At 40.8% G+C, this 288358-nt stretch overlaps 2 protein-coding genes and 1 non-coding gene across 5 annotated transcripts; 2 read left to right on the top strand and 1 right to left on the bottom strand.

The window, feature by feature from the left end:
• Positions 1 to 99975: 99975 nt before the first annotated feature.
• LOC123797652 (U6 spliceosomal RNA) lies at positions 99976 to 100079 on the bottom strand. The gene has a single exon (XR_006781012.1). It is a non-coding gene; the product is annotated as a U6 spliceosomal RNA (small nuclear RNA).
• A 52947-nt stretch (positions 100080 to 153026) lies between these two features.
• On the top strand, positions 153027 to 236096 carry LOC148109280 (uncharacterized). Its single transcript, XM_087865300.1, has 4 exons — positions 153027 to 153532; positions 195971 to 196186; positions 230300 to 230375; positions 235918 to 236096. Exons 1-4 carry the CDS (start codon positions 153464 to 153466, stop codon positions 236094 to 236096), a joined length of 540 nt encoding a protein of 179 aa, XP_087721426.1. The 5' UTR covers positions 153027 to 153463.
• Positions 236097 to 253281: 17185 nt separating this feature from the next.
• On the top strand, positions 253282 to 261795 carry LOC123797568 (serine/threonine-protein kinase Sgk1). 3 transcript variants are annotated; one of them, XM_045805504.2, is made up of 12 exons: positions 253282 to 253453; positions 256409 to 256484; positions 256933 to 257008; positions 257421 to 257525; positions 257631 to 257714; positions 257832 to 257963; positions 258230 to 258342; positions 258690 to 258813; positions 259261 to 259356; positions 259824 to 259979; positions 260088 to 260177; positions 260571 to 261795. In XM_045805504.2, exons 1-12 carry the CDS (start codon positions 253420 to 253422, stop codon positions 260736 to 260738), a joined length of 1254 nt encoding a protein of 417 aa, XP_045661460.1. In that variant the 5' UTR covers positions 253282 to 253419; the 3' UTR covers positions 260739 to 261795. The 3 variants fall into 3 exon arrangements, with proteins under 3 accessions (XP_045661460.1, XP_045661458.1, XP_045661459.1); XM_045805502.2 differs by lacking the exon at positions 253282 to 253453 and adding an exon at positions 254527 to 255378; XM_045805503.2 differs by lacking the exon at positions 253282 to 253453 and adding an exon at positions 256115 to 256267.
• The last annotated feature ends 26563 nt before the right edge of the window (positions 261796 to 288358 follow it).

The following is a 288358-nucleotide window of genomic DNA, read 5'->3' as shown; positions in this document are numbered from 1 at the left end:
ATGCAACTAATGAATCATTGACCATCACATCAATGGTGTACCATATGTTAGCTAAGTGAATTTAAATAAAAAAAAGAAATACGATAGATTTAGTTTACTGAACTTGTATCTTGCAATCTTACCAGATTCACTTATCAGTTCTAGTAACTTTTTGTAGATTCTTTAGAATTTTCTATGTATACAATCATTATATATAGAGAAAGAACCTTATTTCTTCCTTTCCAATGTATATGCTCTTTATTACTTTTTCTTGCTTACTACCTTGATGAAGACTCCAGTGAAATGTTGAATAGACACAGTGAAAGCAGTCAGGCATCCTTGCCTTCTTTTTATCTTAAGAGAAAGCTTTCTGCTTTTCAATACTGAGTAAGATGTGATCCATAAGTATTCTCAGATGGTCTTAAATCGCATTTAGGAAAACTACTTTTTCATAATACCTATTGAAATTTTATGAAGTGCTTTTTCTGCATCAATTAAAATAATCAGATTTTTTTTTGTCTTTACTCTGTTAACAGTGAAATACATTTATTTATTTTCAAATGTCCAACCCCATTTGGTCATAAAGTATGATCCTTTTTACATATTGCTGGATTTAATTTGGTAAAATTGTGTTAAAGAATTTAGAGTTTCTGTTCACATGGGATATCAAGGTGATTTCTTCTCTTGTGATGTCTTTTAGTGTCAGGATAATGCTAGCCTTGTTAACTGTTGAATGTTTCCCTCTGTTTTCTAAAAGAATTTGTTTAGGATAGTCTTATTTGTTCCTTAAACATTTAATGAGAATCACTAGTGAAGAACTCTGGGTCTAGAGTTTTCTTTGTGCAAAAGTTCTTAATTTTGAATTCAGTTTCTGTAACTAATTTAGAGATATTTAAATTCTCAACTTCTTTTTGGATCAGATGTGGTAATTTGTGTTTCTTAAGAATTTTTTTTTAAATTTACTTATTTATTTGAAACTTAGAGCATGTGCACCAGCAGGGGGAGGGATAGAAAGAGAGGGAGAGAATCTCAATTAGGCTCCTTGGTGAGCATGGAGCCCAATGTGGGGTTTGATCCCAGGACCCTGAGATCATGACCTGAGCTGAGACAGAGTCAGGTGCCTAACTGACTGAGCCACCCACATGCACCCTTAAGAATTTTTTTAAATTTCATCTAAATTGTCATACTTCATGGCAAAAGTTGTGCATAACATTGTCTTACAATCTTTTAAGGTATGACTAATTTTATTTATTTATTTATTTATTTATTTAAAATGTTTTCCAGGTTTATTAAGGTATAATTGACATATAGCACTGTATTAGTTTAAGATGTACAACACAATGATTTGATGTAAGTATATATTGCAAAATAATTACCACAATAAGTTTAGTTAACATCATTACCTTACATAGTTACAGTGCCTGTGTGCGTGTGTGCGTGAGTGTGTGTGTGATGGGAACTTTTAAGATCTACACTCTTAGCATCTTTCAAATATATGATACAACATTGTTAACTGTAGTTACTCTGTTGTACATTACATCTCCAGAACTTATTCATCTTATAATTGGAAGTTTGTAAGTTTTGATCACCTTCCCACATTTCTCCCACCCCACCCTTACCTCCCACATCTGGCAACCACCAATTTTTTCTTTGTTTCTATGAATTTGGGTTTTTTAGATTCCACATATAAGACAGATCATACAGTATCTTTCTCTCACTTACTTCACGTGGTATAATATCTTTGAGATCCATCCACGTTATCATCACAAATAGCAGGATTTCTTCTTTTTGTGGCCAAATAATATTCCATTGTGTGTGTGTGTGTGTGTGTGTATTTTTATATAATATATATGTTAAAGTCATGCACAATATGCACAAGTGCATACTGTAAATTTTAGAGCAATCATAAAATAAATAAAATGAAGAAATATATAATAAGTCAGAAGAGAAAAAAAATGGAATAAACATAGCCTATACAAGAGAAGGCAGAAAAAGAGGAAAAAGGAACAGAACAGTCAGGATAAATAGAAAACAGCAAACAAAACCTTTAAAAGAAACCATATCATTGTTACACTAAATGTAAATAAGCACAAATTTAAAAAGCAGAGATTGTTAGGCAAGTTTTAAAAAACAGAAAAACAAGACCAAATGATATATTACATGCCTAAAATTTGAAACAATCCTGATGTCCATCAAATGAATGTATATATACACATCATATTTCCTTTGTCTGTCCATCCATCAGTGGACGCTTAGGTTGTTTCCATGCCTTGGCTATTGTAAACAATGCTGCAATGAACATGGGGGTAAGATAGATTTTTGAGACAGTGGTTTTGTTTTGTTTCTTTTTGGATATATACCCAGAAGGGGATTATTCGGTCATATCGTAGTTCTATTTTTAATTTTTTTAAGAAACTTCCCTACTGTTTTCCATAGTGGTTACACTGATTTCCATTCCCACCAATAGCACCCAAGAGTTTTCTTTTCTCTACATCCTCACCAACACTTACCATCTCTTGACTACTTTGATGGTAACCGTTTTAACAGGTGTGAAGTGATATCTCATTGTAGTTTTGTTTTACATCTTTAGTATTTGTAGAATATGAAATCATGTCCCATTTTTATGATATTGGCAATTTGCATCTTGTGTGTTTTGCCTGGAGTTCTATAAATTGTATTAATCTTTTCAAAGAGAACTTTTTCTTCTGTTTGTTTAATTTATATTTCATCGATTTCTGCTCTTATCTTTATGATTTCCTTCCTTCTGATTATTTGCTTCCTTTCTTAATTTCATAAGATTGAAATGCAGATCTTTGATTTTTAAATCTTGTCTTTTCTTTAAAAAAAGTATTAGAAGTGATAAATTTCTCTCTAAGCAGTTTTAGCTGCAAACCACAAATTTTGGTATATTACATTTCCATTATCATTTAGTTCAAATATTTTCTAACTTCCCTGTGCTGGTTTTCTTTAATTCATGAAATATTTATTAAGATTTTTAATTTCCAAATATCTGGGGTTTTTCTAGCTATTTCATTCCAATTGGTTTCTAAATTAATTGTCATACTTGGTATGATTTCTTTATTTTGAAAATCTGATTAGAACTTGTTTTTTTGTGGTTGGATATATCTCCACCTTGGCAAATGTACTATACCATATTACATTTGAAAGGATGAGTCTCTTATATTCTTTCAAATATCAGTTATAGAAATCTATAAATATTAATTAAGTCAAGATGATTGATAGTCTTATAAAAATCTTCTATATGTTTCTTCATTTTGTCTAGTGTTTTCTTTTAATTTTTGAGAGAGGAGTATTAAAATCTCCAACTATGACTGAGAAATTATAATTTGTGTTTACAGTATTTGGAAATTTTGGTATTAGGCCCATAAACACTTACTACTCTTATGTGTTTCTGATGAATTGGCTGATTTATCATTATGTAATGTCCCTCTTTGTCTCTGGTGATATTTCTATCTTTAAGTCTTTTTAAAATCTTATTTTAATTTTGAAAGTGTTCCTTCTATTCCATTATTTGTAAGATTTTGATAAAAATTGTCATCAATTATTTTTTTTAAGTGTTTGGGTGGAATCCACCAATGAAACCATGTGGTTTTGGGTTTTTTTGTACTGGGAGATTTTTGATTCCTAATTCAACTTTTATTCTTGTTATTGGTCTAAGAAGATTTCCTATTTCTTGGATTCAAGATGCAAGATTCAATCTTGGTAATTTGTGCAGTTTTAAGAATTATCTGGAGTGTTTTTTTTCCTGAAATCTGATTGTTAGTATATAATTGTTTATAGTAATCTGTTATCACACTGTGTATTTCTGTGGTTGTCTGTTGTATTGTTTTCTTTTCCATTTCTCATCTTGGTTTTTGAGTCTTCTTTTTATTTTTCTTAGTTAATGCAGTGAAAGCATTGCCAATTTTATTTTATTTTTTGGGGGGAAAACTGGACATTACTTTCAAAGTTCTATTTGTTTATTATGGTCTCTTTTATTTATTTCTGATTTTTCTTTGTTATTTCTTTCCTCTACTAAATTCTAGCTCAGTTTAATCTTAAAGCATCTTGTTTATAGCACAGCACATCCCTTGTATATTGTAATATCAGATTGTAAGAACACAATTTATAGCTACATAATAATAAATACAGAATTATTCCGAAAAAAACCCCCTTATTTTAATATAGCTACTCCGGCCTTCTTATATCTCTGTTTTCATGGTACCTCTTTTTTTTTTTTTTTAATCAATTCACTTTCAATCCACTTCTGCCTTTATATTTAAAGTGCAACTTTTCCAGATAGCATATGTTTGGATCATTTTTTAAAATCCATTCTGACTATCTGTATAGTCAGATATTTAATTGAAGTGTTTAGACCTTTAGTTTATTTATTAATATGTTTGTAATTAGATGTGTCTTTTTATTGTTTTCTATTTGTCTTTTCTGTATTTTGCTCCTCTATTCCCTTTTCCTGATTTGTCTTAAATCCTTTTTAGAATTACATTTTATTTTTCTTATTGGCTTTTTAGCTGTACATTATTCATGTTGCTGGTTGTTCTCCGGATTGCAATATATATATATATATATCCCTAATTTGTCATAGTTCACGCACATTAAGGCTTCATGTAAAATGTAGAATACGTACAACTGTATAAAGTCCAGATTAACATCTCCCAATCCTTTATCATAGAGTTAGTAAATATGTTACACATGGATATGTTACAAACCACACAAGATAGTAATAGATTTTGCTTTAAACAATCATACTGATTATAAAGAAATTAAGATGAAAAAGCAAAAATCAAGTCTTTTCTGTTTACCCAGACTGATGCTCCTCTGTGACCATTTCCGATGCTCTTCATTCTTATTTATGGATCCAAGTTTCTATCTCTTATCATATTTTCCTTCAGAAAGTCAGCATCAAGAACTACCTTTAGGGTTTCTTGTAGTGAAGATCTGCTTGTACCATATACTCTTAATTTCCCTTCATCTGAGAATGTCTTTATTTCTCCTTCATTATTGATGGATATGGGATTTTGGATTGACAATTTTCTTTTCCCTTTCAGCACTTCAGAGATGTTGTCTCACTCTCTTGAATGGTTGGAATAATTAAGTTCTAATCTCTTAGCAAGAAACGATAATTACATAATGTGATAGAGGTGCTAATTATCACTACAATGGCAGTCATGCTACATTATATAAATGTATCAAGTTAACATATTGTACACCCTAAATTTACACAATGTTATGTGTCATATATATTCTAATTAAAATGAAAAGATGTTGTTCTCTCTGCTGGCCTCTGTGGTTTCTCAAAGATATCAGCTATTAATCAAATTATTGTTCTCTCACATTTAAAGTGTTATTTTTCTCTTGCCACTTTCTACATTTGCTCTTTATATTTGGCTTCCAACACTTTGACTCTGCTGATACTTGCTGCAAGATTGGCTTTGGCAAGAAACAAAGCTTTATGCTAAATAACAGCCAATGTTGATTCCTTTGCTGGCTAGAAAATAAAACATATAGGGTGAGGTCAGGTTTCAAAGGAGAATTTTATTAAAACTTTAAAGAGCAGGTAATATAAATGCTATTGAGATTGTCCAAAGAAAAATTCTTTATATGCAGCAAATATAATATTGATACCAAAGTCTGATTTAATGTTTATATAAAAAAGAAAACTATAGATCAATTTAACATATGATTACAACCAGAATCTAACAATTCGTTAAAAAAAAAAGACACCATCATAACCAAGTTGGTTTTACTCCATGACTACTCAACATCAGGAAATTAATTAATATAATTTGTCAAATTCAATGAGAATAAAGGAGAAAATTCACAAGTCATTTCTGGGAATATCGTAAAGATATTTGACACCTCTGTTTGTAACTGCATTATTTACAATAGCCAAGATATAGAAGAAGCCCAAGTGTCCACTGGAATGGATATCTACTGGAATGGTTAAAGATGTGATATCTATATCTATATATCACATATATATCCATAATAATATTCCATATATATATGTATATTATGGAATATTATTCAGCCATAGAAAGGAATAAATCTTGCCATTTGCAGCAACATGGATTGAGCTGGAGAGTATTATTCTAAGTGAAATAAGTCAATCAGAGAAAGACAAACATCATATGATTTCATTCATATGTGGTATTTAAGAATCAAAACAAAGGAACAAAGGGAAAAAACGTGAGAGAGAGAGAAACCAAGAAACAGACTCATAACTATGGAGAACAAACTGATGGTTACCAGAGAGGAGATGGGTGGGGGGATGAGTGGAATAGGTGATGGGAATTAGGAGTTCACGTGCTGTGATGACCACTGGGTAATAGAAGTGCTGAATCACTATACCATAACCTGAAACTAATATACCACTGTATGTTAACTGTGCTGCAGTTAAAAGTAAAAACTTAAGAAAAGAGTATCAGAGAATACCAGGTTTCTTAAAAAAAGGTATTTGATCAATATAATACCCCTTTTGATTCTTAAAATTCACTAAAATGAAACTAGAGAAATAATTTCTTAATATGAAAAAAATATATGTATATATAAAGGCCAGAACACAAGAATGCCCTCTGTACCACTAGTATTTAATATTTCATTGGAAGTATTAATTCATGCTAAGACAAGAGAAGAAAAAGTGGTATAAAAATTGAAAATGAAGAGATAAAACTATAACTATTTGCAAATTATATGGTTGTATGTGATTTTTCTCTCGTAAAATACATAAGAAAATTCACTGAAGAAAATACTACAATTTAAAATAGTATTAGTAAAGTAGCAGCATTCAAATTAATATACAGAAATCAAACTTCACATTTGCAAATAACATCCAGAAAAATATATTTTTTTGCCATCTATTGCTATTGCAATAGCAATAAAAAAATACTTAGCATAAACTTGACATGAAATGGTAAAATACACATGAGGAAAATTTAGAGGGAAAAAAAGGTGCAGTTAAACAAGTGGAAATATATATCATATTCCTTGATATAGGACTCAACAACATCACAACATTTGTACTCTCTAATTTAATGAATTTAACAATATCCAAGCAAAAATAGCCAGGAAAACGTGCAAACTTCCAGATATTAAAATATAATATGAGCCCTCATTCATTGATTATAGCATTATACTATCAACTTTTGAATAGACAGGCCAGTGGGGCAGAGTAGGAATTCCCACAATAGATAAGCACAAACACATGTAGGAATTCGAATTGGTGAGGATAGCATCTCAATCATTTTTAATAAATACCATACAGTCAATTGGGCAAAGGTAATGATGGATCCATAGTCCACACCATACTTTAGGATAAATGTCAAAGGGATCAAATATTTAGATGTAAAAAACTAAGCCAAATAGGTACTATAAGAAAATATAAGTAAATTTCTTTATGACACTACAATGGAGAAGACCTTTTTAAGATTTAAATTCCAAAGCATAAAGAGAAAATAATGGTAAAATCAAGTACATATAAATAAGAAAACTTAAGCATGGCTGGAAAAAAAAAAGCAAAATCCAGACAATAAAAAAATTGGTCAAAATATTGCAATTTATAAACAAAGTCTCATCTCCTAAATACATAATAGCTCCTAGAAGTCAAGATTTCAAAACCAGCAATAATAGAAATGGGCAAAGTACATGAACAAAAAGCTCACAGAAAAACATAAATGCATATGTCCCTAAAAGATATGACAATACATTGTCACACTCATGATAAAAGATCAAATATTAAAACCAAGATAACATTTGTCCTCTATTGGATTGGCCAAATCCAGATGTGTGACTCACACTTGCTTGACAAAGCTATAGAGAAATAGGTACACTTACACGTTACTGGAGGAAGAATAAAATATTACAACTTTTTTTAAAAAAGATTTTATTTATTTAATTGAGAGAGAGCCTGAGCAAGGAGGAGGGGCAGAGGGAGAGGGAGAAGCAGGCTCCCTGTTGAGTGGGGAGCCTGATGCTGGCTCAATCCCAGAACACTGGGATCATGACCTGAGCTGAAGGCAGGCGCTTAACTGACTGAGCCACCCAAGTGCCCCAATATCACAACTCTTTACTCTTTAAGCCAGAAATACCAGGTCTCAGAATCTGGCCTTTAGTTACACGTGTACACAAACAGAATAGCATATGCAAAAAGATGTTGCTTGCAGCATTGTTTGCAATAGAAGAGACTGTACAGCAACCAGGAGACTGAATACAATCTAATGCATGTACCCCCCAAAAAATACTAATTGGAAAAGATAAATGCACCCTACGTTTATTGCAGCATTATTTACAGTAGCTAAGCTATGGAAGCAGCCCCAGTGTCCATGGGTAGATGACTGGATAAACAAATGGGTGTGTATATACACACACACACACACACACAACGGAATCAATAGAATAAAATAAAATAAAACCTTGCCATCTGTTACAACATGGATCGACCTAGAGGGTACCTTGCTGAATGAAGTAAGTCAGAGAAAGACAAATACCATATGATTTCACTCATCTGTAGTATCAAAAACAAAACACAAGACAAAGTGCAAACAAACAAAAAACAAATAGAGACTCATAAACATGGAGAACAAACTGTTGGTTGCCGGGGGGGATGGTGAGGGATGGGCAAAATAGGTGAAAGGGATTAAGAGGCACAATGTCCAGTTATAAAATAATTCAGTTATGGAAGTGAAAGTACAGCATAGTGAATATAGTCAATAATATTGTCATAACGTATAGTGACAGACGGTGACTGCAGTTACTGTGGTGAGCACTGAGTAACATATAGAATTGTCGGATTGCTATATTGTACACTCAAAACTAATATAACATTGTATGTCAGCTGTACTTCAGTAATTAATATTAGAAAATAACCTCCTAGATAATGGCTTATTTAAAAAAAAAGAACCCTAACCCGTTCCTATATTGGAATACCATGCAGTTCTCAAAAGTGAGGAGGATTGCTACATACTGCTATGGAGAAATCCCTATAACACCTTGTTCAGTGAAAAACAAGCAAGGTGTAGAACAGTCAACTATCTTTTTAAGTAAGAATGAAGCATGAGAATATTTATTCACATGTGCATAATGAACTAATAGAAAAAGGACTTCAGTAATGACTTAGAGTGGGCAAGAGGGCGGGGATGGGTGGGCCAGGAGAAAGCAGCACTGCTCAGAGCTCCTTCTTACATAGCTCTGATTTTTGAGCCATGTTTAAAAAAGTTTTGAAGAGAAATAAACGCAAGAAGATCCAAGGAAATATAAGAATGTCGTAATCTGGTAACGTATACAAGCTTCTGTCCTATGGTAGCACGTGGGGGAATCTTGCCTGCCAGGAAGGTGGGGCAGGGTCTAGGGGCCAGTGTTCCTAGGGGCGGCAGCTGGGCACCACGCCATCCAGAACAGTCAGAGCATTAGCCCAGTTTATCTTGGCCTCAAGCATGGCCTGATTCCACTCATTGTCTTGGCTCTCTACGGTGGTTGCTCGGGTCAGGGAATTGCCTTGGGAACAGAACTAATAGGTTATCCAGACCAGCTTCCTCTCCGCGCAGCCTGGCCCTGTGAAGGTCTCGGGGAAAAATTAGCAAGTGTTTCCACCACTTTTCTTTGAAAGACCTTTCTATAATTACCTTTTCTCTCTCAGGAAGGCAGTTCCATTGCACCTCATCTAAATTTGGGTTTCCTAATTCCATTGCATTTTTTATGAAAATAGTTTGGACGATGTAAATAATTATCCTCTTTGCTGATGTTTCATTGAAGGAAAGATTCTTAAATGATTCCTCTAACCGAGCTGAAGTTGGGTCTGGAGTCACTCCCACAAGCATTTCCCTTGGTAAACTCAAGAGACGCAGAGTAGAGGGTTTGCCTATGTTGCGCTTGCTGAAGCGTCCTGATTCTTCTGGGCAGTGGAACTGAAGAGTCACTAGGGCCCAGCATCACCCTTCAATAGACCATATCCTCTATTACCCACAACAATGGAGGGCAGCATTGGTGTTGACAAAACATATAGCTGTCCCAGGGCCAGGAAGCAGATGCCCCTGGAGTCACATGAAAGTCCCATCCTCCTGGCCTCAAGTCGTGCCCCGGAGAGAAGAGAGACTTCCAATGACAGCTCTCCCACTTCCCCTTCTCTCTCTCTGCCAGTGGTTTGATGGTAACCGTGAATAATATACTTATGGTGTGGAAGTCTGGAGGCAATTGGTTAAGATGACTTGAGTGTGACAGGCAGAGAGAGGCCCCAGTATCATTTTGACGAATGTTCCCTCAGAACATTTGACCAGAGGAAGGGAGGTTCTTCCCTGAACAATTGGCTATGAGACCAAGAGAATAAACAAGAAAAGGCGATGAAAATATCTGTACTGGCGCACAAGGTCCTTTCTGAGGTCATTGTGGCCTCTGGCTCCTTGCTACTGACATGTGGTCTATAGGCCAGCTAGGGAGCTTGTTAGAAATGAGGAGCTTCAGGCCTCCCTCCAAATCCGCTGAATTCAAATCTGCATTTTAACAAGCACCCCAGGGGAATTGCAGGCATCTCAAAGCTGGGGAAGTGCCTCTAGGACCTGCAGGTGGAGGCCGGCGGAAGCTCACTCTCACTGAGCTCCGCTTGCAGCCCCTCGGTGTACTTGCGACACCTCCTGGGCTTGGAACCTTCGTCCGCTCCATAGGTGCGCGTCCCCGTGTGGGAGCCACTAATGCCGCGGGATGGGATAAGCCTCCCTTCTGTTGCCATCCTGTCCACACAGTTGGCCCAAAGCAGAAACACCAGACGTTCAAATAAAGCAAATGTCTTTATTTTAAACATCAACTTTATTTTAAACCTCAACTTTTTTAAAGTGGTAGGGTAATGAAGGGCTCTCTAGAGAAGTGAAGAAAAGGACTGTTTGCATAATATAATTATGAAAATTCTAATTCGAAACACTCCCTAAAATAGGAGAGGAAAAGTCAAAAACTCTTACCCTCCTAAGCTGCACCTCTTTCAAGATTCTCCTTCGCAATTGTGTCCCCCTCCCAAGACATGGGGTGGGAAGCTCCCCTCACTCACGGGGAGGGTCCTGCTCTTTACACTGTCTTCCCTTTACCCTTGCAATGAGCCAAGTCTGTGACATTCTTTTTAGTTGTGGATTTCAGTTGACCAGTGAGTGACATTAGTGACTCAAAGTCCCCTTGTCAGTGGTGGGGATGGCAATTCCTGATCTGATTTGTGGCTTCGCTTTCATACCAATGTGAGCTGCAAGCAGATGGGGCCTCTAAGTAGGGGTCTTATTAAAACAGCCTGTCTTGGAAGAGGCAGTTCAGTGTGAAGGATAAGAGCACAGGATGGAGCTAGACCCCCTGGGGTCCAACCCTAGCTCTAGTGAGATCAGCACCTGGTAAGCATTGGGTAAGTACTTACTGTCATTATGTGGGTGCAAATAATGTCTGGAAATGTTTCAGAATGCCGTTGCCTTGTGAATTCAAAGAGCAATTTCTCATGATCAGCTTGGAGTCTGGTACAGATTCACAAGCAGGAGAAGTAACAGTTATGCTTAAGAGCTCCAAAACTATTTGCGATGCGTAGAAGAGAAGTCAAGATTTCTTAGAGCTCCCTCCTCAATCCCAATCTCCCAACTTCACATGGAGGCATCTAGCATCTTGAATTGCTTAGAAAACTGACACTGCATTCCCATTGTTTCAGCTCTCATTATTTCACTATCACAGTACTCTTTTCCTATTGCAAACATTTGTCAAATGGATCATCATTGTTAATTTCCTTTTAAAAAATGATGGCGAAATAGAGGAGTTGGCATGAAATGATTTCCATGTAATTGTATAACTCTAAGGAATAGAATTAAGGACTCAAAAGAGCTATATACAGATTGGCAGAGAATTTTAGCATTGGTGTTTCTCTTTTGAGAGATATGCTAATTGTAATAAGGTCTTTTTTTGTTCAGGGGTACTTAGAATAGCTCTCAGTAAATTTGGGATGATTAAGAATAATATTCCTCGAGTCACTAGATATTCTGTGCGGTTCGGCAGGCCCGGGATGGTGTCCTGCACTGTGTGTCTGCTAGCATGGCTTCAGGAATCATTGCCAAGCTGTTTAATTTGGCCCAGATTATTAAGAAGATAGGAATCCTATTTTGAAATGTGCCAAAACTTATAAAAATAGGGAGATTTTTATTATCACCTCAGGTGGAATTATTTGTATGCCAGAACTTACAAAAAAAGAGAGAAATCTTTATTATACCAGGTAAAATTTTTGTGTGGGTTTAGAATATTTTTAGATTTTCTATTAAATTTAGGAAGTTATTTCTTGCTTTTAAAGTGGTAGGGTAAGGAAGTGCTATCTAAAGAGGTAGAGAGAAGAACTATTTGCATAATATAATTATGAAAATCCTAATTAGAAGAAACTTAAAAGATCATCTACTGTAATATTTCATAGAATGTTGGCATCCTTTCAATAGCAACCATGTTGGAGATTAGCTCTGTGATCTAACAGGGAAATACATAGCCATGGGAGCCGAATAGACTGGGGCTTAAATACTAGATCCAGCACTTCCTGGCTATTTGACCTTGGTCACGGGGATTAATTTGTTAGCCTCAGTTTCCTCATCTATAAAATGGTACATAATACCCACCCTAGAGGTGTTGGTAAGGATTAAATGAGATTATATTATTATTATTATTATTACACTTAGCGCTATGCCTATGTGTGTCATGATAAATACCATATAAAGCACTTAGCCAATAGTAAGTGCTCCAGAAAACTTAATAAAAGCAAAACAATACAAAACTCACGGTTCTATGACCTTTTTCCTTCTCTACCTATTTTGAAGAGTTGTTATTAGAAATACATTTATAGTATTTAAAGCACCTAACACGTGGTGATTGCTCCATAAATTATAAGGGTCATTACTATTTCTCCTAATTTTCATTTTGTATCATTCATTCATTCTTCAAATATTTATTACTGTGTACCAGTGTTTGAGGGAATCCAATGAATAATACACTTATGTCCCCTGTCCATTTGGAAGCCGTTGGTTTGAGGTGGTTTGAGAGGGATAGGCAGAGGGAGGCCTGGAGTTTGGGGGCTAAGTAACAGGTGGAGGATGGTGTAATTAACTGAGCTAGGGTAAAGCAAAGATGACAAGACTTTGGGGTGGAGGATGATGAAGGGAAATCAAGAGTTCTATTTTTCATATATTAAGTTTGAGCTGTTCATAAAACATTCAAGTGAAAGGTCATAGAGACAGTTGAGGCTCGGGATGATATTTGGTGGAGAAAACAATGGGCTCATTATCACATGGCATTTAAAAATGGAACTAGATGACATGCTAAAGAAAACATACATAGAAAGAAAACAGAGCTCGAAACAAAAATCTGAGCAGCCCTAACATTTAGAACTTGGTGAAGCACAAGTTGCTCGATGATACTAAGGAAGCCAACGTCATTGTTAAATGGCTCACATGTGTGAGCTGTTTCTTTTTGAGTCTGCCCCTTTGGAATTTCAAAAATATTGGCCTTTTTGGAGCAACACAGAGCAAGTTTGTTTCTTTTCAAGTAGATGAAGAAGTCTCCTCGTATGTCTTCTATTGGACTTCTCTCTTTTAGCCTAGAAATACCCACATGTCCTAGAAGATGGATCAGAAGCAGTCATGACCCAAACCTTACCTTCCCGGCTTGACCAGCCAGCCATCTGCAGGACTTCTAAGCCAATACAGAGTGAGATGGAGTAAAAGGAAAACAGATGAATTACTTTCAAAATCCACTGCTGTGGTCTTAATGAATCATGACTGTGGCTATAACTAAAGCATGAAAATGGTCTTTTAGAAAATACCATAAGGCTAAAAGGGCACATTCTATAGTCAGTTGTGCTTCCAGCAGCTTAAAAAATATGGAGTGGCAAGGCATTCTCTGGCGACATTAAAACAACTATACACCAGCTGGACTTCCGCTGGAATTAAGACAGGCTGTTCATGTTTCCTTGAGTTCATGACTCCAGCTAACTCATCTGTCTTTGTCCAGTCCTGGTTTTGATTCCCGTCTCACAACTCTGATTTAATGCATTTGTTACTTAGCTGTGTGATCTTCTGTTTGGAATCCGTTAATTGACGTTGGCATCACGCAAACTCTGTACTCAGCTCTCCATTTTGAACCCAACATTTACTTACTACTTTGTTCAGTATTCAGGCACTTACCCTAGGCTTTGGTCTTGCTAAATCCCAACATATATAAAGAAAGTCATATGCAAAAGCAAGTACTGCGAGTAAAAACTCCAGCCATTAGGCCAAAGTCAGATTTTCCTCTCATACTTTGTATGAAACTGGAGATTCATCTGCATTGGCTTAGACACTTCTGCATGTTTTTAAATGCTGCTACCTAGTAATTTCTTGACCAAGTGGCAGATGACTAAACAAGTCAAAACCCCTCCAACCTACCGGGTCTGTGAAGAGTGGTATCCACGTGGGTACTAAGTATCTGACTAGATAGTCAGTTGAGGTGATTCTTCTCAGGTTACCATGACTCAAAGCTGAATATACCTCCCTTTGTAATGCCAACCTTCACCCAAACATCGGACCATAAACTGGGTCCGCTTTGGGTGTGGCTCTTCCCATTGCTTTTCTACAAGTTACTCTCTCGTTGACCCTCCTCTTAAGGACATCATTTACCTCCTTCTCTAAGCAATGGTTTTCAAACCCGGGCTACATCAGACTAATCAGGAAGAGCTTTTAAAATATATGTTACATATATGTAAAATACATGTAACAGATTTTGATGCAGTAGGCCTCAGGTGAGGCCAGAACTCCACATTTTCTAAAGCTCTTTCTGAAGTTTTCTAAACCTGAGTAACCAGGTTTAGAAACCACACTTGCAAAGAAGCCAAGTCAGGGGCATAAATGAGGTCATGACTTTATCGACTACATCTTCTCTCTGGTCACACTCTCCTTGGTTGACTACTATCCAGTAGTCGTGTTGGTCAGTTTGTTCCCACTTTGACCATTTCTACTCTTTGGACTCTTCTGATTCTCAGGTCTTAATGGATATACTGGTTTCTCCAGATTCTCTGATCCCAGTAATCCTTTTGATTCCCTGTTCTAGTTCACTGAGAGAGGGATATATTTTGTTTCTGTAGTTTGATATGTGACAAGGTGCAGTGATTGCCCATATCAAATATCCATGTACTCTGGATATTTCTCAGCCCTCCACCCCCTCCCATGTTGCTAGTTCTGTCCAAGGGATTGAGAACTGTAGAGACACATGGAATTTGGGGGCTTAGACCATTAAGAACTGGTGTGACTTTACATCCCTCTTCTCCTCTATTGCAGCAATCTTGGAAGCCACATATTGAGATCGCATCATCACAAAATGGAGGCAGACTTGCACCGCTGAGTCATGGATGAAGGGGAGTCCCCATCAGTTTCCATCATTTCTCGTGTGAGCAGTAAATGAATTTTTTTTTTCCTGAGCTACAAAGATTTCAGGATTAATTTGTTACTACAGCACGACTTACCCTGTCCAGGACTAAAGAGAAACCATGACTTCTGGATAAAATGCTGCCAAGAGAACTGAGCCCAAGCCGACCCCACACACTGACCTAATTTCTTGTTCTCTTTCCTTTCCAAATAGTGCATACATCGATTTAACACCACAGAGGACAAATCATGCTAGTTACATGGGACAAAACAGCTGTGCTGAATAGTGGAAAAAAACGTACCTCCCACTTAAACAGTGACTGTTATTTCAGAAAAGTCACTTTCAATCATTTTTAATTCCCTTAATGTTTCTCTTAACTCTGATACATTCCATGCCGAAGGTGCAATACTCAGGCAGGAAGCTGAAATGCATGAAATAAGCAGATATAAGACAATGGACAATGGTCGGGTCTTGCACATGAGAAAGAACAAACAAAAAAGGCTCGAGCACCTAAAGGTATTCAACACAAATAAAAAAAAATAATAGCTCTACCTCCTCAAATAAGAAGCTGAAGCCCCAAACATCAACCTGCCATTGCAGCTATGGCCTGAAGCTGTAAGTACCCACTGTAATTCTTGTCAGGTGTAAGCACCATTTTTCAAATTTTAGTATACACGTGACAAAATACTATGCAGCTTTTGAAAATGTGATATGGAAAAGTAGGAACAATAAATAAATATTTTTGTAAAAAATAAACTACATATATATTTAAAATTACAAAACAGTTCTAGTATAATACAATTTCATAAAATAAAATGTGTAGAAAAAAGACTAGAAGTAAGGTACATGTACCAAATTAATAGCGTTAACAGGTACTCTTAATTACTAGAATGGATATCTCTGGATTGTAGGATTATATGATTCTTATTGACTTTCTTATATTTTTGTGTATTTCCATCTCTTCCAAAAAGAGCATGTGTTGTTTTAGTAATCAGGAAAAAAATATTATCTGAGAAATTTATACATAAGAATAAAGGGCAGGGGCGCCGGGGTAGCGCAGTCGTTAAGCGTCTGCCTTCGGCTCAGGGCGTGATCCTGGCGTTATGGGATCGAGTCCCACATCGGGCTCCTGGGCTGGGAGCCTGCTTCTTCCTCTCCCTCTCCCCTGCTGTGTTCCCTCTCTCGCTGGCTGTCTCTCTGTCACATAAATAAATAAAATCTTTAAAAAAAAAAAAGAATAAAGGGCAAATATTTAAATATATGAACTATGAGATTTTCTAATATTTTTATTCTAGCTATGTACTTTATATACAGTATATCATGTGTGGTGTATTTTCAGTCTAGAAATGGCTATAGTAAATTATATAAAAACTAACCTGGAACTGCTATTCATCTATAAATTCTGGTTAAGTTGAAACACACATCTCTATTATACTTTATGTATCTCAGAAAGAAATTTTGCCGATTTTAATAATTATCATCACTAACTCACCACATAGAACAAACCACAACTTAAAAATACATCCACATGGGGACAAGTAATAACAGACAATAAAAAATGTCCCTGTGATTACAGCTACCAAAAGAATGCAAATAATGACGAAGACTTTTTGTTCTCCAAATTTTTCCACTGTTTATTCATTGGAATGGCTTGGCATTAGGAGTTCACAACTGACCTGAGATGGATTCATTAAACTCTAATCTGATTAGGACTTTTGTTTCTTTGTTCTCTGTGTCCTCAGGTGGCAATTTTGGCTGGACATTATAAATGTTTGTGCCATGTCAGGTACAGTAACGTAACTTTACCTCTGTATTGCATAATCAGTATATAATTCCCAGGTGTTAATCCTAAAAAGGCAACTCTAGGTAATAGAATTCCACTTCTGTCCACATAATCTTCAACATGTGAATTTTACTTATACATATGCACCAAAGCATTATATATGCATTTATTTATTTATTTATTTATTTATTTTAAATGATTTTTTATTATATTATGTTAGTCACCATACAGTACATCCCCGGTTTCCAATGTAAAGTTCGATGATTCGTTAGTTGCGTATAACACCCAGTGCACCATGCAATACGTGCCCTCCTTACTACCCATCACCAGTCTATCCCATTCCCCACCCCCCTCCCCTCTGAGGCCCTCAGTTTGTTTCTCATAGTCCATAGTCTCTCATGTTTCATTCCCCCTTCTGATTACCCCCCCCTTTCTTTATCCCTTTCTTTCCCTACCGATCATCCTAGTTCTTATGTTCCATAGATGAGAGAAATCATATGATATTTGTCTTTCTCTGCTTGACTTATTTCACTTAGCATTATCTCCTCCAGTGCCGTCCATGTTGCAGCAAATGTTGAGAATTCGTTCTTTCTGATAGCTGAGTAATATTCCATCGTATATATGGACCACAACTTCTTAATCCAGTCATCTGTTGAAGGGCATCTCGGCTTCTTCCACGATTTAGCTATTGTGGACAATGCTGCTTATATATGCATTTATGAACGGAGGACCAGATGTATATAACTTCCCAGAACCATTAGGAATTAAATATAGGTTGCTTTTTTTTTTTTTTAAAGATTTTATTTATTTGTCAGAGAGAGAGGGAGAGCACGAGCAGGGGGAGCAGCAAGCAGAGGGAGCAGCAGACCCCCTGCTGAGTAGGGAGCCCAATGCGGGACTCGATCCCAGGACCCTGGGATCATGACCTGAGCCCAAGGCAGATGCATAACCAACTGAGCCACCCAGGCGTCCCAATATAAGTTGTTTTTAAAAATGACATAAAAGCTCTCCTAAGTGTTTTCTTTAATCTAAGCAAATTAAAGGTTGATTTAATCTAATTTGGAGATAGATAGTAGGATAGGTGAAAAACATGGTAAGAAAGATCACTTGGCAGGAAAGAATGCAGCCTAAGGTCAGTTAGATAAGAAGAATCACAAAACCATCTGGAAAGGCTTTAAATTAGATATGAAATACAATTAAGACCCAATAAAATTTTCAAAGTTGACAAGCAAGTATGAGTCACCTTGCTGTACTGAGAGACAGAAGAGACTGTGGGGACAAAAATGGCCACTAACTAATGTTACTGCAGCAGTGACTGCTGGCTTGCCCTGCAAGCACAATCAATAAATGTTAGGAAATTTCCGCTGATGAATCTACCCAGAATTTTATAATCAAGAAATCACCTAGGAGAAAAAAATAAAGTTGTTCTGCTAGCGACATACTCACCAATTTTATTATTTCAAAAAATAAAATTGTCTTTTTGTTTATCTGCTTAAGAGCTTAGGGGCTCTAGAAGTCTTATTCTGGTCCTGGCAACACTTCAGGTGAATAGAGAATGAAAATGAAGACACTTATCAGGGGAGGTCCCCAGACTCCACACGTTCTGGATGACACATGACCCAACAGAAGGTAGGCTTTTAAGGCTCTGGAGAGTTCTAGAATGGTGGCTTCTGGTGGGCAGGGGGAGGTGCGGCTGCGGGCAATCTCCAGTCACCGTACAGGGGCAGCCTCCACATCCCTTTCCCAACATGATGACATCATCTGGATGTGCAGCCATTGGCTCCTGGAGCGGCAGCCTGTTTAATGGAGGGACACCTGCTCTGTACTAAGACGTATTTTAATTGCAGTTGGTTTTGTAACGTTAACCCTGTTGGAGGTGTTTGGTTCCTTCAGTACGATCTCAGCAGCTGAATATGAAAAATGGATGCCAAACTGGCTGTCAACCTGGGAGCGTCGGGCAGCATCATAGGATCAAAATAGGCATGAGGACAGAGTCATTTGATCGATGGAAGATGTTCTCAAGTCTGTAATGGCACCAGAAAGAGCTGTCCTCAACTGAAAGGAGCCAATACATTTTATTTTAGAATCTGCAGAGACACACCTGTGTTGCCCCATACTGTAATACGACTCCAGTGTCTAAGTTTGCAACACGGTGAAAGAAACAGAAAATGCATCCCTGTCTTAAGCTTCAGACCACTGGGGACTTGAAGGGAAATCAAAGAAGCCCTTCAAGTCCCTCAAGTTTTTGTTTTTTTTTAGTTTTTGGTGCTGAACATGCACTCCTCCCATTAACAAGCTTAGTTCCATGAAGCACCTTCTGGGCCAAAAGATAAGACTTTCTTTTCCCTAAATCACATTTTCTCAAATATTTTGCAAAGCTGAGGCATAAGCCTTTTATTAGAATTATGCAAAATTTGCCCTAACTCCACATGTTTTCAAAACTAAAGACCGCTTTGAAGAGATGCTGTATTTGCAGTATCCACATCGGGCAAGGAAAGCTGGAAAGGGCAGGCGGTGAGGGGGACAGCAACAACACCCCACACTTGGCCTTCAGTTGTCACAGAGGTTATTTTGTGCAAACTTAAAGCAGCGTCTCCTTCTGAAAGGTCAGACTTGCTGGGATGGAAATGCTGACCGGTCAGTAGGGGATTATCCTCTTGGCAGGAGCAGAAGCCCAGCTTGAATGCACCTCACTCCTGATTTGAACTGTCTGGATGATGGGATAAAAACATCTAAGGCACAAGCCAGGTCAATGACCCCAGGGTGGCAAAGCAACTCGCATCCCTCTTAAAATGGAGATGCGAAAGTACATTTGTAAAAAGGCCATGGCTCCTTGTGAAATGATTTTCTATTTCCTAGTTTTTCCTCTTCAGATAATGGAAGACATTTTCTTTGAAATGAGACTTGGGAAAGATGATTCTTCCCCCAGTCTGAGACACACTTCACATTTCAGAACTGGATAAGACTCCTTGTTTCGCAGATGAGAATATTTGCACGTGGAAGATATTATCACAGAGAAACACAGTAACTCCTGATTCTGCAATTTTTAGTCCTTCTGCGTGTGGTGAAACAAAATCACATATTTGAAATAGCCACAGGGACAGCTGGGTGGCCCTGTCGGTTAAGTGGCTGCCTTCAGCTCAGGTCATGATCTCAGGGTCCTGGGATCGAGTCCCACATCAGGAATCCTTGCTCAGCAGGGAGCCTGCTTCTCCCTCTCCTTCTGCTCCTCCCACTCATGCTTTTGCTCTGTCTGATAAATAAATAAATAAAATCTTAGAAAGAAAGAAAGAAAGAAAGAAAGAAAGAAAGAAAGAAAGAAAGAAGAAGAAGGAAGGAAGGAAGGAAGGAAGGAAGGAAGGAAGGAAGGAAGGAAGGAAGAAGAAAGAAAGAAAGAAAGAAAGAAAGAAAGAAAGAAAGAAAGAAAGAAAGAAAGAAAGAAAGAAAGAAAGAAAAAATAGCCAAAGGCTCAAGGGCACTGTCTTATTGCAACTCGTTGGAACTAAATGGCTGATGGAAAGCAGTATTTTGGGGGCTCAGGTAATACAGGAACAAGAAGACGATGTTTATGTTTGGAGCAAAGTCTCTGCTGTTCTGCGCCTACAAGTTGATAATTTGAGGCCCTCTTCTCCCCTAGAAGTGGTGCTTGAAGGAGGAGTATCTGGCAAAGCACTTTCAGGACAAGAAAAGGAGGGGGGGGAGGACAAGAAAAAGGGGGGCACAAGAGAAGGGCAGCACACGGGGACCTCTGCCAAGTTTTGATTTTGACCCCCATTTAGCTTTTCCAGGGTCACTGGCTAAAGATGACATTTATTGCCAAAAAGCCATTTCCTAATAACGTGGTCTCAGCGGAAAATCCAACTCCGATCACCTTTCTACAACCTATTTTTATACTTAAAAACACACGCGAGATGACAAACCCCCTCGAACTCCAGCCTTTTCTCTGTCCCCGGGTCCCGGCCTCCTGCCTTGGCGCTTACTGTCCCTCTGCCTGACGTGCCCTTCAGAGCAGCCCTGTGCCCGCGGCGGTGAGCGGAGTCCCGCGCCCAGAGGTCGTTTGCCGCCGTCTGTCTACGCAATGTGCACGCTCAGCGCGCATCTCCGCCAAGGAGTTAATGTCGGGGACCGGCAGTTTCGAATACGAAATCTGGATTTCAAAATAAAGTTCCTGTGTCTCTGGCACATCTGAGTGTCGTGAGCCAAGGTGGGCTTTACTGTCACTCTCCCGGCTGCCGTGTCGCTTCTCTTGCCAGCTGCTTGGTATTTATCCAGCTTGAAAACTGACATCCCCGGGTCAGCAAAAGTGGAGGGGTTTCTTCCTTGATTTATTTGTTCTTGTTCATGTTCAGTTGTGATTAGACACCACTCTCTGCAGCTGCTGCACAATTTGTACCATGTTTGCTTCTGGGAGTTCTTCTAATAGCGCTCTTCAGAGGAATAACAGGAATTTTACGAGAAAGGAATCCCTTTTTGGAGTTTAGCATGAAGTGGATGGTGTCCTTTTATTAAAAATTGCTGAGGGCTGCAATGTGTAGGTCATGAGTTAATCCATGTGAAGTTTAGCCTTGGCATATTTTCCCCTAGAGGAAATTTTTATATAGGCAGAAAGACAAATATGAAAAATTATATCAAACCCAAAACAGACCTACCAAACGAATTCTGATCAAAGTAGCAATATCTTCTTTGCTGCTGATATATATTCCTAGTTTGGACTGAAATGATGTTAGGTTACACAAAGAAGATGTATAACTGTTCATGGGGTTTTTGGTTCATTTTATTTTTATAACCCTCTCACCCCATTCCACCCCACCCCACCCCCTTCCCCAATTAACAGGTACTTCGTAGGCACAGATAAACTACGTGTTCTTTTCCAAGAAATTTCTGCAACAGGGTTTTCAGATGGGGTCATATTACAACTCTAAACATGAATAACACAGCAGAGGGGAAAAAAAGAAAGGCAGCTGGCAGTGTGGGTATTAGCTTGCAGTTTTGAAACTAAGTATCTGTAGACTCTGGGTATAGTTTAGAGATGACTCTGATGTTCTATCCGGTTCATACTGGTTTGGTCGCCTGAGTTAAAAGTGCTGGAAAAACAAACAAATCTCCTGTTGGCTCCTTTTCTGAACATCATTACAGAAGGTCAAGAATGACAAGGAGACAGGATCTGGCCTCAGGGAAAAAAGATCAATCATATGTCTAGTATCTATTTTGACTATACTGTAAATATGACCATAAATGCAAGTGAGTAAGCAGATCATTTTCAAGCTCTGCGGTTTCCAGAATTTTACATTTCAGCATAGTAGATTCAGAGTAAACCACGGGCCCTCTCATTTATCATCTTGTAACATGCCATCTGATCTTAGAAATATTAAATATTGGCTTTTTCTTTGTTTTCTGCCTCCCCTACTAGAACGAAGAGCTAAGAGAGCCTTGATTTGTTTTACTTACTCCTCCAGCCTTAGACCTGGACCCGTGCCAGGTACATAGTTGTTAATAAATGTGTGTTGAATAAATATTGATTCCTCTCTTTTATTTCTCTGTTCTAAGAAGCTGATTGGTGATGTGCCTGTAACTTCTGAAATAACACTACATCGTTCCACATTCACTAATACCAAAAGCAAAAATCTTTACCTTTTTATTTCAACATAGAGTACAGACTGCTAACATCCTGAGGATTTTAATATTATAGCTTGAAATGAGTTGAGGCCCCTTTCTAATTTGGAGAGTCACTGGTTGGTTATCAATTTAACTGCTTATGAGATTGTTGGTTTCTTGAATGGAGGCCAGAAATAACAGTGAAGTAGAATACTCCTTCCAGAGTTCCCGTATAAATGCACCATCCAATCAAAGAAAGCTGAGAAAACATGACTTCAAAGTGCTTTCAAGCAAGTGAACTCAAGTTTTGCACAAATGCGGTGCTGCTTTTATTCCACATAAGCACATGTATCTGCTTTTAATATAAGGTTGATAGGAAAATCTTGTTACCGCTGGAAAGAAACGAAGAACGAATGTTCTCTTAAAACTCACAAACCTCAGCCAGTAAGTTCTGGGCTCCCGGACTAGTGAGCCTAAGTCTTAGCTGCCGTGCTTTCTAAAGAAGGCAGACTCCCTGGTGCCTCCCTGGAGCTTCTAATTCAGGAGACAAAAGTGGGGTGCAGAAATCGGAAATGCTTATAATAGTGCCATGGGATGTGTATGCAAGTTGGCTGCAGATTTCACTTTGAGAAAACTTTAAAAATTAAAAAAAAACCAACCCAAGATCTCACTTTCCTTTTGAGCTCAGCTCCCACAGGTTGAATTCAGGTATCCAGCTGGCAAACAAATATGTCTATGTTTTGATTGTAAGTAAAGTGAAATGGCCAACAGACTGCTCGAACACGCTTATACAATTCTAAAAAAGTTTGCTTTTTCTATTGTTCAATAGAATCAATTCTATTATTCAATACTCAATTTCCTATTATTCTATTATTCAATAGGAGCTTTTGTTTAGGACAATGCTATAAATGCTGGCAAAAGTCAAGTGCAGGAAAAAAATCAATAAAAATATGCATTCTTCATTTGACAAAGCACAAACAATTTTCTCACCTATTATCTAATTTGATTCTCAGAGTAACTCTGTAAGGGAGTCAGGGCAGGTGCGGGTTAATCTAATTTTGCATCTGAGCACACTGAGCTCTAAAGAGGTTCTCACTTGACCGGTGCCAGATAAATAGAAATCAACAGCAGAGTGTGACCATTCCTCCTGGGACCACTCCTGCCTAGTTAAGTGCTTGTTCAACACCCTTCATGGATTTCCTCTTTGCCTTTCTTCCTTGACTCTTTCATCTCTGGCAACATTGTATGTAGAGCTCTTCACACAGTGCCCACCTCATGGTAACCAGGAGGAAGAGAAAGAGGCCGGATGTTATTATTGTACTTGCGATAAAATGCGATAACGTGTGTGAAAATGCTTTGTAAGTTACACAGTATTGCACATGTGCATGCGTATATTACTATATGCATATACATATGGATGATGCTGATGATTACTGTTGCTTATCTGATCCTAGCCATTAAGGCTGCAAAAGAGAAACTCTTGAAACTTAGGGTTATCTGAGAAAAAAAGAAAGCTACCAACAACAAATTCTGTATAAATCATAAGAGGAAAAACGAAGGAAGGAGTACATGCATAAATAAATAATACTTTTAAACACAGTAAGGAACTGGGGACCCTGGGTGGCACAGTCTGCTAAGCCTCTGACACTTGGTTTTGGTTCAGGTCATGATCTCAGGGTCGTGAGATCAAGCCTCACCTAGAGGCTGTGGCAGATTCTGCACTCAGCACAGAATCTGCTTGAGAGTCTCTCTTTCTCTATCCCTCTGCCCCTCCTGCTTCCCTCTCTCTCTCCCTCAAATAAAAAATTTATAAAAACATCTTTAAAATACATAATAAATAAATAAATACATACATACATAGAGTAAGGAACTAATTAGCATATGCTGAGCTTTGAGTAATTGCTCAAAAGAGATTGAGGTCACATTGTAGGAGGAGACATGTGTCCTGTATCCCAAACATCCCCACATGGCACATAAATAAATAAATACACAGAAGCTTAGAATTTCTCATTTTGTTTTCTCAGCAAATTTCTTTCTTTTTTTTTTTTAAGATTTTATTTATTTATTTGACAGACAGAGACAGCCAACAAGAGAGGGAACACAAGCAGGAGGAGTGGGAGAGGAAGAAGCAGGCTCCTAGTGGAGGAGCCTGATGTGGGGCTCGATCCCACAACGCTAGGATCACGCCCTGAGCCAAAGGCAGACGCTTAATGACTGCGCTACCCAGGCGCCTCTCTCAGCAAATTTCTCCTTGTCGCATTTCAGTCTGCCTGAGATGCTGAGCATTTCAGAGGAACCACACAGTTTGGCGGCTGTGAAGTGTCCTGACTTGACCAGGTCTAAGAGTGTCCATCTCAAAAGCAGGGAGGCGTTCTGGCGGGATCTTTGCCTCCTCACAGCCTGATAAGGTAACACAGACTGCTTCGCCGCCTCCTTACTGTCAACTCTTTATGTTTCCTGCTCTCTACACTTCATCTCTCTGCCCAGATTTCCCTATTGCTCTTTGTAACCGGATCCTACCGTGGGAATGTCAGACTGGAGACTGAGGAGTTGCCACTCCAACAGCTGCCGCTCTGGACCCTCCTGCTGTGTCGTAGCCTAAGGTGTAGTTAGACGTTAAATCGAATTACCCGAGTCCTTTCCATCAAGTGAACACGGCCTAATGCTGGCATCAACAAATGGGGTGGTGACTTGGTCTAGCCCATTGTTCTGAACAGGAATAAAGTAAACATCAGTGTATCACAAGGGCATGTCTAGGTGTACGTCAGAACACCCTTTGCAGGAGGGTCCGAGGGGCTTGAGTGGCATTTTTTTCATCCAGTTGAGTCTGAGAAAGAGAAAACAAACAAAAGAAAGTTTATCATTGCTGACGGATTCACAAATACCATGCATCTTGCAGCAAATTTAGAGTCACCAATTACTCTGACCCTCCACAGGCTTGTTGTCTGGGTTGGATCTCACATCAACCAGAATCTGGATCAGATAATATCTGGTGTGTTCACTCGATTTGTTGGGGACCTCAACTGTCAATGCTTCACTGATTGGACTCAAATGCCAACTCAAGAAATTCATGAATCTTAGCCCCCTCTAGAAGTTTATAAATCTCCTTTGAACCACCTGGCATCACGTCCTTGAAGGGTGCATTGAAACAGTATTTGAGAAACAAAATTCAACTTACTCTGGGAGTTCCCAGTCCTATTTCTTTAAGGGAAATTTAAAAATTGCTCTGGAATGAACCTTCTTACCTTCTTGAACCTTCTGAAGAGCTTGAAAGCAAAGGTCATTTTTCTGCGACATTTCCCCCCAAATAGAGATATGAAGAAATACTTTTAAGATGTTTAGAGGACAAAAGAAAAACTTGGTCACTCCCAGGCCCACTAATCTGGTCTTTTGAATGTGAAAGAAATAAAAATATTTCAAATTCTTACAGATACATAGAACTTCAAGATGAAGTAGATTTTCTAGTCCCTCCTTTCCATTTCTTTATTCCCACACCTGAATAATCTTTAGGATGATAAGCATCTGCCCACAATAAAAGTTCTATTTACTAAGCATCTACTGTGTATCAGACCCTAGACCAGGACCTTATCTCATTTGGAATGTTCAATCCCTGGAGGTATTGTCTACTTGCCTTGCAGTAAACAGAAGGAGGGTCAGAAGAGGTAGGTAATTTGTCTAAGGCAAGGAGAGCTAGACAGAAAAAATTTACAGTCAGGTCTGTCTTATTCCCAGACTGTGCCCTCTGTTTTATGTCTGCATGCCCACATGTGTGGGATTCGTCATACAAAGTTACCGAACTTCTCTCTGACCCAGAGTGTCTACTTACTGGTTATCTGAGCATGTGCAAGTCGCTTAACTTTCTCAAAGTTCAGTTTCTTTGACTGGAAAATGGGAATAACAATTTCTGTTCCTTGCAGTTCCCAGCATTGTTGAAGGAGTGAAATGAGATAGGTCATATATGGCATTTTTATAAGTGCTGAAACGCTTTCAAATCACCGGCTAGGTCTCTGAGACAGCCTAGGGTCACCATCACTCTCCGCTCATTGAGATGTCTCCAAGAGAGATTGAATACCATCTGCAGTGCTTCCTTCCACACCTCAGTGAGGCCCCTTCTGAAATGTCACCTCCTTAACATTAACTTTCCCAACCACCCTATCTAAAAGCCACCCACCCAGCCGTGTCACCCTCTCCCTCACCCATCATCATTTTCCTCTTGGCACTTAGTACCACGTGATGCCTGCTATCCCCAAATAAAACGTGACTCGAAGACTGCTGTGTCCCAACTTCGTAGAACAGAGCTTGGAATATTTCTAGAATAAATAAAAGAATGAAAATTAAGAATTTTAGACACTAAGACAGACGAGGGAATATTGGTTTGGGCAGGTGATTCCATTATACACCCCTTAAATCACACCATAGACAGTCTCTGACCAAGCTTAGGAAAGACTTCAAAGAGCCCTTACTAAATCTTGTACAACGCTTTTTGTTTGCATTAAAATGAAGAATTTAGATAAAATCAGTCATTTCCTTCAAGGCTTCTGACTGATTTCCATTAAAGTTGTTGCCTTTACAGTAACAGTCCTTGAGTGACTGGTATTAACCTCCTTATAAACTCTCAGAGAGGGGAGAATGCCGTATGCCTCCATATTCATGTATTCATTCCTTCATTTATATAATTATTTGACAAATATTTTTAGAGTACTTCCTGACCTAGGCAATATTCCAGATTCTGAGGATATAGCAGAAGCCAAAGGCCCTGTCTTCATGGAGCTTATATTCTCATGGGGTGAAAGACAGACAGTATATTTGGAGAATAAGCAATGCTGTGGGAAGAAATAGAGACTGAGAGATCAGGAGCTGAGTGGGATGGGGTGCAGAGGGCAGCTAAACCTCGGGAAGTTAAGAAAAGACATCTGAAGAAATAAGAGGTTAGACAGTGTGGAAATGGGGTGGGGGGAAATATGTGTTTCAGAGGGAGGGGGGCTCCAGGCAAAAGAAGAGCCAAGGACAAGTCCCTGAGGTAGTAGGAGGCTGTGTTCTGAGACTAGCAAGGAGACAGTGTGGTGGGAGCTGCTGAAACAGGCAGTTGGGTCATTTGGGACCTTATGGACCTGGAGCCAGAATGTGTGGAGGGCAGTAAGTGAAGAAGGGATAGGCTACTTGATGGGAAGGATAATAAGAGAATGGGCCTTAGAAGGACTTCATAAAATTGGACTTTACTCAGGGAGGTGGAAGCCACCAGAGGATTTTAAGGAAGGGAGTGACATAATGTGGCTTACTTTTTGGAAGATCACTGCGGTAGCTGGGTTAGCAATAAGCCATGGGGCTCGGAACGTATATAGAAAGACCTAGTAGGCTGCTATTGAGACAAAGAGTGAGGTCAAGGATGACAGTAAGATTTGTGGCCTGAGCACCCAGCAGGACCAAGTTGCCACACAATGAAATGAGGAAATGGGAGGAGTCTGGGCTTGGGGAGCTCGGGATTGCAGGCACTCAGTTATAAATAACAGAACTCATCTGGCCTATTTAAGCAGCAAAGTAATTGAGCGGCATTCAGAGCGGCTGCAGGAGAGCCAGAGCGCCAGGCTTAGAGGTCGCGGCCAGGAGCACAGCCCAAACAGCCCCGCCATGGGCCGCTCCAGAGAAGTCTTCATGGCGGCGGCCGCAGGGCAGACACAGCCCCAGCCAGGCTGACACCAGACACCGGAAGCTCCGCCCTGGCTGCCAGGAGCTCCAGCTGTTGCCGTGATCTGCACCAGTAAAACTACAAATAAATAAAGTGGGACACACGCTCCCCACTGCAGACCTGGGGCATCTGATGGTGGAACCTGGTAATGGCTTCAGAGCGGCCTGGTTCACGGGGTTCTGGTGTCCAGCTTGAGGATTGGAGAACATACGCCCCTGAAAGGCTATTCACCAAGGCTTGACCAGCAGCAAGCCTGGCAAACATCCTGACATATTCTTGCCGACCTGGCTTTGCTGGTTACTAAATGCTCAGTGAACGTTTTCTTAAAAACCACAGGATTTTTTTTTTTCTGCCTTCAGATCTAGACCAGGTTTCCTGTGGGATAGGTGCCCAGTCCTACCTCAGACCTAGAAATCAAAAAATTTCAAGAGAAGAATTAATAGAAGTCTTGAGGCATGGAGGGAATAGACCCCAAGTGAACAATAAATGAATAATTAAAATTGGTTATGTCGATATTAAAAAATTGAAAATTTGGGAAGCCCTAGTCTACTGTTTCCTAAGAATAATCATTATCACCAGATAGTTATTAACTGCTAATGTTATCATTTATTGAGCGGTTATCAATGCTAAATGCTACTGCGCAAAATGCTGACTTACCGCATTTCATTTGACTGTCTACTAACCCCATGGAGCAGGACGAGGCTCGGAGAGCGTGAGTATCTTGTCTAACTAGTAAATGATGGGATCCCATTGTGCTAAACTCTTAGCTACAAGGCTACGTGCCTCAATTTCATCTCTAAGAAGATACAATGTCAAGTAAGGAACCAAGAGATCCACAGCCTAACAATCCACCCCCAATACTCTCATTAATTGTATATTTTAACTTGGTTTTCCAGTGTCATTAAAATAATCTGCTAGGAATTCATTCATTTTTATTTTAAGAAGATGTGCATCTGTGTACAAAGGTATTTAGTCTAGTTTTCTTTGCAAGAGAAGAAAACCCTGGAAATCTAATTATTATCTATTATCATTAGGAGCTGATTGATAAATTGTGACATAGTTCTGTAATAACAATATGAGTTCTCTAAGAGCATGAGAAGAGTTTTAAAATAAACTCTTAAGTTAAAATGTGTCTACATGGAAAATAGTGGCTCTGGTGTGATTCTATTGGTAAACCTATACACACAGATTTATATGCTTATAGATGCATAGAACATTTCTAGAAAGATACATAAACTACTGGGAGGAGAGGGAAAGGGATTTGCAAAGGATAAGGGAGATTTACCTTTCAGTTTATATCTTGTTGTGTGGTTTCAATCCTACTTTGTATACAGATAAATTTTACACTTAACGAAAGTGAGCATTTTCAGTAAATTCTGGGTTTGAAATATTGTTGAATCTTTTGAAGCAGTTAGTTTATGCCTTCATACACTTCATTTTATTTTTTTTAAAGATTCTATTTTAGTTATTTGTCAGAGAGAGAAAGGGAGAGAGAGAACACAAGCAGGGTGAGTGGGAGAGGGAGAAGCAGGCTCCCCGCTAAGCAAAGAGCCCGACTTGGGACTTGATCCCAGAACCCTGGGATCATGACCTGAGCCGAAGGCAGATGCTTAACCGACTGAGCCACCCAGTTGTCCCCACACACTTCATTTTAAAATTATGAAAGTGTAGAGAACATTGTTTTGTTTTGATTTTTATACCAAATGTTCTTACTAATCTTGATTGTTTTTCTCAATATTTAATGCTAAAGCAAATCGCATAGTGTTAATATGTAGACATTTGTTGTAAATGGTCATATTTTCCTTCTAAATAAAAAGAACACAGAATTGCACACCTAAAAACGGTTAAAATGGTCACTTTTGTGTTATGTGCATTTTACCACAATAAAAAAAATACAGAACTTCATAACATAAAGTATTCAATGGAACTTTAATAACCATAGCTAAACTTTTTGCCTGCCCAGTGCCAGGCTTTGTGAAAAGCATTCGGGACTTTCATCTCCCTGAATCTTCAGACTTCTATAACCTTGGTGCTTTTCCTGCCCATTTTACGGAGGATGCTGAAAGAAATGCTTGGCCCATGGGCAGGTAGCTGGCTGGAGGTGAAAGCAGAGGCAGCCCAGAGCGTGAGCCTGGCCACTGGAGCCCACTTGCTAACACATTACTCTTCACTGCCTCTCGATACGAATGCCTTTGACTCCTGGAAATACAACTGTGACATTCTCAAAGAAATTTGACTCACTCTTCCTTATACATATGTAGTGAAATGTGAAGCTCAACAACACGAAAATTATTTAACATAAGGATCTGGGAATTTTAGGGCTTGCATTTTCTGATGTACATCACAGTAATTTTGACAGCAGTTCTCGGTATTCGTGGTGTGGTTACTAACTGATAGGTGGAGTTTTCCATATACGGTAAGTAACTGGAGTACATCGGCTCAATTTTCTGGCTGTATCAGTGATGAATAGAAAACTTGTCTTCATCTTTAGTACTGAAAATATTTCTGAAATAGATCTGCCCACCTGCTTTTCTTAGTAGAATAGTGATAGGATCTTCTTTTGATAAAAGAATTTCTTATGCAATCATCATGAAAATCAGTGATTGTTGTCTAAACATACATTAAGCTGAATTTATATTAAAATAGTGTTATACCTTGAAAAATGTCCTTTTTTTTTTTTTTACTAAATCCTCAATATGAACTTGTTTTTGATAATTTTCTCCCGTGTTTTCTAAGAATAGAATTTTCAAAGTCATTCTAGGCTAATTGAATGCCTGTTAATAAGGTTTGGCTACACACTAACGTTTCAAGCAGTTCCACCGATGAATAATTCTTGAATTGCTGGGTTTGAAGACAGCCCTATAGCAAAAGATACTAAATCAGCACAAGACTGAAACATGGTTTGTAAAAAAGGGGAAGCTAGGCTCTTACAATATACATTCCCGCTACACCTTAAACCCCTCTCCCACCTCTCACCCAGATACTCCCTTGGAGAAGGCAAGCAGGTGTGATCCTTGCCTCCCTTGCCCCTCACCCTTACCGTTTTCTCACTTTGAGTCCCATCACTGCAGAGAGAGAGAGAAAGAACAGGGAGACAGAGAGAGAAACAAAGAGAGAATGAGAGAGAGAAGAGAGAGAGAGAATGTGTCTTAACAGGATTTCTAGGAGTCAGCTAATCAAAGTTCTTCACTAGTGTAGACATGCCTTTGGCAGCATTCCTGACAGACAACAATCGAGGCTGAATGTTAATTTTTTTAGTTTATAGGGACCTCTATGTCATTGGACATTCCTTCTTTTGTCAGATAATTCTAATTGCTGTAATCCTTCTGCTACCAAAACAGTCAACTATTGATAGTAGCTTCTGGCACTTGGAGCAACTTAGACGATGAACGCTCACTCTTCCACAAACGGACTTCTCAAGTCTTCTCTGCCCAAGACCTGTCCTTACCCACTTAGGGAGTCACTACAAACGATAAAGCCAGATGCTGAACAAGGCTCCTTATAACCTCTGGACAAAGTATCTATTGGAATGTATTGCCTTGTCTTACAGTATAAAGCATCCCAGACTTTATTTATTTTTAATCCGGATGGAAGTTACATTTTGGATTATGTCATTGAACAGTAAGAGCAGACGGTTCTCAGGTACCCACGTCCAACGAAACTATGCTAGAAGCTGCACAAAATGTGTTTTGAACAGACAACAATCGTTTCTCCTGAAAGAGTGCCTAACACAGCTCTCAGCTCCCCGGATGAATAAATGAAGGCTGAATGACTTGTACAAAAATAATCTACACACACAATTATCAACACATTAGAAGGCAGCAGGGTGACAACAGCCCAAGAGAATAAACAGGTAAAAATTTGCATAATTAGGTCTTAGAATTTCTTTAGTTGTGAAATGTGTGTGATTCACTCTGTGATTCTGGGTGTAGGTTAGGAAATGTTCACCTCTCTTAAACCGAGTCTGGTAGAAGCCAACCAGCCTTCATGCTTTGCCAATCCACTGGGTGTTTGTCCTGCTGGGTAATATTAGCCAACCAGTTTGACAGGAATTCTTTGTTTTTTTGCACTGATGCGATGTATTTTCTGACTTGCCTGAACAAACATGTTGTTTAGGCCAGTGTGTGGAGAAAGCTGGAGGTGGTTTTGGAGAAGATCGAGCCCTCTTCCAGGGAAGGACTATTACACATTTGCGGTCACTGCTGAGAAATGATTCTCTTGATGTCTACATGTTGTCGAAGCCACTGGAGGGCAGGGAAGCAACCCTTTGGATTGACGTGAATAGTAGAGGGTAATTCATCAAACCAGTTTCCCCTGAAAACATTCTCAACCAAACTCTTCCTAAGCTTTCTCTTCCCTCAAGTACCACTAATAGATTGGAAGGGGAGGTGGTTTACACTGAAGCGTATGGTGCTTGTTATAAAGACATCCAAAATATTTTACTTGTGGGCAGTGAAATGAAGGAAGAAATCAGTCTTCCTACGGGAAAAGCATCAGCCCTTGATCAAACTTGGAATCAAATCCCAGCTCTGCCATCTTTAGCTGCACAGCCTTGGATCCTCACGGAATCCCAGTCCTCGAGTGTAGCGGACAGTTGTGAACTTAAACAACGTACAGAAAATCGTGTCTAGTGCAGCGGTTCTCAAAGTGCGGTTTCCAAAGCCGCAGAAACAGCAGCATCTGGGAACTTATTAGAAATGCATATACCCGGGACACCTGGGTGGCACAGCGGTTAAGCGTCTGCCTTCGGCTCAGGGCGTGATCCCGGCGTTATGGGATCGAGCCCCACATCAGGCTCCTCCGCTATGAGCCTGCTTCTTCCTCTCCCACTCCCCCTGCTTGTGTTCCCTCTCTCGCTGGCTGTCTCTCTCTGTCAAATAAATAAATAAAATCTTTAAAAAAAAATGCATATACCCCACCCCACCCCTGACTTAATGAATCAGAAGAGGACAGGAAGGAAGTAGCAGCAATCTGTTTTTAACAAGCCCTCAAAATAATTCTGATGCATGATAAATTTGAGACCCCTGTCCTGGCGTACGAAAGTTTTCAAAAAATGGCAGCTGTTACATATTTCATACTAGTCTAGTACTTTGCCACTTACAAAGCCGATTTTCCACTCAATATACCGTCTACTTTGCTAGGGTTGGCATTCCCTTTGACCCAGTAATTCCACGGCAAAGTTGTCCTAAGGAAATAATCAGAGATGTTCAGAAAGATTTATGTAGTAGGTTATTCATTGAGGAATTAATCGTGCAAGTGAAAATCTGGAAACTAGCGTTAATTAAACAATATGGGGTTGTTTTAATAAATCGTGACATCTATATAATAGAACACAGTGTAGCAATGAAAAATCATGTTGCAGATCCTGTTCGTCAGGACAAGCGCTGAGAATCGTCTACATCAGAATCACCTGGATGGTTCTGAAAATGCAGATCTCTAGTCCTCATCTCAGATTTATGAGTTAGACTCCATGAGTGAATCTTCATTTTCTACATGCTCCCAAATGATTCTTATGTACCAAAAATTTAAAAATTGTGTTAATATTGGGACACCTGGGTGGCTCAGTCAGTTAAGCGTCTGCCTCTGGCTCAGGTCACGATCCCAGAGTCCTGGGATCGAGTCTCGAGTCCCACATCGGGCTCCTTGCTCAGTGGGGAGCTTGCTTCTCCCTTTGCCTGCCTCTCCCCCTGCTTGTGCCCTCTCTCTCTTTGATAAATAAATAAATAAATAAAATCTTCAAAAAAATTAATAAATAAGAATTGTGTTAATTCCGGGGCACCTGGGTGGCACAGCGGTTAAGCGTCTGCCTTCGGCTCAGGGCGTGATCCCGGCGTTATGGGATCGAGCCCCACATCAGGCTCCTCCGCTATGAGCCTGCTTCTTCCTCTCCCACTCCCCCTGCTTGTGTTCCCTCTCTCGCTGGCTGTCTCTATCTCTGTCAATAAATAAATAAAATCTTTAAAAAAAAAAAGAATTGTGTTAATAGTTACTAACATGTTAATAGTTACTATGGCAGATATTCGTGGTATGTTACTGAATGGATGAAAACATATTGCAAAACATGTATTTACAGTATCTCAATAATATAGGCACCGTAGACATGTATGTATAAAGAAGGCCAAAATTCATGTGCAAAAAGATTAAATAATTATCTCTGGATGGTAAGAGGGCAATTTGGTAGCTGTTTATTTTCTTATGTTCTAAATTTTCCACATTTTCTACAATGTGTGTGACTTTTCAATAAGAGAATTGTTGTTACTTCAAAAATCATGTTTTAGTGCATGTGTCCTCAAACAATGGAGTGGGGACTTCACATTTATACCTGAGAATAGAAAACTTTGATGTAGACATATGTGCACAAGACATAGAGGAAAATAATAAGAGCAAGACATAGGTGGACAAAACAAGTACACTTGTGTCTCGAGGGAAGAACATTTAAGTCTGCTTGAGGAGTGGGGCCAAGATAAATTCAGAATGAGGTGGGAAACCATCTCCTGCTCTTCTTTTACCCACCATTGGTACCCAGTGGATTGAGAGGCAGTCTGCCATCCATTAGGCAATGCAGGTGGCTGGCATACTGCTGACCTTGTATGCCCTTGATGATCACTGAGAACAGAAAGAAAGAAAAGCAGAGGATGCCGACCTGGCACAGAAGTTGTGGAGCCTTGGATGGATTTCTTTTGCGATAGGAGAATTGGCCATCTTTCAGGGATGATGTAGGTGTGGTCCTTTCTGAAGTCAGGGCGATGGTGTAAATTACAGATGAATGTCTTGGCCAGACTCCCAATTTCTTCTACTGTGGGCACTGGCAGGTGAGTGATGAGAATGCAGGCAAGAAGACAGTCACTGGAAAATACTACGCCCCCCTCCCCCCTACCCCCCACCGCAAATGACAAGAGCAACTGGCTGTTAAGGAATTGTTTTCACAAGTGTATGGGAACTCTCTATCCTGGGCCCACCACCAAGCTGGGCCCTAGAAAAGATATCTCAAGGGGTAAATAGTGAGGACCGCCAGGGCAGCCCCTGGCTCAGAAAGGGACACCTGTGCTTGGGGCTTACGCTCTATGGACACCTTTTGAAATTCTTCAGAGATTTATCTTTGAATTTGTGTTTTGTAAGTGAAGTCCAAAGAAACAGTGGAGCAAGGGGGTGGGGAGGAGCTTGCTCATCCCCCAATTTCTCCCCCCTTCTCACAGGTGGTAGGCCTCCAGCTGCCTGCCCCCCTCCCGTGCCTGTAGCCACCGGGGCAGGCAGGAACCTGGACACAGGTGCAGGCAAGTGGGAATCACTGTGCATTCCTGGCGCTCCGAGTTGCTGGCCAAGGCCAGGGGGCACCTGGGAGGGTCTGTGATCACCCCTTAAGTCTCCCTACACTCAAGAGAGCAGGGTGTGAAGCAGCAAATTAAAAAATACCATGACACGTCAAGAGAGAGACAGAAAAAGAAGGGAAAGCTTATTTTTCCCGCTTTTTGAACAAGAGACCTTGTGGGTTTTTGCCTTGGGCCTTTTAAAGTTAGGGAGTTGTCCTGATGAGGCCTTACATGGGTGGAAGGAATCTGGGTATACATATCGAATAAATGAAAAGGGAGGGCTTACTGGAGGCTCCTTCCTTGATGGGCACTTAGAGTCTGTCTGAGAAAATAATCTACCCAGGAAGGGTGTATCCTTTGAAAGCATCATACAGTAAAGTAAATTGTGTGGTAAAGAAGAAGGACATTTTCTCAGAAGGAAGTCTCTGGTGATTATAGACCAGGACACACAACTCTGCTTAAGTATACGCAGTACAAGCAATTATTCTAAATATATGTACATACACACACACACACACACACACACACACGCACACACACACACATATAGAATAAGTGTATGTATGTATATATATGTATGCATGTATGTGTACATATATGTAAATGTATGTGCATATACACACACACATAAGAAGTTAGGACAAATTAGAGGGAATATTGAGAATGTAATAGACAAGTTCTTCACTTTTGCTGAAGAATGTTGGGAGGAAAAACACATAAAAATAAAGTTGAATTGAGGGGCACCTGGGTAGCTCAGTTGGTTAAGTGTTGGAATCTTGGTTTTGGCTCAAGTCACGATCTCAGGGTCGTGAGATCAAGCCCCGTGTCGGGCTCCTCACTGGGTGTGGAGCTGACTTAAGATTCTCTCTCTCCCTCTCTCTGCTCCTGCCCCTCCTCTAAAAAAAAAAAAATAGTAATAAAGTTGAATTGAGTTCACCTTTCTTCCCTAGAAATTATCTATTTCTCTCCTTTTGAGAGAAGTTTTTTCTCTCTTCTCTTTTTCAGAGAAACATATTTTCTGAAAGTGAAAATAATAAATTGTGCTTCTTAGAAAGTATGCTATCTGACTGTATTCATTAGCATTCAGGGGAGCAGAGGGGACACATGCACAAACAAATCAGATTGCAAATGCTTATTAGTGCAAAATATATTATATGCATTATTACAAAAATCAATTACACTTCACGACAATTTCTAAATTATCCCCATGGAAGTAAAAACCACTTTAGACACTCAATAAATGGAGAAAAACTCATTAAACTCCTGAGTCCTGCTGAGTGTCTCGGTGAGAGAGAGCAAGAGCTTAGTAATTAACATTTGGAAGAAGTGTGTGTGTTTAAAATGGTCTCTTCAAGACCTAAACCTTGGCCTAGTTTACTCCATGTCAAATGAACTTCTTTCCTTCCTCTAAGAAGAGAATTCATCAAGATTCTCTTACTTGTTTGCATGCTTATAGACACATATACAATGTGTATCCTGTATTATGGAGAAAAAGGGTGTAGGTAAGAAGGTGGTTTAAGGCTAAGCTCAGCTTCCTGTCAGAGGTAAGAGGTATCTCCATGGTGGCATCTGTCTGGAAGACTCCAGGTGGTTCTACCATTAGACCCAGGCAAATGGGGCCTGAGCCTGAGGACCATGCCCTAGTTTAAGAGAAGAGAGGGAAACATGCCTACCTGGAATCAACATACTTCCTTCTAGTCCATGCTTTGGGGACTTTGAACTCTGGAATGTTCTTACATATCCCAGTTTGCTTCTAGACCCTGTGGGATCTATTCTGCAAGTCACGACATCACAGCTCTTAATTGTATCCTTAGCCTGATAGTGGCCAAGGGGCAGCTCTTTGCAGGCCTCTTGTGTTTGAACTGGGATATCCACATACCTATGAATGAGTGTGAGGTTCCTTAAGTTGCAAGACTGAGCAAATGCTAAGAAAACAAATTGGCAGGCCATGGGTTAGAGGGAACGGGGGCCCTCATTTGTAGTCTTGTCCCTGTGTGAGAATGTTAGGGCTGGATCTTCTTCCAGGAGACCAGATGCACAAGGTTCTGAGGTGCCTTCTAGGCAGAGAACATCTTAAAGGCAGAAGGAGTTGGCGGACAGAAGGTTGACCCTGTACCAGGGCCTCATTCTCTAGCTGAAAGAATGATTGTAAGGACTATCTAGGATCCATCCCTTAAATTTATCATTTATAATGACAAGAAACTCAGCAGAGTTGAAAATAAAACTTACTGAATAGCATTTGATTTAACATAGAAAATGCCCACTGAATTATCCAAAGTTCCTTGCATTTTTATATATAATTTAATCTTCTGGAGATTCCTAGTGGCATGGCTAACAGGCCACCAGATAGGCCAGAAGGTTACACCGAGGACTAAGAGTGGGACGTCTGTGAGCTGTTCGCTCTGTGTTCCCATTGACCCACACGGAGAGTCTGCCTGCTATCTAAGGATATCTCTCCGTTTCCTGGATCTGCGGCCTCAAGTTTTACCTGAAGAGGGTCATTCTTTGGGTTGAACTGATTGCAGCTGAAATAGGGAACCCCATATTTCAAGTTCTGTCTAAGCTTCTCAGAAGCAAGGTGGAGGACAGCTATAGGCATGAAGAAAGAATGGTGCACAAGGGCACTGATTACCTCGTGGCGCTTGAAACAAAAGGCCGAAGTCCCACAAATGAGACAGGAAGGCCTAAGACAGCCAGGCCCACCTCATAGACTTGCCCACCACAGACCCTGCGGATCTGTGTAGTTTCAAATCAGGATTACTTGTTTTAATTGACTGAAAAATGAGGTCACCTCTATGGAAAGAACAAGAAACTCAGACATTTTTTAGTTGATCACATTTTTTACCACATTGAAATTGGCTCCTCTTATGGTTTCTTTTCTTTTAAAAACTTGTGTGGCATTTGGGAGATACATCTCAGAGACATCTATGTGGTAACGTAACTTCAAGTTAAAAGCCATTTGATACCAAGAGTATATTATTTTTTATTGAGTTACAAGTCACATGTCATCAAATTTACCATTTTAAAAAGTAAAATTTAATAGTTTTTAGTACATTCACAAAGTTGTGCAGCCATCACCATTATCTAATTCCAGAAAAATTTTATCATCCCCCAAAGAAACCCCATTATCCATTAATCTTCACTCTTCATTCTCAATCTCCTCTCAGTTACTGGCAACCATGAATCTACTTTTGATCTCTGTGGATTTGCCTATTCTGGATGTTTCATAAAATAAAAATCATACAACATGCAGCCTCCTGTGTCTGACTTCTTTCACTTAAAATAATGTATTCAAGCTTCATCCATGTTGGGTATGAATCAGTACTTCATGCATTTTTCATGCTGTGTAATATTCCATTGTATAGATATACCATCTCTTAAATCTATCAATTGATGGAAATTTGGGTTATTGCACTTTTTGGCTCTTATGGATAATGCTGTTATTAATATTCATATTTTGTGTGGACATATATTTTCAACTCTCTTGGGTATATACTTAGGACTAGAATTTCTGGTTATGAGTGTATTTTTTTTATGTCTTTTCATCTTGACGAAAATGAAGGTTGGTGTTTCAAATATTAGCCTGAATCTTGGGTTTCCCACACTCCACCAAAAAGTCACACATGGTGTGAGTCTGAAATTTAATCTACTCGCTCCTTCGCTCCTTCTCCTCTTGGCTCCCCCAGAGCCCTACAACCCAGAGAAACCATTGGTTGTTGAAACAGGTCTTAGCAGATAAAATGAGCTATGGTGATTTTTCTCAGATTGCTCACTATGGAACACTTTCCTCAAACAAAATTTGTACTTAAGAATCCTTCCTTCTAAAAAGTAATAAAAAGTAGCAACATCTGAGATGTTCAAAGAGGAAACATGGCTATGTGCTCTGGTTTGGCTGCGTATGAATCTCCTCTTGCAAGTGTAGGGCCAAGAAGACCAAAATAGCACAATGACTTGGAAGATGAACACGACAGCTTAGCAGGTGTGGGTGAACACTTTTTTTTTTTTTTTATGAAAGAAGATCCTGAATAAGGATCAAGAATGGGAAATACATAAACCATAATATTGGCTAATAAGATGTGCATCTTATTTTTTATCCATGTAGACAGTTGACTTGACTATAAACCAACTAGTTGCATGTGCAAAATTCTGTCACATAGACCATTTAGCATCAGGCCATTAAAAAATAATAATCCAGTGTGACTTTTGGTAAAGTTCTTCCCCCCTTGAATTAATTTTGTTTGTAGACATAATTGGTTTAAAGAACAGAACATGTACTCAGAAATGTGCTACATCGGTAAATTATGCCGTGAAGAAAGAGGCAGGATGTATTTTTGACTTTTCAATTTGACTGTTAAAATTTGCATTTCTTACTTTCCGTGTGTGTCACCATAGCTTTTCTTTCCTGTAAGTTTTTCAATTCTCTCTCCCTGCTCCTTTCTTGTTTTCTTCTTTTTTGACCCAATAATTCCTGAATCACCATTTTGCCACTTGTGATTGTTTTCAAACTACTGTGTTTCACACATACGTTTCAGAGATACATCCATCAGGAGGAAAATTGCAAGTGCCAGTAAAAATCGTCTCTCTAATTTGTTAATGCATGTCTGAAAAATACAGAACGTGTGAGATGAGTACAAAAATAACTTGAAACAGAAGGCTGAGGAGTGGAAGGAGAGGAAATATACATAATAAGTAGTATGTTGATTTTTGTCCCCTCATAAATGAACCCACATGTCACTGTCTGCTGTGGGATTTGTCCACCGCCTCTACTTTAAGCATCCAATGGAGTTCCAGGCCACCGACTCTCAGGGTGCATGCTCGGCAGTGGTAACTCATGCCTCCAGTATGTTCTTTTCCTGGCAACTTTTCCTAGAGATGGAATGTCGTAGCCTCATTCGAATCACTATGTTCTTTGGGAAAATCTCTTGGATACCGTACAAACTACTCAAATCCAATCTCTCACGAGGGATAACTGAAATGTACAGGGGCCACAGTTATGATTCATATTCGTGGTCCTTGTGATTTGTATTAACCGTAAGCTTCCAAAGTGTCAGAAAGAGTTCACTTCATACACAAAGGATTTGTGCTGCCTGTGGACTTTTGCACGCGCTACCCTGTGCGGAGAGGACGGTGGCAACCGCGTGCATTTTTTCTCAGTTCAGCTTAGTAAGCATCGCCAGGCACAGCGGAGTTCTAGACACAGAGGGAATTGCAAGAATAACTTGTTCTGGAGGAGCACAGGAGATAAGCTATAACAGAAAAAAACAAAACAGGGGCGCCCGAGTGGCTCAGTCAGCGAAGCCTCCGACTCTTGGTTTCGGCTTCGGTCACAATCTCAGGGTCTTGGGATGGAGCCCTGAGTTGGGTTCCCTGCTCACTGGGGAGTCTGCTTCCTCTCTCTCTCTCTCCCTCCCTCTGGCCCTTCCCCTATTCGTGCTCTCTCTTTCTCTCTTTTTTTTCTAAAAATAAATAAATCATAGAAAAAAACCACAAGCATATGTTAGAACAATAGATACATAGATACATGCTATAGAGCGTATATGTAAAGGCTTAGAGAATGAGGAAATCATTATGTGGAAATATCTGGAGCAAACTTCATTACAAAGTTAATGACTAAGTAGACCAAGTAGAACTCTGAGACTGAGTTTGGCAAAGTAGAGAGAGAGTGCCTTTGGGATCTGTGCAGGAAGAGCAAAAGGGCAGAAGGTAAAAGCCTTAGCAGTGTGGTTTGAAAATTAAAACTCATGTATTCCACAAATCCCATCTAGTTGAAGGTGGCTGTGTGACCTAGCTTGCACACCAGTCAGCACAACTCTGGGGCTGCCAGAGTGAGAAAGATTTGCTCATCTCCGTGAAAGGAGGCAGAGGCAACCAGCACCCACCTTCCTCCCCCTCATTCCTGCTACAAAGACATGGAGGAAAGGCCAAGAGAAGCAGAAGATGCTGGACTCAACATCTCCGGGTCCTCTTTTTTAATGAGGGAAAAAGAACCCCTCGGGGGTTACCAGCCACATTTTCAATTATTTGTAGCCCATCACCTTCCTACTGATATTCTTAGGTGGGTTTTGGTGAGAAAGATGTTGCCCATTTTTAGTTGTATTTGGTAAAACTGGTTTTAAAATAAAAATGGACATGATCACAGGATTATCTCATGAGGAAATGATTGTTTTATAGCTTGCAAGTTTATTCGCTTGAAGAATAACACTTCAATAATTATATATATCCATTTCATAATTTGTCGCTAAAAGCAGATTTCCTGAGCTTTCAGACACTTTTAGTCCATTAAGCCTTACTACCTCAAATGAGCACACCTAAAACTCTGCATGGCTGTGAATTTAAGAAGTCGGCTAGGACTTCAAGCGATAGTCTCAATTATTTCCCTTTAGTTTTTCTTCCAACTCCACGAAGTAATCTGTCCCTGCTGGCATTCTTCTTCTTTTTTTTTTTTTTTTTCGTGTTTAGAAGATTGTTGTATCCACTCCAAAATCTAATCTTTTTACAAAATGTTCTCATATTTCATGAAATAAAGGTGGCTTAAAAATTCATAGTCCCTAAACCATTCAAGAGTTGCTTTTTCACCAATTTTAATAACTGTCAGCAGAATAACTGGGCAGAAATAAGGATAACATATCTTGCAAGCTAGTAAAGTTCCAGAGACTATAAAAACTGGAAGGGGCCATCTGGGCTAAGGGAGCCCAACACTGGTCTTCAAAATCTTCTTGGAAAATTAAAAAAATAAAATAAAATTTCGAGATTCATTCCCAGAAATCCTGATCCAATGGATTAGGAGCGAAGGCCAGAAATATCTTTAAAAAAAAAAAAAAAGTCTCTCCAAATACTCATCTGGGTTTGGGAAGCACCCACCTAGTCCACAATGTTTCACCAAAGGCTCACATGACACAGCTCAGGGATCCTACCAAAATGCAGTTCCTGTTTCAGTGAAATCTCAGGTTTTCCTGAGAGTCTGCTTCTGTAACAGGCTGCCAGGGGACATGCTGATGGTCCACGAACCACACTTACTCTGAGTGAGGAGAATCCAAACCACACACCTCGTTTTGTTCCACAGGCCAGAAAACAGACTGAGAGAGGTTACATGCGTCATCCGGGTCCCCCAGGCACATAGTGGCTGCGTGAGAGCCCAGCTCCTCCCATTCCCAGCCCAGTGCTCTTTATTGCGATTGTACCGCCTCCAGAGCAGAGCAGTGTTGCTCTTGGTGTTGATGGGGACTGGAGAAGATGAAGCCCCTTTGGTTCACACTCTTGTTTTATCATGGAACCTTTAAATAATTGGGGATCTCCGTCTCTCCCTGTCTTCCACTTGTCTCTCCACCTCATACCTGCCAGTGGGGTGACAGTGAACGTTTAACTAAGGGCTCCCCGGATGGGTGAAGAGGGAGGGAAGCCCTGATTTGTAGCATTTGTTGATTTCTACGGTGTAAGTACTCTTAGCATGGCCAACTTGAAGATAACCAGCTGACATGACTGAATGTGGAGCTAGGAAAAGACATGCTCAGCCCCCTCTCATGACCCAGTGGGAGCCGGCTCCAAGCATTCCTTTCATCCAGCTCTCTGACCCGGAGGAGCTGAGGCCACAGGCCGGGATTGCAGCTGTGTTTCCAGCCGGGCTGCCAGGACTTGCTACCTGGCTAGGGGTCAACAGAAGAAACAACACTATTGTTTTCCAAGCAAGTCAACCTCTAGTGTCACTGGTTAGATGTACTGATTGTGTGTTAACGATGAAAATGTCTTAAGAAAGCTAATGCCAAGAAGAGAGGAAAGATCATGGAGAAAGTATCAGCTCACCAGTGAACGGCACATTTACAAACTGAAAACAAGCAGGCAAATGAACATGAACTGATTGACCTGAAAGTGGACAAGTGTACAGAAAAATACTTTCGTTTTGTCAAAATAGAACCCAAAACCACTGGGTGAATTTTCAGGTCAAGTCAATGGTATCGATCAAGGGCCCCCTGTTCAGGACATTAAGCTGGGTTCTTGCAGCATAGTTTTATTTGTATGTGATCTTACGGTATGTTTGGTGGGGTTTTGTTTTTTTTTTTTTTTCTTTTGCCACTTCTGCTAGGACTCTCACTGGAGAAGACAAGACAAATGGTCTCCCGTGCCAGTGCAGGGGGTGAGGGAACTTCACCTGCCACTTCATTTGCCATATTTTAAAAAATGAAGGCTTTCCATTAGAAGAGATTCATTATATGAAGCACTTTATGCAGTTCTAGAACAAGACGCCACAGAGTCCTACAGAGCACTTAGCATCACATGGAACGATTACTGGAGTCCATATACCAAAAAGTTTACGTCATTTCGACATCAGCTGTACAAAATAGTGTACCTATAACACTTGATTCTTAATCATGAAAAAACGCTTCTAAATTGGATAGAAGTATCATTTTCCCACGTGATTTATTAACAGTGACATTAAATACAAGGAAACGAAAGAGTAAGTATGGACTTTCAACATGGAGGCAGTTCAGGTACAATATATATTTCTATCAAAAACAGCCTGGTTTTTCTCTTAAATGTCCATTCTGTTGTCTTTCCCTAATTTCCTTTCCTCAAAAAAAAAAAAAAATTCTCCTTATTCTCCTTCTAAATGTTGCCACCACTCACTAACTCCACTGGGGGTAAAGTCTCACTCTTTACCATCATATACATTTAGCAAGTGCTGCACAGGGTCAGGAACACCTGTGACAAGTTTGCTTTTCTCCTGTTATGAATCCCCGTACTTCAGTGTGACAAGGCAAAAAGCTAAAGAAAATCCGCAGAAATTCTGTTCAAACTACATTTAGCAAAACTAAGCCAATAAGTTTAGAAGCAGAAGACCATTCTGAAGTGACCTTAGCTATACAAAACATATAAACAATATCTAAAATTAATGAATTCAAATCTCTTCGCTTAGGTATATCTGGAAATTAAATTGGCAAAATTCCTTGAAGGTTTGTCTTCAACTTACCTGGTAAGCCCCAGAGGTTTGATACCCACAGAGTACCACTTCAGTTCAAGAATCTATTGCAATATTTACTGAGCACCTACTATGTGTGACATCCTGGGCAAGGCATTGCAAATCCTGCAAATAGGGCAAGGGATATCAAATAATCTTCTACCTTTTTTTAACATCAGTGCTACACTAAGAATTATTTTGAGCTACGATCTAATTTTTAACCCAGAATAGGATTATCCAGTGGGTTTAAAATATGGCTCTAGTAAAGTAACCCATTGCCCCCAGTATACATTCCTGACAATAACAAATCCTCAAATATTTTGATCATTACAGAGTCAAGTGAGAGAGTATAAGTTCAACAGAAATCCATCCTGTAATTGAGAACACAACCCCGAGGGCCTGAACCAAGGGCAGAGCATTTTTGTCTGTTGCACACTTTTTCTAGGCTCCAATTTGTACCTAATACGTTTGTTATAAAGATCAAAATAGATGAATATATGGAGAATTTGTGAACTTAAATCACCATACAAATGTAAAATGGGGTAGTTATTAATATGTATAGGTTTTTACACACAGAAATTAACAGTCAACTTTTGATGAACCCATAGTGTGAAAAGTGTATCTCTCCTTCCAGAAAACATTAAAAGTTAGTCAATATCTGTCTTCTTATTTTCCCACAGTTCATCTGAGAGGACTGTAACTTCCCTTCATGGTGAGAGTTATATTTTTCCCTTTATTTCTGGAATCTTTTGCTTCTTTCCTTCTCTTTCTCTCTTTTTTTTAGAAGATTTTCTTTATTTACTATTAGAGAGAGAGAGGGCGAGGGAGGGAAGAGCAGAGGGGGAGGGAGAGAGAGAGAAGCTCAAGCAGACTCCACACTGAGGGCAGAGCCCAATGTGGTGGGACACTTAACCTACTGAGCCACCCAGGCTCCAATCTCTCTCTCCTTTTAACTGTATATCCTCCCTTCCTCAGAGAGCCTAGTAACTGTTGTTATTATTACTATTATTATTATCATCTTGACTTTTATAGGTGAGAGAAACTGAGCCTTGAGCCCATCTGTAATATGTATTCATGGTACAGATGAAGAAACTGAGAACCCCATGAGTCATTGTCAGTCAGAGATAGTGGTAATAAGACTAAAGCCTGGAGTCCCAACTCCTAACAAGTATTTTCTCTGAAGCATTCATTCAGCCCAAGAGGAAAGAAGTAAATCCAAGTTTTGAGGATTCCTAAGCTTTGGCTCAGAGTAAGAAAGTTATAATAAGTCAGAGTTGAATAGGATAAAAATAATGTGACTTATCTATTGATTTGGAATGATCCTTTAGTGAGAGACACATGTCACAATAGGCACTATCTGTATTTACCTTGAAACATCTAAATTGTTTTGTTGAATTATGTAGTTGAATGCATGGATTATTTATTCATTTGGGTATACAGAAAACAAATCCAAATATTTCTCTATGCACATTTTTCCTAGATTCCTTCCACATATGGATTCATCATTATGGTGAAATGTTGGGACCAGTATATAAATTTTTCCCCAATCAAGTCTGGAAATTTCCTTTATATTCATCCACTGACGTCTAATTGTATGTGTTATATTTTTTAGCTCTAAATTTCTATTTGGTTCTCTTCTATAGTTCTTTGCCAAAATTTTTGGTCTTGTCTTTTAATTCCTTAAACATGCATAACATTTAAAAATAAATCTCTGATAAGTGCATTATCTAGATCTATATATGTCTATTTCTGTGGATTATTGTTATTTTGGATTTTAGTCATATGGTCTTGTTTCCTATTACGCTTAGTTATTTTTGACTGGGTGCTGGACAATATATATGAAGAATTTGGAAGTAATTTTAAGCTTTTAATGATTTAATCTTTCTCTGAGGTCAGTTACTCTTGTTTCCACCAAGTAGCTAGGTTTAAGGCATGAGCTATCTGAAATCATTGCAAATCCAATTATAGATTAAGATGACTCAAAGATGGGGTTCATTCTCTATGAGGGCTTATCTGTTACTGGAATTGGCAATCATTTCAAAGGGAAAAATGGTCCCCAAAACCAGGATCAATTCTCTGGCTTCTTTCCTCTTCCAATCTTTGTCCTACAATGTCTCACTGAATTGTTACTGCCCTAGAGTAAAATAAAAAATTCCTTAAAAATTTCCTGAATTCCCACACGTTCATGTACTTAATTTAGTCCCAAGTGCTACATAAATTTGAATAGATTGTTGAGGTTTTTCCAAAATATCTTGAGCCATGCAATTCAAAAGGGTAATTTAGATAGGCCTAGTCTACTTTTCTACATTTTTTTTTTCTGATGTTATTTAACAATTTTATATTTGTTGAGCCTGGGACAATGCTTCATGAAATTTCAGAGCCTTTGAGACTTTTTGGAGAGTACATATCCACAGAGGACTTGATGTCCTCTGTTAACTTGCTAACTTGATCCTATATCCCACCCACCCAGACTCCTCCTCTGTTCTTTCCTCTCTTACCCAACCCTTAAATTGTGATTCTGCTAACGTATGGTGAAATAACTAGACAAGACTAACTCTCTGAACATTTGGGGAAGCATTAATCACTACCCTTTATAATTCCCTATTAACAGGCACATGCAAAGGGTTTGTTCTAAAATATAAAAGCATTTTATGCTTCATACAGACTTCCTCCAGAAGGGTTGAAAGAGATTTCGAAGTCTTCTATTACAAATCCGAAAGTAGATAGATATTTTTAACTTGATAAAAAAGCAAAAATACAGGGGAAATAAATGGCAAGTTCTCATCAGATTGATGTCAAAATTGGAAGTTCTAGGTCAGCCTCCAGATATTTACTTTAGATTTCAAACCATAAGAGGATAGATGTGTTTAAGTGAAATAAGCAGTAAAATGATAAGCTAGTAATATCATTCTGTTTGTTTTTTCAAATACTTTTTTCTCATTGTTTCAGTTACTTTAGAGGCAATAGCTTGTCACTTTGCAAACATGGGCAGAAACAGTGAGTAATTTCATTTTATCTGTAATCCTCCATGTGGCTACAACTGGAGAATATCCATTCTCCCTCTAAATCCCCAGTTTCTGGCAATTACATTCAGTAATTATGTGAAGAGTGCATATTTCCTTGTTAATTACATATTTTATTTCTTTTGGTTATAACTTGTAACTTTTTATATAATCTTTGCAAGATGACAAGAAAGTTTTTTGGGGGGGATATCATCCTTGTTTGTATTGTTTTTACCCATATTCTTTCCTTGTGGATGACCTTGCCTCTCCAGCAGTCTCTCTCCTCCTTCCAGCCTTCCCTTCCTCTCCATCCTTGTTTTGAAAATCTGGCTACCCTAATTATAAGCTATCTAATATAGAAGGGAAGTAATTTTAATGAAGGATAAGTTCGCCCTTCCTTCTTTCCTTCCTTCCTTCCTTCCTTCCTTCCTTCCTTCCTTCCTTCCTTCCTTCCTTCCTTCCTTCTGAGAGAGCAAGGGGAAGGGCAGAAGGAGAGGGAGAGAGATAGAATCTTAAGCGGGCTCCACATCCAGCATGGAGCCTGACACAGGGCTTGATCTCAAGACACTGAGATCATGACCTGAGATGAAATCAAGCGTCAGACACTTAACTGACTGAGCCACGCAGGTGCCTGGTGGATAAGTTTTTAAATAATTAATTAATTTAAAAATTTTTATATATTTATTTGTCAGAGAGAGAGAGAAAGAGAGAGACAGCATAGGCAGAGGGAGAATCAGGCTCCCTGCTGAGCAAGCATGTGGGACTTGATCCTGGGATCCGGGGATCATGACCTGAGCCAAAGGCAGGCACTTAACCAACTGAGCCACCCAGGTGTTCCATTGGGATAAGTTTTTTAAATGCGTTACTTTCATTCTAGAATTTGCGACAATGGCAGGGTATCTTAATAGAGGCAGCGGTCACTACATACGTTTTTATGAGGGGGCATTGAAGCTGAAGGGCGGCATCTAACATGGAGGAAGGCCGACAAGGGTGAATACCCCCAAATTCACATTATCATCAACAGTATAGACTATAGAGTAGACTCTGTGAGCCTAGCATGCTGTCCCAATATTTAAATGCCAGTCACACTTGTGGGTGTCAGAGTTCCCTTCTTCCTTCGTAGCTAAAAGGTGAGAGATGACTCTTACGTCTTTGCTGTTGGTGTATATCAAACGTTACGACGAGAGATGGAGAAGGGGTTGAGTGAGTTGGTAAGGGAGTAATTTTGCCAGCCTGTTTCTTCTCCCCAACTTGTGCACATGCTGAGCTTTGTAAGGTGTCCAAGGACATCTACTTACTGCATCGCAGGTGCAAACATTCAAGATTACAGTGAGTGCCGACCTCGAATAGCTTAGGTGGCCAATCTAAATTCCACAATCTGTCAACCTGACCTTGTCCTTTCTTCAGGTGTTTATATGGTGCTGGAACAGGAATTATATCCATTACGTAAAGGAAATTACAAAAATCATGTACCCATACCCCATTGTCGTTACAATACTGCATCGTTTTTACAACAGAGTAAGAATTACAAATCAGCATAACATGTTGCCCAGGGACTGGGTTAGCATATTTTAAATGTGAGCATTTTGGAACTTTTATTTAGTCAAATCCATTGAAAATCTTTATGTCATTGGCGTTTTGCAAGCACATTGTCACTCTAGGTATGTCTGGAGTTGATTTCCAAGAGAGAGTAAGATCCGGAAAAGAAGCATCCTGATTCAGTTGTGAACTTTTTATATATACCTAAATTTTTAGATCTTACGTGACAACTGATTTCTGCTGTAACTGGCTTGTAGGATGGGAAAAGTTATTTTTAAAGGCACATCTGTTATTTATATTTTAAGCTTGATTTGGGTTTCTTAAGAATTTCCCTTTAAGAATCGCCCTTCTTTCAGGGTCATATCTACCCTCACAGTTGTACACCTATAACAGAAGAGAAAGGGATTTTTAAAGGCCAGATTGCTCCTGGAGAAGATGTGACCGCTCTCTGTGGCCCACATTTCTCTGATGATTAGACGGTGGTGTACAGTGCCCCCTCCTCAGAAGGTTCTCTGGGGAGGGCTGTCATCCGCGGCTCCCAGGGTGGGCTGGAGCAGGACACACGCACGTTGACACAGAACGTGTAGGAAAGAACAACTAAGGTTGAGCAACGCACTGCCATCATGTCAAATGTCTCAGACTGTCGCAACGTCCGTAGAGAAAAGATTCAGTAGATTTTTCAGCAGTGGTGGTGGTGGTGCGTGTTTGGCTTTTTAAAACAAGCCAGTGTCGGAGCAGCACATCACTTTACTGTGAATGTCCAGGGGCTTAGTCACTGGGCCCACCCCTCCTTGTGCTTTTCAGGAGGACAGGGGGCGTGTCGCACTGTTTGCTACTGAGTCACTGCTGTCCTTACCCCGAGGATTCAGTAATGGGTGATCAGGAAGATGACACATCCCATCATGGTTGTGGTTTTCAGAAACTAGTAAACACTGAAATCTTGTTTTAGCTACAAACAAAACCGAATATTGTTACATTTCTTTTTCTTTTGAGGGTGTGTATATGGGGATATGGATGTACTGTTATGTAAGAGCACACACCCCTGGTAATTCAAATCCATCGGGTGAGACTCAAGAGAGGTGTGCACTTAAGATCTGAGTAGGTATAAGTGGTAGTTACCAGATAAGGTTCATTACCAAGGAAACCTAAGGGTGAAGCAAGTGCAAATGATGGGTTTGCATGACCCTGAGTTTGCTCATTTCAATTAAAGGATGCCCTGTGACTTTATCATCCCTGAGTTTTGCCTCTACAAATACAACATTTTTAATAACTCATATACTTTTATATGTTGTTGAAATGAGAATTAGAAATATGCAAATTAGATCTACAAAAAATTATGTGAGATTCTTCTGCACAGATTTGTCTGTTCTTTCCTTTTTATTTATTTAATCATTTATTTAGATCAGTATGGACACCTGGATATTTACTTTATGCTTCGAGTTATAATCCAGCACAGCTTTATCTATTTTCTCATGCAAATTATTCCAGCTTTGGTCACTGGAAGGTTTTTCAGTTAGTTCCTGTGTTACTTGGACATATTCCCGTCATTGTGGGGTTTGTTTTTTTGTTTGTTTTTTGTCGTTGTTACTATTGGTTTTCTTTGAGCCCTTCCTTATTTTCTGGCACTCGAACGTGCCGCAGGCTTGCCTTGTATATTTCCTGTCCCAATTCTAAATCAGCCGCTTCTCCAAGGGGTCTTGGTTACTTTTATGGGAGGATGGTATTAGAAAGCAGTACCTAACTTGCTCTTGTCACGGTTGTTGGTAGGTCCTCTCAGTTGGCAAAACAAAGAAGCATGTGTGTGTGTACAAACTAGCGTATATACACAGACCTATAAATATTTCGGTAGGTACGCATTTGGATCTATAATAAGATAAGCATGAATTTCTACTGATTTCTCCAATCCAGTACCACAGGAATCATTCTAGCCTCTCCCCTTTGCTTATCTGTAACCTTCTGCTCCACAAGTGAGAAACTTGGCTCTCAACATCCACCACCCATTTACTTCTTGTTCAGTTCCAGTATACTTGTCTAGTGGTTTTAAAATTAACCCACTCTAGGGGGGCTCATCCTCACCGATAGAGTGCAGTCCTTTGCACAGTTCCTTTTCCCTTTGGTCTTATAGTCTCTATTCATTTCCAAAGTTACTTGGATCAGCAGCCTTCCCCCCACCCCCCTTGGTAAGATTATTTCCTACGTTTATAATATAGTTACATTATTTTGGCATAGCCTGCATTTCATCCTGGGATCCCCCAATCTCCTAAATGATTTTTTAAATTTGCATATATTAAAAAAAGAAATGATGTTAGCAGTTATTTATCTCTGTTAGTATACCAGCTTCATTCCAAGGCAAGCTAACATACTTGTCCATGAAGCCTCCCTAAATCACCGGACATTATAATAATTCTTCTTTGATTTGAGATCAGAATATAGAGAGACTTCTTTTGCTGTATTTTACCTAAGAGAATGCTGAGTCTCACAAGGAAGAAATCAAATGACTTTCAAAACCTTATAAAAAGACAAACCATAAGAGACTCTTAATCTTAGGAAGCAAACTGAGGGTTGCTGGAGGGGAGGGGGGTGGGGGGATGGGATAACTGGGTGATGGACAGTGGGGAGAATATGTGTTGTAATGAGCACTGGGTATTATATAAGACTGATGAATCACAGACCTGTACCCCTGAAACAAATAATACATTATATGTTAATTAATTGAATTTAAATTAAAAAAAATTTTTTTTAATGTTATAGTAAAGCTGGCATCCTTATTCTGGCTCTGGAATCGATTTTCCTTGTCTGGCTTTGTTCAGATCCTTGCCTGGCTTTTACTCTTGGTCCCCAGTCCATCCCTTCCTTACTTTGTCACCACATTGATTTTGCCTTATTTTTTATTTTATCTTGTGATGATACTACTTGACACCAGGTTGACTAAACATGAACTTCATTTGTTTCCTTAAAATAACACTTACATTAAATACAGATGCTCAATTCTCTCATTTTCTGACTACCAAGGGTGGAAAAAACTGCGATGATTCTAGCTTTCTCTGAATAGGGCTTAAATGGAATAAATCTAATTTACTAGCATAGACATTTTTGAAACCTGTGCCTTGATCTGTGTGTTCTCTACAAAAGTGCCCTTTCACCTCTAAAGAAATTTGCATCCATGAAGGTTCACTCCTGATGCTGTGAAGTTCTACTCCTCACTGAAAGAGCTGGAGCGTAGACCTCCAGCTGCCCCCCAGTTAAGGAGGAAGTGCACACAATGACTTCCGTCCAAAGAATGGAGTGTGGAAGGAGAGAGGACAGTAACTCTGTGGTGGAGAAACCTGCAAACACTATCTCAGCCAGGTGATCACCGGTAACATCATCAGTCATAAGTCACATTGACAGCAGGTACCCTGCTACCATACGATGAAAATGACACTTTCCCTCTGAGATCTTCCTCCCCAAACCCATAACCCGGTCTAATCATGAGAACAACATCCCGGAAACCCCAATTGAAGGACATTCTGCAAAATACCTAACGAAACTGTTTTCAAAACTGTCAAGTTCATGAAAAACAAGGAAAGGCTGAGAAGCTTAAGGAGACAAGGTAACTAAATGCAGTGTGGTATCCTGTATGGGATCCTGGGACAGAAAAAGGACATTAGGTAAAAGCTAAAGGTATCTGAATACAGTATGGACTTTAGCTAATAATAATGTATTAATATGGGTTCATTAGCGTGAACAAATGTACATACTTGGGATGCCTGGGTGGCTCAGTCGGTTAAGCTTCTGCCTTCGGCTCAGGTCATGATCCCAGCGTCCTGGGATTGAGTCCTTCATCAGGCTCCTTGCTCAGTGGGGAACATGCTTCTGCCTCTGCCTGCCACTCCCCTTATTTGTTCCCTATGTATTATCTATCATCTATCTATCTATCTAATCTATCTATCTATCTATCTATCTATCTATCTATCATCTCTATCTCTCTGACAAATAAATAAAATCTTAAAAAAACTACACACACACACACACACACACACACACACACACACACAAGAAACCCAAAAGTACCCTACTAATGTTACCAGTAGGGGAAAACGGGGTGCGGGCTCATGGGACTTACCTTTTTAACTTTGCCATGAATCTAAAAATATTCTAAAATAAAAAGTTTATTTTTAAAAAACAAAGTGGAAAAATTAGATCTGGTTAAGAAAAAAAGATTTGTAAATTTCAGAAAAAGAGACTATTGGGAGATTTTACTTCCTTTGGCTTATAAAACATATTTGTTACTACTCATCTTACAAGGTTTTGACTCTTTTCTCTCTCTCTCTCTCTCTTTTTTACTTAAAAGTAGGGCACTGCCTATGAATCTGGCAAGTAGGAATGACCCAGAGGGACCCATCTCTGAAGACGCATTTAGATTGGGTTTCTTGCATTAAGAATGAATCGATGACCCAAAAACCTTATTTCAAATGCTAATCAGCATCTATTAAACAGAAAATTGTTATATTCTGGAATACTATCTGGGTCCTATAATCAGTAATTGGGGTGTAAGTTCATGTCTACTCTTCTTTGGTATTATTGCTTTGGAACATATTAGACTATGTTTTTCTGAGGAGAAAACTGGATTTCTCAACCCTATTGGTCAGCTCAAAACCTACACAATAGGGAAATTTTTTCTTTGTTGTGATGAAATATATATTACATAATATTTTTAAGTGTACAATTTAGTGACATTAATTACATTTACAATGTTATGAAACCATCACCACTATCTATTTCCAAAATTTTTTCATCAAAACAGAAACTCCGTATCCATTAAACAATAACTTCCCATTCCCTCCTCCCACCGGCCCCTGGTAATCTCTAATCTACTTTCTTCCTCCATGAATTTGCCCATCTTAGACATTTTGTCTAAGTGAATCATACCATATTTGCCGTTTCGTGTCTAGTTGATTTCACTTAGCATAATGTTTTCGGTAGATCCATGTTGTGGCATCTATCAGAATTTCGTTCTTTTTTATGGGTGAATAATATTCTATTGTGTGTATAAACCACATTCTATTTATCCATTCCTTTGTTGATGAAATTAAGACTAGTCCCAACTTTTGGCTATACGACACAATAGGTTTTAGAAGTGTAACTCTTCTTCTTTTTTTTTGTAAAAGATTTTATTTATTTATTTGACAGAGATAGAGACAGCCAGCGAGAGAGGGAACACAAGCAGGGGGAGTGGGAGAGGAAGAAGCAGGCTCATAGCGGAGGAGCCTGATGTGGGGCTCGATCCCAGGACCCTGGGATCATGCCCTGAGCCAAAGGCAGACCCTTAACCGCTGTGCCACCCAGGCACCCCAGAAGTGTAATTCTTCTAAAAAAGGAAAAAAAAAAACTTTGTTAAACTTTCCTGGAATTCAAAATTCGGGTTCATTGCAGTTAACGTTGGTGCATATCATATGATGTAAAATGATAAGTAAATATCCTAGACATCAGTCACTGAAATTTGTGCCACCGATATCATCAGAGGTGGCTCTAGAGTCCCAGGCCAAAGCCATAGCTGAACCGGTAGCATTCTTCAAGAAAGGCTTGCTTTTGTTGTTCGTTCGGGTGTATTTGGTTCTGATTTTGCACAACTCTTAAATGTTAAACCCCTGTCTTGTTTCCTTTTCTTTCTTCCTTTTGTCATGGCTATATTATTGTCAATAAGCTCAGGTTACACATTTTAATTGATGTATGTTGATTACTAGTTAGCATACCACGTACCACCATAGTTTATACATCACGTTCCGCAAGCTGGCGTAATTAACCAGGCTGTACATAGGAGCATATGAGCTTGGTTGTGATCGATAGAATTTATCTATGGAGTTGCATGCCCCAAGTGCAGCTCCTCTTTACCCTGAAAGCAGATTCTCCAGATGCTCTCCCTTAGTTAGTAATATTACTGTTCACCTAATTACTCAAGAAAGACCCCACGGAATTACTCTTGGCTCCTTCCTCTTCCTCACTTCCTCCTATAAATCCTAGATTTTGCCTTGTGTCAGTTTTTATCAAATCATCCCCTACTCTCTATTCTTTTATTCTTGCTTGCATAGCTATAATGGAAGCCCTCACCATTCCTCGCAATACTTCCTGGAGACTCAGACAAGAGGGGCCCTTGCCCTGGGTGTTGTGCTATATAGAAGGATCAGCATGTCACAAACACAAGAGGCTGTTGAGGGACACATGGTGACTCTGTCATTCAGGGTGTGGTGTTTAGCGCGGGAACAAATGTGGGTCAAGCCCCAGGGAAGCATTTCTACGTATCTCTTCTCCCCGTCTCTTCCTTCAGATCCCTCAAACAAAAGGCAACTATCTGTATGCTACTAAAGGTGGGAATTCATTCATTATATATGTAAGAGAAAAACGCTGCTCTCTTCACGTCGCTGAGAAATTAAAGTGGGCGAGTCTTTAGGTGAAAGGAAAGAGCAAGCAATAAGCTCGCTATTATGGGCTGAATTGTGCCCTTCACAATTCACATGTTGAAACCCTAACTCCCACTACCTCAGACTGTGACTCATTTGGAGATAAAGTCCTTAAAGAGGTAATTAAGCTAAAATGAGGCCATGAAGGGGGCCCTAATGCAATATAACTGGTATCTTTATAAGAAGAGGAAATCTGGACACAGACACACAAAGCGGGGAGACCGTGTGAAGACATAGGGAGAAGACCGCCATTTATAAACCAAAGAGAGACACCTCAGAAGAAATCAGCCCTGGAGATGTCTTAATCTTAGACTTCTAGCCTCCTACACTGTGAGGAAATACATTTCTGTTGTTGAAGCAGCCTAGTCTGTGGTACTGTGTTATGGCAGCTCTAGAAAACTCATATATTTGCCACCGTTCTTCCTCTTAGATAGCATAACAAAATATTGGTTTGAACACATCTAGATAAAACATGTATGACACATAGCATTAAATTAAATATTATCAAGGAAGTGCATATTAAAAGTAAAATTGCAAATACTTGTGTTTTTATAAACATTTAATAGGATTTCATTAAATTTTTAAAAACTCAACAAAAATTTTGTTGTTTAGATAACGTTGGCCTGGCCTCATTAGGTGATCTTTTAGGCACCTATAATTTCCTGTGTACGCTTTTAACCTGCACTCTCTTCGTGGATTTGTAAACTTCTGCCTATGTGTCTCACTCTTGTAGGAAATAGGAGGGACCAGGAGCTGCATATTGTAAGGAGCTCCCCCATTTCACTTTATAATCCAAAGGAGATTTTATAACTCAGTCTACATAGAAACTGATTTGTTTTTATCCCAGGTAAACATATCTACCTACCATTGATATCAAATCATTATGAGATGAAAAAATATCACCTGTATTTTGTTCTGATGTCTCTGTTGAAGAGTTAAAAGTGAAATGATCAGTTCTTTGCAAGAGTGAAGATGAGTTTTTTAATAAATTAAGTAAATTTTAGTACATTCTATTTTCTGTCTTTCTTTTTATTTTTTGACTTTTAATTAATTAAAACCAGTCCACGTGCATGCACAAAAATGTAAATGTCCAGGAGTACTTAGTATTCACCACTGTTTTCCCGATTACAACTTACATGTTATAGGTTATTACCACTCCCAAATTGTTAATTTTAGGCCTCGATCTTTGAAGTATAATACAGATGTTTCCCCTTCTTTAGTGTAAAATGGACATGATATTCTTTCACATGGGAACAAGAAGCGTTGGCATTTGGAGCTAAGTAAGTTTTGTTTTGATCAAAGAACTAAGGTTTTACACTATCTATAACCAAAGACGGTTTTTTTCCAGCATCATTGCCGGGCTCCAGGATTCTGGGTCAGAACATAGAGTGTTAGTGGTTAGGATTTCCTTCCATGAAATTAGAGTTTTCATACATCTTTAGAATCCTCTGAATAATTCATTCCACGTTGCCCTAACAATAAAACGTAATGTGCCTTTGTAAGATTCATTATTAGTGCTCATAATGCACTAATCTTTGTAACGTTTTTTCCCCTAAGATTACTTGCATATCTTTCAGGGTTTATCAAGTCTTCCTCTTACATTTTTGGGCATCAGCAGTAGAAAAAGAAATGGAAAAGTCATCCTCCAAGATATTATATGTGGGCTTCCATAACCAAAGTTGATAATTTAATTCAGCTAATTGTTTTGTTTATCCTGCACTGTTTAAAGGTTGGTTTGTTTGTTCATCTGTTTGTTTTAGGGGCAACTGGGTGGCTCAGTTGGTTAAGCGACCCACTCTTGATTTCGGCTCAGGTCAAAATCTCAGGGTGGTGAAATCAAGCCCCGCGACCATCAAGCCTACTTAAGATTCACTCACTCCCTCCCCTTCTGCCCCCCACCACACTCACATGGGTTCTCTTTCTCTCTAAAAAATAACTAAGCAAATAAAAGTGTTTCTTTAATGCCTGATTCTTGAAATTCATTCATTCAACAAATATTTGTTGAGACATTACTAAACACTAGCATTTTCCTAGTTCTGGGATGCAGCGGTGTACCAGACATAATGGCCCCTCTCTCGAAGGAGTTGATAATCTAATACAGGAAATAAAACTAATTAGTACATAATAATAATATCATGATAATCAGAATAATTTCAGATGATGTGCTGAAAAGACATAAATTCTGTGAAGAAATGAGACTAGGGAAAGGTGGCACAAGAGGGGCCAGGAAGGTGTACCCACTCCGTGTTGCACGGCCATGATTCCCCTTGACTGCATCACGACCACGTAACAGTCATCAACTTTCTCCACCAGTCATTTAGTGAGTATTATAACTATTCTACTCTTGCTGTTCTCTTCTCTCTTACTCACATTATTTGCTGTTTGGGTTCTCTTTCAGCCATCTCTAAGACCACATAAATGATGGGGCAAAGGAAGAAAGTGCAGAAATATTTGGATGAAACTAATCCGTTGGCTCAACTCTTCTTGGTTTAATCCCTTGAGGCAAACATCATTTGGTGAGAGGAATAAAAAAAACACAAAGTTAGGAAACTTGGCCTTAAACCTCTTCTTTTTTTTTAATTAGCTCTTACTTAATCTGAGTCACCATCTCCTTGTCTCCAAATATTGAGAAAATGATCTCTGTGACATGATGTTTGTGAGACGCTAACTGAGAAGTAACATGTGCATCATCCAGCGAAGAGGAGGGTGCCTGCTTGTATTCACCCGACGTCAGAGCTGAGGTCGGCTATTGCCATTCCAGTAATGTTGCTGAAAATGCAGGACCCGGCATAGTAAAAAAAAAAAAAAAAAGGCAAAATTCCCATTAATATAAACATTCAAATTCTAGAGACAACAAGATAATTTTTGAATGAAGTAATAATTCAAGAATAAAATTCAGGGGCGCCTGGGTGGCACAGTCGTTAAGCGTCTGCCTTCGGCTCAGGGCGTGATCCCAGAGTTCTGGGATCGAGCCCCACGTCAGGTTCTTCTGCTGGAAGCCTGCTTCTTCCTCTCCCACTCCCCCTGCTTGTGTTCCCTCTTTCGCTGGCTGTCTCTGTCAAATAAAATCTTAAAAAAAAAAAAAAGAATAAAATTCAATTATTTAGATATGTGTAGTCTGTTCATGTTCCGTTCATGAGGACAGAAAAGAAGAATCCATCCATACATAAGCAAACAACCAAAATACTTTGATTCACAGGAATCTGGGAACCATCCTTGACTTCTTTCTCTCCCTTACCTCTCACACCCCATGGATCACCGAATTTCATCATTGATTCTGCCTTCTTAGGTCCTGTTTCTATTTCCACACATGTTCTTAGCTCACACCTGCAACATCATCTCTCCTGGGTACTACATAGCCTCTTCCCTGATAAACCTTCTTTCCTTCTTTCTTTCCATACCTCCCTCCTCTTGCCAATGCCAAAGGGGGAAAACATCCTATCACTGTTCCAAGATTAAGCCTTTGAAAATGAAAACTTAATTTAAACGTGTTACTCTTTTGCCTAAATCCATACAAAGCCTTTTCCTGGCCTTCAGTGTAAAATCCACGCTTTATGAGGCCTGGTTTCCACTGCTGGTCTTTCCCATCCTTAGCTGTGCCATAGCTGGGGTGAACTGTCGGCTGCTCACCCTCGTGCTTCTGAGCTTTCGTGCATGAGGTTCGCTTTGCCTTGATGGGTCCCCTCAGCCCCCTTCCCCAACCCCACTTCATTCAGCTAACTCTAGAGTGATGTCCTTTTAGGCTTTCTCTCTCACCTTCCCCCCATCCTAGTCCCACATGGGTTATATGCAGGATCGGCTACATAGTTTTTAGGACCCACAGCAAAATAAGAATGTGTAGCTCCTTGCTTAAAAATTGTTAGGAACTTTGAGATAGTGACGGCAGAGCATTAAGCTAAGCCCCAGGCCCTTCTAAGTGCAGGGTCCTGCTTACCAGTACAGGTCCTTCACCTGCATCCAGCCTGGGGCCAAACTCTTTACATATAACAAAGCAGCATCTGGACCTAGTGGCCTGGTTTCCTGTTCCCACCTAGCTTGAACTCCCCATCTCTCTGGTTCACTGTTTTTATTTGCAGCACCCCCAGCCTGGGCCCATCCTCTAGCCTTGTCTCCCCCCTGTCTCATGTCTGGTACTGTCCTACAGTCCAAATCCCTATCCAGTTTCTGTGATCCAATGTCCAGGAACATCATTGCAAATTGAATCTCTGAAATACAGATACGTCTTATACGTCAGGATTTCAAGTACTAACAGATCCACCTCCGCTTCCTTTGTCTTTCTTTAGGCCTGAAGGGGAAAGATGGGGCAGTGTGGAGAAATGAGGTTGATCAGAAAAAGGACCTAACACTTTTCTATCTTACTCAATTTCCTTTTGTTGGTCATAGTTAAAATAACTCTAAGAGCTTCACAAGGCCTCAATTCAAACAGAAAGGGAATTTCCTCTGTTCCCGGGAGGACCATAGTAGAAATGATTCTCTAGTTAGAAGAAATAGCTGGTAGCAGTAGAAAGGGAAGCAGATGGACCGTTGGAAAGTAATGGCACCAATAACATCTTCTGGGGACAATGGTAGGAGGTTCTAGAACCTTCCTTCCCTCCCAGATCATTCTCTTGCCCCAAAGTCCCAAGCTGCCAGGAGAGCCACTGAGATTGATGAGTTAAGGCGGAAAGTGACTCCGTTGCCCCTGGCTGGAGAAGTTGGGATTGGAGTTTAGAAGAGGAGTCCCTCATTTTCCTTTTACAATTTCAGCTTAGCAGATGCTCTAATACCCAAAACTGCCATTCTCACCTTAAACAAGCAATAGGGCTTCCACTGTGCCATTACATAGTGTCAACTTGTAAAAATACTTTGGAACTAATAATAAGATTACTGGATATCTTTTATACTTCATGACCTGGGCTAAGAATTTCACATGTATCTTGCCTAGTCCTTACAATAACTCTGTGAAGTGCCAGCATTTCTCTGACTTCCATTCTGTAGATGAAGGAACTGATGCCCAGAGTAGTTGCATGATTAGGAGGACTTGGGCCTCGGATTCAAATCCAGCTGGACTGTCTCCCAAGCCCATGCTCGAACCCCCAGTGCTCACCATGTCAAGGTAATGTTAATTCCATGCCTTGGGAGCCCTCACTCACTGTACTTCTTCAGTCTTTTATCTCTTTGTGTACCCCCCCTTTCTGGGACACTATGCAATTTTTACCAAGTATTAAAATTCTTTCTATACCAATCTTATCTTCGTTCCTAGACTTTGAGTTCACTGATATCCTGCCCTGGATTTGATTCGTCTTGGAATCTGAAAGTCTCAGAATTTTGCCTTACACATATCAGGCCCTAAATAACCTGTTTGATTGGAAGAATGAATGTAAGTAAATACAAAAGTAGATTCCAAATTCTAAACAGTCTGTTTAGAAAGAACATCACCATTTTGTGAGCTGGGAACTGTCTGTATTCCTATGTAGTGAGCAGTATCTCACAAACTATTCATCATACATCAACTTTCCTCAAGCCCATCAGTATCTAAAACAATATCTAAAACTTTTTTCCTCTTAGAAATTCTTTCTTGTATGAAACTATATAAGGAAATATTCTTAATACATTAAGTATAATAGGAAAAATTCCTCAGACTTTCTTTTGGCAGATTCTTCAAACACACAAACAACTGTTCCCTATAACAATTGTCAAATTCTCCTTTTTCCTAATCCTCCTTTGTTTAATAAAGTTTAGTAAAAACAGTCATTACTTCCTACAAAGTTTGTCTTCTAGGTCTCTTTTCTTTCCCTTTGGGGATAGTAAACCTCAAATATCCATTCTTCATAGCTTCTGTTCACATACTTTGTACACACTCTCTTGCATTTTATAGTCAGAAGAGGAGAAGAGCAGGGATAGGCAACCCAGTCCCATTCATTCCCCACCTCCACCCTCCAGCATCACCCTTACCCCATCTTCCCCAGACATGGTGGCCATAACCTTGTCTAACTACTTCTCAGTTCCCTTTTTCTGGACTCTCCCAATATTAAACATGGCAGCTCTACCAGAAAAATACCAACTTCATTTCCACCTGAGTTTCCTGGGTTGGTGCAGACAACTGGACAACCACCTCACCAATTGACTCATGTCACATCACTGACTCATGACTGTGATCATACTCTAATTTATAGACCATGGAATGTTTTGTCCATCTGGTCAGAGAGGCAGAGGTGACTAATATGGGTTGTTGCTATTGCCGTTAGTTTTTTGTTTTGTTTTGTTTCACAAAACAAACACTCCATCTTTTTCATTTTGCAATAGAATGTGAGGCATCAGTTGCTACGAACTTTCTCTATTTCATTGAGGGATTTTCCATCCAGTAAAAAAATTAGGACATGATGAAGAAGTGTTTAGAAAAAGCTATTTGTGCTTCTGTTTTGTTTTATAGCACTTGGAAGTTGTATTGCTCCAAGATTTATCTGTATTGAATTCTATGAATAATTGAGAAAGATGAGCTCAAAGTTCCAGGTAAACATCTGACTTTTCTTTAACTAATAATGCAGTGGAATAAGGAGGTGGGAGGCAGAGATGGAAAAAGAGAGGAAATACATTGTCTCTGGTGCAAAGTAACCCTCTGGTTTTATTAAAATTACAAGAGAAATTTAGTAGCTGCTCTATATTAAAGGGGCCTTAGATTTTCTAAAATCACTATGAAATTGGACAAGCACTAATGTAACAATTCATTTTCTTAATAAAGAGAAAAACCACATTACACATCAGTCTAACAAATCAGCTGCTTTGTTTTTCTTCTGGATTGAATACTTGGATCTCTTTTGAATTGTTATTAGATTGGAAAAATGTATGTCTCCGTTATATTATTACTTTCCTTCTTCCATGGACTCTTCTATTTAGTTAGGACAAGATAACTTGAAAGTACATATAAAGATCTGAATCACCATTGGTAAAAAATACACCAATTATCATATAGTTTCATTCATATGAAAAATTATAAGAAATAGGGCAGAGGATCATGGGGGAAGTGAGGGAAAAATGGAATGCGAAGGAATCAGAAAGGGAGACAAACCATGAGAGACTCTTAACTATGGGAAAGAAACTGAGGGTTGCTGGAGGGGAGGTGGGTGGGGGGATGGGGTAACAGGGTGATGGGCACTAAGGAGGGCACGTGATGTGATGAGCACAGGGTGTTATATGCAACTGATGAATTACTGAACTCTACATCTGAAACTACTGATGTTCTATATGTTGGCTAATTGAATTTAAATAAAAAAATATACCTTTTGATCTAATTTGAAGGGATACATGCACCCTGATGTTTATAGCAGTGTTATCTACAATAGCCAAATTACGGAAAAAGCCCAAATGTCCATTGACTGATGAGTGGATGGAGATGAAATATATATATATATATATATATACACACACACAATGGAAAGTTACTCAGACATAAAAAAATGAAATCTCGTCATTTACAATGACCTGGATAGAACTAGAGAGTATTATGCTAAGCGAAATAATTCAGTCAGAGAAAGACAACGTATGTTTTCACTCATATGTGGAATTGAAGAAACACAACAAATAACTAGGGTGGCGGGGAGAGAGAGAGGCAAACCAAGAAACAGACTCTTCACTATAGAGAAAAAACTGATAGTTAACAGAGGGGAGGTGGGTGGGAGGATGGGTTAAATAGGTGATAGGGATTAAGGAGGGCACTTTTTGTGATGAGTACCAGGTGGCACTAAATTGTACTTGAAACTAATATTATACTGTGTGGTAACTCACTGGAATTAAATTTTTAAAAATACACCTTTGAACACCTCACCACCCCATTGGCCAAGTGCCGTACTAGCTATACTGGGAAATACAAAAATCCCTGTTTTTCAAGACTTTACAATTTGGTGTCAGAGGCAGAACAGATGTATGAAAAAAATAGATGTAGAAGAAAGAATGGATGCTTTCCATCCCCATGACACATCCATTTTTTAATGAGAGGGGCCCTAGGCTATGCGAGAGCTGACTTCCCTACATCATTTTCAGGTCCTTTATTTGCTGACCCCAGGAACGATTAACTACGGTATCACTGCGGGAGCCATGCAACTATCACTGTGGACAGCAGACCCTGCTCCAGGAACAACAAAAAAAGGCAATTTCTTCTCTTGAGGATTGAATCCTTTCCTCTTAACACTTCTGTAAGTTTTTTGATGTTTTGTTTTGTTTTTTGAGGTTTTTTGTTTGTTTGTTTGTTTACTGAGGGTGAGAAATCCAGGCCTAAGGATGTCTGAAGGAAGGAAACATAGTGATCTTGGTGGAGAGAGAGAGAAGAGGTGAGGTGAAGTCCAGATTTTTATGCGAGGAAGAGTCTGGATCATCCTGAACGTGAAATAGAGCCACATATCTCTGAGCAGATAAGAGACCTAGCATACTGCAGAGCTTTGAGGCTGGTATCTACAGGAGGCATGGAGTGGAACAACTCATTAGCCCTATATCAATTCGTTGTCTTAAAGGAGGGGTCATGCCTGGCTTAGTCATTGGGTTGTCCTCATCTTCTATAACATTGCTCCTTCTGAAAAATATATTTTAGATTTCAAACAACCTACAAGCAAACATACTTTTGAGAAACAACTTGTTCATAAACCAAAGTTCTCCTGCAATGTATGGGGTCATGAACTTCCGGATTCTAATTAAAAAAAGAAAGTGTATGGGGCACCTGGGTGGCTGAGTCAGTTAAGCATCTGCCTTTGGCTCCGGTTATGATCCCAGGGTCCTGGGATCAAGCCCCTCATCGGGCTCCCTGCTCAGTGGGGAGCCTGCTTTTCCCTCTGCTCCTCCCCCTGCTCATGCTCACTTTCTCTCTCTCTCTCAAATAAATAAATAAAATCTAAAAAAAAAAGGGTAACAACATTATCTTTGAAATGTTGAGAAGAACAAGCAAAGCAAAGTGCCTTATTTCTGAAGAGATGAGAATGTCAGTCAGAAATTTTGCTCTGAAGTCTGGGTTATTTAGATTAATTTCCATCTGTATCCTCCAATGGCGAGATTAATACGATGCAGTCATTCGTTCTGAGAGCTATCCATACAACATGTATTGCTTGAACCTATGTGCCAGGCGTTATGCTAAGTTCTTTGCGCACATTACTGTTGGGTAGGTATTACCATCTTGTTTTTCAGATGAAGAAAGGGAGGCTCGGAAGCTTAGCTGTTTTATCAGGGACACACAGTTATCAAGAAAGCAGAACCAGCGATGAGCTCAGAACTGTCTGAGCTCAAAGCCAGGGTATTCAACCACTTCCCTGTATGCCTCTGGATCATTCCACCCTCAAACCATTTTTATATGTGTCCTCCAGCTTTTAAAAAAAAGTCCCTTTTAATTGAATGGCTGGCTCAGGTAACAAGTGCATTTAAACTGTGTTATTTGTCCAAACCATCCCCACCCCTTCCACTTAAGTCTTGTTCAAGTACTCAAGCATGATGATATTTTCTGCCTGCTTTTCAAGTGCATCCTTTTACACGTCCCAAATCTCACAACACCACTGGGCATTAAGTAAATATTAACATCCATTAGCTACGGATTGGTTAACTGAGGTAGAAAGAGGATGAATGGCAAGTAGTGGAGGTGGGAGGTGTCCCACAAACCCAGCAAAGGTTAAGTACACGGGAAGAAATCACTCACCTTCAGTGACAGCCAGGACATTGAGACCTCAGGGTGCATACTTGGCTAATGAACTCGATTCCTTCTTCCTCCTTCTATTCCCGAATCATAAGCACATACATTATTGCATTTATGAGCCCTCGGCTTTGTTGTAACTGATTCACGATCTGTTCCTGGGAGTCCTTTGGTAGCACATATCAGAATCATGAACGATGGGGTTTCTAGGTCAGAGCAACACCCCATATCCAATTAGCCCCAGTTAAGGAATTCCATCCAGTCCGACTCAGGACCACACAGTGACGCCATCATGGCTTGGACCTTGTGGAAGGGATGAATGGGTGAAGAAGGTAGACTAAGCACTGTGTACTTCCCTAGGTCCCTCTTCTGAGGCGCAGGCCCCAGGGAGCCCTTCCAGCTAGCCTGCACGAAGGCCTCAGGCTATGAGGAGCCTTAACGTGAGGTGTCTCCACTGTATCACAACAACCTGTCAGTACAAGGCAAAAAGAAGCAATCAAATTCTATTGAACCACAGATGTATAAATCCAAGTGTCCCCAGATGCCTTGCTCTGTAGCAGTTTTCAAATACATTTTAAGGAAATTCAGTGTCCTTGTGAAACATTCCCCAGATGGTTCCAAATTGCTGTTTGACTACAGAATCAATTTCTATGTGCACACTTGTGTGTATATAAATATAATGTATATAAACATGTGTGTGTGTGTGTATGTGTGTGTGTGTGTGTATACAACATAGCATTTACCCTTCTCCAGATGTTGTCCTGGGTGATGTAAACACGTCACTCCAGTTAAACTACATAACCACACACTAGGATCTAGGTGGTGTCCTTCTCCCCATTTTACACATGACAACTGACGCAGAGGTTTGTCAAGGGCAGCTGGAAAATAGGAAAGCAGCCTGTGAGTCTGACTCACTCTTAACCGTCACATTGTACTGATGGCAGCTATTGTGAAAAAGACCAACTCTGGCAAAATCTCTGTTGCAAAGGAGTCTGACTTTCTGATTTCAGCTTTCTTACTGACCAAATTGGGTTGCTTCTTTGGCTTATCCAACTGACGGTGCTTGAGTGGCCTCAGAGGAAGTAGGCCGCAACCGGTCAATGATTCTGGGAAAATACCCTGGATCAAATTATCTTCACTCTCTATGAAGGGCTGGTGTTCAGGACTTCACCACTATGACCTCAGTTCTGTGCAGTCATTCTCCCTCTTCTTTTTCTTCCCCCAGTATGAAAGAACACGTGCTTTCAACAAGGCTTAAGAGTGATCACACAAAAAAAGCAAGCATATGCTTTAAACCATTCACACTGATAACTAATTGCATCTGATGAATGCCCAGGGGAAAAGTAACACTCTGGTGTCAGTAAGCATTTCCTTTATTTCTAGCGCTCTCCTTGTGGATATTTCTCACTCCTCTTCTCTCTAAGGCAGACTCCACAACCATCTGGAATCCCTAGCTGCCCCACCCCATCCCTCTTCTCTTTCCCATCCTCCAGGGGCCACGTGGCCATAAGATTCATGGGCCTCACAGAGGACCTAATTTTGCTGCAGTCATCTGTGCGTTCAAAGATCCACTGATGTAGAATCGTTTGCATGTGTACAGACTCGAACAGAGAGAAAGAGGAGAGAGAAACGTGTAAGAGAGAAGCTTTCGAAATCCCTTTTCTATTACCTTACAGTGGCAGATAAGACTCTTCGAAGGGTTCAGATCTCAGCTCCAGCCCTTACCAACTCTGTACCCGTCATCTATCTCAGCCTCTGTGTCCACATTTTCAAAATGAAACCAGTAATTCCTAGCACATCAAATTGCCTTCCGTGAGATAACACATGGGAGTAATTAATTCACGGTATTTCTTAAAAACGCCAATACCCTAGGAGGACGGAACACAGTTCAAAGGAGAGGCTTTGCTCACAGAAGAAGCACAAAGCTCGGGCTGGGTCCTTTCTGCAGAGGACAAGAGAAATCAGCATTTCCAGTAAGACACAGCAGAGAGACAGAGAGTCCCATGGACAAGTTGCAGGCTTCCCACTGTCTGTCTGCTCTTTGAGTAGAGAACCACTGGCTTTGAGGACATCACATGTAAGCATCTGTGTGGTGAGGAATCTGCTTTTCCCTCTGAACTGGAAAAGGGGAACCTAAAATTGGGTCAGATGCCTGCATTTATCACACGAGGAGATTTCGCCCAGAATGCCTCTTTTTCCAGCCCAGTTAATGGCTGGGCTAAGACCAGCCCTGAGGTTCCTAACGCATCACGGCCCCCAGGACCTCTGTACGGCACATCACTGTGCGAGGGCTTGGGAAAGCAGGGTGGGGGGTGGGAAATGGGGTCACAGCAAGCTATAGGCATCTGCTTTCTCTCTACAGCAGCAACCCACCCAGGGGGCTTGCACCGTGAAGACAAAGGTGGTGCGGGCAACACAATAGAAAACACGAATCTTCGAAAGGAGGGAGAGACAGGTGACGGCAGGTGCAGGAAAATTAAAGGGGCCGCAGAGCCCCCGAACACATAATGATCATGTAGGTGTCTGCTTTGTCTCTGCTGTGGAACATTGTGGTAAATTATTAATAAAATGGTTTGTGCACGTGGTGATGAAAAAGAGACCTATTTTTGTCTAACAAACTCAAGCAAATGGGAGACAAAGGCCTTTTGCTTTTCGGTCTGAACGTTAAAAATATATCAAAAGCAAATGGGTACACGACATCTGTGCTCTTCATAAAGAAAGAAAGGGAAAGAACAGAGTTTGGATCTGAGTAAGGTTAGCTTAGAACGGTGGCGTGCTTGATACCTTAGCCCTCTACCTCCAGCCAACCTTAATTGTGGAAGGTATGTTTTGCATTTTAAGACTAGAGAGAGTTTATTTAATAAGTCTCTTTATTTTTGGAGTAATAGGTTTCCATTCTTAGATTCCTTGACTGGACACACAGGGACAGACCTTAGTAGATTTATTTTATGTAGTGAGTTTTTTTTTTTAATGTTTTAAATTTTCTGTGATTTTTATTTTTACTTTAAATGTGTTTTATTTTAAATGTGTTTTTATTGAATCCATTATTTTTTAATGGCCAACAATGAGAAATTAGCTCTCAGATCCTGGCTTTTTAAGATTGAGAAGTTTTGGACCCACACTCTTAAGCCGGCGGGGAATCGACTGCAGACCAGAGAAGTGGCCCTAAGGATGAACAGGTGCTTTTCCTCTGCCTGGGCCCCTGCACCCCTGTGGGCCCGGCTTCTTCCCATGCACCCCGCCCCTCTTCATGTGTTCTTTCTCTGGCCTGCCTCTGAAGATATTTAAATTTGTTTAAAATTGTTCCTCTTCCTTCCAGAAAGAGCACTGAGTTAGATAATTTTTCTCAACCCTTTTCTACTCACTGACCTTAAGCCAAGGCCCACAGGTCATGGGTAGACAGAAGACACATTGCTGAACGGCATGTTTTTGAACTTCTACGACAATTACGTCGACTTTTTTTTAAAGACACTCATATCATGTGTAGCAGTGAAATGTTTGCTATTATGAGGGAAAAGTGAGATGTCTCTCCTTCAACTCTGTATCCCTTCATTTCTGTGCCTGTCTCACAAGAGGGAAAGAAGAGATCTATAACACCTGTTACCTTAGAGTGTTAAAATAACTAGCAGGCACCAACTAAATTGTTTTGAGATATAATCAATGCCATAAGTTTCACAAATATTATTATTTTTGCTGAAAAATGGGAAGCCTGCCCATGAGCCATGCCCCCAAGAGCATTTGGTAAGTAACAGTTGACTGGGGATACTGAGGTGAAGTCCCACAGTGGTGGACTGCAAAGATGAGAGTGACATATACTAAACGCAGGCAACAGGTGTTAACCCGTCCCTAGTCTGTTCCGTGCGTCTGACAGACCCCAAAGAACGCATATGCCCTTCCTTGGTGTCTATGCTGGGGAACACTTGGGATTAGAGCACATGCTGTGCGTGGAAAGTGGATTCTCTCCCAACAAGCCTGCACCGGCCACAACCGCCATCGCCCTGCCCCAGCATCTCAGAAGCATACAATGTAAGACTCTTCTGCAAGCTGCTGAAGACTTCCGGGATGAACAGAAACAGGAAATACGGGGACTTCCTGGTTCTCCAGGGAGATACCATTCCTCTCCTCCATCCCCTTCATCTAATGGAGGCAAAGCCATCAGGGTTTTGAACCTCAGCTCTGAAGCCTATTGGCCATGTTAATGCAGTAGAGGCTACCTAACCACTCAGAGCCTGTCAAATGAGAAGAGCAGAATTTTCCTGAGAGGACTGCTGGGAAGATCTGTGTCACACTAGAAACTCGTGCGGGCCCCTCCAGAACCGTGTGTTCCTCTTTTCTACCTGAACTGTGTCCTGGGAGGTTGACCTTCTGCACGCACCGGTAGACTCTATTGCCTCCTGACCTCCACGAAGCACCCATGGAAGACCATGGATGGGAGGTGAGGGAGATCCAGGTGTTTACTCCTGCAGCTCCCTCCCTGCCAGGTGGTCAAGAGTTGGCCATTTGTCACATGGAAGCTCACAGCTCCTGTCTGGCTGCCGTCTCTCACAGCTACACTCTGTGGGTTCTGAGGGCCTACTCTTCCTGGCCCCAGGGTACTACCCCATCTTTGTGGTTTCCTCAAACTCTGCCCACACTTTGTAAGTCGTTCCTTTGTTGACCTCTCTTCCGAGTACCCAGTGGGACTGTCTAGTCTGTCTCCTGCCAGGACCCCGAATGATACTCATGTGAGCACCATGCTCCCTACTGAAGACTCAGTAGACAGGGACGATGTTCACTGAGGCTGTAATTATGGTCAGCTTTATAATGTATTTTAGGTGACCCTATTTCTTGTTTGGAAAAGGAAATATCCTGCAAAACTGTGATTCTGCAGCTGCAGCTGCACAATGGCCGGGAAGTAGAAGGCGTGACTGAATTCGGTCAAATACGCACTGTGTAAAAATGACTCTCGTCAGGCTGGATACAACCTCATAAATCGACACAGCATCTGGAAACATCAGAGAGAAGCCCTGAGCCCATGAATCAGACTTGCTTCTTGAAGGATGGCTGCAGCCTGAATTTCTAGAAGAGGCGAATTTATTCGAACAATCAATTAGTAGACTTGTGGTAGTTCTCAACGTGTGGGGCCCAACATCAGCTGGGTAGGAGTTAGAAATTTCCTGGGGCGCCTGGGTGGCTCAGTCGGTTAAAGCATCTGCCTTCGGCTCAGGTCATGATCCTGAAGTCTCAGGATGGAGCCCTGAATTGGGCTCCCTGCTCAGCAGACAGTCTGCTTCCCCTTCTGCCCCTCTTCCTCTGCCCTCACCCTGCTTGTGTTCTGTCTCTCTCTCTCAAATACATAAGTAAAATCTTTTTTAAAAAAAGAAATGCAGATTTCCTGACCCCACCCCTAAGCTTGCACAACCAGAAAAATCAGAGTTGGAGCCCTGTTTTTTAACAGGTTCTCCAGGGAATTCTGAAGCACGCTTAAGTTTCAGAACGCCTGGACCTGAGTGGTTACAAGTGAGCAGAAGCCCGCGTACAGGAATCTAGGTAAGGAAATGGCTCAGGGAGCAGTAAAGAATTCAGAAGCAGGTGGACTCAGAGGGGGTTTGCTTTGGGGAACTCTGTCATCGAGGAGAGAGAATGGGGTCAGAGCCAGACTCTAATGTACCATCAAGAAACAATCAAGGCAGCACCCAACATTACAGATGCTGGGGACTAATGTGAATAAGAAGCAGAGCATTGTACACCAGGAATAAGAAAGGCAGGATCCTTATGAGAACTGGAGCCTTCGGTCCCTCATGCCTCAAATAAGACTGGCCCCGACCATGTAGCTCTTTCTTCTGGCAACAACTGAATGTTTTAGCTGTGGGGAGGGGGGTGAGTACAGCAGCCCCATCTTCAGGCAGGTCCTGCCCGCCCCCACCCCGCCACCCCTCCTCCCAGACCACTCTCTGGCTGGCTGGCTTTCTGATTCAGCTCGCCATTTGTCAAACTACCTTGGGTAGCCCTGTGGTGGTCAGGCTTCAGTGTGTGGGACAATACTTTATTGAGATACTGCTCTGTGCTTTGTTCTCTGTGTTTTCTCTTTGCCTTGTTCTAGAAGCTAGCTGGGCACCTGCTGCAGTTGTCTCCTGAGGCTTTGGCAGGGCTGAAAGCAGAGGCTGCTTGCAGGCAACATCCCTGTCTGACATCTTGGAAAGCTTATGTTTTTCGAAGGGCAGGGAAGATGAGGAACAGAGTGGTGGGCAGTGTCTTCATAGACGACAAGAAAGGACGGACAGACGGTGATGGTGAGGGGAGTTTCCAGCATTGCTACCCCTGGCAGTGCCAGGTAGGTGGTGAGACCCGAGGAGAAGGTCCGAGGTGCACTCAGCAACCACTACACCTTCCGGCATTGGGATTCTCAGCCTTTTGAGAAGGTCCTATGCCCGCAAATACAGCCAGAAAGCAAAGCCCTGGACACTGTGTTCTGAGGCAATAGAAGTCTCTGCAAGTTAACCCTTAGTCTTCTGATGGACCTAATAATCACCTGCCGAAGGTCAGAATCCGGGGTCCCACCCCAGAGCTTCTGATGCAGTAGGAGCTCGGGGGAGGGCCTCCAGCATCCACATCATGACAGGTGTTTCTGATGTACGACTCCACTTAGAAACATTATCGGGAAAGGTAGAGCAAAATCTGTGGGGTTCTGCTCATACCTGCAGCGGGGGGGGGGCTTTTCTTTGCCAATCAGCATCACAGAAACTACTTAAAAATAAGCGGTCTTCTTTCTTTGCAGCTAAGGCCCAGCAGCCCAAGTCCCTGGGAGCAAAGCTGGGAAAATTTCTTCTGTCACTCCCAGGACGCATAATTTCTCTCTCTGCCCTTAATTATGAAACAATTTATAACTAGTGAAAATTAAAGTAGCTCTATCAATTTCACTGTCCATACAAACCATCAGTCAATGACATCACAGCCCAATGAATAATGCTACCACCCCGTCTGCATTAAAAATGTTTCCTCCACGTGAATTTCCATTGTGTGCTCTTCTAAATGTAATCATTAAGTGGGACAGTATTTGCATGAGTCAGTTGTGAACATGCCACTTTGCTTACCAGATGCGAATCCACACTTTACTCCCACCATGGACACTTGGTATATCATCTAAATACAGTCACCCATACTGCTTGGGGCTGCATCATCTTTGTGTAATAATATTTGTTTCCATAGGAGAGAGCATAATAATACACTGTACTCTCAGAAGTTACTTGTACGGCTTGCCACGATCCATGATGCTTCAGCCCCTCTGGGTGGACACGCCGAGGATTTCTAACACCAGTCAGCAAAGCAGGGCCAGAGGATCAAATCTGACCCACCACCTGTTTTTGTACAGCCCATGGGCCAAGCATGTTTTGTACATTTTTTAATTGTTGGGGGAAAAAAATCAAAAGAAAAACATTTTGTGAACGTTGAAACGATATGAAATTAAAATGTCAGTGTCCGAAGAAATTGCTATTGGCACCCAGACTCCCTGTGGCTGCTTCTGTACTTCCACTGGCGAAGTCAGCAGCCGGGCAGAGACCACATGGCCTGCAAAGCCGAAGCCATTTACCCTACAGCTCTTTAAAGGAACATTTTACTGACTCTGGACCTATAACTTTGCACTTTTCATCTTTTGAATTTTCCGAATGAGGACAAGATGATAATGGGGATTCTAATAAAGACCTTTGGGAAGTCTAGCATTTACTTATAGTAAGCCCGGCAAAGTTTGGACATATGAGGCCAATAGGTAAATATGTATATGGTGGGAGGGAGTCCTCCCTTTTGGAGTGTTAATGTTTGGTGTGTTTCCTTCCCGTTTTTTCCCTACATATGTATGTTTCTTACCTAACTGATATTATATTATAAATGTGGGCATAGGTGGACTGAATACTTACAATCACGTATCCATCTTTTTGTCATCTAATCATCATAAATGGGTTTCATGTCAATAAAAAGTCTTTGAAAACATGTTTAAATGACTGCATGATATGAAAATGAGCATCTTAACTTCTCTATTAAGGAATACAGTATTCGCTAAAGACTAATCAGGAAAGGTATGTTGTCCACTGAACTCTCTTCCTTGGAGCAGGAACCACATGCCAGTGACTACAGAGGTCAGGCAGGTGGTGTAAATGTGAGAAGGAGGTCAGCTCCAAGAAAAATGTACTTTTCCACATTCTCTTGAAATGCACGGCCTTCTCAGTGTATATTTCATTTTCTTATTTTTTATGGCAATGTATAAAAAGTTCATGTTTCTCAGTTATAAGAAAAGCAATAGCACAAGCGAGATGATAAATGACAGCTGACTTGAGGCTCAGTAACAGTTAAGACAATAGGGAATGACGGAGATGGTGACAAATGGAACGCTGTATTCTGTGCCCTGGAGCACAGAAATCACGTGGGCATACCTGGAATTTCTGGATTAAGCAGCATCATCAACATTATTATCAAGAAGAGCTGGACATGTACATTTTGGCCAAAGTCTCTGTTTTTAAATGCTGGCAACACATTTTTAAAAACAGACACCATATTGGCTGAATCTACGGTCCAACAGTTTGCAACTTCCTGTGATGTTTGGCAACACTAAATTTCAGACCACAAGCTACAAGATCTCTATGTCTAAGGACGCATTATTTTGACCAGCCAGCCTGATTCATCCAAGAGTGTCCTTGTTCAGCACTGGAAGTCCCATGTTTTAGGAAACTACCCGAATCCTGGGTAAACCTGGAAGATTCGTCACCCCCAATCAACATGCACCACACTCTAATTTGTTTTTTAACATGTGGTCTACACGCATGCACACACACACACACACACACACACACACACACACACACACACAGAGTCATGCCCACACACAGGTTGTTTTCAAACTTACAATGAATAGTTGGCTTTTTAGATTTTTTCCCTTCTTTTTTGTACTTTCTTTTTAGCAGCTTTGGTTTCTGATAAACAGATCATCATGTTGAAATGTTTGAACTGGTCACAGATGTTACATTCCATTTCTGGATCCATTTCATTGGCTCTGCCTACAAACCACATTGACCAGCAAATGGCAAAGCCAATAGCGAGACTCCATGACACATCAGGAAACTGACGCCGGCCATGAGTAGCCTTCTCTTCATGAACATCCTGTCCGAGGTCAGGCATTTGAAAAAAAAATAAAAGAAAAATAAAAGAAAGATTACCAGAGCAGTCGGATTACTTAACATCTATTCTATTCTACCTATTATAGGTCGAGCTGAATTAGGGTGCTGGAGAGTTAAAAAGGGTAGCTCCCCTGCCATGGAGCCAATGAACTGGTCGGATATGCAAGAGAATCCACTCTTCTTAAAAATAGTTGCCCTTGTTCAACTGACAGTTTTGCCCTTACTGACCCCTTGGTGATGGATCCTGAGGGCTTCCTCGCTCTCCTTCCCCTGCAGGCCCACTGAAGAGTGCTGAGGCTGAAAAGTTAAAGCCACATTCCCCAGGTGTGATTTGTGGTGCCATTCTGTATGTGATTTGGACACCTCCCATTAGATGTGTTCACACAAGACTTTGATTCAGAACCGAGTCAATGCAGGCAAGGGCAGGTCCAGGGTTCTCGCTGTGCCGGGGCAGACTGGAGCCGAGAGTTCTGGGTCTGAGGAAGCTGATGTGGCAACTTCTTGATTTGGAGTTTCTTGATCAGTGTAGAGGTGACCACCACTCCTGATGACCTCGCTCTCCCGTGTGGCTGCGGGCTCATGCTCACTCAGCCTAGATCCATTTCCTCACACCTCCCAATAACCGGGGAATTGTTGATACTCCCTGGTCCACACCATTCTGCTTAGCCAGAGAAGATTCTATTCTCTGCAATAAGAATATTGATTAATACATTGAATTGTCCACTCTCAAGGCCTGCAATTTCAAAAATTATTAAGACTAGAGCAATGGAGAGTCCGACATTTCTTCTGAGGTTCCTTATAGTCTATGGGAAGAGACAGAGGACAAGGAAAGGAAAGGGTAAAAATAGTTCAAAATAATAAAGCTTGGATGGTTGGATCACTGATGGTCATTTCACATTTTCTGATTTTTTTCTGCCTAAAGGTTACTGGTTTAATGTCCCTCTTCCTTCCTAAAGTATTAACTTCATTAGAACAAGGGGCCATATCTGTGTAGTCAACATTTTCTGTGTGATACCCAGCACACTTCTGGCATATCGTCGATGCACAGTAAACACTGTGTGACTGTCTAGAGTCCAGAGGCAGAAAACGAACCTTTCAAGGTGGCACGTGTATCTGTTCAATAACGTCACTGGCTACTGTCTATCAAGCAATTGCTAAGAGAGTAGTATTGTGCTAGTTACTTTACACGTATTATTTCACCCCTCTATAGGATAGATTTCTATTACCTTCATTTTACACAGAGGAAGCTAAGTCTCAAAGAGGTTAAATAAGGGTCATAGCAAAAAAAAAAAAAAAAGTCATAGCTAGTGATTGTGCTGTATTCAAACCCCAAAACTCTGATTACGAAGCCCATGATATGGTTTCTATTACAATCACACCCCACATGTTCAGTTTTAAGGATTTAGTGACTGCTGGGGTGGTTATGAATCTCCTCACGGTGACTCAATCACATAGGAAAGCCGGAGCTTCTAGCTTCTACAGTACCTTCTGTAATCCATGCACAGTCCTTTTAAAAGGATTTCTGGGGGTGCCTGGGTAACTTAGTCAGTTAAGCGACTGACTTGATCTCTGCTCAGGTCTTGATCTTAAGGTCATGAGTTCAAGGCTGGCTCTGGACTCCATGTTAGATGTGGAACCTACTTAAACAAAACAAACAAACAAACAAACAAACAAACAAACAAAAAACAGATTTCTGGCATTTGGCTGCATCTCTGTATGAAAATATTCCATGTAGGGGGCTTTTCCTTTCCACTCAGAGGGTCATACCTGGAAGTGGGGAGATTTTCTACTACTGGCTAAGAGGCAGGTTGACTTTACTCTCAGAATGTCTTGGTGACTCTGCCAGCCAAATTGAGCCATCATATTCACCTTGAGGGCACTTCTGAGCTCAATTTAAAACCCTTTTAAAAGCCGGTGTGACCCAGAAGGAACTTGATGGATTCTGTCACACTTTATTATTCACTCATATATTCATTAATCCATTTAACAAACACTGTTGCAGCCTCAGCCACGCGTCAGACAGCGTCAGGAGCTCCATCTAATTGTCGTAGTTGGCTCTCCCCAGTCACTACAGTGAAACAAGAAAGGCTGCCTGAAACACGCTGCTCTACAGTGAGCATTTTGGGGGGTTACGTCTTTGGAAACTTGAAGCCTGCCTGTCGGACCGTAAGAAGCAGTTTCTTGTAGCAATATCTGGACAAAGCTGGGTCACAGAAATGCATAGACCTCGAACTTGGATGTGACTCATTACCATCCTGACTGATAGGTAACTGTCTCTTGGTTGCATATCAAGTCCCACATTCAAACACGGGCCCCTAGCACCTGCCATAAAATCCAATTTTTAAAGATTTTATTTATTTATTTGACAGAGATAGAGACAGCCAGTGAGAGAGGGAACACAAGCAGGGGGAGTGGGAGAGGAAGAAGCAGGCTCATAGCGGAGGAGCCTGACGTGGGTCTTGATCCCATAATGCCGGGATCACACCCTGAGCCGAAGGCAGATGCTTAACCGCTGTGCCACCCAGGCGCCCCCAATATTTAAAACGTAACATTGTCTTTTTGCTTTCCGAGGTTCTTCCCTCTGGATGCCTGTTACAGGAAAGACATTTTGCTTTCATTCTGCTCTGCTCACCAGAGTGCAGGCACTGAGTTAGGAAGAAAAGAAAATACCAACTTCCAGCAGATTTTAAATGAGATATTTTTGCTGGGGCCACTTTGTAGACAAAGACGGATTTTCCCTGACCTTTGTGCTTGGCTGTCCTCCCGAGGTGGTGACTTGGGACCCCAGCTGATGATTCATTACAGATTCAAAACCAGGTGGGGATACACTTGAGCAAGCGATCAAAGCTCATTATAGTTACACCTGCAAAGAAAAGTCACTGTGGTTCAAGGTCTCTTAGAAAGGTTATAGCGTGCTTATAAAAAGTTAGCTCTGGGCTAAAACATGGCATTTGAGTTTCTAGTCCTTAAGTACCTTAAAATCAGAAAACTCAATTAGGTAGTCCTAAATTAAATGACTGTTAATTGGCAGAAAATTGAATTTTGATGTTTTAAAACATCTTGCCAAAAGCTGAAGAGACATTTTAATGTTTAACAATATAGGGAAAATGTAGCGTAGCAATTAGACTAAGAAATCTGAGAAGTCAATTCAAATTGGGCTCCCTTCCCACACCCCCATCCCTGACTATGGTAAACGCTTAAATACTTCTGCTGTGGTGTTTCTCAATGCGGGAAAAATTATAAGGATATTTATCTTCTCCCAGCAGGTGTCACGGAGCCAATTTAATGAGTCTCCGCCTCTTCTCAGGGTCAATCAAGCACTCTTCCAAGGAAGGAGGCCAACAGTTTCCCCCATTTCCCAGGCCCTCTGTGGTAGGTGAGCACAGGCTCTCCCCACTTCTCCCAAAACAGGAAGCTGCCATGATCCTGTCTGGAGGGAGAAAGGGACTTTTCCTTTTGCTAATTCCCAGCAGAGAGGGTTTTTCACCTCAGAGAATAAAGGATTTAGTAGCTTTATGGACCCAGGTTTGAAATTTAGCTTCCACTTTCTAGATGAGGGGACTGTTTTTTGTTTGTGAAGCAAGGATCATTCTTTAATGTGAGGAATGGACAAGACGGGAGATGGAAAGTGCCCGGTGCACAGGGAATAATGGCTGCAACAGTGAACACCCAGCAAAAGAGTCCAACCCTGTCATGATCTGCTCACCAGCCTTGCAGGTCTCCCGGCCAGCCTTGGGGAACCTCCCGGCCTGGGGGAAGATCAAGTTTATGCAGGCAGTCTCGCACCCTCATGCAGAGAAGCAGGGGAAGTGATTTGGATTGGGGAAATAGACTCACACATTGCTTGGGGGAAGATGCTCCAGGAATAAAGGGTATTTTCATGTCTTGTAAATATAAGGTTAGGCTTTTCCAACCAGGAGTGTGGCTTTCCTTTTTCTAAATATTTAGATTCCATAATGATTTCTAATATGAATGTGCTTATTTAATGGGAATACAATATGCAATTCTGTATTTCTTATTAAAACTCTAAGGAGCAATAATAGTCAAGGCTTGGAAAGCTTATTAAGACTAATACCCAAATGTGGTTAAATGCATTAAAACGCCTTAGTGAGGAATACGCACTATTGATCCCACTCACGGCCTTGGCTTTTGTGGAGGGTCCATTAAAGCACAGCATGTTATCAGTGCAAATTAGTCCCCAAAGTGCAGCTCAACTTGATCTTAAAATGAGGTGGCATGAAATTGAAGCTGAAATACCCGGGAAATTGCTGAATAATTATAGTTTTCTTCTTCTTTCCATGTTTTACATAATTTACTCATATAGGATTTTCAATATTTAGTATCTCATGGGCAAACAGTTTCCAAATTGGCTAACAAGATATAATAAAATACACTTTTTTATATACCTCAAAAAATTGTTTTATCTTCCTCCCTGGGGACCCAATACAAATAAATAATAGACACCAGCCCAAGTGAGATACAAATAAAGCCTCATGACCCAACATTTTATTTATCAAGAATACTTCTAGACTATTCATCTACATAAGAACCTACCTTTCCCTCTAATTACTTTAATTTTATTCCCTGATGAGCAGTCCATCAAAAATATTTTAAGCATTTTCTGCCAGAGAGCACTAAATAAAGATTCTTTTCTCAGTAGATTATTATAATTGAGGTGAAATTCGCACAATATAAAACAGCCACTGTAAGGCTTACAATTAAGTGGCATTTAGTACATTCACAGTGTTAGGCAACTAACACCTCTATCTAGTTCCAGCATATTTTCATCACCCCAAAAGAAAATTCTTGTACACATTAAGTCCTTCTTCCTTATCCTCCTTCCCCTCACCTCTGTTCCCAGGTCTTGGTGACCATCAAGTTTTGATTGCTTTAAAGGTGCTTGTAGCCAATCACAGAAAGATATTTCTATGTCTTTACCATGGGAATCCTATTAGTGACCCGGACCACTTGATAAAAATGGAGATTCCTGGGCCTCTGCCCACAGATATTCAATACAATCAGTCCCAGACTCTCAGTTTAGAGGCCATTTCTCCAGAATTTGAACACATCTAAGAGCTTTCTCTACCCCTAACGGACACTTGCAACATAATAGGGTGATAGGGATGTGAAGAGAAGGTCTCTTTGAGAAATTTCCTCTGATGGATATGGCAAAACATGGCGCAGGGGGCAACCAGGTCCAGTCAGGGGAGGGCTTGGAGTATAATGCAGTATGTCTGTGTATGGGCCAAATAGAGATGTGTGCCGGAAGCTTCTATTGGACTGCGTGCTGAGAAAGTGGGGGTGGGGGGGGGAAGAGGAAGGAAGGTGGGGCAGGAAGGAGGTCGTTGGTAGGTAGGTAGGTATGGCATTCAATGGACTTTGACAGGAGGAGAGCTGGCTGCTGTTTTTATCAGGGAGGAGGAAGGGAAGACAGGCAGCTATGGATTTGGTGGTGGGGAGGGAAAGTGCTCCCTGACTGATGTCTTCAGTTTTCTCCCCACAGCATGATACATGATTCACCACCGAGAGTGGGTGGTGGGTGTGTGGGAGTGTGTGGTTCCTTACAGGAGAATGAAAAGGCAGGAAGCTGCAGAGAATGAGGGCTCGCTTTCTAGAGGAGCCCAGAGGGTCTGCAGGGCTCCTGTGAGGGTGCCGCTGAGGGGACCCTAGACCCGCTGAAGGACAGACCCTTCTCTTCGGCACAGCCAAGACAAAGCAAGTGTGGAAGCTCCTCCGAGGTTCAAGCTTGCCAGGAAGAGAGAGGGGGTGAGGGCGTGAAGGCGTGAAGGCATTTGCAAGAGAAAAAATTCAGACTCTCTCAAGAATCCAAAGAACTAACAGAGAAAAGATTTTCATCATGAGTAAAAATGATAGGAATTGGTTAAGGATTTTCCCTATCCTCACCTAGAGCTCTTTCTCTATTCCATTCCCTGCCAGGCCTGTCACAAATGCTCCTTTCCTACAGGGTACATTTTTAAGGACCTTTTAAAAATGTACTTACCATGAAAAGACAATGCACATAAGAGCTTATATGATCTGATAACAAAAATGTGAAAATGCTTCAGCCTCACCGGCAAAGAAATGCAAACTTATTTGCTAAAATACGGCTAGCTCTGTTTGGTTCTTATAAAGGACACGTGTTGTTTTTATATGTCCAGTCTCCCTATCACCCATTTTATAACCGAATCCTCTTCCCCTACGTGTATACAGGAGGGACTTCTGGTTCCCTTGATTTGGGTTGATTTGGGTTTCTGTTTGGAGAGACCTCCATCAGGAACATCCCTGATCTTTCTCACTACTGCCTTCCCCTCCTCCCTAAGCAGGGAGAATTGAGGGCCTTATCTGACAAAACTGAGCTTTCCCACTGCAGACTTCTTCTCTTGCCTGATTTTATGAGCCAGTTTGTCTGTAAAATACATATGTCCTCGTCTGCTCTCTGTCTTGTGGCAAGGGGCCTGCCCCTGGGGGAGACTGAAAGCAGCCTAGCTCCATCCTGTGATTAAGGGGATAAATCTGTTTCATCAGGTCTAAAGAATTAGCAAATCCACTTGGCCACTGAGGGAAAACCACATTTTCTAGGTTTATCTATAATAAAGCTGATCTTTAGGTTAAGAAACAAAGAAAAAAAGAATTTCCTAAAGTACTATTGCCTATTTCCTCAGACAGAGCTCAGAGCATCCCAGGATTTCTCAGGTCCTGGTGCTCTGAGTGTCTCGGTAATTTTTTCCGTGGTGCTTCTCAGCCCAGGGACGTACCTCACAATTCTGTTCACTGAGTAGTTAGGTCCAAACAATTTAGTAAGTACTTATGCCCTAACAATTCCGTAGGTCTTTGAAAAAAATATGCATAATGTGAAAGAAGAAATAATGGCATTTCAATCTTAAATTGTCACAGCTACTTGTCAATGGGATGTGTGTGCCATTTGGGTCCTACACAACTTCTGACAGCTTAGAATCAGGCTGTGTACCACTACCCTCATTTCCTATCTTACTCTGGCTTTCCACAGGTACTTTTTACCACAGCAATAACTAAAAGCCAACTTTGCAAAGATGTGAGGTCATCAGAAGAAATGTAGTGTGCTCTCATTTGGAACCATGAGCTACCTTGAGCCAAGCCTTCCTGTGCTATTCCACGGATGGTGAAGATGGCCGTTTCCCTCAGAAACTTTGATCGTCCCATTGTGTCCCTGTGCATTTGTTGTGTACCCAGGGCACTGTGGTGTACAGTCTAGAACGACATACCTGAGATGAGAATTCTGTTTCAAGTTTGGCACTGACACCACGGTGCCCTTCTGCTTCTCTGCCCCCATCACCACGGGGAGGATGACGCTGATATTGCGTGTAGATAAAGGTCACAGGGAAGAAAATCAGGCTCAGAGCCTCAGTTAGACAGATTATGGAGATGAAACTTACATCCCATCCCAGACCAGACTTCCAGGGGCTGGAGTTAGATGGGACATGTACAAAAAAAGTCAAACTGGATCCGAACTACTCTCTGTTCTTATTTCAATGTTTTATAAATCCATTCAGTGTTGGTGCAATTCTTCTACACTGACATCTGTGTCTTGCCTCCTGGAGAGGAGAAGAAGAAAAAGAGAGTGAGACATGGCCGTCCCCAACCCCAGCATGGTCCTTCCCTGATCCCTGGAACATTTCTGGGCTAACACACAGAGAAAGAGAGGAAACTTACATTAAACCTATTTTCTCCCAGTTTAGGGTCAGCTTCTGGAGCCTATCACATGCTGTGCGATCCTATGAAATGTAACTTAGAGACAAAATACATTTCTACCGATGAGTACACGAAGCAGCTGTTAAATTTTCAATTTTTTTTTTAACATGGTGCACATAGTCTTATAGGATGCCGTTTTTTTCCTGACTACACTTTGGAGAAAGGAAATGTGTGAAAGGAAAGATCAAAAGGGTTTTGATCTTTGGGTCAGTCACCCAATGTGCTAGTGATTGTGTAATTAAGTAATTCATTTTGCCGCTGAAATAACTACTTTCGTTTGCTTGTTGCCATGATGCTGGCCTAAATCTCATATTGCAATATCATAGTTCCCTACGTACAAAAGAAAGTTACTTTTCTATTTGGCCCTTTGAGGTTAAACATTACATGATTGGTTAGCATCCATTCGTCTAGTTTAATGGCAATTTCTTTTCACCTCCACCGATGAGTCAGAAGTGGGGAGGCTTCACCCGTTTGAACTGGTGGGGAACGCAGAGACCCTAACTCAGGGTTTCTGGGGAAAAAAGTCAATCTCTTTCCCCCTGATGATGGTGAACACCATTGGTTTGGGAAGCTGGTATTAGCCAGGACTTCATTAAGAATTACCACCACGCTCAAATTGGAATCACTCAGGAGTGATTTTTTTTTAAAGATTTTATTTATTTGTTTGTTTGTTTATTTATTTATTTTCGAGAGAGAGTGAGCATGAGCAGGGGGAGGGACAGAGGGAGAAGCGGAGTCCCTGCCGATGATGTGGGACTTGATCCCAGGACGCTGGGATCATGACCTGAGCTGAAGGCAGACTCTTCGCCGACGGAGCCACCCAGGAGTCCGCACTCAGGAGTGATTTAATAAAAGGGACTATCTGCAAAGGTAAGGGTAGTGTGAAGTGGAAGCACAAGGGATAAAGAAGCAGCGTAGGGCAAGCTAGAGCAGAGCACACATCACATCTGTGCCCAGAGACATAGGCACAGGGGTTACCAGGAGAGAATGGTAGAGAAAGGGCCACCTTGGGAAGAGCTCTGTACTTCAGGTAAGGAAGGTGGTCAGAACACCTTGACCTCGCAGAGAGGAGACCAGACCAATAAATACTCCAGCTTCATTCTCCTCTCTCTGCTCTGTGTCCTCTACGGGCTTCCCATTGGCTGACTTCAGGCAGAAGCCAGGAGGTGAGGGAGCCTATTCATGTAATCCACATGGGTGGGTCTCTTGAGACCCAGAGCAGAGAGAAGGGCAGAGTGTGGGTGCGGAGGAATAACTGAAAACATTCAACACACAGTCTCTTGTGATGGCAAGTGGAGGCAGCCAAGACGAGCTGATGCTGCACAAGTCAAAGCAAAGAAAGAACCTGAGTGGCTGGTGACAGGCAACCCCAGGGTCTGTCCTGTCTCTGGACTCTCTGCTCTGTAAGACAAGTTTCCATGTTGTTCAAGCCAGCTGAAGTCATAGGAGCTGTGACAAAGCCACACAAACTATCTCGGCTCAATGCTTTTTCAAGCTGCAAGTGGTAACCCATTAGCAGGTTGTGAATCAGTTTAGTAGGTTAAAACCAGCACTTTCTAGAAATGGAAGGAACAAGCACAGAAAAATTACGGAGTCTATGAGGGTATAAAAAGAATAAGTACCTTTTCACGAAACTTTTATTTCAATCCTATGTGTGTACTCATACACAAACATCCTTACACTAGACATGTCAAATTCATTTCTTACTGTGTGTCACAGTTAAAAAAAAAATTTGAAACTCTCTCTGCAAACTAGCAAAGGATGTTTCTCCCTCAGAAATTTCTCCTCAAGTATATTATGATTAGAGAAATCTCCTTAACCTCAGAAGTCTGGGGGGCACCTTCAAGAGCACAGTAGTCTTCATGGTCACAGTTTCTAGAATTCTCTGTATGTGAAAACAGGCCACATGGTTCAAGAGGCTATCGTTCTCTTTATAGTAATAAAATGTTTCTGTCATATTTTTTTAATATACCAGGTATTTTCAAAGTTTGCCAGTTTCTATGCAAACAAATGCCCAACTCCTAATTTCTGCAGATACTAAAGAACAATCAGGGTTCTAAGTTAACAGTGAATGATTTCTTCCATTCTGATTCCAACATTCTCTCTAAGAGGACTGCTGAGTGTTTTAACCACAGGATCCATTCACAGACCCTTATTGTAAAATTCCTCCCGCTAGCCAAGCTTGAGATACTAGTAGGCGCCTTGATGGTTCTAGCAAATACAAACAGCCCCCTAGTATCTGCTAGTAAAACACTGAACAGAACTTTGAGCTTAATTTTGAAAGCTTATAATCACCTTATTGTCAGACGATGATCCTATCTGGTGTCACAAAGCATTTAAAATTAAGGGGTTTAGAGAAGGTGTGTGAGAGTTAATGCCCTTAGGAATACTTTCAGCTGCAAGTAACAGGGAAGCGATAAAGGCATTTAATGGTCTCAGCTAACAAGGTGTCCAGAAAGTAGACAGTCCTTGTTCCATTTTGGGGGCAGTAACTCAAAATGACATTAAGGATTCAGGCTCTTTTACACTCTCACTCTGTACATTGGCACTTCATCCAGTCATTTCATCACTTCCTGGTTATGGAAAGATTGATACAGCTACTAGCTAGTTATGCTCCGGAGCTACCTTCAAGACAAAAAGAAAAGGTTTTATAAAAGTCTCCAGAGTTTGAACCAGGAAGAAAATCTTTTCTAGAAGCCCCTTCTCCCAACAGATTTTCCCCTTACATCTTTTCAGCCAGAAGTTGGTTACACACCAAACAAACACTGGTAAAGGGGAACCACATTACCATGACTGTTAAGACCTCTGAGAGACACTCCTTGGAGATCACCACCTGGGATCTGCATGAAATCAGGGATTTGCAAGGAGGAAATGGCTGTTGGATACATGCTTTCCTCCTCTCATTCAGCCAGCAAACTTGGACTGCCTCGTCAGAGCAGGCAGAATGACTTTTGTAATGTCAGCTCGCTGGGAAGGCTCTTGGCAAAGGAGGTCGCTGGTGGGCTTTCTCCATGTGGGGAAAAGTCTTAAAAACTGAGGAAGCAGAGAAAAAAATGACCTGATACTCTTAAATCTTAGCTTCATCAGAAGAAGCTTTCACTTAAAACTTTTTATGCCAAATGCCTACTGTAGTGAGACAAATGGTGTGCAAGCCTTGAAGTGTTCAGATACATGAGTCAACTAGAACAAATGGCCAAGGACATCTCAGATTTTGGATTTTTTACAAGATTTTATCTATCTATTTGAGAGAAAGAGAGCACAGGGGGAAGGGCAGAGGAAGAGGGACAAGCAAGCTCCCCACTGACCAGGTTGGATCCCAGGACCCTGAGATCATGACTTGAGCTGAAGGCAGACATTTAACCAACTGAGCCACCCAGGTGTCCCAAGACATCTCAGATTTTGTTTTAATCCTCTGTACGGCATATTCCACAAAATCCCAAGAGCAATTCCAAGTGGCTGTGTTAGGTGCCCCTGTATGCATCCATGTTAAAATACATTTATAGCAAAGACTAAATTAGTTATTCCCTTGTTTGACATACATCTGAAAATACCTCCCTAGTAGATCACTTCATTATTTAGAATAAAATACCATAAATTCCTGGGGAAACTCAAAACAGCCCACTTGCATTAGTGGAAATCTTTCTTAGCTGCTCTTATAGAAATTAGCTCCCCCACCCCCCTTTTTCTAATTTTGGTGTATCAAATCTATTTTGTTAGTTGATCACTGTCCCACTAAAATGTTAAAATTAGCAGCTAAGTTCTTCAGTCTAAATATAACTACCTAGCAGTCATTCCTGCGTTGTCAAAAACTCGGAGATGTTACTGTATGACAAACTATTAGCATAATTAATTTAATGTTTGAACTTGCCTTGGACTGAGGTATTCACATTATACAGTGAATCATTATCATTATATAGACATTAGATAGTGATAACAGCCAAAAGATATAGATCACCTACTTTATGGGGCATTGTGCTCAATATTTTCCAGACATGTTTTCACTGAATTCTCACAAGTCTGGAAAGTAAGTATTATTTTCAAAATTTTATCTATGAGGTAACTTCTTAGGAAGATGATGTGAACATTCCACAGTTACCAAAATAATATTTTTTAATTGTCAAGTACGTTGAAGTGATTATTACAGCGCTGTTAGATGGAACCACATATTTTACATTGGCTGTAGTCTATGGAGATTAGAATTATGATTCACTTAATTTGTTTAGGCTATGAAAATCCTTTGGTTGACTAGCCTAAACAAGAGAAACAGATTCTGGTTAACTTAAGTAAAATGAAACATATTGGAAGGGCATGGGGATCACAGAAGGGTGAATGACTAGATCGTCTGAAGAGTAAGAATATAGCAGTTTCCAGCCTCAAGGCAGCAGCAACTAAGGGACCGGGTTCTTCAGCAAAACACTGGTCACTTCCTGTTGGCCTGGCTCACAATTCATGTTTCTGGGAGGTTGAATCTGATTGGCCTTGCTTGGGTCACATGACTTACAATTTTCCCAGGTGGAGACAGGAATCTTGAGTATTGGCACGAAATAGGGAAGGGAAAGTTTTCTAATGGAAAAGGAAGATGCTGTTTCCAAAAGATGGAGGAGGATACTGGGCTGGCAAAAACAGGAGATGTCCCTGACAACATGTGACAGAGCTGATTCAAGTCGTAAACCATTCCAAATCCTTTGCTCTTAACCATTTTCTTTTCCCTTCTCTTCCCTCTCCTCCCCTCCACTTCCCTCTCCTCCCTTCCACTTCCTTCCCCTCCCTTCCACTTCCCTCCCCCTCCTCCCCTTTCTTTTCTCTTCTTTTTCCTCCCCCCCCTTCCTCCCTCCCTTCCTTCCTTTGTTCCTTCCTTTCTTTTTTGTTTTTTCAATTACTCCTTAGTAACATAACCCCAGTGGAGCAGAATGAGATAAACGTATGATAATTATCACGAAGGGCACTGCTGGATACAAATTCAGTCATAGCACCAGCACTCACAGAAGGGTCTTGAGGGAGTCCGGTGGCCCTTCTTGCTGGCAGCATCTTGCGCCATGGCCTGCTTGTTGGGAAGGCCTGCTGGCAGCATGACTGGTTTAATCAACCATAGCTGGGATGGGTGAGTTTGTCAGTTCTCAGTGCAATTGCAGAAGTGGGTACTTCCTATTTCCAGGGGGCTGACGTCAGAAAATTAACATTATTGCTACTCTCAGGATCCTCCCCAGTTTCATTTGTTGTTGACTGTCTCGGTGTCCGCTCTGGGAGACAGCATTTCAGGTTTTAAAATCTCCACATTCTCTTCTGAAGTAAAGATCTGTTTTAGCCACAAAATTTCCGTGCTCTTCATGAATGGGTAAAGAGACAACTCAGGTTACAAAATGTTGCTTTTAAAGTTAAAGGTGTGTTTCGAATTGTAAAGTAGCCACCTGAAAACCTCTATGATATTTTAAAATTTTCACCTTTCAGTATCTTTATTCTTTGAAGCTATAACATGTATTGTTTTGAACTGCCTGAAGGCTTCATTTGGGACTATGAAACCAGGCTTCTTTTTTTTTTTTCTCATAGGATACTTGCATGTGTTTTAGCGTAGCTTGGTCCTAGTGAATAACGTCAAATAACTAACCTCGAGCAAAAGAAAGAAAGAGAGAGGGAGGGATAAAGGAAGGAAAAAAGAGAGGAAAAAAGAGAAGAAAAAATAATACAAGAATTCTGTTTCCCTGCCATTAATTGAACCTGTCAGGACATGGGGTCGGGCACATGTCTGCACACACGCTCTCATTTGATGGCAAAGGTAATTACTGCTAAAAATAAGTGTGAGTTCGTGAAGGAAATGAAAGGATGCAAAGAAAAAAGGAAGCACAGCGTTGCTCCAACAGAATGGACTCTGGCTGTGCTACACTGAAGAATTTAAGAGGAATGCATTTGCTATTTTTAAAATGCTTCTGAAGGTTCAGTTCGACTTACCAAGCAGAGGGGGTTAAGGATGTTGCCCTCGATCTAGACCACAGGAGTTCCGGTCCCAACTCTGTCCTTTAATAGCTACGTGATCGAAATCAAATCCCACGCTATTTCTGTGGGGCTCAGTATGTTCACATGTAAAATGGGGATCAGAAAACCGCCTACTGTGTGTCGTACTGTGAGATAATACTTCTAAGTTACTAGAATGGTTCCTGGACTTTATGTTATTATATCTATGGGTAGGATACAATGGGACCATGAAAATTATGTTGTAGAAACAGTATCTATTGACATGTGGAAACATTTGTTATAAAATAGTATATAGAACATGAGTTGAATTTTATTTTTATAAGATATGATGAGCATTGGGTGTTATACCTAACCGATGCACACAACATCTGAAACTAATGATGTGCTATATGTTGGCTAATTGAATTTCAATAAAAAAGATATGTGTATATATATATATATATATTATATATATAATATATATGTATATTCATTAACAAAGGAAACATATAACGTTAATGGTGGTCATCTCTGAATGGTAGGGTCATCTTTAAGTGATAGGATTATGAGTGAAAGTTATTTTATTCATTGGGTTCTTCCATATTTTCCAAATTTGGCTGAATGTACCTGACTGATTTTACAGTCAGGAAATTTAAAAAATCACTGTAAATACAGCCAGTATTTTTTTTTTTATAATACTTTTCTCTAAGCAAGAAAGATAAAATCAAGGAGAACAGGGCCTTTCTGTTTTGATGGTCCAGATCATAGAAAAACTGGCTGGGTCACAGAGGAGTTAAAAATAAAGTAAGCCTCAGTCCAGGGTACCTGCAGAGAAAGGAAAATAATATGGGATTCAGATTCAAGTGTATGTTTAGACCTTACCTGCAAACTTCTAATGGTGTGACCTTATCTAAGCAACTTAGCATCTATGACTTTCGTTCCCTGTGTATACGTCAAGGCTGGTTGAAGTCTGTCGCGGAGAATACAGGCCTCATGTAAAGAGTTAGGCACATAGTACACATTTGATAATGATATCTTTATCTCACAATTCTGTCAATTCATCATATTGATTACTCATTAAATAAAAAAAACATTGTTATGCTTCCTGCCATAAACTGGAACTCAAATTAGGCTCATGAATGTATTAAATAACTCAATAATCTGTATTCCTTTTATTAATGTATGAGTCCAAAGGGCAAGGCTGGCTCCATTTTTTTAAAGAGATTATTTCTACCTGGTCTTTATGTAATTAAGGGGAAAAAGATAGATGAGCAAACCAAGTGTCAATTTATTTAGAAAAAGAATGATTTAGTTTTTTTAAAAAAATAAAATAATGGCAATTATATTATTTACTATGGACTTCCATGCCACCCACCTTGACATCAAGCATTGTTTGCATTATTTTGGGGATTTGCAGCTATTTAGTCTCAAGATCAAATGCAATCTAAATAAACGGGAGGTAGGGTGAGGGTACCTGGCTCCAAGCCTCATTACTCTCAAAAACTACACTTCTCAAATTTTAATGCATATAAGAATTTTCTGGGCATCTAATTCAATGGGTCTGGAATAGAACCTGTGACTCTACATTTCTAACAAGCACCAGGTGATGCCAACGCTACTGGTCCATGGACCACTCTTTGAGCACTGAATTCTACAAGGACTCTAGGCATAGCAGTGTATCTGGTCTAAATGTGCCTATATTCCAGGGGACATAAATAGAGGAAAATGAAAATTTCATGATTTCAACCCTCTCTCTAGCTCAACATTGTCTTTAATGTTTCTAAGCTCCTGCTCATTTTGTTCCTGTTGACTTGCTCTCTAACGTCTGCCTCCATCTGGAAAATTCCTGTTCTGTAGGTTCCTCTGCAAAGTTGTCTTCTGAGACAAGACCCTGGGACAGGACACGGTGGTAGCCAGGCCCCCCACAAATCCCTGTGGGCATCGTGGCAGGGATGGCTGTGCTCCCATTGGCTCCTCTGCTCATCCTTACTTGACTCACCTACTCAGTGCCCATCAAAGGCCCCAAGAGCCCCTCGAGTGGGGCAGGATGCCCCGTTAGCCACGTTCCTCGCAACCAGACATTTCCTCAGACTCTAGTTCTTTGGGACACCGTGGTTCCCCTGGCCGAAAGGGATCAGTGGTGTTTTCACCCTCGAGCTTTTGCATAGTCTTTCGAGTCCCTTGAAGGGAAGGTACCTATAAAAATACAAGGTTGTAGACAAATATCCAAATAACACAATAGCATTAAAAGCTATTTTCTTTAAGACATAAAAATATTTCTGTGCCACTGAACCTCCTTTCTGTCTGGCCAGGACACACCAAATGCTCTGGCATAGGTGGGCCGAGAAGGTAGCACGAGTGAGAGAGGGTGGCCAGTTAGGGGAGTGCCCTGGTAAGTCCCACCACACATCTGAGCAGAGCGGCATCCAGCTACCCTTCCACAGGGAAATGCCACCCAGGGCTGCCAGATCTCCCAGGTGCCAGAAATCTAGATTTTTATATGAAATCTCCTGCATCAACAAATCCGATTTTTGGTTGTTGTTTAAACACTGTGAAAGCCAAACCAAACAAATCTATGGGACAGATGCAGCTGGTTGGGGGAAGACAGGGAGGAACACAGGATTTTTTTTGCATTTCATTTAAAGTGACTCTGCTTTTAAAGTCATTTTCACTTCAAGCCTGTTGAAATCAATCAGAGCCGAGGGTAAAGCTTACCAGTGCCTGACAGAGTCTGTCCTTGGTGATGGCTTCCCTCTCAAGCGGAGAAGTGGGCAATAACGTCAAGTCTTGCTCAAGATACTCTTAGCCCCCATACGTATAAACTTACATACAAAGCCCAAAACACCCAGAAGCATCTGGAAAGTCTGGTTCCTATGTCTGCATCAACTGTTAGAGTATTGTTTTTCCTGGCCTTCTTTTCAGAACGTAGCTGCCATGTAACATGAGGATTCCAGAGGGCGGTGAGCACATCTGGTTCTGACCAAAGTCTATATGGGCAGTGAAGCATCTGATCCCAATTCTAATCGGGCAGCAACTTCTCAAGTCAGGCAGGAGGGGTAAAAGGCTCTAGATTTAGGTTTAGAATGGCAAAAAGAACCCTACGAAACCTGCCCAGGTTGAACAACATGTGGGAAGGAGAAAAGTAGTGGGTATATCAGCAATGTGTTCTGTATCATCTTGAACCAACAGTATCCTGCAAAGCAAATGACTACACCTATAAGAATATTATATTTGTGGTGCCAAAAGCACTCTTTTTATTGCTTTCATTTTTGTGTTTTTCCCCATTTTTGTCTTTATTTTTCAGATGGGAAAACAACCACCAAGATACCTGAAATAATGGCTTCATGCCTTATACACCTTGGTGTCCTCCTCGTAACTCAACAGAACTTAAGTAAATATTTGTCAATTGAACAAATGGATGGATGCATTATTTTAAATCACAGAGGCTAGAACAATATTTTTAAGATTTATGTTTATTTTTTTTAAGTTTTTATTTTAATTCTAGTTAGTTAACATACACTGTTATGTTAGTTTCAGGTGTACAATATAGTAATTCAACACTTCCATACAGTACCCTGTGCTCCAGTCAGAGAAAGACAAATACATGATTTGTGGAATTTAAGAAATAAAACAAATAAGCAAAGGGAAAAAAAATAAGAGACAGAGAGGGACAAATCAAGAAACAGACTCTTAATTTTAGAGAACAATGTGATGGTTGCCAAAGGGGGGGGGGAGTTGGGGGACGGGTGAGAGGTGATGGGGATTAGAACAATGACTTTTTTACTTTGTCTTATGTACTAATAATAAATCAGAGGTGCCCATTCATTGCACATAACAATGAATGAATGACAATGAACAAGGCAAGATGCTTACAAGCTCCTTCTGATCACCTGTGGGCAATATAAAATTTCCAGCGTGGACATTCCCTCAAAGGTATGAATACATGGTATTATGAGAACATGTAATAGGAGGATTTGATCTAGTCAGGGATATCAGAGAGGGCTTCTTTGGGGAAGAGACAAAGAATGTATAGGGCTGTTCATTAGGAAAGAAGGGTAAAAACAACACTCTGGGCCTATTTTAGCAAACTATGGCCCATGGGCCAAATCCAGCCCATCACATGTTTTTATAAATAAAGTTTGATTGGATCACAGCTACACCCATTTGTTTACACACTGTCTATGCTGCTCTTGCATTATAGTGGCATTAAAACGTGGCTTATTGATACTTAGATGGACCTATTCTGAAGTGAAACCACACACACACACACACACACGCACACACACACACACACACACATTGTATAATATATGGGCTTGACAGTATGTTAACTTCTTTTTTTTTTCTTTTTTAAGATTTTATTTATTTACTTAGAGAGAGAGAGCACAAGCAGGGTGAGGGGCAGAGGAAGAAACAGACTCCCCGCCAATTAGGGAGCCTAATGCAGGGCTCAGTCCTGGGACTCCAGGATCACGACTAGAGCCAAAGGCAGAAGCTTTGACTGAGCCACCCAGGCGCTCCAACAGTAGGTTAACTTCTAACAGTATTTTTCAAACTGTAGGTCACCGCCCATTAGTGGGTCACCAATCAACTTAGTGAAGTATAGCCATCAGTTTTTAAATATAAAGTAGGAGAGATTTTTAAAAAAATCATAGCTCATCACACATAACAAGAATAGATATGTAGTGAAATTTTATTCAGATATACATCCATATAGCAGACCACAACAAGACATACTTATTTCTCATTGTGGGTCATGATCCAAAAGGTTTGAAAAACAAGGGCTCCTAAAATAAATTGATAATCCTCTTCCTAAGTGCTAGTCTTAAAGTGGAGGTCCCAGGTAGTTTTTTTTTTCTTTCTTATCAATAGGTAATTTATGCATTATCTCAGGTGATGTGTTCCAATTTTTATGTTTGTTAGAATCCATGTGTTTTGGGAGAATCAATGTGTTTTGGGGGGACATCTGGGTAGCTCAATTGGTCAAGCATCCAACTCTTGATTTTGACTCAAGTCATGATCTCAGGGTCCCGGTCTGGCTTACCACTCAGTGGGGTGTTGGCTTGTCCCTCTCCCTCTGCCCCTCCCCTTTCTCTAAAATAAATAAATAAATCTTAAAAAAAAGAGAATCAATGTGTTTTTGAAGATGAATACTTAGCGATGTTCACTTTGTATTCACTCAAAACATTTTTTAAAGTGTATTCAGCATAATCAACAACCACATTTAATGAACGAGAACTCCAAAACCTAAAAAAAAAAAAGAAAGAAAGAAAGAGGGGCGCCTGGGTGGCACAGCGGTTAAGCCTCTGCTTTCGGCTCAGGGCGTGATCCTGGCGTTCGGGGATCGAGTCCCACATCGGGCTCCTCTGCTGTGAGCCTGCCTCTTCCTCTCCTACTTCCCCGGCTTGTGTTCCCTCTCTCGCTGGCTGTCTCTCTCTATCAAATAAATAAATAAATAAATAAATAAATAAATAAATAAATAAATAAATAAATAATCTTTAAAAAAAAAAAGAAAGAAAGAAAGAAAGAAAAGAAACCCACAACAAAACAAAAGAACAAAAAAACTCAAAAGGAGATCTAATACAAACCAGTGGACAAAAGGAATCTATCAGCAAATTCTATTTCCTCTTCTCTGTTCAGTGACCAAGACCACTGACAGAAATTTAAAGGCTTCACGTGCCATTTCTGTTTCTGAGTAATAGTTTCCAATAATATCCTGGTGATAACCGATTTGGTTTCAGGGAAACGAAACAAATGCTTATTCTGCTAAATGATTTTGATCCTGCAGCTCACCCATTCCTTATGTAAGTGACCTGAAATACACATGCACACACAGCCCATACATGATTAAAGCTAAATACCCACGGACTTGATCTTGCCAGTCCTCCCTGGGACCCACTTCTCTTCGCCCACCGAGGTCACAGGAGTTATCGAAGATTTTCTTTGTTTGTTTAAGAATTAGAATAAATACTAAGTCATTAGTCAACCAAGCTGTCATCCAAGGACATTTCTCACTGTTATTTCATGATCATTCCACCATGACCGAGTAAGAAAGTGTGGATGGTGCTGTTTAGAGCTGCCGGTGTGCAAAAGCATGGCGGGGAGGAGCCTGGTATATATTTTCCTAGGGTGTTACACCCACAGGCAATACACTGGAGGGTGTTAGGGCTGGAAGAGACTTACAGGTCACATAGTTGGAACCTGTCGTCTTACTGATGAGAGAAATATGTGGTGAAGTGACCTGTTGGAATTCAACCCAGGTGTTCGTGCATCGGTTGCTACGCTCTGCCGCCCCCGCTCTGGAAAAACCCTCACGATTGTGCAAAGCTGGGCCCCGGAGTTGGGTGGGGTCTGCGAGTCTAATTTTCTGAGAGGGAGAAGGGCAGAAGTCTAAGCAGCCTGGGACTCTGCATTCCACCAGGCCTGCTGATTCCGGGGGCATACCGAGCGGTCATCTTGCGGCCGGCCTCACGCAGCACACTCCGGTCGATTCCCGAGCAACACTGAAGACAGCGAGGCAGGCGCACCAAACAGACGGTCTCCAATAAACTCTGCTTCCTACTCTCCTCCAAGGGCAGCCTGAGCGTCCACTCCCGCATTTTAGGGAGAAGCCGCCCTTGCATTGCACCTACCCTGCGTCCTTTTTTTTTTTTTTTTTAATGATTTTTTATTATATTATGTTAGTCACCATACAGTACATCCCCGGTTTCCGATGTAAGGCTCGATGATTCATTAGTTGTGTATAACACCCAGTGCACCATGCAATACGTGCCCTCCTTACTACCCATCACCGGTCTATCCCATTCCCCCACCCCCCTCCCCTCTGAAGTCCTCAGTTTGTTTCTCATAGTCCATAGTCTCTCATGTTTCATTCCCCCTTCTGATTACCCCCCCCTTTCTTTATCCCTTTCTTCCCCTACTGATCATCCTAGTTCTTATGTTCCATAGATGAGAGAAATCATATGATAGTTGTCTTTCTCTGCTTGACTTATTTCACTTAGCATTATCTCCTCCAGTGCTGTCCATGTTGTAGCAAATGTTGAGAACTCGTTCTTTCTGATAGCTGAGTAATATTCCATTGTATATATGGACCACAACTTCTTAATCCAGTCATCTGTTGAAGGGCATCTCGGCTCCTTCCACGATTTAGCTATTGTGAACATTGCTGCTATGAACATTGGGGTGCATATGGCCCTTCTCTTCACTACGTCTGTATCTTTGGGGTAAATACCCAGTAGTGCAATGGCTGGATCATAGGGTAGCTCAATTTTTAACTTTTTAAGGGACCTCCACACTGTTTTCCAGAGTGGCTGTACCAACTTGCATTCCCACCAACAATGTAGGAGGGATCCCCTTTCTCCACATCCTCTCCAACAATTGTTGTCTCTTGCCTTGTCTATTTTTGCCATTCTAACTGGCGTAAGGTGGTATCTCAGTGTGGTTTTGATTTGAATTTCCTTGATGGCTAATGATTTTGAACATTTTTTCATGTGTCTGTTAGCCATTTGTATGTCTTCATTGGAAAAGTGTCTGTTCATATCTTCTGCCCATTTTTTGATTTGTTTATTTGTTTCTCGTGTATTGAGTTTGAGAAGTTCTTTGTAGATCTTGGATACCAGTCCTTTATCTGTAGTGTCATTTGCAAATATATTCTCCCATTCCGTGGGCTGCCTCTTAGTTTTTCTGACTGTTTCCTTGGCTGTGCAGAAACTTCCTACCCTGCGTCCTATACAGGTGTGTACATTCACGTATTTATGAAACATGTCCGGTAAGCTGAGCACATGCTACGTGCCAGGTACGTGGTGGACCCTTCAGAGAGAACAATAGCCGCACAACACGGGGTGGAAGGTTATAAATGGCACCCCAACGGTACAAGCACAGAGTGAGAAGTGAATTATATTTATTACATCTGGATACACAGGTCTTGAAGTTATATTCAGAGACTTTAGAGTCACACAAAATTCTCGCCAGGCAGCTGTATCTCCCCCAGCTTGTCCCGTGTTTTCCAGTCATGAAGATGTCACTGGAAGCCTCTCACCTGGCTTGGGGCCCCGGTGTTACTATTGACTAGCTGAGTGACCTTGAGCAAATTCCCCAATCTCCCTGATGATCGGTTGCTTTTTCTTCAGCAAGCATGACAGCTCCTATCTTCTAGCTTGTCAGAGGGCGGAGATGAGTGCAGAGGGGCGAGCAAACAAGTTCCTTCATCTCTCCGCGCTTCTCTTCTTCCCTTGTAAAACCAGCATAATAGAATCCCCGTCAGGCAATTGCTGGGGAAATGAAATGAGACGATGATGTCTTCAGTACTTAAGACACTTTAGTTATCCTATGAAAGTGTCCTGTGAACTGTAAAATGTTAGATCAAAGTAAAAGACTATTAACTATTGAAGTTAAGCTCAGTGAAAAGGAGAGTCCTGAGACCAGAATCATCCCCAGGTGCTACACATCTAGGCGATGGGCTAAAACAAGCCTTCAGGTCCCGAGCTGTTCCGGAAGTTCACATAGATGCTCTGCTTTGGTGGTAATGTCATAGACCTATCGAGCCGAACGTAGACTTCTTTTCAGACCGGCTCCTCTCCTCTTATTTCTTAGATCGCTTCTCAGAGCGTAATTCCTTTAAGGATCAGTTCTAAAGTATCTATGTTAGTCCTGTGTGCATAGAAAAAAATGATAAAATGACGCCGAGGTTTTCCATCTTAGTCTGCTTATTCTTCCTATTCTTTAAAGCAGGAAGAATGATTTTTCCCATCCTTGAAATGTCACCTCTTCAAAATGAGAGAGCGCAGCACCAAAACAATTTGAAACCTGAAGGGTGATCTGGGAGGAGAGGATGTAATTACCCACCTGTATTTGAAATTACAAGAAGAAGACTCAGTATTCTTTTCTTTGGGTTTGAACCCATTACTGTTTATGGGTGCTAATGAATTTCTGCCTCAGTAACCTTTAGAAAATGACTGGTAGGCTATCTTCTGACCCATTTTTTTAGACGGTTCAATTCAGGTAAAAAATAAAAAAAATCCCTTGGAGACTTTATCTTATTCATTCGAATGACCCATTTTCAAAACAACCATTTTTTGTTGTTGTTGTTAGAATTCAGTCAGTTTCTATTCATACAATAGCTTGCATGTGGAGACAAAACTTAATGTCTCATTTGTTGGAAGAAAATGAGCCTGATTAAAATATTAGCATTCCTCAAATCCAGACTTGTTCAGTCAATAGTAAGCAAGAGTGTGCGAAGAAGGTATTTAGCTTAAGTCTGCAGAAAGAAAATGACTACCCATGCTTTTAAATTATTGGCCTTATGATTTTTTGAAATGCAAAGTAGAAGGAGGAGGAGGAAGAGATGAGGAGGAGAAGAATCTTGTTACAAACTATGGACAGATGCTAGTGAGAGTCAGTTGAAAAGTCCAGCTACAGTCATCCAAATGCATATGCATGTTTGTGCCTGTTGCATAGTTAGAAGACAATTACCCCGGTTTTCCCATTGTCTAGTGAAGAGTGCTGTTCTGACTTAGCTGTCCTGGAAACACCTGCTCTGTTGTGTAATATTGATGAACTTGAGGTTAGAGCTGCTAGCTCTATACTTCTCTCCGTGAATTATGGGACACGCATAAATGATTAAAACAAGGCATCCAGAAACCCGATCCTGCCAGGCCTCCTTGGGATCAAATTCATTTATCAGCCCACCGAGGCCACTGACCTTGATTACCCAGAGCCTAGCTACTAAAATGATTAATTGATCCGTTCTCTCATTTCACTCATTTAATTTAAAGGGGGGGAAAACGAAAATATTTTCAATGAATTGACCTGTAAGCAATCTTACTTCGCTTGCCGCGTCCTCTAAAGTATTTGTTAATGGTAATGAGAAGCATCAATACGGGCTACAGCAGAGGGAAGCATAAACAAAGCAACCAGAGCTCTTCCCATACATCTTCCTCATATTAATTAACTTGTGACCCCAAGTTTAATCCTCTCTACAATTATCTATACCATTCTAACTTCAAAAGGTGTGTAGGCATATGAATTGAAAGAAGATACTGGAAGATATGATTATCTAATTTTATTTCTGCAGAGGAAGTAATTAAATAATTTTTACTATGTTTATTTTTATAATCAATGGAGAACCTTAATTTGAGTAAAACATCATGTTTCTCAAAACTTCCAGGCGAAAGTTGTCCATTAGAAGTTTGTTGAAGAAAAAAAAAAAAGGAAGTTTCCTACAAATGATATTGCCATCTTCTTCATGGGATGGTAAGCATAGAAAATATAATAAAAGCATATGCACAAACTAATTAATTTTCATTGTAGGAACCAAATAATCAAAGATTCAATTTATTCTAACCAATTGGCCAGCATCATACAATATTGTAAAATGATTAAAATGGATTCTACTCAAAGTATATTGGTAAATATTAACAATTGCTTGGGGGATGGGAGCCCTGATTTGTTGTAAGTACACCTACTGGGACTGATTTCAAGCTTTCATGTAAAGTCATTGAACACAGCGTTAAGAAGAAATGTATGCTATTTTCTTCATACAGATTCTGCAAGATTTAGCAAATAAAAAGTCAGAATGCCCAGTTAAATCTGAATTTCAGGTAAACAACAAATAATTGCTTTAGTATTAGTATTTCCATGTAATATGTGGGGCACAACTATATTAAGAGATTTTCCACTGTTTATCTGAAATTCACATTTAACTGGGCATCCTAGATCTTATCTGACAATCCTAATGTAGACAGCACAGACAGAAAAACCTCAGGTGCGTAAATAACAGTAAAATGTAATGATGACTTTCAAGTACTTATTACCTTTTTTTGAATATAATTTAAATTTTGAGTTTATATCATCTGCTTTTTCATAATGACTGTGTTTGACAAGTGTATGCAAAATTCCTGAAAATTTAACAATAAGCTTTTGCAAGTCAGCTTAGCACACCTCTGATATTTTATGTAAGTGTAATATCATTCACCAGAGTTAGACTTTGAAAACACAATGATACAGAGTTTAAAGTTTAACATGTATCTCACTTCATAATACTACTACGATTTTAAAATAACTCATAGACATGGTTTCATTAAATTTCACGGGAGGTAAGTTTCATTGCAACCAAACTCTCCCAAACTCCACCCCACCCTCCAGGCCCTACCCCTGGGGAAATTTCTCTGTAGCAAGGAAGAGTGCATCTTCAGACTTCTTCCTTTCCATTTTTAGGGATTCGTGTGGTAGCCGGCCCTCTCTAGAATTGGGTGATCTTAACGAGAAAGCTCTAACTTCAAAGCTTCTGCCATTCTTCTGGGGGCTAAAGAGGGGAACCTAGAGTAGAAGGTCTACCTGTTTATGTGTTTAGCTGAGCACTTTCATCAGATGTTGGCAATGCAAAGATAAGCCTGGAATTTTGCTTGGGGTAAAGGTGAAAAATCTGCACTGAGCCACAGCAAAGTAATGGGGTTAGGAATCTGTAGGCTTGCAGTTGGGGGAAAACATGATGACGATGAGCTCTAGACAACAGGCTACTGAGGAAGCCAAAACAGCAGTTTATCTAATTTTGTTTGTTTTGTTTTGTTTTTTCGTTTTGTGCAGAGGAATATGTAATCACAGGTCCCTGATGCAGGTGCAGGGGAGGGGCACGGAGAGGGATCTGGCTGTTGCCTGTGTGGGCCTCTGGGGTCTCTGCAGCACCCCCTTCAGCTTCCAACACACCCCTCCTGCCCTGCGTGCTACCAGGTCCTTCCTCAGCCTTGGGGAGCCAACTGAGTGCAGCTTTTTTTTTTTTTTTTTTTTTAGGTGACGGCTCTGGACCCCGTGAGGGTTACAAATATGGAACATTTCACGAATTTTCCTGTCATCCTTCCGCAGGGGCCATGCTAATCTTTGTATCATTCCAATTTTAGTGTATGTACTGTCAAAGCGAGCACCAGTTTATCTAATTTTTAAAAAATTAAATAGATACATACATGCATTAAAACGGATGTCCTTCACTTTAGTCAAACATTATGCTCAAAGGCATTTTTTATTAATTAATTAATTAATTAATTAATTTTTTAAAGATTTTATTTATTTATTTGACAGAGATAGAGACAGCCAGCGAGAGGGAACACAAGCAGGGGGAGTGGGAGAGGAAGAAGCAGGCTCATAGCGGAGGAGCCTGATGTGGGGCTCGATCCCATAACGCCGGGATCACGCCCTGAGCAGAAGGCAGACGCTTAACCGTTGTGCCACCCAGGTGCCCCCAAAGGCATTTTTTAAATCAAGTAATTTTTTTGGACATTTGGGGCATTCCTATTTCATGGTAAAAACTTGTAGTGTGAATGACCAATCACCCCGTATCTATATTATTTTTTATTAGACTAGGTTTCCTTTTGGGTTTTCTTTAAGTGAGGAACCCCCAGTACAAATGCTTTTTCATATTTATAATTCATGTATGATCTAGTTTAATTTTCATTTAATTTAATTAATATTTGCATTAAATGTTAATTTCAGACGTCAGTGGAGAATATAAAAGCAGACACAAACTGTAGCATTAAAAACAGTAGTCTGTATTTTATGTCCAAACACGCACCTGATATAGACATCTGCATGGAAAATGACAAATTTGGATATCAAAACCGATAGCTACTTAGAAAGTTCTATTTTTCTCATTTCTAATATTAGGAAGTTATATGGCAATAGGAACAGTTATTAAGCATGTTTGCAGTTTCTTCTAGTAATTTGAATAGTAACGCAGAGAAGTATTCCTACAGGGTCTTCATTGTTGTTTATAACCTTTTTTTAGTTTCCAAACCCCAGGTTGACTATGCCAGAAATCTGTAATATTATTGATAATAATTGAGCTAGACAGAATTAAATGATTTCACTAGTATAACCAGGTCTTCTAACCACTTAATTAAACTGATATTGATTGGTTCAAAGGTGCATCCTAAAATTATTTTAAAGATTACATCATTTGTCAAATTCTCTATGCTACCTAAGATACTCAGTGATGAAATTCATCCTCCTACATTTTACCATTCTAAAATGAAATTGAATGTATTTCTATTTTTCCTCAGTCATATTGAAGATGTACAAATCAAAAAAAGAGATGGTAAATTTGTCCCAAATAAAAATGTGAAACTAATTCAAAAGTTTAAGCAAAATGTTTCATAGATAGTATGGAATAAATAAAATACTAGAAATATAAGAAAAAGCGAAAAGAAATGATTATATCCAAGACTTTGTCTCATTTGTACATAATAGAGTATTATATTATTGTTGTTGTTATTTGCTCCTATTAAAAAAGAAATTTTTGTATTTAGAATTTTGTCTCATTCTTACACAATGCAGGCTTATTGTGGTTTCTATTGTGATTTGTTACCATTAATTTTTGCTTAAGCCTACTGGAGAGGTTGTAGCATTTTTGATCACATAATAATGAAAAGGTCACCAAATGATACAGAGGATCTCAAATTCACCAACCAGCTGGGTGACTTGGGCAAGTCACCTTGCCTCTCTGGGTATCAGTTGTCTCCCCCGGAGAATAAAATGTTGCAATATGTATTTTCTAAGCTTCCTTTCCAAAATTACAAAATTTCAACTTAAAAGTCCTGTGGTTTTACCCTTAAATATTAAAACATAAGAGCAGGTACTTTAAATGACCCAACAACCTGTATGTGGTTAGGATGGTGAATAAGACTTCAGCAGCCCTTTTTCAGTTCTGTTTCATTAGATAAAAATCTCAATTTTTTCTTTAATCAAAACTTGGTAAGAATTCAGAGTAAATGTTAATGTAACAGAGTTGTTAGGAGGAAATGTTCCATATTTTGAAGAAACTTCTTACAAATTTCATCTTAACACCAGAGCAATGGATTTGTTACCTAGTCGCCAATGATACAAATTACATTCTTTGCCAATTTGATTTAAAAGTAAAATGTCAACTTGGGGGCACCTGGGTGGCTCAGTTAGTTAAGCGTTGGACTCTTGGCTTCGGCTCAGGTCATGATCTCAGCCCGATGCAGGGCTCTGCCTAGCTATGGAGCCTGCTTAAGATTCTCTCTCCCCCTCTCCCTCTGCCCCTTCCCCTGCTTACGAGCTCTCTCTTTTTCTCTCAAATAAGTAAATAAATAAATCTTTAAGATTAACAGACCTGTACCCATGAAACAAATAATACATCATATGTTAATAATAAAAAATAATAAAATTTTAAAAATCTTTAAAAACCCATAAAATAAAATAAAAATAATATGTCAACTTAAAAATTTGCAAGACGGGGTATAGCTTTTCAAAATTACTTCAGGGAATACACTAAAAAAAAATGTGAAGACCGCTGCCCCAAACAGTCTTATTTTGTTCAGTGCTTTATTCCCAATCCCAAACATAATACTAAATCCTCAATAAATTGAGTAAATCCTCAATAAATCCTGAAGAAAAGTACTGGAAAACAAAGGGGACCTTGGCGAAATCTCCTAGATGAGTAAATCCTTGTTTATTCTTTGCCACCTAGTATACAAGTTGACCCTCAACAGTTGGTAGCCATATTGATGAGTCTCTTGTGCTTGAGACGATATACATTCCCATCATTTTGTTCACCCCTTCATACACACACGCACACACACACACAGACACTGATGAGGAAGAAAGTTCTTGACTAAGTATGTCATCCAGTCCTTCATCACAATGTCTTCAAAACTTGGTATAGCCAGGGTGTGGTGGTTTAGAAGTCTGGAACTCAGTCCTTTTCCCTCCAGCTGAAGAAAGGAAGAGAGTACAAAAATAGAGCTCTACAGGATAGAGTGAAATGCTGGGTAAATGTGAGGCAGTTAGAAAAATAATTATTTTTCCTTGTGAATTTACATGGACGAATTCCAGGCGTCCATAAATTCCAGAGCAATCCTTTAATATTTGTGTGCTTATACAATTTTATCTAAAAAGTATGTATTACTAGATATGTTGATGGGTTTTCTTTTACAGTAAACTAGCAATTGAAAGCAATTTTCAAAAAATAAGATGTTTGTTTCTTAAGCCAGTATTTTTCCAGCTGTAAATCCCCTAGAATTAAAGGTTATTTTTTTTCTGCTTTAAAAGTGCCATGTTACTGAAGTCTAGAGAAGAAAAGGTAAAAAGCAAAGTCTTAATTCATGGATGAGCATCTTTAAAACATTAATTCCCTCAGCGCAGTGCATCTTTTGTAATAATAGCATAACGGCTTTATGCTCTAAAAAAAAAATTCCCTAATAATTTTGCTTTTTGGATTTTGCCTGGTAGGAAAAAAACAAAACAAAACAAAACATGTGACTACATAAAGATGTTCAAAGATATACACTGCAGAAAAAAAAAAAAAAACAGAAAAATTGGGGAAAAAAAGCTTAACAATGGGGTATTGGATAAACATATTAAAGAACTTTTATAGATGGTACAATATGCAGTTGTTTAAAGGGATAAGATAGGGCTCCTGGGTGGTTCATTTGGTTAAATGTCTGCCTTCGGCTCAGGTCATGATCCCAGGGTCCTGGGATTGAGCCCCGTGTCCAGCTCTCTGCTCAGCAGAGAGTCTGCTTCTCTCTCTCCCTCTGTTTTCTTCCCCCTGCTCATGCTCTGTCTCTGTCACACTCTCTCTGCAAAATAAATAGATAAAATCTTTAAGAAAATAAAAATAGATAAAAGAATAAGATAGAACAGTGTTTGTTGACATTAAAATATGTTAAAGTAAATAAAGAAACAAATTGAAGGAGAGTGTATATAACACAGCTCTATTTTGTTAATAAATAAACATGCAAACATAGAAGTCCATGTGTACAGAAAAACTTGGAAGAATGCATACTAAACCATTAATTATACTACATTGGGGTAGTGGAATTGGAGTCAACTTGGGAGAAAATTACAACTTTTATTTTATATGTTCCTGTGAACAAGTATCATTCTTGTAACTTAAAAATGCCCAAAATCACTCACAAAAAGCATAATAAAGTTAAAAATATAATTGTTGGAAAGAAGGAATACAGTTATTATTCTTTATAGATTAATTTAACTAGAAAAACCTAAGAGTTAATTGAAAACTATTAAAATTAATGAGTTTAATAAAGGAGCTGTTTATAAGATACATAATCCTCTAAAATATCTTATTCTAACTATAACCAGCTAAAAAGTATAATGCATGAAGTCTAAATGATCAAGGATAATATTTTTTACTTTCTTTTTCCACTATCCCTTCCATGGTTTCTTTCTTTTTTTTTTTTTTTTTTTAAGATTTTATTTATTTATTCGACAGAGACAGAGACAGCCAGTGAGAGAGGGAACACAGGCAGGGAGAGTGGAAGAGGAAGAAGCAGGCTCCCAGCAGAGAAGCCTGATGTGGGGCTCGATCCCAGGACTCCAGGATAATGCCCTGAGCTGAAGGCAGACGCTTAACGACTGAGCCACCCAGGTGCCCCCCCTTCCATGGTTTCTTTGCCCCTATCCAGAACCTCATCTAATTTTCTTTTCCTGGTGTAATGACCCAAACTTAATTCCTAAAGAATTTGAATCCTCAGTGATCCTGACTTAATGTAAGTACTATAATTTTCCGTCAAATTTACTTTGGGACATGAGAGTACTAAAAGACAACCCAGAGAATCCCCTAGCCTCCACAAATAGGCCTTCAACTGTTTAGCAGTAACCCAATTTCCTCTTGGTATTTAGAATAAATCACCCTAGCCCTTGGACTAATTCCCTTCTTTTTCTTTTGGCTAAGTAGCATGAGGATTCCAAATTGGCCAGGTGGCAGTCTTATGTTCCAATTCAACACAACTATTGTTGTATTCCCAGTAGACTATTCTTCCCTTAGAAAGCAAGACCTCAAAGCAGCAGATCTCATAAGTACAGACATAAGAAACAAAAATTCTGCAAGTAGATTATAAACCAAAAAACAATAACTTTTTAATTAGCTCAAGTGTTAAGTGGACAAACAGAATAAAAGATACATACATTCTAAGTAACACACTAGAGAGAAAAAAAAATTGGCATCATGCAATGAGATCAGGATACTATAACATAGGGATATTCAACAAATACTCAGAAAAGAGATGTTGGAAATTAAAAATAAAATAGAAGAAAAAAATTTTAATTCAATAGAAGAGGATGATGATAAAGCTACTGGGAATCTCACAAAAAGCAAAATGAGAAAATTAAAAGATAGAAAATAAAAGAGAAAAGATAATAAAATTAGAGGACCAGTCCAGAAGTCCATCATCCAATTGATAAAATTCCAGAAAAAAAAGAGAGAAATAGAAACAATAGAAAATATTTAACAAAATATTTTTTTTTAATTTCGAGAATTTAAGAATGTGAATTTCTTAACTGAAATGGCCCACTCAATGCCCTTAACAGTAAAAGAAAATAGATTCACCCAAAGTTTATCATCAATTATTGCAGAAACTTGAAACAAAGAAAAGATCCCAGAAGCTTCCAGAGGGAGAGAAAAAGTCACATACAAAAGATGAGGTAAAAGAATTTCACTAACAACACTCAAAGTTATAAGCAACCAGAGAAGTGGTTTCAAGATGGTAAAGAAAAATTATTTCAATCCAGAATTAAGTATCCAGCCAAACTATCAGTTAAGTGCAAGGATAAAACAAAGGTATTTTCAGGCATATAAGTTTTCAAAATTTACCTCCCATGCACCTTCTTCTGGAAGCTTCTGGAAGCCATGTTTCACCAAACCAGGGGAATAAATCAACAAAAGAAATGGGATCCAATAAAAGACAGTTGATAAGAATGTCCAGGATGGGGCTTTCACAGCAATTGGTTATGGCAACCAATCTATATTGGAATAGTTAAGAATACTCAAGAACAGGGGCGCCTGGGTGGCACAGCAGTTAAGCGTCTGCCTTCGGCTCAGGGCGTGATCCCGGCATTATGGGATCGAGCCCCACATCAGGCTCCTCCGCTATGAGCCTGCTTCTTCCTCTCCCACTCCCCCTGCTTGTGTTCCCTCTCTTGCTGGCTGTCTCTATCTCTGTCGAATAAATAAATAAAATCTTAAAAAAAAAAAAAAGAATACTCCAGAACAGACTTTTCCATTAAAGTAAAACTAATAGATAATTTGGTTTGTCTGAATAACTTGAGATATTTTAACAAGGACAGAGAATCTGTGGTTTAATTAGAAATAGCACGTGAAAAATTAAGCAAATTTATTAACTTGAAGGGAATAGAAAGTAGTGTAGGAAAAAAAAGTAATACCCAACAAATTATGTAATTTCCAAAAGATAAGATTATGCACTGCACATTTAAAAAGTTTTGAGAAAATAAACTAATAAGACATTTTACTACAAAAGGAGAAGATGATTAATTTAGATTTTTAGATCTAATTAAAAAAAAGAAGATGGTAGAGCATGACGTCAAAGAAAAAAAAATGTTACTCCTACAAGTGGTGAAACCAGAGGACTCCAAGCCTATCACCATAACTCTGATTCCTGGTTGAAATGAGAGAGATCACAAATGGAACCCCTGCTTGAGTGTGTCAGTCAGGCTTTGACAGGAAGCAAGTGGCAGACACCAGGAAGGTTTAGAGAGGGATTTTTTACGGGGTATAGGGAAAACACAAAGAAGAAGGAGGTGCCCCTGGGCTACTAAGAGCGGGTGTTACAACATGTACACATAAAGAAACAAGAGGAGGAAGCTAAACCCAGTGGGAAAGAGTGCAGAAAAGGTCACCTTGAGAGGAGCTGTGACCTTTGGCCTTCAGTGGCAGTTATGCAGCCAGTTCCAAGGCAACTCTACAGGGAGGAAGCAGGGACATATAGGACTTGACCTCACTGTGCTCCTTCCCTCTGACCCCCTGCAGGGACTCCTCTTGGGACAAATCCAGTTGGGAACCAGAGAAGAAATGAACCTGTTAAAGGCGTTTACACAAGTTAACGCCTTTATGCAAGGTGTTACAAGTCTCTTGGAGGCATAGAACTAGGCACAGAAGGGCGAAGAACGGCTGCAGGGTAAGAACGAAGGCATCTGGCTCAGTGAATAGGGCACACGCTGTTCCACATGGTTGCTTTTACCCCACTTGGTACTGCTTATGCCACATTAAGGCAATATATTATCACTGAAAAATTGTACACCTCATTTTAGTGTGTTTCAAATATGAGGCCGACTATTAAGAATACGAATAATAATAATGATAATAAATCAACCTTTCTCAACACACACTTCAGTGAAGCATTCTTTGGACACATTCTGATCCATTTGAAAATAAAGAAAAATATTTATGAAGATAATTAGTTCATTGCATTTTGCATGGGACTGTAGGCAGAGAGGATAATGCAATGGAAGGAAGGGCCATGAACAAAAGAAATTTTGGAAACGCATTTGAAGGGCCAGCATTAATATCATTTGGAAGAGGTGATTATTTTATTTCTTTTTGCAATGGGATTGGATGAGTGCAAGAAACACTCAGGCTATGGGACAGGTAATACTTACAAAATTACCTGCAATGGAATAATGTGCTTCCTGATTCTGGAACACAATGGAAATCTGATCCTCGTTTTAAAAATGTATCTCATCCACAAGTATGTTACCATACATTGATATCCTTCACCAAGGATTCATTGATCACACACTCAGTGCCAGGCATCATTCTAGGGGCCATTGATGCCACTCTATAAGGTAACATTGTCTCAGCCCTTGTGAGAGCTTTGTTCAGACAAACCTTGTGTAGAAGTCAATTAAATTTATATAGAAGATAGAATATGAATGATGATAAGAGCAGAGGTACTCCAGTTTAATTAGGTGCAGGGAACTTGGAGCCCTCTGTGCTTCCTCATTCTTTCTGTTGTTTGGATCCCAGGACATCGGTATGAAGCCACTGTCTCTATAAGCTTCAGAGTGTTAGCATCTCAGGGTTAGGGAATAGCAGTGTCTACTGGAAGGATTAGGCTCCAGGAAATCCCAGAAAGATATTTACCAATAATTGTCATTTAAAACTTTTAGAGAATTACTTACAGTATTAAGTTTTAGAATACTCTTGCTTTATCATCCATTCATCCATTCAATAAATGAGTGCCTTCTGTTTGCAAAACACTGAGAATCCATGTTGAAAAGACAAAAGTTCCTGACCTTTTGTGATGTCCATTCGTGCCAGGAAGATAGATTTTAAACACTTAATTACATAATTGGTTATTTAATTCCAACTGTGGGTTAAAAAGCTAACATCATATGTTCCAAACCAAAAGTTCTTCCTTGTTCCTTGTTTAAACAGAATCAATTTAGAATACAAATACATGCTTTCTCTGAGAGAGAGACAGTGTGTGTGTGTGTGTGTGTGTGTGTGTGTGTGTGTGTGTGTGTGTAAAGTTTGATATTATCCAGGCTTACTTATTCTGGGAATAATTTAAACTTTCAATGAAAAGGTGTAAATTAGATGAAATGTCCCCAGACCTCAAATTTACTTTTAGGAGTTAAAGTCAGAACGTGATTTTAAAAAATAATAATAATACTTGTGATGGGCGCCATGAAGGGAAAGTACAGGATGTTCTGAGAGTGCGGGGCTGGGATGGCTTCCTTGAGGAAGTGACACTGGCGCAGATTACCGGTTGGTTGATGGGAATTAATTAGTTCAGGGATTGAAACTCAAATTCCTTTGTGGGGAGGGGGCAGACAGGTAACCCAAATGCGTGCATCTGGCAGGGGATAAGACTGAAAGAAATATTAAGGCCCAGGGTAGACTAGAGGAAGTCTACTGGCCTTAAGGCATTCAAATTCATACCTTAAAACTCTATTTCGTTTGGGCTGGCCAAACAAAAGAGGTCTGCAGCCAAAGACAGCAGAAGAGTTGGCACACTTCTCCTGCTCTAGCAATTCAGACAGGGGGAGCAGCAGGTGCAAGAGCCCTGAGGCAGGAGGGAGCCATCTGTTTGGATGAGCTGAAAGAGAGCAATGGTGATGGAGGGCAGAAGCCGAAGGACAGAGAGGCTCCGAGGGGCAGGCTGGAGGAGGAGAGCCACAGCACTCAGGCCCAACAGCAGGTGAGGGCTGTGGTCTTTCCTCCAAGTATCCTTGGATGCATTGAAGGGTTTTATGCAGAATTAATTAGACTTGCATTTTTCAAAGCTCATGGGCAGCAATGTAGGAAGAAATAAAAGCAGGCAGTTAGCAAACTGCTGTGGCGGTTCTCCATCTTTCCTTCCGTTTTTTAAAACCACGTCGTTCAAATAACTGTTCGTTTTCATGCAGTCTTACCCTGGTAGTCCTCCCTCTAGATAACCAAGCTGGACACTTCCTTCTTGGTCATGACTGTGGCAAAGAAATTACAGGTGTTTGTGCAGTGGGATGGAAAGCCTGAAGTGCAAACCTGACAATCCATACATAGAATCTTCCATCTGCTGGCAGACATGGACTTTCGTTCACTTCCCTGAAACCATTATGGGTAAGACGGTCTCTATCCTCCAAAAAGTCACATGACCGGGGGCAGAGATCCTTAAGCCAGTAAATACTAAAGCCTGTGGTGTCAACGACGCTAACGTAAATCCCAGGCGTTAGGGGAGCCCCGGGAACACGTGCTTCACCTGTCACACGTGGAAAATCAGGTGGGGCTTCCCCTGCAAATCGAACACTTACTGCTGGATTTATCATTTGGTTTAGAGTTTAAAGAGTAATTCTTCTTTAGGGATACTCTCGTGGAGACTTTGTCAGCTAACAGACATAAATGAATACAATTTTCTGATCTGTGGGAATAAATGACTCGCGACACTGGTTTGCCACCTCTCTTGGTTCTCAAAGACCAAGGAGAAGGGAAGTGCTGTGAGTCAGCGAGTCTCCGTGATGTTTACTGCAAGGTGAAAACTTGAAGGTAGGAAAAAATTGAGTAAGCCAGACACATTTGCTTCTCCTTTTAAAAAACGGAAATGACAAACTCTGGGGACTTTCACACACGGACCCACATCATGGACTTATATTTTTGTTGTTATTGTACAAGACAAATGCTGTGAGCAATCTGATGTCAGAAGTAACTCACTTTTTCCCAGCTTATATGTTTATTGGCATATTTAGGCTCCAAATAATTTCTTTCCTCTTTTTCTCTTCTTATGACTTCGTATAAAACATGTTCATACGATATTAAAGTTACAAATAAACACTGGAATTAAATGTCATTCGAGTAGTAAAAGTGATCTCCCTTGATGCAGTAATCATTCCTTGTATGATGTCTCTAAATTAGATTTTAAACTCTCCAGGCTTGTATTAAGGTTTCACACTATAGCTATTTTGTCCTTAGATGATTGACCTAAAATCTTGCGGTGTTAGAAAATCAGCACACGAAGTGGTCATTTATTTCTACTCATGATCAAGGGAAGGGGTCTATGTTGCAACCTCTGGGGAAGAGGAAGCCTTACAGCGCTCTGCAGAGTGAACAGAAGACATGGAAGTTTCTTTAACACAAGCATTTGCATCTCTGTTCCCATGAATAAGAGTGAAGCATAACCGTGGGACGGCAGATCAGTCCAGAAGTCAACCAGGCAAGGTTGGCCTCATCATGCTGACTGATTCATTTTCAGGATGTTGCTCTAATATCTTTATTGCTCAATGAATTTATTGATTCAAGAGTATTCATGAATAGGGGCGCCTGGGTGGCACAGCGGTTAAGCGTCTGCCTTCGGCTCAGGGCGTGATACCGGCGTTATGGGATCGAGCCCTACATCAGGCCCCTCCTCTATGAGCCTGCTTCTTCCTCTCCCACTCCCCCTGCTTGTGTTCCCTCTCTCGCTGGCTGCCTCTATCTCTGTCGAATAAATACATAAAATCTTTAAAAAAAAAAAGAGTATTCATGAGTAAATGTTTCAAAAGCATCTTTCAATTGATATTTCTTCTGACATGGCTATCATACGTCTCTTAAGCAAAAGGCAAACTTTGAGAAGAACTAAGATGAAAGTTCTCTTTTCCGCTCTTCAAGGCCTGTACATTTAATATGGCAAACACATCAGTAGGAAAGTAAACCATAGAAAGCAGATGTGGTAAGAACAGAAGCACTAGCTTTGAATCCCACACTTACCTGCTACTCACGAGTCCTAGCCAGCAGCTGATGCTTGGGTGACAGGAGAATGCCCCAGTAAGATCTGGACAGCTGCTAGAGTCACATTCCAATGCACTGAGGTTGAGAGCAGAGCTGCAAGCCTGTGGGGGCACCCAGACCAGTCAGTATATGTTCAAATGGCAGCTGGAGTGGAGAGGACAGTATTGTTGGGATAGAAGTTCAGGTGCATAGTGTAACTCAGGGCAGCCGGGTATTAGCAGCTCACCACAAGCACACCAGGTCCTACCTAGGGAGGGCCGAGGCTGCCAGGGTATCCTCTGCCCTGAAAAGACTTAGATCAGTGTCTCTCTGAGCATAGGTATCTATGGTAGGTATCTACCAGTCAAGTTCCAGCTCCTTAGCTTGACACCAAAGTACTCTGAGGGTCTTTCGCTGTAGAACTTCCTCCTCCCACCTTCAGAGGTGTGCTATATCCACATCCCAAGGAAACAGCCAGTTCATGGGTCCAGAAGGTACACAGCACTTTCCCAGGGCCATTTTCTTGCTCACACTACTCCCACTCCCTGGGGTACCCCATCTCCCCCCACCCATCATTACTTGTCCAAACCCTCATCTCCTTCAGAGCCCAGTGCAGAAAGCATCCCCTCCGCAGAAGACTCTCAGACAGGAGCTTACTGTCCTCAGAAATCTCACTGTACTTTTTTTATATTTCACATTTGCCACTTTGTATTTTGCATTAGTTATTTGTATCTAATAAGGCTGACTCTCCTTTACGGGACCAGAAGCCCCTGGGAGAGTGGTCAAGTCCTCATGCATTTTTGTACTAACCACAGTCTCCGGGCTCAGTGCCTTAAAGTGGTTGCCCAATAAATGCTTATTGAGTTGGTCACTGACTGTATTGCCGCCTTGCCCGTTCTACTGAGAGTGAATCAGTAACCATAATTTAATGGCTCATATATGTACACAAGTTATTGGAGAAGAAGAATAAGAGTGGAGAAGGCAAACCATTCTCCTACAAAGCATAAACAATGACGCCTGCGTGTGTGTTTTTAAACTGATACAAAGACATATTTCCAAATAATATTGCTCCTACAGGTAACAATAGACCTATTTATTATTAACTGCAGCACAACTTTTCTGTAAACTTCAAAGGAGTAAGAGGAATGAGGTGAATAGAGGGCTTGAGGAGAGGAATTTCAGACTTCCCCTGAGAGTGTGTGTGCAGAGAAACGAGAAAGACGGATTCCCTCCTGCAGTGGAAGTGTGTCCCTATGAGTGTACAGGGATGCATTATTTCATGACTTTAGACATTCCTACTTCACTGAGAGCAAAGGAGGGGGAGATTACAGGAGGCCTGCTGCCTCCTTCGCCCCCTTCAAAGGGCCACAACCAGGACGGTTCCTCCCTTCCACTCTGGGTTTCCTTTCCAGCACAGCCTGCTCTGCCATGATTCCTACTTTCAGTGGAGAGAAAACCAAAGGGGCATTCAGATGTAGGTCAGGAGGAACTCACCCTGTCAGTCTAGTGAATCATGAGGTCTAACTGGTTAGTTTCATTAATCTGGTTTTTGTGATTAGGATAAAGTACCTTGTACGACTGCGCAAGACTGATTTTCATTCTGGAAATGAGCACATTGTCTTCACTTGGTGTGTTGTCAAGGTCCCCATGGCTTTGGCCCTCAGGAGTGTCGGGTGCCCTTGAAAGGCTGAAAAAGTCAGGCTGACTCCCATGGTTACTGAGAAAACCAGAGGCTCGGAAAGTGGAGCCTTCACACTACTGCCAGAGGGAGCAGCAGGACAGTGAGGGAGCTTTTCAAGTCCCTCCACGTGCTTACATTCTGTGACCCAACCACCTCTGCAACAGTCTGGGTCATCTGATCCTGGGTCATGTGCAAAGAAAGCAGGACCTTGGAGAGGCAAACAGATCTTCATTATTTCATATTAAGAAAATGTTGCCTGTTGAGTAAAGGCCAGGGATTCAAAACATAAATGGAAACAGAGGCAATTTAAATGAGATAATGTGAAGTATAAGTTTAATTCAATTAAGTTAATCAAATCCCACACATTTTTATTTTAAAACCCCATTTTCATCAAATTCAATTACTTCCCTCTATGACTTCAGCTTTAAATGAATGTCAGCAATGATTACAATGAATCCCTTCCTCCTGCCCTCCCTTTCCCCCCACCCCTCCCCTGCCCCCCAGCTTTCAAGGTAAAGATGCAGTTGGTAAGTGGTTGCAGCTGCCAGATGCAAGTGCTTCCCATTCAACATAGGGACAGACACTAGCTAAGGATACTATCTAGATGAATGCACTTTAAAAAACTTAATTTCTTGGGGCGCCTGGGTGGCACAGCGGTTAAGCGTCTGCCTTCAGCTCAGGGCGTGATCCCGGCGTTATGGGATCGAGCCCCACATCAGGCTCTTCCGCTGTGAGCCTGCTTCTTCCTCTCCCACTCCCCCTGCTTGTGTTCCCTCTCTCGCTGGCTGTCTCTAATAATTAAATTTTTAAAAATCTTAAAAAAAAAACAACAAAAAAAAACACCCTAAATTTCTTAGGGAGGAGTTAAGATGGCGGAGGAGTAGGGGGACCCTAAGTTTGTCTCGTCCCTCAAATACAACAAAAATACTGAGTTTCTTTTGTTCTTTCTTCCCTCTTGCTCATCTTGCTCCCTTGCCCTCCAGAAAAATTTTTACCTATGTGGTTCCTCAGACTTTCCAAGGTATTAGCAATTTAGCTCTCATAAACTCTTCACATTTATCTTTCACCAACATCAGAAGCCAGCAGTTCAACTCCTAAAACTCATTCCATCAAATTGACCAATGCAACGTTAGGCAGAAAGGACGTGCTACTATCCCCTCTCATCTGTTTGGGCAGGTGTCCAACCTCCTCCCCAACAAATGGAACCTGGTGGAATTATTCTCGCAGGCGGTCACTATCCTCCGAGGCCAGACCAGCCTCATCCTCGCCTGCTATTGCTCTCATGGATGTTATTCGCCTTCTTACGAAAGGAGATAAGCATCTGTGGCTAAATGGAAGTGCTTCAACTGGTTCTGTGGGCATAGGTTTGCTCTGGACGAAAGTCCTCACAATCAGTCAAGTGCAACCTAACCACGAAAACATCGCAGCTGATTTTGTTACACTTGTTGGACTTACAAGACTAAATTCTCTAAAGCTTCGAGGTTAGGAATTTTATGGACAAATTGAGAAAACAAGCTTTCACTAGCAATTTTACTGACTGAGTATCTTGTAGAATTCTGCTTTCAAACGGTATACAAATACGAATTTGGGGATTGTTGTTACTACTTCACCATTATGTGATGGGAGATCTTCTGTCTGTCTTTTTGGAGTATTGAATCCTGGAATTCTACTCTGGTCCCTTAAATGGTGAAATACAGTCCAATTCCCAGAAGAGCCTCAAACCAAGACCAAAGTTTCCATAAACGACTTTACTGTTAGGATTTGTCAAATCAGAAGTTTTGCTGTTGGTGGTGGTGGTTGATTTTAATACAATTGACTTTTGGTTAATGTTATATCATAAAACTAGCAGTGATTCTTAACTTTGGCTTCACTTAGAATCAGCTGGGAGCTTTGGAACATTGTGATGCTGAGGTTTTGAATGGGATGCTAAGGCCCCACCCAAGACCAATGGTATCAAACTCTCTCTGGTAGCAGGGCCTGGGTGTTGGAATTTCTTACAGCTCCTTGGATGACTCCAATATGCAGCAAGAGATGAAAACCACCAAGCTGTAGCCTGAAATGCAGATTTAAGAGGCAGAAAACAGAAATCTTATTTAACTCAACTCTATCCTAGGCACTTCAAATAAATTCCTGGATGTCCAAGTCCCCAAATTGCTATTTGGGGGACAAAAAGAGAGCCAAAGAATTGTGTTTGTGATGACTGTATGATGTAAAACGGTAGGCCTTAGTTCCAGGGACCTCTTAAGACAGCATTTCTGAAGACTTGATGATGGGAAAGCCATGGAGAGTCCTGACTCAAGGTGCTCCCAGGGGCAAGGCTGCCCTGCTCCCTCATTCACATGCCTGGGAGGTGGGCGTGTCTAGGTCTATGTTCCCGATAAAGTCCTTCACTGATTCACAGGGAAGAAATAGGCCATCCCTTAGCCCTGCAGGAGTAAATACTTTAATAATTTTTTATTTTTTTATTTTAGAGAGAGAGAGCATGAGCCGGGGGAGGGGCAGAGGGAGAGAAAGAAACACAAGCAGATTCCCCACTGAGTGCAGAGCCTGATGCAGGGCTCGATATCATGATCCTGAGATCATGACCTAAGCAGAAATCATGAGTCAGACGCTCAACCAACTGAGCCATGCAGGCGCCCCAGGAGTAAATACTTCAAAGAGATAAGTGAAGTCTTCTATACCTAGAAGACAATATTCTTTTATCCGGTGTCCTCCTTCCATTGTTCAACAGAGCTCCATTCATCATCAGGAATTGGAACACTCTAGTGAAGTGACTAAGGCCTTCCCTTAACCTAGGATGACTCTTCTTTCAGAAGCTCCACTGTGGCCAGCAGGGCTCTGGTCCCAAATGATGTCCTCATCTGTTTCCAGGAAAGGATTGAATCACGCCCACAGGATTTAGCTGAGGAGTTACTATTATTTTATATTTCCAGGGAAGTCTCTTTAAAGTTGGTTTCATTCATCACCACAACCATAACATTGATTTTAAGAAATGATAGGATATCTGAAGGTTAACAACCATTTGCAACATATATGTCTGACATCTCATTGTTCCAGCATTTTTTTGAGTCACTCAAGCTTCACTCTATAGTGCTGCCAGATGGGAAATGGTCCCTACTGAGGCCCAAAGTCCAGCAAGTGGTGGCTCTCAGACTCTAGGGCACTTCAAAATCACCTGTTGAATTTGAATCTGCATTTTAAAGACACACCCCAGGTGCCTCTGAATTAGTAGACAGTCTTCAGACCCAGGGGTAAAAGATGACTACAGGAAGCCTGTTTGTGTGTTTTCAGCGCAAGGACAATGACTAGGATATAAGTTACATCTGACAATGGTCTCCTGAAAATAAATAGGATTCTTTTAGTCCAGACCTTATTTTTCATGCTTACAATACGAATAAGATTCTGAGGCCTTACAGCCCAGCTTAAGTTTCTAAAGGAAACAGTAAGAAAACCATCATCTCCAACTGAAGGTTACATATGAAGCCCTTCCGTCGCAACTGAAAATTCCTATCTCTGCTCAAACTCCCCACCTTCCTTCAATCAAGTATTCCCCATCGGCCTCCTTGGCTATAGGATAGGGAAGTGGAGCGATATCTGGTGTTGTTAACATTTCAATCTTGATCTTTATCTTTGGATCTATTTTGTAATTTGCATTTAAAAAACCTGTGTCTACACATAGCCCAGTTTAACTTATGAAAATTATCATTATTGCTGCTGTTGTCGTGGTTGACTTCAATGTTGGTTTTAGGTAGCTGGCACATAAGGAAGCTAATAGAAGTATTTGTGGATTGCCTATGTGTCAAATAAAAGATTTGACTAAATGTTTCACCTGGCATGTGAAGGTTCTCAATAGAGACCAGGGACTGCTGAGGAAGTTGAGGGCTCGACTGTGGGAAAGGTCAGAGGGGTGAAGAAACAAATGGTGGTGGTGAAGAAAGTGCCATAAAGGAAGCAGTTATCTGTGAAGTAGACAGACTTCAACACGGTGCAAGGCTGTTCCCAGAGAAACCTCTAACCAAGAAGGCTGCTTTTCATAATGGAGAAGGAGAGAAGAGAATGGGGTCCGTGAAAGCCAGTCATGGGTCACTGGCAGGACAGGAGGAAAACGGCCTCCTTCAGTACATCCCTGGTCTGAGGGAAGTAGGTTTGGAGAAATGGAGAGAGACATAGACACAGAGATAAAGATATGAGAGAAGAGAGAGAAAGCGAGAGAGAGAGAGAGAGAGACATAAGGATGGTACATAAAAGAAGGCTTCCAGGGACGCCTGGGTGGCTCAGTCAGATAAGCGGCCAACTCTTGGTTTCGGTTCAGGTCATGATCTCTGGGTGGTGAGATCAAGCCCCGTATCAGGCTCCAAACTGAGCAGGGAGTCTGCTTGAGGATTCTCTTTTCCCGCTCCCTCTGCCCCTCCCCCTGCTCATGCTCTCTCTCTCTCTCTCTCAAATAAATAAATCAGTCTTTAAAAACAAAAAACAAGAAACAAACAAAAGAAAAAAACAAGGCTTCCAAAGAGAGATAGCTATATGTATTGTGAGCTCTTACCACGGGCTCTAACAGTCATATGAGACCAGCATAGTGCTCTCTGGACCTTAAGATAAGGCACAGAAAGGTTAAATAATTCACCCAAAGTCCTACTAAAGCTAAAATTCTAATAAACCAGGCAGTCTGACTCCAGAAACTACACCATTAACTCCTCTGCTTTAGAACCGAAAAAAAAAAAAAAAAAAGAAGAGATATAGCTCACAGGTAGGGATGCTCTGTCTTAGGTACATCTTCATTGACCCCCCATCAAACGTGCAGTCATACCTAGGACACAAACAGAGAAGATTTTAGAATAGCCATAGGCTAGTTTTTAAAATATATAGACTGGGATCTGGCAGCTGTTATCTTATTAATTAAATAAAACAAAGTAAAACAAGATAAAAGGGCTGCTTACCACATCCCAGTAATTTAAAAAAGGGAGAATAAGTACCTAAACCTAACGGGATGTGCTCTGTTTACGCAGCCATCGCCAAGAGAGTTAAGCCAGGTGCCAGTCTCTCTATTTCTGAGTGTCTTTATATTACCACAAACGGTACCAACAGATCTTGCTCTTTCACTCTAAATAAGGTATCCATGGGGAGTTGATTTATGTGATTTTTTTTCTTACCATTTTATTCTAGAAGTTTTCAAACATACCGCAAAGTTGGCAGAATTTTCCAGTGAGCCTCCGGGGCACTTGACACCTAGATTTCCAGTGCTGGGTTATCCAGCAGGTATGTTGGGAACAGCATTCTTGACTGTCTTCGGCTTCACGTCTGAGTCATCTCCCAGGGCCCGGCGTGGTGCGTGTTATTAGTGGAGTCTTTTGGAGGGATGCTGATCATCTATGATGCCTGAGGCTGGGATAAGTGATGAGCAACTCATCAAGGGCAGATTCCAAAGGAGCAAAACACAGGGTCTTTGTATGGTGTGCATGTTGTTACTGGTAAACTTTCTATGCCTACCTACTTATGATCAACAATCACCTGGTGGTAAAAGTTTTGAAAAGCTATCAAGATACCAAGTACGTCAAGCTAAGATTTCTTAGAATTCTTTTTCTCCCTTAATTTCACTCTTCCTTTGCTTTTCACTCATACTGGGTAATAGAATGGGAGGAAACCCACATGGTGCATAAAGGGATGTCTACTCTCACATGGACTGGCCAAAGAATCCCAGATGCACCTAAACTTCTACTCCAACAATACTTGCCCTTATAGCAGCCATTTGAGCTTGGAGGCCAAGTTCAAATTTACAGGCATCTCAACCTTTTTCTCTTTAGAAAACCAACCTCATCAATCTCACTAAAATACCTAGACATATTTCATGGATTACACACACCCTGACCCACAGCTGTGAGAGCTATTGCCTGCCTTTCAATGCAATTATTGGCCAGGTATAAGTAACGATTTTTAAGGGTTGAATTGTTTGCCTGCAAAAAGATGTCTTGAAGTCCTAGTTCCCAGTACCTCAGAATGTGCCTTATTTGGAAACAGGGTCTTTATAGATTTAAACAAGTTACCATGAGATCCTTAGAGTGAGCCTTAATCCAACAAAACTTATGTCCTTAGAAAACAGGGACGTTTGGACATAAAGACAGACACAGACTTTGAGAAAATGTCAAGTGAAGAAGACAGAGATGAGGTGACTTACCAGCAAACCTCCAGAAGCTCACGGAGAGGACAGAACAGATCCTCCTTCACAGCCGTCAGAGGAACTAACCCTGCCAACACCTCGATCTCAGACTTCTAGCCTCCAGAATTGTGAGGCAAGAAATTTCTCTTGTTTCAGCCCCCCAATCTGTGGTACTTCGTTACAGCAGATTAATACAGGGGTATTGGCAGGGGCTCAGAGACCACTGTCTTTGAGAATATCCTACACAAGACTAAAAGCGGTGGTGAGTAAAAAATCGATTCGAGAAAATCAATTGTACAAATGTCCTTCCAACTGATGTACCAGCATTCTGAAGGTCTCCTTTAAAATGTTAAAAAATATGTGCTAGAGAGTTTTAGAAACCATACCTGCTGATACCTCCTTTGGCCTTGGAATGTGGCTTATTTCAGTTTTATTGGAACATGTGAATATGCAGTGTTTTTCACGAGGATAAAAGAGTAAGTCTCACAGAATACAAGTGTGTGATGGATAAATAGATTTGGGTATGCAATTCTGCATTCTCTCACCTTACCTTTCTTCTTACAACATATGCTTAGGATTATGCAGGAAGTAAGAGGCTAGATATTTTTTATAGATAATTCTTCCCCCAAAACTTTTGGAGAACAATAGAATTTAATTCCAGTTTTTCCCTACCCTCAAGCCTAGAAATCAAGTGAAAAAGAGCAATGCCAATGGCCAGTTCTTCATAACTGGAAGGCCTCACGGGTTTTACTTATTGCCAATCATTTCACAGCAATCATAGTCCTTGTAGGATGGCCCAGATACTTCGGATTCTTTCTTCATTCCTTTCTCCAAAACTGTAATTGCTGTTCAGTCTCCGTCCTCCTAATTCCCCTGTGCTCAGCCCTCAAATACTGGAACTTCATTCAAAGTCATTCAGCTTATGAAACAGAAAGCGGCTCTCCCTCCTTGGGGCAACCTAGATGACTGGAGTTTGACTATGGCCCAACCAGCTTCTAAGTAGGTCACTACAGGCTGCCATGACTATGAGGACATGCTCAAGGGAGGTCAGGGCCTCTGGTCCTCAGAACCAGGACTGTATCACACACACACAGGGAGTCCTTTTCCCCCGAAATGTTACCTAAACTGGGTCAAAATTCACTGAGCTTCTGTGACTTTTCTACAACAATGAAGATAATTCTAGTAATTCTTTTCTTTTATGTCTTCTTTGATTGGATATAGATGTATATTCCATTTGTGTGTGTACATGTATACATAGTCTATCTAAAAAAAAAAGATAAAATTCAACATTTTGCTTTCCATTGCCATATAATTATCATCAATAGATTAACGTATCTTTATTAAGCCACGGGTATTTAGCTCCAAGTATAATATGAGCCCAACGAAAGAAGTTGGCTTGACTTCAACAAGCAGTACAAGCTCCATCAAGGACATCAGATATGAGCTGCCCTAAAAGAGAAAATGACAAGACGACTGAGGGACAGGGTCAACACGTTATATTATGCAGAACACAGAGTACAGAAACGAAGCCATGGAGATGATACTAGGATGATCTGTGTTGAGATAATCGATGTGTCTCATCCAAGAAGGCTGAAAATTTGAGTGGAGGTACATCACAGACAGATGTGTTTTCTATCTTTCTTTTATTCTTTAGTTTTCTTCTTTCCTTCAACATATACTGATTGAAAGCCTGTTAGGTGCCTGGTATTCCTCAGGTAACAGGGAGGGGGACAACATCTACTAATATGCAGCCTACATTCTACCCCGATAGACAAAATAGGAGGCTGATAACAAAAAAAAAGAAGGGTTGGAGGAAAGTGGAGCAAAGTCTTAAAATTTTGAAGAAATTAAGAGGGAGAAATTACCTGGCAATAAGGAACAAGACCAGCTACTGCATCTTCAGGCCCAGGGGTTGGCGGGGAATGGGAGAAACTACCCCATTTGAGAAGCAGGCACAAAATCAATGTCCTGAGGGGAAAGCAAAGATTCAGTTAGGCCTAGAAGATGAAGTGCACATCCTGAAAAGAGATCAAAGACACTGAAGGAAGGGAAGAAAGAAGGGGGTAAACAGAAGGGGGAATGAACCATGAGAGACTGTGGACTCTGGGAAACAAACCAAGGGCTTCAGAGGGGAGGGGATGGGGGATTGGGATAGGCCGGTGATGGGTATTAAGGAGGGCACATATTGCATGGAGTACTGGGTGTTATATGCAAATAATGAGCCATGGATCACTACATCGAAAACTAAGGATGTACTGTATGGTGACTAACATAACATAATAAAAAATTATTATTAAAAAAAAAACAAAGGCACAAGGTGTATTGCTGATGACACAGTGATTTATAAACCATCAGGTAGGAGTGTTTGGAGACAAGAAAGGGTAAGAAGTTGGATCAACCTCATTGCCTTGGACCAAACAGGAAAAGAATTGTGTGTGTGTGTGTGTGAGTGTGTGTGTGTTCACTAATCAGTTCCAAGTTGGTTTCGATAAAGGAAATCTCATGTGCTATACAGTTGTATTCCTTGGATACATGTTTTGCTCTTCTGCAGAAGGATTGGCTCTTCTTTGAGATGGTGCACATCTCCCTTCATCATTCACCACCATCTTTTCATCATTCACCATCCTCCATACCTTATCTGCCAGCAGTAAAGGCCCCATTTTGAATTCTCTCCATCCTGCCAGAACAAAATTTTCTCACCTTTTTGGGAAACCCCTGAGACTCTGGAAGCTTTCCTGTATCCATTAAAACACACACACACACACCCAGGATGCATCTGAAAGGCCAGCACCAGCCAATAGACATGCTGCCTCACACGATGGGAAACAAATTCCAAAATCTTCAGGCCCTCACTTCACCGGCTCCAAGAAACTTTTTGTTTTCCACTGCTGCTGCTGGCTTTCTGAGAGGATGATGACTTGGAAAGAGCTAAAGTGAACCTTCAGAATAGGAGTACTGTTCCAGATACTGAAATCTTCAAACCTCTCATCCATTGGACAGTAAACTCTATTCCCCAAGCATGAGGTTCATGCTGAGTAACCCACACAAAAGGAGTCTGTTCTTTTCAGGCTATTATATACATTTATCTTATTTGGTCTCCACAAGAATCCAGTGAAATAGATAAATGTAGACATGGAGGTCAGGAGGTTAAGTCATTTGCTCACATTCACATAGGACCACAAGTAGATTTATCGCAAAACTAATGAAGATAAGCATCAGGACTCTCCTCTTGCGTGGGCTCCTTCTAAGATCCTGGACAGGAAAGAGGCCCACCAATGTGTTCATGTGGTTATAAGTTTCTATAAACTTTGTAAGAATGAGACATTTTAATCACAATTGGTAATTAAATCACAATTGGTAAATATTACTCTCTCTTTCTACTTCAATTTTCTCTCCGTGAGATTTTTCTTCATGTTGGATGACCTTGAGAATTTTTAGGCTCCAGCTAAGAAGTTGAGTTGGCAATACATTTGGTTAAGTTTTAGAGGATCCATTTATGTGTTCCATGGTGACTTGCGTGTATAGTAACTATGACAAGACTTCCTGGTGTAGAACTGGCTTGGAGTCACACAAACACACACACACACATACACGCACACATACCCCATGCCAACTCTGTTGGCTTCTACACAACGATGTGCTGCTATGGTTGTCCTGCAGCATCTAACACCACAAGCACGTGGGTATGAGAATCAAGTTTTCGCATATTAAGACTGGATTATCATTCTATCCTCTATAGAAAATATGATAAAATTGTTATCTTTTGAAGAAGCAACTGAAGAGTATACAACCAAAAAATGTTGGAAAAACTATTATAGAAATGTGTCAGACTAATGAAAATATTGTGCTGCCCTCATCAAGTTTGTAATATAGATAGCATTTGCCAGCTTTGTAAAATTTGTAATCCTGGGGCTCGTGGGCAGTTCAGTCAGTTGAGCATCTGACTTTCGATTTCCTCTCAGGTCATGATTTCAGGGGTGTGAGATCAAACCTTGCATTGGGCTCCCTGCGCAGCGCGGAATCTGCTTGTCCCTCGCTCTCTGCTCCTCCCCCCATTCACTCTTGCACGCATGCTCTCCCGCTCTTAAATAAATAAATAAATCTTCATTTAAAAATACAATAAAATGAAATTTGTAATCCTCAGCATCTCTTCTCATTATAAATAGGTGTTCACTTTCATACCTAATTTTGTATTTCTAATTTATATCCTTTTTCTCAGAGAAGACCTTTGCCAAGTTGTATGAGCTCTCAACATACATTCAAAGAAACTAAGCGTTCGAACTCATAGTCTGAGGAACGTTGCGGCCTCTCAGGTCTACCAGGCCTTTTTCACCACGTCAGAATCAGAAGTTACAGTGCAGAATCTAACCAGTGGTAATTTCCACTAAGAACAGGTTCTCTCTTTTTTCCCTTAATGACTTCTCCATGCTGAACATTTGGATGCCATGAAAAAATGGAGAAATCCCCGAATCCCCACCCCCAAACTCCACGCCAGTAGTTTTCCTTTTCCTACATGCCTCTTCATTTCCGGGTGCTGGCCTGGGCTTGAAGCAAAGGTGCCTGAATCTAGCCAGAAAGGCTGTTATTACAATAGTTTTGGCCTAACAGGGGCAGGAAATACCAACAACTTTATGTGAGCTATTCCCCAATGAAGAGCCAATCTGAATGCATAAATGTGGGGCCCTAGCATATTTCAGATGATGCGCAGATAAGATCTGGACATTTGGAAGCACCTTTCCTCCTAATCCTTGGAGGCCACTGGGTAGATATGGGTTCTCCACAACAAAGTGCCGAAATAAAGGACTGTAATAACATTTTTTTAATGCAAGCCCCTGAGCAATAACAAATAACATTTCATATGGTCCCAAATACTAGCCTTAATTGTCAAACAGATAGAAAGAAATAAGATGGCCAACAGAAACAGAGAAGACTTAGTATTATTTTTGAGAAAGAGGATTTGCTGTCCAGTCCTTGCACAATTAATTATGTCCCCTTTAATTAGGCTCCGAGGTAAAATAAAATCATGTTACTTAGTGCATCATAATGAAGAAATAAAGGAGAGAGAGAGAAAGAGAGAGAGATGACCCATGCGGACTGCTTTACCTTCCCACAAAGACCATAAGCCAATTCAGAAACACATAAAGCGCATCTACATCCAACAATGTCACGCATGTTTCTCGCAGTGAAACATGTTACTAACACACTGACATTTTCAATACCTGGGTTATAAAGTTTGAAACTTAATCCTATGTTTCAACAGTACCTTTAATCTTTGGTTTGGGAGTTGATGAAAATCTCTCTTTTACTTCCACCTTGGGCAATTTTTCAAATTTCTATTGTTTGCAGTATTTGACGTAATTATTTTGTAGCTCTGTTTACTATGCTAGTACTAGTATTCAAGTGAAACTAACATTTTAGAATTTGCATTGGCCTTGTTGTGACATGCCTGATGAATCACCCTTGCTCTTCCAACCCGTGGTTTCCCAGCACTGACACAAAGCTGTTTTTCCCCATTAATTGGAGAACCCTGTTTACACTGATTCAAATACATGTCCAGGCTGGGCTGTCTGAATGGCTTCAGGGAAGAACGCTAAGACAAGACCCGTAGGTAGTTAGTTGTCTTTCTGAAGTCTAAATAGGGGAGGGTATGGAGCGAGATTTTCAAAACCACTCCCTCTGCAGGACTCCTGAGCCTTTTTCTTTGTATGGTTGGTTCTGAGCATGATTCCATGGCTTCTATTTGCTTAGTTCCCAAATATTTTGGTGTTGATGCATCAATTGTTGAGGATGGTCACAAAACAGAGACGGTGGGACGAGGCAGAAGGACACTTAGTCACTGGGAGAGACCCAGCTTTTCCGCATCTTCTACAAAGTCCTTCACCCAGAATAAGAACTCACGTCTGTGTCTGTCAATAGATGATTAAATAAATGGGTAAACACACTAAGGGACGAGCAGACGTAGGGTACGTAGCTAAGCTGTATGGGGAATAAGGCCCTGCCAACCCAGAGGCTCACTTAGACAAGAGTCTGGTCACCCTAATGGCATTTTGGCTTTATATGTTTCTTGGCGCTGGTCAGGCCTCACTAAATGACCCAGGTCAGAGGTAAAGAAGGACATGGCCCTTCTTCATTGTGTTAGTGCTAAATTACTACGAATATCACTGACCATCAGTTGTACTGAAATCTCCATTACCTATTTTATAAATTATTCTCACCCTTGGCTATGGTGCCTCCACCCACCCGCTTCCTACCTTTTAGCCTTTTGACTTCATTCCGATCTCCTTCCAAATTAAAAGCATTAGGGAGGAGTCCTAGAACCAGTTTTTCTCTTAATTAGAAACTCGTATAAAAGTGAGACCAGGAAATGGGATGGGGAAAATGGTCAAGAGAAAAGACTGCAAGGCAGTATGATGTGGCTGTGGATTTCAGGTCGTCACAGTGCAACTTCTCTCCAGAATCCAGGTAAATTACAGACAGGAGAGGAAAGGAATTTACAAGTCAATTCCCTTCTTCAATAAACCTAGAGTTTCTACCCATCAACCAGGCTCACCTTGACTATAATATCAATCCTCCTGCAATCATCCCTCCTTATCCATGGAGGATATGTTCCAAGATCCCAGTGGATGCCTAAAACCATGGATAACACTGAACTCTTTATTTACTGTGGTTTTTCCTATACATAGATACCTATGATAAAGTTTAACTTACAAATTAGGCACAGTAAGACATTAACAACAACAACTAATAATAGCATAGAACAATAATAGCAATATACTGTAGTAAAGTTTTGTGAATGTGGTTTCTCTTTCTCAAAATATCCTGTTGGGCTGTTCTTACCCTTCTCCTTGTGATGATGGGAGATGACAAAATGCCTATGTAATGAGATGAAGTGAGGTGAACAACGGCAGGTACTGTGACACAGCCTTAGGCTACTCTTGACTTTCTGCCAATACGTCAGAAGGAAGATCATTGCTTCCTAACCATGATTGACCATGGTAACTGAAACCACAGAAAGTGAAACCGGGGATAAGCACGGACCCCTCTTTAACTAACACTCTAAACCTGGTTGTTGAGGATTGGGGGTGCAAAATGGAATACAAACAGTAACGGACGAAACTTACCGCATTACTAATGAACCACAAAACCACACAGAAGGGAGTGGAAAAGGAAAGAATTACCCTGAGTAACTTGGGAAATAGTATTTTGTCTATATAAATGAAAAGAATGTACACAAATATTATACTCAAGTAAACTGTGTCTTTCACGGGTATGAGTTAGCAATTCCGAAACGATTTTATGTGTGCAGTAAGACCGAACACAACGTAAGTCTATTATGGACGGTGAAGACAAGGTCTCTCTCCGTCAGACAAAGGAATTACAGATTAGGAAAGGGGGAGACTAGGTAGAATGAATTCTGTGGTGTTGGATCAGAAACAAAGGTATCAGTATAAACTCATGGATTTAAGTGTGTGTGTATGTGTCTGCATGCGTGCGTGTGTGTGTATACGCACGTGTGCACATGTGCGCGTGCACAGACGGGCTACTTTTAGATGACCTAGAACCACTTTTTCATCTTGTTTTGTCTTTTTTGTTTTGTTTTCTGATGGACTCATATAGGGCCCTTAGAGAAAGAAGGAAAATACATTTTGTTAGTCATTTAAGGAAATACCAGGTTCACCCTAAGAAGTGTTATCTCCAAATGGTGCCAGCAGGGTGTTACTAGCTCGCGGCACAGAACTGAGGCACAAGTGCGTAATGGGGGGGCGGAGGAAAAAATGCCAACAGCAGCTAAGAATCCCTGTTCCCAAAAGGCCTCAATCCAGAAACCATGGTCTAAGTACTGCAAACTCCATTTACTCCGTTCAACTCCAATGAAATAGTCACAAATTTAGATGCTGTGGTTTAATTTTAGGATACACTCTTGATCTATAAAATTTGCTTAAAGGCAGAAGTCCACCGGTTTAAAATTGGGAGATCAAACACAAACTTTTAGAGCAGACAAACTTCGTAGGTCATTTTTAGGCGATTTGTGGATTAACAATGTCCGATCAAAGTGAAAATCATGACCATTCAAGAGAAGATCTCAGGGATTCCTCACACAGACCCAAGAAAGTTACAAGCAACCAACTTTCTCCAGCGACCTTTCTCCAGAGAACTTTCCATTAGTCATTTGCATGACTTCAATGAGATATTAGTCAAAGAGACTTGACGCCGCATGGAATGAATCACTCTCGGTTCAGTGAAGTCTCTGAGGGGTACTGACAAGCAATCCACTTCTCTGTTTCCAAGGAAGGATTTATTTATGTGTGAGTTCAAGCAGGACAGAAGATGACTAATACTTTACATCAAACTGAGACTTGAATCAGAGAATTAGCAGGTACCTAAAGACTTCTGATGATGGAGAATATGAGGCCAGTTACTCTCCATAATGTGAGCCCTGTGATTTCTCCTAGGATTTTCTTGTTTCTGTTTCACCACGGACTGTCTTGTCTTACCGTTGTCTGTGGAAAACTGTCCCCTACTAAATCCCCCAGTACTGTAACTTCTCTTTTAATCTGACCAGCAGCCCCAACAGACCAAGGAGGTTTAAATCAACTTCATGTGTTTGCTCCCTCTTCCTGATTGAGCTGAGAAGTTTGCAGTAGGATCATTAGAAATTCAAAAGATATAATCATCCATAAATTATAGGGTCAATGGCCTAGCCAGGAGCTAAAACCATTGTGCACGGCTGTGTGTCAGATTTCAAACTCTGGACCTAGAGAGAGCATCACTACTTACAAAGCTTGCCCTACGGTACAGCTGGGAGCATAGGTTTTTAAAATTTATTAAATGATTTACTATGTATGTATGTGTGTATTTATTTATTTTTATCAAGAGAAGTGTACTCTTAATCTCCTTTACCTATTTCATCCATCCCCCCACAAAGCTCCCTCTGACAACCACCAATTTGTTCTCTGTATTTAAGAGTCTGTTTTGCTTTCTTGTCTTTTCTTTTTTCTGTTCATTTGTTTTGTTAAATTTGTTCTTAAATTCCACATATGAGTGAAATCATATGGTATTTGCCTTTCTTTGATGTGAAATAAGCATAATACCTTCTAGGTCCATCTATGTTGTTGAAAATGGCAAGATTGCAAAGCTGGGTAATATTCCATTGTGTGTGTGTGTGTGTGTGTGTGTGTGTGTACACACACATCTTCTTTATCCATTCATGAATCCATTTAAATAATATACTTTAATCGAATAAATTGACATGTATTGAATATAGAATAATCGCTAAACCTAAAATCTAGACTAGGATTCATTCATCCAACAAATACTGATTGCTATGTTGTATTACGTATTAGACTCTGTCTAGCTACTGGGGAACTAGAGGTGAATAAAAAGATGGCCCTTGCCCTCAACAAGCTTATGAATGGAAGGAAAATATACAAACAAAATGAACAAATAATCTGATATGATAAAGTATGAGAAGGATGCAGAAATGGCATAAAGGAGAGAGCTTTTAAACCTGGGGTGTCAGGAGTTGTAAAGAGAGGGTCTTACAGAAATTGACATCTGAGCTGGTCAAAGGAGAAATAGGAGGTGACCAGGCAGCCTTTAGGGGAAGGGCAAATGGAGCAAAGGCAGCAAGATTTCCTAAGGTGAAGAAAACAGCAAGCGCAATTACAGACATGAGATAGCACGTAGTCCTACAGACCTCTGAGTGTTATTGGCGAGTTAGGCGGTGAGGTAAGCAGCTGTCAGGTACGATGGGAGCAAACAGTGCCTGAGGTCACCAGCCGGCCAGGGCCCCCTGTGTCACCCCAGCTCATGCCCAGCCTTGATCTACCTGGCGGAGAGATGCCAGGGACAGGTTTTCTGGTGAGACACGGTCAGACTTGCATTTTGGATAGATGTCTCTGGATGAAAACCAAATGAGAAACTACGGTGATGGCATGTAGTTGACAGTCTGGTTAGAAATGTTTCTCCCCAGTATCATTTCAATCTTTGAAGTCATATTTAAGAGCACTAGCCTTTTTTTTTTTTTTTGATCCTTCAAACCCCATGCCAATTGCTAATGACATCAGCAGCAATGACATGGCGTCGGGGGGGGGGGGGCGTGCTGGAGGGGGAGAGGTGAAAACTGCCACCACCACCCCTTTTCTCACCCGTTCTCTTCAGCTAGCCCAAAGAGACATTCCATCTAAGTAAACACACTGTGGTTTGCCCTGATAGGGCAGCCTCAAGCCAGGGCTCCGAGCCCCCCTTACCCCACTTGCAGCTCTCAGAAGCCCCTCTAATATGCAAACACTGGAGCCTCACTGAATATCAGCAAATGACTCACGGATGATCCTTTGATTCTTCCCGACCACAGAGGTCTTGGGATGCCTTCTCGTGTCAGGCCTTTTGAAAAACCTCTCTCAGAACCCCAGTGGTCTACAAATGGCTGGGAGAGGCTCCTGCAGGTGGGGCTTAGGGAGAGAGTTTCCATTCCTCAGTGATTAGTACCATTGTTCCAGAAACTGGCAACAGATGGTTCGGCCATTGGCTAAATCTTCAGCTGAATGTCCCAAGGGTGTGAGCAGGTATGAGCTGCCACATAATCATATTCTATCCGAAAAGCCAAGAGCCTAGAACAGCCCCATAAAACACAGACAGTATTAATGATCATCTGTAAAACCCGAGTGAATCTCCTGCAGTACTTTCAAAACATAAAATTAATAGCTACACATCAATACTGTCCTCTTTTCATACATTTAAATAATTTTGGTGAGGCACAATATGATTACTCCGATTTACCTTTTTGAGTCTAAATACCATGTGTGATTCTTTTCTCTCCTTTTTTCTTTTTTCTTTTTTCACGTTTATTTTCTGCTTAGCTGTTACCAAATGGTGGATTGTTCATAAGAATTAAAACTACTCTCTTGTTTGAAAAATCAGCATCAATTAGGTACCGGGATAAACAGATCCTCTCCTTTTTTCTCATCTTCCTCATAGCATTGCCAGCTTTAACATGAATAAATACAAACAGCCCAGTTAAATTTGAATTTCAGATAAACTACAAATAATATTTCAGTATAAGTGCATACCATGTGATCTTGAGACATATTTACACTAAAAAATGTCTCGTTTTATTTATCTGAAATTCAAATTTAAGTGGGGATTCTGTATTTTATTTTGCAACCCATTCACAAAGATCTGAGTTTTATTTCATGATGTTTTGGTTAGGATATCTAGCCTGAAAAAAAAAATCTTCCACCCAGATTCATAGAATGAAATATGGAGAAATATCATGTGGTTCAATTAAAACTAATTTGATGTCAGTAGGATGTGATATAGCCGCTGCAAAGGATATTTTGTGATAAGTATATACTAACGTGGGAAAGTGCACTTTAGAGGCTGAATAAAAAAGCAGAATGCATAATTACATAATAGTAGTAAAATAATAATAGCTGCCTTTAGAGAATGTTAAGCCATAACAGGCATGTTCTAACCATTCTTTGTATTAATATTTACGATTTTATGAGTAGGTACTATTATTATCCCCAGCCTGAAGATAAAGAAACCGAAGTCCCAGAAGAGTTTAATTGCCCACTAAATATTATATTTTCACGCACATACATATGTTACCATATACACATACATAGATACTAAATCTATGTTACCTACAAGCTACGTGAAGAGAAAATGACTAGAAGAAAATATAACAAGCTGTAATGTCCATTATTTGGGATAAGAATATAGTGATTTCTAAAATCTGATTCCTGCATTTTCTGTATTTTCTCTAAGAGTATACATTGCTTTTCAAATAAAATAATAATATAATTTAAATGGAAAAATGTATCTAATAAGAAATTTCTATTCTTATTTTTTAATGCCTTGTTACCTGCCCACACCGTACATTACGAAACTAGTTTTGAGGGGTTATGCGTGTCACCGTAAGTTTTAACCCACTCAAGTGTTTACCAGGAAGATACAGGCCTCCATCTTTTAAATTGAGGGCCCCTCTGTCGTCAATCGATTTATTCAATCCCATGATCCCAAGTAGTCACTGAACGTTCTGCAGAAGATGAAATAGGAAATGGACCTGCAAATAAGTAGAGAGAGAGAGAGAGATGCAGTTCCCGGGGCTTTTTGTGAACATTGCATTACATGGAGCTTCAGAGCCAGCAAGGAAAAGAACAGGCAGCTTATACTGTACATGCCTTCAAGTCATTTCCTCAACTTGCTCTGAAGAATCAGTCCCTTCAGAGAATTACAGGCTCATCCTAAATGTTATAAGACAAACAGAGAAAGACAAATATCATATGATCTCTCTGGTATGTAGAATTTAAAAACAAAAACAAAACCAAGGTCAGAGATACAGAGAGCAGATTGGAGATTGCAAGAGACAGAGGTTGGGAGGTGGAAATGTTTTCTTCTTTCTTTCTTTCTTTCTTTCTTTCTTTCTTTCTTTCTTTCTTTCTTCCTTCCTTCCTTCCTTCCTTCCTTCCTTCCTTCCTTCCTTCCTTCCTTCCTTTCTTTCTTTCTTTCTTTCTTTCTTTCTTTCTTTCTTTCTTTCTTTCTTTCTTTCCTTTCCTTCTTTCTTTCTTTCTTTCTTTCTTTCTTTCTTTCTTTCTTTCTTTCTTTCCCTCTTTCTCTCTTTCTTTCTCTCTTTCTCTCTCTCTCTCTCTCTCTCTTTCTTTCTTTCTTTCATCTTTCTTTTTCCTTAGTTTAAAAAATTAAATAGAGGGGCGCCTGGGTGGCGCAGTCATTATGCGTCTGTCTTCCACTCAGGGCGTGATCCCAGCGTTCGGGGATCGAGTCCCGCATCGGGCTCCTCCGCTGGGAGACTGCTTCTTCCTCTCTCACTCCCCTGCTGTGTTTCCTCTCTCGTTGGCTGTCTCTCTGTCACATAAATAAATTAAAAAATCTTAAATAAATAAATAAATAATAAAAAATTAAATAGAAATTTAAAAAAATCAAAACAGAAGGTGAGGTTCTTATGTTGGTGTTGGTGCTCTCAGTAAGAGGCTTCGTGAGCCATACATCAGAGAGAGGACTTGAGAGAAGCATGAGGCAGGGTCCAAGCTAACTCTGAGCTGAGATTGTTCCAATGGCTCCTATGTCATCACTCATAAGACATTTGTTTTTACAGGAGACCGTCACTAGCAAAACATAAGCTTCTGGCTTTTGCTTTAAAGGAAAGATGCCAGCTTCTAAGCTCATCCTTTAATTGCCTTATACGTAATAGAAGAGGTTGTTAGTATAGTGAACAAGCCATAACAGGGATGGGAAAGCCAACTGTTCTCTATTCCTACCATGGAAAGTTCACTGGGAGGTGTGGTCCAAAGCCAACCAGAAGATGCAGGAGATTGCAGAAGATTTCCCTTTCCCTTTCCCTTCAGGCCCACAGCAAAGTACATTGCCTTCTTTCCTTTGCAAAGCAAACACCGAGTACTTCTCAGAGAGATGCTGCAAAGATGCTTCAGCCTAGAACAAGAGTGAGTCACGGTTTGTACAACTCGGTGGCGCTGCCAGCCCGCCTCTGCTATCCCTCACAGTTTTTGTTTTCTTGGTATGATAATTAGTTGTTGGCATTAGGAATGTGTCTTCTGAGGAAAAAAATTTGGGCACCTGTTATTTCTGGAATGAGTGTTCCATGCACCCTATTGAGGTAAGCTATCCACTCACAGTTCAAGTACTGGCAACGTGTAGTCACCTAACCCAGAGCTCCATTGTTCTCCTGCTACGTTTTTATCAGTCCAAAATAACAAACATGATTTCCAGCCACTATCTTCTACCTTCTGCTGAGATAAAGAGAGAGCAAGCTATTCAGGAAAAGCAAGAGTTTCTCAGTTACCAAAAGCTTGAAAATTATCATCTAGTGGTTCTTAACCTCAACTACACATTAGAATCACCTTGGGAGCTTCTTGAAAAATACCAGTGCTGGGGCCCCATCCCAGAGCAGTTTAGACAGACTCTCTGGGAGTGGAGCCAGCCAGGGCATTGGTGGTCTTTTAAGTCCCCATGTGTGATTCTGCTGGAAGGTCAAGGCTGAGAACCACTGATCTCATCTACCCAGGCCCTTCCTACTGCTGGACTGTCCCAAGGTCTCATAGCTCATTAGGTAGTGTCCCCTTTGCTGTTTGTCTTCTTCTAGACTATGAACTCTTCGAACACCTGAACACGATGATGATATTTAAATCCACAGTGCCTACCACAATAAATGTCTGATGAGGGCAGAAAGCCAGGAATGAAAGGATGGGCCGGAACCCGTTCTTCCCTCTGTCCCATGGCCTCTTAGAAGAAAAATTGTTATTAAGATAAACTACTATGAACTTTTTAGCCCCAAAACTAAGTCATTAAATATCAGATTCCCCAAAACTTATGACTCATCCATTTCTGGAAAAGTGCTATGAGTCAGATTGCCCCCCAAATCCCAAACCAAATGACTTTACCCTAATTTATCCAACTTTTTTAAGCTAAGTGCTTGACCTTGTTCCATACCCCATGTCTCACTAAATTCTCATTTTGTAGAGTCTCCTTTATTTCCCTAGTTAAACTTGGCACTTTCAATTAACAGGCCACTCACAATGGCATGTTTTCCTTCGGTATCAAGATTCCAGAGTGAGGAGAAGAACTATGGGAAGTCTGTGCTATAATTAAGGAGACATAGAACTTGAGCCCGACGGTTGGTGAGGCCTCGGGCACTGAGTTCCAGACCATTCTGTGGCTCTGCATCTTTCTCCAGGCAGTCAGGTGGAATTCAGGTGAAATCCAGCCAGTGTGCTGTGGTATAAGGGCTCAGAATTGGGGCACTGATGTCCAGGGCCATAGAACTGTGTGGTGGATACCGTGGTACCCATGTCCTCACCCTTGGAACTACAGTGCACACAGACCAGCCTTCCAAATGCCTGCAACTCCACACTGCATTGCTCTGCCTGAAGGCCTTCTCCGGACATACCCCGTGACAGACTGAAGTACTTGAGAATGAATATCTTCCCCTCCACACCATCCATCCCGCCTCCATGGTGGTCTTCAACCCAAAACTGAGTGGAATTGGGGTCTCCAGCTCACATTTCCCTCAGGTACAGGAACTCCAAGGCATGTGTTGAGTTTCTCCTGGGGTTCTGGCCCAGTTGCCCAGTAGTTACCTACTCGCTACCATACCTTGTTTTAGCTGCCTTCTCTTCTTTCACCCTCTCCCGCTCCCTTGCTGGTGTTTTCTCAGCTTATCCTCCACATAATGAAATCCTGTGTCAAGGTCTGATTCTCACAGAACCCAAAGAAGACAGTGGCCTTGTCAACTTATATTCATTTGATTTGAGGAAATTGTTGGCATTGTTGCCAAACAATGTTTAACTTTGAGAGTCACTGTCCTCAAATGTAAAATAAGGAAAAGATTTCGGAGCCTCATTTGGTCAGAGCAGGCAAAGAGCTGCTTCGTATGGCTGCCCAAGCCCTCCCTGACCAGCCCCCCACCCTCCTGTCTCCTTCCGGCCCTCAACCCTTCAGGTCTAAGAGCTCCCCTCACCCAGGCTCCTCTCCAGGCACGGGGAGTTCCTTTGAATTCTTGCAAGTGCTTCGTTCCCACTTGCCTTTGGAACTCTCACTCAAGCTGTCCCTCTGCCTGGAACACTCTTCTTCCTTCTGTTTATTTGGCTCACTCCTACACATCCTCCAGCTCTTTGCTGAAATGTCAATTCCTGTAGGGAAGCCTTTTCTGACGCCCAATCTAGGACTGTGTTTTGTTGTGTGCTACCAAATATAGTGTTCCCATCGTCACATTTGGCATGCTTTACAGTAATTTCTATTTACTTCCCCAAGTCCACCTCACTCCCCAGCCACCATCACCACTGGCTATTATGCTCCTTGAGAACAGAAACTCAATTTATCTTGCTCCCCACTCCATCCCTGACACCCAGGGCAATGGCTATACATAGTGGGTGCTCAGTAAACAATTGCTGAATAAAACGCACACTTATTTACTAAACATTAAAGGGTTTGGGAATAGAAGTTAAAATAAAGCTTTCCAATCAGACAGTCAGAGCTCTGTCTCAAATAGTTGGCATCCAAGATATAGCTGTCTCCCTCAGCCCCTATACTTGAAGTCTTGGGGAAAAGGGTGTGTAAAGGATAGAATTTCCCTTTAACTTGAGAACAGCTTTATCTTTTTATCCTAGTGTGGGCTATCATTATTTTTAACATGAAAAATTTTAAAGTTGGAAAGCACTGTGTTAAAATAATCTAGCTCAGTACTTATAAAAATGTGAAGTTAAAATCTGGAAATGAAAGTTGAGTAGCAAACACTGAACATGAACAGTGCTTGGAAGCAGAAGTCACCACGTTTATCAGCCGTTAAGGACGATGTTCCCAGGTGTGGGCCTTTCCGACATTCCTTTACACTTGGTGGCCTGAGGGGCTTTATCTTAATAATCCCTGGATCTTCCAGGGATGGGGCCAAGTGCAGGGAGCAACTCTCAATTTTTTCCAACCACCACCTGTCCTAGAGTAAAAGTCCAAATTCCTTATCATGCATAGAAGCCTCCCTGGGGCCCCCAACTCTGCCTACCTTTCTTTCCAGGCTCGTCTTCCTCCATATCCTGCCACACACCTTCGTTGTGTTATTTATTTGCGGGCATGTTTCATATCTCTGTGCTGTGGCCCTGCTATTCACCCAAAGGCAGACTCCTCCCTCTCGCTCCCACCCTTCCGTCAATTTTGCTGGGTGACTCCTTTCATCCTCCGAGACTCCACTCAAGCCCCAGGGCAGCCTTCTCTGAACTTCTAGAGTAGAGTTTCCACTTTTGGTTTCCACCATCACCTGAGTTTTCTTCCAGCACATTTATGTGTTGAAAATATTGGTTTGCTGTGCCCCACTGACTCCACCCCCAACCACTTTGTGAATTTTTTGAGGACAGGAACTACGTCTTGTTCCTCTTTGTCCCCTCAAGGCCAAGCACAGGGCCTATGATTGAGGAGGTTTTCAATAAATGTTTGCTCAAAGATGCTGAACAGAATGACCATTTATGTGTCATCTAGCCCATGCCCGCCTTAGAAGGGTAGGCACACTTCACACCGCTGATGGTTGAGTTACTACTGACTTATAATCATTTAAAAGTTTTTGCATGCACAGTTTAAGTACTGGTCAATAAATGTGCACAGGTTTGAAAAAGGAAACATGTCACCTTAAAAAAAAGAAAGTTTATATAATGTGCACAAGCGTCTCATCTTGAGCGCCGTGATCACAGACGGCAGGCAGTCCTGGTGTGAGAAGCACCTGGGAGGAGAGGGAAAACATTTCAGGCATCGAACTCCTCTGAAGAGCAGCTGGCCATTCCTCAGGTTTCTCACGTACGCAAATGTGTGGCAAGTATGACTGCACGCTGATAATTCCTAAGAAATCTGTTTTCTATTTTAATAAAACTGAATAGGAGTAGTCCTTTGTTAAGATGAATGAAATCTGCAGTTAGGCTTTGGAATTCACTTCTGAGGGAGGGGTTATTCAAGAAGCTTTGCGCCAGCCCCACCCTGGTGCCTGCGCTGAGACCCACGGAGGCCAGAGCGTCCACACCCGGGCCAGGAAAGGGCGGAGCCACCAGCCAGGGAGCCTGCGGCAGGATGCAGAGCCCCTGGGGACGGGTGGCTGCCACACCACTGCCCTTGTGCTAGGCTTCCAGCACAGGGTGAGGTCTCCCAAGGTTGGCTTTCTGGTGCTCTGGCTTGTTCGGACCTTTGGCACTCTTCCCACATCCCCTGCAAACCATAATAGCTATTTACTCAGCTGTTGTCAGATGATGTCCTGCACATTTGCATAAAACCTACCGTCCCTCCATGGGTGGAGTAACAAATAATTTTTTTAAAGATTTTATTTATTTATTTAAAGAGAGAGAGTGCGTGTGAGCAGGGGGAGCGGCAGAGGGAGATGGATGAGAGAGAATCTCAAGCAGACTCCATGCTGAGTGTGGATCCCGTCTTGGGGCTCGATCCCACCACCCTGAGATCGTGACCTGAGCCAAAATCAAGAGTCTGGTGCTTAACTGACTGACCCACCCAGGCAGCCCAACAGATAATTTTAAAAATAATTTTCCTGAAGCGGATGAGTAGTAGTGCTGGGTTAACACCCTGGGGGTTCCATCTGCACTCATGATGATCGATGCATCAAACCTATGATAAAACTTAGAGCCTGGATGTGCTTTACATGAATCAGCTCATTATAGTCCCACAAAAACTTTTTTAGGAAAAAGGTATCCTCCTCTTACGAGGATATTGAGGCAGAAATGAAGCATGGAGAAATGCACCTCCAGTAACCACGCAGTGTAGTGGGGGGTGGGAAAGAAGTCCATCTCCTGTCTTCTGATTCAGAACTCTGTCTATCCCTCTACACACACACACACAGATATGCTTTACTTTTGGTTAAAAAAAAAAAAGGAGGCAGGTGGGAAAAGGACTAGCCAGGAGCCAGACGTGTAATTTACATGTAATTTACATAACACAGGTTCTTCCTAAACATACCAGGCACCATGAGAAATAAGTTATAAGATCATTCGCCTGTAATTGAACTACAAGCCAGGAGGTCTAGGAGACCCCAAAATTGGCTTACGGTAAGGATGACTTTTAAGTTCTGCCCTAGTTTCGATCCCACTTTGCTCTAAAGTATCAACTGCAATTATGAAGACAAATGTGTTTTCCATGTCAGCTCCACAAATAAAAGCATTCAGACTGAATTCCCTGCGGGCACCAAGAAACACGGCTTCAAAGGAAGACTGGTTGTCTCTTGCCGTGGGGTATGACATGAGCTCTCCCGACATCTGAAGATCTCTAATGTCCACTCAGTCTGAAGGCCCACCCACCACAGCACTGTGGCGGCAGGAGTGTGGCTGAGATTAGAGTTTGAAGACAGCTATGTAAAAACGAGCTACTGGTCTCCTGAGACCTGCCGCGAGGGTAAAGTGCCCAGCAATGAAGAAACCCTGCAGTCGGAAGTGTCACCTTCATCCATGAAACAAGGTTGGTTCCTACCACTTGCCCTAGTGTGATAGCTGTTTCTCCTGGGTTAACGTCACATTGGTTAATAAATCCAGTTAAAAGCCAAAGCACGTTGAGTGCTGACCTCCATGAAAGATTGCAAAGTTATGTAAATCTAATAAGGGGCATAGGAAAAGGGGCATGACACTGAAAAGAGTTTCCTTGCTACTCTGGTTGTTAAGGATTTGCAGTAGAATGAGGTCGGTCATAACAATTTCTGTTTCAATTTGTCAATAGGCAATCATGAATTGTGGTCACTGGCTGCCATCTCCAACTTCCTAGGAACCAAGTGGTGTATCCTTTTCCAGTATTACAGAAAGTTCCAATCTTGCTGGAATGGCTTAGTACTCTATTTCTAAATAAGAACATAACGTATACAGAAAAAAATAGGTCAATATTTAGCTTAACATCTTCTGGCAATAGTTTTAAACGTGGAGTGGATGTAAATTTACCTTGACTGAAGGCTCATCATGTGTAATTTTTATTATAAATATATCAGAATCATTGAAATTCTGGAAAACTCAGTTTTCTGCTTACACAGTAGCCTTCAAGTTCCATAAACTAGCTCAGGGACTTTGTCCTTGATGATTTACCTATTAGAACAATTCCCTCAACAATCCCTGTGGCTCACTCCACAGGCCCCTTCAGGCCTTCACTCAAAGTCACCTTCCCAGAGAAGTCTTCCCTGACTATTCTTTTTAAATGTAAGCTGTCCCTCCACTGACCCTGGCACTTTCCAGGCCTCTCTCCCATTTTCTTTTTCTCCATGATCTACTTTATTTTATACCTATTTATTTTGTTTCTTCTCTATCTGCCCTTATTAAAATGTAAGCCCTATGAGGCCAGGGATTTTTCTCTATCCCCCCCCCACTGTTAAAATCCCTGCTTGTAGATAAATTCCTAGTGCATAGTAGTCATTTAGTAAATTTGTGTCGAAATGGATGGATGGATGAATAGATGCATGGATGGGCGGACGGACAGAGAGATGGATGGATGGATAGATGATCACTGGATCTTTCTGCTGGCTGAATCTGACAAAGAGAGTACAGGTCCAAAAGTAAATAAAGGACAAGCTTATTTCTCAGCTTTTCTTTCTCTGCATGTTGGCAGTTGTTAAGCCATCTGCCATACAAGCCAGCTCTACCATTTCAATCCTGAAACCCTGTGTTAATTATATCACTGCATGGTATTTCTTCACTTATCCAGGACAGCCACGTGGTAATAATCTTTTGAGACAATCCTAAAAGAATAGTATTTTATGATTTCATTAAAAGAAGGGATTAAGGTGGTTACTGAAGATGTGTCCGTGGGGAAGTGTCAAGTCTTTATGGGTGGTTAAACATAGTAACTGCCTCATAGGACAAAATCTTTATATAGGGTAAAAGTCCAACTGTCATAGGCATTTTTTATGCACTTACGAACTATTCAAATTTACCTCTTCTAAATGCATTATATGCTAATTCTTATACTTGTTATTTTTTGTATGTATCAGGGACACTGTGGCCACTGGTGTCTTCACTCAAAGGGATATTCCCAATTGGTTCTGTTGGAGTCCACTTTGATCCAAAGGTCCTGCGTGATACTCCTCCATTTCATAAGATGTCCATGCCCCCTCACTTCTCTTAGAGGTGAGATAGAAAATAGACACATGGGAGTTAAGCACCTAAAGATGGTGGGTAATCCACAGTCAATAAGCAGGAGAGGAAAGAGGAGGCCATCAACCAAAGGCTCTTGGGGGTCCTCTTTAGACAATCTGTGCCAAATCGACTTCTGTTCAGTTCCCTAGTCCTGGAGTGCAAGGTCCTTCTTTTGGTACTCATCCCATTTCTTCTCTTCCCCTCTATGCATTAGCCCTCCCCTCTCAGTTCTCCTGATCCAGTTTTATTTGAGGAATGAGATACAACTCTTCTCCATGTACCCTAAAAGATCCCCATTTAAAATGGAGTTTTCTATGAGCCTTTGTGTTTGCTTCACTGAGGCTGGAAGACGGGGAAAAGAACACCTAGCAAGTGTGCAAATTAATATTTCAAGATAGAACCCTTTTGCGTGCTGATCGAAATCGTCCACATCCTTTACTCTGAGGCCCACTTCTTGATTGAGACCTGTTCACTCTACTCCATTTGGTATAGATTATCCCCTCGTCAGAAGCACTGTGTCTGTACCACTCATTTGTCCCTCCTGCTCACAGTCTTGCTATCATTTTTATTCTGCTGTGTTCTACTATCTTCTGTATTCATTTTTTTGTTTTCTCTTTCTGTTATCTGCTCCTTTAGAGCAAGGAAAATTCCTAAAAAATATTTTACAAGCCTGTACCTTACACACACATTCTGCAAAAATCTGCTGATGCATTGATCAAGTCCCAATCTGGAAGCAACTGCAAGGTACAACTGACTAAGAGGGAAGGGAAACTGGTTGACATGAAGCGGTGCTCTGCAGCTTTGAAGTGGGGAAAACCTCCCGTCCTGAGTATTATCAATAGAAGTTCGGACACAAAACGCAAGGTAGTGATCGCATAGCCTAAAGGAGCAAATTGACAAAACTCTAGGAGGAAGTTTATATTGATGATGATGATGATGATAATGAAGATTTGATCATTAACTATGTTCCAGATACTTTTCTAGGTCCTTTACACGTCTGAACTAATTTAATCCTTACAGTAAATAGCCCACATGATCTACATTCATGGAGAAAACATTCATGCATGACCTAAGAGAACGGGCTTAATATGAAAGAGCAATATAGAAATCGAAAAGGATTAAGTTTTGAGTTAGTATTATTTTCCCATTAAAGTCTCAATACTCACCCCAGGGAAACAGCATATTGCATAATATTAACAGCATTTGCATTTTTTGTAGTGCTCTAAACCTCTCCATTACCAAGGGAAAGGATTTTCACTCAATTAGATCACAAAGTAGAGGATTATGCAGTTTGAATCCCAACACGTGAGAGACTTGAAGACATTCTGCGTAGGAAAAACTGAGGACAAGAAGGGCTATGATGTGTGTTAGCTCGTGACAGTGGCCGCCACGAGCAGTTGCGTGCTGCCCTTCCTTTGTGCCTTCATAGGGCTGTGTTGAGGGGTACCACTCATTTCCAATAGAGATGAGACATGCATCCTCAAATTGGATGTGGCTAGCTGAGTCTAGAAGGTGTCAGTCCTTGAGTTGCACACAGTCTAATGGCAGCACTTTGCTTACTTAGAATGTAAATTAAATCCCCGGGCTGGGACAAGCCGGTGGAGAGACAGCAGGCTGATTTGTCATGGCAGGAAAGAGTAAAGCAGTGTTTCCTCATAAAACATATTAAAGACGTAAATTTGGGCAGGAAAAATCCTGTTTACTAAGTGTTGTTATTTAATCTGAATTCTTCTGGGAAATTTGAATTTACCAAGTTTGCGTTGATAGGATTCAATGGAATAAAGAAAAGTTGAAAGAAGTAGTATTAAGTTCTCCACCTGGTTGGTTGCTGATTTCTCTTTAGCCCCAGGGTAAATACGATAACCGGCAGGCTGTTCATTTTATTATTTCCTGAACCACAGTCATAAAATTATGGTCAGTTTGAGTGTTTAGTTTTCTGAATGAGGTTTTGCTGACTGGATAGTTTGATGAAGCCGTGGACTCACTAGGACAAAGAGTTCATGTGAGCCCCTTCGCTCTCGCTGCCACTCACTGTACCCCAGTATAGTCACACTGCTGGTCACAAGAAGGACCGGATGAAAGAGCGTGAAGGGAGCAGCATGTGGCTGATACTCAACAGATTCTTGTAGAATGAATGTTGTTTGAAATTACAGCCTCAAATGTCACTTGGCAGCCGTTATCAATAAATGTCATCCTCTTTAGCTGAATTTGACTCTTCCATATTGTAGCATATATCTAAGGATGAAACAATAGGAGTCTGAATGGTACGAAACTAGTAATTTACGTGTGTAACTGATATGAATTTTTTCCATTTGGTCAATAAATGTCACCATCTGTGGGACATTCAATAACTAGCTCCCTATACACACACACACACAGGGAAGGTTCCAGGTCTACAGGATACCCCACCCCAGGCCATGCTATGTGGCAAATCTGTCTAGCCTGTACTGCCCAGGTGCCCAAGAGAGAAAACCAACTGGTTTTCTGTTTGAAATTGGTTCCCCGAGCCCAGCAACATCTTTCTTTCTTTCTTTCTTTTTAATTATGGTATGTTAGTCACCATACAGTACATCCTTAGTTTTTTTTTTTTAAAGATTTTATTTATTTATTTGATAGAGATAGAGACAGCCAGCGAGAGAGGGAACACAAGCAGGGGAGTGGGAGAGGAAGAAGCAGGCTCATAGCGGAAGAGCCTGATGTGGGGCTCGATCCCATAATGTCGGGATCACGACCTGAGCCGAAGGCAGACGCTTAACCGCTGTGCCACCCAGGCGCCCCTACATCCTTAGTTTTTGATGTAGTGTTCCGTGATTCATTGTCTGAGTATAACACCCAGTGCCCCATGCAATACGTGCCCTCCTTTAATACCCATCACCGGGCTAGCCCATCCCCCCACCCCCTCCCCTCTGAAACCCTCAGTTTATTTCCTGGAGTCCATAGTCTCTCCTCTGCATCTTTCTTCCTCCTTCTTTGGGGTGGAGAACACAAAAGAAAAATCTATTATGTATTCTCCGAGGCAACAAAGAACCTAGAAGGAGATTCAGAAGGCTAGATCCAGCCTATAGAAATTTTTTTTGTCTCATAGAGAGTTAAATTAAAAATTTGGAATTGGGGCGCCTGGGTGGCTCAGTCGTTGAGCGTCTGCCTTTGGCTCAGGGCGTGATCCCGGTGTTCTGGGATCGAGCCCCACATCAGGCTCCTCCGCTGGGAGCCTGCTTCTTCCTCTCCTACTCCCCCTGCTTGTGTTCCCTCTCTCACTGGCTGTCTCTGTCAAATAAATAAAATCTTTAAAAAATAAATAAATAAATAAAAATAAAAATAAAAATAAAAATTTGGAAAGTTTTACAAAAATATATGGTTTGCAGCTTTTAGTTAGACGGTGATATGCAATATACAATCACGATGGTGAGGTACTCTTAGTAGACTAAAAATATATAGCATGTAGAGCCTTACAAATAGGAAGTTTTTTATTTTAGGTTTTTCTTATTCCTTAAGACTTCATGTTTGTGCACTATCTAGAGCACCTTGCAGTAAAACATGGATCTATATTACATTTTAAAAGCCTTTCAATGGTCCATTTCATTGTAAAAATAGCACACAGTGGATCAAAATTAGACTATTATACTTTAAGTATACTTTAAGCCCTTCCAGAAAAGTTAAAATATTGGTACTCTGTTCAGCCAAAGCTAAGAAGGAATCCTAGGCAGAGCTCTAGCAAAACCCTATATTAAAAACTAAAAATAGAAATATAAAATGATAGGCTAGATAAGGAATAAGTATTTTTAAAATGTAAATAAATAAACAGAGAGGTTTAGAACATATTGGCCTTCCCCCACTCTGTTCCACAGCTTCCGTTCAAATGTCAAGTCTGTACTTCAATGACAAGATAGTGCGGAAGGAAAAGCCAAATCAAATGAGAAACACAGTCCCTAAAATGTGTTTAATCATTTACAATGTCTGACCTTTCACAATTCAGATGATTTTTGGTGGCACATAACTTTTCCAAATAGCCAGTTTTTTTTCAGAATGTTTTTATATTTTTAACTAAAACTTTATTTTTCCCGTTCCATCTGGAAAGTCTCAACTTTTCACTCAACTCCTTACAGATCTTTATCCCTTAGGAACTGATGGGAATTTTCATGAAAGTCTTAGGACTCAAATTCACTCAAATTCTTAATCATTATCTGGTTGGATGATTTTATCCCTTTTGATTAAGAAGGTTGCTTACAGGGAGAGGCTGTTTGACTGATTTTGTAATCAGTAATGGAAAAAAACGGAAAAGAATGGTCACCAAAAAGAGTAACTAGAGCTCTTTACGCAAATTCTGTTGCATAGGTCATTATAAAAATAAACATTGGTAGCTAATGGCTGAGTCTAGAGACAATGAGTCGGAGCCTAAAGCAGTAGGACAGATACATAGGCCTGAATTTGGTGCCTAAGGTATAATTGGATTGTAAACATATATTTACTGTCCTGTTGTTGATGGATACAGTTTACTATATTTTCTATTCTAATTTTCTGTAGAGTTCATACGTACTTATGATTGGCTAAATTCAGACTGGTGATGTCATTAGCCATGATTAACGTTGGGCAAATCAGTCTCTGGGCCTCAATTTCATCATCGATATAATGAAGGTTTTGGATTGGAAAAAAAAAATGTGTTTTTGTTTTTTTTTTTTTTTTTAGAGAGGGTGGCGGGGGAGAAAAGGGAGAGAGAGAATCTTAAGCAGTCTCCATGCCCAAGGTGGAGCCCCACTCGGGTCTCAATGTGGGGCTCATGGTGGGGCTCAACCTGGGGCTATCTCACGACGCTGATCATGACCTGAGTGGAAATCAAGAGTCGGACGCTTAACTGACTGAGCCGCCCAAGTGCCCCAGATTAAAAGATCTTTAAGACGCCTTCCAACGCCATGTTACAGTCTATAATTCTAGGTGCTAACTGGTCAAATACTATTCTTTGTAAATGTCCTAGCAGCAAGCACAGCACCTAAAATCTATGAAGTGTATATATATGGAGTCAGAGATGAATGGATGGTAGCTTACAAAGGAAGGAAGTAGAGTATCTGGTAAATATGAGATGATCTGGGTCCATTTGGTAAGACATAGGATTCTAAATGTTTTCCAACTTTGTTGTAGTACGTGCTTGTTGTAATAAGTACAACATTGTAGAAGTTTATAAAGAAAAAAAAAGCCATCCATCTCCGGAATGAAGTAACCCATTTCAACTTTTTGGTGTATAACTATCCATTCTTTTCTCTATGCTGATAGAAAAGTAAGTTGTTTTTATTCATTAGAAAACATACATTTTTTAACTTGACAATATATCATGCAAGTTTTTTAAATTCATACTTTAAATTTCCTTTAACATGATTGTATAATGCATTTAATTATGTTTCTAGTTCCCCAAATTATGTTTCTATACAACCAATCTTGTAATAAGTGCCTCTATATGTAGAGTCTTGCATACTGGGGTATATATCTCCAAAGAGTTTATTCTCAGAAGTGAGATTTCCAGGTCAGTGGATAGGCACATTTTAATGCTGTATAAATATTACTAAATTATTTTCCAAAATATCCACATTCCCCTCAGCAATATGGGAGTACCCAATCCCCAGAGTCTTGCCAGCTCTGAATACATAACTTTAAAAAAATATATAGCTTCCAGTCTGATAAATGAAAAAGATATCTTGCCATTTTAAATTACATTTTCCTAACTATCAGAAATTCTGGCATTTTTACACATGTTTCTTTGAATATATTTTTGTTCTTTTGCTTTATGCCTTTACTGATTTGTTTTTTATACCCTAGGAATAATTTCTATTAGGTTATTTGTTTTTTTCTTATAAATTTGTAGGAGCTTTTTGTACAAAAGTTAAATTAACCTTTGTCACATGGATTGACATAAATTTTGAAAAATGTTTCTACCTATTACTTACCAAATAAGCAATATAATAGTATTCATTTTGTAGAATTGCTATGGAAATTGAGAGTGTATCAGTACCAAAAATAGTTTCACGTTGTGGAATAATTGCTATATGCTGAATCATGTATCCTTAAAATTAATATGTGAAGCTCTACCCTTCAAAGGGATGGTGTTTGGAGATAGAGCTTTTGGAAGATAATTAAATTTAGATGAGGTCATGAGGGTGGGGCTCTCATGATGAGATTATCACCCTTATAAGGAGAGACATCAGAGAACTTGCTCTCTCTTTCCTCCTGTCATGGGAGGACACAGCAAGATGGCAGCCATCTCCAAGCAAGGGAAGAGATCTCATTAGGAACTGACCATGCTGGCAACTTGATCTTGGTCTTCTAGCCTCTAAACTGTTAGGTAATACATTTCTGTCATTTAAGCCACCCAGCCTATGGTCAGGCTGACTAAGGCCATAACAATATACAAAACCCAAAGATAATGTTGCCTAAAAGAGAGCGGCATCCTTTAACTTTCTCAGTAATTATTGATGTCTATTTGAACATTTCCCATCTACATTGTGAACAGTTTTCTCACTGAACGTTGCTTTTGGCCTGAAAGGTCTCCTTGTGCTCATTTACTGAGCATGAACCGTGCTCTCGGAGGGGAGGGGAGGGGTTCAGGACGTATATAGCTATGGCCATAAAACACACTACCTCAGACTTAGTACCAATTTATTAGGCTCACAGACTCTACCACTGCTGCGCAAAGTCTCAGGCCTCAGCTGAACACCTCAAACAGCTAAGTGACCTGAATACTTTGGGGCTGGGATCACCTGACGGCTTTTCTACTCACATGTCTGGTGCCTGGGCTGGGATGACTTGAAGGTTGGGCTCAGCTGAGAGTGCCAACCAGAGTGTCTACTCCTGTCTGTCCTCTTCATGCAGCTTGGGCTTTCTCGTACCATGACAGTCTTATATGGTGGCTCAGGGTTCCATGTGAGACCATTTCATTAAACAAAATTAGAGCAACATGGCCTTTTATGACCTAGCCTCAAAAATCACAAGCGTCACTTCCCCTGAGCTACTCTAAGCAGTCACAAGCCCACCCAGATTCAAGGAGAGGAGTCACAAACCCTACTTATCGATGGAAGTAGAACTAAAGAATTTGCAGCCATGTTTTAAAACTGTCACTTATAGGTGTAAGCTAAACCTAGAGACGTAGATACATGTACACTTGTGTAAGTATGAGCGTGTGTGTATTAAATCCCCCATAATTCTCACAACACCTCACTTGGCTAGGTTGTATTGCGTCTATTTTAGCTGCCTAGGACCCATAACCTGTAAGCTGTAGAGGCAGAATTCCAATGCATACACAGCAACGTCGTACTAATTCTCCTAAATCATAGCAACCCCAGGGGAGACTCCATTAGTTTCAATGTTTAAAATTGCCACTCTAATAATTTTGAGTTGACAGTATATTCAAAAGAGCAGATTTCCCCTGAAAACAAAAGAAGCCAGAGGAAATGAAATTGTGTTCAATTTAAATAAGCGTAATTTACAAAACAGACAAACCCCAGGTAAACTCACAGAGACTTTGAACTTCAAGCCAATCATGTTCAGGAATCAACTCACCCTAAGGCACAGCATTTTCTAGAATTCTAACGTGACGTTCCCGAGTGGTTTGGTTTTGTGTTTTGTTTTGTTTTGTTTTGTTTTCCCGGGGCTGCTCCCACTGTTGGAAGTATCTACCTTGCTCACTCTCCCTTCCCACAAGCTTCAGCTGATTTGAATTATCAGAGGAATTGACTCAGCTTTTCATTTCATGGTGCATATATAGAGCCAAAGATCCTGCTTATAGAGTGTAGCAAACAAGACTCTGGTATGGGCTACTCCTTTCCCTCTAGCATCTTCTCAATCGATACCAATCCCGATAGCCTGTTTCATCACCTGCATGGCATGGTGAGACATTAACAGGGGCAACCCTCTCATGCCACGGCTCATTTGTCCCGTACGTAGACAAGTAGCTGATGAACATTTTCTGGACAAGTCACATTGATAGTACGATTTTCTGGCCTCAGTTAAGGAATTATATTGAACGTAATCTCAAAGGTTGAGTGTTGAAAAAAAACAGAGAATAATCACTAAAAATACACACATATACAAAATTACATCTTATATAAAGGCTATAAAATTCATTACCATCTACAGTCTCGACTTCATTTCTCAGTCATTCAGCAAGCAAGCCAATTCACAGATGTTAATAACCTTTGCAGAATGCTCTGCTGACCTGCTCTATTCATTCCCACCGACCGTGTACATGTGTGAGTTTGTGTGCGGAAGTGTGTACCCGTATGTTTGCCGGGTGTCTATCAATGAGATATATACAATGACAGTCTTGCTACAGCATTGAAAATACCCTGACTGAGGAGATGGGAGATCACTCTAATAAGAATGGTATGAGTATGTCAGGCCCTTAAAAGGGAGCTCAAAGGAATATATTTTCTTTAAAGTAGATTACCTTTGCAGGTTCCAAATCTTTTGTATGATTTAAACAAAGGAATAGAAATAAATGCATATGTGTGAAATCTGGGCGAGCTGTAAAAGTCACTGTTTCTATTGAATGAATTATCACTAATATTCAAATGAGCAATTACTAACAAATTGATTTGTCCCCTTGGGCTACATGTTGTCACATTGCCACAAGAAAGATTTCTTTACGCCTTTGTGTTAATAGAGGCTATGTCCTAAATAGGTTTGGTACCATTTTATTATATAGCACCAATGAGAGAAAAAAAACAAAGAGAGGGAGGGGTATGTGTGGCTGCCTGCGTGGGAGAGCAAGCCCAGGTAAAAAGCAAGTAAGAGAGAAAGAGAGAAAGAGAGGGAGGCAGCATGAATTTTTAATCAGCTGCTTCTCTTCAACTAAGAAACTAAATTTTATAATTCTATCTAAAGATATTTCAGGCAATAGAGATAAATAAAAGTCCAGTTTATTTGGTGACCCAGCTAAAACCATATATCTCTGGAAAAACATCAGATGCCTTAAAGATGAATTAAATGCTATTATTAGATGTGATTTGCCAAGACAAATGAGGTCTTCTTTGTCAGTCTCTTTCCTATAAGTATAATGACTAGCACATACTTGACATTTAATAAATAGTATCAAATCAATTAACACTAAATATTTTTTGAACTTTTTCCCAATTGGAAGAGTATGGTTGATAAATACTGACCTATCAGGAAGCTGTGTATTTATAAATTGCCTATTTTTTAGCATAGTGAGAATGGAAACAAGTTGTAAGTATGAAGCATTTTATCCTTATTCAATCTCTTATCTACAAAAGGAAGGACAACCCCTTGCTACTTGCATCTTTTCTACAAAAGGCCATGAACCCACTCTGGTGTTGATTCTTTGTGTTTCTACATAATCCTCTCAAAGAAAAGGTGCAATTAATTGATATTTTAGGTTTGGTTTTTCTTTTGTAACTTTTCCTTTGATATAATGCATGAATTAAATGAAATCTAATTTGATTAAACCACAGGATTCTGATTTCTTGTGTTTATTTTTCTAAAAAGGTTTTCATATATATGAAAATAATACCAGAATCCCCAATGGGCTTTCCCAATTCCTAATTACATACATCACTCCCGTTTAGGCTGGAGATTTAAGCATATGATCAAGTCATCCAGGCCAAAGAGGAATGTAAAACATTTCTCATGATATGGTCTATTTGTGTCCCTTTCTCCTTAGAGACATTTGTCACTAGACAGATATTTTATTGTTTATTATCTTTTGTGTTTTCCAGGTTACTATAGGAAAAAAAATCACATTCCATTCGACGACTTAATCTATCACACAAAAACACTTTAATCTATGGAAAGATAAGCTTTCTTTTTTTTAAGATTTTTTAAAAATTTTTTTTATTTGACAGAGAGAGAGACAGCCAGTGAGAGAGGGAACACAAGCAGGGGGAGTGGGAGAGGAAGAAGCAGGCTCGCAGCAGAGCAGGGAGCCTGATGCGGGGCTCCATCCCAGGACCCTGGGATCACGCCCTGAGCCAAAGGCAGACGCTTAAGGACTAAGCCACCCAGGTGCCCCGGAAAGATAAGCTTTCTAAAAAAGTATTACAGCAGTATATGTTTCTTGTTTTAATAAAATAAAAATGTAGAGTTATTTATTGTCTCACAAAGCCTTTTCACATATAATTTGGTACTGACAATCGCTTTATGAAGTAAATGGGATGCATTTTATAGTAGTATTTTACAGATGAGAATATTGAGGCTCACTGAACTGAAGGGACTTGTTCAAGGTCACAGTGGAGGTCACATACCTTCCATATCGACTAGGCACTCTCTCCACCTCCCGTATAGATGAGTCATCAGTTCTACCCAACTACTTTATTTTATTTTTTGTGTTATAGTTCAAACAATATTGTTGGGAGAAAAAAAGTGAATATACGGCACAAAAGCAAATAGAGTTTCAAGGGATTCTTTTCAACATTAGAGTTTTCCATAAAAAGATGTGTCATCCCAGGGTCGCAATGTCATTGAGGCTTAAAAAAGAAAGGGTGACAACCGCAGGTCCTTTGCTCTTACTAGAGCTCAGTATATTGCTTATGATGGGAATTCACTTAATTGTTTCAGAATCTCAAAGGTATTTAACGATTCCCACAAATGGTCTGTACCGGGGTCACTGATGTTAGCTTTTCATGGTTTTTTATTTGATTTATTTGAAAACCATTCATTGACTGCCAAGCATGGTCCAGGAACTCCACAGTGTATTGAGGCTACAAAAATGCATAAGCATACTTAATGAGAAAAGCAGGTAAGTAAATTAATTAATTAAATTAATAAAGCAAGTTTAATGTACAAACAGGATGTTTGAAGAATCCTTACTTTTCGTTTTGCCATTAGCCATGGTCTGTGTTCCTTTGTAAGTACTAAAAGTCTGGCAAAGGAGACTGTTAGTACATGGTGGTCACTTGGGGCCTACCTGCAAGTGATTTTATAAAAATAAAAGTAAGAGTGAGATGAGAGATGCTTTCTTTTCCCTGAGTAGCCAACTCAGTGTTGGCTTAACAGACTTACTGCATTTCTCTATTTATTGCAGTGACCAAAATATGGTCCAAAGTAATAGACTTCCTGATCTGGCCAGAAACCCTGCCCTATGCTTCTCCTCCTTCATCTGGCCAACTTCTACTCTTTCTTTAACACTTTGCACTAACTTTCTCCCTTTGAAAAAAAAACTTCCGGGCCTTCCCCTACCCACTCTAAGCCACCTTGCCACCCTCCAAACCAAACTGGGGATAACGTCGGTGTAGCTATGGCTATCGATATCATCATTCTTCTTCCTTTTTTTATTATGTTCAATTAGCCAACATACCATACAGCATTAGTTTTTGATGTAGTGTTCAACCAACGATTCATTCTTACCACAGTGTGTATTTCTCCACTAGGCTGTAACTTCCTTGGAGATAGAAACTATGATATTTGTATTCACAGAATCTTCCCCAGGATTAGCATAGACTCAGAGACAGTGGCAACATCTCCAAGGGATGGAGTATAGTGGGGAAGAGGGGGAGGATTTAACTTTACCTTTACCTCTTCCCCCATAGTTTCGATTAGCCATCCCCTCTTTACCCCAAATAAACATACAGGGTACTTAAAACCAGTAGGTATGCTAGCCCAGTGTAGAATCAAGGCAAGGGCCCTAGCATCCCTTTCCCACCGGTTGCTCAGAGAGCTCCTTCTCTGTGTCCCTCAAAGTCAATAAGTATCTGTTCAAATGCTTTTGGGAGACAGGAAGGATGAAGAACAGAAAATAATTTGGATGGCCATGCTTTTTAAAAATCAGGTTTATTGAACCTTACATCCAGCAAAATGATCTTCTTCTTTCATATATAAAGTTTGTATTCACAGAATCTTAACTTTTGACAAATGCATAGTTATAAAACCATTACCGTAATCATGGTAGAGAACATTTCTACAATCCTCAAATATTCTCTTTGAACTACCAGAATTCTAAATGAACCCTTTAGAAGAACCACAAAACCAATCAATGTTGTAGATTAAACAACGTATCCTTGCATCTTGGACAACTCAACGTCTCTCTCCAAAATGAATGGTTTGTTTTCCCTCAGTCATAATGCCATCATTTGGTTGCATTGCATTTTTCTTTTGGAAATCTCAGAGCATTTAGCAAATAAGATTGCACTGTCATTTCCCAGAGAAACCTGGTCCAGCTACAGAGATTTATACTCCAATTCAATGAAATCAATGCATCTCTTCCCAATTGACCTGTATGTTTCTCTTCTAGGTGTATTGGTTTTAATGAGCCGGCCATTCGTTTTATCAAGCAGGCATGTGCCTTCCCCTTATTTGTCAATTACACTCCCTCGTGACTATGAAAAGTGATTGCATCCTGGGGACACTGGGTACATTTGGATTTGATTTGATGGATACATGGAATGACACAGCAAACAAGTGAATGACTAAATAAGTGAATGAATAAAGGAAGGAAGGAATGAATGAGCAGGTGCTCCATGTCCTGGATGAGGCACTGTCTGGGAGGCATCATGAGGTCAGGTGACTGGCAGAAAGCCGTAAGGGATGTTCTAGAAGGCCAGATCAGATGCCAAGTGTCTTTTCTTTGCTCTCTCCGTTTACCCATCAACTCTCATTTTCAAAAGTCTCCATAAAATATCAACATTAAAGAGTAAAGATGGGAAAATAGGCCACACACATATTAAGTGGTGTTTTGAAAATGAATTTAATGTACAAAGAATGACATGGGTAAGGATTTGGGGGGTAGATTTCCACTTGATAGGTAAAGGCTTTCCTCTCATTCATCCGGGCTTCCTTTCCATCAAATGGATTCAGTTAAGACTTTTTGCTAATGTTCTTTGTGTGTTTTACCATAAGACACTTTGTATGTCCATTGTGTTCTTTTTTTTAACAGCCTTCTTCAGGGAAAAAGGCAATTACTTTCACTGTTGCCCACTCGATGATGACAAGTGGGGAGAGGACACTAGAAGAGGTTCCATATAGTTAGTATGAAAGCCTCCATTGTTCTACCTACGCTGGCCCCTTATTTCATTTTTCTCCACATTTGGACAGATCGGGAATGAATTTGATTGAATTTCCATTGAGAGACATTATATTCACGAAAACGTATCAAAGGAATGTCAATGAGCATAAAACAAAAACGGTCTGCATTTCATAGGAAACTCTGATTTAAATGGTCCGAACAACAAAAAGAAAAGAAAACAGGCGATTCAAGTAGCCCTCCCGAGGGGTTGTCAACTGCTTTTCAGGGCGACCTGAGCCGGTGCCTTCTCTCCCCGAGCTGCTCAGATATTCATGAATCGCTGCGTCTTCAGCAGCGCTTTCTCTCTCCCTCTGCCTCTCTGGCGCGGCTCTCCCTCCCTCCCTCCCTCCCTCCCTGGGCTTCTGCTCTTTCTTACTCCTTCTCTCAGCTGCTTAACTACAGCTCCCACTGGAACTTGCACGATCAAAAAACAGCTCTCCTCCGGAGCAGCCTCCAGCCGCGCATCACCTGGAGCCGAGCGGCGGGCCCCCGCGCGCCCGCCGCAGAGCCGCCAGGTAGCCGGGGGCGCGCAGGGGGTGCCCCTCTCCCGCTCGCCAGCCGCAGAGCATCTCCCCGGGATCCGGCGCAGCCCGGGCGGCCGGCCGCGCCGATGCCCGCGTTTCGGAGCTGCGATGGGAAGAGCCAAGCCACTGCCCGTGGCAACTGAGAGCGGGGAGAGGTTGCTGCAGTAGCGGCGCTGCAGGATGTGGGAGTGAAGACCCGAGCCCCGCTAGGTTCTCCAGCGCGCTCCGTCCTCACTGCCTGTCTCCGGGAGGGCAGCCGGGGACCCGCTGCACTCCCCAGGCGGTGCCACCCTGGATCTATAACTGTGAACTCCCTACTGTGGAAAATGGTAAACAAAGACATGAATGGATTCCCAGTCAAGAAATGCTCAGCCTTCCAATTTTTTAAGAAGCGGGTAAGGACAGGTTTTGTTTGTTTCTTTTGTTTTCTGCTCTTCTCTGAAATGCTTTTGATGACTGGCCTGGCATAAGCCTAAGGTTTTCTTGCAGAACCCCCGAAGGAAAGGCGAGCTTCTGGAAGCAGTGGTCCAGCCGGGAAATATACCTGTCTTGATGCAAATTTGTGGGTGGGGGCGCCTGGGAACAGTTGCTTTGGGAGGATGGGGGTGGGCTGGGCTATCTTAGAGAGGGTTTGAGCCAGGAATGGGAATTTCTCAAAGCCACAAGATGACAGGCAGTATCAAAGAGAATTGGCCCAGGGTACAGCTATGGCTAGTAATTTAGTCAGGGACTAATAAGCAGCTCTCCTGTCTGTGATCTTTGAAGGGTTCAACTTTTTCCACACCTTTCATTGACTATGTCTCAGTGCTGTATTGCCCTCTTCATTAGAAGCCGCATCTTCTGGCTTCCCAAAATCAGTCAGCCAATAACTTGCCTAGTCTCTATCTATGGTAAAAATAGCAAAGGACTAGAATGACCTTTTGCAGAAATGATGGAATCCAGCGTTTTAAATTCTCTATTTCAAGTTGCCTCAGTGTTGTTTGGTATGACTGCCTTTCTTTTAGAGAGAACAGTGGACAGTCTGAATCCAAGTGACAAGATGGGGTTATGCTGCTGTCTATATTTATTCCTTCAATTCCTTGTTCTTCCATTCATAGTGTTAACACCACTTTGCTTATAAATGAGCAAAAAAAGGAAGAGGTCTTTTTGTGTGTGTTTCACAATAAATGGAATGAATTGCCGTAGTCACTCTGGTGTTCTGTGTGAACCTGCAGATTTATACACAAGTGGGAGGTAAGAAATGTATGATTGTTAAGGGACTGATGACTGACACTCTTATGGGGAGTTTCATAAGCAACAGAACCTTCCTTCAGCCCCCAGATGCCCTGTCCTATTTAATTCCCGAGGGCAATTCCATCAAAATGGCTCTCTCCATTCATTCTTCCCGCCCTTCATTCAGGTCCTTTCTGTGCTGTCCCTGACACACAGCCCTTACTTAACCCACCAGCAGAACACAATGAATTACACCCTGGGCCAGACTACCTCCCTGCACCAAATGGGCCAGCTGGAAAGGCAGTTCTGGAAGCATTAAGTCAGGCCCAGCTAGCTCCCTTTGACTGCCTCTTCCATAAAGCACAACCCTCCCTCAAAGCATATGCATGAAAACCAAGGCAAAACCACCCTGTCCTTCCTGCTGCTCCTGGAGATCCCTCACCAGTGGAGACTGCAGCTGAACTGAAGCAAGTCAGTGCAACTTCTCAGAGCTCTGCAGTGTTTCTTGGTTTTCCCTGTAGCCAAAATGTTTCTTTCCAAGGAATGGGCCCGTTGTGAAAACTAATCTCCAACAGCAAACCTGTGTTTTGCTAATAATAATTTTAAAAAAGTCATAGCCCATAATTCAGTGCTTAAACATTTTACTTTCTTTGAATTAATGAATTTATTTAGTGGTATTGGTGGGAGGGGAACCAGGGTGATTTTAAAATTCCTCAGTTAGGGAGTTTTTTAATCAACCAAGTAGCTGTCAAGTAGAATTTTTTTTTAAGTTGTCACTTATTTTCTTTGCTATCAAAATGTACTAAGAGATGTATGATTTACCATCTGGTTGCTTTCTGCTTAAAAGCATAATTTACCAATCGTCTTCAGTTGGCACCTCTGTTGACCTTGAATTTTGCAAAGAACTAGCCAGGGTTTTATCTATTTGGCAGAGAGAAAGAGGTCTATACGAAGATTTTCTGGCCAGGAACTTCAACTGCCTTCTAACCTGGGTTTATCAGTTGCTGGAGATAGAATCAGAAATCCCCCTACTGGTCTCCTTACTCCTCAAGGACAGCAAAATCAGCAGAATGTGACTTTGTAAGAAGTCATGGACAGCCCCAAAGATAAATTCCTTGATTCTTGTCTACTGGTATACAAGTTCGCTGTTCCAGAAGTTCATTTCATTTTGTACTGTGACTTTTGCTTTGGGCTTTGCTTTTTTGTTTGTTTGGTTTGGGGTTTGTTTGGTGCTTTTTTTCCTTCAGTTTTCAATTATACAACCAACATGTGAATAAACGTGTAAAACACTAAAGACAATGCCAAGGTAAATCCCAGCTCTCTCTCAATCTACCCCCGACGTAACCGTTGCTACCATGTTGGTGTTCATAATTTCCAGGCTTTTTCTATGCATTTATATGCACATTCACATACGAGAGTGTCTTTGTTTTCAGCTAAGAATAATCTACTTTCCCTACATTCCATTGTTGAGGTTCCACACATTTCTGCATATTTATTTTTAACCTAGATGGACAATCTTACAAAGTGAGCCTTTGTCCAGTGCCCACATAAAACCATGAATAGATCTTGGAAAAAAATCCATACGTATTTTAGGGCTCACAAGGAAGACTGAGGTTTGGACCCAAACTGTGATTGCAGAAGGCTTAAAGAGTGCTTCTGATGCCTCTGAGACATTCCAAAGGGATCACTGAGAAGCTCACCAGGGGGGAATATTGATGACCTGCCGCGTCCTTCATTTAGGACAGTGAGTATAGCCATCATTTATCCAGTGCTTCCTATGTTTTCGAGGTTGAGGGCCAAGTACCTTACATGTATGATCTCATTTAATCCTCACAGAAACCCTATGAAGTAAGAGAAATTATTAAATGTGCAAAGTGTGGCTCGGGAAAATTAGCCAACCAGCTCAAGGTCACAACAGCAAAAAAGTAGCAGAACTAAAATTTAAACTTTGTTTAACCCAAAGCCTGTGTTTGTAGTCCAGACTTTTGATTTCAAATCATCCTCCCACCTTTTTTTTTTATTTTCCACCACAGAATCTTTTTTTTTCTTTTTTTCCAAGTGAAACCTTTATGTCTCTACCCAATGTATCAAACCTATGAAAGCAGCCGATCCTGAGCAGACAAGCCTCTCGAAGCTCCTTTCCAGCCCACAGTCTGAAGACAGGCAGTCGTGGTGCTAGTCCCCCAAATCCTTTGGACTTATGTCTGCCAGTCTCATGTCTCAAAATCTCAACTAAATCAGCTTAATTTCATTTAGTTGAGAATTGCTAAGCTAAACTCCATACGAGTTCTACTTTCAATCTCTCCGTGTTAACGATAAGTTAGCATTAGACGCCTTTGGATTACGTTTTATTCTCAGAGTCTGTAAAAATTCACTTAAAATGAATGGGAAGATGTCCTTATCAGTTATCAATAAATTTATCAATTGTGCTAAAGATAATCCATTTTCATGGATTTAAAGATCTGTTCATAGTTCAGATTCTTGCATTATGACTCAGAAAACACAAACAAATGGCATTGTCTTCAACTTGATAATCCTTTTTGGAAATACACTGGGTATGTATGTAAAAAAAAGACTTTGATAGCCATAATTATATTGTCTTCTGTAAACTTTCAAAGGCTATCTAGCCATACAGAATTTTGGATTTGGAGTGAACCTTAGAAATGCTGTCATCGACCTCCCTGTTTCGATGACGAGGAAACAGTATCAGGAAGGTGAAGACAGGTGCTCAGATTAGAATGGGGCTACGAGCTGCTCCCATGTAGGGTTTTCACTTCCAGATCTAGTGTGATTTCCTCCTCCTCATCCCTCTAACTCGTTCAGGCTTCATGCCTCGTCCATTCGTTTTCGAAACAAATAGAGGAGGAACAAAATCCAGCTCTTGTCGTCATAGAATTAACTGTCTAGTGACTACCAACTTCGACAAAACACTTTTGTCTTGACTCAATATTTCATGATTTTGTACGTTTGAACAGCTCCTTATATTGTATTTTTCTTTAATAATAACAGATTTTATAATCACTGTCACTTATACAACCCTAACTTTGCTGGGCACTGTTCTAAGAGGCTTAAGTATGGTGACATATGTAAATTCTCACAAAAATGCCAGGGTAGCTGCTGTTGTTATCCCAATTTCACAGGCGAAGAAACTGAGGGGTACGGAGGTGGGGGAAGTAGGCCTCAGGCACACTGCCAGTTAGTGGCAGAATCAGGGTTTGGCTCAAAGTGCTTGGCTTCGGAGTCCACAGCCTTAACCACTGTCCACCCTGCCTGTTGGCATGAACCAGTCCAGCATGGTCAGAGGAGAAGTGAAGAGGTATGACTGCCCTGGCTTCCTCCTTTCTCTAAAAATGTCAGGAAACAAAGCAAAGGTTTTCAGTCTGGTTATGATGTTTACCCTGGCAGAGCTGAGGGGTGACATTCAGCTCCTCTGAAGGGCTTATTCTCCACCACTGTTCCATTAACAGCATTCCTTTACGTGCATTTCCCTTCACTGTTCTATTCTGTCTGCTTCAAGCGTTGAATTGGAATGATAACAAAGAGCCCGTTCCTGTGTGACGCGCTCCATGTCTTCCCGGAGGGCTAACATTCATTGAGCTTTTACTAAGGGTCAGGCACTGTCAAACCACTTTACTAGTACAATCCTCAGAATCACTCGATTATGCACATCTTACAGCCAAGGACACAGAGCTTCAGAGAGGTGAAGTAACTGGTTCAAGGTCATACCACTATTAAGAGGGGTAGCAGAATTCAAACTCGGGCGGTCAGCTCTAGTCCCACCAACCTTTCCATTGGTGTCTCGGGAGTGCGCTGCCATGATGCTAACACTGCTTCAGGGTTGGCTCTTCCCACTGGAAACTACTGTGACGATGATCCAGAGAGCATTTTGTGGGGAGCTTTTGGCCATAGCTATGGAGACTTAACATTTTCCAAGTGGCTCCCGAGGGTGCTTTCCAACAAATCTGAAGTCTCCAAGATATATTTGATCCCACTTCCCAGAACCATAGTGGAGACTGCTGGCTTCTACTGTGCTTGCTTCAGCTAAAATCTGAGTTGCTTGAGTCCCTCTCGTGTGGGCTCCAACAGCATAGCACATGGTCCTGCTCACTCTCCACGGTAACATCAGGACTGTTTACTCACCTGTAGCTCCCACAGGCAGGAGCGTCCTTAAGGACAGAGAACCTATGACCTTGTTCACTCTATCCCTTACTTGTCAAACCGAATCTGTTAAATGAAAGTGCATACAAAACGAATGAATGAATCCTTTTGTTAACTTGTCCCTAAGTCATTGTCTTGTCCTCTTCCTCCCCGTGTTTCTTTTTTTGAAACAGATTAATGACTTAGAAGACGAATGCATTTTAATTTCTTCTCTGTTTGGATATGGATTATAAATAAATGAAGGCTTCAAAAAATAACTGAAATCTGGTTCAAGGACAAGTTGTCACTATGCTTAATAGCTGGCAGATCCCCAGGGAAACTTGACCTCATGTTTGCTGCCTGCAGTGTCCACTCCACAGCCTCTTTTCTGTGATGCTTTTCCCATTGGGTCAGTCGAGACAGACGTAGGAAGACTGACTCATCTCTTTTATCGTACACTCATATATATCTGACTTCAATATTATATAGTATTTGCATTATGTATTGTCCCACCTGGAATTTTAAAAAACATCTTTCCAAGTATTATTTTTCCTCATTTTTCAAGGTGGTTTTAGGAACCTCTGAGCGTGAAGAAGAATTGGAACTCAAATGCTTTTTCCACTTTGACCACTAAGTCCTGGGCGGGTTGGCCAGGAGCAGGGGGCAGGTTTGGTTGGCTGGGTGCGGCTGTGCCTGGGAGTTAGTCTCCCGTAGTGCAGAATGCAGGCGAGGTGCCATTCTCATGGAGTCCATGTTTTGGCACCCTAGCAGTTCTCGAGAAAGCCCTGTGCTAGTTAGGCTCTCACTCTTCTACAGTGCTTGAGAAATATTTTGAGTGGAAAGTGTAGCAGAGCTCCTTGAAAGTTTCATTTTTTGAAGAATTAGTGCTAACGTGCTGGTGCCACATATAACACTGGAGTAAGAAATAGTCCGAGCTCACCCAGATTTGATGATCTGCAAATGCTTCGCAAGAGAAAGCAAAACCAAGATGGGGTGGGCAGCCATTGAAACGCATGTGCCCATCTGAGGAGATCTGATTATAAAAACATAAAGGGAAGAACTGTACCAGAATTGGATCTGGAGAAAAATTAAATTAGTAATTTAGGTCAAGCTAAAGTTAGTTCACTAGAAGAAATACTGTGGAGGCAGATTTTTAAAGTGTCATTTTTTTTAACGCACACCAGTTTTAAGTTTCAGCAATAAGTCCCAAAAGTTAAATAGTAAATCCCAACATTCTTAACTCTGGCAGATAAGGAGAAGACTCCTGACTTACAAGGGAGACGCTGTCACCTGGCCGCTGACTGACTAGAGCCTCAGATCCCAGCTTGTCAGCTTCTCACCAACACCGCAATAAGGACCTTTATTCTTTCCATGGGGTTTAAGAAAGTGAAGTTTACAGGGCAAACAGTTTCCCCAAAGAATTTGAACTGAAGGAATATGCACAGTCTCCCTGGAGACCCATGTCCTTCCTGTTGGGCAGACTGCCCCGGCCTTCTCCTCAGGGCCTCCTTCTGGCCCAGCAACGAGAAGGCAGTTGCAGTGATGTGCCCTGGTCCTTGGTCTAAGGGCTGGCCTTGCCAGCAAGTGGCCAGATTTCCCTGGCACACTGTAGAGTTAGGCTGCAAAGTTTACAAGATTCTGTGTGGGAGGAAGAGGAGACTGAGGTGGGGGGAGGACAATAGGAAAAACAGACCGGGCAAGTTGGGTGCCGCTCTGGCTTCCTCGTGCAGCTGCTCCTGCATTTGGAGACAGGAGTACTATTATAGTTTGTTTACTCTCACACCTATTGCTTTGCAGCCTTCTAAAATGATTTCCTAAGTATTTACAACAAAGGAAAGTGAAAATCAAGGCTGTAACTAGGGCGGGAGGAGAATCTTCCCCTTGGTAGTACAAGATGCCAAAACATTACTCTAATTGCTTTACAGAGCCTGCTGCGATATATTTCTGGGAAGAGTCCACTTAGCTATTTTCATAGCATTGGGGTCACCTTCACCTATTTTCCCTTCCTAGGTCAGGGCATTCACCCAAAATGCCATTTGCTTGGGGAAATGATTGACCATGTGGTTCTTGCCCTCCTCTCTCTCTCGCCTTCCTCCCTCTGCCTCCCCTTCCTTCCCTCTCTCCTCCCTTTCTTTCTCCTCCTCCTCCCCCTCCCCTTCCTTCTCCTCTCTTTCTTCTTCTCCTTCCCCTCCTTCTCCTTCCCCTCCTTCTCCTTCCCCTCCTTCTTCTTCTCCTTTCCTCCTCCTCCTCCCCCTCCTCCTCCCCCTCCTCCTTCTCCTCCTCCTCCTCCTTCTTCTTCTTCTTCTTCTTCTTCTTCGTCCCCTCATCCTCCTCCTCCTTCTTCTTTTTCTTCTTCATCTTCTTCGTCTTCTTCTTCTTCTTTCCCCCTACCCTCTCTCTCATCTCCAAAGGATAAGTTCACATCAAAGTTAAAAAGACAAAAACCTGAAGTGAAATATTCCTGGATTCCCATCCCATAAAAAACCAAGAACTCTTGTTCATCTAACCCAATGGCTAAAGGAATATCTTTCCATTTCTGAGTCTGTTACAATGAGCTCAGCCAAGATGAAAGACCACCACAGATCAAGATTTTAGTTTCTAGAAATAGCAAGGCAAAATGTATCCCTCAATAGCTAAAACATTTTAAGGTACAAGTCCATGTAGGACCAACATTAAAATATACTGAGGAAAAAAATTGAAGTTAATAGTTTGAGAATTAAAAATAAATAAGAATATATATTTTCAGTGTTTATTAGTCACAACTACAATCTTTCCGATACAATGATCTTTCTGAAAAGTGACTGAATTTCCTTTGAATCCTGACTCTTTCTGGACCAGTACTAATTTGGGCTATATCACAGAAAAAAACTTATGAGACAGAAAACTATGAGTATATAGCTTTTAGGGTGGTTGAAAAGATTGGGGTAAGGCTATGTAGCACAACAGTGGAGAGGTGGTCTAAAAATAAATACATTAAAAATGAACTCTCTAGTCTCATAGAGTTTCTCTGAAACCTGAAATATAAACTCCCTGAGGGCAAAGATCGTGTCTATCTTGTTCACAGTTCCGAGTATCTGGTACCTAGTAGACACTCAACAAGATATGTTTAATGAATCAATAAAGAGAATTTAATCAAGGGGCTTGGGGGGGAGGTTCATGTGTAATTGTAATATAATTACCTGGTTAAATAGAGAGGGTATTGATAAAGAGAAGAAGTAAGAATTTAAAAAAATCTTGGCATGATTTCCACTGCTTCTAAGTAGTGCTGATTACATGCCAACAAATAAAAGTGTGGAAGAATTAGAAGCTTATGCCTTAATGAGTGAATGTACTCTAAGGAGGTAATGCAATGACATTTTTGTTTAGTTAGGCTTGGCAGAAACTAGATTTGAGCAATAACCTCTAACCTGGGTTCTATTTTGATGATTAGTTTGGCATTTTTTTTATACTAGATGTAAATAATTTTAAAAATTGGTAACAAGTTGGAGGGCTCGATTTAGGAATACTCATGTCTTTTACGTCAATTGTACTATGATTAACAAGAACAGGTGAGTGGAAATAATAATGATTTACTGAAGAATATATTTAATGGAATGGTAAACCTGAAGGAATTCAGAGATATTGAAGACATCTATGGCACTGCATTCATGGAGGGAAATTACAGAATCTCTAATCCTTCTTTAGGTACGAAGGAAGAAAGTGTCTAAAAACTATCTTTGATTTTCACAGGGAAATAAGGGTTGTGCCAGTCTGTTAAGGCCGCCATAACAAAATGACAAACTGGATGGCTTAAACCACAGAAATTGATTGCTTCACAGTTCTGGAGGCTGAAAGTCTGAGATCAAGGTGTCAGTAGGGTTGGTTCCTTCTGAGGCCAGGAGGGAAGGATTTCCTTCCAGGCCTCTCTCCTTGGCTTGTAGATGGCCATCTTCTTCCTGAATCTTTTTTTTTTTCCTTAAAATTTATTTATTTTAGAGAGAGAAAGAGCAGGAGCGAGTGGGGGAAGGAACAGAGGGAGAGGGAGAAAGAGGGAGAAGGAGAGAGAATCTCAAGGAGACTCCCACTATGGAGCCCAACACAGGGTTCCACTCCGTCCCAGGACCCCCAAGATCATGACCTAAGCTGAAACCAGGAGTTGGACGCATAATGGACTGCATCACCCAGGCACCCCTTCCCCCTGCATCCTTACATCCTTCTCCCTCTGTATGTATCAGTACAAAAATTTCCCCTTCTTTTAAGGACAACTTACGCGGACTTTCATAAGGACACCAGTCACACCTCATTAACGCCTACCTCCTTTTAACTTGATTACCTCTATAAAGATCCTATCTCCAAATACATTCTGAGTTTCTGGGGTGGGGGGTGCATAATTCAACCTATAACAGAAGTTTCCCCTTGCTATTGAAGCCTCGTTTATATCTGCATTGGAACATCCCTGATAGAATGGGCTCTAAAGTAGAAATTTTTGCTTTATTAGAATTATTAGTAGATTCTGGGAAACACAATATTGCAGAAAATCTATAACACTGGAGAATATCAGGTGAGACAGAGGTTTGGCAGGCAAAATTATCTTAATTGTTTTAAAGATGGTAATGTGATAGAAGTGGGAAGAGAATCATAACAGGAAAACTATTGCTGCTAAGTTTTTATGTAATAAAGCTTGAAGAGCTAGATGGCTGATGGAATGTCTAATATAGCATTTAAGAGCTTACAACTAAATAATAACCATGTGTAAATGAATTTCTCCAAAGAATATCAATATAACTGCTTTCTCTTTTCAACCACTTGAGCTCAAAAATTAAGTGTTACGTAAGAACTAGGGCCTGGCAGTTATTGTATACAGGGCCTTAGTTATCAGCTTTGGCAAAGCAGTCATATCTAATTTATTTGTCCATTAGTCAACTTTTCCGTGAAAGGGCCCACACCTTCTCACATTGCCGGTAATAAGATGGTGAAGCCATTGCTAATAATTAGTCTTCTAGCATGAAATGAATGCTTTAAATCAGGCGTTTGAGAGTAACTCTTCAGACTTAATCTCAATCAGATAGAATTCTAGAATGTGTAATTATTTTTTCATCCCATATCTTGACAATTAGCTCTTGCATTATACATTTTATTCTTTTCCAAAAATCAGAGCAATGAACATTTCTAACAATGCCTTCCTTCCTAAAGTCATTATCTTCCAAATAGCAGGTTCAGATTTAGTGTTGAAACTCACACTTGGGGGGGGGTGTAGGTTTCTTATCATTAACAACCAATATTAATGTAGCACTTGCATTTGTCAGGCATTATGATAGAAATGCAAATATAGGAAAGTATAGTTTCCTTCACTGTTCCCATCCTACCTTAACCCCGGGAACTTTGATCACATCTCCCTGTTATATACTCTTTTTTTTTTTTTTTAAAGATTTTATTTATTTATTTGACAGAGAGAGACAGCCAGCGAGAGAGGGAACACAAGCAGGGGGAGTGGGAGAGGAAGAAGCAGGCTCATAGCAGAGGAGCCTGATGTGGGACTCGATCCCGGTACGCCAGGATCACGCCCTGAGCCGAAGGCAGACGCTTTAACGACTGCGCTACCCAGGCGCCCCTCCCTGTTATATACTCTTTGTAGCTTCCTATCCTTTTTTTTTTTTTAGACACCTGTCAATCTGTAATCACATATCAGTATAGCTATTTAATAAATGTCCTTAACATTAATTAATATCCTCCTAGACTATGATCTCTTTGAGGGCTGGGGCTTGTGCTCTCTCTTGCTTACAGTGATATCCTCAGAGTTTGGCTCCTGGAGTGTTATCAATAAATCCTTATTGAAAAAAAAGATAGGAAATTATGAAATGCTGATTGAAGGGGGAGAGAAGAGGGGAATTAACACTCCAAAACAGACAAGTCCTTTCAATTTTATTGTTTATTTTATTTTATTTTGTTTTAAACAGAGGCAGCTATTAAGACTTCAAGTCTGAGACACATTTATATTCCAAATGGCATTGCTTTTGAAGTCGTTGTCTCTTCTATCATTTACTGTTCCCTGTGAGGAGATCCACATAATAAATTGCTTTTATAATTTAGCTGTAGGTTAAAGATTTTTCTTTCCTGAAACAAATCACATTTAGCATGATATCATCCCACAGGTTGGCCTCAGTTGCCAGGAAACTCAAAGCTAAATTTAAAGATAAATTTCAGTGAACAAATTAGACAAATCTGTAGAAATAACTTCTCAGTTGCTAAATTTGGTTTTAATCTTGTATTTTTATTTTAACTCTCTTGTTTTGTGTATCTCGTTGTAAACTGTCTCAGATGTTTTCAAAAGTAGGATGGCATATTATACTAATGCATTGCTATGGTGATAAAACAGCAAACAGAAGAAATCTATTTCTAAAATATGAAGTGCTTCTCTGTTAGCTTTTCTTCTTGAAAATACGTGCCTCAGATCAGATGAAATTAAACACTGGACCAGAGCTAACTTTTAAACTGTAGGTTTATTATCTCAGATGTGAAACGTAAGCCTCTCGGGCTCAAAGTAAAACTATAGGAATGTTTTCTGCTTGTCCCCTTGAAATGTATTCTAATATTCCAAATCATGTCAAACTGTACTAAATTTATGTTATCTCTTGTTGCATTACAAGATAACTCAAACTTAGTGATCAAAACAACCAATTTGTTTTTCTCAGGATTCTATAAATTAGGAATTCAGATTGACTCATTAGGGTGGGCTGGGTCATTCCTTGGCCGTGTTTAGCAGGTGGCTAGGCTGGGCCAGAAAGTCCCAGAAAGCTTCACTCTCGTATCTGGAGCCTCATTGCTCCTCTTTTGGCCTCTTTCTTTCTCCATGTAGCTTGGGCTCCTTCCGTCATGGTCACAGGTGGTTGAATACAGAAGTCCGCTGGCTTCTGAGACGAAGTGCTTCCTGAGAATGGTAGAAGCTGTCCGTCTCATAAGGTTCTGCTTTGGAGCTTATAGTGTTTTCACTGCATTTGATTCATCAAAAGAGTCACGGGGTCAGCTCACATTCAAGGGAAGGACTAAACTCCACCTCTCAATGAGAAGAGTGCAAAGTGAAATTATCGGATGTTTCTATTTGTTCCACTAAAACAGCCTAATTTTCCAAACTGTATCCAGCTATACTGAATTCATCTATAAACTCTTAGAATCAAGACATTTTCAGTTACACTCAAAAAGTAGAAACACTCAAACCCTCATAGGAGAAAGATATTAAGGACTCTTAATATGGGATCAGACAAATCCAGGTGGACTCTTAACTACATGACTTACAAGCTTTGGAACACTGGGCACGCTATTTAATGTTCTACCCGTATTGGCTTATCTAAAAAACGGGCTTAATAACAACACATAACTCACAGAACCTTTGAGAAGATTAAATGACAGAATGCATGTAAAGCGTTTAGCCCTGATGTCTAGGGCATATTTAGCACCCCAAAATGTAAGATATTATCAAGACGACCTTAAAATTCTGGCTTGTCTTTTTAGCCTACCATTCTACACTTTTTGTATGGTGTAAGTTGTGATTTTACTCATGAGTCCCGATATAGACATGCTGCTATTAAACCTCTTCACTTTTGGATTTTATTGTTTAAAGGTCATTTCTCAGAAGACTTCTTCATGGTCAGCAGGTTTACACTTTTATTGAGTTATTTAGTGGTTTCCAGAGGCTTAGGAACTAGTGAACATAATTAATTTCTCTTCTATAGATACTCGTCCCTAGAGCAACTGCAGAGGGCTGGCTGCATTGCCGAAATAGTACTTCATTTGTACAGGATCTCATTAAATCAAATGATGCCAAATTACTCGGCTTTTTGGGTTCCATGCGCATAAGGCACTGATGGAGAAACAGAGATCCAAACCCTTAGGTCCAACACATGATCACTCATTGATGAGATTCTATCTGAAGGTGATGCCAAGTCTCGTTTTCTGATCTGCCTTGCTCTACAAGACTCGGAATTCATTTGCATATTCAAAAGCACAACCGTGTAACTCATGAACACTCTGAAATACTCTTTAAAATCCTTATATCGCTCCACCTTCATGAAAATATTTCTTATTAAAGGCTCAAAAACTTGCATTGCAGGGCATTCCATCCCTCTGTTTTCTTCAACTCTAAGATCAAGCTCTTTCATTTGTATTTCCCTTGTCCTATGGACACTTAGCCACCCTTATCTTGACTCTCCCTTCCTCGGGAGGCCTCCCTGGGGACCACTCCCTTCATGAAGACTCAGTTGTGGCTTCTGGGCCTCAGCACTGTCCAGGTTGTCCTCTTACCTCTGGGCTATTTCTTCATTTCCTTCCAGCCTCCTCCTGCTCTATCCTATTTCTAATGTGGGAGTGGTTCAGTCTCTAACTGTGGCTCACTGACCTCTCTCCCTCTTACCATCTTTTTCTTTCTTTACTCTCTCATTCTGGTTCTCCATCTTTCTCACTTTCCCATGCATTCTCTCCTTTCTCCCCCTCACACAAGTTCATTCATTCCCAGGCTTTAATTACATCTGTATCTTTCTTAAATTTATTAGTTCACTGAATGTCAGATCTCTATTCCCAATGGTCTACTGGATGTTCCCATTGAAATGTCTCATGGACACCTTAAACGAAACCTACCCAAAACTGAACTCTTGATTTTCCTTCCCACCTAATTTGATTCCTTTCCCTATTTCCTCATCTCAAGTAAATGAAACCCCTGTCCGCTAATCTGCTAGCACCAGAAACCTAGCAATTATTATTCTTCCTTCATTTCTTCCAACATCAATGTAATTCATCGACACCTCCTATTGAGTTTACTTCTAAAATAGATTTTTTTTTAATTCCACTCATTTTATCTTCACAGCCTTGGTGCAAGCCACAGCCAGTTTTTGGACTCTTTAATAAAGCTTCTTTACTCTTTTCTCCACATCTACTCTTCCCTGCCTTTCTCCTCCTTAACTTTCCCATGAAGAAATCACAGCACTTTCAGACAGATTAACAGTTTTCCCATAGTAGTAAGTTTTCCTGAGGAAACAAGGCAGTAAAAGAAGAAAGAACCCCCAGAGTCATATAGAGAAGTGGCAAACTTGACATTAGAAGCCAAGTTCCTTCTTTGTAGCAATACGGTCTTTGACTCTCAGATATCTACTGTTTTGGTTTTTTTCTCCACCTCTTGATTTACTTTCTTTTTTTTTTATTGAAGCATTTTATTTTGTGAAGAATTATGGTATTCAGGGTTCTCTTGAAAAAGTGGCTGCTAAAATACTTTAGTTTAAATTACATTATTCATTCCCACCTATCTCTGGGCAAAAAAGTCACAGAGATAGGAAAAGTTACCAGAGGCCCCAAAATCCCGTCCGAAGAAGTGGCCTAATTCTTTCTTTGAAACTAGAACAAACAGACATATTCAAACATTGAGTATTTCCAGACTGGGAATCTTTTTTTTTTTTTAAGTGCTTTACTAAACCAGAGCATAATAATAATGTTAGGGACCATATTTTTATGAATTTTACTGTATGTCAGCTGACCGCTTTGGGTAATTTTGAAAGCCCTCCCTCTTCTGGATACATCCGGCAGAGTTTACCTTATCCCCTACGCTCCTTGGCGTAGCTCTCTACCGCTAGTAGCTCAGGAACGAACCGGGCCTCCATCTCGTCCTTTTCACTGTTCTTCTACCTGGTAGCTCTTCCTTTGCTCCCTCCTCATCCTTAGCCCACGCTTTGCTCGCTGTAGTTCCATGTGACCCATGGAGCTCACCCAGCTACTATAAGTTACACAGATTTCTTTCCTCAAATGCCTCCTCAACTCTCCATAAATACTGACTTGGAGTACTAATTACCCTTTATTGATCGGTTATAATATGGTCTCACAAGTAGCATTTTCATAGCACTTAATTTGGAACACATTCAATGATGTTTTCTCTCCCTTGTGTCTCACAATTCAGGAGTACAGGTATCCTTAGCCTTGATTCGCCAAGGATCCTGAACACCAGAAAGGTTAAGTAGCTTTCCACAGTCACACAGATAAGAAGGCCCACGTCAACTGACAACATTTGAGATTCTCCTTCCATTACATCATATCACTTCTCTGGCAACCGCCCATGCTTACTGTCTATTCCCCTCGGAACTTCAGAAACTTGGAATGGACTTTTGTTGTCATGCCTGCATCCTCAGATCCTTCAGTCTAGGAGTAGAAGGAAATCCACTTTTGTCCATTCTACCTTCTAAACAGCTTTTGGCTCCCATTTCCATGTACTTACTGACGGTCCACCCTGCCATTTGCCTGTCTCAGGTCACCTTCATTCTCCTGGAGAACCGCCACCACCTCCTAACTGGCCTTCTGCTGCCAATCTTGTCCCACAGAGCCCTCCAAACTGCTGTCTAGAAGAACTTTCTAAAACACAAGTTGGAGCATGACATGCCTGTGCTTACTACATTTCAGTGGCTCATCATAGCTCTCAAAAGAAGGTCTTTTTTTTTTTTAAAGATTTTATTTATTTATTCGACAGAGATAGAGACAACCAGCAAGAGAGGGAACACAAGCAGGGGGAGTGGGAGAGGAAGAAGCAGGCTCATAGAGGAGGAGCCTGATGTGGGGCTCGATCCCATAACGCCAGGATCACGCCCTGAGCCGAAGGCAGACGCTTAACCGTTGTGCCACCCAGGCACCCCTCAAAAGAATGTCTTAATTCCACTTACATAAGGTACCTTGAGTAGTCAAATTCATAGAGACAGACAGTGGAATGGTGGTTTCTTGGAGCTGGGCAAGAGGGGATGAGGAATTACTGTTTAATGAGTAAGAATTTCTGTTTGGAAAGATGCAAAAGTTCTAGGTATGGATGGTGGGGATGGTTGTACAGCAATGTGAATGTACTGAATTACACACTTAATGATTACAATGGTAAATGCGTTATTATTATGTATATTATATTGTGCATTATGTCTGTACAACATCATGCATGTTTTCTCACAATAAGAAAACACACTGTATTAGATGGGGAATGGCTAAAGAAAAATAAAGATGAGAAGAGGGATAGGGAGGGCTGAGAGGTAGGAGGCGACAATAGGTTTCATGGCTACAGGGTTCCTTGCTTATTTTAGCTCAGGATCTGAGTTACCATGTACGACCACAAGTTTGGAAGAAGATTCAGAAAGACCTAAACCTTCCTTCTGATTACCAGTGGGTACAAACAAAAGTAGAGGTTTTGAAATGTGTGCTGCTAAATTCCCGAGAACTGGGTGCCTTTTATTGCCTGCCCTTGCCGTGCGGTCAATAAGTGAAATCCTCAAGAAGAGTATTGGCATCTCAAACTGTTAGACCTACCATTTATCTTTCCTTGTCCATATTTCGGTTTGACATAAGCGCTTCTCCGCCGTGCGTCATCAAAGAATTATGAGACCATTTGAAGAGATGGTGACTAGATTTTGAAAATCAGATAATTACATCTGATTTATGTCTCCAATGTCTCAGTAAATCACCTTAATATCCATGTTTCCTTGAGTTTGGTTTTATATTATTTACTTTTCTTAACTCACAAAATACAATCCATGTGGATTCCAAGTCTAATTGTAACCTTGTAGTAAGCAATCTGACTTCTGGGTTTTTTTGACATTAAAATGCAGGTTTTTATTAAAGTAAATGTTGCCAAATCTTGAGGCTTAAAGGTTTGAAATCAAAGTCTGATCTCCACATTATAAAAACAACTGGTTTAAAGTGAAACTTCTATCCAGTCAAGGCTGTTTTGACTTTGTGATGTCAACCGTACAGCTTAACTGATTGTTCTTTTCTTTAGTGGTAGTCTGACCAGGAAATATACGTATGTCTTCAAATATCTTTGTTTGCCTCTAACCTAAAGTTTCCACCATTTAGGGACACTCTGACCTGCCAAACCTCATGAAATATTAAGTCTGCTACTCCTTTATAATGTTATCTTAGTTAGTTGCAACTATTTAAGAGTTTTTTAATTTGTAAATCTTTTCCACTGAAATAGAAAGACTTTTACAGCTTATTAGAAGCTGGCAAATCATGAGCCATTTTAACTTGTCTAGATCCTAAGTATAAATCACCAGAGCTTAATTCTTATAAAATTAAAAATATTCCCTCCTTCTTCTCACCTTCTTCTGAAACATTCAGACAGAAAACATGAAGTTCAGCTGAAAACACAGCCTAGACAAACACAAGTTATCTAATTCGGAAGACAACGTATGAGTCACAGAATAAGCTTTGGCTATGGTACTGCCATTTAATTTCCTTCTTTAGGTCTTTTTGCATTCTGTCAGATGGGAAGCCTTTGACATTTTGATCATTGTGAAGATATATTGGTAATACTTCTAACATTCTTAGAAAACAGAAATATGTAAGTGCCTTGCTAAATCAGAATCCTTGACCGAATGAATCTTTGACCAGCTTCATGTACAAGGCCGTTTCTTTTTCTTTTTCTTTTTTTTTTTTTTTTTTAAGATTTTACTTATTTATTTGACCGAGAGAGAGACAGCCAGTGAGAGAGGGAACACAAGCAGGGGGAGTGGGAGAGGAAGAAGCAGGCTCCCAGCCTAGCAGGGAGCAGGATGCGGGGCTCGATCCCAGGACTCCAGGATCATGCCCTGAGCTGAAGGCAGATGCTTAACGACGGAGCCACCCAGGCGCCCCCCAGCCCCCCCGCCCATGGTGGTCTTATCACACCTTACTGAGCCACCCAGGAGCCCCAAAACCATTTCTTTCATAATTTCAACACATTTTGGATCCTTTTCATCCCCCCCCCACTTTCCTGTAACTACTTAATTTAATGTTTGTAAAATGATCCCTTCTCTTAAAACATGCAATCTCTACCTGCCCTTACTTTTCATAACAAAATCCATTCGTGCAGAGTGATGGACTCTAAATTTTAATTAGTTGTCTGAGTCTCACTTGCCCCATCTGTACAATGGCAAAAGTTCTTTTCACCTCTAAGAATGTAAGATTTCTGCAAAATGATTCGCTCTCTTGGTGCAATGTGTAATGAATGCATACACCCACCACTCCCCTACGGTGCAGGGCCCGATGGATTCTCACCGGGACTCCTTCCAAAGGTTCCTAACAGGGCTCTCCACTGCCTGTCTCTCCTCACTCCAAAACATCCCACATATGGCTGAGCTGCAGATAAACATTTAATATGCAAGTGACAGGTGTGGAACTGGCTTGCTCACAGAATTAATTACAAACCCGTAAGCGAGTGCCCATGGTCTTTGGCAACAGAACCTCAGTTGGACCTTTCCTACCTTCCCATCTTCTTCTTCCCTGTATGTTCTCTGCAACTATTTATTTGTTCATTCAAATGTACTTTCTGAGGACTGTCTGCTGAGCGCTATGCTATGGGCTAGAAGTAATAATGAGCCAAAACAGAGAAGTTCCAGGCAAGGCTCTGCTTATGTAAAGACCGGGATGGGAAGAAGTGGGGAGTTTATGAGACATAGTGTATAGACCATGAGGCTGGAGCACAGAGCCTGAATATAGGGGATAACTATGGAGAGTAAAGTGGAAAAAAAAAAAAAAAGCACACACACACACACACAAAACCCTCAATAGGACTTCACAGACCTCCTTAAAGAGTTGTGTCCTTTTCAAATGCCATCTTTTCCATGGAAAATTTCCTTCTCCCCTAAACCAAGCAGAGCTTGGACTACAGTCATTTCTGCCCTCATGCCTTCCAAATACTAGACCCATAGAGTCCCACATAGTAGCCACCAGCTTCGTGTGGCAGTCGAGCACCTGAAATGTGACTAGTCTGGATTGAGATGCGCTGTAAGTGCCAAGCACACACCAGACCTTAAAGACTTAGTACAAAAAGAAAAAAAATATATGAAATACCACATTGATAATTGTATATTGATTACATTTTGAAAGAATAGTATTTTGGACACAGTGGGTTAAATATTTGTAAGTAATTCCATCTTTCTTTTTACTTGATTTTATGCGGGTAGTGGAGCATTTAAAATTACATATGTGGTTCACATTTTATTTCTATTGAACGCTCTTAGACTGTATGCTTCCTGCATAGTGAATGTTTATTCAATTATACATCTGTTTATCCCCTAACTTGGGAGCACACTAGCTTGTCCATAGTGAAGACTCAGTAAATATGGCTTAAATTCTTTGCCATTCTCTAAAGGGTTTTCTTTAAAAAGTGGTTCACAATTTTATTTATTTGTAAAGATTTTATTTATTTATTTGACAGAGAGAAAGACAGTCAGCGAGAGAGGGAACACAAGCAGGGGGAGTGGGAGAGGAAGAAGCAGGCTTCCTGCAGAAAAGCCTGACTCAGGGCTCGATCCCAGAACTCCGGGATCACGCCCGGAGCCAAAGGCAGGCACTTAACGACTGAGCCACCCAGGCGCCCCTAAAAAGTGGTTCGCAATTTTAGTACACTACCTACTGTCCATCTGAAACCTATAGCTGAAACTCCACAGCGAAAATAATGGGTGGGGGAGGGAGACGTGTTTTCCCCCGGACCCTGAGAAGGCTGAAGTCCTGAGCATGTGGCATGACCCTGGCAGACGGTGGGTTAGGACTGCTGATTCAGAAGGTGTCTCTATTTCCAAAACAAGAGCTTTGATTGCAGTGTATGGAAGGAGCATTAGGACAGAGGATCCTTGTGGTTTCTCACTGTATCTGTGGAAAAAATCTGAGGTTAAGGTTTAAATTAAACTGACATTATAAAGAGCCTTTGTAGTTACTCTGTGTGTTTTTACATCTGTTGCTATAACTAGACTGACACTGATTATTCTGAGTGATGGTTTATGAGTGATGGAATAAAATGTGGCTTCCTGCTTATGAACATTTTCTGGTGTTAACGAGGTCTTCCTTAATGACGAGACAGAGACCAAGGAAAATTATTAAAAATATAGCAGACATAACACAGAGAAAAAGATTGTTAAGATACCAAGTAATTCTGATATGAGAAAAGGTATTTAGGACTTCCCAACACCCTGTAATTTTATGGATTGTTTTGTTTTGCCTACCGTCTGGGTTAGAGCAATTCCTCTTATGGGTCCTGGAGGCTCTCCCCAAGGCAACCCTGCACACAGTCCCCTTTTCGTTAAGGGGCCTTTGAGGATGAGCAAACGTAATTCTTCATCATAAAATGGTTGGAAACACCTCTTTGCCAATGAGAAAAACTGATTTCATGGAAATTACGTTTTACACCTGGAAAAGACGTTTAGTTTTAGACTTCTTTTCTGCAGGCTTCTTTTCTGCCCCTTTGCCAGAGAAGCCCTCTTCGGCTTCAACCAAACGCTTCTCTACCTTGTCCCTTGAAATGCCTGCCATGCGTCCACGTTCATCTTGACCTTCACCCTGCTACTGACCAAGGAGTTTCTCTGAATCAGAAGGTTGTCAGATCGGGGCGCCTGGGTGGCACAGCGGTTAAGCGTCTGCCTTCGGCTCAGGGCGTGATCCCGGCGTTCTGGGATCAAGCCCCACATCAGGCTCCTCCGCTATGAGCCTGCTTCTTCCTCTCCCACTCCCCCTGCTTGTGTTCCCTCTCTCCCTGGCTGTCTCTATCTCTGTCAAATAAATAAATAAAATCTTTTAAAAAAGAAAAAAAAAAAGGTTGTCAGATCGCTAATGAAGATTAAGGATGGAAATTATTCTCATCCTAGCCCCTCTCACCGGGCGACAGCAGCCTGTGGCAAGCTGCCTCTATGCCAGGTGCCTAGTTTTAGTTCAATAGATTGTGGCCCATATGACAAAGTCGCTTTATTGTTTGTTTGTTTGTTTTCCCTCAGAAGGAGCAGAGGGTATGGCAACACCTAGAACTAATAAACTCCTCTCTAATATACCACGTATCATACTTGTTTATATGAAGGTTGTTTCTGTTTATTCCTAAGCTCAAAAACTTTTGTTAGCAATAACTTATTTAATTACATCAAGTGCAGTTATGGATGCTAGGATAGAAATGTTTGTATATTTGTTGTAGCAATCCAGCATATTCTGTGGAGAGGCAGGAGGGGGTAGTAGATAGAATTCTAAAAGGAGCCAGACCCAGATTCTGCATCTTACTTGCTGTGTGACTTTAGGCAAGGCGAGCAACTTTCTTTGACCTCAGTATTTTTCATCTATAAAATGGTAATGATGTTGACCTTGTGAAGTATTATGTGTAAGGGGCGATAACTGCACAGTGCTTAGGACACAATAGACCTTCAGTAATAGAAAGCTGCTTCTAGGGTATTAGAACTTTGCTCGTGGAATCAATGGTAGAAATTTGACATTATTTTTACAGAAAAATGTCCTTATTTTACTGAGTGCTCATTTGTGAAACATTTGTGTATCGAGAATAGGGGAGAAACATGAAACTCCGATTCTGTAACCTTGGATGGTATGTCATTCATAAATGATCACATTTGACATAGTTGTTGATAATATGTGGCACCAAAAATCCAATGAAAGCAAAACAAAACAACCTCTCTGCCCATCATTGAATTTTAGTGTATCTGATAGCCAATATGACGGTCTTGTGACCCATCAGCGTAGCCTTTAATAATAATGTACGTTGGTATAAATATAGTGTTTTCACATACATCGTCTTTATTAATCCTCGAAATAACTATTCTGTCCTGACAGTGCGGATGGTGATGATGATTAGGGAAAAGACCGTAGTAATATCAGCCGCTGGAGGAGAGGTTGCACATAGAAGAAAGCACAAGGCGTCTTGGTTCTAATTCTCAATCTGGATGAAAGGAGGAAAATAAGAAACTAAGATGAATTAGGTGCATACTAACTGTCACACATTTTATTCGGTCCTTGCAATAGCTCAGTCAATTAGAGGATATTCCCATTCGGTAAAGGAGGATGTTGAGGCCCAGGGAGTTAATAACATGACTAAGGTCACAAGGAGTATTCCAGCCAGAATCCAAATCCCAGCTTGCCAAATGCCAACCCTTATTTCACTCTGCCCAGGGTGCACCTGTTTTAACTTGGGCAAGCTGTTTAACTTAATCAGTGCTCATTTCCCCCAGCTGTCAGAAGGGTCTAAATGATCCCTTGAGCCCTGTTAACCTCTGACCTTCTAGTCTGGGTCAGATGTTGTCTCTTGCCAGCCAGTGTTCAGCCTGTGTGATCCGAAGACACTCCAAGAAACCTCTTGTCTTGCTTCACCTTCCAGACCATTTTATCGGTCCGAGTCAATCCCGGATCAGGTAAAGTCGGTGGCATCCTCTCTGTAAGAACATTGCTGGTGAAACGGGCAGGCTGCTTTGGAAGGCAAATGCTTTAACAGCTCCTTCCTCTCAGCCGATCCAAATCCAAATGTGTTTCCCAGCAAACTTTGTCTATCACTTTTTAAAATTACGGGCCTTTAGTAAAGTTAATTGTCTCCCATTTCAGTTGTACCTTTGTTTTGGGCCTCTGCAAGCACCTAACAAATACTAACCTTCGAAGATGCTCAAACGTATAAAGGGATGGGTTTGCGTTGATAGCACAGCGCAATGTGCCAGATGACCCCTGAGCTGGAAATCTCCCCCCATCTCTACAGCTGGAGGAGGAGTGCCCAGTATCTCTTTACACTAAACGAAACGCGTATGTGCATTTGGGTTTGGACTGAAGGAAGAAGGCACCATACAAGGACAAGAGAGCAGATGGGGGTACAGGCCCTTGAGAATGCAGCGGCTGAAGTCTGGAGAAATTCCATGGCATTTGTTTCCCTCCCTACATCAGGGGATGGATTTGCACAGTGGTGGAGAAGGGGATGTCAGGACAAGACACTGAAGGGCAGTCTTCTCCAGTGGCTTTGAAACTCAGCAATAATCGTCCCACTTGGGCCCCTGATGATGGCTGAATAGGATGGAGAACTGGGCAGAGGGGTGTTTTCCACTCCCTAGCCATCCGCCCCTTCATTGCGCTCTCATGCCAGCATCGACACGCAGTAGGTAATGCATCACGAGGATGCCAGACAGTCACAATAAAGGTGGCTATGCAGAGCCAGGAAAATACAAGCAGGCTGGAGGCCCAGATGAGGTTCAAGACCACACACACACACACACACACACACACACACACACACACACACACCACCTGAATCTTTTTCTGAGGACAGTCCGAGGGGAGACTGCAACTGAGATGTAATTTGGCTACTACCTTTAACCCAACTTTGACTGTACCAAAAGGCTCATTGAGGGCTGGGACACCTTCGAATGAGCAAATGAAATTAGTAACGAGACACTTTAGAAAGTGCTAACAACCTGGCCCTGTGGGAAAGACATAAAATGTATTTTCCTTGTGAGGATATCAGGGCTTCAAAAACCCCTCCTTGATCTGAAGGAAGAGGGGAAGGACACTGAGGGGGAAGAGCAAGGACCGTGCAAGGCCTGGAGCAGTGGTTCTCCAAGTGGGGTCCCCAGAATAGCAACATCAGCTTCACCTGGGTACTTGATAGAAAAGCAAATCCTGGTCCCCATCCTAAAACTACTGAATCAGAAACTCGGGAGATGGGGTCCAGAAATCTGTGTTTTAACAAGCCCTCCATGTGATTCTGATCCAAGCTTAAGTTTGAGAACCCCTGCCTCATGGAAGGCCACCTGTGAGGTGGGAGGGAGCCCTTGCAGTGGTATTGATCCTAGGACAGGAGCAAGAGGAGCCCCTCTGGGCCCCATGTATGTAACGCCTCTGCCACTGGCCTTCTGCCCTTGCTAGAAGGAAAGTGTGTGGAGCCCAGTCCCATACCCACCAGAGTACTGCCCTCCTGTAGACCGTGTCCCCTTTAGAACATGTTCCCTGCGACCATCTGAGGTTTACCGTACAGATGGCCCTGAGCCCTCTCCTAGTGATGGCCCTCCTAGGGGTGTTGGCAGGGCACTGTTTGGGGGTTTGTTGGGGTTGAAGCTTGAGCTCCAGGTGGTGGGGTATAGACTGATGCCTTGGCTGGGGCCTTGGGTAGCCCAGGTGCTATCACAGATATCTACCCACGTGTCCAAGACAAATCGCCTTCTCACAGTTTTATCTAGGACAACCCAAGTGACCCCAGTTCTAATGACTGATCTGTGAGAAGAGACAAGACCATCACTATTTTTTTTTCCCTCAGAAATCTTCTAGTCATTGAGACAAAATCAAGAAATTCTATGAAGATTGCCTTTGGTGTGCTTTTGAAAGAACAGTTAATATTTTTCTGCTTGACTATTTATATCCTGTAACCTATATCACCATTTGGAGATAGGCCTTTTTTACCAGGCTATTATAGGTAGAATTCTGAAAGAAGTTCTGAAAACCTAGGTTAACTAGAAAATTAATATCAGTTGAACTTGAATTTTAGACTAACTTTAAATTCCAAATGAATTAACTTTTCTTCTAATCAAGAACTAAAAATATTTTTTTCACCACCTATCAGCTCTGGAAATTCTTAAATGTGTTTGTTAAAAATCTCTCCATTTCCAGGAAAATGAGAAAGAGCAAATAATTAAGAGCACCATGGAGATTTTAGGACCTAGAAAAATCTGTTCCACTAAGACTCATTAGTTCTCTTCAGATTGATATGAAATAATACCTTTCCCTTTTTAGAAATACATGTTTAAAACGTTTCAAAGTCTACATCCTACTGAATTAATATAATTGCATATAATTTAATGAAATAAAAAAAGCAGAAACAAGATTATATTAACTGGTACCAGAACACATACAATATCCTTCAAGATAACCAGACATAGGGCCTTAAAACAGGCATAATTTCCATCTAAGAACTAATGATTAGAGTTAAAAGGTACCTTGTTTTAAAAGAGGAAATCCATTCTATTCATCTCCAGTTGCAAGGGATGATTATTATATTGTTATTATATTTTATATTGGTCCCATATTTCAGCTAAAGTTGCTGAAGAGTAGAAAAAATACTTAGAGCAAGCAATCCCATGAAATGTACATCGGGAAAGGTAAAACTCAAAGGAGAAGCCCTCCATAAGCATGTGCGTGCATGATGGCATCCAGAGTTGGGTGCGAAGGACACACTAAAGTATCTATTTCAACGGCTGGTTTTTAAGTCACCTCCTAGCTTTGAGGTTATTTCCATGAGATCCACCCAATAGCTGTGAGAGATGGAGACAGTAGCATTAGGCATCACAACATGGAAATGCCATTTGTGCATTTCAAAGTTTGCCTTTTTAGGAACTCAGTCCTTGAGTCTATGCCTATATAGCATAGGATTTGTTCTGCTGGCTAAAATCAGAGAGGAAAAATTGGCGGAAATTGGACAATGCTAAAGCCATCTGGCTGAGAGATGATGCCTAGTTTGGTGAGAAAACCACTGGCTCAAAGCGTATAAACTCGCTAGCCTTATCCAAATCCTGACCTGGTTGGAGGACTTCAAGAAAGCATCGGCTTTGTCTTCTGCAAAACTATAACCACGTGAGCAGGTTCACTCAGTGAATGAATATGTGTTCGGGGGCTCCCGGCTTCTTGACAATGATCCACAAAATGGAAATATTGTTTATATGAGCCACAGTGAAGTTCTGGGAAGAACAGTTATACGAGCAAATAACATTTTAAAGAGCTATAAAAGCTATAAGGGAGGGACTCATTTAATGCCTAACACTAAAAAATGCATCATTTTGGCACTTCATTTTAGCCAGTGAAAGAATGGTCAGATTTTCTCTTTGATGTGCCTGCTTAAGAACAGCTGCCTTCTTTAAAAGAAGGCCCCATTGAACTTTGGTATATGGGGGGCCAAAATGTGCCCTGCTGTCCCCTTCATCCATTGGCTCATCTTTCACATAATAGCTATTCAAATATTGGAAAACTGTTGTCACGGCCTTTCTGAGTTTTCATTCCCATCTGTCTTTTTTTGATCACTGCATCAGTCAAGGTTCTCCAGAGAAACAGAAACAGTAGGAGACATATATAAAGAGTCATTTCAATGCTTTGGCTCATGTGATTGTGGGAATGGCAAGTCTGAAATGTATAGGGCAGCCCTAGAAGCTGATAATGCAATCTCGGGGCAGAACTTCTTCTTTCTAGAGGAAACCTCAGTTTTGTTCTTAAAGCTCTGCAACTGATTGGATGAGGTCAATCCAGATTATCAAACGTAAACTCTTCCAGTTAAAGTCAACTGATTGTCGACCTTGATCACATCTATGAAATTCCTTCACAGCAACACATAGCCTGGTGTTTAATAACCAGGTAAAGTACCCGGAACCGACCATCATAATCTATCTGCACTTATTTGGGTGTTCCCTAGTTGGTCAATACCCCTGTTAAAATCAAAAGAACAAGTCTAGGTCCGGCACTCCAGGTCTGATTTAACAGGCCAAAGGACAGTGTATCACCTCCCTTGCTCTGGCCTCGATGTTTCTAATGATAGACCCCCATTTAAGTAGTCCAGAAAAAAAATAATAAATTAGACTATTCCTATAAAGGTTACAGTTAACTAAAATCCCCGGTACTTTTCCGACTTGAACTGCTCACAAGCCAGTGTCTCTTATTCCACAATTAGGAGGAAAATAATTAGTGAGTTGACCTGTCATAGCTCAAGTGTAAAAAATCTCAAGCACATAGTTACACTTTATTAGCATGTGTGTAAGTTATGTGTGGGATTATAGTATGTCAGAACTGAACAAGATCATAAAGATCTCGACTTCCCTCTGCCCATACTTGCCAAGTGCCTACAACTTTCTCTGAAGTAACCCTACTGACTAAAAGCTTCTTGTCTCTTCCAATAGCCAATTTCATTTTTGAAAAGCAAACGGTGAATAATTACAAAATTAATTACCCTTGTAACAATTCCTCATTTTATGATGCTCTGTTGTGTTGTGCTTCTCAGATACCTCATTTTTTACAAGTTGAAGGTTTGTGGGGTGGCAGTTCTGTGTTGAGCAATTCTATTGGCACTGCTTTTCTAACAGCATTTGCTCACTTTTATCTCTGTGTCACATTTTGGTAATTCTTGCAATACTTCAAACTTCTTCATTATCGTTATACTTATTATGGTGATCTGTGATCAGTGATTACAACTGACTGAAAGCTCAGATAATGGTTAGCATGTTTTAGCAATAAAGTATCCTTTTAAAAAGTATATACATTGTTTCAGACATAATGCTGCTTCAGACTTGGGTTCCAGTGCAATGTAAACGTACCTTTTATATGCATTGGTCCACCCCCAAAATTCATTTGACTCACTTTCTTGCGACATGCCCTTTATTGCCATGGTGTACAGCTGAACCCACAAAATCTCTAAGGTGTACCTGTACACGTATGTTCATTTTACATACTTAGTGCTCACATGCCTTCCTGTTACTACCAACAACTCATCTTCCAATCCTCACCACTTCTATAGGCAGGATCATTACCTCTCAATGGGTAATGTTCATTGCCCAGAGGTTAAGTTCATTGCCCAAAGTCATTCATCTCATAAGTGGTAGAAACAACACTTGAAATCACATCTTCTAACAGTACTAAGAGACCGAGATAAACACCGAAGTGGACAAAAGCCAAACCTATGAGTAAGTAGGTAGGTGAAAACATTGGATCAGGGCCTTAAAGTGTGGCAGGATCTAGATTCGAGGAACCTGGAACAGAAAATGGGGCTGTGAACTCTCCAAAGATTGGTTCTGCTAGTTCATTCGGACCCCCCAGGGTGACAGGTGCACACTTAGCAACTGATACAACAAATTATTTGCTGAACTCGATCCATGCAAAACCCTGCTTGGGGTGATAAGTGGCACAAAGACGCCCAAAGTGAAGTCTTTATCAATAAAGCATTTACAGTCTAGTAAGGGGCACAACTTAAGAAGCTGAATCACCACTATAAGACATCTCTCCATTCCTTTACCCATCTATTCATTCAACAAATACTCAGGAATTTCTATGTGCCCTCAAGACAGTCATGAATAAGATATAGGTAATGAAATGGTGATAGGAAGTATACTTTACAGGATAGAGACATCTTTCTACAGGAAAAGGCCACTTGGAAGATTGAAATTGGAAAAAGCTTTTCACCCAAAAGAGGAATGTGATGGAAAGTCAAGTTGAAGGTTCCCAGTAAAATGGTCCAAGAACTCCTGCCTCTGAAAATTCTCATGTTGGCCTTTGTGTGTTTTCAGGGGAAAGTGACTAAGCAGGAAACAGCTATAAGGAGACCAGTGATTTTTCAAGAATGGTGACAAGTGAGAATATTAAAGCCTGATATAGTCAGAGAGGCAGAACTCATGCCAATGGGTGGAAAGGCAAGAAACACCTGGAGATGAAATTATAAGTGAATCATGAGCCACCACCCAAGTCAAATAAATGTCAAAAGCAAATAAGTGCTATGGAAAGCATTGGTCCAAGGACATGTTACGAATTTTACTGCAGCCCTTGAGGTCTCGTACCCTCCCTGAGAAAAAGGAATAGCAGCCGTGGTGGCAATGGAATTAGTTTTACGACCGAACCCTCAAGGGAATTCTCAGGTTATAAAGGAAGACTTCCTATTTCATATATGTGTTATGAGTTATTTTCTCCTAATCCTTCTAGCATGACATTATGACAAAAAAAAAATTCTTCTGTATTTCCCATGACCCCAGGAGGGGACGATAGCTCATGGTAATCATCCATGACAATAAATACTGGCCAGAGTCATTAAAGAGTGCATGAATCATGGTGCTATATAACATGACAGATTCACACGAGAAGTTTGAAGTAGAATGGGGGTTCAAGGAGAAAGATACTTCATGGAGTTATAGTGAGCATTTGTGAAGATGTTTTTGGAGCCAAGATTTCAAATTTGGGTTAGGATTTGACCTCAAAACTGAAATGAACAAAGGAATAAAAGCTATCTTTGTTGACAAGAACGCATGAACAACCAGAAGCTCAAAAGACAAAAGACATAGGATTTGTTAGGAAAAAAACAAATAATCTGTTTTGACTGGCATTTGGCACAAAGGTAGGTGAGTCGTGGGGAATAGGATTATAAATTGCGCTAGGGCCAGAGCATGCGGTGCGTCCAGGGAAAATGCTACACAAAGGGGCTTGGCCTCTATTCAGTAGACAATGAAGAGCCATTGAGGGTGCTAAGCAAGGAAGTAACATAATCAAAACCTGGTTTGGGGAAAATGGATGGAGCAGCAAAGTGTAGGGTGGATTGGAAAGGGACAAAGAAAGAAGGGAAACGAGTAGGCTTTGTGCTAGTATTTAACGACCACTTGGACTGTGACTCTTGGGCTCCAAAAACTGTTCCCTGTGGGGCGAGAAAATGTACTAGTGAGCTAGTTGTCTGCTGACCAATTCTTCTTTCAATCAACAGCATTTCCTTAATATTCGGTTCACTAGAGAGAGACAGACCTGGAGTTCAAATCCCTCATTGTCACTAATACTCGGTTTTTGTTTTGTTTTAGTGGATTTATCAGCCAAAGTACCCACTAAAACCCATTTAAGAAATTTTATTCCACATTTTTGGAACATTCTTCCCTATTTTTGGATTAGTTTGGATTCGTTTCCCTTATGCTTGGAATATTTGCCATATGTATCATATCTATATGTAGATATATCTATCTATCTATCTATATCTATATCTATCTATCTATCTATCTATTTTAATGAAATGTAGCTGCTTCTTTTATTTCACCCTGAACACGGACAAATGATTTTTTTATACCCACTGGCACTTGGTAGAGTGCTCAGGGACAGCTGGATTGAGGAAAGAAATGAAATCTTGGTCATCATCAATTTAGGACGTAAGCGGAGACCATGGGATCCAAAACTGTAAGAACAGTTTGAGTTCAAGCAATTTGACAGTTTTTATAGCGATGTGCAATCTATCTCACAGTCTGCTCTGCCATTTCCACAGAAAGCAGCCCCAATACCATCTCCTCTTTCCCCAAACCAGGGCTGACATTCAGTTGGAATGCGCTGTAAACCATACTGATTTTGAAATATTGTAATATTTCTATAGGGGTTAGTAAATAGCCACTGTCCAGTGCCCTCTGAGTGTCTCCTTCCTCTAACCAACCCAGCTGTTCCCTCCTGGCCCAGGACTCTTCAAGCGCTCCCCACCATCCAGCCAGCAGAGGTGAAGCTTGGGACAGTAGGAGCCCTACGGGAGCTCCCTGGGTCCTACAACAGCATCTGGGCTCTCTGCCCCCGCTATTCAGCTTCTGAAATATTTTGAATTATTATATCTACCTAAAAGCAACTTTTCCTTCCTGTGTAATTTCATTCCTCGAGTCTAACTCCACTGCGGTCGGCATTAAAAAATGCACACTTGCCGGAATCTGGGTGCAATGTGTCTCTGCCTGTCAGCAGGCAGACTGTCATCTCAGGCTGCTATCTCCACAGGACAAGAGATGTGGTGCTGGGACTACTTCAGGGCACATCCCTAGAGCTTGCAATCCAAAAGGAAAGAGAAGACTCTACCTTCTAGCTTCAGTATGAAAAAAAAAGTGATTGTGGAGAAGCATTCTGATTGGCTCCATTTGGGTCACATACCAACCCTTGGACCAATCACCATGGCCAGAGGCACGGGATTTTACCACTGTCTGCCTGAATCACAAATCTATCCTGTTCAGGCACCCATAAACTGTCCTTGGCAGGTCCCCCAAGTCATAATCTTTGAGATGAGTAGTTCCCAAATAAGAAAGTGGAGGTGGAGAGGTAGTGTATAACCTCTATACCTGACTTGTGTTGGTTTTATAGTAAAAGACAGGCACAGCATGATGATCAGAAGTTTCTATCAACCATGTAAATGTTGCATATGAAGCTCTCCCCACAAAGCCGAGGGGTTTCGCTTTCCTTTTAGGGCTTAATGACGACCATAGTAACGCAATGCATTAAGTGCATATTTCTGGATTATACATTCCATTTCCTTTTTTTTCCTTTTTTTTTAAAGATTTTATGTATGTATTTGACATAGAGAAAGCGTGTGCACAAGCAGAGGGAGCAGCGGGAGGGAGAGGGAGAAGCAGGTTCTCCACAGGAGCAGGGAGCCCGATGCGGGGCTCGATCCCAGGACCCTAGGATCATGACCTGAGCTGAAGGCAGCCTCTTCACCGATTGAGCCACACCACTCAGGCGCCCCCCCACCCCGTTTTAATTTTTCTTTAACAAGTCAGCTCACATTGATCAGTATTGATATCCATTGATAGATGACACCATTTCAGGAGGGGGCTGGGATCACTGGGAACAATGTTGCTGGGATTTTTCTTTGATTTGTACCCTTTAGCTCTATCATTAGTCTTTTTGTTATTATTACTATTATTATTTACATGCCACAAAAATGCATCTGTCCTGAAAAATATCTTTTTTTTCCTTCTCCACTTACACAGACTCATATTCAAAATGATATTCTCTGTCTCAGTTGTCCTGAGGTCACCGTGATTTTCCCAGTTTTAGCAATTTCCATAAGATTGTCAAACATCTGCAATTCATTCTCCACTTTTTCAAAATCTCACACAATTTTTGGACAAAGTAGTTCCTTAGTAAATATCTATTTATTAGCTGACTCTCTTCTTGTTTTCAGAGAACAATGAAATCTTACCATTTTCTTTATAAAACATGAAGTGAGAAAAAAATAGAATACCAAAATAGAAACCATTCCCAATACAGCACAAGCATCATTTAGAAGAAAATTGTTTTCGCATCAAAATGAAACTGAGTGTGCCGTGTGCTTCTCTTATAAGAGGACTCAACAAAGGAACAGAAAGAGCAGGGAGTAGTAATGAGTCCCCATTTTGGATGTTGTGAACCATCTCTCCTTTCATTTAGCACTTCTAATTTAATTAAGTAATGTACACAGTTCAAATAATGAGACTTTATTCAGTCTTTATTATTGCAATTTAAATGGATTTTCTAGCAACTGCCCTTAAGACTGTAAGATTCTTTTAAAAGCCTTATGGGTTTTTTTCAGTTTCTCTAATGGAGGGAATACAAAGTTACAGTAGAAAGTGACAGGAATACCAAGCAGGGAGAAAACGTCGTGGGTAAAGCAATGTTATTTGGTCGTTTGTTCATTCAACAAACCTGCTGAGTGCTGCACGCCGTGGCAGCAGGGGCTCCACATCACGTTAGCAGATCTCCGGTGAGTAAGTAGCCTTGAGCCTGTGATGCAGTTGAATTTTTTTTTAATTTTATTTATTTATTTGACAGAGAGAGAGACAGCCAGCGAGAGAGGGAACACAAGCAGGGGGAGTGGGAGAGGAAGAAGCAGGCTCCCAGCGGAGGAGGGAGCCTGATGCGGGGCTTGATCCCAGAACCCGGGATCACGCCCTGAGCCGAAGGCAGACGCTTAACCACTGAGCCACCCACCTGTGATGCAAGGCTTTCCTGCTCCCAGCCTGCATTTTATAGCTGAAGGCAGTGACGTTCAGTGGTTTGCATGACTTCCTCAAACTAGTCACAAAGCCAGACCTAGAATCCAATTTTCTTAATCTAGTTCATTGTTCATTCCTGTAGAAAATCATTTTTATAGCTTAAGTGTATTTCTGTTCGGTAAATTATGAGGAAATCCAAATCACTTGTAAACTGACTGCTCAACCTCAGAATAACATGAAAACAATATCATACTTGCTGTTGAGTAACCTTTCCTGTGCCACACCTGACCCTACCCTTAACCATAAAAATAGGTTGAATTCATAATATACCCAGAGTATGAAGGAGTCTAACAGCTCTATGAAATAATAAACCTCCGACACTTGATTAGATTGAGGGGGACGGAGGGGGGAGAATGGAAGAATGGAAAGAGATGGTCTTCGAAGGACAATACTATAGAGCTCCAACAGGGATGTGGAATGACAGTTCCACTCTGTATTATGTACGGGGACAACCCCCTCCCAGTGCACCCTCCTGGGTCTGCCCAGTGACCTTCTATTCATCCCACCTGAACCCAAACCTCCAAGCCTCTACTCTTTTCATGCTCCATTCAGCCTTCCCTGACCCTTATCCAGGTCACACAGAGCTTGAAAATAAAATTTAAAAATTTTAACAGCCATTTATAAGCCACTGTTTTCTGTACCAAATCGATCCCCATCATAGCCTTATCCTGCTTGTCCCAATGATGAACGCACACTAGCTTTAACACTGTTTTACAACTGTTGATTCCCTGGTTGATTGTTAAGAACAACTGCCTCTTACTTTTTATTTCCTGTGCCTTGAATAGTACCTGGCTTTAAACCAATCAACAAATATTTCTTCATCACTTACTATATGCTGGGAGCTGTGCTCACTCTGCGGATGTAACAGTGAGCCTCCTTCCTTGGGAGCTTCAACTCAGAGTGAAGGCAGATGGCAAATGCGGAGGGAATAGTCTGGAAAGAGGGAACACACAAAATAAACTTTGTGAATGTCCTATTAATGAATATAAGAGAGAAAAATAATGTCCTGGTCATTGTGAAACATACATTCTAATAGGGGGAAAAGAAAAGTTAAACAGAGTAAATGTGTGTGTGTTCCCATTTAAACAAATAAATACCAAAATGGGTCAAGAAGCAGTGAGAAGTCAGGTAATGGGATAGTGTCCCAAGTAGCAGGACTACCCAGATGGATAAGGTGGGTCGGAGGGAAGAGTCTGTACACGATCAAAGACTTGGGAGAGCAGTCTGTAAGACAACCACAAATCAAACAATATGGCGGAAGGTATGGACGCATGGAGGACACAACGAGAGATGAGAATTTCACCCCTCGGGGACTTGGTATCCAAGGCCGAGGAGTGTAGATTTTACCATTTAGGTATTCTTCCATTTGCATGGTGCTTATTAATGGGTCATGAATGGGGTGGGTTGTAATCAACATTTTGAAGGACTAGACTAAAATAGAAAATGTGAGTGCATTTCCTGCAAAAGGGTAAATTTGAGGGTGGTACAAGTTGCATATCTCTCTGTATTTATTAAAATGTTTATGAGTACAGGGATTTCTTATGATACATCCATCTTGACCAAACAGACTTGAAAGTCACTGCTACTGCTGATGGGGAATCACCAAAGAATTTAAAGCAGAGACAAGATCAACTTCTGCATCTAGAAGGATGCTGTGGTTCCAATAAGAACGGATTTAAGGGGCAAGGCCATTTAGGAGATGGCTTTCGGAATCCACGAAAAGGATATAGATTTGAGAGCGGAATGATAGATAAATCTGATGATTCATCTCTCTTCTCCACTCGCACTGTTACTATTCTGGCTTGGCCCTCATCATTTCTTTTGTCACCAGCTCCTGACTCATCTAGCTACTTGTGTTCTTGACCATCTTCTATCCATCTATCCATCCTTCACACCGAATTGAAAGACACATCTGATAATGCCGCTCTCCCGCTTACAACACTTCAGGGACCACTTCCTGCTCCACGCCCCAATCTTTCTGTCCAGCTTCAGTTCCTGCCTCTCCTTTTTGGCCTCATTTTCCACATATTCCGTGCAGATCCTTGCCTCCATATTTTGGCATCTGTCATCCTCTCTGCTGGAGATAGCTTTTCCGTTTTAGTTCACCAGGCTTCCTTGAACTCAACTTTCAAGACTCAGTTTAACCTTACTTCCTCCAGACAGCCTTCCTTGATTTCTCCCAACTGGGCCAAATATCCCCCCATCTTTTTCTCACATGGCATTTTGTATAAAGCTCTCTCATTACACGGAGCCATAACTATATAGCAAATAGTAACCAAATGTTCACCCAGTGCCTGGCGCTGGGCTTACTTGTATCATTTCATTTAGTCTTCACAAAACCCCGACCAGGTGGGTATTATTGCCCTGCAATGGTGTAGCAATAGTTCTGGTGTTGTTAGCCAACCAATGTTGTTCTAGAGCTCGTGCTCTCAATTGTTCGCTACATTATGCACTTACTACATTATGATAAACCACAGGCTTTTGAGTAAGTCTCTGAAATGCCGTCACCCTCACTCAAAGATCACACAAGCAACTGCATTTCTTCGTGTCCCCACCGCCCGGCAGAATGCCTGCAGACAGCTGAGCTGGGGTTGAAGTGCTTTAAGTGCTGCATGGTAGGCAAGCCAGGGCGGCCCTGATCAGTGCCCGCTGGATCTGACAATGAGGTTTATTGGTGTCTTGATGAAAACTTGTTTCGATGGGGTGAGTCTCTTTGTCATGTTCCTCATTTAGTCCTTGCGAATATGAAGTGGTCCATGATATTGTTTACGGAATACACTGCAATGGCCGAGGAGTAATGTGAGGTGGCTGTCTTCACAAAGCGTGGCTAAGAAGGAAGGGAGTTCAGGTGGTGGTGAGAGAGTTCTGGAACAAGGAAGTCTGTGGGTAAAAAGGGGGTGTTCTGTGTTTAGTTTGTTAGCTTTTTTAGAGATGTTGCAAGAACAACGTGTTGAATGTGCTAAGAGAGAGTGGCCAAGAGAGGGAGAAGTAAAAAAACATTAGAAAAGGGGATTTCTTGGAGGAACCAGGAGGGGAAGTTTCCAAAGCTCTGGTGAATGAGCTGTGCACAGGCAGCTGGTTCTTCCCCAGGGGGTCAGCCTAGCATCACGGTATTCCAAGCCTCAATTTTCATTCGCAAAGGAAATAACACATACCGTCCCTTAGATATATTACTGAAATAACTTTCTCCTGCTTCTTCTTTTTTCTTCTTCATCTTTCTTCTTCTTCTTCTTCTTCTTCTTCTTCTTCTTCTTCTTCTTCTTCTTCTTCTTCTTCTTCTTCTTCTATTTTCTAAATCCAGGGAAGACCAATTGGAACCAAAAGGATCAGCCCCATATCTTAAGGGACTGAGAAAAATGTTACTTCTATTTCACAAGAAAGCTTTCTGTCACTGAATTCCTGAGCTTTTTCTATTTAAAACTTGACGGTCTGGTGAGTGCCTCGATGGGGAGGAGGAGGAAGGGGATTTTATATTTGTGGAGCTGGAAGTACAAGGCAAAGGCCTTGTTTGGTGTTGAATTCTCTGAAAACTTGCTGGGGTGGGAGGGGAGCCGGTGGCAGCTGTATGAGGAGAGGGAGCCCTGGGTGCTGCCCACTTGAGCAGCGTCATGGAGAAGGATGGAGCTATGTGCGTCCTCTCTTTCCTTCCTCTTCTCCCAGCCCCCTGACACCCCATCCCCCAGACTCGGCCTGGGGAAACACCAGGTTAGACACCGAGAATCTACAACAGGATGTAAGTACATTGGTCAATGCTGAGAGGAGAGGGCTGGGAAATCCCAAGGGCAAATGGCACAGGAGGATGGGGAATTCCAAAAGCCACTCAGTCTCCTCAGGGCACCTGGCCTGGGGAGGTACTGCTGTGTGAGGGGAACAGTTACATACAGCGTATCTATCACCTTGATAGACGATGGTAGCAAAGCATGTTAAGAACTATAAATGAATATGGTTGTCAAAAATAATCAAGCAATTCCTATTTTTATTGCCTACTATTTGTAAGACCATATGCCAGGCTCTGGAGAATTAAAAAAAGCTTAAGAAGCTGTTCTCACCCTTATGGTCCAGTTGGAAAGATGACATAGGCATAATAACAACCAGTGAGCATAAAAGTTCCAAGGTTTGGGGCGCCTGGGTGGCTCACTTGGTTAAGCGTCTGCCTTCTGCTCAGGTTATGATCCTGGGGTTCTGGGATCGAGCCCTGCATCAGGGTCCCTGCTCAGCAGGAAGTCTGCTTCTCTCTCTCCCTCTGTCCCCCTTCCTATTCTCTCTCCCTTTTCTCTCTCCCTTTCTCTCCCCTGTTCTCTCTCTCTCTCCTGTTCTCTCTCTCTCTCAAATAAATAAAATCTTTTTTTAAAAAGTTCCAAGATTTCATGTAAGTAAATAATAAACACTACAGATATTCAGAGGAAAGAAAATGATGTGATGACCCATATAGCTAGGGTGAATAAATCAGATCACTACTACTGACCTTTTATTATATCACTGTTCTATTTTAAGAGCCATGCGGTGAAGCCCCCTCAGGCACCGATGTGAGAGGGATTTCTTTCCAGGAGCCTTCTCCTGACCTACACTAATGTCATAACCAGCCCACTGACAGACACCTTCTGGAAAAGAAGAGGTGTGGAGGTCCCTTTTTATAACCAATTGAATTATCCAAATAATTCCCACCAGAAAACTCGATTGACTGTCTCCGAATTGAAAATAATTGTGGCATCATAGAAATAAAGTCGATTCTCTGTAATAAAAACACACGCCCCCTGGAAATTTCAGAGTTGTGTCCAACATCGAGTTCACTTGGATTTTAAGAAAAGGATAGCCCTTCACTCCCAGAAAACAAAAGGAAGGACGAGACAAGCATCACTATGAGTTCACAAAGAGGTACCTGCACGCTCTGTAAGTTTTCCGCATCGGTTGATATCATAATCAGCTAAACCATTTTAAATTAAGAGTAATATCTGTTTACTGTTACATAATAGAAAAAAAAAACCACAAGTGGAAAATCCCTAGAAGCTGGCCAATCTCTTTAATCACATCTGGCAATTTTCTAGTCTGAGGGATTATTGCTTTTGGATATCTTTTTTTTTTTTTTTTCAAATAAAGAAATTAGTAAAACCAGGGCAGACTGGCTTTCACATAGATATTGGATGAAAATTCTCTGTAAACCCTGTTCAGTAAGAGTAGCTATATGGTTAAATGGCAGGGCCTCACTCTTTCACCCCGATGTCCTGAGAAGTAATTGCTTCTAAAAAAAAAAAAAAAAAGTCTGATGCAGTTGGGAGAACAGGCCCCTCTAAAGCCCGAGTGAGGGAGTTCTTGATCTGTTCAGGGTAAGGAGGACGTCTCACCCTGGCCTGTGTTTGTTTACCGCGCTCTCCACCAATGGTTGCTGCCTAGCCCTGAATAAAACCAGGGCCCAGGTGGCCGAGGAGCCAGGGCCTGGGCTCACATCCGGGCATTCACTTTACACACACACACACACACACACACACACACACTCAGCGGCTGCAGCTTTTCCAGAGCCATTGTGACTGGTCTCCCAGGCGCTCCCAGAGCCACTCCCAGGAGCTACTCCCTCCGCAGCGCCTGAGGGGACACAATAGGCCAGTTGTAGCTGCAAGTCCCTCGGGGGCAGAGGCAGTGGCGCTCCACTCAGCAGTTTGGGAGGGCACCTTGGCCGACGCCAAGGCCTGAGGGAGAGCCCCCGCGTTCACTCACCAGCCAGCCACTCTCTGGAGACGCAGTAAACATCATCAGCCGAGTCCTTAATCGGGCCGTAAAAACCACTCGGGAGGCTACAAAGCCAACCAAATGCGTAAAGGAGTAGCGGGGAAGGGACACGTTGAAGGCAGAATAAGGACCCAGCCAAAGGACAGAGAGCATTTCGAGATCAATAGCAGGTCATGAACGCCAGCAACTGTCCCATAAAATCAGGACCAGTGTATCTATTTTTGTAACACCTTTCTCCCTGATGCCTCTGGAAAAATGGAATATTTCTAAATTTCCCTTGCCACGTTCTCCGTGGAGAAACAGAGGGAATATCACATTCCCGTGTCCCAAGACTCAGAATGGGTTAATTTGTTGCAGGTTATTCGGAACCCTGGGCCTTTCTAATGAAATATCACCCCCACCCACACCTTGCCCTCCTGCAATGTGTTAAGGCACAAAACACATACCTGCTCTTAGAAGACTTGAGTAAATCACATATTTCAGTAAGTTGAAGTGGAATATTGTAGATTCTAATAATCAAAGTCCCTTATCTTACAGAAATGTGAGCTTAACACCTTCCAGGCAAGTCATTGGGGTTTTTTTCCCTCAAAAGACTTCAGTAGAATATGGCTCTTTGTTTCAAGTCTCCAATTCATGTTTGCAGCTTGACTCTTTCCTCTGAAATTCAGACTTGATGGTCCAGGTGCGTATTTGAGAGCTCACTTTGACGTCTCAGAGACTTATCACCTCTGAGTCTTCACTGCAAAGCTGCCTGCCTTCTCAGGAGGATTTCCCTTCTCATACAATCATGGTAGAGCCCTCCCGGCCCCAATGATCCTGATCAATCCTCTCTGCTTTATTTACCCCCTTACAAATTATAATTCACTTATTCATTTTATTAAATAAATAATTTATTCCCTTAATAAATAAATGTATTCCCTTAGCCATAACTCAAACTCCATAAGGGAAGGTTTTGAGAGTGGCTAGGTTATGCCCAACATACAATTGGTCTTCGATAGTGAATGATGAATGAGGGGCCTGGGCGACTCAGTCAGTTAAATATCCAACTCATGGTTTCAGTTCAGGTCATGATCTCAGGGTCATGAAATTGAGCCCCGAGTCAGGCTCTGTCTGAGCGTGGAGTCTGCTGGAGATTCTCTCTCTCCCTCTCACTCTGCCCCCACTGGTATGGGCTCTCTCTCTAAAAAAATGAAATCTTAAAAAGAAAAAAAGAAAGAATGATGAATGAATGAAAGTTAAAAGATTGAGAGCATTAGATTGTTTTTTTGAAAAAGTTAGAAAGACAGGACACCTGGGTAGCTCAGTTGGTTAAACATCTGTCTTCAGCTCGGGTCCTGGTCCCCGGGTCCTGGGATCAAGTCCTACTTCAGGCTCCCTGCTCAGTGGGGAGTCTGTTTCTCCCACTCCCTTTGCCCCTCCCCCTGCTTCTTCTCTCTCTCTCTCTCTCTCTCTCTCTCAAATAAATAAATAAAACCTTAAAAAAGAGAGAGAGAGAAGGAAAAGAAGATCCCAGATCATTTTATTTCTACTTCATGGAATTCTACTTCATACTTAATTCTACCTGGTAGAATAACTTCAGTGGGGGCACCCAGGTGGCTCAGTTGGTTGAGCGTCCAACTCTTAATTTTGGCTTGGGTCCTGGTCTCTCAGTCGTGGGGTGGAGTCCAACATCGGGCTTGTCGCCCAGCACAGGAATCTACTTGAGATTCTCTCTCCCTGTGCCTCTACCCCTCCCCCCACTCGCGTACTCTCACACGCTTTCTCTCCCTCAAAATAAATAAATAAAATCTTAAAAAAAAAAAAAAAGGAATAACTTCAGGGGTCAAGTGGTGACACTTCAAGGTGTGAGGTCTATTTGACTAGGGTTTTGTTTGACAGCCTTTTTTATTTGTTTGTTTGTTTGCTTGTTTTATTTACTTATTTTTTAATTTAATTGCATTCCCAGTTTCCCATAGTCCCTGCCACTCTCTATGTTCATACCCTGGTCCTAGGGATTTCCACATTTCCTGTTCTTGCCGGCCGCTGAAGACACTGAGTTTGCCAGCTTCTACCCTGGCAGAATTGTTTCAGTGAATTGCTTAAACCATTAGGTATAGTTTTGACCACATAATAATTTACAGTGTGTCTTTGAGTAAATTACTAATATCTTTGGGTCTCTTCCAACTCTGAAATTTTATAAAGACATCTATTGGTTATTTGATAACATATGTTCAAGGTCATCTGAACTATCTTGGGTGATTCTTAGCTGGACATCAAATGAAATGACAATTCTTTATGTAATACTTAGTCCCAATGATTTCTAATATACAACAGATCACTTAAGTTTATAGATCAATGTACTTTGAATTGAGATATAATATCTTTAAATTCTCATCCTTTGATAAAACCACTTTGTTTTTTCTATAACCTAACGAAAGCTTAGATTCAGTCACGTGGACATTCTCCCATTATAAATTGAATAATTGTGAGACAGTATTGCATAAGATTTACCCTAAATAAAATGGTCCATAAATTTAAGATTTACATTTCAATATACCAAGATTCTTAATCAGCCAGGTCATATAAATTCTTTTGAAAATAAATCTCTTTAAAATTCTATTCGTAGAAACCCCAAAGTTAAATCTACTTGGCAAAAGAGACATTGAAAGTAAGCCAGAATAAAAGATTGAATTTAAAATGCAGCGTTGGCGACTACTCAAGAATGGTCACCAGACTTCAAGCTCAAAACCTTCTGAATAAGAATAATAAAAAACATTTTCCATCTCTAATGAAATTTAGTACTTTTTAGATTGATCAAAAACACATTTAGTCCTAACATCAGGAAGAGAGATTCTATTGTAGTCCCAAACTTTTAGAGTTTCATTTAGACTTTCATTAATGAATCAAATAAACACTTTGAATATACCTACTAATATGCGAATGGTACCCAGGAGTGCAAGAAATACAAAGAAATCTCCCAAATATTAACATTAGGATGGTAAACTCAAAAAGATATTTTAAATGGCTACTGAAAAGAGCACATATAAATAAAGCAAATAAAGCAATTAAAAGACTCGTATGTAACCAAAGAAAGAAATATGATGATTTTAACTGTTTGAGATTCTTATAAACTTTCAAAGAAATTATTCTTTGAAAAACTACACTGTAAAAAGAAGGAAAACTAAAACACCCATGATCAATGAATATAAGAATGAATTTAACAGTTTTTATTTTGCCTGTAACTTTCTTGCTTTGTCTGTAGGCAGTACATATATTTTTACATTTGTAATTATAGTGATTGAACAATTCTGTATTTGGCTCTTTTTTTCCATGTAATTATGTTCTAAGCATTTTCCTTATTGCCAGAGTCTTCATATTTATTTTTAGTGATAGCATAATATTCCATAAAATTGCTCAATCATTCCTTTGCTATTGCAATTTTAGTTTCCTCTCAGTCTATCCTTAAAATATTTAATTGTAACATTACTAACTATGATTCAGTACTGTCATTTCATTTCTTTGTCCTTTTGGTATATGCTGATTTCACTAATTGGATTAAATCCTTAGGAGTTTCAAAGATCATGGAACACACATATTAAATCAAGATACATTTCAAGCATTCAATGACCACAAGTCTTATAGTGTTGTAATGCTTGTTAAAATTCCATTCTCTTAAAGAAATAGGTTCTGGATTCAAGGTGACTTTGCTCAATACCAGCATTGTGTCTTGGGGAAGTTTGTTCAGCTCTCTGTGCCTTTGTTTTCCCATCTATAAAGTGGGGTTAGTAACAGTAAAATTGTTCTGAGGATTAAACAAGACAATGGATGTCAAACATTTACAGCAATGCCTTTTATATTAAAGTGCTATAGAAATAATATCCCTTTTAATATTAGAATAGCTTTTCTCTGTGCCTTACAGGAATTCTACATGTGAACAAGACAAGTGGTGAGTTCTCAAATTTTAAAAACAACTGTGAGATAATTTCTTAACCAGAAGCAACTTCTTTTACAATCAAGTTTTTTCAATAGTGAAATATATGTCAATTCATTTAGCAACAATTGGGTCCTAAGCTAGCAGTCTTAGGTTAGTGTTTCCTCCAGTAAGGGTAATTAGCAATTCATCTAAGACATTTGTGAATCATTCTGTCAGCATAATCATAAAAGCAAGAGTAAAAGTAAAATAGTCACCATCTCCTGAACACTATGTGCCAGGCAAAACAATTGGACATTTAAAAACACTGTAAAATCTTCATGACAACCTGGGAGGAAATATTGTTATCCCAATCATCCCCAGATGGGGAGACAGACTCAGCGAGATGAAATGACCAGCCAAAAAGCACACACGCCTAAAAAGTGATTGGTCCGAATTGACCCCTTCAGATTGTATTAAGACTTGAAAGATGAAGAAGTCATGAGACTGAATTCTCCTTTCCTGAGTATCCATCTGCCAAATTTCCCAGTGGAGTCTCATTAAACAGCACAGAAGATAAAATGCATTTCCTCTTTCTCATGTTGTAGGTACGAAGATGGATCAAGAGCCCAATGGTCAGTGTGGACAAGCATCAGAGTCCCAGCTTGAAGTACACGGGCCCCTCGGTCATGCACATCCCTCCAGGGGAGCCAGATTTTGAGTCTTCCTTATGTCCAACGTGCCTGGGAGACCATGCTTTCCAAAGAGGTGTTCTCCCTCAGGAGAAAGAGTCATGTTCGTGGGAAACTCAACCCGGGTGTGAAGTAAGTTCATTTTTGCTCTGGATCCATTACCCTGAAAGGATTCTAGGCCTTTGTTTTCCCTGTGTTCATGCCACAGTATACCGAAAAACAAAAACAGAAACAAAACAAATTTAATACACATGTATAAACCTTCCGAGGAAGAAACAGGATGAGACATTTGCTAGCCCACTGCACTAAAATTTTTGGTGGGGAGAGGGGGAGAGGGTGAACATCAAGCAGGCTCCACACCCAGCGTGGAGCCCGATGCAGGGCTTGATCCCCCAACCGTGAGATCATGACCTGAGCTGAAATCAAGAGTTAAATGCTCAACTGACTGAGCCACCCAGCCACCCCAGTACCAATTTGTTTAATGACCTTTATTAGAAAAGTTTTAACTTCACGGCAAAATTGAATGGAAGGTATAGAGATTTCCCATGTACTCCCTGCCCCCACACAAATATAGCCTCCTCCACTCTCAACACTCCTCACCAGAGTGGTACACCTGGCCAACTGATGAACCTATGTTGACACGTCACCACCCAAAGACCATAGTTTGCATTGGGGTTTGCTGTTGGTGTGAAGTTTGGACAAATTTATAATGACATGCATCCATTATTACAGTATCATATAGAGCAGTTTCACTGCCCTAAAAATCCTCTGTACTCCTCCTGTTCATCCCCCCCTTCTCCTACACCCTGGCAACCATTGATCTTTTTACTTTTCACAGTTTTGTCTTTCCCAGAGTTGGAATATAGTTGGAATCATACAGTATGCTGCACTGATTTTAATGCTTTTCCAGGACTGATACTGCCATATTTTGGTCAACTAGAAATCCTTCATAAGTTGTTTGATCACACAGAGATCAATTCTTCTATAATACAAAAAATATATCATAACCGTCATCGATGGGTTTGTAGCCTTCACTGAAATATTTATCTCAATATGATTTGACCCATAAGAGAGCACTATATCAAGCCATATTTCACTATTTTTCCCATACGCAGTACTTATATTTTTTATATATACTCACATTTTTCACCAGGACTTATTTTTTCCTACTCCTCCAAGAGTTTTGATTTTGTTTTTCCATTTTGTTAATCCAAGAAAGCCAGATAACTGACTTAGCTTGCAGGTTCTAAGATTTCAAAAATTTAAGATTGTATTTTTCACTTATAACTCAATTAGGCTTATATTTATTTTGACTTTTTAAGCCATTAGATTAAATGCTTATGTTATTTTTATTATCATCTTATTGACATAAAACCACTAATTAGGAAGACAGAAGATGTTATTACAAAGTACAATTAACTGCAAACCATCTACCAATATATTATTTTAGAACAGTGCTTTATAAGATGATAAATGTTAATAACTCCTTCCTGCATTTTTTTCCCCCCAAGGAAATGTTTTCCAGAGATAAAGGAATCATTTTAGCTGCTAAAAATGCTTGAATCTGAGTTCAACTTTAGGATATGAGATGTCTCAGAATCTGTTTCCTGCCTGCTTTCTAAGGTTACTGGAAAGATCAAATGAGATGGCACATGTAAACTATTTCACAGCCTAGAAAGTGCCATGCAAATGGAAATCATTTTTACTTAGTGATAGTAGCATCAGCTAAGCCTGTGAATCTGTGACACTAAGTTAGACTTCCATGACTAGGTTAGCACTTTGCTGATCTATGAACATTGGTCATGGTGCATTTGTATTTTAGCTAGACACTGGCTCAAATCCAGGTTGACCATAAGAGGCAATAAATAGATTCTAAATGCAAGGATTGGCAAACTTTTCTGTAAAGAGCCAGATAGTAAACGTCTTAGGCTTTGCAGGCCATTCGGTCGCTGTCATTTCTGTTCAGCTCTGCCCTGTAGGGAAAGCAGCCATAGATAATATACAAATGAATGGGCCCCACTGTGTTCAAATAAAAGTTTTTATTTACAAAAACATGTGGCTGGTCCACCAGCCTTAGTTTGCAGACTCTTAGACTCTTAGAGTCTAAAAGAATTTGCCAACTCTTTAGAGTCTAAAGAACTATTCATAGCTTAGAGGTAGAAAGAGGGGTCTAGAAATCCTACACAGAGCACAAAGGCCTAGTACTAAATGTTTACTTGAGGGCTGGGTATATGCCCCATTTGTTAGGAGCTACGGATAGATTAATGAATAAATGGAATTCCATATAAGAGGAAACAATAAACAAAGAGCTGGAAGGAATTTAAGGCAACACTGTGATTCATCCTTTTACTTTATCTGGAATAATAGGTGAATCATTCTCCGATTTACAATGGATAACTGGCTCTAACTTTGCTGAGTTTTTTTCTTAAGGTCACCACAAATCAAGAAGACACTTAATATGTTAACAATTTAACAATGAATCTATATTTTGTGTTCCTATTGGGATTAAACCATGAGAGAGTTCCTTGAGAAGGCACCTCTGTCCTTTTAGGAAGTGGCCTTGTGTGATGAGAAGACGGAGAGGCTCTTACATACACAGGCCTGGTCGTAAAGACTCTAAGTTTTTCCTCTGACATCTCCTGATGTGGATAATTTTAAGCAAGTCATTAATTCATCCTTCCCTTTCAGTGTTCCCGCCTATGAAAATTGAGATTATTCACGCTTGCCATCTGGTCTTTCCTGGGGTTTTGTAGTAATTTGAGGATGAGATGGGATTTTTAAAATATTTTGTAAGTGTAAACTTATGTATAAATAGTGTGCTGGAATCGGGCAACACACATTCTGATGCCAGCTCTGCCACAAAGTCAATAAATGAACTTGAGCAAGTCACAAAACCTCTCAAACATATGAGGAGCCTAACCCAATGCACTCGAAAGCCCTTTTTAGTCTGAAATCCTATAGTTGGAATTGGATGATCTATAAATGAAAATAAACCCCATACCTGGCATGAAAAGATAAAACATAGGAAATGAGGTAAGACTGTTTTAAATAAAACAAGAGAGCAAATAGAGTGCTATTCCTTTAAGAATATGGTGCGGCGGGGGGTGTTCTGACTTTAAAAATACTACATTCTAGTTGGTCAAGCCTCTGATTCCTGATTTTGGCTCAGGTCATGATCTCAGGGTTGTGGGATTGAGCCCCACGTGGGGCTCCACACTGAGTGTGGAGCCTGTTTAAGATTCTCTCCCTCTCTCTCTCTGCCTGTCCTCCCCCACTCACACATGTGTGCTCTCTCTCTCAAAAAACAATAATAATTCAAAAAATAGTACATTCTAAATGCTACTTTTAATGGCCAAAATTTGGTAAGAGTTATATTGCAGTCAGTTTGTACCAGGCTTTTGCCAATAGTCTAGTTCGTGGCCTTTAAACATGTTTCTCCCATGGAAGAAACTAGGATGTATGTATTGTCAAAAATCACTCCGAAAAATAGCAATATTATGATGTTACTAGCAGTGCTGTCTAAAAGGGACTGTTTACAAATTAAGCAAACCTTTATGGGGATGAGATAGAAAGATGATAACACTGAGCTATGTAAGCTATCACTGAGTAATACATGCTGGTGGAACTCAAGTAGCAGCATTTTGGTCTGAAATCAATTTGGGGGCCATAAAGAAATGGAAACCAATGTAGCTTTTCAATGGGCACATGCTGACTAGACCTATTTACAGACTTTGTTCTGTACCATCTCTCTCACAGCACCTTCAACATCCAGATCAACCAAGCTGAAAGGAAAGGAAAGGACTGTTTTAGAGTAGGGATAGGGAAGGGAATCTAGAATGAAGGAAAGCATAGGATTGGTTTAAGATGGCAGCCTGAGCATATAATGTCTTCCCTCCTTCCTGCCCTAAAAGACAGGAAAATACACACACACATGAGAACACTCTAATTTATAATAGTGCTAGAAAACAAGGTATGCCATTGTAAAAATAAGAGACAATTAAGAATCTCTGAAAAACAGAAGGCAGGTAGAATTATGAAGTCCATGAGGAAACCACAGTCCAAAAGGATCACATCGAAGAACCATCCAACAGATGGGAACACCGCAAGCCTACATATTAGAAAGGACTCAGTAAGTTAGAAAATAAAGATGATCTCTGCAAGGTCTAATAAAAGGAATATAATTTTAGCAATATAAATTTCAGACAAAATACAATCTAAGACAAAAAAATTTCAAAAAAACAAAGAGGAATATTTCACATTGATGAAAGGTAACTGCCAAGAAGATAAAACATTCACAAACCTGGGGCACTTGGGTCGCCCAGTTAGTTAAATGTCTGACTCTTGATTTCCACTTAGGTCATGATCTCAGGATCATGATCTCAGGCTTGTGAGATTGAGCCCCATGTCAGGCTCTGTTCTTAGTGGGGGGTCTGCTTGACATTCTTTTTCTCCCTCTGCCCCTCCCCCACCATGTGTGCTCACTCTCTCTCTCAAATAATAAACAAATAAATCTTAAAAAAAAATTCACAAGCCTTTCTATACTTAACAGCACAACATAGAGGTCTTTAAAACAACCACTAATAGAAATACGAAGAAAAATTAGTTGATTCGTGTCATGGGGGATTTTTTAATCATACTTCTACAGTCTTTTGAGAAGACTAAAAATATGTAAGGGTAGAGGATTTTAATAAAACAATTAACCAAATATGATTTATGTAGAAGTTTGTATCTAATAAACAAAGAAAACACATTATTTTAAGCATACATGGAACAATTACATAAACTGACCAAGAATTAGATCATGAAGCATATCTCATCAAATTCCAAAAAGCAGAAATCACACAGGACACACGAGCTGATTACAATTTGGTAAAATTAGAAACTAACAACACGAGAGCCAACTGTCTTCCCGGGCCAATCCTTTCACCTAGAATCCACAAACACCCTACTATTAACTCTGGGTTTACTTAGAAAATGAAAAAGGAAATTAAAGACATTTAAGTGTTTATTCCACCACCAAGAAAATGCAAATGGAAGCAATGAGATTGTATTTGCTTTTAATCCATCAGATTGTCAAAGGGTTGAAAAGATTGATGATGTCATACTGGTAAAAATATGGGCCAAAATGCTGCTGGTAGAAGTTTTTTGGCAAAGTTCCTCTATTAAGAATTTTAAGGTCTCATACCTTTTAATTGAGCAAATCTATGTGTCCACATCTACCTTCAATACATCCTTGCTTATGTGGTACTGGGGATGGGTACAATGATATCCATTGTCATATTGGAGATGGTAAAAAAACAAAAAACAAAAAAACACCAGGGGGGTGGGGAAACATCTGCAGGTAACAAAACTGTAAACTCAGAGGGAATTGTTGATTATGGCATTTCCATATTGTGGAATAGTATGCAGCAGTTAAAAATATGTCTATACATATTGATATATTCCAAGTTATATTAAGTTAGGAAAGCAAGTTGAATGCATTAGCATTGTCACATTTATTTTTTTTAATTTCATATTTTTCTCTCAGCGTGTAAGTATGTGTGTATCTATGAATGTTTGTATGCACACATGTCTGTATGTCTGTGTGTAAAAATGCAAGTAAGAAGATGTGGAAGCATGTTCACCAAACTGAACTGCAGATTACCCCCTTCTGGGGATTAGAATCGAGAAGTGATGAGGTGGGGAAAAGGAGTCAGGAAGGACTTCAGCTTTGTCTCTATTGGTTGAGTTTTTCAAGACCATAATAATATATATTACCTCTGGGTTTGGGAAAAATACCATGCCCACCAGGAGACTCCCTTGGAGAAAGGAAATAGTGACAACTCAATCCTATTGGTTGAAAGTCAGGTGCCACCACAAAGATGGTTTCCCACTGTAAGAGCATTCATTCCGTCACTACAAAGAAAGGCTCCTGGAGGAAAATGGACAGTGCGTGATCTTTATGCTTCTACAGCGCCTTGCTCAGACTTCTGTTTGTCAGTAATGCTGCCCTGCCCTGTGTGATGTCTTTATATGTGTCCGTTTATTCTCTAGGCTCCCTGCAGTCATCAGCTCTAACATTCGTTCATTTTCCTCTCTCCTCCAGACCTTGCGTACGTGCTGTCAGGTTGATGTATTCTTTTTTTCCTCTTTGCCTTTATTAGCTGAAATTGAAATTTTGTTCACAAAAGTGTTTTGAACATGAAAAAGAAAGACCAAGGCTGAAAACTCTGCAGCCCATGCTGGCTGGAAATCGTGTGCATTCCAGAAGCGCTGCATGGCCAGGGCTCACGGCTGATTCTCATTAAGCTTGCCCTCTCATATGGGATAGATTTGGCGGAGTGAGGATTTCCTCAGACTCCTCTGTCTTCCAACTGAAGGCAGCTCGAAAGGTGCTTAGTCAGCGACCAACAGCTGAAGCCAGGGCACCGCGCACTGTGTCTAAGGCCCTAGTGAAGTCAGTCCTCTGGAAGGAGCCATCGGACTTGGAGAAGTTATTAACACGTTACTACAGACACAAGAATTAATGGTGGGTCTTTGCCGTGATTAAATATAAGGTCACTGCCTCCTCTTCCTCCTCAGTGACTCACCAAAGACAATAATAGAAGGCACTTCTGTTTAAGCAGACTTTACACAGCTCTGGGAGGGAGTCGGCCCCAAGAGGCTTGTTCAGTGTACGAGATACCTTACCTCCATCTGTTAGGGTACCACAGCCCAAGGAGGTGCACCGTTACCATTTTATTTCCTCTCAGAGTTGTTGCGCTGTTTCTTTGAGCCCAGGAAGCTCGGTATAAAGTGGTCAGTTGAGCAATAGTTTCCATGCTGACTTACTTTCATATCACCTTGAGTTTTTCTGATCCTTCTTAAGAGGAGGCTATAAAAAATATACTTAAATCATCCAGATGGCTTTATAAATTTCTGGTTTCTTTCAATTTACATAGTAAAAATATTTTTTATGAAGGCTGGTAGGGAATAAAATAATAGTGCTTCTCTTGCCCTCTCCCCCCCCCCCAGTTTTCTGCTCTTGGAATGACATTTTATGGTCTCTGAAGGACGTATGGCTATTTCTAGGCTTATCACGCATAATGGTCCCTGTTCTGCACCAAATTTTAAGCCATGTAATCCTGGAGAAAGCCCTCATCACATAAAACAAAAGATGAGACTGCTAAGGGGATGGGGGGGGACAAGAAAAAGTCCCCCCTTTTTGCTCTGTATATTTAGAATATAGTGGAGTAGATGACATTCTATCCAGAAATCCTGGGTTCTATGTCCAGCTCTGCCAGGTCACATGACCGTAGGCATGTTCTCCTGTTCCTTGATCCTCTGAGGCTCTCCTACAAGCCCTGAGGAAGAAAACAGCACTACCCACCTCACAGGACTGAGGAGAGGATGGGGAGCAAATGAGCTCTTAAAAATACAAAAATAAACAAACAAAACCATAAGCGGGAACACCTGGTAGCCAGCCGTGTAAGCGCTGACTCTTGGTTTCAGCTCAGGTTAAAATCTCAGTGTCCTAAGATCGAGCCCTACGCAGGGCTCTGCTCTCAGGGTGGAGTCTGCTTGAGATTCTCTCTCCTTCTCCCTCAGCTCCTCCTGCTTGTGTGCTCCTCCCACCCCCTCTCAAAATAAACAAATAAATCTTTAGGGGAAAAAAAACATAAATAACATTTGAAATATTATTAGTTGGCAAACACACCTAAGTGTAATAAAAACTGAAAAGACTTTAAAACAAGTAAATCAGTCTTAAGCAAAACATTCATCACATTTCCAAGCTTTCTTCATTAAAATAATAATAATAAAAGAACACTACCTGGAAAATATAAATATGTCTTGGGAAACATCAAAAATGACTCAGTAAGTTGCCCTCTCAGGATAGTGAAAATCCCTATAATTACTATTGCCATTATATATTAGAAATTATTATTCTAATACAGAGACAGAATTAGAATAAAGATAGATTTACCCCCCCGCCCCCCCCCCAAAAAAAACAACCTTGAAATTCTTTTCACTAGAAGTCAGCATTTTAAAAAATGTTTATTTCAGGCCGGGGTATATAAAACAGAGGAAACTCTATTGGTTTCTCTTTGAAGTTTTCAATACCTTTTTTCCTTTTTGTTCTACAGTAATTTGAAATGTCCTAAGTGATTTCTAATTCAAGCAATTCTCTTTGGCCAAGAGCCAGAAGAAAGATCGCCTTGTCATCCTATAGCTTCTGCTAGGAGTATTGGCTGGCCAAAATATCCAGTTTTAGGTTTTATGTCTTTTAATATCGGTCCACCTCTTTTCTGACTTTTCCCCATGATTTTCAAAATGCAGGAAAAAATTATTATAGCAGCATTATTGAGATGTTTAAAAATAATTCCATTTTCTTTATACGCCAGCTATGTTTTGGTGAGTGTTCTCTCAGTTTTTCCCTCCGCGTACTTATCTTGTACCCGATTGTTGTCATAGTGAATATGTGATAGAGAAGCTGCCTTTTCCTCACTTAGCATTCATTGGAAATATGTATATGTTGTCACGTAAGTTTAGTAACTATCATTATGGTTAATATCGCATCAAATTGGTATCATTCTATGTAGCCATCTACCTAGTGTTAGTACTTTCATGTTATTAATTTTTTTTCTCTTTTTGATAAGGCTGCAAGTGATTTTTCCCCTCAATTTGAATAACCTTGGGATAAATCGAACCTTGAAATAAAACCCCAGTAATAGAGTTTGAAGATAATTACGGTGCTTGTCAAAATACTTCTGAGACCAATTTAGAAAAAGTTGAGTCAATCCAGCATTATATGCACAGAGCTACTCCACTAACATACCCTCCCTTGGAAGCAGTGGCATGTTTTAATTTTTGTTACTTTAATTAAATGATACTTCAGTGATGTGATATGCATTTCTTTGATTACTAAAAATGATTAAGGAATTTTTCCATTTTGAAAGGTATGACTTGTAATTCATCATGGGAATGATTCCATTCTGTCCTTGCCCCTTTCTCTGTTGCAATTTTGTGTTCATTTTCATCTAGTTAAATGAGTTCTTTCTGTGTAGATTTAAATTCTCTTTTAATCCTATCTGTGGCAGATTTCCGCCCCCCCCCCCCCCAGTCTGAGCCTTGATTATTACATTCTCAAAAAATGAACCAGGTCTGCTTTTTGGACCACGAGAGGAAATGTCTGTGTTCGCTTCAAGCTAAAATAGGCACACCCTCTTCCTTCAGAAAAGGTACTGAGCAGGGCCCTGTTGCCAACAGAAGGGTTGCATGTGAAAGAATGCCAGGTCCGAGGTGAGTATGGCTTTCTGCCTGTGCCATGTGTACATTTCATATCTGGCCAGACAGCTCGATAACCAGGAAGCCGGCTCCTCCTCGTCCAAGAGTACTTCTGCGTTTCCAGTCTATGTTTCCAGGGTTCTTAGAGCCAGGAGGCCACCTCCATCCAATTCAGTGCTGCCTTTTTCTCCCAGAGGCAAGGACCAGGGCTCTGGAGGAGAATTCTGCCAGGATCCAGGGCCCAGGAGGTGGCAGCGTGGACTCCAGGTCTCCCGCTCTCCCCTCTAGGCACCGAGCGAAGGACTGTTTATCCACAACTTGGCACACCGTTCTGCTGTGTTTAAAGACATGATTCAAGGCACAAAAATTAAATTTTAGAGATGAAACTTTGCAGTAAAATAAGTTTATGCCTGCACTCATAGCTCACTTCATTTTTATGACCCACGCTCTCCTATGAGTTACATCCTACTAGTACGCCTCCTTTCCAGGTGATAAGTCTGGAAAGGGTTGAGGGAACCCATCCAGGCTATTTAGGACATAAAATATTCTAGGAAAGTTCCTCCCTGCCTTCTCCTGGAAATCTCTAGCCAGTGCTCACACTTACCCTTGGGTTGGAGTATATTTTGTTGGCTCTTGTTGTATGTAACCAAATCTTTCCTGCTTCTAATTAAACTTATTCCTTTCAGTTTAGTCCTTCCCAGAAACCATATGGCTATTTTCCACTAAAATAATTTCCCTTCTTAGTAATTTTGAGACTTTGAAAATTTTAAAAGAAGAATTTTTATAAACTACTGTAAGTTTACAAGCAAGAGCAAAATTTAAGGAGTTAAAGCGAAGTTTAACATATGCCATTTGATTTTTTGTCATTATTTCTTTTTTTCCTCAAGGTTTATGCTATATTTTCCCTGGATTACTTATTGAAACGATAGAATTTAGTCTATTAAGTAGCATCCCTGCAGCGTAAACTACTCTATAAAGAACAAATTAAATAAGAAATGAAAAATTTGGGGGAGAGATTTAATGATAATTTCTTAAAACAGTGTAACAATTCTAAAAATTACCTTCGGGAACCTGAAAAGACTCTTTCTATAAATCTTTTAAAGAAAAAGGAAGTAAAAGTGATTAGTATCACCTTGATATTTCCTGTTCATATAAAGTAAATCACTCCTCGTTCATTCTGCTTACAGAGAACCTCGGACGAATGCTTAAATGTGCCGAGACATGCATTGGCCCACGGTGTTCAGGATAAATAAATCATTTTATTTTCACTTGTCACTGACGTTAGAGCCCCTTGTCTTTGTGAGCTAGTAAGTCAATCAATCAATTTCTAGGCAAGACTCTAGCAAAGCTCAATTTGGGTGACATCATCTCTTGAGAGAACATCACAACCAGCCAAGTGCACCAATATTATGTAAGTGACTCAGCTCTAGTCCATGAGAAGATCAAACTTTTCTTATCAACCTTGAGTAGCAGACACTGGCATAAGAACATATGAAAACTCCTTTTGAAGTCAGGCCAAACTCCACAGCTTGCTATCTTTTAGTTTACTTTTCCAGTGTCCATCAGCCTTGATAATCATAAACACAGAATTCTATTCTCAAATCCTTCTTCTCTCTTACTCTGGTAGGTGTTTTCCCTTTGACTTGATTATAAAATAACCATTTTTGGAGATTCACCTAGATTTCTATTGGAGGGAAAATGCAAGAATTCAACAACTCTGGATGGGTTAGATAAGTAGCAGGCAGGCGGCTCCCTAGTTAAGGAATAGGCCGCAGGGGTTATACGTCTTTGTCGATTAGAAAATGCTAAATGCATTAACTTGGCGGTACCAGAAAAAGAAAAGAAATTAATGACCCTTAGAATTCTCTTCTTGGCTTAAAATTGCATGTATCAGCAACACGGAGTTATTTTTAAAGCTATCAATCTGATACCAGCATGAAGGCAGACCTTTCACGTAGCAACCACCTATGCAAAATGGTGACAGGGACAGGAGAATGCCAAATCCCCTCCCAACCCATGACAAAGCCTTGGTTTGTTCTCTCAACTAGTCTTTGTTGAGAGTTTCCATTATAGGCCAGACAGTTAGTATCCCATGCAATGCTTCCAGGAGAGGGGGGAAATACTGACAAGTAACCAGGCGGTCATAATCACTGGGATACATGCTACCGTTGGGGAAGGTACAGACTGCACATAAGAGGGTCCTATAGCTGACTACATGGGGATCAATGAAGGCTTCCCAGCAAAAGAGTAATCTCAACTAGAGGTGAAGGATGAGAAAATTAGCGGGGTAGGGAAGGATGGGGAACAGAAGCCCAGGCAGATGAGACAAATAACCAAATATCTGGAGGACTGAAGTAACCAGTAAAATTAAAGCAAGGAAAATAAAGCTGAACTGGAAAACAAGAATCCAGGTCATTAAGGCTTTTCACAGGGCATTTAAAATAATTTATATACTATCCTAGGGAAACGAAGATCCATTTAAATGTTTCAATCACAACAGTGTTATCATTAGGCATAAAGAATGGATAGGAGAGAGTCAGATTCCAGAAATTCTTCCTTTGGAGATTTATGGCCTAGGATTAAGGTTTATGGCTCTGACCCTGTTAAGGACAAATGGGCTTGACATTTAATACAATAAGCTTGGTCTTGTTTTGTAAAGAGAAACAAGGATTTCAGATTGGGGAAAGGGTGATATTAACAAAAGAGCGCTCATTACTGAATTGGGGGGGTGATTTAAAAAGAGGGTCTGAACCCATGAACAAACTTTGTTGCTCACTATGTTTGTCATTATTTAGTGACTAAAGAGAAAAGGTAAAAATAGGATATAGAATTGAAAAGCTTCAGAGAGGATGGCAGTTGGGGGGAGTGAGGGGAATACAGAGAGAGAAGAAACATTTTGGGTGTGATACCAATGATCACAGGCTATATACTCCATTTGGTGTTTGACTTGAGAAATCCCACAGCCTCTGGAGAAGCAGAGCCTATGGAGATCAGAGTCAGGGAGTTCTGTCTGGTAGGATTGCTTGTCCATGAGTAAGCAAAAGCTGTAAATCGTGAAAGACAACGGGTGTCCCTAAGGTGTGTCTGCATTGGTGTCACCAGTCTTTTTATGGGCAGATGGCATTATTGACCTCGTATCAATGTCGACTGTGGTCTGAGCTACATTTCCTAGCATTAAAGACTGGATTTGTATGGATCTGATTATAGTCTCTCACCTAATCTCAATATAGACTAATAGAACAGATTTTCAATAGACTTGGAGGGTTAGTCTAACTGACCTCCCTTGGGCTTGACCAAGGGGTGTTGGCCTTTAGCACAATGCTCTCATCGACTACACTAATCAGACCCATGGCTTTGGATAGAAGTGAGGGGGGAAAAATAACAGAATTTGAAGAAATGCCTTTTTGAGTGATTTCTAGCCCCTGAAGAATGCAAAAGTTCCAATTTTCTTCATAATTGAAATCCTAACAGCTGTAAGAACTCGACTGTTTATCAAAGATGCAAGCAGAAGTCCTAAGACTTTATTTCATGGATTAAGTCTAAAAGCTATATGCACTTTCATGAGGGCTCATAATGGATTGGTAATGGTTATTACGGATGATAATATATATTTAGACAAGTTAGAAATACCAAGTTCAAAAGATGTTTAAAGCAAAAAATGGCATAGACCATTTCACAAATGCACAGACCAAAATTTTCTATAATTTCAGTGAATGGCATAAATTGTATGACATAGAGTTGGGTCCAGCTTTCATTTTCATGGTAAGGACAGCTTGTAAATCAGTGATATGACTCATGGGTCTCAGGCCCGGTGCATCAATCTAGCACCTGCTTTCCCAACCCGTCAAGTTACGTTTCATATCCAAACACAAATAACCGTATTATTAACCTCAGTCATCAAAATTAATCTTTCAGTATGGAAAGGCTGTGCATGTTTAAGCTAATAGGGTTCACTTCCTCCTTGTGGTATATCCCATGCACTTAATTCATAAAAACAGTGCTATTTCTCTTTGTTGAACCTCTCAGAGGTCAATGCTATTTTGGGTTCTGTATTTGTGGCTTTGTGTGGGCCATATATAGGTAAATTTTACAGAAGGCCACAGCAGGTGTGACTTTGAACTGAGGCCATGTGACAAGCAACAGCATGCTGCCTAACCTCACTTTGGGGAAATCCAAGCTTCGAAGTGGCCACACAGGATGTTTCATCAAAAGAGGGATTTTCCCCTCCGCTCTGGGACACATTGCTTCCTTCCTCTTCCTTAACTCTGCAGTACAAAAATATTCTCAAAGCAGCTAACAATTTGCCCTGTCACGGGTGACCACATTGGAGGATAGGGTGGGTAGGGATAGAGAATGGGGAGTAGTTCAAGCTCCGGGGTTTGAAAGGGACGGTAAGAACAAACCTCTGAAACACACTGGTCAGCCCATCATGTCTGTAGGCCTGCTACTTGATATTATCCAAGACTAAAAAAAAAAAAAAAAAAAAAAAAAAGATCACTGGCCCCCATATACATCAAGCATCATTTTGGAGTTAGATCTCGGTTGAAAGCCCAGCTCTAACACCATCCGTGTCTTAGAGTTTCCCTGTCTGTAAAATGGATAATAAAACAAACTGAACAGCGTTGCCGTGAGGTTTCAGTGAGAGAACGTGTGGACATTTACTCCGTTTCTCTCTGCTTCCATCCTCCCCCAAACCCTATCACAGTTTCCCAAGCCTAAGAGAGACCACACAGGCCCGCACAGTGAAATTATATGATTCCGAATCACATGTAAGGTGCCAATCTACTACTTCTCTTCACCTTATAATTTGTATCCGTTGGATACTAGCCTTATTAATCCCAATTTTATGTCCTATGCCTTTTTGTTCAGCAAAAAGACAATTAGAAGAGGAAGTAGAGATCACAAAGCCAGTACAGGACTGAAGGAGCTTGTGTCAGCGTAACTTCTAAAGAACAAGCGAGCTTTTTATTAGTCAAGGGATTAGGTCGGTTTATTTCCAGTCTCAGTCGTTATGTCTGTTTTCTGAATCTCTTGAACTAAACTAGTGAGAAAACTGCAGGAAAGATCTTCAAGTGTGCCCTTTCTCTAGGGCAAAATTTTTAGGATTTCCACCCCCAATTCTGAAGGTTATGGCTCCCCTGAAGACCTATTATTGACAGAACCACACGGAGTATTTGCCCAATCCACGCTTTGACCTGAAAGGGTCTCATGGAAAAATAATTCCTTTGGCATTTTATTCCGTGGAACTGCAGCCCCCCCACCCCCCGGAAGGACAGATTTTTCTGTAGAATCTCAGAAGGCGTCTTGAGCAGGTGTGCCCTTATCTTTAATTGTAGGAGATAATTGCTGCCTAGAAGACAAAACATTATAGCCTAAAACATAAATAAAACCACAGCTCCTTGAGTTTTGTATTGTTGTTTAGAATTGTCTCAAATTTGATTTTATTATTTTAACGCTTATTCTCATCAAGACAGTTCTTTTCACCTATAAGGATAAAAATGGAATTGAGTATGGAAAACATACATAAAAATTATCCATACATTGATGAGCACCATCTTAAGCTTTCTGAGATAAGCCAGCTAGTACAATTCCTTTGTGCAGCGTTAGTGAATAATTATATAGATAAAAAAATCACTAGTGATTGAGTCTCTTCAAGGACTGTACTTTAAAACTGCAAATTACCATAAAAATAACAAGGCTGCAAATTGGTATGTAATGAATTGTCCCAGTTATACTTTTATAATTTACTTTTAATATGCCTCCATTCAGGCAATTTAGAAGTAGAACTTAATCATTAGTGTTTTAAAGATGACATAGATTCTTGAATATTCTCAGATTAATTCATTAGAATCGATTCTGTGTTTCCGACATCAGAAGGCAGAAGCTAAATATGGAAACGTATTGATGACAATGCTTTTAAGTATTTTTTATTTGGAAGGCAGGAAAATCTTTTTGAACCTTTTTCCTCATAAGTTGAAATACCCATTCAGACTGCCACTGTATAATCTAGATTAGTGTTTTAAACGTACAAAAAAGTCTAAAGGTTTGAAGGGTAATAAAGCAACATTAGATACATTTCACGTGTTCAAAACAGCCCCACTGGCCAAGACCACCTATTTCCCTCACTCTCACACCTTATTGCAAAATCTCATTTCAACATCAACGGTCCATCCAGTGGCCACCATGTTCCTCAAACGGTACCCCTCCTCAAACTCTGGGAGTCCGAGTATGAGCACTGGGCAATCACTGCCACTCACTCAGGCCCTTCTCGGGTTTATCCTTTTTCTCACCCAGTGCCACCATGAGCCCCCTGGCTTCCCCATTCTACAGCGTCCTCTGGAACTGCTGTCAGTAAACTCCATTAAATCACTAAACTCTTCCTCAAAAGCCTCCCTCTGTCCTCTCCTCTTGTTCTGTAAGATCGGGATATGTGCCATATATTAAATAGTGTTTGTGGGCTAAGGGTATTTTGAAAAAGTCAGGTGACATGTCTCAGAGACTTCATTTGGGCCATGTGCTCTGAATCCCCAGGAGGGAAGAGCTTGAGCTTCCCCATGTGCATTGGACCAAGAACCTTTCTCAAAGAAACATCTTCACAAAAATGCTGCTTTAGTTGAAATTCGACTTTGTACTAAAGGTGACACATCTTCTCTGCCACCCTCAAGCACAAATGACTTCTCCACCTCCCTCCCAAGAGCTTGGTGGGCACCCTCTAACTTAGCCTTCCAGAACCTCACCAGCTCTACTGAGCCATGCCTATGGTGGTCATCATCTACTAACCTCCAAGACGGTTCTTCCTCTTCTTTAATCACTTTGGTGCCTGATGTAACAAGTTTCGTCCTACCCTTTCACAGTCATTCTGGGCAAATCCAATATTCACACTCACAAGTCAGCCAACAGTACCAACAACAACGACACTAATGCTAGCTAACATGTCATTTTTGAATATCTACTAGGAACTATTTAGTACCTTAATGCTTGACATGCATTATCTCATTTAATCTCTACAACCATCTCCTCCCTGGCTGACGCTGCCGTGCCCTACTCTTTCATCATGCCCTTCCACGCGTTGCCTTGCCCAGCTGCTCCCTGTCATGCAGACATCACCACTCTCTGCTGAAGCTGCTCGTTTGCCAGACATTCCTACAGTGTGTTTGCTGCAGGGTGGACCCAACCAGCTGTGCGTAGTTTGTACGCAGCTTAGAGCAAGGGCGACACTGGCTGAATCTGCTGGCAGGTTTATAAAACACATTCATAACCATTTGAGAGGTCATCTTTGGATGCAGCCTTCTTCCCAGAGATCTGAGGCCATCAAGCCACACGTTCTCTCTCCTAGAGGCAGCTTAGAATATTTGCTGCCATTTCTTATTCCTCAGTAGTCCTTTCTCTGTGTGCCCGGCATATATTCTGTAAAATCACAAGCTGATGTGATGTTAAGATCAGAAGGGGCCATAAAATTCATAAAGCCCAACCCCTCCCTTACAGATAAAGAATTGAGGCCAGGAGAAGCCCATAAACTGACATTATCCTCAGAAATTGCTGAAAGATTAGATAAAGATAACAGAATTTGCTTATTCCTTTTCAAAAAAGGATTTATTTTGTTGATTATATCCTTGATGACTTCTTATCTGCCAGGTTGTCATGGTTTTAGATCCAAGTCTGTTGGTAAACACCCTGTGCACATAGATTTCTCTTGATCAGTCACTAATTGAGAAGCCGATGTGTTGTCAGAGGGCAGTAGGGCCGACTGCTTTCCATAGCAGCACAATGAGGTTCTTTCTGCTGGGTGGGACATTTGGTTCAGATTTCCTTTGCACCAGATGGTTGTCCCCCAAAGGCCCCAAAGCTCCTGGGATCATTAGGATTCCAGATGTGCTTGCTACTGTTGATCTGGGGTGATGTGACCCCACTCTCCTCCTGCCAAGTATGTATTCAGCTGTTGGACTGAATTCAGAAATGTTGGTTGGCATGCTTCTAAGATATTTGTTAGTTTTCATTTTTAATTTTGATCCTCCAAATGAGCATTATCCAGTAAAGATATTTAGTGTTTAGGTAGTTAAAAACCTTGCCATATGAAGGGTGTGTTCTAGAACCATATTGGTAAACATCTGAGTCCATCTAATTCCCAGGCCGCAGAGTTCCAAGGAGTCTCCTTTCTTAATGCATTGAACTCGTTCTGAATCCAATTATACTCTTTCCATTTTGCAAAATAACTCATTTCGTGTATTCGACAGTAGAATGTACTTTGATATTGGGGGAAAAAAGTGTTTTTACTTTAATGTGATCCAGATTGGAGACCCTTATTAAGGCCGGTCTGCCTTTTTTCCCAGCTGTGCTAATTAAAAGCACTAATTATTTCCATGTCAGTATCTCACGATCATCTTTTGATGCATAAAAGTCTGAGGGAATTAAAAAAAAAACTGACTGATTTTGGGAATTATGTGAGAAAATTAGTATTCTTTAGTCCTAATTTTTTTAAGAAAAGTTTTTACGTCAATTCATTTGACTTTGGTTCCTACTTCTTTAGTTTCAGATATGTTCTGGATTTCTGCCATGTGGGAAGTAGTTGCCAGAATCCCCTTTCTTTACATAGCAGTTAGTGTAATTAATGCTGAAAGAGGACTTATCTCACTCCTGATGTTAATGGGCTTCTCAAAAGCAGTTTTCATATCTAATTCTTGTCATTTATGAAGCAATTAATAAACCAGATTCCCAGGATCCTCCCGGCCATCTAAAGTCAGTGATTCTCTAAGACCTTTGGGTCAATTTCTAATTCATAAATCAACCTATTTCTTGCTCTCATGAGAAATAATCCAGGTGTGCTTGGGCAGGAAGTAAGTTATTTTCTGTGCAGAAGGTGGGAGAATGGAAGAAAGATTATCTTTCCAGCTGGAGGGCAATCCTTTCCCAGAGATACAGATAATCTCTTTGAAAAGTTTCTAGACTCCAGAACAATTAAACTCTAAAAAGAGAATTATTGGGTCACATAAATTGAAGGAACCGTCATACTGGGAAATAAGATTTCCATTCACAATTTTACTGGTGCAAAATTTTGTGTTATGTGAATTATTTACAGTGTATTTTTCTCCATGGCAAGTTTATTCTGATTTGAATCCTCTGGGGCTGCAAGCACTTAACTTATTTACTCCCTTCAGTGTACTTTGCTTGAAAGAAGAGATTATTCTGGTGGCAAGTTATTTCAGTGGAGTAGGACTATGTAATAGGATAGAAAAAAAACAAAAAACTAAGAGAAAACAAAACAGTAGAAAAGCTTCTTCCTAAACAAAACATAGATAAGTGAAATTGAGTTTATTTTATTAAAATGAGACCAAGGAAAATGTTTGTGGGCCATGTAAGAAAACTGAAAATAGCCACAGGGCCTTCTACCTTCAGAGTTAATAGCCTTCTGATTTTTGAGAAGGGGAGCATTGTTACTTGGCAGGTAGTGAACCATTCCCTTCTGCGATTAGTGTAATCATCTCAAAAACCTTGAACATTCAATGCTTAGAACAAGTCCATTTCAGCTATTCGAGTTGCTGGCAAACTACCTCAAAATAATCATCTCTTGATGATTTTTTAAAATCACTTCTCTTAGGCTATGGATGAAAACAACGAACTCTGGAGATGAAACACAGAAGCAATTATAGGAAGAGAAAGTACCTGATAGTATGCAAAATGTGTGAGAACTGAGTCATATGTAAAATTTTTTAACTTCTTTACTCTTAAATTCTGGTTCCTGGAATCCCTTCTTTGTAACTGACTCACAATCTATTTTGGAACAAATCTGGCAGTACTACCCCCCTTTCACAATAGATTAAAATTCATACTGACAGATCAGAGACTGATGGGACAATCAAGTAATACTGACTGGGGAGCCTCGCACCCGTGCCACCCTGTGCTAAACAGTAAGCATGTGGCTTTCAGGTTGAGGCTGACTTAAACTCTCATGGTTTGTGGTTATGTTTCCTAATGTTGTGTTTGGAAAAAACAAACTTATTAGAAATACCTAGATCATAGTTCAGGTGAGATGCTTGATCTTGTTCCTTATTGAAAATACCTATTTTTTTTTTCCACTACTAAGACTTCTCTACATTTTTTTATTTATTTATTTTTATTTTATTTTATTTATTTATTTGACAGAGAGAAAGCACAAGTAGGGGGAGTGGCAGAGGGAGAAGGAGAAGCAGGCTCTTCACTGAGCAGGGCCCCTGATGCGGGGCTCGATCCCAGGACCGTGGAATCATGACCTGAGCTGAAGGCAGATGCTTAACAGACTAAGCCACCCAGATGCCCGTTGTTTAGATATTTTATAATGAATTTTATCAATTTTAAGTAATTCCTTTATTGTCTTTTTTCTAAAAAGAGTTTGGAGCTCTATTTTCATCTTGATTTTAGTTGCTTCTCCTCCTTTTGTTTACAATGTCCAGCTCCTTTTGTTTCAGAATTTACATTCACTTCTTGACTTTAAGAAGATTCTTTTCAGGCACCTGAATCATAGGCCTAGAAGGAACATGAGTATATCCTTCACCTTTAGGCAGGGCCACCCAAAGAAGATGCTACCCAAAGAGTATTTCTCATAGCTCTAGAGAGGACTGTACAATGTCACCTGCATGTCATTTTGACATTTAAATTCTTGTGCTCTAACCAAAGCCTTCACACTTCCAATCCAGCCTGTTTGCCTTCTTTTGTACTCAATGCACATAGCTGACCATTTCCTTATAAAAAGCTCTCTATTACCCTCAGAGAATATATTCAAATGCCATCTGGTTTTTCTTCAAGAAAATGAGTAACAGCCCCATTTACCTCTCTTTATTGGTCTTATTTTCCAACACTTGAATCATTTTGCCCTCTTTGTGGTTGTTTTCTAAATCATTTCCAAGTTCTCCAGCCTTTGATCGTGGACTCCCAGAGTTCAGAACAATACTAAGTTGGGATTATTTGATATCTCCTTCACATCATTCTCTTATTCTATGTATATTTATTTTTATATTGGTCTTTTTAAGTATCTTATTATTAAAAACATTTTTGGGGGCTAGATTTAGATTTGTTTTTAATGCATCTGATTTAGTAAACATTTTGGAGAAGAGACATTGTATAGAATCTATACAGAGTAGATAGACATTTTAATGCAACACCGATACATAAATAAGATTTCTCTAAGAAACATTTATAGAAATTATAACCACGGCTAAAAAAAGTTTTATGGTATTTCTATTTAATTTTTTTCTAATATTTTTCCTCTACTTAATCATGGATGAATTTTCCAATTCTCTGTTTTTCCAGCAAGTTTCTAGCCAAAAAAACAAAAAAGAGAGAGACAGAGAATGAGAAATTAGCTGCCTAAGACCAGTACAATAACTACGCCAGCTTAGTTTGGCATCAGTGTGATTATGAACAAATTTAGAGCTTTTAGAAATATTTTGGGCTATTTCTGCATGAGTTATATTTGAATCTCAGGTCTATTGTTTTTCTTTTACTTCTTTTTTTTTTTTTTCTGGGAAGTAGCCTGGAAATAATTATAATACATGCAAGTATGCAATTTGTAGTTCATTAACTTAATACCTCTGAAGGTTTAGGCCTCCTGAAATGGTAACCTTGTCTAGAATATTCAGTGTTGGTCTTTGGGACGTTTAACAAAGTACTGCCCTGGCATGTGTATTTTTATTTACCCTGGGAGAGAACCAGGTCCATGGAGAAGCTAAACAATGGACATAATGATTGAGGCCCATAGGACTTAGAGGAAATCTTCATGAGGGATCCTTGACACTCCCTGTTCCCTGTTTCCCAATGACACCAAATGAGCCCGTCATGGATTAATATTGCAGAGTATTACCTCTGCACATGTCCAGACAAACTCAAGAACACTAAACTAGAATTGAGGACTAGAGGGGGTACACATGCGTTCAAGATCATCAATAATTCTATGCTGAAAGACACATGAGACTATAGCCTCAAAATGCATATATACGTATTTTGATAGTGACACTTTACATCAGGGCCTTTTCCAAGAACATTCGTCCCTCCACTCCATTTCCTAGATATGGATAAAACTGTTCTGTTTGCATTAAGATGGGTAGATAGATAGATAGATACATAGACAGATTTATAGATATTGATGCTAGATAATTTTTACATTATGAAGATAATATAAAAACATTAAAATTTTAGGAAATGGGAGACAAAAGGAAAGCATCCATAAACCCACTACAGTAAAACAGTAAGCATTGCTTCATGCATTGACTTGTCTGTCCTTCTGTACACATTTGAAATACAATTTGATATTGTGATTTCTTTTATTTAACATAGCAATGGATAGCATTTCTCCAAACCATTGAAAATACTTAAAAGGTACCATGTGCACAGTAGCTATGCTGTTCTTTCCTTGATCATTTTCTCATTAAACATTAGGTTGCTTCCGGTGTATTGTAATTATGATTAACATTAACATGGCTTTGTACACACAAATTTATGATTTATTTATTAGGATAAATGATCTAAAATGAGATAAATAAAGGTATTGAGCATCTTAAGACTGTTAGAATATAACAGCTTTCAGAAAACATTTAAAAATTAAAATACAAGGAGCAGTCCATGAGAATACTAATTTCACAAAACCCTTGCTTGCCAAAACTGAGTATTGTCATTTAAAAAAATCAGTTGTTTATTTTATGAATATCATTTTCTCTTAAAACATAAATATTCTAATCAAACACCATTATTGATAATCCTATCCCTTTACATGGGGAAAAGAGAAATTCACAACATTTAAAATATATTGGTAAAGCATTTTCCACTTAGGTTTTCAATGAGCAGCTTGGATTACTTAAGGAGTGTGGTGAGAGACCAGAACACTGTCTTCAGTTATACCCCGCCTCTGTAACCTTTGAGGCAGACTTCCCATAGCACGGAGGGCTAAAGTCTAACTGTTGTGTTCTGAGCCATCACCCTCCAGCCTTACTCAGCAACTGTACTGCAAGGTCAAGTCCTGTTAATTATCACATCAAACCCTTTAGGCCTTCTGTACATAGACTGTTTAGTGGTTTGAACTCGGGAACAAGGTGTTGATAAAAGAAGTGTTGAGTTCAGGGAAGAAATTACAAAGATTCTAAGCAAGTCTTTTCCTTTTCTTTTTAATTGACTTCCCCATTCCTGGCCTTGAGGCCTCATCCTTGCTGTTCGCCACAGAGACAAACTCCAGAGACGTAGGTAGAGCGCGCAGACACAGGCACGCATGCGCGCACGCACACACACTACAGAGAAGAAATTGTCGCAGACATATATTTGGGTCTGTATGCATGGGAGTTTCCTGGAAGAACCCACAAGAAACTGTGGTGGTGGTTGTGGAGCTAGGGACAGATTTTCTTTCTTCCCCTCAAAAATCAATTTAGTTGAAAAACAATGACGCCCATGAATGTTCTGAAAAGATATTCTTCTGTTTTCTTTAAGAAACGAAGCGTATGTGACCAGTATAAATGGAACTGGCACTTTTGTATGGCTATAGAGTAAACAGTAACAGGGTGGAGTGACCTTAGCAGATGTGTAAGTAAAGGACTGCTCAGATTCGTTTTCCTTTATGCACTTGGGTGCTTCAGGCTTACTCTCGTTAGGTTAAGATACTCCGTGAAAAACAGAAGGGAGGTTTTGGGACCGAGTGGAGGCCTTAACAAGCATAGCCTACATGAGACGAAGCCTTGCCATCAATCTGCCCCTCCCCAAGTCCCCAGCTGGTATCTCTCTTCCCCTGCGCCCGTGATTTGTAGCAACCAGCCCCAGCAGGTGCAAGACCTGAATTTTCATTCTCTTTATAAACATCATTTGGAACCCCCATGGGGACCTTGGGATACATTGAAAATAAGGTGATACAAGCTGTGACATGTATGTGTTTACTTTAGGACACACTTCTGGTTTTGAGCAGAACTGAATAGTAAGATATCTACATATAAATGTAAAACCATGGTTTATCACTCATTCTTTTAATAAGTACCCTTTGTCACTTGGCTATGTAATTCCTACTAGGGCTAATACTAGTATGCTAGTATGCAAAGGCACTGAAATTTGGTGACTAAGTCAGGACACAGTCCCTTTTGCTACAGAGCTTGTAGTCTAGGAATATCTAAATTATAAATAAGGAGCCATAGAAAGGCTTTGTTTTTCCAGGAAGTATGTATTTTTGTACCTTTTCTGCTCCCTCTCCCTTTTTAAGTTTCTATTTCCTTGAAATGGAGAATCCCCCCCGATTGATTTTAATCATTGCTTTGTGAAAAAGTATCCTTTTATCATCTTTATTTTCCCACAACAAATACGTAAAAACAGTAATATATTTTACACCATCTGGGAAAAAGTGAACAGAGATGGTACCAAGAATGAATTCCATTCTTTTTTTTCAAACAGGTTAATAAGGCAGAAATAAGCCCTTAAATTAAAAAGAATAAATCTCGAATAAAATTTTCAAATAAGATTTTATGAATAACTCATGTATAGTATTTACAACCTAAGTCATTTGACTTTTAAGTACGTATATATTTGGAGGCATTCTGGTTTAGTGATTAAAAGCCTAGGCTTGCTAGCTGCATTTTCCTTTTCCAAGTTACCTTATTTTGGCATCTGTAAAATGGGCATAATGATAATAAGACCTTTCTCATAAGGATGTGGCGAGTCCAAAGTGAGTTAGTTAATGTGAAGCACTAGAACTGTATGCTGTCCCATCTTGGCTCGAGGTGTCGTCTTCTGCCCTAGAAAGCTGCACTTGTGTTTTGCCCTCTGAAGTTTTCCAGCACGTGCTCCTCTGGTCTGGCCGAGGGATGGGTCCCTTGCTGCAGTCCCTGGGTAGCTCCTGGACAGGTTCGAAGACACATGCCCTCCAGGGCCTAGGACTGTGACTGAGGGAGCGGGTGGGAGGGCTGACTCTTCAAGAATGCCACTGACCTGGGGAGAGGTTGGGGTGAGCGCAAACGCAAAGCTTTCCTACCATTTTTAGGTTGCTTACCTCCCTTTTAAAAATCAACCTTCATTTGGTTGCTAAAACCTTTATTTTCTAGAGTTTTAACAAATTTGGTTCTGACAGTTCCTGCTCACTTTTTGATGTTTCTGCCCAAGGACGGAAGCTTGGAGGTGCCTACTCTACCATTTTGCTGATGTCACCTCCCTGGATAAGATTTCAAAGGTTAACTTGTCCATACTTCCCTTCCTCCTTCCCAAGAAGGGACAGCAAGAGGGCCCAGAGGTTGTTCAGAGGGTTCACTGAGTAATGAGATAATAAATATGCTGGCCCGTTGCAAACACTCCATAAAAATGTGATTAGTAATTATTTGCTGAAATATAGTGTGACTTCAAATGCTTGATATTCTAGGTCCAGGGAAAACTTCAATACCAGATTGCAGTTGGCATTTGCTTCCCTTTTAAGGACAGCGAAGGGTAGCGTGATTCAGTCTTCAGTTAACAGTCCTATATGCCTTTAAAGATCTGGAATGTCTGTTTGATCCTTGACCAAGCTCTGGATCCAAAATTACGCTTCATGAATATTTCACGCTCCTGATACAGAATGATAAAATACAAACTCAAGCCACTTAAGGATTTTCTAGAGCCCACTGAAAAATAAGTAGAAAAAAATACAGAGACAGAAAGAAAAGACAAAAGTAAGCTGCATATGGAAAATACCTGCCAGGGGAAACAGCTAATGCAGGATCTTCTGGAACACTCACAGGCTCACGTTGTTATTCTGCTTACTTCCCAGAAGTTACTTCCCTCCAGTGTTCTGGCTGGGATCAGAACCTACACCTCTTAAAGCTGAAATTCAGTACTTAGTAAAACTATCCACTTCTCCACATGTTATATAGATGTTTTTCATTCCCTGGACATTTTCCCACTTATTTCTCCATGGGCCTAATGACCTACCCACTGAATACCAAAGACATGTTGGATAAAGAATCATTGTCAAGATGTATGATTAACTTGGCTAAATGCTAACACAGTTTCGCAACGAAAACCTTCCATCCCTGCCATTCAAAACTTTGTAAAAGATGTATTCATGGTGTTTTTGCTTATGCAAAAAATACATTTCATAATTGTCAGGTATTGTTTTTAACATGTGTTTCATATCAGATACAAGAAAGGTCAAATGAGATCTTAAAAAAAATGTTGGCTGGATCTGCTGTGAGTCTTCCAGCACATCTGGGAACCTCTGTAAAAAATTAACTCAACATTCTGGACCCTTGGGATGGCCAGATTATTAACTGGTTTTGCAGAAGCCCTCTGTGAAAGCCAAGGCATATAAGAAATATTTTTAGACCTGTAGACCATTAAATACTGTATAGTTAGCCCACTGCATGAGAAAAACAGCAGGTAGGTAAATGGAGGTGTCTAGTTCTATTCACGGAGGGAAAAAGAAACCATGCATTTGTTGGCAATCGCATTTGACAGTTTAGACTCTGGCTACAGTGTTATTGGAAGATTGAATATCAGACTGTTTTATTAAAAGAAAATTCAACATTAAGAATTATAGCAAAGAGCGAATTATAATCACATTGGCCTTGAATCTGACATAGCTTCTGTATAGGAAAGCAGTAGGAACATTTTTTCCTAGGACCTCATATAAAATCCAGGTCCAGATTTCGGTTTCTTCCTCCCTCTCGTCAAATACTTTTTTGGAGGTAAGCTCAAAGAGAAAAATACTAAAGAATAATGTCATTTGCACTGAAAAATACTCAAAAAAATTCTCTTTTCCCCATAATGCCTAGGCGTGGTGTTTGTTCATCATTTAACTTAGGCCTGGAAGTCATCCCTTAGGACACCCTAGTATGGTACCATGACCCTGAAATCGCCATAGTTTCTTCCCTATACCCAGTGGGTAACTATGACTTGATCCATGTTCCTTCTATTTGGGAGAAGTTGGTTTCAGCATGACAGAGGTTCCTGAGGAGTTAAAAATTATGCTGATACTCCAGCCCCCTCTCCTCTCGCATGGGGTCCTGGCACTGGTATCGATTTTAAGTTTCTCATTGCAATGTGTAGCCTTGATTAAGAACCACAGGAAAGCAATGTGTCGTAAGAAGGGGAAAGAAAAATCTAGTTGTGGACTAGGCATGGACTAGTCATGGACAAATCCAACTTACGTACTGAATTGACCTGAATCCATATGCAGTATTAAAGATTCTTCTTCCCAGCCATCTACGGTGTTATAGTCATAGATAACAGTCTGAAAGATGAATAGGGCCAATCATTAATAACTTTTTCCAATGAATGTATTGGGTAGCACAGTATAGGCTAAACAATTTTCTACATATTTATACAAAGAAAAATAAATGGTTTGAACGGAATGTCAGGAGCTAAACATCAGGCCAGGTCCCAGCCTAACCGTGAGGCAGGGCTGCAGTTTCTTCCACTGTTATGCATTGCTGGAAGCGTCAACTACTGAGTTAACCCCACTCTCAATCACTTCTGGACTCCAATGCCAGAAAGGCAGGAGGGTTAAAACCCTAGAGGAAATGAAGACATGTGTCAAACCATGACATTTTGGCATAATGATTATCTCCTTTAATTTCTAATAGCTTAAATTGAGGGGAACTTACCTCATTTTTAATTGTTCAGAGATTCATAATTCGATCATTTAGCACATGTTTACTGAATGCCTACTGTATGCAAGCAACCCTCTGGAGTCATGGAATTTATAAAAGACCATAAAACATGAATGAGACAATTATATATTAAGTGCCATGGGGAAATAAAAAGCAGAAAAGGAAAGGGGCGCCTGGGTGGCACAGTGGTTAAGCGTCTGCCTTCGGCTCAGGGCGTGATCCCGGCGTTCTGGGATCGAGCCCCACATCAGGCTCCTCCGCTGTGAGCCTGCTTCTTCCTCTTCCACTCCCCCTGCTTGTGTTCCCTCTCTCACTGGCTGTCTCTATCTCTGTCAAATAAATAAATAAAATCTTAAAAAAAAAAAGCAGAAAAGGAAAGACATTTCCGTTTTAAACAGGGTGTCAGGAAGGGCTTCACTGAGAGAATGACATTGGAGCAAATATCTGGAGGAGGTGAGAATTATGCAGATATCTGAGCAAAGAAAGTTCTAGTCTGAGTGCTCAGCAGGGAAAATGCCTGGAAAGAAGTCTTTTTTTATTTTTTGCTGGTACTATCGGCATATAGATAATTCAATTACCAGAGCAAACTTTTTCTATCCAAAGATTCTCTCTCTTCCAGCCTCCAATCTGTCATGATTCTCCTATTAACGTGTTTGATTGTATGGCCCTGACTAATAACTCCTGTCAATTATTGAGCCCCACAGGGAGCTAAGCCTAAGCCTAACCTTGAGCCTAACTTTAACTTTGCCAATTTTTCCAATAAGGAGACTAAGGCTAAGAGAGATTATGTAACTTTCCCAGGGTCACACACCCAAAGCCAAGTCTGGGGCTGCCATATTTTATTACAGGTCTATCTGACTCCAAAGCCCATGCTCTAAACAGCCATATCTAATAATTTCTACCAACTTTTATCTAAAATAAATGCAAGGAAGCTTCTCTTAACCACAGTGGAGGTATTGCAAACAACATGAATAACTTCTGGCTGTCTGTGTGACCTTCTGTAAGTCACTTTACCCTTTCAGAATTTGTTTTCCCATCCATTAAATAAGGAGGCTAAACTAAGTCATGTGTTAAATCCATTCTACCCACAAAATACTATTATTCTGTGATATATTAACTAATACTGGCCCCTTTACCATCTTTTGAGTCCTACCAAACCAATGACGTAGTGAGCGAACATGCAGCGATTGCCTCTCCTGAGCCAGGCACAAGCTACAAGTACCACGCCCCCAAACAATTCCTACGTAAGAATTTAATTACATGCTTTGGTACAGATTATATAAAGGTTTGGCCTGGATTCCAGTCAAACCAACTCTGTGTGTCTCCTTTGTTTTGTGTTTTAGCTTACAAGTGAAGATGGTGATTGTTGCTTCTGATGCTATTACTGAAAAATATGTAAGAAGATGAGCCCTCTTAAAGCTTCTAAAATGACCCCATATCAGGGCGCCTGGGTAGCTCAGTCAGTTAAGCGACCAGCTCTTGATTTCGGCTCGGGTTATGATCTCAGGGTTGTGGGATCGAGCCCTGCATGGGGCTCTGCACTCAGCCAGGAGTCTGTTTGAGATTCTTTCTTTCCCTCTCTGCCCCACCCCACTGCTTGCTCTCAATAATAAATAAATAAATAAACAAATAAATAAACAAACAAATCTTTAAAAAAATAAAAATAAAAAAAATAAAATGACCACATATTGCCTGACTCCCTACTCATGTCATCCTATTTACTGACTCTATAGTGCTCATCTCAACTGCCAGCATTAGAAAACAAGTTCCGTGAGAGCAGGGATGCATCCATCTGGTTCCTAGCTATTCCGCTCAACATTGTCCCTACCTTTCAATATGTTTTCCACAAATATTCATTCAATGAAATGTATAATTGAATTAATTTCAAAATTGAAGAGAAATCCACGTTTTAAGAAACCAACATCAGTTCTCAACAGACATCTTGAAATGTCAAGACTTGGACTCTATCCCTCGATCAGTCACTCACTTAAGCTACATTACCCACTAGTCCTCAGTATCGTCATCTATGAAACAAGGAGGGGGTGACAAAAGATCTCTTGCAGTTCCCCAAATCTCTGATCCTTTCAACTCTGCTAACATCTGATTTAATAGAGGCTTAACTTGGACATCTTGATTTTATGGAGACCAGAGGTTGAAACTGAAACGCTTGCCTGGCCAGCAGGAAACATAAATAAGCAAAGTGAGCTAGATGGTAAATTGTCTTAAGCAATTCACAGTCACAAGGGCCAAACCAAAAAATATAAAAAAACAACAAGAATGCAAGTGAAATAAAGCCTCCAAAAGAAGAACATTTGTCTACTTGCTTGGAATCACAGTCTCTTCAGGGGCCAAGAACAGTCCCTATGCTCCATGTCATATGGATGTAATTATGTTAAGCAAGTGAATGATGATAAATCATTAGTTCATCCAGAACTAGAAGACTTAGGATCTTTGATGAGATTCTTTGACAAATCTCTTGACAAGACTCCTGCCGTCCTTGTGTACACTGTCAGGTTAGTGATACCAGATACACAGACTATGGGATGTTTTTGTAGTGCAATAGTGTGGATGGATGCTCATCCTGCCATGAGGAATGGGGAGGATTAGCCCAGAGGTAGAGGCTTGAGGAACCTTGAGGAACCGCACCCCCTCCCCCGCCCACAACTGTGTAAGCGTCACCACTAAGCACCCAAAGATGATATGGTCTGGGTAGGTCAGAGATGGAGCAAGTGCTGCCAGGAGGACTGTAGGTACAGCTCATGAACAAGGGACCACGTCTGTACCACAAGCCCACCATGCTAGCTGAGGCACAGGGTACAATGGTTTCTTTAGCTGCCAGGGACTGTGGACAGTCGTGACCACATTTGACCATCCTTCCTGGGCCCCAGATTCCAAAGCTCTGAAATATCTTTGACTCCTCTGTCTTCCCTCATTCTCAGTCATCCCTCAAATCTTACAAAATCATTGCAGCTATCCTTCACCGCCATCCCTCCCTTTCCATTTTCACAATGCTCTTGCTCATCGTAGCAGCTTCCTAATCCCCTCAGCTTTGGTCCTTTGTGACTCTGGTCTTTCATACAAACTGTCTAGGTTCTGGAATTACCTCAGAGTGAAGGATTCATTGACATTCAAAGCCTTTCACCATTTGGCTCCCACCTAGTTTCCAGTCATTTCTCCCATGAGCCTTCTATTCCCATGAAATTGTTCCACCAACAGTTGCCTAACCATGCCTTATTAAGTTTTGCTCCCACACCTTTGTTTGTATTGCCCCTCCCACCTTGGATGCTTTTCAACTGCCTGTCCACCAATCCAAATGTTGCCGGTGTTTTCCAAACCTGCTCAAGTTCTCCCTCTTCCTTAAAGAGTTGCTCGACAACTTTGCCCACACTATTGCTTCTTTTTTAAAACATGGACAAAATTTAATAGCTATACGACATTCTTCATCTTAGGTTTAGGGGTACTTAATATGAAGTTCCATAGACATCTTTGTGGATGTTATGTCCTGCTCCCAAATCAGAAAATAGGGTCCTGGTGATCAACACATTTCTGTTGTTCCCTTATAACAACCAGGGTAGCATCTTGGCCTTAAAATCATAGTAAATACTTGTTGGTACAATAAAACCATCCAAGAGAAAAAAAAAATTAAGGAATACTTTTCTTCCCCTGGATACACAGAACTGAATTTAAAGTTAATATTTACAGGATGGCTTTATATCCTGTGATAGTCACCTAGAGGATATTTTCTAAAGCCTCACTAAAGCAGTTACAGAAGCAAAATCTTATTTCCCTAGATATAAAGTGGTTTTGCTTACTTTCGAACATCAAGTAATCTGAAATGGGGAGAATCAACTTCCCTGGTTGAGAAGAAACAAGCAATTTGAGAGATTCTATTGTATTGTAGGGAGAACGAATGACTTTAGCAGTGAAGTATGCTGCATGCCTTAGTAGCATACTGCTAAAGTCATAAGAAGTCGTACACAAATTATAAATAAGTCAAAAGTAAATCAGAGAAAAATCCATATGTTCTGATTTATTTTTCCTATATTGCCACCACGGGTGATTTTTAAATTATTATATATACCTGTATATTTATTTATTGTGGACCAATGTTCTTTAAATCAGGATTAGATGGAGTGAGGAAAGGTGACCATAACTGTTTCCTTTCTGGCAATCCTACAAATATTACAACTTGTCATTAATTGAAAGCATTTTGTAGAATTAAGATTTGGCTCTTTTCTCATGTCAGTGGAATCTCTAATGATTTATTCACAGGTTCATTTCCCAGAGCTTATCCAACATTTCTGAACATCCGGGACATCTGCCTGGATGTGATGTTCTGATGCACCTTGCCTTCTAATATTAAACTACTTCTGTGCTTGTTCAGATGTTCTTATCTTTCTAATGTTCTAGTAACTTATGAAAGTACTTCTAGATCTCAAAACTCTAGGGAATAAGCATTTAGCAATGACCTTCTAGAAGTAATCCTCTTTCCTCCACCTTCACACTCTAAAACTTTCAATTCTATTAGGCAAGGAGATTTTCCCTCCTTTCCCTCCAGGGACATATTAGAAATAAGTTGGAATATTAAGGAGGGCACATATTGCATGGTGCACTGGGTGTTATACGCAAATAATGAATCATGGAACGTTGCATCAAAAACTGGGGATGTACTGTATGGTGACTAATATAACAAAATAAAAATTATGAAAAAAAAAAGAAATAAGTTGGAAGACAGTACCACTTCTATTAGAAAAATATGTTTTTTAAGATAATCTCCCCCCAAAACCTGTAAGGATTTAAATAAGTGAGACTAAGTTCCATTGACTTTGTTGAAATAACAACTTTAAAGCATCTCTTCCTAAATCATCAGTTCCAAATTGCTCTGTATGCAAAACAGCACAAGGGCTCATTTTGTTTTTCAGAATGTTTATGCTGTCATTTATTAAATAAATAAACTTTAACAGCCTTCACTAAACTTTACTAAATCTAATTATGGTTGAAATTGTTGGTTATGCTAATGCATGTGGTTATGGGAAAAAAAGAAGTCATTAGTTAAAAACATTCTGAAGAAATTACAGATGAAGTGTCATGATGTCTGGTATTTGCTTCACAATATTCCAGCCTAAAAAAGATGAACTAAGATTGGTAAAATGGTGAAGTGTTGAACTGTTAAAAGTTGGATGATAGGGGCGCCTGGGTGGCACAGCGGTTAAGCGTCTGCCTTTGGCTCAGGGTGTGATCCCGGCGTTTTGGGATCAAGCCCCACATCAGGCTCCTCCGCTATGAGCCTGCTTCTTCCTCTCCCACTCCCCCTGCTTGTGTTCCCTCTCTTGCTGGCTGTCTCTATCTCTGTCAAATAAATAAAAATAAAATCTTTAAAAAAAAAAAGTTGGATGATAGGTACATAAATGGTTATTATACTGTTTACTTTTGTGTGTGCTTGAAATTTTTACCGCAGTAAAGAGACTTAAAACCATTTCATGAGCCACAGAGGAAGGAAAGAGGCCTGCCAACCTGGAAATGGAAGGCTCAGGTGAGAGAGAATAGCTACTCTCAGATATTTGAGGAATTATTTCTCAAGGAGAGCAGATCTGTTCTATGCAACTCAAGAGTGAACTAGAACCGGGGAGCAGAGTTTCAAGGATCCAGATTTCAGTGCAACTTGGAAAGAGCTTTCTAACAATTGGAGAAGTATTTTAGTGGAATGTATTATTCCTTTGAAGGAATTGATACTGAGGCCGCTTAGTGAAGTTTGAGGGATTTTTGCATTGTTGCTCAAAATATCCGGGGAATGGTGCTGGTCCACACATTCTTTTTTTTTCCCCCTTGAGATTTACATTTTCATGATTTTTTTTTTTTTACCACCACTTAACTTCTGAAATCATGTTTCTTATCAATTAAAAACACATTATACTACCAGGAAATTCCATTAATAAAATGTAGACTTCCTTTTTTATTTATCAAATAGTTTATGTGCCTATCTGATATATTTACAGATGGAGGAGGGTGACCGAGCCCTAGATTTTTTTGTGTGTGGTAAGAACAATTACCATGAGCTCTTTCCTATTAACAGATCTTTTCAGTGTGCATTACAGTACTATTAAGTTTAGGCACCACGTTGTTCGGCAGATCTCTAGAAATTAATCATCTTGTGTAACTGAAACTTTATACCCACTTCCTCCACTTCCTACTTCCCCAGCCCCTGGCAACCACCATCCTACTCTCTGATTTTGCATGTTTGACTACTTTAGATACCTCTTATAAATAGTGTCATGCAGTATTTGTCCCCTTTATGTTTGGTTTATTTCCCTTAGCCTAAGGTCCTCAAGGTTTACCCATGTTGTTGCAGATAGTGGGATTTCCTTCTTTTTTAAGGCAGAATAATTTTTCACCATATGTCTATACCACATTTTCTTGATGAACATAAGGGTGCAAATAACTCTCCGAGATCCTGATTTCTACACGTTCGTTGGTAGTAGTTCACAACAAGAGAAGGAGCTTGTGCCAGATTGCAAATTGGTGCACTGTTTCTTTCATCAGTAAAGACCTGCTGTGGAAAGAAAAAATCAGCAGAACTAAACAAAGTATTAAGTGACATTCTTGAGTGTTTTGACTGTTGCTGCAATGGAAGGAATTTATCCATTAAATAGTCATAAGGACTTTTCACAGTAATCAAATTATAGATACCAAATATCTGTAAATGGAATGTTCTTCTTAAACTTGAGATTTATATTTCCCCGATCCAAACTATATTTGAAAAACACACATCACATTAGTATAAAGTTGCACCCAAAAAAAGGATCATTACTGTTCCCTGGAAATTATTGTGAAGAATCTATTATTAGGCTGAGACGTTAGGTTGAATGCATTATATATATACTGCATATGTGCATATGCTCCTATTTTAAAAATATAGATTCTGTTATGATTATAAAATAAGAATTCATTTTTTTTGTTTCAAGTTTTTATTTAAGTTCTCATTAGTTAACATATATTGTGGTATTAGTTTCAGAAGAATTTATTTTAAAGTGTCACTGTATTAAAAATAGCTCTCCCTTATTATGTATTTTCCCAAGCATATATTCTATCATGCAGAAGTCCGAAACACATTTCATGTGATAAGGGTCCTTACATTAATATTTTGCTAATCCTACAAGGCCTCTGGTACAGCTGTATAGTTTGCACACTGCAAAAAGGACAGGGCAAGGGAGCTAGTGGAAGCTGAGCTCCGGCCCCTATGGTCTCAACCAGCCATGAGCCCTGGTGGTGAAACTGCATTGGGTCAAAGGTCACCCCGATCCCAATTTGCCCAGGACTGCCATATGTACTAGCTTCAGCCTTGGAATCTTGCCTATAGAACTGTACGTTGCGAACAGCTGAAACGGTGAATCCATTTTCACGTCACTTCTTTTCTCCTTATGTTTTCAAGGCGAAAGAGCCATGTAATCATGCCAGCATCCTGACCAAGCCTGACCCAAGAACCTTCTGGACTAATGATGATTCAGGTATTATTGGAAAAATACACTCTGGCCCTGTGATGTGCAGGAAGCATTCTGTAGTAAAGCCCTACCCAAAGGCGACGTTTGAGGGGAAATTGTATTTTGTTTGTTTGTTTAGACCTAGTCCAACATTTGACTATACCTCACAATCAATTATATATATATATATACAATACAATATTATATAATACAAGTCCCTTTATTTTATCTAAAGCATATACACGCTCAGGCATAGCTTTATGGAGTGGGCAATATCTTCAAGCATTGGGAGCAACAGAGGAATGAGTCTATTTCCGGGAGTGGAGGGCAGAGGTAAAGGATAAGGTGGGCAAATACACTGGCCCAAGTTTCTCTTCCAGAGGAAGAAGTGGATTAAAAAACCCAGGGGGAGTCACACTTGGGAATACTCAGTGGAGGCAAGCATGACTTCTGTCCAGGGGTACAAACCTAGTCGGAATCAGAGGAAAGTCATTGTCTGAGATCAGACAGAATATGCTTCAGGTTGTGTGATTGAACACCACCCCCAGACGAAGAGTATGGTATGGAAATGGAAGACTTTTTTTCCTTTTTTTTCCCCCCACAGTTGAGACACGAGGCCTAATTGCATGGAGTAAAGACCCACTAGAAATAAAAAGAGAAGGTTAAGCCAAAGGAGCTAAAATACCTAAGAGAGTGTTACTAGAGCTTTCACCTTTTCTAATTAAATAGGATCTAATTCAATAGAGAGCCGTAGCAGAGTAGTAGAGATGATACCTCGTATTTGTATTAGGTCTCCCAGCTTTATAAAGCTCATTTACAAGAATTTAATTTATGTGTTTTCAGCAACCCTGTGAAATAGGAGGGGCAGCCTATTGTCACTGTCCCTGTGTGAGAGATAAAATCAGACCCGGAGAGAGGTTGGCTGACAGATCCAAAGCTCATGACCAGAAAATACCAGAGCTGGGAGTAGGTCGGAGAGCCTGCTGGCCCAGTTCTCTAACAGGCTTCCTCAGAAGAAGAAGCTGTCTTGTGAGAACCAACGTGGGCTAAGTCTCTGCTTTAATCTTTCCTTTATAAAAGAGAGTCAGAGACTATGCCCATTAGCAGAAGCTGGGGGGAAAGAGGGGCTGAGGAGGGGAGTACAAAACCCTCCCGTGCCTTTTTTTTTTTTAAAAGACCAGGCTTATAGTCTAAACTTCCTATCAATTTCCTCTGTCGAAAAAATTATTCTGCCTTGTTTTCTGCCTTTTGAACAGAGATGAAAAGCATGAAAGTGAATTGGCCTATTTATGCCATCATTTTGGTCCATTAGTGGTGCTTACCACAGAATAAACAAGCCATCCACTGGCGAATGCCGCTATTAAGACCCACAACACACATGTTGTGAATAAGCTACGTAGAACAAAACACCACAATTGAAAAATAAAAATGGTTCTTAAAATTATGTAGAAGCTGGAACGGGAAGGAAATCTGTGCAGAAAATAGTGTTCAGGCACTTTTCGGAGCTGGAAAAATTATGTTACAAGAAAAAGTAATGCAGGCGCGCCTGGGTGGCTCAGTCGGTTAAGTGTCCGCCTTCGGCTCAGGTCATGATCTCAAGGTCCTGGGATCAAGTCCCACAAAGGGTTCCCTGCTCGGTGGGGAGTCTGCTTCTCCCCCTCCCTCTCTTTCTGCCCCTCCCCCCTTGCTCATTCTCTCTCTCTCTCCTCTCAAATAAATTAATAAAATCTTTAAAAAAAAAAAAAGAAAAACTAATGCAGAACATGTAGAGAAATAGCAGTTGTAATACTTAAAATCTACTCATTTAAAAAATGACTTTAAAAATTATTTTTGTGTCATCAATGGGGTTACAAAGATACCGTGTCCCCTCCGCAGTGGCTCATCTAGCAAAGAGCTTCCCCAGGAACCAATTCCTTGACTATGTCTAGTGATTTTGGGAAGGAAGGACAGGGGTTCATTGTTCAGTCAATTCCTGACACAGGGGTATTAAAATCTCTATCTATGGTGGTAGAATTATCTTTGGCTTCTTTTAATTCAGTCAATTTTTGTCTTACATATTTCAAAGCTCTCATACTAAGCACATACACTTTTATAAATTAGAGTTTTCTGATGAATTGATCATGTCACACATTATCTTGGTAAGAGGTTTGAAGGCTTGAAGTCTTCTTTGTTTAAAGTCTGTTTTTTTCTGATATTAATACAGCCAAGCCAGCCTTCTCATGCCTACTCTTCACTTCATATGTCTTTTCTATCTATTTACTTTCAACTTCTCTATCTGTGTCTAACGGTTAAAGTGCTTCTCATATGGAACTCTTATAGTTAGGTTTTCCTTTAAAATCCTATCTGAAAATCTGTGGGTTTTTTTAAATTTGGAATGTTTCTATCAATACATAAGTATGGATCTATAATGAAATAGTATTTGGTCAAAAAAAGAATATGTCTACCACATCATCTTTACCCATCCATTTATAGATGGACACTTAGATTACTTCCATATCCTAAATAATGCTGGAATAAACATAAGAGTGCGTATATCTTTTCAAGTTAGTGTTTTGTTTTCTTTGGGTAAATATCCAGTAGTGGAATTACTGAATCAAATGGTATTTCTGTTTTTAATTTTTTGAGGAACCTCCATACTGTTTTCCAGAGTGGCTGCACCAGTGTGCATTCCCACCAACAGTGCAAGAGGGTTCTTTTTTCTCCACATCCTCAACAACACTTATTATATCTTTGATTTTAGCCACTTGGACAGGTGTAAGGTGATTGTGGTTTTGATTTGCATTTTCACATGATGATTAGTGACGTTGAACATCTTTTCAAGTGTCTGTTGGCCATCTGTATGTCTTCTTTGAAAAAATGTCTATTCAAGTTCTCTGTTCATTTTTAAATCAGATCATTTGGTGTCTTGGTGTTGAGTTGTGTAAGTCATCTGTATATTTTGGATATTAACCTTTTATCAGATATGTCATTTCAAATATCTTCTCCCACTTAGTAGGTTGCCTTTTTGATTTGTTGGTTTCCTGTGCTGTGCAAAAGCTTTTTAGTTTGGTGTAGTCCTAATAGTTTATTTTTGCTTTTGTTTCCCTTGCCTCAGGAGGCATAGATAGAAAATGTTGCTGAGGCTGATGTCCAAGAGATTCTGCCTGTGTTTCTTTAAAGAGTTCTATGGTTTCAGGTCTCACATTTAGCTTCCATAGGTTCCATACAAATTTCAGGATTATTTGTTCTAGTTCTGTGAAAAATACTGTTGGTATTTTGATAGGGACTTCATTGGCTCTAACGATTGCTTGGTGAAGGATGGACATTTTGATGATATTAATTCTTCTAATCCATAAGCACAAAATATCTGAATATGTCATCTTTCACTGGCTGCTTTAATTGTTTTAATCTTTGGTTTTTGTCAGGTTGACTATGATGTGTCTTAACTAGAAACTGTGTTCTTTAAGATTGTAGACCCCTCGGGTTTAGGAACTTAAACAACCATCTAGTCCATTTGTAGTTTTCTTGGAATTTGAATCTGAAGGATACAGTTCTTTCTGCAGTTGCTACACTGCCCCGTGTCCTCTGTTCTTCAGCACATCAGCGCTCCAACTAGAACTTTTCCTACATGCTCTCAATTCCACTAAGTGTAAACACAAGCTAAAGCAACTTTACAGCTCCTTCTGCAACATGCAAAGTGTGAGCCTGTACGTGGATTCTTCACAAAGACAATGTCCTAGTCACAGTATGAATTTTGTTATGGGAAATTTTACCAACTCCTAAAATAATTGCGATAAAATTATTCCATCATTTCCTACAGCAAATATATTTCAGCGAATGGCATATTTCCATTCAAAGCTAGCCATGATCAGAGTATTTTACTTTTTTGACCTAATATATAGTCTCTTGATGCACAGTTTAAGTAGAGTTAGATATTAGGGGTAATTAGGTCACTTTGGTAGGAAGAGATGTTAACTTTTAAAATTCTTTCTTTTTGAAATAAAGACTTGCAGAGGGTTAGTGCACCCTGAAATCTGGTGGGATTGTCTAGAGATTTCATACTCACTGTCTTTTTGTGTGACTATCAGAGGACAGGACTGGCTTTCTCAGTTGCCATGCGCAAATATGGTAGCTGGAGAAACAGAAGTAATTTTAAAAAGCTTTTTTTTTTAAACATAATACAGAAGTAGCATTTCTTCATAAGAAGGAAATGGAAAATAGAGAAAGGAAGAAAATTAATAACCCATAATCCTACCACCCACACTTGTTTTCAATGGACCGGACTCTCGCGCATTCCCAGCATTTGTCCTGACAATGAGCAAACAAGCTACACAAGTTTAGGCTCTTTCCTATTTTCTTTGTTTTTAGGCTTTGAAACCTGAGTTGTTTGTTTTTGTGCACCTTTGTTTTTTAATTGCTGGTCCTGCAGTGGCCTGTAACATTCTCTTAAATTAGAATTTCAAGGTAGGATGAGTTTCTCCACACTTTCAAAATGTGCGTTTTTCCCAGTACTCGTACTGGCTACACAGATAATGCTCTTTACTTAGAGGAAGTCAGATAATGAAGAGGTTAAACAATAAGGTTTTTTTTGCAAAGGCCATGATTTTAACTGGGCACTTGATTTGCCAGGTAGGAAAATGGAACCCTCTGATGTTCTCTCTGGGCTTTGATTTAAAGTCATCTTTTCACAAGAAAATATTTCTACCCTTGGGATTTTCAAAACATCTATATTTCCTTCAAGCAAAAATTAAAGAGTAAGAATTGTTATTGTGCAAAATTTTTCCCGACGGAAAAAATGAATTTTCTCTTATGTTTTTCAGGATTATGCGTTATTTCTTTATATTTTCTAATGAGTCATCACGTTTAAAATTCAGCCCAATTTCTAAGGATGTAGAAATCACTGTAAAGTGGTATATTCATATTTATTCAGAAGCAGTAATAGTTTATGTACCAAATGTAGAAACAAAATGATTCATAGTTTAAAAACATATGGCCTACAGAAATATTTCAGTGTTTCAGAGAGTACGTAAAATTAGATCATTGAATTAATAGAAGGAGAGGGAGGACTTCATTATATAGATTTTAAAAAGTGGAAAAAAAAACATAATTTCTGGACTTTTTTTCTTAAAAAGCAAAATGCTCTTATATTTATATCTAGAAAAGAGTTGCTTCAACCCTCAAAGTATGGCATTATCTCACAAAAAAGAAAAATGGGATACAAGTTAAACAGGATCTGCTTACATAGAAACTTTCCAGCTGATACACGCTGGCCAGTATAGACTTTGCCTCTTGCCATTAAAGATAAACCACTTAGTAAAAATCTACCGATATGTGAAAATCTTTTAAGTGGACTAGTCTCATTAACTCAGGTTCTACCTACAGAAAGGTAGCTATCTCAGTAGTGAGATCATCTTACCCAGAGTGCGGAATCCCAGAGTTCACCTAATGCCACCAATGGCGCCAGCAATGGAGCGAGGCTTTGGAAGGACCAGGAACACAATCATGAGGACTCGATGCCCTTTTGACTGCCCCTATTTCTCCAACTCAAACTTCTCAAAATCAAACTTGGTATTCATTTCCTCCATCATAGATCAGGTGGCCTTAATCATCCCCGGTTCCCTGAACCACATCTCTTTCAGTCAACCGGACCCGCTCACGGTAGAGCTGACCAGCAAGCCTTTGGCCAGGCTTGCCAGTGCGCATGTGTGGAGCAACAGGAAATGGCTCAGCAGCTCACCTTCCGCTGTGGTTGGTGCTGTGTGCTCCTGAGAAGGGCCGCCGGAGTTGGCCACCTACTCGAGTGCGAGTTACCAGTGTGACCTGGAAAAAGGGTTTCACCCTTCTGCACTTCCCTTTCTTTCGCGGGCAAAAGTGGAATATTTATAATAGATCACAGAGTTCTGTGAGGGTTAAAGGAAAAAATGCAGGTGAAGGTACTCAGAACTATGTCCAGCATATAGCTTGGGGTCAATTTATGCTTGCTCTTCTTACTTATACAAAGAATTATGTCATTTATACCCATGTGAACACAGATACCCCTGCTCTATTTAGAACTTACAAACCAAGGGATGAAAAATACATCTTATTTTGTCATTGCTGTTACTTAGTTGACCTATAGCTTTTTCTCCCTGAACCACAAAGCTCATTATTCACTGTCGACTATTATCTGGTTCCCCAGACAGAAGACTGATAAGTTTCCTGAAAATAGACATATGGCTGGACATAAAATCCTCAAGCTGGAAAGAACCTTAGACATGGCCTAGTCATTTAGATAAAATATCACCTTCTTCAGCCAGGATCTGTAAAGCAGAAGACACTTCGTTTCACATGTCTTTAACCTTTTACAATGCTTTAGAGGGTTCCAAGTTCAAGGACGAGTTATTTATTCCAGTGAGTAGCAGAGTATCATTTCAGAACACCTCTGTTTAAAGGTTGAGTCATGGTCTTCTAGCATTTAAGTTCTGTTTGACAGCAAAATTTGTCAGATCCGATCCTCACGATTGTCCTCCTGCTAAGGGTGTGCATATGTGACAGCAGACTCAGTTCGGCTAAGTCCAGAGAAGCCCCCTCCATCTCCCTGGGACCGTGGACATGACGAGTTTAGCTTTCCGAAGCTTTACAGTTGGAGGAAAATCTGTTTCTGCCTCTGTTAAACTCACGATTGTCTCTTCCTCTCTGTGATGACCAAAATGACTTGTTACTGCTGCTGTTTTACCCAAGGCTGAACTAACAGTGGTTCACAATGGCTGAATTATCTGGTCCCCAGGACTCTTTTTAAATGTTTTCACGCAGTATTCCCTTGTGCCCATTTTATCTAGATCATTCATTTCATATCTAAGATCTTTGATTTTTGCAGTATTAAAGGGCATTTTATTATAGCTAAAATAGTACCAGAAAATTTTCTCACTTAAAAAATGCAGGGAAAGTAGATTAAATTCAACTTCATAGTTTTTGCAAAGTTACTTTTCTCACATCTTAATGATATTTTGTTTTATTAGTTTGCGTCAGACTAATTAGCAGATTTTAAAAATGTAGCGGATTTTGGTTGCAGCTGATGCGAAAACGTCCTAATGTATTTTATTATTTTAAACATGCTGAAATAATCTGCCTCTGATAGCTTTGTTTTTGCCCAGGAAGAGTGCCCAATAATACATGATGTGTAATACATGAGACCATATTTCAGGAGGTTATATGTCTATCAGAGGAGAAACCAATGAAAAAAGGGCTTGGGATTGTTGTCTTAATAACGGAAGCATTTTATTTAGTCAAATATAAACATAGTTTTCAAAATTTGAAGAAAAATTACTTCTAATTTTACAATTGTACATTATAAAGAGAATAGGTCAGTGACTAATAATGCAAGCAGGCTATCCCAGGGATGAAATGGCCCCGTGGAAAGGGATAGAAAGGGAGGTATTGGGAATGGAGGGGTGGGATGCATGGGCACAGGAGAGGCAGGAGAATTGGAGAAGTATATATACCTAGGATGCTCAAAATGAAAACAGAATTGGAATTTAGGGCAGGGAGCCTCCAGCAAGCCCATCTGTAAAATGGAGAGGTAATGGAAGTAAATCAACTCTAAGATTCTCTCTTATTCCATAACTCTTATTTCATGAGGATGCAAATTAATAGTAAAAAGAAAGTGCAAAGGAGGTTAGAAAAAAAATAGCTCAGTGTGGGTTGGGGCCTTTGACAGAGATTTCAATGAGCAGTGTAGCTCTGGGGTCCCATCTTTCCCTCCTCAGAAATACGGGGCACTGGGTGTTGTATGTAAGTGATGAATCACGGAATTCTACTCCTGAAACCAATATTGCGCTGTATGTTAACTAAAATTTAAATTAAAAAAAGAAAGAAAGAAAGAACTACGTGGCGATCAGCTCTTCTGCTGATTTAAATTTTGGCTCTTAGAGGAAATTTTTATATTAATAGTTCAGCTGCGCTGCTCTTATAAGTATTACATTACATAAAACACTTGAGTTTTCTAATTGTCTTCCCATACCTCACCTCATCTTGTCTTTCCAATTGCCCTGTGGGGTTACCCCAGAGGATACTTGACGAAGTTCAGTGTTTTGCCCAGAGCTAAATCATAAATACTAAAATACAGAATTGAAATCAGATCTGGAAACTCCTCCAGCTTTCCTCTACAACTTCACAAAGGTAAGAAGGGAGCTTTGCAATGAAAGTCCCTTGAATGTGGGTGCCTGTTCAGGGAAAGGACAGAAAGTCAAGAATGAGATTCAAACTGAGATGTGGCCTTGCCAAGGGGCTGGGGGAACTGGGGAAAGGGGGAAATTAAGGTAAACGCAGGCTTTGTTTTTCAGGTGGGGGGTATAGGGAATCCCTTCCTGCCCAGCACTCTGCTGGGTTCTATGGGGAAAAGGAGCAACAGTTTTCCCCTTGAAAGTTCAGGTAGATAAACTGGACAGACACAGGTAGGCTATGAACAAAATAATGTAAATCCGAGTTAAACTAATTACAGCTGCCTACAGCTATGTGAAGGGCTGTCATTTCGAACAGACAGAGAGGCGGATTCTTTCACTGGTTAAAAGCAGAGCGCTCAGTGTCGGAAAAACCTAGATTTGCATTCTGGTTTTACCACTTCTAGCTATGTTGCCTCACACAACTAACGCGTACCCCTTTAAGCTCAGGTCTGAAGAACATATAGGGGGATAGTACGTTCTTCATAGGCTTCTTATGAGGATTAAATGAGAAACTGCATAAAAAACACTAAAGCATAGTGCCTGCCGTTCAGTGTAGTCATTCAACGTTAGCTATTGTAACAGGTGTCCTGCAGGAGTTACAGAGAGGAACACGTTCATTTCTGCTTCTCGGCGTGCCCCTGGCAGCCCCAGGTGTGCCAGTGTTGGAACGTGTAGAGGAGGCAAGCCTTACAAAACTTCCATGAGGATATTTGAATATGGTCTACTGATGCCAGTTGACAATGGTAGAGACAGCATTGGAAGTAGAGGTGATTCCAATGGGAATAATAAAGAAACAAGAACAGCTCGAGAAATGGGTTAGCAGGAATATTGTAGGGAGGTTCACAGTTCCGAAGGGCCTTTTAACACCGACAGAATCTGTTCACAAGTCTATGAGTAGTACCATGAAGTGAGAACTGCGGTGCTGGTCAAATACAAGCCCTAACTTTCCGTCTATACCATAGTTTCCAACTTTAAAACAAAGAGAAAAGAGAATTTAGTGTGCCGGCCATGGAGGGTCCTTCACACACACGAGCACGTGATTACAATAGAGCTACGGTGAGTAGCGGTTGGGTTATTTTCAGAAATGCCAGGGAGTCTACAACGATCGGGCTACGTGGCTTCGTCCCATCTCTCTGTGAGACAAATTACCTGAAAGCAGTCAAAATCGGAAAGGATGGCTCCGCGAAGAAAAATGATTGGCTCATGTGGGACAGAGAAGGTGTTTTAGGTCCAGCGGCTCATGTTCTAACAAGAGTATCACCTGTGTTAGATACTCTTATTCCTGGAAGGGGTCTACGTAGGTCTAGTGCGTGTGTTCTTCTTTGATATCTTTATGTAAATGTGTTCTCAAACATTTTCAAAATATTAAAATTATAATATTTTAATAATGTTAATGTCATATACAATGTAGATTATATATCATGTATAAATACACATACTATATTGTGTGTAGTATTAATTCTCATCTTCTGTAACTGTTTTTAGAAAAGCTATGGAAAAAAACTTGCAGTCCTGACTGACCTTACGAGATCCCCATTAGCCTTACAGAAACTGATAATCCTAAAGAAAATGAAAATCCTAAGAAAAGTACATGGGAAGCGGGAAGAAATAAGAAGGAGGCAGAGGAGGGTGGCAACTGGGGCTTGGACAAAAACTGTGTATGTTGGGCTCATTTCTGCCCTTGGGTTATTTGTTCCCGTTGTACAAGGAGAAGTCAGAGGGCTGTGGGCCATCAGTGATGCTTCCAAGAGCAGCTGTGGACATAAAGGTACAGTGTTTACAATGCGGTAAAGAGGAAAAAAACATGCTTTGGCTCTTAAAAGGTAAATTCAGGGCTTATGAATCAGGACTTGCCAAACTAGATTTACGTTGGTATATAAAAAGGTATATAAACAACATGATTTGAATTTTTGGAATGGATTCCAAACAGGTCTATCATGATGATCTATGCCTCTGTTCTAAGGCTTTTGATTCTTAAGCAATATTTTATGAAATGTGAAATAGAACCGTTGTAGATACTGACAGTGATAGCCTTGTCTTTTTTTTTTTTAAGATTTTATTTATTTATTTATTTGACAGAGAGAGACAGCCAGCGAGAGAGGGAACACAAGCAGGGGGAGTGGGAGAGGAAGAAGCAGGCTCATAGCAGAGGAGCCTGATGTGGGGCTCGATTCCAGAACTCCGGGATCACGCCCTGAGCCAAAGGCAGACGCTTAACCGCTGTGCCACCCAGGCGCCCCTAGCCTTGTCTTTTTGGAATAGTCATTTGCTCTAAACAAGGGTAGAGTAGAGTAGAATTTTAAACATAAAGCTTTATAAGCAAATAACATTAGAGCAACTTCTTTAAGTGACCGTATAGATTTAGAAAGAGAGACATTCTTCATGATTCCTATCTTTTCCTCACATCTGTTTAGTTTCTTCTCTGTGATTTTTCTGTGGTCTTATACAAAGCTTAGTTTCATTTTTTTAAGATTTTATTTATATCTTTAGTGCAGTCGTGATTATGAAACAAGCTTGGTGTTATCACACACACACACACACACACACACACACACACACAAATAACAGAAGTAGTTAATATATCTGAAACTCTTAGCCAAACCATCAAATCATTCTTTTGGGACAAGCAATCTTATTTGTTAAAAGGATTCTGTAATCACAGCTCAAAAACAAATAGTACTATGAAAAGTGTCTGATGGTATGAATGTATGCTCTTAGAAAATCTGGTGATGACAGCTAATCATAGTTCTGATCCAGGACATAATAATAAAAAACAAAAATAAATGTACTCCCGTTAACTTGTCTAGAATAAACATCTCCCACTGCAATGTGTCACCTGAGCAAAGGATCGTGGCTTTTAATGTTCATCTTAGGGTTTTAAAGAGGAATAGTAAGTAGGAGAAATTATGGTGGGCCCAGCAAAGAGACTTATTCATTAAATATGTCCAATATTTACTGAACATCAATAATGTGCAAGGCATATGTTAGGAAATGAGGAAAGATAAGGGCACAAAATAATCCTGCTTTTTCCATGTCTCTACTAGAAAGGTACAGACATGTGCACAGATTCCTACCATCCCTGCTCAGCCGAGGGGGTCACTGCCAGCGGGAATGAGACCATGAGGTCATTAATGGTGTTCAGGGTTAGAGACAAGCTTCAAAACTTCAGAATAAGCTCTGTGGAAAATGAAGTTCCTACTCTATCTCCTGAAATTCTAGGAATAACCAGTCGTGGAGGCATAATGGACGCCTCCCAAAGTAACAGGTATCAAGAAGTTACCTTTTCTTGGAGCTTTTTGAGGCATCAGAAGGACTAAGGTGCCATATCCTGGCACCCAGAGTGTTCAGCAACCTCAAATTGCCAAGTTGTGGTTCTGCTGTGTAAAGCATAAAATACGCTTTAGGTGACCCTCTGAATTTTCCACAAAAATCGTCCAGTGCTAAGATAATGCCTTCCATAGGTTGACTCAGTATTTTTCAAATACATTAAGTGGGTGGTTAAGTGGTATAGTTAGGGCATCACTAATATTTCTTTGAAGTTTTGCTTGGTAAACTGATGCAGCGCCCAATTTTCACAGGGTTACAAAAAATGTTGTAAATTATTAGCTAAATGAAGAGTGGGAGGGCAAGAAAAACAACAAAACCCAACTATCGAAGCTCGCCAGGAATGTTTTAAAAATAGTGACATGTACTCAAATCTATTAAACACTAAGAAAGCAGCAAATGATGTAGAATCCTCGGGAAATAAAAATCCAAGTGCCTAGTATCCAGTCAATGGGTTAGTGCATTTCCATAGCTCTGTGTGAGATGAAGATTGTGTATGACCCCCTCGGGTTATGAATGACACCACCGAGATACAGACACCCATAAACACAATCATCGAAGTGGATAGCTGCAATCCTAGTCCCTTTCTGGGACCCTGCTGAGGGACGATGGTGAAGGAAATCCTCTCAGTGGGCAGAACTGAAGAGCAGTTCACCTGGTTGCTCATTTTGCTTGAAAGGAGAACTGGCCAGACATGTGATTATATGTCCGTTCTTGGGAAGTGGCTAATGATTGGGCTGGATAGTCAGGCAATACCAATGGGTGACAAGGAAGTCTGGGGAAGAGAAATGTAGATAAAATTCTCTGAATAGGCAAAAAATATGAAGATACTTGTGTTCCATGTGAACGACTTCCAAAGGGTGATCTCAGCAGGGGAAGATTTTAATAATCATGGGATGATCTATTCTGTGGATATCAGTTAGCCTCTTTCCCAGCCACCCCTGTCATCGCTGAATGGGCTAATGAACAGAGTGGCCACAGTGGCCAAAATGGAAGTTATACATGGGCTCGGCAACATGGACTTCTACTCACCGAGGCCAACCTAAGTACAGCCATGGCTGAGTACCCAATCTGCCAGCAGCAGAGACCAACCCTGAGCCTCTGATGTCACACCACCCCCCAGGGTGATCAGCCAACTATCTGGGAGGCAGATTATCCAACTCTCCCATCATGGAAGGGACAGCCTCTTGTTCTTACCGGAATATACACTTACCAGGATACAGATTTGCCCTTCCTGCACACAATGCTTCCACCAAACAATCATCCATGGACTTACAGAATGCCTTATCCATCATCATGGTATTCTATGCAGCATTGCTTCTGATCAAAGTACTAATTTCACAGCAAATTAACTATGGCAAATGGCCTTATGTTCATGGAATTCACTGGTCTTACCATATTCCCCAATACCCTGAGGCGACTGACTGGCTTGATAGAAGAGTGGAATGGCCTTTTGAAGATGTAGTTACAGTGCCAGCTAGATGGTAATACTTTGCAGGGCTGGAGCGAGGTTTTCCAGGAGGCTGTAAATGTTCTGCGTCAGCATCTAACATATGCGCTGCTTCTCCCATAGCTGGGATTCACAGATCCAGAAGTCAAGGAGTGGACATGGGAGTGGCACTACTCACTATTAACCCTAGTGACCTACTAGCAACATTTTTGTTTCTTGTCTTCCCAACTTTATGCTCTGCTGGCCTAAAACCTTGGTTCTGAAAGTAGGAATGCTTCCACTGGGAGACACAGTAATGATTTCATTGAACTGGAAGTTAAGACTGCCACTCAGCTACTTTGGGCCCTTTGTGCCCCTAAATCAGCAGGCAAAGAAGGGAGGTAGGATGCTGGCTGGGATGATTGGTCCTGATGACCAAGGAGAAATTGGATTACTACTCCATAATGGAGGTAAGGAAGAGTATGGAATATAAGAGATCCTTCAGGAGTCTCTTACTGTTGCCACGCCTTTTGATTAAATTCAGTGAAAACCAGGGATGTACTGTATGGTGACTAACATAATATAATAAAAAATATTATTATAAAAAAATAAAATAAATAAATAAATTCAGTGGAAAGCTACAACTCAATCCAGACAGGACTACTAATGGCCCAGACCCTGTCGGGAAGGAAGGTTTACATCACCCTATTAGGTAAAGAACCACAACCAGTTGAGGTGCTTGCTAAAGACAAACAGGTAGTGGAATAAAATAGTGATAAATACCAGTTGTGGTATTTGGCCAATTGTAGAAACAAGGACTGTGATTGTCCTGAGTATTTCTTCCTTATCTGTTATGAATATGTTTGTGTTTGTGTGTGTGTGTGTGTGAATCTCTTTGTTTTCTTCCCTCTCTTATCCCCTTGTCATGTAACATAAGATGCATTGACTTTATATCACAGTATTTAAGAATTGTGGACTTTGTATCACAGTATTTAAGTTACAGGATATCAAGAAGAATAAACACACCAGAATGACTTTACATCCTCTTCTGGGGAAAAGGTTATTAGGTTTTCCATTATATGCAGGATAGTTGCATCATGTTAGGTGGAAATATTGACCTTAGTTTTCTTTATATGGAGATTAAATATAATTTAAGAAGATGCGTATGAGTGCCAGATTGACAGGAGGTGAGCTTGTGATAGTGAATTTTATATATCCACTTGGCTGGGCCACAATGCTTAGATATTTGGTGAAACATCTTAGATGTTTCTACAAGAGTATTTTTTGTATGAGGTTAACATTTAAATCAGGGAACTTTGAGTAAAGCAGATTGTCCTCCATGATGTGGGTGAGCTTTATCCCAACACCTGAACAGCTGAAGGCCTTAACGGGACAAAAACTGACCTCCATTGAGCAAGAAGAAATTCTATCAGCACATGGTCTTCAGACTTGAGCTGCAGCATTAGTTCTTTCCTGGGTCTGCAGCCAACCAGCCCACCCTAAGGATTTTGGACTTGACAGCCTCCATATTCACATGAGCCAAGTTTTAAAAAATAAAAACCTTCTCTCTCTGTCTCTCTCTGTACACACACACACGCAGGTGTATAAACACACATACATGTAATAATACGTACATACATGTAGGTACATGTAATCGGAGATCTGAAAACGCAGTTACTTACCAATCTGCTACTTGTACATGCACCTTGCCACTTCTGACAACCCAACGGTCATTCTGCTATGGCTTTCAAACGACACACTAGGGACGCCTGGGTGGCTCAGTCAGTTTAGCGTCTGCCTCCGGCCCAGGTGATGATCCCAGGCTCCTGGAATCGAGTCCCACATCGGGCACCCTGCTCAACAGGGAGCCTGCTTCTCCCTTTCCTCCGTGCTCATGCTCTCTCTCATTATCTCTGTCTGTCTGTCTCAAATAAATAAGTTTAAAAAATAAAAACAAATGAAATAAAATGACATACTAGGTGTGCATAATAGAGACCCTTTTATCAAAGCCTTACTATTGTGTAGCGAAGGCTATTTTAAAAGAAAATAAAGTAGGAGTGTTTTGTAATAAATGTTCCTTCAGGCTTCCCAGCAATATGAAAGTTATGGAAGACCTTTACGATTGCAAGATGGGAAATGGTCTGTGAGGTGGCCTTGTTATCCCATGTGTCCTCAGGCTGGATGAGAGGTTCTGAAGCGCTTGGGGTAACATTGGTTGAATGACAAAAGTCAAAGAGGTTATGAGAGTATGCTTTTCTATAAACCAAATTCATATGGTATCGTTAATGAAGAGGGTTTTCCTTCCCTTTATTCCTATGTATCTACAAATACAGTGGGACATCTCGCTACCATCGTCTACTCAGGGTGCACCTGCCCTCACAGATTCTGCAAGGCAATCATAGAATGCTGGGCAATGACCTGGAGAGAGCCAACTGCGCCTCTCTGGGAAAGTTAGTTTGCTATTTCATTAAACTTTAAAAAGGGGTAGTTCTCCTTAGTCAACTACCAACATCTCATGAATGTAATCATTCTACACCTGCAAAACCGGGGAGGTTCGTAGAGGGAACAGGACAGAGGGCCTTCAGCAGAAAGCAGAAGTATCATGGAACTTAGTGGATTCTCACTTTAACAGTCTAACTTAATAGACAGCAAAGAAGGGGGGTGGCAATAGAGAATTTAGGGAGCAAGTTCAAAAAGAAAGAAAAAAGAGGATGCATTTTTCTGACTCATTGGATGATTATCTGTGGTCCTTGGAATAAGAGGCTAAATGGTCATTTTACCAAGCTGGGCAGATGAAAGCCTAGATGGCCACCCTCCCCATGTTGGATTCTCTGAACTTGACAAAGTATCCATTGAATGTTGTCTGTAAAAAAGAGTATCTACTTCAGTTTTCTCAAAAAATGATTATTCAATATGGTTGTTTAGTGACCTCATTAGACCAAAAGAACAACCTTGATTTCAAAATCTTTATTTACATCATTCATAAAATGTAGTGTTTCAGTTTTCTGAACCGATTGAGCAGCATAATATGTAATATGTAACAAAATACCTGAACTCGAGAGTTTTTCATTTGGTTTGATTTTGTCTTGCTTTTCATAGTGAGTTGTAAAGGGACTGCTAAGAAAATGTACCCTTGATTATTAGGTGAAGGGAGGAAAACAAAATTTGGTTGAGAACCTATTATGTGCCCAGCAATATATAAGGGTATATTATTAAATCATTTCATTTATTAAGCGCTTCCTCTGGGTCACACATTCTTCTCGGCACCAGAGATACTGTGGAAAATAAAACAAATATCCTTGTCTTACAGAGACTGCTTTCTAGTGCAAGGAGACAAACTATGAACCCAAGAAAAATGTCAGATAATAAAACTAATATGCAGATAATTGAAATAGGGTGAATGGCAAAGGATGGCCAGCTGGTTAGTTTAGGTCCACTGCGTAAGTGATGTTTGCTCTGATCTAAACGGCAAGAAGGATCTATCCATGTGAGCATCAAGAGGAAATCATCCCAGGTGGAGGGCATGACATAGACAAAGTCCCAAAGGCAGACACAAAGTTGGCTTTGCGAAAGGAAAAGAGCCAAGATGGCTCCAGCCTGGAGAGCAAAGAAAGAGTGGGAAGAGGAAATGGGAGTAGGGCCTGACAAAGGAATGTTAGGCAGGCAAGAAACATGAATCTAGCTCATATGGTCTCATCTTGGGAACTCAACAGTCCAGAGAGGCACTTGAGATGTAAATAACTAAGCCACAAAATCTCTGACTAAAGGCTACAATGGGGGTGGTGGGTAGAAAAACGGAGGGCTCCAAGGGATTAGCCACATGAGGTGGTTCTGGGCATCCAAGAAGTTCCTTTTAGATTTATCTTTTCCCAGACAATATTACAGCTACAGGAGAACTTCTAGCTTAGTCCTCACTTGAAAAAGTAAGTATTCCAAATGGTTAAATTTGCCCCAGGCTATATTTTAACGGCATTTAGGTGTAGCTGGGCGCATTCTATTGTTTCCCATCCACCCTGAACAATTAAAAACTCCTTTGGGTTAGCTTTTATCTTACTCCCTGCTTTTTCTACTTAAACTTTAGCCTTACTTGATAAATAAGTATTTATTCTGTTATCATGGTATTTAGTTCTTTGATGTAACCCATTCTGGAGCATTGTCCATAGGGAGACCAAAAGAGGAGGGGGACATCTGAAGAACAAAATAGATTGTCTTTTCAGGTCTTTGATGGAATTCCCATCACACTGGCCCATCCTTGGCCTGGCAGATTCATTAGCCCATATGGTTCATGTGCTTAAAGCACAGTACATAACCATTATTGTCTTGAGTTGTGGGAACAATTTGTGTTGTCTAATATGTTCTGTTTGAAGTTGTGATGTGTGTAGGGTGGGGGTCAGGAACATAGACACGTCATAGTTTCCATGTGAGATTCCAACCGGAGAAGGCACTTACTAAATTCTCTATTTCAGTTATTTTTTGCAATTTATATTAAGTTAGCATCCCCATTACACAGATCATCAAGGTTTAGAGAATCCTTTGTCTAGGATCTCACAGGTAATGAGCCTCAGGTATAGCTGACTAGCGTGGACCCCGAGGAGCCCCACCTTCAGCAAGCTGCTGACACCCCAGAGCTTACTGAGGGAGGTGACATAAATGTCTATGTAGCTTCCATTTGGAGTTGAAATCAAGTGGAAGTTCACTAAACTGCGTTACATTCAATGATGCCCGTCAACCTTCCCCCAGCCATCCTATCCCTGACTTTCCCATGTTGGTTACCGTTATATTTCTCTTATTTTGTTGTTGCAATTTGTAGGCACAGTTTACAGGAAACAATCCTTGGTTAGGACGAGCTTCTGTTGCTTCTTGCTAGATAAATTATAGGGCCATAAATGGGAGAGATTTGTTCTGGGGAAATTAAAGCTTTCAGGTTTCGCTTCAGTCTGGCAAAAGATGTCTGCTAAAAATCCAGGTTCCTTATTTACTCTTGGCACTTGGTAAATAGATCGGGGGTGAAAGAGAGCCCTTTATACTGTCTTCATGTAGGTTACAGCTTTAATATGTGTGTCCCATGAAGGATTCAGCCTGCGAGGACATGTCAAGCCCTGTGCTGCCTGAATGTTAGGCTAGGCCGGGGGCTTGCAGAGAGAGTGAGTGCAATGTGTATTCATCTGGGACAGAGTGAAGGAAGAGACTCCGAAGGCCAAAGCTCGCTGGATTTCCTTGCCTCTGTGCCTGGTATTTTATCATTACAAATCAATATTTTTGATTTGACAGAGGCCTTTTAAAATACAAATGCCTAACAATAAACCTCTGTCGATAATATATAAGACTTTCAGTAAGGCCATAGTCCTCTTATGTTTAGAAAATTGCAGATAATATTGAATTTTGACTTAAAAATTTTTTTCCAATTTATTCTGTGTTATTTTTCATAATCATCCAGAAAATTCTCTGGAAGTCATTTTCCAGGTCAATCCTGTGAGCCGTCAAATATGTGCTCTTCCTCGCCCTTCATACTGTATTCTGGTTGACAGTTAATTTTTATTTTTATTTATTGCTCATTGGATCATGCTACATTAGACATTGACAACATCCCAAAGATGGGGATAAGGTGGGACGCCTGGGTGGCTCAGTCAGTGAAGCATTTGCCTTAGGCTCAGGTCATGATCTGGGGGGGGGGGGGGTCCTTGGATCAAGCAGAGTCTGGCTCCCTGCTCAGTGGGGATCCTGCTTCTCCCTCTCCCCACCGCCTGCTCATGCTCTCTCTCTCTCTCTCGCTATCTCTCTCTTTCTCAAATAAATAAATAAAATCCTAAAAAAAAAAAAAAAAAAAAAAGATGGGGATAAGGTGAGTTTTCAGCCTGTCCGAGACCCGTTGGTTTGTTGCAAGCTAGATTACCATTCCTCCCATGTCGAGAGATACCACCAGCCTCCTTTCCTGGTTGAAATTAAAAACTTATTACCAAACCATGCCCCTAATCCCCACCAGCTTTCTTGTGGTGCGACTTTCTAGAATCCATGGATATAGAACATTGGTGTCATTCCCTGCCTCTGTGAGATTGCCATACCCTGTGCCAGATTACAGCCACACTTGTCTAAACGTTCATACATCTTCCAACTATGTGAATCTCTCCTTCCAACTTCCAGCTTCTCCCCTTACATGTCTGTGCATATACACTTGTTCATTTTTAATGAGCTAGGGGTATGTTTTAAAAAGCAAATATCCTTTGAAGGAGTAATAGTTGAGTAATCAATCACATTTTGGTGTGAGTGAGCTTTCCAAAACACGTTGGAATGTATCACCTTAAAAGCCTCGGTGGGAAAAAAAAAGAATAAAAAATTAAAAAATAAAAGCCTTGGTGAAATGGTGTTCCTTGTGGCTTTTAGTCCCTTCCTAGTAGGGCTTATGGGTACCTTTGTAGGTGACTTCCCACGTGTCCCCTCTCTGTGTGAGCTTGTGTGCCTCACTGTACCTCCTGCATCTAGCACTGTCTGAAGCATAGTTCTGGAAGAATCTATTGACGGGTGGATGCACTCCAGCCATGCCGAGAGCAGTACAGAAACAGAGATAACTGTGCAAGCTAATACTTGGCAGTCCTTTAAATGAATACATTTTTAAGACATTGTTAATTCCATAGGTATTGGGGTTGGAGACGGAGAGGCAGCGAGAGGGAGAGACAGACTAATGTCATTAGGATCTTTTCTTATTTCATTTGAAAGTGCTGTTTTGTGGGCGCCTGGGGGGCGCTCAGTCGGTTAAGCATCTGCCTTAGGCTCAGGTCATGATCCCAGGGTCCCAGAATCGAGTCCCACATAGGGCTCCTTGCTCATCTAGGAGCCTGCTTCTCCCTCTGCCTGCTGCTCCCCCTGCTTGTGCTCTCTCTCTCTCTCCATCAAATAAATAAATAAAATCTTAAAAAAAAAAAAAAAAGTGCTGTTTTGCCGCTGCAGCAATAGCAGCAAGGGCCCTGTACATTTCGCTTGTGTCAGAGGTCCGAGTAGGGGCCGTGTCCCCAGATCATCGCAGAGATGCTACGCAGCACCTCAGAGTTTGGTACTCGAGCTGTTTCTGCCTAGAATGACGTTCCTCTTTTGTCCCCAGCTGACCTTTCCGGGATCAGCCCCAATATTCTTTCTTTGTGGGAAACTTTCCTCAACAACTGCATGTCTGCTGCTTCTCCCCAGTAGAAAATTCCTCTCTCTGTTCTTCTAAGGTAGATTGCTGGGACCTCTAACACGCGTCATATCATATCATAATTTATGTGGGTGCTCCCCACTCAGAATGACAGCTTCTGTGAATTTCAAATAACAGGATTATTCATATTTGTGTCCCTTGAGCTTAATATTCATACTTACTTAATAAATGCTTGTTAAAGGCTTGCATGAACAAATGGAAGGGAGGGAGGCAAAGAGGGAGGAAGGGAGGGGAGAAGGGAAGGAGGGAGAAAGCCAGAGAAAGGCAAGGAGAATCAGGTCAATACCTCCTGGGGCGATTAGCTGAGAGCAGGGCTTTGAGGCAGCTGGCTTAGCAGGGAGGAAGGTGGAAGGCAGTATTTCAGAGTTTGCAGGACCACAGAGTGCACCAGGGTTGTGGGTGGGAAGTGGGAGAGGCACGGCAGTTAACTTCAGCGACAGAGAAGGGTTACAGCGAGGAGATAAATTTGGTTTCAAAAGCAAGTACTGCTACTTTACAATTTTGCCTATCATCTGCTCAACTCAGAAGAAAAATAACAACAATTGCTTAATCCTCAATAGCTGAAAAGTGCTGTTAGAGAAAACAACCTAAGGCCTCTGTACTAGACAGCCCCGTGTACAGTATGTGGCAAAACCCTATTCCAAGGCTCTTCACAGTGTAGTCTTGCTTTATTCAAAAGCACTGTCTTGGAAAAGAAATAAGCCCTGCATAAATAAAGCATGTAGTTTTGTGCATTTTAATAACACTGAACACTGTTATTCAAAGTAATGTGTTCGTCTCTTACTTATGTATTCAATCACATCCTTACCTTCTTTATGCATGTCACTTTTGACAATTAAGAGTATGGAACGTAATAATCACTATAGAACCTGTGATCTATAAACTCTCATTTAACCACCATTGCTGATTACTTACCTATAATAGCTCTTGTGAATAAACTCATTTGCTGTCATCTTTTTCTGTTTGATGAATACTGTAAAAAAAAAAAAAAGAGGCATGCACTTGGTGACAACCTTCAACAAAAACTGATCCATTTAGTTGCTCTCTAGAGTAATAATTATGCTTTTTGGTGTTTCTCTGTACTTTTTTTGGTGACGCTCCAGGGAAAGGATTCTATAAGCATCACCACATGAAGCAGTAAGCATGGAACCTAAACTGTGCACATAATTGTTCTAGAATTCTTGACACTTTGGGCAATGCAAAACAATTATATTGCCATTATCAATGGAAAGTATTGTACCTAGAGAATGAGGACACCACACAGCTGACACACTTCAGAAGGAGTCCAACAGCTAAGTCCTAATGAAAATATTTGGGGGGGACGCCTGGATGACTCAGTCGGTTAAGTATCTGACTCTTGATTTCTGCTGGGGGCATGATCTCAGGGTCATGGGATGGAGCCCAGTTTTGGGCTCCCCACTTCGCAGGGAGTTGGCCTGAGGATTCTCTCTCCTTCTCCCTCTGCCCCTACCTGCCCCCCTGCTTGCTCTCTCTCTCTCTCAAATAAATAAATCTTTAAAAAATATTTTCAAAATATTTCCTTTGATATGTTGAGAAATATCCAGAATTTGTTTTCTGAGACTTCGAATTAAATTAAAAGGGTCCTATCTTAGTAAAGGTTTCAAGTTTCAGTATTTACAGTCCTTCATTAAGGAAAATTAAAGCAGAAGAACTAAATGATTTTCTGAAGCATTGAAATACACATGCACTGGGAAATGATTTGTTTCAGTGCAAACTTTGTATCTTGGTGAATTATTTCCATTTGAGAGTTTTGACTGCAGTTTCCCCACTACGAAGCATCAATGAGATTACTGGCTTGGGGGAGTGGGGAGGTAATTAGCCTATCTCCTATCAAGCCATCTGTATTTTCTGCGACTGCACAAGGCGTTGTAGAGAGAAATTACCTGGAACTGATTAAACCTCAGGAGAAGTGGGGGAAATTCTGCATTCCAGAGCCGTTCTGCCAGAGAACGCGATCGCCCTCTGGGTTGCATTTACAAGCGCAATTTGGTGACGCAACTCTGGCCACTGAGCCACCGGGGAGTAAGAGGAAAGGGGCCGGATTCCTCCGGTAGGAAGACTATCTGGACCAAAGAAAGAGGCTGGCGACGGGAAGGAAGAACAGATCAAGCGTTTGAATAGCGGCCACAGGGCAACCCAAAGCCTGTGCAGAGTTAACAGGCGCGCGTCACACACCGTTCCCCCCTCTACCTCCCCCACCTCCCCGCCCCATCTACCCGCCGCTGTGTGTCACCTTCCTGTTCGGAAGTCTTAGTAGGTTGCTGGGACAGAACAGGGGGCGCCTGCTCCACCCTTCAGGTATCCGGTTGGAAGAAAAGCCAGTCTCAACAACTTGATTCTCTATGTTAAATGATAAGTTTAGCAGACCGTCCGTCTCCAACTGCCGAACATTAGGGTAGGGGGAGGAAGGAGAACATCAGACGTTCCTTTTCTGTTCCAACCACAAATCATACGGTTGTGCGTCTTCTCTATTCCACTTAGAGCCCTCTAACTTGAATTCCACGTTCCTCCTGGAATGCATGTGGCAGACCTTCTTTGAAAATATGAACGCTCTGCATGTGTTTTGAATTTTTTCTGGACTGATTTGTGATGATAATCAGTCAAGTTACATTTCTTGTGTGTCTTGCTGGGAGTGTAATAAACTCAGGACGCTGATGACTGTAATTTTCTGAGTGATGTTGCAATGGAGAGAATAAATGGCCCAGTGTTGAACTTTGCAGCTTGCTCCCTTCCTGTATGTAAATTGCCTTTATATAAAGTGGGGTGCATAACAGAGCAGGACAGCTGCCTCTGACTCCTCTGCTCTCTGTCATCTCAGCGTCCAGCCTTATCAGGCACATAGCAGGGAGGCTATTGCAACGTAACTGAGCTCTACCTCCAACCTCCAGAAAGTAATCCCCAAACTTCATATCCTAGGCAACCTGAAGAATGAAAGAGGAATCTATAAAATCCCCTTTGAAAGGTTCGTGTACTTTTATTACTATAATTTGGAGGGACTGGGTAAAAGGAAGATGCTTCAGAGGATCTGGCCTGGGGAAGGCACAGGAGGTGGGGACACATGGGAAGGTGCCCCATGGAAGGTTTCTCAGTTTCATGTTTTAAGAACAAACAAGCAGAAATCTTGGTGCAGGTTGGTGTTTCTGGGCAGTCTTTGCCAAATTTGCGTGCTCTCTCGCTCTCTCTCTCTCTTTTATTTTTATTAAGTTCAATTAGCCAACAGATAGTACATCATTAGCTTTTGATGTAGTGATCAATGATTCATGGGTTGTGTGTAGTATCCAGTGCAAATTTGCTCTCTTAAAAGGGGACGGAATGGTGTGGGAGCAGGGACGGGCTGGGCTAGTTGAAATGGAACAGAGTATGGGGGGCATTGGCAGTAACAAAGTCGTATTGTATGAAGAATCCATGGACCAGGAAGCAATAATGCGCCAGCGACTGTGATCTGGAGTTTCCTAAACCTTGCTTAAGGTTGGAGCATCAATTTCAGGCACTGAGAACTGCTTTTTTAAGAGTGGGTGCTGAGCAACATTTCCCAGCCACTCTCCAGGAGAGATGATGTGTGTTCCCTTCTCCCAGTCTGGGGCTGTTGCAACTGAGCAAACCAGGCAGCAGCTGAGATTACAGATCATATTAGGGCAAATGAGGTGGTTGTGCCTGCAAAACAAATCCCTGCCCAGGACGAAAGGAAAACGGCTTCGCAGGCTATTCTTGGTTTGACAGCTGGTATTTTGGAGTGTGTCAGACCCAGTATGCAACTCAAAAATGGCAGGGTCCTTGACAGTCAGGGGTCACGGCAGGGCAGCCACCGAAGACAGCACCAGCAAGTGCCAGGTACTGGCCCTGCAAACCTTAGTAACTTGCAGCCGCCTCGCGCTCAGGCCCAGTGGCTGTGGCTGTGCTCCTGGCTTCCCCCGCCCAGCGCTGGCCCGAGTCCTCGCGCCGGCGGTCAGACTGCAGCGCCCCGGCATCTCCCAGCGGCGGGGTTACTGGAAGGCACCGCGCCGCTGCTCTGCAGAGCTTCCCTCTCTCCTCCGCTTTCCGGAGCACAGGCACCCGGCTCATCTTTCAGGAGTTCGCGAATCCCAGTTTATCTGGGACTTGAGGGAAAGAGCAAGGTGGTTAAACTGTAAGAAGACTCCCGGGTCAGCCCTGAAATAAACCGGAGGAGGGGTAGGGAAGACGAGGACAAACTGAGGGTTTTTAAGACGCTGTAAGGCGACCTTGCTGAGTTCTCAGGTGCGAGAGCGGGAGAGGGAATCAGGGAGCCGCCGCTACCCGGGGTCACGCCAGGTCGGCGCCTTGCTCGGAGTTACCACTCCCCTAACTTGCCACTTCCTCACGTGTTCTTGGCGTGGCAGAGATTAAAGATGCAAGAGAAAAAAATTACATGCGGAACGGACAGAATGTTCTCAAAGACTAGGGGGGAAAAAGTGAAATGCAGATTGTACTTTTTTTTTCTCTTTAGTGCAGAGACGAATTTTATTTCCGCCCCCTCCCCTACACATTCCTGACCTCTCCCTCCCCCTTCCCTCTTTCTTTCCTTCCTTCCTCCGCTTCCAAGTTCTGGGATTTTGCAGCCTTGCGTGGCTTTGGCCAAAAGCACAAAAAAGGCGTTTTCGGAAGCGGCTCGGCCGTGCACAAGGGCCATTTGTTTGTTTTGGGTCTCGGGGCAGGAAATCTTGCCCGGCCTGAGTCACGGCGGCTCCTTCAAGGAAACGTCAGTGTTCTCCTGTCGCCCTCGCTCGCTGCGCGCCCGGCCGCGGCTGCCCATGGGGGAGATGCAGGGCGCGCTGGCCAGGGCCCGGCTCGAGTCTCTGCTGCGGCCCCGCCACAAAAAGAGGGCCGAGGCGCAGAAACGCAGCGAGTCCTTCCTGCTGACCGGCCTGGGTAAGCGCTGCGGCCGCCACGCGGGGACTGTCCCGCTCCGCCGCTAGTAGCTCGGCTCCGGCGAGAGGGACCGGGGGTGGGCGCGCGTTCTCAGGATGGAGGGACTGAGGCCGGGAGAGAAGGAAGTGGGAGCGGGGAACCCGCTGGGCGTCCCAGACCCACGGTGACCCCGCAGATGAGGGCGCGCGGGGCCACCCTCGCCCGACAGACACCTCGGGCTGGTGGTGCGCGGCCGCCGGGTGGGGGCTGATGAGGCTGCCGGGGGAGTTAGGGGAGAGGCCCGGCTTCGGGACCGGGAGGGAATCGGCAGGCAGAGTCTGACAAACCAGAGTGGGCACTGAGCCACCGGCTGGCCGAGCACCGGGCGGAAAGCGCCCCAGTGCCGCGACTCTGATTTCCTAGCTGGGCGGAATAAATGAGAAAGGTGGAAAATTACCCCGGACTCTCCCTCCCCCCACCCCCTCCGCCTGCGGTTTCCCTCTCTCCAGCCGGGGAGACCAGAGAGGCAGATAACAGTCCCGCGCAGGGCCTCCCGGGCAGTCCCCGCGCCCCCCGCCCCCGCCCCGGGCTTGCCCTGGGGCCGGGGGCCGAACCGCCGGCCACCACCCGCGAGGGAGCAGCTCTTCGAGCCTCGCGGACGCCGGAGGCGGGGCTTGGGGCGGGGCCTGGGCGGGGCCGCTTCCTCATTGTCGCGTGGGCCCCGCCCCTGCGGCGGCTCAAGGCTTATAAAGCGGGCTGCGCGGCGCGCGGCCAGTGTTGGCTGAGCCGGTCTCCCGTCAGTAACGACTCTCTGCGCGCTCTCTCTCTGCGGAGATGACGGTGAAAACCGAGGCTGCTAGGGGCACCCTCACTTACTCCAGAATGAGGGGAATGGTAGCGATTCTCATCGGTGAGTGTAGGAATTTTACTGAACTTCTAGGATATGCGAAGTGGAAATTTTTTTCAGGTCGCGCATCAGATGAGTGTGTGTGGCGTCGGACGTTACGAAGCCATCTAGACGTTTATTTATTTCTTCTCTCTTAATTCACAGCTTTCATGAAACAGAGGAGGATGGGCCTGAACGACTTTATTCAGAAGATTGCCAATAACTCCTATGCATGCAAACAGTAAGTTTTGGGGAGGGTTGGGAGAAATAAAAAGAAGTAGTAGAGTTTCAGTTTACCAGCAGTAAAGACACATTCTCATCAGAAGGTTGATCAGAAAGCTGAAGCCTTCCCCGAGGGTGGGAACCCTTGTCTCTTTTAAGTCCCAATTGAAAACATTTAAACATTAAAACTAATGTGCTGATTTGGCCTGTCCTAGAGCTGTGAGATAAAATTTTCGTGTTTGCCTCATTCACCCCCTGTTTCCGTGAAGAACAGCCCTCATCCCTGTATTTAACTGGGTTTATCATTTTCTCTGGCTATTATTTTCTTTGATTAATTTCTTCTTCGGGTGTTTTTAGTTGAAGCACTCAACTGTCGGGGGAAAAGTTGAGCCAGAAACTTACTACCGGTGTTGGTGTGCCCCCTTGTGTCGAGTTAAGGAGGTTCTAAGTTGTTACTTTCTCTGCAGCCCTGAAGTTCAGTCCATTTTGAAAATCTCCCAACCTCAGGAGCCTGAGCTTATGAATGCCAACCCTTCTCCTCCAGTAAGTATTCTCTATTTGTGATTCTTCTGTAGAGGAATCTTGTAAATGAGTCAATTAGTATTCCTACATTGATGGATTACAGTAGCATTTCTAGAAATTACTATCAAGGCAGGAATGCCTAGTTAATAGCATAATTAGTGACTTAAGCACTTACTTAATTATTGAGTCAGTGAAGTATTTTAAAAGGCCTATTGCCTAAAAGTTTTATCTGGTTACAACATGATCGTGTACAATTTCCATACTCCCATATGACATATTGATGTGTATGGATGAAAAGTAGTCTTGGTTGTGTCTGTGATGTGTAGTGACTTGCCTCAGTTATTTGCAGATGTGGCATCTTTTACATTGCCTGTCCTTTATTGTTGTCTTCCTTTGAAGCAAGGATACTAAAAGAAAACATTTTCTTTTCCAGCCAAGTCCTTCTCAGCAAATCAACCTTGGCCCATCATCCAATCCTCACGCTAAACCATCTGACTTTCACTTCTTGAAAGTGATTGGGAAAGGCAGTTTTGGGAAGGTAATTTCAGATCTGAAGACCTCATAATTTATGGTCTTTCATGCATTCGTTTTCCATTCTCTGTGGGTGTAGATAGCAAAATGATTTTTTTAATTGAAATTCCAGGTTCTTCTAGCAAGACACAAAGCAGAAGAAGCGTTCTATGCAGTCAAAGTTTTACAGAAGAAAGCCATCCTGAAAAAGAAGGAGGTACGAAATGCGCTAGATGGATTGGAGTTAGAGATAGACATTCATCAAATGGTTTTACCTTTGAATTTTGGTACCAAGTTGAAATTTGCCACTAAATCTTAATTGTCCTTTTTCTAGGAAAAGCATATTATGTCGGAACGGAATGTTCTACTGAAGAATGTGAAACACCCTTTCCTGGTGGGCCTTCACTTCTCTTTCCAGACTGCTGACAAATTGTACTTTGTCCTCGACTACATCAATGGTGGAGAGGTGAGCGGCGGGAATATGAACTAACCTTTGGGTGTCTGGGCATGGCATTCCTGGTTTTAGTTTGAGAGGAAAGCTTTTCAGTGATACCTAGGGGGAAAAAGTTACCAGAATTAGCCTTTCCTTCAATCTGAAGGTTGCAAATAGTTAACAGACTATTTAAGGCCACTTCCTGCAATTGTCCCCTTTAGCTATATATGTCGAGACTAATTAAATGCATTGTTATCAGGCCTTGGCAACCCAGACTCACTTTGTTCTGTCTCCCGCAGTTGTTCTACCACCTCCAGAGGGAGCGTTGCTTCCTGGAACCACGGGCTCGTTTCTATGCTGCTGAAATAGCCAGTGCCTTGGGTTACCTGCACTCTCTGAACATCGTCTATAGGTAAGCTGCAGAGCTCCCAAGGTTACCTTCCTGGGTAGAAAGGAGACAGAGCCCTAGCCTTTAATGGAGCCCTGAGATAATTTGTATTTAAGTACCGCATGGTCACCTAAAACCAGATCCCCCAGCATGTGAGCTGCCTTGACTCCATGCCACCAGGGAAGTAGCCAGCTACGATTGTGCCCGATCCAGAATAGATTAGCAGAACAAGGACTCCCTTTTTTTCTTCACTATACAGCTACAGTGAATTGAAAATGCTGCTAATACCCCAAGCTGTTATTTTCACAGAGGATTTCTTATGAAGTGAAATTAACTTATACTACTTTTTTTTTTTTTTTTTTTTTTTGCAGAGACTTAAAACCAGAGAATATTCTGCTGGACTCACAGGGACACATTGTCCTTACTGACTTTGGGCTCTGCAAGGAGAACATTGAACACAATGGCACGACCTCCACCTTCTGTGGCACGCCCGAGGTAGGCACACTGTCGGTTTGGTGCCTGGTCTGCCCTCTCCTGGGAGAGCCAAGTGCAAAAATACTCAACCTACCAAAAGGGTAGTTTGTTCTCAGAGGTTTCTCAGTCCAGTTGAGTGCAAGGAAAATACATTTGCTGTTTGATGCAGCATAAGAAATCCCAGGGCTTATGTTGCTTTCATTAAGACCAGCTGTTTGCAAAAGCCATGTCATAAAATGTTGTAAATTCCCAAGTAAGCTACTGTTGGGTGCCCAATCACTTTCCAAATATCAGTACACATACCTGGCCCTTCAACCTCCAAGTCCAGCAATTTTATCAGGAAGTAATATAAAGAAATGTATCCTGTAAGTGGATCCAGGGTCTCAGCCCTTACAAAGTGCATGCCTGGTCGTGGGATTGCCCGGTTTCACAGACTTCTAAACTCTGTTTCCCTCCTTTGTGTTTCAGTATCTTGCACCCGAAGTGCTCCATAAGCAGCCTTATGACAGGACTGTGGACTGGTGGTGCCTGGGGGCCGTCTTATATGAGATGCTGTATGGCCTGGTGAGTAGTGCATTGAGAGCCAGGGAATCTTGCCCCTGGTTTGATGGTGCTCCCTAGAATGGCATCTTCTTAAAATCCAGACTTATCAGGGTGCACAAGCCCCATTGCAGATCTGGTCATTGTGTCTTGCCCCTTTATCAACAAGCTTATCAAATGCTGATAAGAGAGGCCTATTGGTTATTTTGTAAGTGTTTTAGGGTAAGCTCTTAGTTTGTGAATTTTTCTTTTGTAAAATCACATTTGATGAGATTTGACCCCCTAAACCTGTGTGAGGAAGAACGTGGCTTGTTAGTATCTACTCCCTGAGAAGGGTCTCGAAATAGAATTTAAAAATCCAGGGCAAAGGAAACCTATTAAGGGAAAGACTATGTCAAATCCAGCTTAATCTAGTTGAAGACTTTTTCTCTGTTGGTCGTGTTTGCTGTACAAACCTTCCAATTAAGCATTAATTTCCCTCCTCCTTTCAGCCTCCGTTTTACAGCCGAAACACAGCTGAGATGTACGACAACATTCTGAACAAGCCCCTCCAGCTGAAGCCAAATATCACCAATTCTGCCAGACACCTCCTGGAGGGCCTCCTGCAAAAGGACAGGACAAAGAGGCTGGGCGCCAAGGACGACTTCGTGAGTAACTCTTTCCTGCTCTCCTGGGCTGTCTGGGAAGCGCCCTGGACCCCACTGCCCTCCTTGAATTCCACCGGTCTAAATTCATCTCCTGTTTCTTCTGGACAGATGGAGATTAAGAATCATGTCTTCTTCTCCCTAATTAACTGGGATGATCTCATTAATAAGAAGATTACTCCTCCCTTTAACCCAAATGTGGTGAGTATCTCTTTCTTCTGAGTAGAGGAAGACCGAAAGGGCACTTCTTGAAGTCAGGGTTGCTGGTGGTGGAGGGGAGGTCCCTTGAGGTTAACATCGGCAGACCTTTTATTCACAAACCATTATTTTACCTAGATAAACAGAATTTTTGTCCCCACCAAGCTAACGTAACTTTCCCACACATTTATCAGTTAAAGTACCAAAAGATAAAAAGTAAGCACTATCCTCATTATTTAAACGTTGAGTGGCCTGTGGATGGTTATTACGGGAGTTTCCATCTAGTACCCTAAAGACTTGAGCTCCAGTATTGAAAGCCCACATGAGGATTTCCCGGTCCTGTCTGCACACTGAATTCTCGACACTGAGTGGTCTTTTCCCTTCTTCCCACAATAGAGTGGACCTAGCGACCTGCGGCACTTCGATCCCGAGTTCACCGAAGAGCCTGTCCCCAACTCCATCGGCAGGTCCCCTGACAGCATCCTCCTCACAGCCAGCGTCAAGGAAGCGGCCGAGGCCTTCCTAGGCTTCTCCTATGCACCTCCTATGGACTCTTTCCTCTGAACAGTCCTCGGGTTGGTCTTGAAGGATTTTATGTGTGTTTGTAAGCGTTTTAGTTAGCCTCTCGGTGGAGCTGCCAGCTGACAGGACATCTTAAAAGAGAATTTGCACATCTCTGGAAGCTTGCACATCTTGGCAATCTTATTGCACACTGTTTGCTGGAAGCTTTTTGAAGAGCACATCCTCCTCTCAGTGAGCTCATGAGGTTTTCATTTTTATTCTTCCTTCCAACATGGTGCTATCTCTGAAATGAGCATTTGCGCGCCGCCGTAGACAGATGCAGTAGTCGCTTTAGGATGACGCAGTTCGAAGAAGGGTTTGCAGTTCGAAGAAGGGTTTTCGGAAGGTCTGTCTGGGCCGTGATAACGAATCTTATGACATGTGCCTTTTCTGATGAGATCGTGTTAGCTCCAAAGCTTTTCCTGTTGCAGAGTGTTTCAGTTCTTTATTTTTCCTTGTGGATTTACTGTGTGAACAGTGGTATGAATGTGGTGTGCTTGATCACAGATGGATTTAGTTCTAAGCATCAATGTGACACTTGCAGGACACTACAATGTGGGACATTGTTTGTTTCTTCCATATTTGGAAGATAAATTTATGTGTAGACCGTTTTGTTTTTTTGTTTTTTGTAAGATACAGTTAATAACTAAAATTTATTGAAAATGGTCTTGCAATGACTTGTATCCAGATGCTTAAAGAAAGCATTGCTGCTACAAATATTTCTATTTTTAGAAAGGGTTTTTATGGACCAATGCCCCAGTTGTCGGTCAAAGCCTGGTATTTTCATTGTTTAAAATGTCACCTGTAAAATGGGCATTATTTATGTTTTTCTTTTTTTTTTTTTGCATTCCTGATAATTGTATGTATTGTATAAAGAAAGTCTGTACATTGGGTTATAACACTAGTATATTTAAACTTACAGGCTTATTTGTAATGGAAACCATTTTAATGTACTGTAATTAACATGGTTATAATATGTACAATTCTTTGCCCCCCCACCACACAACTTTTTTTGTGTGTGATAAACCAACTTTGGTTTGCAATAAAACCTTGAAAAATATTTACATAAATTGTGTCATGTGTGTTGTTTTGTATGTCTCAGTTGGGGTGGAGTGGGGTGGGGTGGGGAGCAGTAATAATGGGTCTATTTAAAACTTATAAACCTGGGAAATGCTGCTATACTTTGCAGCTCAGTGGTTGGCCTCCAATAGCAACAGCTTCAGACCCCAGGGGCTATAGAGAGGGCTTAAAGCCCTTTACCTTCTGGGTCTTAGCAGTATTTTGTGACGGCGGTCAGGTCATTCACAAATCCATCCAAACAAACCCTTTCCAATGTACAAACCCACTCCACAAGGACAGCCATGAAGCCACGTGCCCTGTATTTATCGCCTGCCCTCTGAAGTTGGCTGTTTGTCCTGACATCTGGCTTGCCCAAAGTAACAGGTAATTCTTTCAACAACTAATTTGAGGGCCTACTCTGGGCCCAGCCCTGCTCTGAGTGCTGGGGATACAGCAGTGGGCAAAGCAGACTAATCTCTGCCCTTAAAGAGCCTAATGGAAAAGGCAAACTTTTCAATAAAGCTGTTTGTTGAAATGGAAGTCGAGAAAATAGTCTGCAAGCAGAATGCCACTGAAGAGGGTGGGGATGTTTGTCATAAATGGATTATGTTCCCAAGAGGCTGAGCTGGCTGGACTTCCAGTTTCTGAGAGCACCCAGAGCTGAATGGAGTCCTGTGCCCGCTCAGAGAAGGACCCCCGAGGAGCCAGTCCCTGGCTTCGACCAGAAGCCTCTTGAGCCTTTGTGTACCCAGCGGCTGACTCCGAGTCTGGTGTGCAGAGGCCACTCGTGAGGCCCTTCCCACTGGAATATCTACTGAGGAAGAAGGGAAGATATTAAGATATTAAGAGATCATCACTTTGAGTCCAAATTGTTTGTACTTTTTCACTTTTCTAGGCCTTTCACACAAATTCCTGGCAAATAGGGAGTCTTCAAACAGCTGTCGGCTGCTGCCTTAACCTCCAAGCCCGCTGCACGCCCTTCACCCGACCTCTCTGTTTGCAAAGGGATTTCCCCAGGAAGGTTATGGTCTTCTTCCCCTTGATCTTGGTTCTTACATCTCAGTTCACACACACACCCTCACCCCCAACAAACCCCCTTCCTTCCAAGGAGTCTAAGGGCTGAACAGGTGTTAGGAGATGACTTAGCTCCTCCCCCTGGTAATCCACTGAAGGAAGGGGATTCAAGTGAGTCAATGACTGCTTGCTGAAGGTGGGCCCCCCTTTGAATCAGAGATGCTGTTGGACCTACAGGGCGCTGGCGAACATTAAATCCCCTCCCAGGCCCAGATGCTGAAGTCAACTAGAGTGACAAAGAGAATCCAAAGCCTGCATTTTCCTAATAAAGACTGAGACCAGCTCTGACTGGGAGACTATTTGCATATCTTCCCCTCATTCTCATTATCAATAGCACTTACAAATTCCTTATGGAACAAAGAGTGCTTAAATCACATTTTTATCAGAACACAGTTCTTGCAGGCTGGGAGTCTCCAATCTAATTATAGATAAGTCAGAAGGGCTAGGCGTGGATGACAGAGCTTTTTTGGGTAGAAATTTGGTTTATTGGGTTATAGTTCATCATTGTAGAAGATCTCATTGTGTTGCTGGGGATTGATAAGAGCAGAGGAGTCCCAAGGGCTGTCACACAAATGGGAGGAGATGAGATCAAACACAAGTGGGTGGGAAGGGAACAAGGCAAGAACAAGGAAGTCAAGAAAGAACAAGGGATCAATTTAAAGAAAGAGCAAATATTTACTAAGTACTGTGATGTCAAGTCACATACATGCAGAAGTATCTTTTGTCTACGAGAGTAAAGTACATCCCCGCTAGCATTTGAAACCACATTTGAGCATGGTGGTTGCAAAGGGGGACCGTACACTTCTCTAGTGTTTTCTCTCTGTGGATCTGTGCAAAAATGGGTTTAGGGGAATATATTCAGCTGTGATCCCCATAAGTTAAAATGGGACTTTGAAACCACTGCTACCATGAAGACTAAGTCAGTCAATGCACTTCGGGCATTTGCCATCTACTTGGGGACACATGGCACCTACTCAGGGTGCCTGGCAGGTGCCGAATGAGGGATAAAGAGAACTTCAGATGTCCAGAGGCATCGGTGGGGTCAGGCGCCTGGAGCAGGCTTCACCGAGGGCCTGCCTAAGATTCTTATACCAACAGATCCTATTTGTAGGAAGTCTAACTGGGTGCAGGCCCTGAGCATTCCAACACTGATAGCTAAGACTACTGAGCTCTTACTGTATACCACACATTATTCTAAGCACTGTCGAGTCTATTTAAATCTTCACAACAACCTGCAATGTCGAAAGCGAGCAGACTAGCACAGGCAGGTAACTTGCTGATTAGTAAGTGGTGAAGTAAGAAGGCAAATCATGATGGCCTGTCCCCAAAGCCTGTGCTTGTAACCATTATGCTGCTCTGCCTAAGAGGTGACAACAGGTACAGGAGCAAACAATTGTGTGTTTGCTAGCCATTCACTTATTATTTCATCAGGCTTTTACTAAGATACCTTGTAGGTGTCATGCTATGCGGAGAGGGAGAAAGGGAGGTGGGATTTGCAATTATAAGGTAGACACTATCAGTTGTTGATGAAGATGAAGTGCAGCTGGAAATACACCTGACCTTGCCGTGGGGGCGTAAATTCGCACAACCGAAGTGGTTGTTTGGCACTGTTTGGACTATGTACTAAAGATGATCATAGCTATAACTGATGACCTAGTAGTTCCACTCCAGGATTTATACCCCAAAGAATGTACACATATTTAATAAAACTTTTGCAATAATGTTCACAGTAATACTATTCACCTTAGCCCCAAATGGGAATGATTCAAAATGTCCACCAACAGTAAAATAAATCAGTGTGCTTTCCTATAATGGAATACTATACCACAACGAAAATGAATGAATAATCGCTACTTACAACAAAAGGGAATAAATCTCACAAACAAACATAAAAACCACACTGCATGATTTAATTTATATAAAATTTGAAAGCAGGCAAACAAAATCAATCTCTATAGAAGTCAAGATATGATCACCTTTGGGGAAGGGAGGTGAGTGGAGATAATGTTCAAGAGAGTACAGGAAAGGGGTGGTCTTCTGCCTGCTGGTAATTTCTTGATCTGGTTGGTAGTTTCAGGAAGTGGTTTTGCTTTTTGATATTTCATCAAGTTTTATGCTTATGATATGTGCACTTTCTCTGTGATGTATCAATAAAAATGTTTATTAAAAAACGAGTAGTATAAAAAAAAACAGGATGTCATGGGAATGCAGAGGAAGAGTACCTTACCTATTTTGGGGGCTTGGGGGCTAAATTTTCAGGTAGTTTAAGCCAGAGATGCTTAGGGAAATCTGGAGTGTTCAGATAAGCTGTGTTGGGAACTGAATCTTGGAAGTGAGGCAGTAAGAGGGGCATTTTGGGTGCTGGCTGGTAGAGGTTGGGGAGCGAGGGGGAAGCTTGTGTAAGCACAGTGGATGGGATATTGGGAAAAGGAAGGGTGTCAGACAGACCGAAGTACAAATCCCAGCTCTACTGATCAGCTTTCTATCTTTTGGCAAGTAGTCACTCTCTCCTAACCTACCTCTTCACGGTTATGTGTGACACAAGGCCAGAAGGAATTGGAATGCAAATTAATTTTTTCTTTCCCAACTCATTACATTTCTCAGTTTCCCCTCCTCTTTACTAGAGTATAGGAGAAAAGGATATTAAAAAGCAATGAGAAATTATTTTGAATAGAGAGATGGATCTTGCCATTGCTGTTCCTGAAAGTCTCACGGAGAAGTTTAGAATTCATAAAGTAGCAACAGGAAGCACTGGAAGGCTCTCTGTGAGGAAAGTGCGGTGACCGGAAGGAGCGCTCTGGTGACCCTTGCCAAGAGCTGTGAGTGTGGGGAGGGCTTCGCAATTAAAAGAAGAAGAAAAAAGGAAGCCACCTGGGAGACTTCTGCCAGTCATCCCATTGGTAGTGGTGAGGAAAGGACAAAGAGATGTTTTGAAGACCCCAAATCAATGGAGTGTAGTGAGCCCCTGAGAATGGAGGAAGAAGGGTTAATCCAAAACAAGGCACATTTTTTGTTTCGTTAACGGAATTGACTTGACTTATCGAAGTGGTTGTCATAGCTGCATTAATAGCATCTAAGGCAAAGGCCACTCACCAGTTTCTTCAATGTCCCCAAGACATAAGGAATCAGATGATCAATTATCGATCAGCGTAATTAGCAAGGCAAGATGTTACATACTGCAGTCAATGTCTACCCTATCTTGTTAAGAAATTTCTTGCTTCATCCATCAGAAGGCCTCTAAAATCCTATTCCAAATGCCTGAAGCTTCGTCTTAAGAGCATAATGATATTAAACTTGACCTGCTGTTAATCAGAACAACACTTCTATCAAGAAAAATATAATCTAAATTAATTAAGCCCAATTTGAGAACTTAAATGTTTTCCTCTTTTTTTGGTTTTGTTTTAGTACTTTTATTTTTTTATTTTAATTCAATTAATTAAAATATAGTGTATTATTGGTTTCAGAGGTAGAGGTCAGTGATTCATCGGTCTTACATAATACCCAGTGCTCATTACATCACGTGTCCTCTTTAATGTCAATCACCCGGGTACCCCATCCCCCCACGCCCTTCCCTCCAGCAACCCTCAGTTTGTTTCCCATGATTAAGAGTCTTTTATGCTTTGTCTCCCTCTCTGATTTCATCTTTGTTTTTCCTCCCTTCCCCTATGCTCCTCTGTTTTGTTTCTTACATTCCACATATGAGTGAGATCCTATGATAAGTGTCTTTCTCTGATTGACTTTAAATGTTTTCCTCTTGTTGCATGAAAATTGTTACCCAGTCCCCCAAACCAACAATTAATGATTATTGCTTAGACTTCCGTTGTGCTTAGATGCGATCTTTCCTGGTCTACGTTGGCCTTACATACCTATTATATAAAAACATGTTCCATTTATACATGTTTTTTCTGCTTTCCACATCTTCTCTGTGAAAAACTGTGGCAGCAAGACTCAGGGTAATCCTTGGTGTTTATGTAGTGTTTACCTATAACATTATGTTCAGACAGATAAGTTTGTGTATTTGGATACCTTGGAAACCGTGGACTCCAAAGGATAGAGTTCTTGGGTTCTTCTTTTCTGTGTTGTCTGTTCTGTGCTCCACCTACCATATCATAGCAAGCATAATGACGATACTGTTAACAGCAAAGTACAGACTGTTTCCAAGAGAATATACATGTGACAACCACTACTTGTGAACAGGAGACCAAGGGTCATAAGCATAAAGACATAGCATCACTTTACATAACATATATAAAACAGAGGAGTGGCAGCCAATTTGTTCGTGATATCTAGATAATTCTAACACACTTCTGCTCAGTCTTATTTTACTGCCACTTTGGATACTCATAAGCACTCTTAATGTAGCATTCCAGAGGCCAAAGTCATTGCCCTCCCCAACCAGACCTAAACTGATTCTAAATGTGTTGCTGTGTTGCTAGCAAAATGCAGTACAGATCTATTTGTTTGGGCAATGATTAATGAAATTAAAGTTTATTTAATTAAATTAATTAAAGTTAGGCTGGAAATGATTAGGAGCCCAATTAAAAAGGAAAGATCATGAGAAAGAAACACATGGTGATGAGCTGATCCTCGAATTAAGTTACGTGATACCTAAAATGATGGACGCGGTGGGATAAACTTGGAGAAAATGTAATTTTTCAAATCAAACATATATGTGACAGCTGTTTTAAAAACAGAACAAAATAAAGATGAAATAAGCAGGGAGGAGGAAAGGCTGTGAATGAAATGGTACTCTCCTTTATTTATAAACGGATAACATGCTCGTGGTTAAATAAATACATGAAAAGATGATGGGTTGAAATGAGCAATAATTTTTCAGTTGCCTCTCCCAGCCCTTCGCACTCCAGTTTCCCCTCGGTGGAAAGAACCCATAGTAAGCTTCTTGGTGTATCTTTTCGGAAGTGTGGTATGCATGCACAAACATAAAGGCTTCCTTCCAATAACACAGAATTAGAATTTTAAAGGAGGGAGCAGAGGAGGTGTCTTGACTGCTGGTTGATTTCTTTTTTTAAGTTATCTTAATTGTCCGTATTTTTTAAGAAGCTCAAAATCTCACTTGTGGGATTCTAGTGTCTAAAAAAATGTTGGTGCAACAGAACTGTTAACACTGCATGTGGACTTTTTCATTCGGTGCTGAATGAAAACACAGCAATCTGGTTTCATGTTGCAGAAAAAACAAACAAAGTGGTAGACTCACTGAGACACAAGACTTGGCTTTCAAGGTTGCCCTTTGCAACTATGTACAATTTTTGCCTTGCCCACAGTCTTTGGAACCTACCAGCTCAGCAACTTGGCTCTAGCTACACTGTTTCTAAAACAGCTGGAAGCCATCTTGATTTTCCAGTCACTAAAGAGCTGTTTCATGTCTCGGGCATACCTGAATGTCACCTGGTTAGGGGGTAATACTTGCCTTCGAACCATTCCCACATTTCTTTAAGTCATTCTCCCTCTCAACTATCCTGTCCTTTCCAATTCCACAGAATCATAAAAAGGTCAGGGAGGGAAAGATTACTAGGTCCAGGGGTCATAAACTCAGTGCCTTTAAGAACCAGGCTTGTAAATCATATTAGAATGAGACAAAAGGAGTCACGGACAATGCATGTCATCTTAAAAGCCTTGAAATTAAAATAATAATTAAGATCAAAAATAAAAATCGTGTTGGCCAAGTAAAACGAGTCTAATGGGCAGAAACATCTGCAAATTTTCTAGTCTAATCTCATATGCAATTATGTAAAATTCAATGAACCACCCTATCTTTTGCATTCTTGTCATTCCTTAACTATGAGCAACACAACAAAAGACAAAACCCCAAACACTACGGATTGAATGCTTCTCTCAACTAAGCAACAGAGGGGAAGAAATGGGCTTACAAGGACAGGAGTCTGGCATTAGATGACACAAGGTCCATCCCTCCGGGTTGATAGAGACTGTCCCCAGCTCCCAATCATATTCACACATCAGGGGTCCCAACTTTCATCAGAATTCCATAACCAGTTTTGGAAAGGAAGCTGGCAGGCTTTTTAGTGTATGATCTAGGAGGTATGTAGGAGGCCCCTTTTTAAGAGGCCCCCTTTTTAGCAGACCACTCACTCGCAAGGGAAAATGGATCACATATAGTTTTATAATAATCTAAAAAGTGTTCTTTCTCCCATAAAAGAATAAGGAACCAGCTCAGCCAGGCTATCCTGAGTTCTAACCAACAGGACGCCAAAAAAGATATGTTGAGGGAGGCAGCAGAGTAAATTAGGAAAAATCTCTGATGTTTGAAACCCATCTCCACTTCTCAGTCTCCCTGAGTCTTCCTTCTTTCCCAAATTGGGACTAAAAGCACTTCTTTGGTACTATAGAGGATCTGAGGTAGTATGTGTTGGGATGCAGAAAAATGTAATTTAGCAGATAAGTAAATAACAGTGCTCTTGGCTCTTGACTGGGGGAGCTGAGGGGCTGGGGCCACTGAGATCTTCTGCGTGCTTCATGACTTCACGTACTGTTTCCGGTCAACTCCTCCAGCTGTGCATCTTTAGAAGAACAGGGAATGACCTCATGGCCTCAGATCGGTAGGCATATCCAGCGTCCAGAGGCAATAGGCAGGTAGTGAAGGGTTACAGTACAGTATGTAAGTAAATAATCCCATGTCCCAGTTATGTGGAGTTCAAGGTGTTCCTAATAGTCCCAAAGGATTATTAAACTTTTCAAATTAAATTCCTTTTATGTTTCTTAGGCACACACCATAAAATAAGGGTGAATTGTGCCACATGACTCACCAGCAAAAACAGTGGCACACTGTTCTATGGGTTGACACTATACTGTGTCAACCTTTTCTTTACAGACAGAAGAGATGAGTCACACACGCACGAAAGCTCTGCTCTTCCTGTTTCATTATTGCTAACATCGGTAAGGTCAAATCTGTGGAAGAAACCCAGGGTTGTTCGGGGCATATCTGGGTATAAGCCAGAAGATTTGGGCTCAGGTTCTGCCTTCACCATCTTGGCAAACCTCCTTTTCCATAAAATGGGGATACTGGTCACTCCCTGTTCTGCTTTCCTCCCAGGCCAGTGCAAAGACCCAACAAGACAGACGTGGTGTGAGAATGGGCTTCCCCCACCAGGACGGGATCAGTTAGTTTCAGATGCTTCTCAGGAGACAGTGTGCCTTGGACTGTACCAATTTACATGACTTTCTATTTTAATACTCAAAGCCTCTAGGAGTCTGTTAAGACTTTCATAATTGATTGTCCCACTCAGAGTTCGTTACTTAGTAGAAGTTGGTTTTTAAACACATCTAATGCATATGTTTATTTGAACTGCCTTTGAAAATTCTTTCCCTTTAAAAACAGGAAGATTTGTCAAGGAATTAAATCCCCAAAGTCAGAGATGAAGAATTGTTCTTCCTTTTGCTAACCCTTAACATGATGAAATCTTATATGTGAGCAAGCAATTTAAAATATAAAGTATAGAGGCAACTGGGTGGCTCAGTCTGTTAAGGGCCTGACTCTTGATTTCGGCTCTGGTCATGATCTCAGGGTCATGAGATGAAGCCCCCGTTTGGGCTTCCAGCTGGGAGCGATGGAACCTGCTTCAGATTCTCTCTCTCCCTCTGCCCCTCCTCCCTCTCTCTCTCTTTCTCTCCCTCCCAAGTAAATAAGTCATAAAAGATATTACTAAATAATGAATATTCAAATCATCATTTTACTTTTCATCAAGGTTTATTTAAATGAAAATCACACATTGGAGAGAGAGAACGAGTGAGAGAGAGAGAGAGAGAGAGAGAGATCCTGATAGTATGAATCCTTGTTACTATCCAACATATCTAACACAGTTTTAGAGGATCCATCAACATAAAAAGACCAGAAAAAGAAATAAGAGGTTTAAGTATCAGGAAAGAAAAGCCAAAATTGTCAATGATGCAGATAATGTGATTCTACAGAAACACCAGAAAGATCAACAAACTGCAGACCTACCTGGGGGACTGCAGCAAGGTTGCCTTGTATAGTATCAACCCACACAATTCAATGAGGTCCCTCTGCTCAGTAATAACATAACAGAAAAAATATTTTGTTTATATCTATAGCAAAAAATTATAAAGTACATAGGAATTAAGTAACCTAACAGAACGTGCAACAATTTTGTAGAGGAAAAAATTATCTCTATTAAAGGGACAGACCCCATGACAAGAATATCATGTTCATGGGTGGGATGTCATAATTTTGCAAAGGTATCGATTCTCTCCAAATCTATCTGTTGGTTTCAGTAAATTTCCAATGAAAATTCCAAAAGGATTGTTTTGGTGGGGGAGAGTTGAACAATCAATTATGAAATGTATGTGAAAGGTTACATCTTACGATCCTCTAACAGTTCACATAAAATGTGCATGAAAGAGTTACTCCACTCTAACAGAAAATGGAGGGGAAAGAGGGGAAAGGGGACCTACCAGATCTTAAAACATATTACAGAGACATCGGAACAGTATTCAAGCAGCATGCAGTTGGAGTATGGACAAATAGGCCACAGTAGATGGCATATAACATGAGATTAGTACGACCACAAATCAGTGGAGGAACAGTGGATTATTCAGCAAATAATGTTAGGAAATTGTACAAAGAAGAAAAGTTGGATCTCTACTTCACATGACACTTAAAAATAAACATCAAATGGATTGAAGAACTAAATATGAAAGATAAAACTATCAATCTAATAGAAAAATCAAAGACTATCAAGTCATTGATTAGCTAATTAGTAAGTGGGTATATCACATTCTGAGGAAACTTTTGGTTTGCGAAGCTGAGAGAGTCTTCTCTATGGGGTTTGGGGAGCATGGTGTAAGCGGGGTTAGGGGAATGAGAAGGATTTTAATGACCGTGGAATAGACTTCCAGAGAAAGTGGGAACAGCCGACATCCAAGGAGCCTTTTACCCGGTCACAGGCGGACCCATTTTGTCTTATCAGATGGGAGAGGCAAACAGGGTAATCCTCTTTTTATATATGCTGAAGTTGAAGCGCTCAGAAGTGACCCATGGAGTCAATGGAAGAGTCACACCTGAACCCGCAGCTTCTGACACCTGAGACTTTCTCTTTCCAAAGCGTCTTCTAAGCTTGCTGGGTATTTACCAGCAGGGAGCCAGGGAGCTGAAGAGCCCCGGCCTGCAGTGAACAGGCCAGCTATTTTAGTCTCCCTTGCATACAGACTGCCAGTTTTTGAGACAGACACTTGAAATTGGAAAAAGGAACTTAGGGTCACGAGTCAATATCTTTGGAATATGCGGTTCAAATTCGAACGAGCCATTTTAAAGTGAATAGCTCCATTAACATTTGTACAAATCTCCTGAGTGCTTAATGGTGTCTAAGGTCTGTGTCTACGAGACAGTAATACATACTCTACATTCCTCCTAGAGCTGCTGTAAGAATCAAATGAGAGGAGTTTTTGCATATAAGGAATTACCATCCTTTTTGAGTCCCTTTAACGTGAAATAACATCAACATCAGTCTGCAGCGCCACCTAGTGGATAAAATGATGCTGGCTATTTTAACCCGCTCTCAAGTAGTAAATTACCTGCATTACAGGTCTGTTACTCAGGCCTTTCGCGAACACTGAGTATATTTCTTTTTTTTTTTTTTTTTAATTTTATTTATTTATTCGACAGAGATAGAGACAGCCAGCGAGAGAGGGAACACAAGCAGGGGGAGTGGGAGAGGAAGAAGCAGGCTCATAGCGGAGGAGCCTCATGTGGGGCTTGATCCCACAACGCCGGGATCACGCCCTGAGCCGAAGGCAGACGCTTAACTGCTGTGCCACCCAGGCGCCCCAAGTATATTTCTTTCATAGTTTTGATTTATAAAAATTGTCTATGGGAGGTATTGCCACTGTATTTTATTTTCATAAGTCATGACCAAAAAAAGCCAAAGTTCAAAGCAAAACCTATACTTTACATGCAATGCTTCACCCTCTGTGGCTGTTCTTGTCAGATTTGCAATCCAGCTGTTTGTCTAATAAATGAGCTATTATTTAACACGGGAGGAAAACCTGGGGATGTTGTTGGAGAGGTCTGTTTCCTTCTTGATGTAAGTTGTACTTAAAATTGCTGAGTCCACACTTGACATGTTTTCTTGTTATAGTTCACTCATTTGTACACGTACCTTTGCCTTAATAAAAATCTCTTGCATATTTTTAATGTTGGGCATTGTGCCCAGTGCTAGGGATCCAATGATGAGCAAAAAGGAATGTGGTTCCTGCCTTCATGGAGTTTACAAATCTAGTCGGAGAAATACACAATAATTCAGTAACCGTACAAATGTTGTTGCTTCACTGGGCTCAGGAAATGAGAGTATTTATTTCCTTTTATTTTTTTTCCAAAGCAGCAAGAGTCTAATTTGTCCTCGTGTATATCTGGGTGTTTGGGGTGCAGTGGGCTTACAACTGAAGAGCTTAAAACTCTTTTGTTTAAACCTGACAATCATAGGAAGAAGAAAGGAGTTTTCTCCATGGTGTAGCATAACCATGTGAGGTAGTGGGTGTTGGAGTCAGAAACACCAGGGCTTAAGTCCTGTGATCTCTTACTATTCTTTGACATTCAACAAATGATTTTATCTCCCTGATACTCACGTCCTATTTTCTGTGAAATTGAAATAATAATAATAGCTCCCCTGAAGAAGGAAAGCTGTGACTATTACAGCACATGGTATATAATAGGTGATTAATAAATATTTGGGCTTATAGCATCACAAGATCAAAGGTCACATGATTTTTAATGCATCAACTCATATTCACTGGCCCCTAAAATGGTACACGAAGTTTAAAGCAAAGAGAAAAATATTTTAAGGTAAATTTTTAAAATAAGAGAAAATTAGTAGTTTCAAAATATTAGAGTGTAGCACTGTGATGTGGGAATGCAAATACGTGCTATTTATTTTTCAAAGACATCCAGTAACAGTATCTAAATTCTCATTTACTGGCCCCAAGAGTAGGGGTAAAGCAGGTGGTATAAATCCAGCTGGCCAGATGAAGAGGGGGTGAGCAAATCTTAATTAGCTAGCTTGGGTCTCACGACTCGCTAAAAGGTGAAACGGAACTAAAATCTATGACTCTAACTCTCTGGGTTGTATCTCTTTAAACACCATTGAAAAGACTGGACCCTTCTGAATAGCTGAACAATATTGACAGAAGAGACTTCTCAATATTGTGAGAAGTCTGGCCATGCAGACAGTCTTTCAGATAACTGCCTTGTCTTACGATTGAGCAAACGAAATGCATCAAATGTTGTTCCAGTTATCAGACCACAGATATCAGAATATCTCAGAAAGGAGGAAAGACTAGGGGGCTAACGTTTGTTGAAGCCTACATGCCTGTGGATGCATTATCTAATTTATTAGGTATGTTGTCCCCGAGTTATAGAAGAGACACTGAAAATAGCAAGGATAAATAATTTCTCCATGGAGCTAGTGAACAGCAAAGGCAGAACTGAAGTCAGGTCTTGCTGACTCCAGAGGCCGTCATATTTTGATTGCTTCCGACCCAGGAGAGTGACCAATGGAAGCACGCTCCTCTCTGACCTGATATCTTTCACTGTGTATGATATCCAGTCAAGTGGCAGTCCGATTATGTGATATCAGGAAATTGAAGACTGCTAATGTCAACCTCTTCATTTTTATTTATTTTTTAAACGATTTTATTTATTTACTTGTCTTAAAGAGAGAGAGAGAGCACAAGCAGGGGGAGTGGCAGGCAGAGGAAGAAGCAGGCCTCCCCACTGAGCAAGGAGCCCGATGCGGGACTTGATCCCAGGACCCCGAGATCATGACCTGAGCCAAAGGCAGATGCTTAACTGACTGAGCCACCCAGGCACCCCAACCTCTTCATTTTTAAAGAGAAAGTTGGGGAAGCTCAGATCCTTCCCTGGACATTACTAGAATGAGAACAGTTCTGTTGAAATACATGCATGTTACTTTAGATTGTCTGCTTTGGGGAAATATATGTTTACAAAGCTTTTATTAATATTTCTCTCTTCTCGAGCTCTGACCACATTTTTACAATTTTTCTCTCTGCATCGTGGACTTCCGAGAAGGGCCTACTGGGTGGTTCCTCCTTGGCTCGTGGGCTTATTATTTAATATGATATGGGAAGAAGAAGGAAAATTGGAAGTCGAAGCTAATCTGGGAAAGAGACTGGTGTCACTAGACCTTGATATTAATTTTCCAGATGACTTTGCAGCTGAGTTGGCATTGCTGTGTGACATTAGAAGATTAAAAGTAGGTAATGAGGTTAATGGAAGGCCTGGGCCTGCACCCGCAGACCGAGTGCCAGCCCGTAGGAAGAGCGCACACATATTTGCACTCAGCGCACACACGTCCTGAGTTCTAAGGGCAACAGGGACTTTTCAAAAAGGACTACTTCACATCGTTTCTGTGCTCAGCTCAGGCTGGAATTCCTGATTCCATGGGCTCTTTCAGATGAAAATCCACCATGAAATGAGCACAAGAGAGGAATCCAGGGGATTTGCCAGGGGAGGGCTGGTGAGGGCTGGCGAGGGCGAGGGCTGGGCTCAGCAGCCAGCCTTCTGCACTCAGGGCCGCGCTCCGGGGGAAGGCATCTCACTCTGCTCTGGTATGTGAAGCCGTGAGCAAACCCAAGAAGTCCTGTCCTGGGGGCCAAGGTGATAGGTGGAACTCGACAGACAGAAACCCAACTAGATCATGCATCTCGGGACCCAGACATGGGCTCAGGCTCCGACCTGTCTCAGGGCTTTATTTGCTCTTCCTTCCACTCCACGCTCTGGTGAAGAGGGGCTCCCTCCACCCCATCTAAAGCATCTCCCGGCGTGTTTATTTCCGTTAGCACACCACACTCTGTGATTATTCATTTGTGTCTCTTCTTAGAATATAAGTTCCCAGAGGACAGATACTTTATCTATCTGATCTCTATTAAAAACCTAGCACCCATATGCCTAGCATACAGTAAGTGCTCACTCAATGCATGTTTGTGGGATGAACAAATAAGTAATTCACTTGTATAATATTTTAGAGCATTTAAAAAAATCTCTGCTAGAAAAGTAGAGGTGATGTCACTTGGATCAATGTCAAGTGGTCATTTAGTCAAAACAAGCAAACAAAACAAGTCCATAGCATGACATTAAAACTTGAGACTAAAAAAGGGAGCTGTAACTTGATATGTGACAGAGTCCAAATTCAAGAAGATTATTGAGAGACAAAATGGAAATGGGTAAAAACATGAATATGAAGTTTCAGATAAGAGTCCAAAGAGTCAATTTTGCAACTGTAAAGGTGGAAAGGTTAGATTTAATAGTACCTACGAAAATTCGACAATTTTGATTTGATTGCCATCTCAGGATGAGTCAAAGACAAATGAAGCCTCCCCAAACCAAGCACCCTCTTAGGCTGATTACCAGAAATACCGTATTCGAAAGAAAAACAGTTCTATTTCTTTTTACGGATGAAGTGATACCAGAAGAAGAAGGTTTTGTTTCTGGCAGAGTATTTCAAGAAAACCACCCCAAATGAGCAGGGTGGGAAGGGTACTGAAACCAGTTTCCATAAGCAAAACCCGAATGTCTGGCCAGGAAAGGAGGCGTTGAAGGTGGCAGTTAGCCTGACGGGGGTGTGCAGATGGAGAGTTTGAGAGCTGTGCACAAGTATTTCGTGCGGAGGAGGAATTAGCCTTCTCTTGCTGTCCTGTGTGGCAGGACAGGTGGAAATCACACGAAGGCAGGCTTCGAAGCAATCCGAGGAGGTAGTGAGCCCATGGGAGTTCCGTGACCATCTCGTGACTTTGTGTGTTAGTCAGGGTTCTCCAGAGAAACAGAACCGATGGGCTCTGTATAGATATGCATAAGAGGAGATGTCCTGTGGGAACTGGCTCGTATGACTAGGGATGCTGAGAAGTCCCACAGCCTGCCATCGACAGGCTGGAGACCCAGGAAAACCAGCAATGTAAGTAGGTCTGAGTCTGAAGGTCCAAGAACCAGGAGCACTAATGTCAGAGGGCAAGAGAAGATGCATGTCCCAGTTTAAGCAGAGAGCAAATTCACCCTCCCTCTGTTTTTGTGTTCTATTCAGGTCCTCAACAGATTGCATGATGTTCACCTGCATTGGTAGGGACCATCCTTTTTACTCAGTCTACCAATTCAAATGCGAAGCCCCTCCAAAAACAACCTCACAAGTACACCCAGAAGGAATGTTTTGCCAGCTACGAATGTTCTGCCAGCTACCTGGGCACCCCTTCACCGTCAAGTTGACGTCTAAAATGACCCACTACACTTTGTAACTATTTGGGGGGCACGTTGTACTGGATCAGGGAGGGACCTGGGCAGGTAACCCCTACATTTTCTTCCAGCTCTAAATATTTTACACTTCTGAAAGTCTTTCTGGGATATTGAGAATAAAACAAAACCATTTAGGAGTGTATACAAGCACTCTATCCGCATAACCTATTATTTTTATCTACCATTAAAATTTTCTGCCTAAACATTATTACTTAAACACAAGTTTATTGGAGTTCTTTGAAATAACTAAGAAAGAGCTCTAGAAGCAGATTATAACAAGAAAATGGAAAAGTCATTCAGTTGACTCTCTTTCAGGAATTGTGTGTGATACAGAAGTGCCATGTTCGTAGTTCACCAGCTTGGAAAGGCTACTTCCAGAGGAAACAAGGACACCAAATCCCATTCTCTTAGAGGTCCGATAAGAGCTCGGTGTCAGTCACCAACGTTTCACAGCACAATCCTCAGGGAAACTGGAATGAAGGAATTCTCTGGGAAAAGCCCCAGAACATTTATTCTAAACCAGTATTACAACAGCTGTCAGATCGGCCTGGGGCACATTCTGGAAATAGACATTCTCTTGGCCTTCCTCACCCCATCTCCTCCAACCCCATCCCAATTCACGTATGAGAGGGCATGAGTCTCTTTACACAGAAGGATTTTCTAACAGTGTGGGTTGTGGGTTAGTAAACTCTGGGGAGTTTTCTGGGGAATGGCTAAGCATAAAATCCTTCCTTAGAAGTGACAGTTAAGGAGAGGTTCTCGTTTGCCAGGGGTGGTTTAAAGTAGTCATTGAGGGTAGGATAACTGTGCCACACTAAACCCACGGGACACACACACAACAAGCACCTACTCGGAGATTGCTCAGGTTATCCAAACCTAGGATCCCTCTGATAGGAGAGGATAAGTCACTGTAGACACAGATCTAGGTTGATGCAGATGTGGTAGAGCTCCTGGGCTCAGGTGGGGAGCAGGTCCTCCCTCGTGGCTAGCACATAAGTACATCGTCGTTCATGACATTTTCTCTGGAGATAACCATGCCAGCCTTAGTGCTAGCCTAAAATTACATACCAATTCACTGAATGGCATCCAAATTCTAGGTAGGAAGAAATAAAATAAACTGTGAGTAACTCTTAATGAATGAGAAACAACTTCCAAATCCAAACCTGGAACTAATTTTCTATGAGAAAACATCCAGAAATCTAGAATAATTCCTAGGGTCAAGGAGGACAGAGCTAACAGATGCTGGACATAGCTTAGGTCTCCAGACCTACAGAAGAGACTGGTCATTTTTCCTCAAGCTCAGCTTTTCTGAGACCTACTGTGGATGGATTATTTCTGCTTGACCCTTAATAAGCCTTTGGTTTCTCTGGCTTCTTCCTTCCCATTTTCTCCCTGGACTGCATCAAGAAATCTGGCATCCCACTTGTCTCTAATTTTTGCCAACTCCTTAACTTCATGTCCTTTAAATCAGACTTATTTTAAGGCATTTGACTAAATGGGTGCAAGTATTGTGTTTTCTTTGAAGTCAAAGCTTTTACTTCTATCATGGATATAGGAACAATTGCTTTGTTTTGCTTTTCTCCATCTCCAAAAATAGGTAGAGGTTTGATTTGAACTTTTTATGGCTTAGTCATAAAAATGTAAGCAGCATAAGAAATTGTATTATCTCCATTGCATTTGGCACAAATATTGAGATCAAATAACCAGTAAAAGTATTATTAGTTTAACTTTTTCAAAGGACGCATATTCCTGGTCCATTATCCCAATGAGTAATGCAGAGACATTTTCTAAGCTATTTTTTATCCAAGACTTATAAGTGCTGTATAAATGCAGCATCGGGTTACATTTGGTGGTGCTATTATCATTCCTATTTTACAAGTGGGAAAAGTGAGAGGTTAAATGTCCTAGAGCAAAAGCACAAGCCATCTCCCAAGCCAGGATTTGACGCCATTGCTATTGATTTCCCATCTCCATTTTACCAACAAGGTCGTTGCCCTCTCCTTGCTATAAATGTTCTCCTGCTCATGGTGCAAAACCCGCCAAAGGAGCACCCTACAAACACTACAAGGTCTGAGCTTTAATCCTGCATGACCACAAGTTTGCTCCCCATTCTAAACTGAGTCCGAGGCTTAACCAACTACAAGAAAAGTTGCATTCAAGTTACCTATAGCTACAAACGACCTCTGACATGTTGAATTGACTTAATTACATTAATTAATTCTATCATCCTTTTGGGACTCATGGACTTTCTAAAACAGTAATAAGAACAATAGTCCCAGGCTGTCCAGGCAACCCAGAATTCCATCTATTTATATCAGTGTGAGTTTTTTTAGGGTCTTGTCCTAAACATGTCTTTATCCTAAACATTTCAGTTTTTCCATGGAGGTAACTGCTCTGTTCCCAGCATGTCCCAGGCTACATTCCTGTCCAAGTATTTCTGAATACCAACCCCAGCTTGTTTTCCAGAATTCTGCTTTTGTGTCCCACTGCATAAATGTTCTTGCGAAGCCATATATTTCAGAAAGTACGGTGTGGCTGGTTTATGGAGGGTCTGAGGAAAGTAGGTCAGTCTATTCCATGATTCACTGGGGAAAGTCAGGAATTCACTGTTTATAAGCAAAGAGACAGTCTATTACATATTGGTTGCCCTTGTGCTTCTCACAGAGAGGCCATTTTATTAGCTCCAACTGGTATGTGTCCACGTCCCCTGGCCTCTCTGGAGTGGTGTATGCATCTCAGGGGACAGTGTGGCCCAGCAGCTCCCTGTTCCCAACATAACGTCCTCATGGTCTTCTAATGGCAAAAAAAGAAATTCCAATCAAGAATATCCAATGATTTGCATCGGTGTCATAACTGTGAAAAGCGATTAGGATGGAATTATGACCACCAGTCTCCAGTAACTGAATGTTCTGCTTAGAAGGATTTGGCATTATTGTGAGTTACGCTGATAATCACTTGTGAACTCTTAGGTTAATACTCTGATGGCCAGTTTCTGCTGCAAAGATAGAATTAACATTTTTTTCTTCCACAATGGAGAGACTTTTCTCTGCAGGGAACGCTAAAAAGGGCAGAATCACAACTATTTTGAAATAACCTTCTACTCTTTCTTTAAATGCAAAGCGCTTGAAAAGAGACTAATTCAAATGAAAATAAGTGGAACATACAAAAACTGTGAACACATTGCATCAGAACATGAGGAAGGTGTGCAGTTCTATGAGGAATTTGCTCCGGGGGGGGGGGGCAGTAGATAAGGCTGGGAGATGGTAACTGGGTGTGCTGGGTTGTTCGGGAGAACTAAGGAGAACCAAGAGGAGAAAGACTTTCTATAGAACGTACACTTTGGAAACATTTATTGAGATCAGCCATTGTTTTTTTATAAGGGAATGGGACCTGGTGTGTATTTCTGTGTTTGGAGGGGGAAGAAGGAAACATGGAAAGAAGAGAAACCTAATCAGTTCAGGAAAAGATAAAGGAAATGCCTCCATGAGGTGAGAAAAGTGCTTCACCCTCAGGGGATCTTGAGGGTAACTTTGTGCCACCATGGGAGAATAGGCCCAGGGCCTCGGAGATAAAATTACTTCTCTTAAATTGGCCTCTTCACCTCAAGGGGGGTTCACTTAAACACAGTTCTTCCGGTGCTTCCTGAGTACCTGTTCCCCAGGGGAGCCCTAATATTTCCAGGACTTTCTTCTATAATAGGCCAGTGCATTTTCATGATTCCTCCTTAACTTGCAGCCTCTGAGAACTTTCCTTCATTCTCTTTGTCAAGTTTTTGGTATTACTGCAGTAGCAAAGTGGGAAACGAATTTCCCATGAGATGATAAGCGTTCTAAGAGGATTTAGCTGCTTGTATTTTGAGAAGTCCACATGATTCATGCAAATCCTCTTAGATTTCCCTTTCAGGCCATGACTGCTGTTCTACCAGGCAGCAAAAGATGTGGCCTCTGTCTGCAGGACAGGAGTAGCAAGAGACTGAAGCTGAAAATTTGACTACCAAGATGGTTCCTAAAATGGCATTTGCCTCTTTTTGAGACACATTGTTTTATGCATAGTGAGTCCTCAGTAAAAATTTTTAGTTTATTTATTGAGGAATCCAGTCTTTAAATTGGGCCTAAGGTAAAAGTGAGGAACCCTTGACCCCATAATTAAATATATGGTGAATGAAATCATTATAGCTGGTCCTTTAATTTCATGTACAAGGCTGTTCCCCCAAACCTAAAAATTTTATAGAAATCTTACTCCTACCTTGCCTTCAGACACAATGATGCAGCTCCCAGCATATCATAAAGATTCTTTCATTTCTTCTCATTCCTGAACAAACTACCATAGGCCAATGAATATCTGATCAAAACTAGAGATTCCCAGCTTTGGGCATGACTAGTGATTTACACACTTATTCCAAATATATTATTTAGAAGACCTCTCCTTTTCTGTTTATAAACCGGCTTCCTAATTTTCATATTTTCATCTTATAATTTATAAAATAATAAGTTCTGATACAATAGAATATTTTTGAACATTTTCATCCACGCTGCTGCACACACACCTTACTGGCTGTCAGGTAGTGACCTCACGCAAGAGCTCAAACTGTTTGTTCCTCAGGCAAATCTACAACAGTCTAAAAGCAGCAGTACCAGGTGTGGATCGGGGAAGAGCTGGATGTTGCCTTTATAGACAAAGGTTACAGCTGGGACAAGGGAAAGACAACACGTTTGTTAACTTTTATGTACTAGACGCTATTCATTTGTAACCTCCTTGGGAGATTCCCAGGTATAATCTGAAATCCACCCCCATACACAGAGGGCAGGAAGAGACCAAAGGAAGAGGAAAACCACTCTAGATGGGTAGATGGAAGCTTTAGTAATAAGTAAGGAACTGACTTACCACGCTTGTCTTGCACACAAGATGAGTAGTTTTCCACACTCACCCACCTAAACTTAAAAGCTTATATAGAAAGGCCTTAATTAGGTTTAATCACATATACCGTCCAGATGCTCTCAACACCACATTTTCTATCTAAAGGCTGTATTCTTGGGCAGCTTCTGGGAAGACGGAAGGCAAGGGGAACACATATTCTGAGGACAAGGAAGGGCATGAGAAGCCTCTAATTGCCTGGGTCCATTTCACAGGTCAACAGGCAGTCACGTCTTCTTGATGACCACCCCCAAGAGACACTCCTACATTTCCAACTCATAAAATCCGGAGGGTTACTATTTTCTCCATTTTTGTAAAGATTTATTTATTTGTTTGAGAAAGAGAGAACGTACGAGTAGGGGGGAGGGGAAGAGAGAAAGGGAGATAGAGAATCTCAAGCTGACTCCTCACTGAGTGCAGAGCCTGACCCGGGGCTCGATCTCACAACCCGGAGATCATTATCTGAGCCAAAATCAAGAGTCGGATACTTAACCAACTGAGCCACCCAGGCACTCTGTTTTCTCTATTTTTTTAAGATGAAAAACTTAGGTTTAGTGAAGTTTAACTTGCTCAATGTCAAATAACTAATAAATACCGTGGCTGATCCAGGACTGGAACCCAGATATATTTAGATTGAGAAATTGTGCCTCTCCCAGGCAGAAACAAGGTACTCCAAAGCAACTCTTCTCTCCTTCAACGACACTATTGTGACAGAATTTGCTACTAAAGTTCCTGCTGTGTTGTTGTTGTCATTGTTCTTATCATTTGTCTAACCTACACTGAGGAACTTGGGGTGAACCAGATGCTCTCTCTACACATTAAAAAAAAAAAAATCCCTTGCTGCTCTAAACCCTGGCGTAAGTTATTGGAAAACACAGAAACCTTATATCAAAGGTTATCCATGTAGGCCTTGTCATATATTTTTGACTGGGTTCATTGGCTTCAAATCTGACCTTCTTTAATGAATTGTCAGACACTGCGGCAACATCAAGTACATGTGAAAGAGAAAAATCAAAGAGAAATGAGGTGTTTGACAGAAAGGGCTATTTTGGAAACCTGTAAATGAAGAACCAACCAACCAAGCTATTTCTCTTAATCAGTTGCTCATTCTTGTGAAAGCATTTGGCTGATGAATCATCTTAGTAATGCCTTCTAAAAATCAGAAATGTGCTGTACTAGCTTTATAACCAAACTAGATATGGTCAAACATGTCCCTCGTGCATAGCTGACTCAGAGATTCTGTTTGGCCAGTTGTTACAATGAGATCACTTGACATGAAAATTTAGAGCATATCTTGATACTCTAAGTCCCCATCTGCTTAATGTAGTTAGAAATCTAGTCTTTTCTTAGGGTTCACCTCCCCAGACATGTTGAAGAGTCCCTGGGTCTTATGTGCGTCTGTGAACCAGTTCCCTTTGCCACATACTAGGGAAATGGACAGTCACAATTTACTTTTGAGGTCAGACTCCTTAAGTCAAGATGTTATTGTGGGAATTTCCTATTGTCGTGAGTTCATTAAATTTTTTAAAAACTTGCATGCAGTAAATTGCACAAGTCATAAGTGTACCAATTAGTAAACACACACACGTCTATGTATAAAACCACCACCAAGATCAAGATATGCCATGTTTTTGGTGCCCCTGAAGCCTCCCTGAGCTTCTCTCATCCAATTCACCAAAGGTAATCACTGTAATAATGTTTTTCTATCCCTAGAGATTTGTTTTTTACTGTATTTGGTCTTCATTTATAGGGAACCATGCAGAAGGTGGTCTTTTCTGTTTGGCTTCTTTCACTCAATATTATTTCTGTGAGATTCACCAGTGTTGTACATAATCTGATTTTATTCTTTTTTTAACTGCTGAATAGTGTTCTGTTCCATTCTACTATACCAGTTTAACTAAATCTTCTCTGAATATTCTTACATGGGCTCTTTTTGTACAAATACACTCATTTCTCTCAGTTATATATTTAACAGTGAAATGACTGCATATATTGGGAATGTATATACGTATTTACATGTCTTTATATATAAATATTGATTTGTTGATCAATTAATTGCTGGAACACAAGGTTTACATTGGCTTCATTTTGGTGGATACCGCCAGTTTCTAACATGGTTGTACCAATTTACACAAGAGCCCTCAGCTCGATCCTAGCGGCCAGCTGATCGGATACCACAACCAGTCTTCAGATGCTAGATACTCAAATTATCCCCTTCAAAGTGAGAGGCCAATGATACACCATCGCAGGCAAGGGGCCAAGGCGCCTGTGGCAAAGCTGCCGATCCTGCATATTTGGGTTCTTTTTGTTTGTTTTAAGATTTATTTATTTATTTATATGAGATAGAAAGGGAGAGAGAGCGCGCAGAAGGGGGCGGGGGGGCAGAAGGAGAAGGAGAGAGAGAATCTCAAGCAGACTGCGGGGCCAAGCACAGAGCCCGATGCAGGGCTCGATCCCATGACCCTAAGATCACGACCTGAGCCAAAATCAAGAGTCAAATGCTTAACTGACTGAGCCACCTAGGCGCCCCATATTTTGGTTCTTTTAATTCACACATACGTAGGTATTTCCTTCCGGAGTAACAGAGCCAAACGGGATTTTAATCTCGGCCCCATGCTATCCCTGCAACCCTATCCTCGTTTCAACAACAAGCCTTGGTTCTGGGTCCTATTTATTGCATCACTTTCCTTGTTCCTTTTTAGGAGCTCTGTAGTTCTTTTTCTGTAATCAGGGGCCACCTGGCCCATAAATCATGCAGGTTATACCTAACCCTCAAAAAGCCCTGAAGTTTCTATCCCTTTTTCAGGATGAGACTCCCATATAAAGTTGTAGATAAAGGTAGATGGTTGGAAGGTGAGACGATCCCAACTCAACCTCCTAACAACAGCCAAGACACCAAAGTATCTTTCTGAGACTAGAGACTGACAGTTCTTGATGCCTTATAAGCAGAAGGAAACATCATTTCAAACCTACTTTCCCTCTTTATCTACACATGGAAGCTTAAATTTACTGTTTCAATTTTTTTTCTTTTTCAACTTATTTATTTACTTATTTTTTTAGGGGGGAAAAAACAACTGAAAAAAATGTAAAAGTACATTTGATTATGCAAATGTAAAGAAAATATTTGCTTCTGAAACCGGAAGTTTGAGAGGATGAGGAACTGTTCAATATATTAGTATCAAAACTTCTTGGGTCCTACTACTTCACAGAACTTGTTTCCTTTTGTGAATGTGCTTTTTACTTTTCCTTCATTGAAAAGGCTTGTTTTCTAACACTCCCAGGGGGTGTAGAGGGGGATAAAGCTGCCAGACAACAGGGCAGCTGGACCGGGGCTAGAAAGCCAGTCGATGGAGTCCCCTCCACTGGGGAAGCCTGACCTACAGACTCTGGGAGCAGGCTCAGCTAGCTTCACGTGCTTTCTTTCTCTCAACTGTCGTTTTCTGCCATGATTTCCAAGCCTTGAGCCAAGTGCTGTTAAACAGCAGAGTGTAGTGTTGGCTGCCCTGTGGGGACTTAGACCAGGGCTGCGTCCACACCTGCTAAGTTGGGAGTGGGAGGGGAGAGGTGTGCCTGTGCTGGGGAAGGAGAGCAGCACTCAGAGGCAGAGAGCAAGTAGCAAGTGCCATGCATTTATTGGATAAACACGGATGCATCTCTGGAGACTCTTAGAGATAACTTGGGAAAGGAAACTCTGAAACTGAACTTCCTGCTATCGCTAATATTGCAGACTTGAGAGGTTTCTACGTGGACATTAAAGCGGATGATAACACCAACAGCCAGAGAAGTTGCTGTTAAGGATTTGGGGTAATTCATGGGGCACCTGGGTGACTCAGTCATTAAGCATCTGCCTTCGGCTCAGGGCGTGATCCCAGGGTCCTGGGATTGAACCCCGCATTGGGCTCCCTGCTCTGATGGGAGCCTGCTTCTTCCTCTCCCACTCCCCCTGCTTGTGTTCCCTCTCTTGCTGGCTGTGTTTCTCCCTGTCAAATAAATAAATAAAATCTTAAAAAAAAAAAAAAAAGGATTTGGGGTAATTCATAACTCTACTTGCAAAGTTATCTGAGCCCTAGGCTCCTGCCTGACCCAAACACCCCCTTGCTTTAGGAACTTCGGCCAGTGTCCTCTGTGAGGCTGCTGCCGGTCATCTAGGCTGGGTTAATCCCCCCAATTCACATAACTTAATTTAACTTAATATTACGATAAAAGATTAACCCTGCTTCTCTTCAGGGTAAAAAAGAATGATTTCTTTTTCCTTGAGGTAAGATAGGTACTGAATTATCAGATTTTGGAGATATTTTTTTTCTTTATGTTTTTCTGTTGCATTTGAATTACTAAAACTAAGTATTGCTTTTTAGAAAATTAAGTGATACTAGTATATGTATATTGGCAACTACTGTATGAAATGGTCTAATAAGCAATGTTTTCAAAATATAAGGTTACTTCAGACCTTTCCAAATTTTTCTAAGGCATGCTGAGGCACATCAGAAGGTACATACCAAGCCTTTGAAAAAAGTAGTAAATATCAGCTATATTTGTCATAAAATGATACTTCTTTAAGTCTCTTGAAAGAATCTCAAGGGAAGACTTATCCACACTGAATGGATAAATATAAATTGCATAACTTATTGAAACCCTCCTTATTTTAAAGACTGAAAAAACTAATATATATACTTTGCAAAATAAATTTTATTTCCTAGTTATAGTGATCACAAATAATGCAAGAATATCTTTGCAAATTTTATAATTTACCGTACGAATCAGTTTTAAACAACCTTGATAGTCAATATCATAAGAGTCATTTAAAAGAATGGAAGGCAGTTTCTATAATTTGATGAAGAGGACTCTCTTTTCTCCCAAATGTCTTTTACATCGACTTTCCTAAAATTATCACCATTAATCTATTCTTTAGGAAAATGCACCAAAAATCCCTGTTAAGTACACTGTTTATCCACGAGCAATAGCACAGTGAACTGCCAACTACAGTCCCCTAGAGGAAATTCATCTAGCATAGTAGTTAGGTAACTGCCGGAAGAACTGGATTGAAGGATGGCTAAGCTTTCATGAGACTTAGAAGACCGGAAAATTAGAGTCAAACTGAAGAGTCTGGGATGACCGGGTGTCATCACGAGGGTCTCCGAGAAGATGGTAAAGGAGGGGAAACAGGGAGGAGCCATGCTGTATCCACATTTGAATAGGGTTGGTTACATGAATGAAATAGATGATTCTCTTTAATTTTTTTAAAGATTTTATTTATTTATTTGAGAGAGAGCAAGAGCACTAGCAAGGGGAGGGGCAGAGCAAGAGAAAGAAGCAGATTCCTGGAGAGCAGGGAGCCCGATGCGGGGCTCGATCCCAGGACCCCGTGATCATGACCTGAACTGAAGGCAGACACTTAACCGACTGAGCCACTGAGATGCCCCTACAATTCTCTTTAAAAACCAAATTAAAGCCCATGTTCAATATTTCCTTTTGTTTTTAATTGCTTAAGTATAAAAGCACTAAGGGAATATACTCTTATTATAAAAAATTCAAACAATTCAAATGAAAATGATTCTCAACCATTATCCCTAATAGGACTCCCTTATAGAGCCAACTGCTATTACTAGTTCGGTATTTATTTGTCTTTTAGAGTGGATCGTATTTATGTTTATATTTATATCATCTACGGTTATATTATACATATATACATGAGTGTGTCATTTTTTGTTGGTTTTACATGGATATTTTTATGCCACACATTCTGTTCTGTGACTCACTTTTTCATGTGCCAATGTCTCTCTGTGAGCTTTCCGTGTCAGATATTTAAACATAACCTGCTTCGAACTGCTTCATAGTTACGGTAGGTAAATATACTCTGCTTTTGTTTTTTGTTTTAACCTCTGTTAGGCATTTAAGCTGCTTCCAGGCTGTTCCTATGACACATAGGGCTATAATACCCAACCTTAAATATGCTTCTTTGTGCATATGTGCCAAGTGTTTCTCCAGAAAGAACACCAAAATTTCCATTTCTGGATCATAAAATTTTTAACTTTAATTTCAAAATGACACTCAATTGTACTAGGTTTTAAAATCTCACTCCATAACATTATGGAATTTTTACTCCCACCAATAGGCATGAGAAAGTCCCTTTACCCAAACACTTGCCAACAATGTTATCAAATTTTAATATCTTTAACATCTTTTGCAATGTACTGGGTGAAGAAAGGTATTGCAGGCATCTCAGGCATTCCCCTGATACATGGTGCAATTGAACATCTTTCTGTATGATTAATGATAATTTGTATTA

Source organism: Ursus americanus, chromosome 11 (assembly GCF_024610735.1).
Source record: "Ursus americanus isolate L20-20 chromosome 11, mUrsAme1.1.p, whole genome shotgun sequence".
Taxonomy (NCBI): Eukaryota; Metazoa; Chordata; class Mammalia; order Carnivora; family Ursidae; genus Ursus; species Ursus americanus.
Note: the sequence above shows the minus strand (reverse complement) of the source record. Positions and strands in the feature narration are given on the sequence as shown.

Coding starts and splice junctions, on each gene's coding strand:
- LOC148109280 (XM_087865300.1), top strand. CDS start 153,464: ATGGTAAACAAAGACATGAATGGATTCCCAGTCAAGAAATGCTCAGCC. Junction 153,533..195,970: donor TCCAATTTTTTAAGAAGCGG/GTAAGGACAGGT, acceptor CTCATGTTGTAG/GTACGAAGATGGATCAAGAG. Junction 196,187..230,299: donor AAACTCAACCCGGGTGTGAA/GTAAGTTCATTT, acceptor TATGTTTTCAAG/GCGAAAGAGCCATGTAATCA.
- LOC123797568 (XM_045805502.2), top strand. CDS start 255,261: ATGGGGGAGATGCAGGGCGCGCTGGCCAGGGCCCGGCTCGAGTCTCTG. Junction 257,009..257,420: donor ATGCCAACCCTTCTCCTCCA/GTAAGTATTCTC, acceptor TTTCTTTTCCAG/CCAAGTCCTTCTCAGCAAAT. Junction 257,526..257,630: donor GGAAAGGCAGTTTTGGGAAG/GTAATTTCAGAT, acceptor TTGAAATTCCAG/GTTCTTCTAGCAAGACACAA.